We start from the raw sequence: 251,084 nt of genomic DNA, 5'->3' as shown, positions 1-251,084 counted from the left end.
TTCCAGAGCCGCATCAGTCCCAAATAAACACACAGGAGGCTATATTACTTATGAAGCTGTTGGCAGTTTGCTTGGTTTCTTACTGGCTATCTCTGACTTAAGTATTTATTACATAATTGTTAATCTAAGTATTTCTCTTACCGGAGAAAAGGGTCCGGACTTCTTACCCCTATGGCGGCTACATCGTGGCTCCCTGCGTTTCTCCTTCCCAGAGTCCTCCTCGACTCCTAGTCCCACCTATCTTGCTTCCCTATTGGCCAACAGTGACATCAATAAGAGAGATTTCAGAATGACATCTCCCATCATCTCCTCTTTTCTGTCTAAAATAAGAGAAAGGTTTTAACTTCAACATAGTCAAATTATATATAACAGAACAGTTATCAAGTTAAGAACATAGTTACAATATTTGTCCATTAACATTTAGTAAGATTTAGCCGGGCGGTGGTGGTGGTGCACGCCTTTAATCCTAATCCCAGCACTTGGGAGGCAGAGGCAAGTGGATCTCTGTGAGTTCGAGGCTGGGCTGGTCTGACAGCCTCCAAAACAATACAGAGAAACCCTGTCTCATAAAACCAAAAAAAAAAAAAAACCAAAAACATTTAGTAAGATTTAAAGAAAATATCATCTACCCTATCTTTATGAGTCTAAAGTCTTATATGTAGCTTATCTTTTATCATAACTAAGGAAAACTATGATGATAACTATCTGTCTTCAACTCCATCAAAGACCACAGAAGGATAATATATAAACACTAGGATTGACAGAGACATCTTGTTACCTGGGCAGTCACCCGAAGTTCTGCTGTAACGTTGGGGCATCCATCTTCAGCCCATAGACCACAATGTGTCCAGAAGATTTCTAAGCAAAGCAGGAAATTTCAAACTGTCCATCTGCATTGGCAGTCTGTCATTCATTTTTCTGTGTCCTGTAGAAAGTCTCCATAGACTCTTCCATGAATCAGGAACCCTGAAGGACTGTTTGAGTTCAGCAGTCACTTTCCTGTGGGTCCTGCATGTCCAGTTTATATTTCTTTTCCAAGGTAATATATCCTTATACTTAAATTTTGAAGTCAAGGCATTTTTAAAAGATATAAGTTGAATTAATTTAGCAACATTTATAATCAAGTGTACTTTAGCAGTTGTTCCTTCCTTAGCAATCAAAAAACTGAAAAACACAATAGCGTACAGTGTCCAGACTCTCTGTGTATTTTCCATCTTTATGTGGCTTATTTATTTATCTATTATTACTTTATGTCTTTTACTTTTGTGTATTTTTCTCTGAGACAGAGTTTCTCTTTGGAAATCTGCCTGCCTTTGCCTCTGGAGCAAATCCTACCGGCGACCACATCCGGCTTCTCTATTTACCACTATGCCGTTTCTTTTTCTCTCTCAATCCTATGTATATTTTTAAACACACTGTAAACCTTTAGAGGTTTTTCTTCATCCAAGTCTGACTTTACTGTAAATCTTTGTTTTTCTGGCCATGTGTCTTATCTGTTAAAACCGTGGCTGTTTAAACTGCAGTTTTTCCAAGATGGCGGGCGTAAGCGTGATTCCAGCTCACTATCTCAGTCTATGCTGACATCCAGCAAAAGCTGCCGGCTTGGAGATGTGGTCACTGCCGCTGTCAGTTGTCCGTACACACCTTTCAATCCTTAGCAGAGCCTCTTAAAAAAACCGTGCTGGTTTTATTTTTTATTTTTTTGCTTATGCTGAAAGACCCCTACCCAGGACCCCCTAGGAAAAGAAAAGCAAGGCCAGGCCGTTGCCTAATGAAAGAAACCCAGACCAGGTGTCTCACCCTCAAAACAGGATGTCTATGATCATTATAGCAGTCATGGGACCCGGATAATAATTGCTGAAGCGTGCTGGGAACTTTCATATGACAATACTAGAAAACCTAGTCCTTGGCAACTACCATGGCCCCCAATTGTGTCTGATCACTATAGCAATCATGGGACCCAGATAATAATTGCTGAAGTATGCCTGGGTCTTTCATAAAGTAATACCAGGAAACTTAGTCCGTGGAAACTACCCCTGCCCCCAAGATGAGCCAATGAAATGCCTGTTACTTATGTAACCATTGAAACTCTATAAATATTGTACTCCCTGAAAGCCCGGTATGCTCTGCACCCGAGTTGCAGTAGCATCCGCAGGCGCCTGTGTACTCAATAAATCACCTCTTGCATTTACAGCCAGTGGTCTGGCCCCGGTTCTTGGGCAGAGGGTTCGGTTCAGTGCCCGGCGCTTTGATGCCGAGGTTTTTCAATGCTAAGTCAGGAAGACTCCCTTAAGTGAGCCGCGTGAGTGTCTGCTCGTCTCTAGCAAAACAGAGCCCACCCGAGAAAATGCTTCTCTCTGTTCTTTTGTTTCTAAAATCCCTTTTAAGCTTTTGTCATTCTACGTGGAAATTCAATCCCGCATGCTGACACCAGGGTAGATCCATTCTTTTTGTTTTTAGACACGGTCTTATATGTATAGACTAAGCTGATCCTGGACTCCTGCTTCTCCTGCCTTTACCTCCAAAGACTGGGGTTCAGGCATGGGACAGACACACACACACACACACACACACACACACACACACACACACACTTCATTCCACTACTAAGTGAAAGACCTGAAGTAATCAGGCTTCAGGCTAATACCCTGTGACGTCCGAGCTCAATAACCAGACAGTTGGATGCAAACCACAAGAGGTTTATTGATTACACAGGCCTGTGGGCACCTCAGTAGCCTTAGCAAACTGAGTGCCCCAGGCTCCAAAAACAGTTTTTCTTTCTTTTTTTTTTCCGAGACAGGGTTTCTCTGTGGCTTTGGAGGCTGTCCTGGAACTCGCTTGGTAGTCCAGGCTGGTCTCGGACTCACAGAGATCCGCCTGCCTCTGCCTCCCGAGTGCTGGGATTAAAGGCAGTTTTTCTTTTATATACATAAATTTGGCAAGCAATAGAGATATTTTGCAAAGCATTGCAAAAAGCACGGGCATCTCTGGATTAACTTTTGTTTTGGAGAACCCTGGCAGTTTCATGCCTAAGCACTTTGGACCAGATGTTTTTCAATCTGGCCTTTTCCCCAACTTTGGGGACCTTGGGGAATTTTCCACTGGGGTGGTAGCCTTGGTAGTCTCAAGGGGGTGTATTGGGGTCTTTCACTAAGCAACTTTCAGTGACTAGATGTGCTCTCTGGGTGTTCCGGAGGGGCAGGCTCTAGCCAGTTGTGTGTCTTGGTGCCCATCTGGTCACAGCTGACTTTTCAGTTGCTGAGTCAAGAGTCCGTGCATTTCAGATGTCTCCAGTGGAATTAGTTAAGGCATGAAGTAATTGGTAAGCTATGCTGTGGGCTGTGTTAGTCATGCTCAGAAGTCCCCCTAGCCTGGAGCTTACTGAAAGTTAACAAGCCTATGGTTCACTGCGGGGTGTGGGGGAGGGGGGGAGATTGGGGAACATGCTGACTTTGTTTCCAGGTCTGTTCCCTAACAGAGCTCAAGTTTTGGAAATGAAAAGGCTCTCAAGATGGGATAATGAGATTGTTCAAAAAATGTTATTGCATTTAATACAAAGAAAGTGAATGCATTTAATACAAAACAATGTGAATGCATTTAAAAAGAAAATGTGATTGCATTTAACGCCATTGAAATGTACACTTGAAAGTGGTAGACTTTATGGCCAAGCCGTGGTGGCTCACACCTTTATTCCCAGCAGCCACACTAGCTAGCTGTAGAGGCTGGGTGGTGGTGGTGCATGACTTTAATACCAGTACTAAAGAGGAATATAGGCCAGGAGGAGACAGGAGTCAGTGAGTCTGCAGTCACACGAGGACAGCATCGCCCCTTTTGGTCTGAGCCCTGGTAGAGGTAAGAACTCTCTGGTGGTTGGCTGCTTTGCTTTTCTGATATTCGGTGTGAACCCCAATATCTGTCTCTGGGCTTTTATTATTTGGACTACAAACATGAGCTCAAAGGGACTATGGCAGCCTGCATAGGTTTAAAGCAGATGGGGTTCCAGTGCTGAGAAGAGGAAGAGAACATTGCAAGCTGCTAGGTCCAGTTGGCATCTACTTGCAAAGGAAAAACTTAGTCTTCGGCACTGGCCTCACTGGGTATATTAACTAAACTTAGGGTAATTACATGCCCAGTAGTAGGTAGTCAAGACACAATAAGTACAGGAGTATTATTTTAAACTTTTTGTTTCATATTGCTTTGTTTTTTGATAGTTTTTATCTTATTGGTCTTTTGCCTATGTATTATGGCTTGTGTTTTTATGCTTTTATTTTTGCCTCTTTTTAATTCTGTTTGTGAATCTGTTTTGTCCTATTATGGTTCTTTTGTTTTGCTTTATTTTTGTTGCCTATGTGTCTTGTAATAAGAGGGTACAAGAGAGGGTGTGGATCTTAGAAGAGTTGGAGCAGGAGAACCATGATCAAAATATATTGTATGAAAAAAATGTGTTTTCAACAGAATGTAAAATTATTAAAAATTAAAAATAAAAATCATTTTTAAATCTCTTTAAAAAAAAGAAAGTGGCAGACTTTATGTCACATGTATCTTATGGGCAAGAAAACACTTTAACACATTCAGTAGCTTTTCTAGAAAACTCCCTGGTGAAGCTGCTAGTGCTGGCTCGGAGGTCATACACACTGTGGCAGGCCCTGCCAGTAACGAACCTCCACCACCAGACTCAGTTTGAGCTACAGAGTGTATGTAAGGTGATCTGCATAGCTGGTCGCTGGGATCTCCATAGCAACAGTCCACAGCACCACACCAGGTCTAGATCAAATGCCCGTCTCTCACCTGCATTCAGCTCCTTGCTGCTGTGGGCAGTGCTTTGCATCAACGCCGGGCCAAGTCTCTATTTAGGTAAACGGAATGCTATTTGACACTCTTTTGCACTCACCTGTTTCGGTGCTTAGGTTAATCTTCCTGCCAATGCTTCCCACACCAACTTAGTGCTTCCCTGTCCAAACACGATCCGGCTAAGGACAGGCCCTCCTGGGCCTCAGTCGGGAGCTTTGCTTCACTCATTGGATAGGGTTTCCCTTGGGGATGGATGGTTCCTATTTTAATTTATTTCCTTTTCCTTTGTTTTTACTTGGGGGTGGGGTGGGAGAAGGTTGTCACGTAGCCTTGGTTATGCGGGAATTCTGTAGGTGGACAATACTGAGCTCAAGCTGCTTGCTTCTTCCTCCGGACTGCTGGGTTTAAAGGAATGTGCCTGGCTTGTGTTTGCTGTCTTTAAGGACAGAGGATATTGGAAACTTTTGGGGTGCTGTGTTGGAACACTCGCCTCCTTTGCTTGCAAGTGCAAGCAGCTAGGAGGTCCCAGCCTTACCGTATGTGAGCTGCACAGTCAGTAAACGCCACCCAAAACCAAACCAGAGGATTTACATGTCACAGGAATCTTCCTGGACCAAGCAATCCAGACCCCATGAGAGTGGCAGAGAGAGAGAGAGAGAGAGAGAGAGAGAGAGCAGGTGTCACAGGTGGACCCAAGGCAGAGCAGCACCTGAAAAGCTTCGGTCCCGGTCTACTTTGCATTCCCAATTTATAGTCTAAAACCATGAGGTGGGGTGGGCAAGCAAGAGAGATGTTACAGAAAGGCACTTGGCAGCCAGCAGGTTGCTAAGGGCAACAGCCCATTGTTTTAGCTATTTCTCCGGGTCATTCTGTTCCAGGTAGCAAGTGGGGTCGTGCTTTAAGTACACCACTACATAAGTCAATAAAGCAGCATCTAATAATTGGTCTTTTACCTTGTTCTACTTCACTAAGGCACCGCATCTCCAAGTGTGTGCTGTTTACTTAAGGGGGGATTAGAGTTCCCATAGGACAATCCACAGGACCCTCGCTAATGAATTTTTGGATAGTTTCCCACCTGGAAAGCAGTTCTTGCAGGTTTAGGCTGTTTCCTCAGAATAATCTACAGGACTCTCGCAGTAAAATGTCCATCTCCTGAGTTTAGGGAATAGTGCAAGGTCGCTGGGTCGGGTGTTAGACCTGAAGAATAAAAGTATTTCCACGACTGTCTGGTTAAGCAAGCTGTATTTAGAAATGTACGAGGCCAGCTAGCTGCCTCCCCCTAAGTCAGGGTTTCAGAGGGCAGCCCCTCACTGTCTTTTGAGGTCAAGGGTTAGGGTTGATAGAAAACAGCTGTTGAGATAATTGGCTGTTAGCACCTGGACAGAAGAGTGGGGCCTCAGGCTCCAGGTTGTCTGTGGGGTAGATAAGTACAAGAATGGGCACTCATCACAGCTGTTCAGGAGTTTAGCAAGGCGAAGGGGTCGGCATACATCATGAGGTCGCGAGTTCAGCACAGACTGAAAACGCGGTTTGCAGGATACATTAGGTTTGGGAGACAGACCTGGGACTTAATAGCAATGTAGAATAATAATGTGGCTCCTGTTTTGGTTTCATGGAAGCTGTCCTGTCTGCTTTCCTGTTCTGAGAAGCAATCATACTGGCAGACAAAACCACCTACCCACCTGGCCCACCTTATCACAGGAGGGTGTGCCAAAGCAGGGATTTTCAAAGGCTAAAACCTCCAAGAGGGAAGGGGTGGGGCTTGCTAGGTAGCCACATAGCTGAGTCAGTGAGCCCCAGATTCAGTGAGAAACTCGGTCTCAAAAATAAGGTGGAGAACATCTGAGGAAGATACCTCTGGCCTCCGCACACATGTGCACGTGTGCACAAGCATATTAACACACACATATTAAAAACACTTAAAAATTGAAGCCTGATTTTAGAATTCTTGGTCACATCCACAGCCCCTTCCATTAGGAATAGTTTTTGCTTGACTTTTTTGGTTTTTGTTTTTAGAGACAAGGTTTCTCTGTGTAGCTTTTGGAGCCTATCCTGGCACTCACTCTGTATACTAAGCTGGCCTTGAACTCACGGATGCTGCTGCAACGATAAACGGCACACTTATTGAAAGTATAAGTATTTATTGTAGAAATTACTCACAAGAGAAAAACAAGCAACCCAGATGAGCCGAGTATTTTTCCGCCGCCGAACTGGAAGCTGAAAAGAGGGCGAGACTTCTGCTGCTCAGTCTTTTATTCCTTCCTCCATTCACGCCCCTAGCCATGCCCAAAAGCGGGCCTGGCTAGTGACTTAGTTCACTGCCTACGTCGTATACGTCTTTAGTCACGCCTAAAGTGGGTGTGGTTAGCGGTGTGGTAAACCGCCCTCTTATTACACCATCTGTATGCGCCTCTAATATGCCACATGGCTAATGAAGAAGTACCAAATCTCACCCTACACACGGAGATCCATCTGTCTCTGCCTCAAGTGGTAGCATTAAAGGCTCGTGCTACCACTGCCGGCTTGCTTGACATACTTTAGAAAAACAACATCTCCAAAGATGTACTTGTATCCACGTGCCTTCTGGTCTTTAAATCTGCCCCTCGGAATGGATTTAAAGCCACATCCTAAGCTTCTCCCTCCCCAACATGGGGAGAATGAAACAAAGCCAGGGTAGAATCGCACAAGATGAGGTTGGAGAGCACAGGTGCTGTTGCTGCCACAGCCATTTAGAATCACACAAGTGGGCTGGAGAGATGGCTCAGAGATTAACAGACATCTAAGACCTCTTCCAGAGGTCCTGAGTTCAATCCCCAGCAACCATATGGTGGCTCACTACCATCTGTAACGAGATCTGGTGCCCTCTTCTGGTCTGCAGGTACACATGCGGGCAAAACACTGTATACATTTGAAAAAATGAATAATCTTTACCATTGAAAAAATAATCACACAGGATGAGGCGGGAGAGCACGAGGATGCTGTGTAGCTGGCACGTTCTTTTCTCTTCCAATTTTTTGTTCATTTATGTGTATGGCTTTTGCCTACATGTATGTTTGTACACCACACATGCCAGAAGAGGGCATCAGATCCCCGAGACTGGAGTTCCAGATGGCTGTGAGCTGCTTGGTGGGTTCTGTGAATGAAGCCTGGGTCCTTGGCAAGAGCAGCTGGTGCTCTTAACTGCTGAGCCATTATCTCTCCTGCCCTGGCATAGTCATTTCTTACCATTGCTGGGACAAATCCCCACTTAAACAACACCAGTGTGTCATCTTACAAGTAAACAGGCCACACAGGGGACTGCAGGTGTTTGATGGGGTTGGTTGCTTTTGGAGGCTCTGAGGAGGGCCCCCTTTTCGTGCTTTTCTAACTTCCAAGCCACTTGCCTTCCTTGGTACCTCCCTTCATCTTCAAAGCCAACAAAGGATGGAGGGTTCCTGCCCGCATCACCTCACTCCGCTTCTGACTTCTGTCTCTGCTCTACAATTTGAAGGACCCTTATGATTCCACTGTGCCTACCTGGATAATCCCGAGTCCTTAATGATGCCTCCCTGCTGATATCTGCCTGATACCTTCTTCTGATGTAGGGGCCACAGGTCGCAGGTCACAGGTTTAGGACCTGAACCTCTGCAGAGGCCATTATTCTGCCTCTCCAGAAGTTCAAAGTTCCCAGGACAAAGCTGAGGTGCTTGCCTTAGGACCTGCCACTCAGAAAGGATAATCCGTGCTAAAGGCTCTTCCTATCCCACATCTCAGCTTCAACTCTCATTCCTTCCTGATGGCATCCCCATAGTACCAGTCCCCGTAGTCACCCCTCAGGGGACAGTGAGACCACAACACAGTGTCCTTTGTTGTCTCACTGATATTTATGAAAGGTCTCCGTGTTTTCACTGTTCTTGTTGTACTTGGATAGCAACTATCTCTGTGATTGATAAGGTGTCTCCTCAGATATAATTTAGTTTGCAAGTACATAATATACCAAGAAAGCATATCAGTAGACAAGAATAAGCTAAGCTGCCAAGTTAAATTTTGTGTGTGTGTGTGTGTGTGTGTGTGTGTTAAACTTAGGTCTTGAGTGAAAAGAAATAATTCTTCTTGACTGTAGCGAGTTGACAGAAAGACACAAACATCAGAGTGGGAGGTGGAATTGGAAAGCAGCAGATGAAGTAGCTTGGCTTCATTCACCTTAGAAATGGGGAGGGGGACATATTTTGGGAACCAAAGTCATCTGTGGAAGATTAGCAACAGAATACTCTAGATCTTTACTCCGAAGCTGTCTATATCATTAACGAAATCCAGTAAAGGTGCTGAGATTTAGCTCAGTTGGTGCCTGCTGAGTCTGTACAAGCTACTGGGCTTTATTCCCAGCTCCACATAAACTGGGCTTGGTGGTGCATGCCTGTAAACCCAACTCAGGCGATGGAAGCAGGAGAACCAGAAATTCAAGGTCCTTTTAGCTACATAGTGAGTTTGAGGACAGACTGCGATATATGAAACCCTGTCTCTAAACAAAATGGGCTCAGCAGGTACAAATCCTTGCCACCAAGCCTGATGACCTGAGTTCACTTCCCGGGACCCACGTGGCAGAAGGAGAGAATGACTCTCATATGCTGTCCTCTGACCTCTCTACACATGTGTAGTGGCTTGCACGCAGGACAGAAGGTTGTTGCTCTTGCAGGGGACCCAGGTTTGATCCCAGCTTCCATTTGGTGGCTCACAGATATCTGTAACTCTAGCTCCAAGAGATGATGGCCTATTTTGACCTCCATTTGTAGCTCATAGTTCAACAGAGAGGGGTAGGGATACATGATCCCTTCCCTGATCAGTGACTGACTGCTGACAGGCCCAGTCGTGTGCAGAGAAGTTGATGTTTCTGTGAGACCATATGGTCATGGCTCTGCCATGCCCACAAGACAACACTTTACAGCCTCCTCTCTCTCTTCGTGAATGTTTGCTATGTGATGGGAATGTAGTCACTTGACATATTACTGAGATCCTTCCCTCTTTGACATTTTGATTTCGATTAATTACTTAGGTCATCTCAACTGTAACTGAGACGTGGCAATCATTGTCTTGGATGTTTCTGCAGTCACCCAACTTGTCTGGGTTCCTAGAAGCTGGCAGCATGTACAGGCCTTGCTGCAACTTCCCACCCCATCAGCCCTCAGAGGACCGAATTCCATGACCACACCCCACTGCATTTCTCCATGTGTTGCTCACACTTCCGCCTGCCATGCCTTTCCATCCTTCCTACAGACCATGGTAGATGATACTCACTGATTCAGTGACCTTCAGGATCATTGGCACCATCCTCTCCACCAGGAAGCCCACCAAGTGAGGAGTTTTTCTGTAGCTTGTACTTTAGATGCGATATTGCACTCTATCGACAACTTGTATGTCACATTTTACACTTTTTAAGTTGTTTTCATGTGACTTTTAGTCAGTCTTCACACAACCCTGAGAGGTATTGGAACTTTAGGTAAAGCTTGGGCCCTCATGGGCTCAGGAGGATTAGTGACTTGCAAAACACAACTGACTAAATCCAGTGTTCTTCCTGTTGGCCCATTCTGCCTCCCCACAGCTTCTATGGCTGCTTTCATAGTCTTCTGGTATACCCACAGCACGGCACCTGCATCTGTTTAGGCTTTATAGCTCCTGGAATGCCCCAGGACTCTTCTGCTGCTACAGGCTAGCTGCTGTGTCTCCTCCCTCCCATACAAGAACCATATGTGCCCCGAGATAACGGTCTGGCAGGTGGGCAGACGTGGACTCTGGTAGATGGCTAGGCCATTAATTGCTCATTGTCCTTTGTCTGCTGTATTCTAACACACTTCCTCCCCTTTTCTCATTCTCACCTGTCAGTCAATTTGCTTTTCTGTTGTTTGTTTTCACAGACAACTCTCAGTGTGTAGCCCAAGCTGGCTTAGAATTCACTGTGCACACCAGTAGGTACCGAAATCTGGTTTTGTTGTTTTGGTAATGTCTCCTATAGTCCAGACTGGCCTTTGATTCACTATGTAGCCAGGGACGATGCTGAATCACTGATCCTCCTGCCTCCGCCTGGGATTATAGGACTGTACACCACCACATTTGGCTTGCTGGCACTGAACTCATGGTCCTCCTGTCTCAACCCGCAGAGTGTGGGCCACCAGCCCCACAGATCAACCAATAAACTGCTTCATGTCTTTTAAGATTAGTGTTTATGAAGCATCTGCACATTTTTAAAGAAAAAATTGTATAAATTTAATCTTCAATTTATAATATTGAATTTTTAAAATATCCATCTACTAATTAAGAAATATTCCCAAAAGAAATCCAAAATTCTCCAATCATTCTCCATTTTATTCTTAGCTCCTCGGCACTATCGATCTACTGCCTCTTTTTGACTCACTTTTCCAAATATTTTGTAGAAACAGAACCATAGGATATGTGAGATTTCATGTCTGGCTGCTTTTAATCTTTGTACAATGTTTTCAAGGAACGTTCAGTATTGTGGCACATATTGACACTTTGCTCCTTTTGATGGGGGAATTATATTCTTCTGTGTACATAGGTCACATTTACTTACCAGTCGTCATTTGATGGATATTTGGTTCACAACTGTCTGTAACTCCATGGGATCTGCCACCCTCTTCTGGTCTCCAAGGCACACACACTCATATGAACATACCACCACCACCACCACCACCACACACACACACACACACACACACACACAAAATCAATAAAAAGCATTTAAGTGGATTTTGTTCAAAAGTTAAATGTGCTTTTTCCTTTATCTCAAAGGGAATGTACATTAATAACCTTATGGACTTAGTCATATTTAATAAGCTTCAAGAAAGCTGCCTGCCAGTTTCTACAAGAAGCACCCAGCGGCTCTGCCACAAGTCTAAATCCACTAAAACTAAACAAAATGGGCAGAGAGCCAGAGGGCATGGTGTTGCAAGCCTGTAATCCCAACACTTGGGAGAATCAGCCTAGTCTACACAGCAAGTTCCAGGCTAACCAGATTTACATAATGAGACCCTGTCTCAACAAACAGAGAAACCTCGGGAAAAATTGCTAACTGAAGTGCCTATTACCATTCTCCCAGCATCCCTCAGTACCTGTGATACCAGCACTTCTCAATCCAACCCCTACCCTAACCTCTCCTCCTAGGGGCTAGGCTTCGCTTCCCTTCCCCCAGCTTCTGATCCCTACACAACTCAGTCATTTTGGCTTGGTTCTCTTAGTTCCTGGGCGCTTTCTTAGTCTCTTGGTCCATTTGCCACATCTCCCCTCTTCCTCTCTGGATCTCCCCTCTCCCCCTCCTCTCATGGCAGGATTCAGTCTGGACCCTTCCAGAAGCCTCTGACTGTTCTCTCCCTAGTAAAACCTTTTCCTCAACCACACCTAGGAGCGGTCATGTCCTCATTTCCATTCACAGAGAGAAAAACAGCAGTGACTTGAGTACAGTGTACCATTCAGTTTCCCTAAAACTGAAAGATTTGGTCATTCAAGCTCTAAGCTACACTGGTCATACCACACCTGCCTCTTACAGGGGACATAGGAAGTCCCTTTGGGTTGGCTGCCCTAACCCAGGTCTGGATAGAACACCAGAGCCCCATTATCTAATTGTACATAGTTGCGGGTACTTTAGCACCCTCTGAAGAAAATACTGTGAAAAGGAGCGAGGTTTGACAAGGTACTGACTTGGCTGTGACTCAACTAAATTATCACAGAAGTGTAGCAGACACTGGACTCACTTGCAGGGACGTTCAAAGGGAGAGTGGTGAGTGGACAACTTCTCTGAAAGATGTCAGCATATGGTCCAAGGTTGGAATTGTGTGAGAATTCTGAGTGAAAACCCCAAGGGTACAAGACAAGTCCTGTGACCTCTGTCCCTTCTGAACATGGCTTTGCTTTTGGAATGCATCTTCATGCCTCTTGGGTGTAGTAGGAGAGGGTTTCCTTTAAATTACCCATTAACTTATTTTCCTTATTCAAGAGAATTTCCAAGCACAGCCTGTCCTTAAGTTTATACACAGCCTGAAATCATGTAAACTTTGGTCAAAAGATCCTGTAACCCTCAGAGTATAAATTGTCTGATGCTGAGTGAAGTCAGCTATTGCGTGAGGCTTTATCAGCCTCGTTTTAAGGTTCTATTCTCCCAGGTCATGGATTCTAGAACCATAGCAAAAGGAAGTAACTATCCTTTTTTTTTTTTTTTTTTTGATTTTGGAGACAGGGTTTCTCTGTGTCCTGGAAATTACTCTGTAGACCAAGCTAACCTCAAACTCACAGAGATCCACCTGCCTCCCAAGTGCTGGGATTAAAGGCAGGCACCACCATCAGACAGCTGTGACTATCTTTTCAATTCTACTGAGACATGAATGAGTTTTTGCTGGAGGAGGATGAATTGCCTTACTCTTGTGACCTGGAGCCAGCCGGGACCTAGACTTGGGAGAGCTCTGGGCCTCTTTGTAGGGATAGCACCCTCCAGTACCTGGAAGGCAACATGGCCATGCTGATCTCAGACAGGGAGCCTTTGTACAATGCTTACTCCACGTGCCTGTGTCAAGCTGCCCACTCAGTGAAATCTGGGGCAAGTTCCCTGCAGATACACAATCCGTACACATTGCAGGATGTTGGTTGTACCATTTTTGGCTGGAATTCTTAGCATATAACCCTGATCTGAACTACTCAGGCATTACAGTAATTTTCTAGTTGTTGCATTTCTCATTATTAACAAAACCCCCGTGTCCTGAAACAATTATTCATGTGTCATGAGTAACCACAAAAGTGTGTTACCCAAACAGGAAGCAGGGTCTTAGCCCTTAAAGAATGGGGTGTCGACTTCGGGGAACTGTCTCATCATGTGTAAATGAGGGTCATCAGAACTATTTTTAATATGCTGATCTTACACATATAAATACCTGTTCATATCCAGATCATCTAAAAAACGAGGCTTCAGAGGAACTCAAGAATATCCGACACTCCGTTCTTCCTGGCCCTGCTGGTAACATTCTTTCAATCATAATAGCTTTGTCTTATAAAACACATGGTTTCAAATTTATGAATTCATCTCAGTAACATTTTAGCTAACTTTGATGATCTTCGTGTTTTATTTGGTTCTTTAAATATTGTCCTATATGTTCTCATATACTTATATTTTTAATACTTTTATTTATTTTGCTACCTATTTTAATGTTACTCTGATAATTATTCTAGGTTATATTAGGACTTTAAAATAGTTAATAACTAAAAAAATTGTAAAACAGTCATAAAAGCTCTATAGTTAATATAATTTTTAGGAAAAGATGTATTTGTTTTTCACTACTTGTGTGAGAATGCCCTGTTTACATGTATGTCTGTGTACCACATGCATGCCTGATGTCCTATTGTCAGGTGCCCTGGAACTGGAGGTGTCCTGGAACTGCTGTGAGACACAACATGTGGGTGTTGGGAACTGAACCTGGAGCCTCGTCAGGAGCATCAAAGGCTCTTAACACCTGAGCCATGCCGCCAGCCCCGTTGTGGTATTTGCATGAAAACTTAAAACATCAGAATACTCTTTGTCATAATACAGTAGAGAATGGAAAACTTTGACCCTATTCTTCATGTATTTATTGATTTATAAAACAAACAGTCAACATCATTACATAGAGTGGCAGAAAGGCCTAATACACACCCCCATGAAGGCATTATAAAAATCAGGTGAAGTTAGCTAAGTGACAAATGTGTGATTCCAAGAATAATAGACGTGAATGATGGTGATCTTTTAGATTCATTGGAAAATATTCCTAATAGAGATTTAATGTTTGTAGTACATGATGCAGATCCTGAATTAGAAACACGAATTATGGTTGGGCAGTGGTGGCACAAGCCTTTAACCCCAGGACTTAGAAGGCAGATACAGGTGGATGTCTCTGAGTTCAAGGCTAGCCTGGTCTACAGAGCAAGTTCCAGGACAGCCAGGGCTACACAGAGAAACACTGTCTCAAAAGCCAAAAAAAAACCCAAAAAACAAAAAACAAAAAAAAAACAAAAACAAAAATAACAAACAAAAGATACAAGCTTTTTTTTACATTTACTTGGTGTGTGTGTGTGTGTGTGTGTGTGTGTGTATGTATGTATGTATGTGCTCGCATGTATGCGTGTGTGCACGCATGGGTGTGCTTATGACACAGAGCATTTGTGGTCAGGAGTTGCTTGTCTCCTCCCACCCAGTGGGGTCCATGGGATGAACTTAAGCCTGAAGGCTTGAACATTCTCACCAGCACAAGAACACATATTATTAAGACATGTGAGTCAAAAATCTATGTTCCAATCGTGTAAAATCCTGCAGAATGCCCAAATCTTTTGTCTTTAATTCTGTGGCTGCTGACCTGGCATTGTGCTCTGTACATAGGAAGTCTCCACATGTCTTTCCTTCTATTTTATTTTTTAAATTTTGTATGTGTATGGGTGTTTTGCCTTCGTGTATTCTTTGTATCATATGCCTGCCTGATACCCAATGAAGCCAGAAAAGGGCATCAGATTCCCTGGAGCTGGGGTATAGTCTGTGAGCTGATATGTGGGTGCAGGGAGTCGAACCTGGGTCCTTGGCAAGAGCAGCCAAGGCTCTTAACCACGGAATCATCTCTCCAGTCCCTCCACATTTCTTAAGTTAAATACTACTCAAGTTGGGCATGTACACCTGCAGACAGAGGGCAGAAGCAGAAGCAGGGATCACTTTTCGGCCAGCCTGAGCTACACAGTGCAACTCAATCTCAACTAACAACAATCATGCATTTGCTTTACTTGTAGATAAAATTGAAAAATGAAAGTGATGATTGTGATGGCTTTCCTTGTGCTCACAGCCCACTCTTTACCAGTAAGTAACCTCTTACTGTCCATGTCTGCAAATGAACTTTAGTGTATACATTCTGAGCTTTTAGTTATTAAGTACAACAGTCACACCAGGAGCAAAGTATCATCCCCATTTCAGGAGTGTCCCTGGACCTATGAGTAAGTAGCTCTTCCAATCTATTTTGAAAGACCTTGCTAGGAAAACAGGCGATGCAGCCCATGGAAATGGGAAGCTCTCCTCAGGGCTCAGGGATGCTACACAATCTTCAAAAAGGAAACTTCAAAAAGTCCTGACATCTGGGTACCACTCCCCCAAATCTAGCTTCGATGGTCTGGGGTTTGTGCCAAGTGTCAGGACGTTCACGAGCTCCCAGGTGACCGTTCAACTGGCAGTCAGGTGAGGGCCACCAATGAGGGAAGAGGCGCACTCAGTGACTAGCCTGCAGTGGAGAGAGCCTGAGGGAGGCCAGTTAACACCGTGCAGCCCAGGTTGTCACTGCAGATGAAGAGACTGACTGTCACTGGGAGTCATGGGTGTGTCCCACCTGAACCCTGCAGACCACGAGCATCCTAGGGCAGCTGTGAATACAGCCCAGCACATTCGCAGATGCCTGTGTCAAAGGGCTGCAATGCTAAATGACTGACCCTTGAGAGGGTTGTGTCTTATTCTTCTTGATAAGACACTGTGGTTTTAGGAAGACTTATGGCTGAGACTAACACAGCTAAGATTTACTCCATCATTCTGTGTCTCTTGAGTATGTACACAGGAGAGGCCAATCTTGCCCCCTGCTAGGATCACTCCGCTAACAAAAGACAGATCTTACCTTCAAGGAAGTCAAATCGAATTTCCCAGTTTTTTACTGTGATTATCACTATGGATGTCCTCCGACTCCATGCTTTCTACCTCTCCATTTTCACAGGTATCAAGATCCCCTGGCAAGATCATTCTCTGCTATCCTTTCTTCAACCGGAAGGTAAAATACCCTCCCCTTCTCCTCCCTCACTCCTTCCCTTCCTCTTTAGAAAGATATGATTTAGAGAGAAAGTAGTTGACATTTTCAAAAAATGTCATATTAATATAATTAGACATTTCCCCCCCAAGGTAAAAACCTAAACAATTTAAGGTTAAACCAGACAAGCACAGGGATGGGATAGTTAGAGATTCTGCAGGCAGTGGCTGCTGGTCAAGAATCCCCACTGGACAGCTCTCCCAGGGCTGCCCAAGTTACAGGCACAGGGCCTGATTCACCTCCTCTGGGTGAGTGACCCCTCTCGACAGGCAGCTCGTTTCCTTGACTCTCTTTTGTGTATAAGAGGATAACATAAGTCATGAGATTCCATTTACAGATTTAGCAAGGAGTCTGTAGGACCTTAACATGAAGGAAGTGTTTAAGGCTACGGAAGTGTTAATATTAATCATTATACGTTTATATGTATGTATCTAGTCATTACACCCACCCCATAGACAAGTATAGTTATCATGTGTCAAAAGTAACAAATAGGGCTGGAGAGACGATGGCTCAGTCAGCAAAGTGCTTGCATGTGAGGGCCTGAGTTCAGTCCTCAGGAAACAGTGTGCTCTGGTAGCCCACACTTGTTACCCTAGTGCTGGGGAAACAGACAAGTGGGTCCCTGGTCAGTCACTCTAGCCTGCTTAGAGAGCTCAAGCCAACGAGAGAGTCTGTCTCAAGTTAGGTAGACAGCATTGGTGAGCAATGACCATCAAGGTTGTGCCTTTGCCTCCACACACGTGTGTCCACTGAACACACACATGCACCCACACACACACTACACACACACACACACTGTACACACACTGTATGCATGCACACACGCACATACACACACTGTACACACACACTGTATACATATACACACATACATGCACTGTACACATACACACATGCATACACACACTGTACACACACATGCATACACACCGTACACACACACGATAAATAAACAGAAGTCAATTGAGTAACTAATTAGTCAGAAAGTAATAAAATGTTTTGCTTTCATCTTTATTTTCTATCAGATTGTTTTCCTCTTACATAGTCATGTCTCACACACTAGTTTTGTTAGATACATCTATTATGATATTCAAATCCCTCTTGAAGTTGGACATAATATGTGTCCTTTAGAGGACTATGTCAATTGGTAAAGTTCTTTTTTTTTTCTTTTTTGCCACGAAAGCTGATAGCCAACTCTGTGTTTATTTTTAGTGATTGTCTTTGACAGATTTTGATTGTGACCTCTTGATGTTATGTTTGTCCTGTTGCTTTGCTCTTTTCTGAAGACACTTGGAATATATATCATCTTGGCAAGCTCAGGTTTCTGCTTGGAGACAGCTGCCACATGGCTTCTTCTTTCATAGTTTGAATAGAAGAACAGAGAAAGTATGGAGTACAGGCCTGTAATCCCAGCACTCGGGGAGGCAGAAGCAGGAAGATAGAAGTTCAAGGTCAGCCTGGGCTGCAGCGTGAATTCTAGGACAGCTAGAGCCTGGGGTAGGGATGAGAGTAAACCTTGGGTGTAGAAGGCTTTCTCACAGTGCCTGAGGCCGCAGGCCCACAGGGAGCAGAGATGAAATGTTATGTTCCTAGGGACCCCACAGTTTTCACTAGAGTTAATATTAGGAGAATTGTTTGCAATGTTAACTAGCTGACGCCTAACTCCCTCCTCTTCAATACCATGGTCTTGAAGTAATTCGTGTAATTGTTTTCTTAAAAGGGTTTTCTTCAGAACATTGAAAACACACTTAGAGTTTCCTAATAATCAACTGAACTGTAACTGTTCTTGTTCATTTCCTTGCAGTCATGCCAGAGGCTCTGTGAATTCTTAAACCTCTGTGTAAGTTTTTACTCACCGTTTTACACCATTACAATGCTTGGAGAGGGAGAAAGCTTGGAGAAATGCAGGGGTGAGAAGAGTTTGATGGCTCTGTCACCACTGTACGGGTACTCTTCTGGCTCATATAATAAAACTCTAAATCATCATTTAATAACAAAAATACTCCCTAATAAAAGAACTACGGTACCATTTCTTGAAAAATGCTAAAGGCAGTTTTCAATTATATTATCTATCAAAAAGGATTTTTTTTTAAGACGGGGTTTCTCTGTGTAGCCCTGGCTGTTCTGGAACTCACTCTGTAGACCAGGCTGACCTCAAACTCACTGAGATCCACCTGCCTCTGCCTCCCGAGTGCTGGGATTAAAGGTGTGCACCACCACCACCTGGCTCAAAAGGAATTTTTTTTAAAGAAAGAGAACACTTGTTTAAAATTGCATAATTATAATTTAAAAAATATTTTAAGACCATTTTTCAAAAGGTCTTGTTTGGGACCTGGAGAATTGCTTCAGTGGTTAAGAGCATTTGTCACTGTTGCTGAGTTCAGTGCCCAGCACCCATGTGGTGGTTCTCGACCATCCATAACTTCAATTTCAGATTAGGTGCCTTGTTCTTCTGACCATAATCATGGGGACCCCAGCACCTACATAACAGGCAGGGTGTCCCCACAGACTTGTAGCCTCAGCTCTGAGGTGGATGGCGACAGGATGATCTCTTGCTAGGTTCCAGTCTACACATGAAAATACAAACTCTGGGTTCTGGGAGAGAGGCAGAGAGTGAGAGAGAAACCTCTCCTGATGGCATACATGCACAGAGAAACACAACATTTACATTTAAATGCCGCACACATGAGAAGAAGTAGAAGTTGGTAAGAAGGGAATGAAATGTAAAATAATAAGGTCTTGGCAGGTAGTGCATGCCTTTAATCCCAGCACTCGGGAGGCAGAGGCAGGCGGATCTCTGTGAGTTCGAGGCGGGGCTGGTCCGACAGCCTCCAAAACAATACAGAGAAACCCTGTCTCATAAAACCAAAATAATAACAACAACAACAATAATAATAATAAGGTCTTGTTTAGAAATCCTTCCCACCCTACATCTATCATTTAAAAACATTATTACACAAAATAGCTATGTGATTGTTTTTTGTCTATATACTAGCTATGTAATTTTTAATATGTTAATTTCTTATACATAGATTTTTGTCTTGTTTTTTGTTTTCTCAGAGGAAACCACGAATGAACAGAACAACTGCCATGATCCCATCACCATCATTTCCACCCACAACAGAAACTGACCTTTCTCTGGCTAGGAGTTCTCCAGCTCCTCTTACGCCCGATAGGCGGGGAGATTCGAGATAGTACAGTTCCTCACAGCCCAGAGAAACTTTCTACCCCATGCACAGTCTGAGTCTATGCCATAGCCAGATCACACTAGCAGCTTACAACTCCTGAACCACAGTGTCTCCTTCAGTATGATGCTGCAATAAAAAGTTGACATCACACTGTTATGTAATTGTGCTGGGTAGTTTTTGTCAACTTGACACAAACCTACACATACACCAGAAGAGGGTCTCTACTGAGAATTACCTCCATCAGATTGTTCTATGGAAATGTCAGTGGGGTGTTGTGAATGATGGTCACAGTCTACTGTCCCTCTGTCCCTCCCGGATGGAGAGTCACCACATGCCATTCATAAGGGATTTGGAGACTTCTCTGGGGAGTTTTCTAGGCTCTGTCTTTACAACTGGCAGAAATGAGTTCATACCTAGATGGCAAAGAGAATGGAGTCAGTGTAGGAGACACCTGTTCCTTTCAGGTTTCAACCTGGACAGGCCTTACGTGCCACTGACTTCATCATGCCAGGAAGCTTGTCCAAAATGCAGGGGAATCTATACTTTGCTGCAGACTTGTGGAAAGATGCAACACCTAAGCCAGGACCCCAAACCCCTCAGCCACATGCCACCATATTAACATGTCAGAATACCTCTAAGTATAGGGCATTCACTCCCAGTGAAAAAGTCCATTCCATAAATGTAAGTTTAGCTTTCCCATTGATGTTCCTGCCTCTGTCTTCTGAGTCCTGGGATTCCCGGACTGAGTCATTACAGCCAGCTATAAAGGTGATTTTGATAGGGAATTAAAAGGATGATACAAACCCAACTCTCAGGTCACACTGAGTAAACCTGGTCTTCCCATGTCCTCAGTGATCTTCCATTAAAGACATCTCTCCCAGCTAAAACTCCCAGTTATTCCTGCAGCCATTCTCATTGTGGCATGTTTGCTTCTCCCAATACTGGAGTCTTCTCAATGTTCCCCCAATGACAACTTTGGAATGGCACACAATACCACAATGTGATTAGGAAGGTGACAAAAACAGGACAGTTGTGTCCTATGTTCTAGTCCTCTCTACTGATCTGGGCTGTAACTGTGTTTTGAGGTAACTGTTAAGTCTTTTTCATGTCCTGTGAGAATGTGTTTGATCTCTTCTCTGTCCACACATTTGGATTGCACTCAGCTCAGCATCTCCACACACGTTTTATTTGGCTTGTTTTGAGAGTGATTTCACAAGGGTTCAGTCAGGAGGCTTACAGCAGGTGGGGGAAGGCTGACTATTAAGATCTGAGGGTGAAGGAATCAGTTCATACATGCATCATGTTTCTCCCGGCTCTTTATTCTTCAAAAAATGTTCTTCCCAAAAGTTCTCTCTCAAAAAGCTCTTTAAGATTTCTCCTCAAGCCGGGCAGTAGTGGTACATGCACTCAGGAGGCAGACACAAGCAGATCTCTGTGAGTTTGAGATCAGCCTGGTCTACAAGAGTTCCAGGAAAGGCTCCAAAGCCACAGAGAAACCCTGTCTTGAGAAAAAAAGAAGCAACAAAAAAATTTCTCTTCAAAAGTTCTCTAAAAGCTCTCTTTAGAAGTTTTTCTTAAAAAGTCTCCTTAAAAATTCTCATAAATCCCATAAGGCTTCCAGTTTATATACCCAATACACATACAATAACAACTCTCTGTCAATAGCAAGAATACCAGGCATGCATGTCTCCTAGAACCAGGAAGGCAGATAAAATCTTGAGAAAAGTGAGCACTTCATGTCTTAGGGGGACCTGACTTGTAGAACATGCTGTTAACTCAGTAAAGGGGACTTCTCAGTGCTTTATCAAAGGGAAAAACTAAGACTGTTTATGTGAGATCTAGAGGCTGCAGCTCTCATTGCTGATGCCCCAGTAAAAAGGAATTGCCTTTTCTAGGGCCTTCATGAGAATATAATGAGCCCAGTACATACTCTTTATATCAAGATTATAAGACAAATTCATAGCAACAGATATTCTCAAATCTTGTAGACTATGCAAGGCAAGTTTTCTCCCTCAGAAGTTAATTCTGGTGGGTTGATACCTAGATAAAGGCTCTCAGCAGTGATTTGTACTATATAGTCCAGGCTAGCTAGCTTCCAATTCACATTCCTTTTACCTCCCAGGTGCTAGGATTACAGATTTGCATCTTTACAGTTGATTCAGGAGAGATTTCTGTTTGTTGTTTTGAGACAGGGTCTCACTATATTACCTTGGCTGACCTTGAACTCACAAGTAGATTAAACTGGCTTTGAAAACCCATCTGCTGGGCATGGTACTCTGTGTTGACAAGGAAATGTAGTTGTTAGCCAAGAACACTAGGTAAGACTTGGTGTTGCTGGCTAAGTGGTGCTAGCTTGTAAGTGGGCTTTTCTATCTCACCAGCCAGTTCTCAAAAAAACACACTGAGACTTATTATTAACTACAAATGCTTGCCTGACAGTTTAGGCTTTTATTTAGCTAGCTCTTATAAATTAATCCATTTCTATTAATCTATGGCTACCCCCAGGCTCGTTTACCTCCTGTATGTACTTCCCATTCTGCTTGCTCTGCATCTCACAGCATCTCCTCCGACTCTGTTCTTCTCCCCAGCATTCCCTCTGCCCTGAAAATCCTGCCTAGCCATCGGCCAATCAACGTTTTGTTAACAAAGAGAGCAACGAGTCTTCACAGTGCACAGAATGATTATTCAACAGCACTGACTTCTCCTTGCCAGCTTCATGAAGTAAACAAACACGTGGGGAAGTCCATTGGACAAGGAATTGGGGATCCTAAAGCCAGCTGGCGCTGAGGAGTGATCCCAGTCAACAGCCATCACGAAGCAGGAGCCTTCAGCTATACGCCTACAGAAGAATGAACTCTGCTAGCAGTGAGCACACGCTGGGTGCACTCTGTACCTCGTAGCCTGTGGGTGAGATGAGATGGCATCCTGGTTATCACCCTGACTGCAGACTGGGATAAGAATAGAGGACTCAGTTCATCTGTGCCCTAGCTTCTGACCCTCAGAAACGGTGTAGTAACAAACAAGTACTGCTGTATAGAAAACTAATACTAAAAGAAAAAAGAAATCAACATAGCAAATAATAAAAAGAAGAAAATTAAAAAAACTAATACTATAAACTTTTGTTAAGTTCACCTAATTTAAAAAAATTATGTGTATGGGCGGTTTTTGTCTGTGTTTGTAATATGTGTGCAGTGCCCATAAAAGCCAGAGGATGGCATCAGATCTCCTGGGACTGGGGTTAGATGTTTTAAATTGCCATGTGGGTGTTGGGGATTGAACACGGGTCCTCTGGAAGAGCAATTAGTGCTCTTAACCACTCAGTCATCTCTCCAGCTCCTCAATACTTTTAAATACTCTATCCTTTTAACTGGAAAATAGTTTACTTTTTTTTTTTTTGCTTGCTTGCTTTATGCAACCCTTTTGTTGGTCAAGAACATTAGGGTAAAAGACACAGAAGATCCACTCCCTGTCCTACCACAGCAGCTACCTTTGCTCCCACTCTTCTGTACTAAGGCAAGAGGCTGTCTTACAGGGGAACAGTTGCATGAATTGCCAGACAGGCCAAAGAGCCTCACTGCATGCAAGAGCCAGAGGAATGCCAGATGGCAAGCTTTCCAAGTCTGGGGCATCCCACTAGATGGCAGGGTAATACATTTATCTAATAAGTATAGAAATAAAAACCCAGAGCCGGGCGTTGGTGGCGCATGCCTTTAATCCCAGCACTCGGGAGGCAGAGGCAGTCGGATCTCTGTGAGTTCGAGACCAGCCTGGTCTACAAGAGCTAGTTCCAGGACAGCCTCCAAAGCCACAGAAGAAACCCTGTCTCGAAAAACCAAAACCAAAACAAAAACAAAAACAAAAACAAAAAAACCCAGAACTGGAAAAAGACTAGCAAACCAAGTATCTGAAACCCATGTTCACATCCTCACGGGTGTCCTGCTTGTATGTGTCAAAAGTAGCATAAAACTACAGCAAAGACTTTAGTTTCTACTATTTACAAGTGCTTAAGGTGGAAATGGAAAAGAATGTGTCTAGAAAAATTGGTTACTTTGCTAGGAAGGGAAAACACTTTTTAGGATAGATAATGTGTCCACAAGAGGTGACATGACACACACATTTTCATTTGGGAACCATAGAGAAACATGATGTTTCTGATAACAGAAAGCATCACTTCTCATCAGAAGTGCCAGCCAGCACTAACCCATAAGAGAGGGGACAGCTTGCTAAAATAATATGCATTATAAAACACACATTTTAAGTGATACAATGGATTTTTTTGTTTGTTTTTTTGAGACAGGGTTTTTCTGTATTGTTATGGAGGCTGTCCTAGAACTCTCTCTGTAGACCAGGTTGGGCTGGAACTCACAGAGATTCGCCTGCCTCTGCCTCCTGAGTACTGGGATTAAAGGTGTGCACCACCAACACCCACCAATACAATGGAATTTTATTGGACGCTTAGCTTCCAACTGGTTAGCAGAGTAGACTTCACTAAAAGCACATTTAATTAGATTAAAAGTCTGTTCCTAGCTTGTATCCCCAGTACTCCCAAATAGAAACTCTTCATCAATTAAAAATAGTCTTAAAATGTTTCAGAAGTTACATTTTCACTTTCCAAAGTTGCAGGAGGCAATCAATTCAGATCAGCCCTTCTGGTTTTCCCCTCAATTCCAATGCTCAGATGTGTTCTGGGGTAACATGATGGTTCCTTTAGTACACAGAAGTTTAGCTAACCTGGAAATACTGAATTCCTTGGCTCAGTTCTTGGCTGCTGCCTCTCTACACTCCCTAAAAGAGTCAGTGCTTTTGTGTGGATTTAAATTCCATGTACCTACCATTTTTCTGGCTCCAGGAACTCCAAACTTCCACAATATTTCCCTGATTAACATACTTCTGTGTGAAAGCATACAGTTGGATCTCAGGTTCGATAAGCCCACAGGAAATATCACCCTTGATCACAGGCTCCTCCATCTTTTTTTTTTCTTTTTTATTATTTTAATTTTAAATAGCTTGTTTTACATGTCAATCCCAGTTCCCTCTCCCTCCCCTCCTCCCGAACCCCTCCACCATCCCCCCCAGCCTTCCACCCTATTGCTACTTCCTTCCACATAGGGGATATCTAGAGTCTGTCATTTCACTCAGGGTAGGGTCCAGGCACTCCCCTAAGAGTCCAGGCTGAGAGAGCATCCCTCTTTGTGCTATGGACACACGATGTCTGTTTGTATGACAGGGATAAACACTGACCCACTGCTCAGGGCCCCATAGGTTGCCCAGGCCTTCTCACTGGCACTCACATTTGGGGGGGGTCTGGATCAGTCCCATGCTGGCCTCCCTGCTGTCTGTCTGGGGTCCAAGAGCTCTCCCCTGTTCAGATCAGCTGTCTCTGCTGGTTTTGCCAGCCCATTCTTTGCCAATTTGCTCTTCGCTCCTCTCTCTCTGTCACTGGGTTCATTGGGTTCAGTTCAGTGATTAATTGTGTGTTTGCCTCTGCTTCCATCAGTCACAGGATGAAGGCTCCCAGATGGTTATAGACATCAAGTTCATTATCAGGAATGGGCATTCGAAGTGGTCTCTCCACTATTGTTTAGCTTGTCAATTGGTGTCATCCCTTTAGATCACTAGAGGTCACAGTGGTGCCTGATCTGTCTTCTAACCTATGATTCCCTCTTCGCCCTATTCTACCCCCCCACTCAACCTTCCTGTTCCCCCATGACCTACTCTCTCTTCCTCTTCTCCCCCTCTCTTCTTCCCGGCTCCCACTCCCCCCCACCCCTCGCCATGTTCCCCATCTGTTCAGAGGATCTTGCCTCATTCCTCTTCTCTTGGGTACCATGCATATCTTTTAGGTTCTTTCCTGTTTCCCAGACTCTCTGTCAGTGGAAGTGCAGACTGGCACTATCCTGATCCATGTCTAAACTCCATATGAGTGAGTACATACCATGTTTGTCTTTTTGCGACTGGGCTATCTCACTCAGGATGGTTTCTTCCAGTGCTATCCATTTACCTGCGAATTTCAAGATTCCATAGTTTTTTTTTTTCTGCTGAGTAGCACTCCATTGTGTAAATGTACTACATTTTCTCTATCCACTCTTCAGTTGAGGGGCATCTAAGTTGCTTCCAGGTTCTGGCTATTACAAATAATGCTGCTATGAACATAGTGGAGCAGATGCCCTTGTTGTATGAATTTGCCTCTTTTGGATATAGGCCTAAGTGTGGAATTGCTGGGTCTTGTGGTAGATAGATTCCCATTTTCCTGAGGAATCTCCATACTGATTTCCAAAGTGGCTGTACGAGTTGGCACTCCCACCAGCCTTGGAGGAGTGCTCCCCTCTTTCCACATCCTCTCCAGCATAAATTGTCTTCGGTGTTTTTGATTTTAGCCATTCTGACAGGAGTAAAATGGTATCTCAAAGTTGTTTTGATTTGCATTTCCCTGATGGCTAAGGATGTTGAGCACTTTAAGTGTCTCTTGGCCATTTTAGCCTCCTTTATTGAGAATTCTCTATTTAGTTCTGTACCCCACCTTTTAATTGGATCCTTTGGTGTTTTGGAGACTTGCTTCTTGGGTTCTTTGTAAATTTTGGAGATTAGCCCTCTATCAGTTGTGGGGTTAGTGATTATCTTTTCCCATTCTGTGGACTGCCTTTTTGTCTTGTTGACTGTGTCCTTTGCCTAACAAAAGCTTCTCAGTTTCAGGAGGTCCCATTTGTTAATTGTTGATCTCAGTGTCTGTGCCACTGGTGTTATGTTCAGGAAGTGGTGTCCTGTACCAACTCGTTGAAGAGTATCTCCCACTTTCTCTTCTAAAAGTTTCAGTGTGGCTGGATTTATGTTGAGATCTTTGATCCATTTGGACGCAAGTTTTGTACAAGGCGATAAGCATGGATCTATCTGCAGTCTTCTGCATACCAGTACCCAGTTATGCCAGCACCATTTGTTGAAGATGCTTTCTTTATTCCATTGTATAGTTTTAGCTTCTTTGTCAAAAATCAAGTGTTCATAGGTGTGTGGGTTAAAATCAGGGTTTTCAATTGGGTTCCATTGGTCTACCTGCCTATTTTTGTGCCAATACCAAGCTGTTTCCAGGATTATAGCTCTATAATAGAGCTTGAAGTCAGGTATGGTAATGCCTCCTGAAGTTCCTTTATCATACAGGGTTGTTTTGGCTATCCTGGGCCTTTTGTTTTTCCATATAAAGTTGATTATTGTTCTTTCCAGGTCCTTGAAGAATTGTGCCGGAATTTTGATAGGGATTGCATTGACTCTGTAGACTGCTTTTGGCAAGATTGCCATTTTTATTATGTTGATCCTACCAATCCAAGAGCATGGGAGATCTTTCCATTTTCTGGTATCCTCTTTGATTTCTTTCTTTAAAGACTCAAAGTTCTTGATATACAGGTCTTTCACTTCCTTGGTTAACATTATCCCCAGATATTTGGTGCTGTTTATGGCTATTGTAAAGGGTGATGTTTCTCTGATTTCTTTCTCAGTCACTTCATCATCTGTATATAATAGGGCCACTGATTTTTTTGAGTTTACCTTGTATCCTGCCACTTTGCTGAAGGTGTTTATCAGCTCTAGGAGTTCCCTTGTGGAGTTTTTCGGGTCACTTATGTAAACTATCATATCATCTGCAAATAGTGAAAGTTTGACTTCTTCTTTTCCTATTTGTATCCCCTTGATCTCCTTTTGTTGTCTTATTGCTGTAGCTAGAACTTCAAGTACAATATTGAAGAGATATGGAGAGAGTGGACAGCCTTGTCTTGTTCCTGATTTTAGAGGAATTACGTTGAGTTTCTCTCCATTTAGTTTGATGTTAGCTGTTGGTTTACTGTATATTGCTTTTATTATATTCAGGTATGTTCCTGTTATCCCTGATCTTTCTAGGACCTTTATCATGAAGGGGTGCTGGATTTTGTCAAAGGCTTTTTCAGCATCTAGTGAGATGATCATGTGGTTTTTTTTACAGTTTGTTTATATGGTGGATTACATTGATAGATTTTCTAATGTTGAACCATCTTAACTCTGCAAACCACACTGCCCTTTCCAGAAACTGCTCTTGATATTTTTCTTCCTTCTCTATTCCCTAGGTATCTGCAATTTGAGTCCTAGTAGCCCCACCCTCAGAATGCATATCCATTCATACTGCTGTAGACACCTCTACCCCTACAATATAGTCTGGACCAAAGCAATAACTTCTTACATGGTCTCTTGATTTCCTTTATGACCTCTGCCCCAGACAATTCTTAACATAGGAGAGATGTAATCTATGGACAGTAGTATCTAATCACTCTTACGGAACAATATGCAGAATTCTCTCCAAAAGCTACAGAACACTGATGGTCTATTTATTATTGCTTACTCTAGAATGTAGGCTAAACACTGGCTTCTGGCTTCTCTGCCACATCCTCAGTGCTCAGAGCTGAACAAACAAGTGAGTCTTGCTTTACCAGCGAAGCAGGTATGAGGAGCAGTACAAGGCCTGCCTTGGTGTTCTATTGCTGTGATGGGCCACCGTGACCACAGCAGCTCCTAATAAAAAACATGTAATTGGGGTTGGCTTAGAATTCAGCCATTATCCTCATGGCAGCACACAGGAAGAAATAGTAGTTGAAAGTTCTGTATTTGGATCAAAAGAAGAGCCACTGGCCTGGTTTTGATACTTGCAAAGCAAAGCCCATCTCCAGTGACACACTTCCTCCAACAAGGCCACACCTACTAACCCCTCTCAAATAGCACCACTGCTTAATGACCAAGCATTCAAATATATGAGCCTATGGTAGACATTTCTATTCAAACTATCACAAGGCTCTAACCTGGCTGCAACAAAATGATGAAACTTACATATTTGATTTCCTATCAGCATAATTCCAGATAAGTAACAACCCATTTACTTGTGAGTTGGGATGCTGGACAGCACCTACTGTGAGAATAAAGACAGTTGTTAAGGCCCATAAAGAGCAGTCCATTTCATCTTGCCTCAAGAGTTCAAAACTGTCCTTAGACCTAAAGGTCTAAAGCTTGGCTGCTACAAGATGTTTCTGCCTTGGTAGCAGATGCCTAATCTAAGTAACAACAGACTTGGGCTCAGGTGTGTTTACACTGGACCCTGAAGGCCTGATGGCAGGTGTGGCTACCAAATACCTGAAGGATTAAGGGAAGTCTCTTTGCCCCTTATACATGATAATAGAAGTCTTCTGCCATTGTTCCCACTTTTAGTTGGGTACTTAAGAAGGCTGAAGAATGAATTAAGGGCTTCCAGTATTCACTGGATTGCGCTCCTGACTCTATCCTGAGTCTCTGTCTTTCTCTTAACATCCTTACCTGGCCTTTCTCAATCCACACTCCCCCTCTCAAGTATGAACCGGGCAAGTTGGCCGGTTCTGACTGTAGACCCACAGAGGCTCCCAGGTTTAGCAATTAGACTGTCAACATTCCAGAGAGTGTCAATGTCACTCTGAAGGATCAGTGTAGTGAAGGGTTTGGTAAGGTCCTACTGTTGTGGAATAATCTTTTTTGTATACTGTGAAGATGTGTCATTCTGACCAGTTTAATAAAAAGCTGAACAGCCAATAGCTAGGCAGGATTTCTGGGCAGAGAGGATGCTGGGAAGAAGGTGGAGATGCCAGGAGACCAGAGCAAGCAGGATGGACAATATGGAGATGAGGTAATAAAGCCATGAGGTAGAGAGTAAATTAATATAAATGGACTGATTTTTAAGTTGTAAGAGCTAGTTATAAACAAGCCTAAGTTAAGACTGAGCTTTCATAATTATTAAGTCTCTGTGTCCTTATTTGTGAGTTGGTGTCCCAAAAAGAAAAATGCAACTACATTCACTTGAGGCTTTCATCACAATATAGAACTCGTTGTCCTCAGAAAGAGCAAGGATCGACAGATGATGAGGGGATAGGAAGGAACTGCCTACTTTATACCATCTGTAGTCACATATAGCGCTTGATCAAGGGTGTCATGCTGGACTCAGGATGTAATGACAGCAGGAGGACAGTGGCAGGCAGGGGTGCTCTGCTACATAGTCATCTCCTTTTTTAAGACAGATAACTTACTTCTCTTTCAAAGGTCTGTGCCCACTAGTGAACTGGCCATGTCACCCCGGTGCTCAGGACAAATGATAGAAACTAGCTCCAGCCTTCACTACTCAGCGTTGAGTAAATCCCTCAAGGTGTTCAGGTGTTTTGTCTGCATTCACGTCTGTGCACCACGTGCATGCCTGGTGCCCATGAAGGCCGGGAGGATGCTGGGCACCCTGGAACTAGACTGAGATAGTTGTAAGCTGCCATGTGCATGCTATGAACTGAACTTGGGTCCTCTGGAAGAGCAGCACTTAACCACCTAGCCATCTCCCCAGCTGCCCCTACCCAGCTCCATGTTTTTTAAGGAACTCTTAGTTATATAGTCCTAGAACTCACTATGTAGCACCACAGCAGTCTACAACTTGTGGCAAGCCTCCTTGTTTCAACCTCTGATGTCTATGTGCTACCACACCTTGCTAAATCTATTATTATTTCTTTTAAATAGTTGCTAAAAATTCCAGTCTGAATGTAAAAATATCAAAACCACCCTCCAGAATTTGAGAGTAAAACCCTTTTGCTGACTGGGCATTGGTGGCGCACGCCTTTAGTCCCAGCATTTTGGAGGCAGAGGCAGGATGATCTCTGTGAGTTCAAGACCAGCCTGGTCTATAGAGCGAGTTCTAAGAAGCCTCCAAAACAATACAGAGAAACCCTGTCTTGAAAAACCAAAAAAACAAACAAGCAAAACCCTACTGCTGAAGACTTCCTACCTGAGTCACAGAATATGGAGAAATCCAGTCGGTGCTGACCTGGAGACTCCGTCTTTCCTGGCTGGCTTTCAAAATGCTACACTGTGCTACACACATCACTGGAGGAGAAATACAATTTTACCCAGCTGGAGACTCTGCAAGCCATCATAATAACTGGCTTGGCAAGCTATGCCCACAGCTACAGAAGTGGCACAGATGTCAAAGGTGCGACCACACACTTTTCCATTGGATGTGAGGCTCCAGCAGATAAAAACCATGCCTAGCACTACTATCAGGCCCAGAACCCCTTAGGAGAGGCCCTGTTTCTCTTATCCTGTCAAGCGGACATAGCATTAAACCAACTCCTAACGACTTACATCAAACCCACAGAGCAGTGAGTCTCTCAACCCTCAGCAGGAAAGCTTCTCCCTATAGTGATGGAAACTAACACAGACCCCACAACTGGCTACGGTGCAAAGAACAAGACTTTGGAACATTCTACCCTGCATGGGACATTTATATCATACAACCCTCCCCAAGGCTCAGGATCATCACATAAAAAGGAATGGAAAGACAGGAAAGCCAAGGGTGTCAAGGAAACAGCATTTCCCTTACACAGTAGCGTAGTTGAATAGAGAAACTCATAGCAGCTGTACAATACGCACAAGGCTCATGGCAGACAAGACCTGAGCATGGAGAAGAGAAGTGAGCTGTTAAGTCCCAACCCTAGCTGAGGAACTGCTGGCCACTGAGAGCTCCTGAGAGAGGGAGAGTCAGTGATCCTCAAGGGTACAGCCTCCACAGGTGGGCCGATGGTGGTCTAGTGAAAGACTTGGTGGGTGGGAAAGATGTGTGGGTAGGAAGCAGCTGTGGACTAGAAGGAGTTAGGGGAGATAGGTAAATAGGGCCAAAGCACATTGTACAGAATTCTCAAAGAACTATTAAAAAAGGAGGGGGGGGGAAGAGGAGGAGGAGGAGGAAGAGGAGTAAAAAAAGAGGAGGGGAAAAATCCAAACCCAAACCTCACTCTAAATAGCCTCTTCCACTCTGGCAACTGCTCCCACTAGTCCCGTTCAATCTTATAGAATCCTGGTCATTGGCTTTGGTGGTAAGATTGTTCCTAACAGTACTGAGAGAGAAGTGTGGTGATGTGAATGAGAATGATCCCCACAGGCTCATGTATTTGAGCCTATGTCACCAAGGAGTGGCACTATTTGACAGGATTAGGGCATGTGGCCAAGAGTGACCATGCCAGGCCCAGGGTCTCTCTCTTGGCTGGATCAGGACATAGCCCCATCTACTGCTCCAGGGCCACATGTGCTACCATGCTCCCCACCATAATGACAATGAACCTGAAATTATAAGCAAGTCCCCAATCAAATGCTTTGTTTTGTAAGAGCTGTCTTGGTTTCGGGGGTTCTTCCCAGCAACAGAGCAGTGACTAAGACAAGGAGTCTCCTTAGCATCTCATTTACTTCTTATGAGGAACTACTTCCTTAAAATCTAAACAAAGGGAACCATGACAGGGATTATGTGAACATAATATCTATTTTTATTATGAAAACATTAGACTTTGACACATTGCTTCATTTACTTTTTAAAAATCTATTATCTGACTTACACCTATTCAGCAAAAATGCCAATAAATTATATAAATCATAGTTTGGGTCTTTTTAAAACTAAGAACATGTTTTGTGATAATCAATACTAAATCCCAGCTGTATGAATTGTTGACTAGAACCTGTTTTCCCTCTAAGCTTAAACAGAAAGAAAACTGGCCATGTTAACACACTGTTGCGGTTTCTCAGAACAGCCCTCTGTACTTAGGGACAGTCTTTCCTGTCTTCAGAAGGTGGAATGTGGCCCTACACTGTCCCATCCTACTTGTCAGGAAGGCACACGGGGGGTGGGTGGGGTGATGACACACATGACCCGGGCCCATTCTGTCTTTTAGTAGAATCCTCTCTTTACAACGAAATTATCACTGAGAATGCAAATGCTGATTTAGAAACAATGATTCCCATTCAAGACACAAGAAATCCAATGTGTTAGGACTGAAGTCACAGACTGTGAAAAGCAAACAACCAGTGAACCAATAAGGCAGACTGCACCACCACCACACACCTTCAAATGGTCTATTTTTGGAGTCTGATGCTTTTTGCAAATTATATTTTGGGAAAGTTCAAATGAACATAAATAAAACTTCTATATGAAGTTAGAGTTTTTGAGTTTTCCACATGGGAGGCAATATTAAAAAATAAAACATCAATAATTTTATTAGTGAATGCTTTCTGCCTGGTTCTAAATCTTTATTTTTTTGTGGAGGCAAACCAAAGCACTGTCTTAAGACTTCTTCAAAGTAAATAACATAATCTCTACCATCCCTAGGGTTTAAAGCTAGATATCCTGGTCCTTGTCACCATCATCCATTTCATCATCATCATCTTCTTGGTCTCCAGATTCATCCTCTTCTTCAACCTAAGGAGAAAGTACAGTTTTGTTCACATACACACATAATAATAATACATACAGATAAATATACACATGTTATTATTAATATTAATATTGTACTAATAGTCTACCATAGTAGAATAATACTTCCCTGACTTCAAAATGCTCAGGGCTCCCTGTCATTTTTAACATGAATGGGTACCATTAGTCAGTTAACTTTAATGATAAATGGTCACACTTTTCTATCAATGAATCTGAACCCACTGTGGTGAAAATAATGGCCACACAACCCACCCTTCAGGGTGAGTCTTATTACCCAGGAGCAATGAAACCAGCTATTTTCTAGGCTCTAGGCTTCAAATATTGCAAAGAGAATTTGATTTACCTCAAACCAATTCACTGAACAGTGAGAACTACAGATAATGTTCTTGACCCCACATTTCTATGGCTAACATAAGGCACAACTTTCCCATGTAACATTAAACTTAGGAACACGCTTTACAAATCCAGAACACTTGTGCAAATATTTCAGTCTTACTGGATGACCGAGGTTCTTTAGTTTACTCTTCAATGACAGGATTTTCTGATCCTGATCAGCCAACAGTACTAAGAGATCATCTTGCTCTTTCTTAGAATCTGTCACTTCCAAATCTAACTTGTCTTTCTCTGTTTGTAGAATGGCGATGGTGCTGTTAGATGAATCCAATTGCTTTTTAATGGCAGTTTTCTCCTCAGATAGTGCCTTAATTTCATTCTGGAAGAAAGGGGGCAAGCAATGATCTAAAATCAGTACTCATTTCCAAAGCTTGTAACAGTTTCCATCAGTGACAAATCAGTGTATGTTATGGGTTCATCGTGAAATGTCCCCCACTGGCTCACGGTGGCACACACAGGTCCCTAGCAGTGGGTCTTGAAGGTGATTATCTGTTGCTGGTCTGTCTAGAGCTGTCATTTTCTGATCTGCCACCATTTGGCCACCTTACATTTCTGCCACCAAGCTGTGAAATGTTTTCGTATTCCCAGCCTTTACGGACTATGACATCTAAACCATGACCAAAAATAAACCCCAGCCCCTTCAAGTTCTTCTCTCAGGATCTCTGGTCACAGGAATGTGAAGGTAACTAACATATGACAACTGTTCAATCTGAGGTGCTTGGCTGGGAAATGAAGGTACATAACTTTTAAAACACACACCCAGGAATGTGGGAATCTGCCAGCCTACTTAGCAAAGAAAGCCACAATGACCCTGCCCAAACGCTGAGAGAGAACATTTATAGAAGCCAGTTGGCCTCAGAATTAGAACTCAAAACTCAAGGGGAAAAAAAAAATCTCATTTTATTCTGAGAGTTAAATAGTTTCAAATAAAACCACAACACAAATAACTTATATACAATCCAAAAAGTGTAACTATAGATCATCTCCCTTTTCATGATTTATTAATGTCACCTGACTCTTCTTCATGTTGCCTACTCTGGCATGTCTGCCAATATTCTTCAGTGCTGTGTCTATATCTTACTTTGCTTTCTGAGATAGTCTCACTATGCATCTCTGGCTGGCCTGGAACTCATGGCCACCTGCCTTGCCTCTGCCTCAGTGCTAGGATTAAAGGTATGTGCCACAATGCCTAGCTATATGTGTTTTTTGTATTAGTCAAATTTGTTGCCCTAATTTTGTTATGACTAACTACTGATTTTAATAAGAAAACTTACTGGGTAATGGAGACACACACTTTTTTTTTTATTCAAAGTGATTTTATTGCTTGTGTACACAAGAGAATTTATGCCACTAGAGCAGATGCTGTGGATGACTCATACTTCCAATTGGGTAGGAGGACCCACTTAGTCTTCTTAGTTTTATAGTAATGAGCCAATAGGTGAATTCTGCTCTCTGTCAGAATCAGGCAGAACTTAGCATCCTTACCCCTTCTGTTCTTCTGAAGATGCTTTCAAACAGCAACAGCTTTCTTAATCAAATGGTAGAGATCCTCAGGGAGATCAGGGACAAGGCCTTTGGATTTAAGGATTCTCAAGATTTTATTACCAGTCACAAAACAGACCTGTGCCACACCATGTGAGTCCCTCAGGATCACACCTATTTGCTAGGGAGTCAGGTCTTTCTTGACCAGTTTGTAAACCTGTTCTTTCATGTCGGCGGCGGTAGGGCAGCACTGACTGGGACAGGCCCTTCCTGGTAGCATGCATGCAACCCATGTAACAAAGAGCAGAGGCACACACCTCTAATCCCAGCACTTGGGATGCAGAGGCAGGCGGGCCTGAGTTCAAGGCCCTTCTGGTCTACTGAGCGAGTTCCAGGAGAGCCAAAAGAGAAACTGTATCTTGGAAAAAAAATAAAAAACCCCTAACTTCCAGTTTTCTTTAAAAGCCTAAGGGGTTCAGTGATGAAATGAAACAGTCAGATTTTCCAGAATTTCTCTCACGTTATGTATAATAACAGCAGTTTTACCGACACTGACCTTTAGCTCCTTCGTCTCCTGAAGCAAGGCGGACAGCCTTCCCTCCGCATCAGCAGTTTTAGCAGCTGCCTCACTCTCTCCTGATTTTGCCTGAAAATATGAATTGGAAAAAAAGTCTTTAAGTTACACATGATGCAAACTCTCTAAGTGTGTATATCTTCTTGCTCTTTAGAAGTTTTATTTCAAAGGACAGAAAGCAAAACAAAACAAAAAAACCCTTCCTTGTGTTTTTACGTGAAAGCAACAAAATGCTCTGTGACAGATGAGCTGACCCACTGTGGCCAAGCAGCGTCCAGTTCAGTGTAGAAAATCACCAGCACCGGGCTCCAGAGGCTCAACCCTCAAGTCTTTACCTTGTGAGTTCCTGCGCCTAAGTCCACAACTGCCACTGCAGGCACTAAACCCACCCAAGTGTCGTTAGCTGGGGAAATACAAGCATTTTACGTACTCTATGAGCTTTTAGAACCCACCTTTTCTCTATAAAATACCAGGCAGCGGGGTACTGCTTCAACAGATACCTAGAAATGTGAAAGTGGCTTTGGAACAGGGTGATGGTGGAGTGTTGAGTGCATATGAGACACAGCTTCAGTCGCGTCAAAGAAACTACTGGTAGAAATATGAACATTAAAGGGGACCCTGCAAAGGGTTCATAAAAAACAAGAAGAGCTAAAGAGAGAACTTTTAGTTTTGTGCACATACATGAAGAGAATGTTGGTAGAAATAAAAGTTAAATGTGCTTCCAGTGAGGTCTCAGAGAGAAATGCAAAGCATGTTATTGGGAATTAGAGGAAAAATAACCCCTGTTATAGAGCAGCAAAGAGCCTGGCAGAATTGTGGCCCATATTTTTGGAGAGCACAGGTCAAGCTATCAGTCAGTCTGGTGGTCCATGTATCTGTGTTAGAATGTGTTGCCTGAGCTGGGCTCTAACTCACAGTCATCAATCACTACGCTTGGTATAAGTGAGTAACCTTATCATTGATGCTGACATTCCTAAACAAAGTAATATTTGTGCAGAGAGAAACTTATAAACGACTATGTAAAAATGAAGAATTTTGGAATTTTCAGATCACTCAGATTGCAAAATATAAGTGTGTTCTGGGAAAAGCATGGGGGGGTTAGGTCACCTTTTTGTAAGTGATTACACTAGTGGATGCAATTGACTCACTCAGCAGACACCAGAGACACAGGCGAGGTAATATGGAGGGCTTTCTTGTGTGCTGGTTTGTCTCTGGTGATAATTTTATAGCAGTAAGAAGTTGTCAGCTTGGATGTAAAGGGATGTAAATGGGATATTACACCAGTAATATAAACCACTTGGTAACTAAATGAGTGAGTCCATATAACAATAAAAAGGAAACAACAAAAATAATAAGAGATAGAAAAGAAGAGAGGAGGGAGGGAGGGAGGAAAAAGGTTATCCTGAAGTCTCTGGCTAATGAGTAGTAAAGACTGTCGGAGAGAACAGACGGACTTCTTCTTACTCCCTATGGAAGAGACAAGGATGACTCACCAAGGCTTCCGCTCTCTGGAGCAGCTCATGATTTTCTGCCTGGAGTCTGGTGATCTCCAGAGACTGTGAGTTCAACTGGGACTTTAATGCTGTCAGCTCCTGGAAATAATAAGAACAGCAGAGTTGTGATGGAAACAGTACCACTTTCATTTAGGAAATGTCCATTTACAGGGAGAAAAATCCTTTTTTGACCCTAGCCTCAAAAATGACAACTTCCAAGTTTTAAAATTTAATTCTAGAGAACTACTCTTTATGTTAGGTTCAAGATGGGAAATGAAACATATTTATTTATTATCTCTGTCGCCTCTTGAGACCCTATATATTCTCCCCTCCCACCTCATAAATGGAGGAATAAGGGAAGAAAAGAAACCAGTCAGACATAAGGACAAGAAAATGAACCTGAAGGATTCAGAAGGAAATGCACTGGTGACTGAAAACCATGAAAGCAAGGCTGGCACCTGATTTACAAGGTACCCTTCAATATCTTAAGAAGAACAGATAAAAGTGGGGTTTAAACACTGAGGGCTGGTTCATCGTCTATTTATGAGACAGTCAGCAGATCCCTACCAGCTCTCATGCGTCTCACTACTGGCTGAAGCCTACAGGCTTAGTATTTGCAACTGTAGAGCTGGACAGCTCTGGGTTAGGGGCCACCAAACATGACAGCAGCAGTGCTACCATGAAAATGAGGCAAGAAATCAGCTTGTTAAACTTTCTAATGTTCTTACTGACATCCTCCATCCAAATACAATGATGAGAAAGCAACTGAAATGGTAGCTCACTGCCCCTCAGGACATCTGGCAGTGTCTGGACACATCTGGTGGTGAGGTACAGGCATGGAACAATGCTTTTCTTCATATGTCTATTGTGTACATACATGCCTTTTCTCTGATTGCTTCCTACTGCCGATTATCAAAATAATATGCAGACAGTGATATTATGGATCATTCTTGTGTACATATGGTGTGTGTGTGTGTGTGTGTGTGTGTGTGTGTGTGTGTGTGTGTGTGTGTGTGTGTGTGTGTGTATGTTGCCTTGGGGCCTGTGTGGAGGCCAGGGGTTGGCATTGGGTGTCCTCCTCTTGCTCTCCACTTTATTTTTTGAGGCAGTCTCTCACTGAACCTGGAGTTCATTGTTTTGGTCAGACTGGCTGAAGAGTTATCCCTTAGGATCTACCTGACTTATAGGCATGTGACATGTGCCTGACTTCCTTTTATGTGGGTGCAGATGCTGATTTCAATTCAAGTTCTCATGCTTGTGCAAAGCATTTTACCTCTGAGTCATCTCCCTGTCCCTGTGCAGAATTCTGTAACATGTGATATAATAAGTAAAACCCTATGCCGCTATAAAATCCTAAAATGCCATCATTTAAAAAATTGTATATCTGCTGGGCATGGTGCATACCTTTAATGCCAACCCTTGGGAGGCAAAGGCAGGAGGATCTCTGTGAGTTTGAGGCCATCCTGGTCTACATAACAAGTTACAGAACATCCAGGACTACATAAAGAGACCCTGTCTCAAAAGATTAACAGCAACTAAACTCAAAACCCACAACACACATGTACTCAGGTATGCATGCACACATGCACTTACAAAAGAAAACTGGGAAAAGTAAAAGAACTAAAAGACTATTTTCTTTTATAAAATAGTCTATCAAAGTTTCACTGGGAATCATAACTAAGGCTTTTTATTTGGAATTTTCAAGGTAAAGTGACATATTAGTAACTTAAAAAATAATTTATTTAACTTTATTTTATGTGCACTGGTGTGAAGGCATCAGATCCCCTGGAACTGGAGTTTCAGACAGGTGTGAGCTGCCATGTAGGTGCTGGGAATTGAACCTTGGTCCTCTGGAAGAGCAGCTAGTGCTCTTAAATGCTGAGCCATCTCTTCAGCCGGACATATTAATAACTTAATTTGCTCTAATTTAATATTTAGCATTAATAGGCAAACTCAGTAAAACCAAAATAGTAGGTTAATCTTGCTTGCACAAGTAATACATTGTGAACAAATGCTGGAGAGGGCTGGAGAGATAGCTTAGTGGTCTTCACGAGGTCCTGAGTTCAATTCCCAGCAACCATATGATGGCTCACAACCATCTGTAATGAGATTTGGTGCCCTCTTCTGGCCTGAAGGCATACATGCAGACAGAACACTGTATACATAATAAATAATCTTTAAAAAAAAGTAGAACAAATGCCGGAGACCTAAAGATTGTAAACAACAACTGATTTGAAGATAATAAGCTCTGAGCAACTGGGGAGATTTCTCAGTAACTAAGAGCACTTGCTGTTCTTACAGATGACTTGAGATTGGTTCCCAGCACCCACATGGCAGCTCACAGCTGCTGCAACTCCAGTTCCAGGGGGCCGAATGCCCTCTTTGGGTCTGTGAGCACTGCATGTATGTGGTTCACGTACATGCATATGCATGCATACATGCGTGCTTGCGCATATATGCAGGCAAAATATTCATGCACATGACATAATCTCTGACAAGTTTTAGATGAGCAGGCACTAGTGACATAAGGCATAGTGTAGTCAAACTTCTCAGCCATGTGTGTGGTGAGGCCAGCTGACTAGCAAGGAGACATTAGGTAGTACAGCAGCGAGGCCTGATTTCTCTTTTCAAATAACCATATATTCCTTTATAACAGACAGAAGGAAGGAGGAACAGAAAAGAGGGAGCAAAAAAACAAGAAGCTGGGCTAGCCAGAGGACTCAGTAGGTGACTACCTGAATTCAATCCTAGGACTCTTGTGACACAGGGAGAAAACCAACTCCCTCAAGCTGTCCTGACTTCCAGACGCACACTTTGCAACAAAAACTGTGTGCACGTGCACACTTTCATAGCACAAAATATTAATAAATGTACAAAGTTTAAAACCAACCAATAAAAGATGAAACAACATTATCATCAAGGTAAATACAGCTTTTGGATTTTCAAAGCTGTCTTAATTACCAAATTTTATTATTCCTGACAACGGAGTTCTAGAACAATACAACTGCAAGGATGTTACTCTACTGGAACTGGGCTCAAGATAGAAAATTACCTGTTTTAATTCTACAACTTGTTCCGATTCTCTGGGTGAAGTTGTTACTGATGCCTGTTCATTCACAGGAGATGCTTGTGAAGATTTCTACAATTAGCAGAGAAATAAACTATGAAATAAGTGAATCTCAAGAGAAGGAAGGCAGAAGCACACACATAGAACTGAGTCTTACAGAAGCTGAACTACCTCCACATTAAAGAAAATACCTCATTTTAAGTGTGAGAGCCAGCTCGCTGGTTTAGCTGGTAAAGGTGCTCACCATCGAGCCTGAAATAGGATTTTGATTCCTGAGATCCACACAGCAAGAGGAGAGCATCAACTCCTCCTGAAAACTGTCCTTTGACCTCCACTCTATGGCTTGAGTGTCCATGCTTGCACCACACCATCACTAATTTTTAAAGAAATAATCATCATTTGAGAAAAAAAAGCAAGCTGAGTGTGGTTGCTCAAGCCTCTACTCCCAGCAGAAGTAGCAGGTCCAGCTTGGTCTAGTCAGCAAGTTCCAGGAAAACCAAAGTTACATAGAGACCCTGTCTCAAGAGAAAAAAATTAAAAAAAAAAAAAAGCAAATGAGCTTGTGTAGTGGCACTCATTTTTAATCTCAGCACTCATGAGGCAGAGGCAGGTAGAGCTCTGTGAGCTCAAGGCTAACATGGTCTACACAACTGAGTTTAGAAGCATCAAGTCAGGAATGAAGGCACACACGTGTGATCCCCGCACTTGGAAAGTGAAGGCAGGAGGACCAGGAATTCAAGATCACTCTGAGATGGCTGAGAGTGTCAAAAAAACAAAAACAAAAATAGGGCTGGGCATGGTGGTACATAATTTTCAATCCAGTTCTCGGGATCTCTGTGAGTTCGAGGCTAGCCTGGACTACAAAATGAGTTCCAAACTAGCCAGAGCTCCACAGTAGGGCCCTGTCTCAAAAGAAAACAAACATAGAAACCCAGAAAAACAAACAAGTAAGATGATGAGATTATTCTTGGTCCCTTATTACATTTCTTTTTTAACACGTACTTACCAAAGTTGCTATCAAAGAGTCCTTCTCCGCTAGCTGGCTCTCTAAGAGGCCCTGGTGACTTCTCAGCTCTTCCACCTCCTCCCTCAGCCGACTGACCTCTTCCAGCTGAACACCGTTCACCTGGGCCCCATCACTGTGGGAGCCTTGATGATGACTGTCTTTCCCTATTGAACAGGCACAACATTGGGAAAGCTGGCATCAAACAAGCTGTTCATCTTTGGGACTAGAAGACTAACGTGAGATCATCTAAGATTCACTCCAGTGAATGTCACCTTAGCCCAGGAAACTGGCAGGGTGATCACACTTGTGCTTCCCCCACGCCAAGTAAATGAGGGTTTACAAGGTCAGGCCCACACCCCAGCAGCACCCAAATGCCCACAGCCACAAACAATAATGACTTATACGGAAACCACCCTTTGAAAACAAGAAATGTGAATTCTTACCTATCTGCCTGGGACTGAAATAGAGTTTTATATAAAGCAAGTATTTCATTTACTTTCCAGATGATATGAATGCTTGTTTTCAACTTTGGAATGGAAATAACTGAGATACTCTCTCAGGAGCTTGTATGATGAGTCAAAGCTTGTATGCTGGGTGAAGAGTCACTGGATCAGACAGTCAAATAGGGAGCTGGAGACTGGACTTCAAACTGGAAAGAACTGGTCTTAGCTACTTTTTTTCTTTTTGTTTTTTCAAGACTGAGTTTCTCTGTGTAACAGCTCTGGCTGTCCTGGAACTCGTTCTGTAGGCCTTGAACTCAGAGATCCACCTGCTTCTGCCTCCAGCTGGGACTAAAGGAGTATGCCACCACCTCTTGGCTTGTCTTAGATACTCTGAATTACAACCATTTTGCATTACGTTCTAACTTGAGAGTTTGTCACAGAGAATCTGTCTGTCCAGCTGAGGACAGAATGACCTGGCCACCATACTCACCCAGCTGGACTTTAAGGAGATTATACTGGTCCTTGTGCTGCTGAATCTGAGACGCCTGCTGTGTGACTGCTGTTTGCAGCTGTTCGTTTTGACACTTCAGTGTAGAAACTTGCTGTTTCAGTTCTTCCAGCTGTAGGTCCTGGGAAACAAATTATAATCCAGATATTTTCATTTCATACTAATTAACCTTACACACAAATAAGATATATAGGCTTTAAAAAAATGATCAGCATGTTAAAACACTCAACATTTTCAAAATCAGCCAACAGCTGAGTACTGGGACTTGATCACATGTGCAAAGGCAATCACACACAAGTTTCAAGCAGGGCTCCACAGGTGAACCATGGCACAGGCTGCAATCTGACTGCTGTTACCTAAGACAACCAAATGAAGAAAACAAAACAAAGCCAAAGCAGATCTCATTGGGGGCCATGAAGCCATTTAAGAAATTTATACCAAGCCACTTAAGAAATTTAGTAAATAAAGATATACATATGTATTTATGTTATTTAATTTATAACATTTACTTGCTAGTGTGTGTGAGTATATGTGCATGGGCACATGTTTTCTTAGCTAGGCTGAAAGCCAGCAAGTCCCAGTAATCCTCCTGTGTCTGCTCTCTCCAAGATGGGGTTACCAGAGCACTGGGCATTTAGTTGGTTATGTGGGTGCTAAGATCCCAACTCTGCTCTTCATGAGTCATCTTTCTAGCTGTATAGCCATAATTTTAAATGCTCATTTAATACCTAATCAAGTAGATATTACATAAATCATATTAAATGTTTTTAGCACTGAAGTTAATTTCTACTTTTCAAAATTATAAATATTATTACATATGTATGTTTGTTCATTTAATGTCTTTTTCCTGAATTTTGGAGAATTTCCTTAGGATGAATTTTCAAATGTCATTCAAAGGATGTAGGCATTATTATGGTACTAGATATTTATTAAATCTTATATGACTTAAGTGGTGAGAATGTATAAAATGTTAATTTTATAAGTCAATAATTATGTCAAAACTCTTTTCTTTCTAAATCAGCCCCAAATATAAGCTATACACCACATTCAAAGTATGTATTTCTTATTCTTCAAAATATTATATTCACAAGTTAAAAATGACTGTATCTGAACCAAGTCATAGATTAAAAATCTGTAACTGGGGTAGTTTTGAGCAAAGATTGGTTGTAGGTTATTGATTTGGTTGAACACTGAAAGGCTGAGAGCAAACACTAAGTATGCAGTTATATTATCACTCATAAATTTCCAATCTCAATAATACATATTATGAGGAAGAAAAAAACCCCATATACAGTTAAGATTAAACCTACCCCACATGGGTGGTTATACTTTTTAAAGACATTGGAATTTTAATGATATCACTAATCTAATTTTCCAGATAGTACTGTACCCACTATACTACATATCATGATGAGAAACTGACTGAATTTAAAGGACATTACAAAGCCTTAAGGTAAGTGATCCAACGTGAGTAAAGGACACTGAGAGGAAACATCGGTTGATGACTCTGACACAGAGCTCTGATCTCACTCAGCCCCTACTCTATAATAGGACTACACTCCGGGGACCGCACTTCACCCTTTCCGCACCTAACACCTGCAGAGGGTTGTTTACCTTCAGTTTCCGCCTCTCAAGTCCGTCCCTGCCACACCACAGGATGAGCCTTACACTACCACTAACGCACATACACTTGAACTTGGTTCTAACAATTACCGAAAGTTGTTGGGAGAATTCACTAAGTCAGACTCCCCATTTATCCTAAACCGAGAATCATTAGTCTCTACTTACAGCGATGCTGCGAAGAGGAAATGAAATAGTACATACAAGATGCTGAGTTCACAGAAGGCGGCAAACATCATCACTGCTACCATCAGTGCCCTAATGTCCCGATAGTCGACTACCACAATAACCTCCTTCCTGGACTGCCTCCCTCTAGTCTTCAGCACCCTCAAATGTCTGCTTCACACGGCCAGAGGCTTCTCTAGGTGCATGCTAGTAACAGCAGACTGACTCACTGTGCTGTGGGACATCCTGCATCTCTTCCCTACCTCACTTCTGGAGTTAGCTGTACCTAGGTTCTTTCAGAGCTCAGCCTGAGTGCTGCTACACCTCTGAGAGCTTGAGCACTAGGCTTAATCTGCTGTAACATATATGCCACAAAAACTTAGACATGTGTTTCTCACCCTGAAAACGACAAGTCAATCCATCTGATCCAGGTTTTGATCCATAATATCCTGCACACTGGCTAGCACATAGTAAGTGCTCAATTTAACCAACAGATGCTTTTGGAAGAGTGAAATGTACTTTCTGCATCCCTCCTCCATCTGAAACGCCACCGAGAAGCAGTGTTCCCTCCAGCAGAGAGCTGCTGTCAGTCAGGAGAGGCCAATCCTTTGGTACTTACTTGTTCACGAATCATATTCTTATAGTGAGTCACAATGTTGTCATGCTGTTCTAGTGTCTTCTTTACCTCTTCCTCTTTCTTATCTTCTTCACTGGACTTATAAATAGCCTTAGTAATAACACCTGTAAAAGAAAATGTTCTTAAATTCTGAACTGAATGGTTCCCCAGACTGAACTCAGGGCCACACACCAGCTAAGTCCTTGCTCCACCCACCACTCACCTATTGTACCCCAACTCAATTTTAAGCTTTGCAAACAACTTAATTTTTAGGATTTAATGAGTAAAAATAGCCTAACTCATGACAGTCATGCTTTCTAATCTTACAGAATCCAAAGTCTCTCCATGTGCTGCAGATGAACTTCCTGGCTCATCACTCATCCACATCCAAACACACACACACACGCGGGCACACTCATGTACAATGGCTTTTCGTCAATGGCTTTGCGTCAGTACAACCTTCACATCTTACCTTCAAGTTCTTTCACCAGCTTTGTAAACTCATGATCAAATATCATGTATTCTGGACTCGGGAAGTTTGGCTGGGGTTTCTGTGAGGCTCTGGAGTATAACTCATGTTTGCTAATGAATCCTAGTTTCTCTATGAAATTCTCTTTGCCAATTCTCTTCTCTATTAGTTGCTTTAGTTTCTCTCTACATAGATAAACATATGAATGCTTTAAAAAAATTGCAAAATCATAGGCTTGGTTTACTTATACTTTAGCAAAAAAAAAAAAAGTATCATTATCCTTGGATGATTAGAGGGCCATTTTTCCCTTACTTACTTCATGTAGTTTTCTAGTGAATTATCATTGAAATAAATTGAAATGCCCAAAAGAAGGGCACAAAGGCCTTGGACCAACTGCTCTTCTTCTCCGAGATTTTCTGCAATTTGTCCTGTAAGCTGACATCTTTGTTAAGGAGTTAATAATTTGTAGTATCTAGAACATTTTATTTGTAATCTGAATTTAATATGTATCTTAGGTAAGATTTACTACAAGAAATTCTCTATATATTCCAAGCAAGCATACCATAAAAAACCACGCACACACACACACACACACACACACACACACACAGAGCTGAAGCATGCATCATTACATCTCCATAAAATTTTCAAGTTTCAGCTAGTTGAAAGATGTAAGTCACTTACATGCATGACACTAAAACATAAAGGATACGAATGGAACATTGGCCGAATTGTGAAGAAAGTGTGTTACTGCAATGGGACAGCTGCTGAGCCAGGTACAAAGCAACATTAGCAACCCAACTCTTGTCTGTATTTTGCTTCCCTGAAAAATAAATTGGCAGAAACCACTTTGTATTTTTTTTTAATGCATGGCTAGCCTAAAATCCCTTCCCTTTCATGTCAAAAAAAACCTCCAGCATTGTGGTATGTGTAAGGAAGCCAGATTTAAAAACTGAACTAAAGAATAATTTTTTATGTCTACCACAAGCTACTCTTCCCCAAATAAACACAATGCAGATGATTCACATCCACCAATACAAGTGTCTATTTAAAACCAGAGTGGTGGCTGGGCTGGGAATATAGTTCAGTTGGTACAGTGCTTGCCTAACATGCGTGAAGTCCTGGTTTCTATCCTCAGCACTGAACAAAACCAGGTATGGTGGTGTATGTCTGTAATCACAGCACTTGGGAGACAGAGATGGGAGGATCAGAACTTTAAAATCATCCTGGACTATGCAGTGAGTTCAAGGCCAGCCTGAGCTACACTAGACTCTGAATAAATAAATAAATAGTGGCAGCAAAAGATGTGATACTCAGAACAAAATTATAATGTAGGAGCTTTAAAAGACCAATCCTAAGACATATGACCAACAATAAATGTTTGGCATATAGTTGAGCGGATAAGGAGGTAGGAGGATTGGAGAAGTTGGGGGAAGGGAAAACATGATCAAAACACATTGGATGAAAATATTTTAATTACAAAACAAATAAAAACAAAAATAAATGTTCCAGACAAATTAATATTTCAATTTTTTTTAAATTATCAAAACCGTGAGAGATTTTATTGAGAAGTGAAAGTGGAAGGTAGATAGATATACTGCAAGGGAATCTCAGAATTTTAAAAGCAAGTTCTTGATAAAGGAAAAAAATTTCCTTCTTCAAAAAAAAAAAAGAAGAAGTAGGATGGTGGTGGTGCACTCCTTTAATCTCAGCACTTGGAAGGCAGAGGCAGGAGGATCTCTGTGAGTTCAAGGTCAGCCTGATCTAGAGAGCAAGTGCCAGGACAGGCTCAAAGCTACACAGAGAAACACTGTCTTGAAAAACCAAAAAAATAAACAAACAAAAACAAAACACTGAAAACAAACAAACAAAAACATAAAGAAAAAAATGCACAAAAAGAATCTCCTAAACCATTCAAATTCCATGAGAACATATCATTCTCAAGTAAGAAAATGAAAAACTATGCTGCAAACCTAGTGACCACGCCAGAAGATACATCTCAGACATAAGTAAGGGAGAGTAGTTCACCAGCACCAAAAAGGCCCTGAACATGCCGGGGAGAGCAGTTCACCAACACCAAAAAGGCCCTGAACATGCCAACTGTACTGTTGCCAAGATCAGGTAAATCATATTACAAGTCACGTGCCCAACAAGATTTTGAAATTTTAATACCACATACTCAGTTCTCCATGTATATTGTTATCTATAACATTGCCACTGCCCAACTATACTACGACAGCGTTATTTTTCTTTTTAAAAAAACAAAAGCTGAAATGAAATAATAAAAACCAGCATGATAATGCATTATTTTGGAAGAATTTTCATAAGTATCCAAATTATAAATTAGCTCTTACTATGTTTTTCAAAGGTTCTCTTTAGTTTTAAATGCCATGTTTATCAAAAGGCAGATTTCAATCCCAGCACTCGGGAGGCAGAGGCAGGTGGATCTCTGTGAGTTCGAGGCCAGCCTGGTCTACAGAGTGAGTTCCAGGACAGCCTCCAAAGCCACAGAGAAACCCTGTCTTGAAAAACAAAACAAACAAACAAAAAAAGGCAGATTTCTCTCTTCTTTCCTGTCTTTTCTGCTAGAGAGTGAACTCAGGGCCTTCCCATGTGAAGCACAGCTCTAATACTGGGCTAAACCTAAGTCTCTGAAGGACTTTACTTCCATAGAACTAAATAATCTGATTTTTCACATCATATGGAAAAATAAACTAGTGTAAATAATGAAGGACACTGTGAAAAATAGTAATGAGACGATACTAGACCATAGAGAAGTCAACAGAATCAAAGGCCAGAAGTGGACTTGTACAGATGAGAATTCTAGTGTGTGGAAAAAGTACCACACAACCATCAGTTTGTTATAGATAGACTTAAAGTACTGGGGCAACTAGATATCTGCCTAGAAAACACCAAGTAAGAGCTAGCAAGATGGCTCAGCAGGTACAGATGCATGCTACTAAGCCTGACAACTTAGGTTTAGTTCCCAAAATTCAAGATAGAAAAAGAGAACGATTCATGAAAGTTGTCCTCTGACCTCCATACCCATACCATGTCATGCCAGGCATGCTAAGGTAAGCAGGCAGACATGCATGCATATGCATACACACAATGGTGATAATTAAATAAAACTTAAAAAGATCAGTGGGTCTGTATGGCACACAGTTCATTCATAAAAATGGAAGAATAGAAATACTCACAGAAATGATTCTAGGAACTTAGATTAAGTATGCCAGAACCCTGAGAGATGGCCCTTCTAAGTCATCAAAGACTGATTTTAAAAACTCAAAACAAGAGCTAGAGAGAGGGCTCAGTAGTCAAGAGAACTTATCAAAAGAAACACGACATGCAATAAATTATACACCCACACATATATATTATATAGCTGTAAGCTATATCAAAAGACAACAGTTAAACTCCTTAATGTGGGCAGAGATTAGGAAATACAAAATAAGCCCACACCTCTTGCCAGAGCCTACAGAACGTGAACCATGGAGGAGATCTGGAAACAAAAGGAGACTGAAGATATTATTTGGGGCCTCCTGAGGACTCAGTAACTAGAAACCACAAGACTTGAAAGAATGAAAGAAAAGCCATAAATACATATACATATATTTAAGTTTTTCGTTTCTTATGGGGAGAGAGAAAAAGAGGGGGGAGGGCAGGAGGGGGAGAAGGAGGGGGAGAAGGAGGGGGAGTATAAGTGAGCACATATGTGCCAATGTGGTGTATGTGTGCATAAAGGGTGTTAAGAATTTTCCATCCCTTTCTCCATACTATTTGTGTGTCAAGTGAGCCTCTCACTAACCTGCAGCTCTCCTTTTTGGCGAGACTGGCTGGCTAGTGAGTCCATGGATCCACCTGCCTCCACCCTCAGTACAGGGGTTACAGATGCACACCACCACGTCTAGTTTTTATGTCAGTACTGGGGATCAAAATACAGGTCCTCATGCTTGTGTGGTAGGCACTTTACTCACCGAGTCATCTCGTCAGCCCTTTGTCTGCCTGTCTGAGACAGGGTCTTGATGTACATCTCTGGTTAGTCTGAATTCACTATTTATACCAGGCTGGCCTCACACATACAGTGATCCTACTGACTCTGCCTCCAAAGTGCTGGGATTACAGATGTGTACTACTACACTCAGGCACAAATAAAATATTTGAAGTTAATGCAAATAATCTTTAATATCAGCTATTATGCTCTTCTAACTCCATTTTCTAAATAAAAATCTTTCTTATCCCCACTATGTTCATTCACATTGAGATTTTGTACTGTTCATGTAAACAAAATGCTGAACTTAAAACATTTAAGGTTCTAGAAGTTGGACATAGTGGGTCTACCTATAATCATAGCACTGGGGGGGTAGAGGCAGGAAGGTCAGGTGTTCAAGGCCAACCTTAGCCACATAGTGAGCTCAAGACTAGCTTGGCTTACATGAGACCCTGTCTCAAAACCAATCAAAAACAAGCAGTTCTTGTGTCTTTTGATCAGATTCATTTTTAGCGGTGGCTTCTAAGAACAAAGAATAAGAGTGTTGGTAAAATTACAAAAATACAATTTGTTATGAGTGGTTAAAAAACAAAGCCAATCAATTAAAAACTTAATGTCTGTCTTTTAAGCGATTGACATACTTACAAAACACACCCTAATATCAAAATTTCTAGGGCTGGAGGTTGTGGCTCTTTGGTAGAGCACTTACCTGGCACATACAAGCCCTGAATTTGATCCCCAGAACTATATAGGAAATAAAGAAACAAAAACTGCTGGCAGAAGGTGTCAAATATGTGTGTGTAATAACGCCATGTAAATCATACTCACACATGAAAGTATCATTACTAGACCTCACTTATTGCTTGCTACCTGCACTGTAAAACTGAAACACACGACTAAACAAGGATGCTAAGATATACTTTTGCTTTTTGTTAACACTTTGTCAAAAGAGAATGTAAATAACACTCTGCTTCCAACACAATAAAACCAATATGGTAGGTAGTTGTAGCATACGGATTATACCCAGAATAATCTATAATACTTCTTTAAAAATCATTATAATTATAAACATTTTCCTATTGCACATTTTAAGTGTGTAAGTAGTAGAAATTCACACATTCCTCTTTCAAATACTGAATAAAGGACAGACTTTTATCCCTAAACTTGATTTTCTTTAAGTCGTTTTTAAGGGAAATAAAGAAACAAGCTTGGGACAAACAACACAAAGAAGCAAAACTGAGGACTCTGAGGACAGTGGAAGCCCCCTGGAAGAAGCCCAGGCACACAGGTTTAGTTGTTCCCAGTCTTAGTAACCAGGCCAAGAATGAATGGAGGAAACTAGAGACCACCTGTGACAGACGAGCTTGCCAACACATCCAAGTGTGAGTAGAACGGAACTTCAAACAAGCTGTTAAAAACCAACTGCAAAACCCAAGCCACGAAGAAGCCCCATCAGAGGAAAAGGCCTCAACTTATCAGTGTACATACCCGTCTGTCGATCTTATCACCCTGCAAATTATATGTCAGACATTATTCATAAACATTGCTTTAAATACCCAAGCCCCCCAAAAAATCCCTCAAATATGCTTAGCCTGCAAACCTAAGCTGATACTAAGTGACAGCAAAGTTCTAATCTACATAAAGATGGCACATAAAGGTTAATTTTATAGCATTGTGACTACTTACAGGGGGTTAGACACCTCCACCTTAGGCCTGTGCATTACATAATCATTACAATTACATAACTAAAGTGCAGCTGTGGCTACGTGGTCAGAGAGTTTTCACGACTGGCTTAAAAACACTTGTTTTCAACACACCTTAAGTAGAGATTTACAAATTTTAGGTTTTGTTTTTTAAATCACTAAGAGACAAGTGATAAATTTGCAACTGAAGTAAACCAATTTAAACAGTATTCAATTCTTTTCCCATTATAACTATTTTTAAAGATTTCACTTATAGCGTCTTTAGTAAAAACACTCAAAAAAAAAAGGCCTGGTAACTGAGGTACAGCTCAATGGCAGAAGGTGTTTAGTAAGCATGAAGAGTCCAATGGCTAGCAACAACAACAACAAAAAGTTCAAAACAAAGCAAAGGCACAACACAGTACTGTGGGAGTGCGGGCAGGAGCCTCCGCTGCTAGAGCAGGGGACAGAACGATGGGTTTATCCACAACTTCAGTTTCCTTCAGGACGCTGCCTTTACAATGTGCTAAAGCGTGGCTTTAAGTGTTCAGAAGCAAGGGTGAGTACATGTGGGTCAATCATGTACTTCGAGACATGCCCAAGCGCCTTGGCAGCCATGTGTCACTTGTTCTCATCAAACAGATGAAGGAACACACACATTCTTAGTTATGCTCGTCTGTATCTTGCTAGGAATATGAGAACTCACAGACACTGAAGTGTACACTGCACATACTGTATAGGTAATGGACTGCTGTTTTGTGGGGGGGGGATGACCAGCTGCTTCAGGAGAAAAGAGAGAGGCACAGAACTATGAATTGCATTTATTTTACTTTCTGTCCTCAATGGATCTGAATTCACTTACTGAAAGAGAAAATGACAGGAAAGAACCCCAGATAATTTAAGAAGAGAGTAAGTATACCTGTGCCAAGAACTTGTGACTTGTCATAATAAATTCCTTATCACTGTTTGGCAGAACTATTGCTATAAAAGTTACTGCTTCCTCTCCACAAGACTTTCTGGTCTCAGAGAGCACTTTCTTTCCTTCTCCCTGCATCTTCCGAGGCCCACCCTGTGTCCCTGACATGACAGCCCTGAGCTCACCGCACAGGAGCTCCGTGGTCCTTACCTGGGAGAGGATGTTGGTGCACTGCTGCAGCAGGGACACCGGGGGGTTGCCAATGCTTGTGGCTAGCTGAACCCTGAGCAGCTGCTCCTTCTGGGTAGCGTTCCCTTGCAGCGCATGGGCAAGGGCCACAGCAGCACACCAGTTTGAAAGAGAATCTGGAGAAAAGAGGCCTCCACAGAGCAGTTGACCAGCTGAGACTGAGTTACCTGTCGCTGCAAACAGACAGAAAAGTTACACACCGGCTCTGAGGAAAACCCAAACTCAAAGGTTTGACAGGACTGTTTCCTACACATTGTTACCTACTTTCTAAGACTTTCAAATCAAAGGGACAGATGACAGAAAGGCATCTCCTAAAGGGTTAGCCTCACAAAGAAATATCAGAACACTGTAGGCATCAGACTGATGGTAACAACACAGAAAACTATCGGAAAACAACATTTCTAAAACAATCAGCAGAAGGCCGAGCGGTGGTGGGTGGTGGTGTTGTCGGCAGCGGCGGCGGTGCACGCCTTTAATCCCAGCAGAGGCAGGCGGATCTCTGTGATGTGGGTTCGAGACCAACCTGGTCTACAAGAGCTAGTTCCAGAACAGGCTCTAAAGTGACACAGGGAAACCCTGTCTTGTAAAACAAAACGAAAAACAAAAACAAAACAAAAAACAATAGGCACATTATTTCAGTACTTTCAGGATCTTATTTTCATTTACAGAAAATACATCTTTATGGTAATATCCTTTACAAAAATAATTTTTGTAAAATACAATGGACTTAAAATTTTTGTCAACTTCCCATATTTATGTAATTAAAATAAACACACTAAAGTTTCCAATTGCTTTTGTCAAACTGCTCTTTAAAGTTATGAAAATAGCATTTAAACACATCTCAAGTTAACTCAATACTAGAGAATCCGTAAGTAATGGCTGTACTCTATCACAGAACAATAAACTGTGACAGCTGAGTATGACTAAGTGTAATTTATCTTCACAGTGCTAATTCACTGGTGTTTATCACACACTAGGATTTGGGGCCATGGCTCTACCTGATATGTATATGTATATGTATATGTATATGTATATGTATATGCATATGTATATGTATATGCATATGTACCTTTGCAATGTTTCTAACGACATCATGCCCATGTCCAGATGAGTACCGTGATTCCCTCACACCCTAATAATGCAAGAGAAGCAGAAGCTCTGCAATGCAGAGTCAGGTGTGGCCTGACTCAGCTCTCCTCTAACCCATCTGAGGCTAAGTTACTTGCCATCAATAGTGGAAGGTAGAAGTGTCGCCACAATTTCTCCCTGTCCCTTCTGGTTCTTATACAAAAAGCACTGGAAACAGTAGAGGACCGCGCAGCGTAGCACAAACGGCTGCCTTTCGTTCACCATGGACATGAGAAGTACAACGATCGCTGGCCTGTCGGAGTGCAGAGAGGGTGAAATGTAAGCATTACAACCCAGATACAAAAACAAATACCAGTCATTTGTTGCTCAAGTACCATAACCAGGACTCTAGCAACAAGTATCTCCATCTTCATTTCACAAAGAAGGGAGCTGTGCCGAAGAAAGTAGCGTGATTTGTGTGTCAGCTGAAAGGCTGGCAGCTGAACTAAGAAGTAAGTACCAGAAGCACACAGCCTTTTTGTTGTTGTTGGGTTTTTTTTTTTTTTTTTTTTTGGTTTTTTTCAAGACAGGGTTTCTCTGTATTGTTTTGGAGGCTGTCCTGGAAGAACTTGCTGTGTAGACCAGGCTAGCCTCGAACTCACAGAGACCCTCCTGCCTCTGCCTCCCGAGTGCTGGGACTAAAGGTGTGCACCACCACTGCCCGGCAAGCACACAGTCTTTTTTTTATTATTATAGCACACACATTTATTTATTGTCAATACAGTGCTTGGACACCAGAAGAGGGCGCCAGATTTCATTACAGATGGCTGTCAGCCACCATGTGGTTGCTGGGAATTGAGCTCAGGACCTCTGGAAGAACAGCAGTGCTCTTAACCTCTGAGCCATCTCTCCAGCCCAAGCACACAGTCTTAATCACCAATATCCTTATACTATTGGACCATTCTACAAGACACGCTGACTCTTAAGAAGAGTAAGATAGGCATATGAAATTCACTAACACCTGAACCAAAGTGAGTTTCCAGATTCTTACCTTGGGGGATTTGAAGGTGCATTCACAGAAGCAAAGTAGTCCTGGTTGACTTGGTAGCCTCGAATAACTTCAGATACAGTATTTATGGTCTGTCAAGAAAGAAATACAAAAGAACACTATGGAAACTAAGCTGAAATGGAAAACCTGTTTTCCAAAAAAAAAAAAATGTTATACTTGTCTTTTGTTTTTAAATATCAAAAATCAAAATTCAGACATGAAAACCTCGGTTAGAGCATTCTCACGTTGAAAACTCTCTGGAAAGCCTTTCAGGATGCCCAGCCAGGCCTCACACTAAAACCAACATTCGCTGGGCACAGTGGCACACACCTGTAATCGCAGCACTGAGGGGCGAGAGGCATGAAGATCACACGTTTAAGGTCAGTCTCATTTCCATAGCATGTCTGGGGCTACCTGGGCTCTATGAGACCCAATTTCATAACCAAAACCAAACCAAATATTTGACCACATGCAGTTAGAGATCTCATGGGAACTAAAATAATGATATACTGTAAGAGATAAGACTTATCTCCCTCCCAACAAATCAGAAGAATGATTTAAAATAAAATCAATGGACACATTTAAAATACAACATAATGAACATTCAATTTAAGGATTAAGTTGAAAAAACCTTCAAAAGATAATAAAAAGAGAAACTATATTTCAAAGCAATATGTTGCACATAATAAACACAACATTATGATCAACTAAAAATTACTTCTAAAGATATTCTTGGGTTCACAGACTTACAAATTGGTTAACAGAGTTCCAGAAGGTAAACAGAAAGGATGCTATCAAGGACGAGCAGTCATTCTCCTAGCTGAAGAGAGTGTGCCCATAGCGGGGAGGGTCATTACTGGTAGGATGGGGACCAGAGTCACAGCTATTATCAGCAGTTTTCAGAAAAGATCCAAAAATGAAAAAGCAGGTTTCATTATAAAAAAAAAAAAGGGGGGGTATTCAAAGTGGCCACAGATTCCTTAACAATAGTAACAGATGTCCTCTTCCAGTAGATACAGAACTCTGCTTGACTTAGCAGGAACAGTTCAAATATACACATTAAACACATAAACTGCAACACAGCCCAGTGGCTGGTGCCTGCGCCCTCAGCATGAGGAAGCTGAGGCAGGAGCAACTGTCTGGAGTACAAGGCAGTAAGCATCTTTACTAAGCCATCTTATCAGCCCAACAAAAGTAATTGAAGGGCTGGAGAGATGGCTCAGCCGTTAAAGGCTAGGCTCACAACCAAAAAGTAACTGAAACAAAGTATATTCTGTGAACTAATGTCTTTATTCTTACAGGTAAGAAACAGACAATCAAGGCAAAATTTTCTACTATTCTTAAAGTAAGTCTGTTGAAAAAGACTAAATAATTTTTTTCTTTTTGTTTTGGTTTTTTTGAGACAGAGTTTCTCTGTGTAGCACTAGATGTCTTTCAACTGAATCTATAGACCAGGCTGGCCTCGAACTCACAGAGATCCACGTGCCTCTGCCTCCTGAGTGCTATGATCAAAGGTGTGCACTACCAATGCCCGGCTAATATTTTTGTTCTTAACATTAAAACTATAAGCTCCTCCTGTAAGTGGTCTGAAATGACCTAAGGAGGGTTTGCTATTCTTGATCCAGAAAATGCCACAGAATCATACAAAGCAAGAGGTTTAAATCTCTGTGTCCACTTTTAAGAATATCGACAAAGCTGCCCGGGCCACTGAGGGATACTTACTGAAGTCACCAAGCACCTGACAGATGACAGATGTCACTTTAGAGAAGCAATGTTTGGATCGAGGAAAGGGATGGGAGAAATGATATAATTACATTATCATTTCAAAAAACATTTATATGTTCAATAAAGAGCAGAAGAATTGGCTCAGTGCTTAAGAGCACTTTTGTTCTTGCAAAGGATCTGGGTTCAATTCCCAGCAAGCATATGGAGTTTCACCAACTCTTCAAGCACCAGGAATGCATGTGGTACACAGACATATGCAGACAAAACACTCACATACACAAAATAACATACATTTTTAGCCGGGCATCGGTGGCACACACCTTTAGTCCCAGCACTCGGGAGGCAGAAGCAGGCAGATCTCTGTGAGTTCGAGGCCAGCCTGGTCTACACAGCAAGTTCCAGGACAGCCTCTAAAACAATACAGAGAAACCCTGTCTTGAAAAACAACAACAAAAAACACAAAAGTTCAATAAAATTAATGAAAAACATTTTCAGATGATCAGTGAGGTGGTTTGAATAGGAATGGCCCCCATACTCATGTGTTTGATGCTTGGCCTATAGAAAGTGGCACTATCAGGTGTGGCCTTGCTGGAGGAAGTGTGTCACTGTGGGGGCAGGCTTTGAGGTCTCATATATGCTCAAGCTATGCCCAGTGACACGGTTGCTTCCGCTGCTTGAGGATAAAGACGTAAAACTCTGAGCTCCTTCTCCAGCACCATGTCTGCCTATAAGAGACGCCATCGTGTCTCACCATGATGATAACGGACTGAGCCTATGAAACTGTAAGCCAGCCCCAATTAAATGTTTTCCTTTATAAGAGTTGCTATGTGGCCAGTGGTGGTGGCGGCGGCACATGCCTTTAATGCCAGCACTTGGGAGGCAGAGGCATATGGATTTCTGAGTTTGAGGCCAGCCTGGTCTACAAAGTGAGTTCTAGGGCAGCCAGGACTATTACACAGAGAAAGCCTGTCTCAAAGTGGGAAAAAAAAAAAGAGTTGCTAAGGTCATGGTGTCTCTTCATACAATAGAAACCTAACTACAACAATCAGCTAAGCTTAACCCTGTATATTATGGAACCTGAAGAACAGGATATGCCTTTTGGAACTAACACTGCCATTACCATGTAGCAAGTGAGGAAGTTACCATAAAAATGGTTAGCTATTGCTATTTTTTCTTCAGTTAATGTCTAATTCCTAGGACCCCCAGCTTGCAGAGAGTGGTCTCTGTCTTCTCTCACTGACCTCAGTCAGGATATCAGCAGGAATTCCTGTAGCCATCAGGATGGTACAAAGCTGCTGTAGTAACCCACACTGGAACATGGCCTTCTGGCAGCTGCTGGTCGCACCAGGAGGGTTGGTGGGAGACACTAGTACTCGGACAAGCTGTGAAAGAGATAAAATTTGTCTGTTAAAGATTTGCAGTAGGGAACGGTGGTCCACACCTGCAATCCAAGCAGCTGGGAGGTGGAGACAGGAGGACCAAGAGTCCAGACTACTTGGATAAGACCCGTCTCCGAATCATCTGTAAAGGCTTGAGACAAAGCTGGGCCATGCGAGCAAAATCATCTGTTGGAGCATTCCCTGTGTGCTCACCAGAGCTAAGCGCTGCCCTTTTCTCCTATGGCAACAGTGTTAGTACATACTATACTTTACTATTTGCTTACTGTTGTCCCTCACAGGTGATCTGAACTCTCACAGAATAGCATAGACTTCAGTCATTTCTGTACTCAAATACCAAACACAGTATTTACAAACTAAAGCATATTCAATACAAAAACTGAACTGAGGTACAGGATGGCAGGCTTCTGTCAGACCAAGTGGGAACTATCTAATTACAGAGTGGTCTGAAAGCAGACTGGCCTGAGTGACAATGAATTCCCCTGACACTGGAGACAGAGAGACTAAAGCTAACAGCTGGATGCCTGACAGAAGACTCATGCACTAGGTGGGGCCGCTCTCATTAATTAAATCACTACAATCCCATGATTACTCTGACCCTGAACACCAAGTTTCAGAAACAAATGACTATTAGGCCCAATTACATCTTTAAAATTACTAAACAATGGCTTACATTTTTACAAATTAGTCATGTTTTATATGCAAAAATTGTCTATACCTAACATAATATTTATGACAAAACTTAGCTAATGAAAGTGTCAGATGAATGCCATCTATGACTTCATAGGAGATATGCTGAAGTAATCAGCTAAAACACTAGCATTACTATAGACAGGACTATCATAGATGCTTTTCCCCTGATAAAGAGGACTTTTGGGGAAGGGCAGAGGCACAATGAACTAATTAAAAAAAAAAAAGTTTGAGGCCGGGAGGTGGTGGCGCATGCCTTTAATCCCAGCTCCTGGGAGGCAGAAGCAGGCAGATCTCTGCCTGGTCTACAAAAGCTAGTTCCAGGACAGCCTCCAAAGACACAGAGAAACAGTCTCGAAAAACCAAAAACAAAAAACAAAAAAAACTTGAAAGTGATGTTTTGTTATGTGTGGTGGCACACTTTCAATCTTAGTCAGGCCAGGCCCACATAGTGAGGAGGGAGAGAAGGAGGGGGAGGGAGGGAGAGGGAGACAGACAGACAGACAGACAGACTGCAGGTGCTTTAGAAAGACCAACTGTGGCTGCAAAGTCATGACCTTAACTACTCCATCTCTGAGGTGGAGAAAATACTATGACAGAATTTCAGTTCCTTTGCCTTGAAGTCCATGGTCATCACTAAGCATGTGAAAGTGACATTTCAGTGAGGAACGCAAGGCAAGTTTATCCGCTTGTTTTGTTTTTCCAGACAGGGTTTCCCTGTGTAGCGCTGGCTGTCCTGGAACTCACTCTGTAGACCATGCTGACCTTGAACTCACAGAGATCTGCCTGCCTCTGCCTTACAAGCGCTGGAATTAAAAGTGTGCACCACCATACTTTGACCTCTCTTAAAAATAACTGTAAAATTTTCTTTCTTTCTTTTTTTTCTGGTGTTAAGTAAATTGGGAGGAACAGGACTGAGAGTCAGAAAGAGAAGGTGCTATGATAAAATGTTAAGAGAGACCTAACTTTATTTTTTTTTCCTTAATTTTCTTATTGGTCCGGAGGACCCAACTCAGAGACTTATGCTTGCTAGGCAAGTACTCTACCTCGGAGCTAAATCCCCAAACCCTACTTTTAAATTTTCATTATGTGGGGAGGGAGGGGGCTATATGAATGAATAGGCCATGTGTGTGTTGGTGTGTGAAGAAGCCAGAAGAGGGCATCAGATCCCTTGAAACAGGAGTTATGAGCAAATGTGTGCTTCCTAATATAAATACTGGAACCAAGCTGGGATCCTCTGGAAGAACAGGAAATGTTTTAACCACTGAGCCAGCTCTCCAGCCCCTCAAAAAGATTCTTTACATGGTTCTCTAAGACATAACACAGTACAGCACTCCAGGACCAAAGGACTCAAGCCTACCTATCACAGAACATTCATGCATCAGTGTTCATTGCAACACCATTCACAGCAGCTAAGTATGGACCAACACAAGTGTCCAGCAACAGAGGAATGAATAAAAATTTGATACATATACAAAACAGTTTTTTTTCCAACAATAAAGTATGAGGCTACAGGAACCAAGAGATAGTTCAGTGGTTAAGAGCAGAGGACAAGTTTGGTTCTCAGCCTTTGAATCTGTGGTGACTCCCAATTCCCTGTAACTCCAGCTCCAAGGTCTCCAACACTTTATTTTAGCCTTCATGGGCTCCACACACAAGTGGCATACATTCACTCAGGCACATACAGAGATATAAATGAAAATAAAACTTAAAAAATAATGTTATTTGTTTGTAAGAACATGAATGCAATTAGAGATAACCATACTAAGTGAATAGGTCAGTCACAGAAAAGGCTAATGTCAAACATTTTTTGTCATTTGTGGTTTTTAGATGTATACATAAATACTATCTATAGAACAACAGGGGACGGTGAAAGAGAGAGAGTAGGGGTATACAGGGCAAGCATGTGATCAGTATGTAACATACACTTTTATAGAAATGTCTTCATAGTTGCAAGTGGGAAGGGTTCCTGATAACCTGAGTAAATAAAATTACCCTACATGGGAATCACATGGTAGAAAAAGACTGTCTCCCTCAAGTTGTCCTCTAACTGACCTCCCTTCCACAAGATGTAGCAAGATGCTTAATCAAGCATAGTACACTACTAAATAAAATTAATGAAAATGCTTTTGTAAAGACATTACTATATACAATGAGTATATTATTTTTTTAAATTATTAAAAAAGGTTTAAGGGGGAATAGACAAGCTCTTGAGTAAATCAGGAGTGGGGGGGAGGGAGGAGGGTAGTAGGAAAGTAGGGAGGGGAGAAGGAGAGGGGGAGGAGAACATGAGGGGCCAGGAAGGTTGAGCTGGGGGAAGGACAGACTGGGATTGGTATGTAAAATAAGATTTTTTTTTAATAATAATTAAAAAAAGGTTTACCTCTCCCCTTAAAGCAACTGAAACCCCGGGTTTAGCAAACGGTAGCAATTTTATTTTCACTGAAAGGATCCCTGATAAAATTCTATCACAGTGATGTCAAAGGACCACATACCTGTAGCATCAAATGTAGATTGGTCACTTTTTGTGCTGACCAACCAGAATTTTCATCTCCAACTTCAAACCAAGGTTTCATACGTTGAATATATGAGCCTTCCTTAAAAAAGTTCTGATTGGAATTGTTGTTTTTTAACAAGTTTTGAAGTAAGATCAAACAATCTTCTACTACTATACCTGGGAAAAGAACGTAAAATGGCGGCATTAAGGCTGATGACATGTCAACCCAATGTTCTAAAGTGTGCATCCCCATGGTCAGTATGGCACAGCAGGCGGCCTGTTGTGACCCCTGCCTTCTGCCTGCCTCTGTCTGTGCACTCTTGTTCAACCCACAGAGACTTCTTGACTCATGTCCAACCCACTGTAGAAAGTCATCTTTCACATTCACACACAAGCTTAAATACCAAGTACTCAGTACTGATGGTCAAGACCCAGGGACTAGGTTAGACTGCCATACACAGCCTTCTAGAAACTTGTTCTTTCCACTACATTATAATTCACGAACACAGGAGTTTGTCAATGTCCTATATGTATCTCTGCATTCCTGGCAGAGACAAGAAACAAGACTTCAGCTGAGAATTGGTGGCGCACACCTTTAATCCCAGTACTCAGAGGCAGAGGCAGGTGGATCTCTGTGAGTTTGAGACCAGCCTGGTCTACGAGAGCTCGTTCCAGGACAGCCTCCAAAGCCACAGAGAAACCCTGTCTCAAAAAAAAAAAAAGAAAGAAACAAGACTTCAGATACATACAAAACAGCACAGTATTAAATATTTATTGACTGACTCCATTACACCTTATGTGACCTCTGAGACCTATCTGACTGGCACTTGTCCCTGTCTCTTTTTCAATCTGGCCACTCAGGTTATTTTTCCTCCACTGTTTCGTCCTTCTCCTACTTTGCTTACAAATAGCACTATCATGTGCAGTTCCACTCACACTACAGCTTCTGTTATTATCTCAGTGAAAACCTTCCTGCTGACTAACCAAGTGCTAAACAATCAAGGGTTCCTGGAGTGTACAAGGTGCTCACTGCTTTAGGCCCTAGTACATACGTACACACACACACACACACACACACACACACACACACACACACACACACACACACCCTCCCTTTGGTCCTGCTAGATGTATGTTCTGTGGGGTAAATGTACTTGCTGATAAGCCTGATGACCTGCCCCAGGGCCCGCATGGTGGAAAGAGAGACAACTCCTACAAGCTGTCCTCTGATTCCCACCCATGTGCTGTGGCACTAACCACACTGAATACAGAGATGTACAAAGCCGCTCCTTAGAGCAGGCTTAGAGAGCCAGGACAACAAGCAGCTTCCACCTGCTCTCCTCCTTAGTCCCTCCCTCGTTATCACCATCGTTAGTGTGGAGCATTTGTTACAAGGGAGGATCAATACTGGCGCTCAGTGCTGAAGATCACAGTTCACTCTTCATGCTGCAAAAACAGTTTTGACTGGAGAATCTGAGAGTTTGCCAATCCAGCACCAAACAGAACAGTCTCATCATTGGAACTACCCTGTTCATCAGCTTTCCCCTATCCAGATCCCAGCCAACTGCCTCTACACTCTTTCCAAGAAAGTAGCTAAACTGGAGTCACTCAGCAGCATGTACTTAAGGTTCCCCAATGGCTTTCTGAAGCTTGGCAACTCCTTTTATTGGGAAGTAAGATCCAATTTTCTGAACCCATTAGCATTTATCCATTCACCTACTCAAGGAATCCTGTTTTAGCAATAGGAATAAAGTGTCTATGAACATTCAAGTCTAGGTTTCTTGTGTGGATATAAGTTTTAACATAAATTGGATAAATATGAAGCAGCATTACTATTAGATCACACAGCAAGATTGTATTTAACTTTGTAAGAAACTGCCAGTGTACACTGGTTGCATTCCTATCAACAATGCCTTTGTCTTTCCATACCCTAACCAGCATATAGGAGAGTTAGACTACTGGGTGTTCACCACTGCAATGCTATGCAGTTGTGTCTCACCATTTCTATTGCAATTGCCTAAAGATGTGATGCTGAGCATTTATCTGTATGTTACTGCAAACTATAACCTCTTCTTTAATGAGTAATCCGTTCACATCATTTGACAACTTTTAAATTTGCTTTTCTTTTCACTATTTAGTTTTCAAGTCCTTTTTCAGATACAGGTTTTAATATTTTCTTCCAGTCCATGCCATGTTAGTGAATTCAATTAATAGTGTCTTTTGTAGAACACAACTTAGCAAATTTTTCTTTTGTTTTGGTTTTATGTTGTTTTTTTTTTTTTTTCTTCAAGGCAGGGTTTTTCTGCAGGTCTGGAGACTGTCCTGGAACTCACTTTGAAGACCAGTCTGGCCTCAAACTCCCAGAGATCCGCCTGCCTCTGCCTCCGGAGTTTCATGGTTTTTTGAGATAGGACTTCTCTGTGTAGCAGTCCTGGCTATCCTGGAACTCATTCTGTAGACCAGTCTGACCTTGAACTCACAGAGATCAGCCTGCCTATGCCTTCTGAGTGCTGGGATTAAAGATATGCACCACTGAGCCCAGCTTACAACTTTCCAATTTTAATAAAGTCCCATTCATCAGGTTTTTTTTTCCTCTTAAGGATCATGCTTATAAAGGGCAGCTTGATCTAATGAATAAGATACTGATGGTTTAGAAATGTCTGAGGTCAAGCGTGTTCCTTCCTTAAGTTCTTCCATTCTGTAAAGAACAGTGCTGTGCCTTGCCCAGAGAGACTCCATTTTAAAGCGGTCTTTGACTCCATTTTAAGGCTAGAAGGCCACTCTGCACTTAGGAGGGCAAGTGAACAACACCCTCTTTGCAGCTCCATCCATGAGGCACAGATGTTCTTGGGAGTAGGGAAGGGTCCCATACATTTACTAGGGTGAACTAGGATGTGTGGAGCACACTGGCATACTAAGACCATTTCAGGAAAACAAAGTCTGTAAGAATTTGTCAGGTGCCAATATGATGGATGACACAGTGGGTACAAGTGCCTGCTCAGCAATCCTGCAGCCTGCATTCATCCCTGGGTCCCACCTGAAGCTGCAAGAAGAGAAACTACTCCACAAAGTTGTCCTCTAACCTCCATACACAGGTGCAGCCCTCCTCCTGCTCCCCCACCCACTGGACCACACACAATTTTTAAACAACTCATCAGATACATGGTGACTACCACAACGGTGAGGGATCATAAGGCAATCTTCAGACAGTCTCTTACTCTTACCTCCGTCACTGTTCCCCTCATCCGTAATGATGTCCAGTAGCCTCTCAAAAGCATTTTCAAAAGCCACAATTTTCTGGATTGCTCCATTGCTCCTTGTTAATGCCTGCAGCAGTAAGACCCCCTTACGGAGAACAAAGACAGCATTTCAATTGAGTACGAACTTAACTGGACACCTAAAAATTACTTTAGGATCACTGAAGCCTATAAAAACAGGATTTTACAAGTCCAACTGCTTCACTTTCTATATATACAGAAGGATGTAGAGAGCAGAGACAGTTTCAACAATTTACTTTTCTGAAGGTCAAGATCACACAAGGACAGAACCTTGGTAAGAGTACATATCTAGCTTGGCATTGGTGGCACACACCTTTAATCCCAGCACTCGAGAGGCAGAGTCAGGCGGATCTCTGTGAGTTCGAGACCAGCCTGGTCTACAAGAGCTAGCTCCAGGACAGCCTCCAAAGCCACAGAGAAACCCTGTCTCGAAAAACAAACAAAAAAACAAAAAGCAAAAAAAGTACATATCTAACAAGTTCTTTTTACTGTATATGGTAAAAATGCAATTACTTCATACTTATGCATCACTGTGCAGTTTCTATAAGCTAAGAGTAATCGCTCTCAGACTTAGACTTCTTAAAATCATAACAATACAAATCATTCAATTCTACCACATTCTAACAGACTTCTACAGAGTTCAGGAATTCTTGTTGACAATGCCTGGCCCCAAATTCTCACAACGTGATTTTTAAATCAACAGAAAAAGAAATGAAAAGTCATGCCTCAGGAGTAGTAGGAATGGATTATTAGCAGATTATTTTCCTCTTATGCTAAATAAGTCAATTGAAATAAAAAAATACAGGTATAAAACATAAAACCAAGATGTTAAATGTTACAACAAAAATAAAACTTAATCACTAGTCATAAAATTAACAAAAGTCAACAGAGACAACCACCCTAATTGTTCAAAAATCAAAGACAGGAGATAGAAAAAGAGCAAAAGTTAGAGAAAAATAGATTTAAATCATGATGGGAGTGGGGTCACAGAGGGTACTGGGTAGAACAGATTTGTGGTGGCTTGAAAGAAAATGGTCCCCACTGGGATGTTACTATTAGGAGGTATGGTTTTGCTGAAGTAGGTGTGGCCTTGGAGGAAGTTTGTCACTGTGGGTGGGGGCAGGCTTTGAGGTCTTACATATGCTAAAGCTAGACCCAGTGGCACAGCTGCTCTGCTGCCTGTGGATCAAGATGCAGGATTCTCAGCTCCTTCTCCAGCACCATGTCTGTCTGCACACCACCATGAAGATAATGGACTAAACCTATGAAACTAAATGTTTTCCTTTATGAAAGCTGCTAAGGTCACAGTGTCTCTTCACAGCAATACAAGATCAAAGCGGCATGAAAATAGAATACTTTTATTTTGTACAATGAATATATGCTCTAAGAAAGAACTAAAGAATCAAGATAGGCATCTGTTCAAAAGCAATTTTATATCTGAAAATCGAAACAAATTCTGATCATATGAACAAAGGCTTAGCGAAAGAGAATGTCTTCAGTTGAATGTTCAACAGCCTCTTATTTAAAATGGGGGCTGAAAAGAAACCTTGAGTTTAAGGTACATAGTCGTATTTTATTTAAAATATAAAAATCTATTTATGTGACTATGTATGTGTATCTCTGTTTGTCTGTATACATATCATACAAGCACCTGTGGAGGCCAGAGACAGCATCTGATTTATTGGAAGCAGAATTATATGGTTATGATAAGCCTATTGACTGGGGGACTGGGAACCAAACCCTGGTCCTCTGTAACAGAAGTAAATACTCTTAATTGTTGAGCCACATCTCTAGCCCCTATAGTTACATTTTAGTTATGGAAAAGCATCCCAAATTATTCCTAGTAGACGGATGTTCATTTAAATAAGATAGTTCTAAAAAATGTAAAGCAGGTACAGAAACATATGTCTGTAATGCTAGCATGCAGGAGGGAGTCTCAAATGTTAAACCCAGGTTGGGCTACAGAGTGAGATTCTGTGTCAAGACAAACAAACAAACAAAAAACTGTAAAACTATTTAAACATTGAATAAAGATTTCCTGTAAGTTATATTATAGCAATTTACTATCTATAATACTGCTTTGCCATACACACTACAGAATTTATGTTTTTATTTTGTGTGTATGAGTGTTTGTCTGACTCTCAGAAGTGCTGAATGCCCTGGAACTGACGTTACAGACGGATATGAGTTGTCTTCTGGTGCTAGGAACTGAACCTGAATCCTACTCAAAAGCAGAAAGTACTCTTAACTGCTGAGTCATCTCTAGCCCAACTACAACAAAATTTTAAATGTTAAGTTTAAAAATATATATATTTATTATAAGATATATATTGCTATATACATTATAATAAGCTGGGTGATGGTGGCGCACACCTTTAATTCCAGTGCTTGGGAGGCAGACGCAGGGATTTCTGAGTTTGAGGGCAGCCTGGTCTACAGAGCAAGTTCCAGGAAACCCTGTCTCAATAAACAAACAAACAAATAAATAAAGTGTGTGTGTGTGTACACCACATATCACATGGACCACAAGTCAAGGGTTTGGTTTAGTCCTGTTTTAGCTTTGCATTAATCATATGCAAATATCAAAGTACACACTAGAATGGAAAATGACTACACAATAGTCATACTCTAGAGTTAAAGAGATTATCAGTAAAAACCCTTTGGACATATACTCGAGGAAGTAAGAATGAGGAGGCAGAGTGCAACATTTTGTTAACTTAGAACCATTTAATGCCTCAGAAGACAATCTCTGAGGTGGAGTTCTATGTCAACATGGAAGAAAACCATGGAAGAAAACTTAAACATACAGAAGTAGTAAATTTGAACAGCAAAATGGTTTGTCTAACTCTAATATTCCATTGGCAGAAGGCCAAAAAAATTACCTAAGTTTAAAAGGTCTAAATGATTGGCCATCACCCCAATTTTCCAAAACTAACTTTTCTTAACTTATAAGGGTGAAAAAGGATTTCATTTGCAAGGAGAGAAAATAAGCATCATGTGGTTCCCCCCTCCCAAATTGAACTTACATCATTACGTATAATTTCTCTGGAATCTGCCAGTAAGTCCATCAGTCTTGAAACACCTAGAATACACAACCGTGAGAAAAATACAGGCAGACTAAAAATGCAAACAGTGATTTTTTTTCCTGAGACAGGGTTTCTCTTTATTGCTTTCAAGGCTGTCCTGGACCTCGTTCTGTAGACCAGGCTGGCTTTGATCACAGAGATCCGCCTGCCTCTGCCTCCCGAGTGCTGGGATTAAAGGCATGTGCCACCAACGCCCAGCTGCAAACAATGATTTAAATGACTATTTATTAAGGTACCACTTGAGCCACTTCTAGGACGTGATCCTTATTTTTTACTCAAGATTACACAGGAGAAGTCACTTACCCATGGGACTGACTAAGATAATCTGCTGCACTGGAGGCCCTAATTGTTTTAAAAGAGAAGTCAGGAGTCTCACACCAGGCCAACGGACATGGAAATCAAACTCCTACAAGGAAGAATGTCAACTGTTTAACAACTATAGTTCATTATTTTCAAGTAATAGCAATGAGACACTACAGGTGAAAAATGGAATTTCAGTGAACATTAAAAATGAATTTTAAGAAATAAAAAGCATAAGTTAATGTTAATTGACTAATCAACTAAAACATTAATGACAAAATACTTGGCAAAACTAGAAATAAGATGCATGCATTATTTTAATAGAGTACATATTTCCTATAGCATGCATGTGGATCTCTCACATGCAATCAAAAAGCATGATACAACAAACTTTACTCCATTTAAAGGATTTACACATTACTTCCTCAGTAACGTCCACAAAGGCATCATCAAAAGCAGCTTATTAACACGACAGAATGTCAAGGTTCCCTATTTACCTCCAACAGAGACAACAGGAGAGTGACATTTTCTGGCTGCTTGATGAAAATTTCTGTGAACTGGCTTCCCAAATCTTCAGTCTGTCTTGCAGAATTTTCTTCTGTAACATTCAAAAAAAGAAGTACTTCAACATGACACTATGTTAAAGTATCCTTTCACTGAAGAGTTAATCAGATATGATCATTTTTCTGAATGTAAACAATTCAATAGTATGGCTGGTATCAGTAATACAATTAAGAGTGAAAACTGTATTTGTAAACATACTTTTAAGGCCAGTTAGATTTCATACGTCCTCAAAGACATCAGGTTAGACTTTTATTAGGATAAGGGAATTGTTTAGGGTGACAGAAATACTGTTTGAGTATGGTAGTTTTGTGTTTTTGTTTTTGTTTTTTTCTTTTCAGTGCTAGAGTCTGGAACCAGGGCTTTGTTTACAGCAGGCAAGCACTTAACCACCACAGTGCAACATCCCAAACACTACCGAATTCTTTTGTCTAAACTTGTAAGACTACACAACTTCTATGAGCAAATTTTATTTTAAATAAATTATATCTCCAAATCAGCATATCTCAAAATAGTATTCAATGCTGATTTTTACTTGTTAGTGTAATTTAATTATAAAATTAAACCAATCATCCAGTATTGTCTTCATATAGAACCCAAAAAGTTTTTGGCAAAAAAAGCAGAATTTAGCATTGAATTTCTCTATAATATTTAGTATTAAAATGATTAAATTTGCATAAGGTTTTTGTAATGTGATGTCTTAATCATAGTCTACCATCAAATACTTTAGGAGTATCCTTAATGTTTAAATAGAATATTAGCAGCATGCAATAATTACATCCTAAGTTCTCAAGCAGAGGCAGTCTATTGCAAGGATCTTCTTTGCTGCCAATTACCATAGGCTGCTTTAAGTTCGAAAACTGAATAGCAACACTGAATACTGTAGAGATGCACTTTGCTCAGTAATACCTGAGTTATTGCAATATTTGATTATCCATTTGGTTGTTACAGAAAAATTCTTAACTGTAATTGATGGTTGTTGCCGTAATAGTATATTGCCTGTATTTCTACCTCTAGTAATGGGCTTTATGTGCTAGATTTTAATATCCTTGAGCCTGAGCAAGGCACAAGTCTTTTTAAAAGAAACATGGTTTACTTGCACAAAACTCATCAGTTTTTAAGAGATCTTTAATGTCCTTGAAGTGTTTTTTGTGGGTGTGAAACAAATGGTGAGAATTTGAATTGGTCCCTCTTATTACAGTATTGAAATTAAGTCTACTTAATTTATCAAGTCATGTTCATGCCCTGATTTTATATACTTGTATCTATCAGTAAACATTTGATACTTGAAAAAAAGGATGAAATTTTATGGACCTGTGTGGTAGTGCACTCATGAGGCTGAGTCAGGATGATGGCCTTGAGTTTGTTACAGCAACTGAATGAAACTTGAACAAAAGTAAGTGCTAAGAGTAGGGTGCTGTAATAAACCTAACCATGGCTTTTATGCCTTGGACTGGTTTTTTAGAGGACTATGGAGGACTTTGGAACTTTGAGTGGGAAAAGTCATCCAACTCTTAGCAAGCCATTTATTTTTGTGGGATGTTGAAATATACAAATGCCGAAAAGAAAGGCAGACAATGGAGGCCTGTGAAGTTTCAGAGGGGAGCAGTTTGTGACATTTTGAATTAAGAATCTACAGAGGACAAGAGATTCTCAGCAGTTAAGAGCACTTGTTGCTGTTGCAGAGGACCTAGATTTGGTTCTCAGCACCCACATGGTGGCTCACAACTATCCATAACTCCAGATCCTAAGTTCCAGGAGATCCAATGTCCTCTTCTCACCCCTGTTAGCATCAGGCATACACATATGCAGGCAAAACATTTATTCAGATATAATAAAAATACCATCCCCCAAGGAATCTGTGTGTACTGATCTGTTGGGGCTGAATAATTAGCTATGGTTAACAAGAGGTCAGAACTACTGTGCTTCACTGGGCAATGGCATGCTGGTCTGGTAGGGCTGAAACGTCAGCTGTGACTGATAAGAGATCAGTTTCACTAAGCTGAAATCTGCTTCATTGGAACAACAAGTATTTCCTTAGGGTCAGTACTTAGAAGCTGTGGTCCAAGGGGGCAGGCCCTGCCTGCATCTCAAGCTGACAACAGAATGCAGCAAGGTGTTAAGAGTCCCTTCACGGTACTGGTTTTGTAGGCACGAGAGATGAAAGATGAGAGTGGGGATTGAGGGAGGGTGTCACAGAAAGCAGTTTAGGCCTGGCCCTCAGTCCACTGTGGTTGGCATTGTCCCCTGTGCAGGTAGTCCCAGGCTGTACTTTAAAAGCTAAGCACGGGCAGGAACCAGCAAGGAGTATTCTTCCACAGTTTCTGCTTCAACTTCCCATCCTGACTTCCTTCAGTAATAAACTGTGACTTGGAAGTGAAGCCAAATAAACTCTTTCCTCCCCTAAGTGTTTTTGGGAGGCAGCTATACTCAGCACTATAGCACCAAAGTCCCCTCCCCTAAGTGTTTTTGATTGTGGTGTTTGTTACAGCAACAGAATAAACCTACACAAAAGCTTAAATCTTAAAAAAAAAGTTGATAAAAATGGATCTAGTCAAATTTCAGTAGTCATGAACTAGAAGCAACTCAATGCCCACTAAGAAAACTCACAGAGATCTGCCTCTCTGCCTCCCGAATGCTGGAATTAAAGGCGTGCACCATCACCGCCCGGCTCAGCAAATGCTCTTAACCCCTGAGCAACTATCTCTCCAGCCTGTGAGTTTTGTTTTTAAATGCTGAAATATTTCTATGTAGCTAATTACAAATTACTAAGCCACACTTTGAGCCTTGGTGAGCTTTTCAAAATACAGGAAGGAGAGTGGGACATGGTGACAGGCATCTGCTGAGAGCAAGAGCCTAGAGGCAACTGTCCTGACAAAAGAGCAGAGAAGCTTCTCACCGCAGGCTTCTCAGTGCTTGTCGTCCCCATTTTGTGGGGCCTCAGGGGGGAAACATTACAGATTATATTTACCTAGCTTTGGACCTTTTTCACATACAATTTTTAGATGCAGGCCAAATAAAAGGGTTAATGCAATGCTTGCACCAAACATGAGAGAATAACCTATCAAGAAATAGCTAGTATCCTTGATTTATTCTGTAACTGTAGCATACAAAATTCTGTAGCTATTATCAATTTGACTCTACATTTTGAATTCAACTAGTGTGGTATAATCTTATCTAAGACCAGTAGACTAGAAACCAGGGTTTCTATTGCTGTGACTTAAAAAAACAAAACAAAACAAAAAACTATGACCAAAAGTAACTTGGGGAGGAAGGAATTTATTTCAACTTAAAATTGTAGTCCATCATGAACATAAGCCAAGGCAGGAACTCAGAGCAAGAACCTGAAGCATGGAAGAACACTGTTTACTAGCTTGCTAGTCTGCCTTCTTTCTTATAATTTTTTTTTTTTTTTTTTTTTTGGTTTTTCGAGACAGGGTTTCTCTGTGGCTTTGGAGGCTGTCCTGGAACTCGCTCTATAGACCAGGCTGGCCTCGAACTCACAGAGATCCGCCTGCCTCTGCCTCCCGAGTGCTGGGATTAAAGGCGTACGCCACCAACGCTCGGCCTAATTTTTTTTTCTTGAGACAGGGTTTCTCTGCATAGCCTTGACTGTCCTGGAACTTGCACTGTAGACCAGGCTGGCCTCGAACTCACAGATTCACCTGCCTCTGCTTTCTGAGTGCTGGGATTAAAGGAGTGAACCACCACTGCCTTAAACACTCCAGAACCACCTGCCCGAAGGTGGCACCACCACAATGGCTGGGCCCTCCCACATCAATCACCAACCAAGAATGATACCAATCACCTATATTCTTGCTACAAGCAAACCTTTTATTTTTTTTTCAAGATGGTATTTTTTGTGTAATAGTCCTGGCTGTCCAGGAACTCACTTTGCAGACCAGGTTGGCCTCAAACTCCCAGTGCTGGGATTAAAGGTGTGTTTGACCACTGCCTGGCTCTACAGGCCAAGATTATGGAGTCATTTTCTCAATCAAGTTCACTCTTTCTAGACATGTCTAGGTTTGTATAAGCTTCACAATACCAACCAGGACAATCATCAACCTTAAAAAAACAAACAAAAAGCCGGGCATTGATGGTTTCTCTGGCTTTGGAGGCTGTCCTGGAACTCGCTCTGTAGACCAGGCTGGTCTCGAACTCACAGAGATCCACCTGCCTCTGCCTCCCGAGTGCTGGGATTAAAGGCGTGCTCTACCACCGCCCGGCTGGGGCCTGAGGTTCTTAACTCCTGAACCATTTCTCCAATCTTAGTACTTGCAAGCTTTAATGGAATGCCCTCAAACTAGCTAAGCAGTAGTACATAAAGCTTTTAATGGTAAAGTAAAATTGTTGAAACTATTAAATTAATCATATCTAAAAGTTATAACTCAAAACTACAGCCATAAGAAATTTTATCTAACTTGGCCTGGTGGTCCATACTTAATCCCAGCACAATGGGAAGGAGAGGCAGGTAGATCTCTGCGTTCAAGGCTGGCTTGGTCTACATAATAAGTTCCAGGATACCCAGAGCTATGTAGAAAGACCCTGCCTCAATAAACAAAACAAAATTATATCTACTACACAGACAAAGGCATGAGATGAATCATCCTGTCACACTTAGTTTAAATATTATGTGCAACACTTTCTCTAACCTATTGCCTTAATGTAAGTGGGGAAAAAAGTGATCCATTGTTAAAGCAAAGATAAGCCTAAAACAGAAAAGTAAAATCAAACACTAGTCTGTGTCTGTGTGTGTGTGTGCACGCGTGCGCTCGTGCACTCATGCTACTACTTTCCAGATCTATTGAAATAGCTAGCTTTTAACTAAACACATAGATATGTTTGTTCTTAAAATGTATTTAGTAGGAGTATGCTTTTTCCCTGAAGTGTAAACTGTTTAAAAAACACCCTGGGACCTTTCAGTAGAACTCCACACCAAGTTCACAATCTATACTCTAGAGAACAAAACTGCCGCATAGCAGGAGATCTAAAGCAGAGCATGGTGGCACATGCTTATAATCTCAGCACTCAGAAGGCAGAGACAGGAGGATCACTGCAAGTTCTAAGCCAGGCTCATCTACAAAATGAGTTTCACCAGCAAGGAGCACATTATAAGACCCTATCTCAAAAATCCAAGAGCGCCCCCCCCCCAAATAGAGAAGGAAAGGAGATGTAGTCCTAACTAACAAAGGGAGAACACCAAGTACTCTTTCACCTCTGTGGCCCAACAGTTAAGTAGGCATCCCTATTTTTAAATGCTTACTTCAATTGTCTATCAATCACTTATGCAAATTACACAATTCTAAGTTCTAGAAAAGTAAAATGGGTCACACTTTACTCAACTGAAAAATCCATGGAGTATTTAAAAACAAGAAAGATCAGGGAGAGAGAAAACACTGTTCTTCTGTTAACCAGTCTGTCATATGATTAATCTGAGGAAAAAGAAACACCACCTACCTCGAAGACTGCTATGAGGATTAAGTAAGATATTGGCATGAAAGACTGCACGCTTTAGAGCTCTACAAATATGGGAGAACAATAATAGAAACCACAGGTCCTGATCCGTAACATTCCAAAGAAAGCCGGATGAGACTGAACGCAGTGCTTTGGGATGTTCTCATTTCAAGCAACCAACTCAAATGCCACAGAAGGTAGAAACAGTATTTTAGTAAGTTAGTTTTCTGTTAGGTATTGGCAACTGTTATTTTAAATCTACTTTAGATAATATTTCATTCATTCTAAAACGTATTTAGGAGTATTAGTTAAACAAATTAAAAAGAAAACATGATTATTTTAATTATGAAGAAAAAAAGCTAGGTTAAAAGGTTACTGGAAGTCAAAGAGATCACAAGAGGATAAGTATCAGTGAATTCTAGAAATCAGTGTAAAAGGTCAGTAACTGGAGCACAGCTATGTGAGTGGCATTTTAAAGGGACAACATCAATATACGTGTATTCTCTGAGCCCAGTGCTTTCCGGCTTGCTCAGTATAAGTAGATATGTATGCATAATTGTGTATACATATTCAAATGTTACTTATAAATAATGTGTTTTCCAGGAAGAACACACATAATAAATTTGGATAGATGGAATTATTCAGGGTAATTTTTGATCTTATTAAAAGATACACTAGAAATGCTTTGTGGTATGAACAGCAGAGTATTAAATATTCCTCTTTAATAACAGAGTCTGACACATTGAAAGCAATGTCAAAGTTTTTAGAAGTCAGAATAAACAGCATTTGACAGTGTCCTTTTATATTACCAGGTCTTATGTCTACAGCATCATGCATATGAAAATGCAAACCTTTACCTTCAACATCATCTGAAAAGGTAGACAAAAATAAATAAAAAGCAGATGACAAAGAAAGTTATTTATATCTATCTGTATAAACACAGGAGCAGGTCAAGTAAGGAGCATGGCTTTTGGAAAATGAGATTCCATCATTTAAGTCAAACAGCTGAGGACCATCCAAGACACATGGAATATGCTCTATTTTTAGGACTATGAGGCAGATTTATCACTAAAGGGTTATAAAATATTCCCAAGATAAAGAAGTCTAAATAGAGTTTTGGGGTCATTGCAGAATCACCTCGCAATGAAGCACTAAAGAGAAGGCACTGACAACGCAACTCGAGCATGTTTCTTCATCTCTAGTTTTTAAAAACGTACTCACGTAACTGAAGAAAAAAGTCCCTAGAAAAATTACTGCCCTGTATTCAAAAGTTGTTTTTCCTATTTTATCAGAGACTTTTGAAAGTTGGATTAAAAATAAAGGGCGCTGACACAGGAAGGCGCCATGGCACCTGCCTATAATCCTAGCACCCGGGAAGCCGAAGCACAGACAGGGTGTGCAGGACCGGCTGGGCTACATGGTGAGTGCATGCCTGAACTACACAGTGAAACTGTCCCCCAAAATGCAAGTAAGTAAAACATAAAATCCCAAATACACACAAGAAATAACCCCACACCCAATATCTAAGACATATAGGAGTTCTAAGTCATTTTGTAATAAGTGTGTTGCATAGCAGGGCATGGTTTGGCATACCTTTAATACTAGCACCTGGAATGCAGAGGCAGGAGGATCTCTATGAGTTTGGAATCGACTTGGTCTACAAAGCAAGTTCCAACAACTAGGACTACATAGCGAAACCCTTTGCCTCTTAGAAATTAATAAACTTCTAGCAAGATATCACAGAAAAGTAAACTCTTTGCTGGGCATTGGAGGCGCATGCCCTTAATCCCAGTACTTGGGAGGCAGAGGCAGAAGGATCTCTGTGAGTCTGAGACCAGCCTGGTCTACAAGAGCTAGTTCTAGGACAGCCTCCAAAGCCACAGAGAAACCCTGTCTCAGAAAAAAAAAAAAGTAAACTCTTAAGAAAAAGTATTCTCCATTCTATGGGATCATGACTATTCACCATGTCATTTCAAACACGCATACTACCAGTAGCCTCTGGGGTTAACACCTACATGTTTTTCTGCTGAACTGTTAATAAAGTATGTGCAAGGTCAATATTTATTTACAGTTTTTGTTTTGTCATACATTGGTATAAATGAGAGTTATAAAACACATAAGTATGTCTGTGTCTGCTCTTTCCTCTAAAAAAATCGGAACCCACTCATCTTACTGTGATCAGCAGCTGGCTATGGGAATGTTCTCAGCAGCTCTATGAAATGTTACTCAATGAGTGTCTTTCCACAATTTTCAGAATAAAGCCTTTCACGAAGTAACAAAGTAAACTATAAGCTATCTCACTTTAAGTATCCAAGTATGTTGAAATAAAAAAGAAAAGGAGGGTATACCATACTTTTTCATATCAAAGGGACAACACACACACACACACACACACACACACACAAAACCTTCCTAAATTTAATCAATTGTTGCTCTTTATAAATTAACAAAATCTTAGGAAAAGAAGGGTTTAAATATTAGGAGAGACATTCCCTAACTTGGCTTCTAACCCCTAACAGGCACAAGGGTAATAATACATACAGAGATCACCCAAAGGGGATTATTGAACTCAGTGTGGTTAAGATGCACACTGCCCAATTACAACCCAAAGAGAAAAAGCTTAGGAAAGAAGGGCCTGTAGGGTGGGGGGCCATGTCTGTGACACCAACATTCAGGAGGCAGAGGCAGCAGATTCTTGAAGTCAGCCTGGTCTACATAGTAAATTCTAGGACCACCAGAGCTACACAGTGAGACACTGTCTAGAAAAACAACAATAATATCAAAAATAACCAAAAAACAAATGAGGCGGGGAGAGGTGAGTGAGGTGAAGGAGATTCTACTGAAACGTAGACATTTCAAAGATGGAGGGATGCAGATGAGAGGTGGTGGAGCCTGTAATCCCAATGTTCTGGATGCTGAGGGAGGAGGCTGAGCTTAGGCCAGGCTGCATAAGGAGTCCCTGATTTAAAGACAGAAACCTCACTCCGCCTTGTCACACACTGAGCCTCCATCCTAGCGACACTATTCAAGACTAAGGTTAGTCTTTACTGTGTTGATGCAAAGAGTAACTTAAAAAGAAAACACCTATGAAAATGAACAAGTTTACAAAATAAATATACTCAACTTTAAAGCAAAATTGGCATAACCTAGTTAATTTATATAGGAAGCACAGTAAAATAACTGGAAACTTACCTACTTCTTCCTCTTCATCATTAGATATTATATTATAGAGTGTGTCCAAAGCATAAGCTATTATTTCAGAATCCGAACTGGAAAAAAGAAATTATTATACTTATAGACTGTTGGCTGGATTTAAACTGTTATGGCCAATTTTAGGCAGTTCCTTCATAAGATCAACAAAATATTCATTTCTAATCTATAAAGTTAATCTAAGAAAGTATTAGAAAAAGGGATGTGTAAAGCTGGGCATGGTGGCGCACATCTGTACTCTCAATACTCAGGAGGGAGGGGGAAGGAGGATGGCTGCAAGTCACAGACCAGGCTTGGCTATACAGAGACCTTTCACCATCATCATCAGCATCAGCATCACGTCATCATCATATGAAATTAGAACAATAAGAGACTACATAAAGATTTATTTAGAATTGTAAAAATTGCTGGGCAGTGGTAGCATACACCTTAAATAACAGCACCCAGGAAGCAGAAGGCCAGCCTGGTCTACAGAGTGAGTTCCACGACAGCCAGGGTTACACAGAAAAACCTTGTCTTGAATGCCCTCCCACAAAAAACATAACAAACAACACAAATAACAGGATTGAAAAAAACCAAGAAATCAACTTGCCTAGTTAAAAAATAGTACACACAAGATAGCAATGAAAAATGTATCTTAAAAGAGTATCTGCTGGGTGGTGGTGGTGCACACCTTTAGTTCCAGCACTCTGGAGGCAAAGGCAGGTGGATCTCAGTAAGTTTGAGGCCAGCCTGATCTACAGACTGAGTTCCAGGACAGTCAGGGCTGTTACATAGAGAAACCTTGTCTTAAAAGCAAAAAGCAAAAAATACCCTCCCTCCCAAAAAATGTGACAGAATGATAATTAAACAAATACTAATACAGTACCAAGTAGGAAAACCATTAAATTTAAAAATGGACAGAGCCCAGCACTCGAGAGGCAGAGGCAGGCGGATCTCTGTGAGTTCAAGACCAGCCTGGACTACCAAGTGAGTTCCAGGACAGCCTCCAAAGCCACAGAGAAACCCTGTCTCGAAAAACAAAAAAAAAAAAAAACAAAAAAAAAAAAAATGGACAGAGCCAGGTGGTGGTGGTGCACGCCTTTAGTCCCAGCACTTGGGAGGCAGAAGCAGGTGGATCTCTGTGAGTTCAAGACCAGCATAGCCTTCAATGAGAGTTCCAGGACAGTTTCCAAACCTACAGAGAAACCCTGTCTCAAAAAAAAACAAAATAAAGAAACAAACAAATGAATAAAGGACAGACAAGGAGCTTGGAGAGATGGTCCAGATGTTAAGATCACTGGCTATTCTTCCAGAGGACTCTAGTTCAATTTCCAACACCACCTACATGGTAGCACCCAACTGTCTATAATTCCAGGGGACTTGATGCCTTCTTCTGACCTCCATGGGCAACAGGAATGCCATGGTGCACAGAAATACATACAGGCAAACATATCCATATCCATAAAAAAGGATAAGTCCATTCAGCAAAACATATATTCATATTATTTATGTGTATGTGTGCATATATATTCTTTAAAACACCATATTTATAAAGTAAACCAAACATTAAAACAGCAAGCCTAAGAGTCACTTAATTTTATGTGCACGTACAGTCATATATATGTAAAATAGCATTATCTGTAGGTAGTCTGACTTTTCTATACTTCATCTTCTCAGAAATTTCTTGCAGTAAATATGTACAATTTATATAATCAAGGAACAAAAGATTTTATAGTTGCTGACAAATTTCAAAATCTGCCAAGAGTTTCCCTCTCACGGAGGATGGTAGCAGCATCCAGAGAAACTAAGAAACAAGAACGTCATAAAGGTCCAAAAGTCAGCACACATGAAAAAGGACAATGAAAACAAAGATGACAACCCAGAAAGGGTTATCAGAGGATGGGAATAATGAACATAATGGGCTTTTATACAAATTATTTAAGGCTCTGTTTTTTCAGAAATTTTGAAGCACACCTTATAAGAGATGATTGAGAACCCTCAAGTACAAGAGACCTTCTTTAACATGACCAAGGACACCCCAAGAAGCTCACAAGGCAGGGCTGGGTCTTCAACTCAGTGGTAGGACATCTGAGTTTAATCCTCAAGCAAACTGGTGCTGCCAAGATGGCTTAGTGGGTAAGAGCATCTCCTATGTAAGCATGAGCACTTGAATTTGAGTCCGCAGCACCCACAAGAAACAGCTATATGGCTGTATGTGCCTGTGACCTCAGTATTAGGACGGGAAATGGGTGGATCCTGGGGCTAATCATTTAAATAATTCCAATGGTAAAAATAAATAAAACACTTCCAATAGAATTTCCTAAAAGGTCTAAGATTTGTACTTGGAAAAAATACAAAATAGTCAGGTGGTATACTTGAGAGGGAGGCAGGTAGATCTCTGAGTTCAAGGCCAGCCTGGTTTACGGAGCAAGCTCTAGGACAGCCAGGGCTATACAGAAAAACCTTACCCTTAAAAAAACCAAGCAACCAACTAATAAATAAATAAATACGAAATTTGGTTTTGTGATATGTAAAATAAGATTGTTTCTAAATTTTAAAAAATTTGGTTTTAGATTTCACACTACATTGAACTGGTGAAACACAATAAGTACATAAGTTACAAAGAAATCAGAGGCATAAAATTTAAAAGGTAGTAGTAGTTTCAGAAACTACTCTGATGAGCCACCCCTTACATGGAGGCAACTTATGTACTCACCTCTGACAACTATAATCTATGTGAGTCTGAGAGTAAGTGAGTATAGATATAGGCTTTCTCCTTGCTCCTTTGGATCACAGGCTCAGAATGATTCCAGAACTGCCATCTATCATCAGTGTACTCAAGCAGGCTTAAGGAAGCAACATGGAGGAGTGCTGGAGCCTCTTAGCAGCTGCCATGTGACTGACCCTCCAGCACGTCAGGCTTGAGCTGACTGCAGTCTCCGCTGATACTTTTACTACAGCTTAAAGAGGCCTACTTAACTAAGCCAGCCCTCAATCCCCAAGCACAGAAACTGCGAAGCAATAAATTGCTTCTCTGGTTACTAAATTTTAAAGTACTTTTTCATATTTTGCAACACAGCAAAAAGCTAGGAAAATGACTTAAGTGATAGACTACTGAGTATTGAAAACATGATTGTTGTTTTGCTTTGGCTGAGAGGGATGAATTCAGCAGGGATCTTTTAGTTTTTGACTCAATGGAAGCGCACTACTGATTGGGATTAATCACAAGAAAAGATAGCTAAAGACGGCAGAGACAGGCCAGGAGTGGGGGAACCCCCTGGGATCTGTACCCGTCTCCTCCCTGACAATGCAGCAAACCACCATGTCACACTTTCATCTGGGTGTTGGGGATCAGAACTCAGACTCTTGGGCTTGTACAGCAAACACTTGTCTCCCCAGCTGATTCTGAATTTGAGGCCCTATGTAGATCTCAGTGGGGTTCTCAGTGTGACAAGCAGCTAAAACTTGACAGACATATTATCAGAAGTAAGATATAAAAACTATCTATGCACAGGTAACTAAAACAGTAAGTAAGGTAAGAAACAAGCTGAGTTATTGCTCTCTACAGACACACCAGATTTAACACCAGACTCTTACTTGTGCATTTACTGTCTTAAGGGGGAAAGTCTATTTAATCTGCAAACTGTAACATATATTTTTTTCAAATGAGTATCAGTACATCCATTTACCCAATACAAATCAAAATCTCAAAGTCATTATAATTAAGTTACATCATTACCCCGCCTTTTTTTCCAAGACAGGATCCCATGTAGCCCAGAGTGGCCTAGAATTTGCTAGGAAGCTAAAGATGACTTTAAACCCTGACCCTCCTGCCTGGACCTCTCATGTGCTTTGATTGCATATGTGCACTACCACATCTGGTTATTCTATCCCACGTTTATGTCTCAGCTAATGCTTAGCACAGTGGCTTGTACACAGTATCCAATAAATGTATACTGAAATGTCAACTAAGAGTAAAAATGCAATAGACTTAATGCTACTGTCTTCTGAAATGATTATGGTAACTCTAGAACAAATTAAAAGTTAAAAAAATTAGAAGGAAAAATCAGTACATGAAACTTACCGATCCATTTGTAAAACATGGATAAGATGTTCCATAGCTTGGATTCCCACTTCCAAGCGGTATTTCTACACAAAACAGGAAAGTGTCATTACTAATTATTACTAATGCTCAAATGGAAAAACAATACAATAGTAATTGGGGCTATAGAGATGGCTCAGTGGTTAAGGACACTGGGTGCTCTTCCAGAGGACCTGTTTGAATCCCAGCACCACCCACACAGCAGCTCACAACTTTCTGCAACTCCACTGCCCTCTTCTGGCCTCTGCTAGCACTACACATACAAGTGGTGCAGACATACCTGCAGACAAAACACCTATGGCGCCGGGTGTTTAAAGAAGCAATCATTTAGAGCTACAAACCTTAGACAATGATTTCAGTGCACGCACAGCATTTCTTCGGTCATCCAGTAAAGTTGATGAAGCTACTCGGTCACAGAGCTTCTGAATCTATCAATGAAAAAGAAAACAGCATTATAAGAAAAAAAGAAACCATCAAGTTTTGTACTCCCAAACTTATACCAGTTAAATCTGGAGAAAAGCAGCAAGTGGTTTTCCCCAGGTCTATTTATTTAGGTGATATTACTGAATTACAGATTCTCCCCACGCCCCCAGAGACTTGGAAAGTGGGAAGGGGCAAGTGAGAAGGCAAATAAATAAGTCAAAGCCAATGAGGAATTGAGAGAAGTCACCAGTAGGATCAGAACTTTGTAGGATGCTTGTCAGGATGATTTTAATGGAGGTCAAATCCAGCAGGTGAGGATACAACTTACTAACATGTCATTGTGCCATCTCTACAGTGCAGCTATGCACTGGACTAAGAAAATACAAAATGTAGACATAAAGTTTTAAACTTTTATAGTTTTTTATTATTAGCCAGGCGTTGGTGTCGAATGCCTTTAATCCCAGCACTTGGGAGGCAGAGATAGGCAGATCTCTATGAGTTCAAAGTCAGCCTGGTCTACAGAGTGAGCTCCAGGACAGGCTTTAAAGCAATACAGAGAAACCCTGTCTCAAAAAACAAAACAAAACAAAAAACCACCAAACAAACCCCCAAAAAAGTTTTTATTTTAAAGTTCTAAGTGTCTCAAAATCTTTAAAGATAGAATATTTCTATTTTAAATAATTTGCAGGAATTAACATTCAAACTGAACTTAAAAATAAATATCAGAACACTAGATACAACAGAAAAACACTGAACAAATGTCTATGAACTGAGGAAAAGTCAAATACATTGTGGCATATTATTGATGGACCCAGTTGTAGCTATGCAAAAGACTTAACTGCGCTGACATTAAAAAAAAAGAGTATCATACAATAAAAACAAGCCATAGAAGTATAGGAAAATGAGCCTCCAGAAGCAAAAGTGTATATGTAAAATAATATTTAATTTGTATGTATGCATGTGTGTACACTGACATGATGTCCAGGTGTGTGTGTGTGTGTGTGTGTGTGAGTGTGTGTACATGCTCTCGAAAGTCAGAGGATATGATCTGTGGGAAACCATTCTCTTCTTCCACCCTGTGGGTCTGAGGAATTGAACTTATGTCTTCAGGGATGACGGCAAGTGTTTTTACCAATGGCACCATCCTACCTGCCCACAATGTGTATTTTTTAAATTGTACTGAAAAGTGAGATCCTCAATATGATAAATATTCCATCTAAAAGCCCCAAACCTGAAAGAAATGTATCACTGTAGAACCATAGAACTTCTAGAGAATGCAGAGCAGACAACCCTTGCAGCCATCAACTAATAAAGGAAGGTTCAGATGTATATTAAGAGCACTTGTGTTACCTCTGCTATTTAAGACAGTTTAACAGAGTGGTGGTGGTGGAGGCGGCGGCAGCGCACTCATGCCATAATCCCAGGGCTGGGGAGGCAGAGGCAGGAGGATCACTGTGAGTTTGAGGCCAGACACTACAAAGTGAGTTCTGGGACAGCCAGGGATGCTACATAGAGAAACCATATTGAAAAAACAGAAACAAAACAAACAAACAAACAAGACACTGTTAAACAGAGAATAAGATGGTAAACTCTAGATACAAAACCCTGAAAAGATCTGATAAAGAACTAGTGTTAAAACTATTCTTTCTAGCTTAGTCCTTTATTAGAGGTTGATAAGGCCAGCTGTGGTGGCAATGCTTTTAATTCCAATACTTGGAAGGCAGACACAGGAAGATCTCGGTGAATTTGAGGCCAGTCTACATAGAGAGTTCTAGGCTGCTAGGACTACCTAGTGTGATCCTGTCTAAAAACAAACAAACAAACAAAACTTGGTATTCACTCCTTAATGACAGTATTTCGACAATTCTATAAATGAGGTGTCGGTATATCACTCAAATGCTCACACTTTCTGTATCTAAATGCTGCTTAAATACAGTGTTACATTTAGAAACCACTCCTTACTTAACCTGTAATTACTATCATAATAGTTTTAATGAGTCTTCAAAATGAAAATACAATTTTCTCGTGGTTAAATAGCTGGCTTCCTTTTTTTTTCTACTATAAATTTAGAAAACAACTTATTTATTTCTTAAAAAAAATGAAGCTTGTGATTCTGTTTAAGAATGTAAGCCAAAAAGCACATGCCTGGGTAGTACTGCAGTCCCTCCCTCGGGTGCTATGTCTTTCCTCAGCTTTGTGGGTTTTTTACACCTTGTTTTGTTTTTGCAGAGGTAGCTAACTGTGAATACGTTAAGAATTATGTCTGGGCATTTTCTGTCATTTCTCAGTCCAAGACATCCAGTAGTAAGATTCTTGATGTAGAAAATGTCTCTTTTGAAGTACTTAGCTCTAGTGCCTGTGGACCATTTCCGGTTGGGCTGCAGCAAATACGAACTTTCATAACAGCCCTTTGTGGTAGCTTTCGGTAACCCAGCACTTAGGAGTGGAGGCAGCAGGATCAGGAGTTTGAGGTCATTATTTCAGGCTACAAAGTGAGTTCAGCAAGGCTAGCCTGAGCTACATGAGAACATGTGGATGCTGGAGGAGAAACAGCTTCAGGAACACAGGAGGTTGTGTTTACAATGCTAGTATTTAGTTTTTGCTGTTTGATTCTACTTGAGACCTGAGCAAGCTAACATTTGAACACAGAGCCTTTGCAACTCCTAGTTTGCTGTTGGATACCTTATGACATCCTCCTCGTATTCAGGATTTGACTGTGGCTTCTTAGTGACCTTCCCAGAAAGAAGTGTCACGATGCCACAACTGCAGCCAAATGAAAGAAAACACATCACCATACCCAAATCCTATAAAGTTTGGGCCATTTCCATTCAAACACATGCCTACATTTTTCATTTGTGTAGCATTAAATGTGCTTAATTTCTACTTAGAGTTTGTAACTCAAAAACTGTCACTCCCAAGTGTTTCTCGGTGCTGTGTAATTGCGCTCAGCTGCTCGGCTTTTAGCTGTGATTAAAACTCTGTGTATGGGTCTGGCTGTCCACACCGAACACTTGGAGACTCCCTAGAAAAATGGTATCAAGTGTGACCACATTCCAAACAGCAAATTATAACTTCAAGGTCACTTTCTTAAAATGAAACTCTGTGTTCTTCGTTCCTCTTTCAACTTGTCTCAGCCTAGAATTTGAACTTGATGATCATGAATCTTCGCCAGTTCACATTAGTATAGTCCTGGAGGTGACGGCCAAGTACAGTTCAGGGCTCTAAGGAGCAAAGTTCCCTGTTGCCTACTAGCTTGCTTGTACTTCTACTGGACAAAGAAACTTCTTTCTCCTTCAAGCCTGTCTACTAGCTCTGTTTACAGAGCAGACACTGTCTATGGGTGCCACAAACCTAGGCTCTGGTAAAGCGCATACATGCCCAGAGCAAATCCTTAGCACACTTGTGTACACACACACACACACACACACACACACATACACACACACACACACACACACACACAGCGCTGGTCTAGAAATAAATATTTGTAAGATGTTTGGGGCAAACCATCATTCTCACTGATTAGTGACCAGTAATAATAAAATCTCCAATATCTATTATTACATATTTTAAAAGGCAAGTCTCAGAGAAATTGTTTCATTTTTGAAAAGATATCCCTTTGTAGATACATATTTATTGGGGAGAAGAAAAAGGAGAGATTATTCCTGGTGATGGGAAATGACATAAGACGTCAATTATAGATTATATATTGATTTTAATTATGACAAGATTTATTTTTATTTCAATATCCAAAGATGAAAAAAAAGGAATCTATGAGATCCTGCTTTTATTCTGTGTATCAGTCCTAACACTGATGGTTAGCTTCTCGTATTCATCTGCTTAACTGTCCCTGGTATGTCAGTTACATTCTAGCTAGTCACCACAGACAGAATTTGTGTGCATCCTCATATATTCCTCTGAAGGGAAACATAGGGTAGCTTCCTGAGTCACTGGTCTTATTTTTGCCATACCAACCAACATAAAACCTTGTTTTTAGCCAGGTGTGGTGAGACTTTTCTAATCTCAGGACTCAGGAGGCAGAAGCAGGTGAGTTCAAGGCCAGGCAGGGCTATAGAGTAAGATCTTGTTTAAAAGAAAAAACAAAATTTCTCAAATCACAAACAACCCCTTTGTTTTATGTTTATTTCTCTTTAAAGATGCTTTATTTAAAACATATCTTTATGGGGAAGAAGAGATGACTCAGAGGTTAAGAGCACTGACTGGTCTTCCAAAGGTCCTGAGTTCAATTCCCAGCAACCACATGGTGGCTCACAACCATCTGGTACCCTCTTCTGGCCTGCAGACACACATGCAGGCAGAATACTGTGTATGTGATACATAAATAGATCTTTTAAAAAGTTTAAAAAATAGCGGGGTGGTAGTAAAGCATGCCTTTAATCCCAGCACTTGGGAGGCAGAGGTAGGCAGATCTCTGTGAGTTCAAGGTGTAGCTCCAAAGCTACACACAGAAAAACCCCGTCTCAAAAAACCAACCGGAAAAAAAAAAAGTAAATAAAACATCTTTATTCAAGAATATTGAACTCAAGGCCAACAGTGCATTATTCTGAATGGAATTATTTAATCTAGGCTTTCTTTTAAGACACTTTCTAACCTCCCTGTGCCTAGGAAAATCACTCATCACTCAGCGGGGCAGTTTGTTACAGAGTAATTATCAACAGCAAATGTAAACGTACAAAAATGTAATACTACACAGAGCACTGAAAGGATTTTGTTTACATTGAGGAGAAACCAGGGTTGGGTGGTTTTACTTGACCTCAGCTGGATGTGGAATCTGGGGCTCTGCACGGTCCTCAAATAAGCAGGAAAGTACTGCAATTATTGATTTTGGGCTTCAAACATGTTTTGGTGAGTTTGCAAATAAAGGAACTGATAAGGATGCAATGTGCCTAAAGTACAGTTCTAAGTCCACTTCATTATCTATGAAGTAGAAGGATCTAAGCAAGGTACACATTTTTTTCAAGACAGGGTGTGGATGGGGGAAGTCCTTCTGTGTGTTTGTCTTATTGGTTGACAAATAAAGCAGTGCTGGCAATAGGGAAGCAAGACAGGCGGGACTAAGAGTTGAGGAGGAGTCTGGGAACTATAGTCAAGAGTAGAGTCCCCGTGTGATCCCAGGAAGAGAGGATGTGTCAGGATGGTGTCCTCAGAAAGATAAGTCCTTATAGAAATATATATATTAGTATTATGGGTTAATACTTAAGACAGAACTAGCCTACGAGAAGCCCTGGACACTGGCCGGCAGCACTGTAACTAATAAGAGTCTCCATGTGTTATTTTGGGAGCGAAAGTGGCAATGGGACCCCAGGCAAGAATTCCCTAACAGGGTGTTTCTGTATTGCTTTGGAGGTTGTCCTAGAATCACTTGATAGACCAGGCTGTCCTCGAACTCACTGAGATCCACCTGCCTCCGCCTCCCAGGTGCTGGGATTAAAGGAGCGCACTACCACTGCACCCGACACAAGATGAACTCTTCGTATTACTTAGTAGTGCTGGTTGAAGGTGGCACATGCCTTTAATCCCAGCATTTGAAAGGCAGAGGCAGGTGGATCTCTGTGAGTTTGAGGCCAGCCTGGTCTGCAAAGTGAGTTCCAGGACAGCCAGGACTTACACAGAGAAACACCCTGTCTCAAAAAACAAAAACAAAACAAAAAAAGATTACTTAGTGTTTAAAATTTGAAGACGTGAAAAATAGTCCATTTCAACTTAAGGAATAACAGCATATTTAGTATCTGACTTGTATTATGTGAAATAATTTTAAGCTATCTTTTAAAAATTAAAAAATTTCGGGCTGGAGAGATGACTCAGAGGTTAAGAGCACTGCCTGCTCTTCCAGAGGCCCTGAGTTCAATTCCCAGCAACCACTTGGTGGCTCACAACCACCTATAATGAGATCTGGTGCCCTCTCTAGTGTACAAGCAGAACACTGTATACATGATAAATAAATAAATCTTTAAAAAATTTTTAAAATTTCATATGAAAGTCCACATTTCTACCTTTCCTTGAAAAACACTATCCTGGTGGTAGTTAACATTTTATTTTATGCAATGTAAGAGACATTTTTATTTAGGGGTGTATGTGTATGTGTGTGTGTGCCTGTGTCACAGCACACATGTGGAAACCAGGGACAACTTGTGGGATCTAATTCTCAGACTGTCAGGTTCTTTAGCTGATTATGTACCTATGGAACTGACCCAGAAACAATCCATTGAAGGCTCACTATTTTCTTTCTTTTAAAAAGATTTACTTACTTCTATTTTATGTGCTTGAGTGCTTTGCCTGCATGTATCATGTATATATGCTTGGTGTCCTCAGAGGCCAGAATCCTCTGTTGGATTCCTAGAAAGGGGAGAGTTACAGAGAGTTGTGAGCTGCCATGTGGGTGCTGGCAACTGATCCCAGGTCCAATGAAAGAGAAGCAAGTACTGCTGGGTGTTGGTGGCGCACGTCCTTAATCCCAGCACTCGGGAGGCAGAGGCAGGTGAATCTCTGAGAGTTCGAGACCACCCCAGTCTACAAGAGCTAGTTCCAGGACAGCCTCCAAAGCCACAGAGAAACCCTGTCTTATAAAATGAGAAGCAAGTACTTTCGGCCACTGTCTCTCCAGTTACACTTTTAGTTTAATGTTACTCCAAGTGTGTTGGTCAGAGCACAAGCTGCAAGAGTCAGCCCTCTCCTTCTGCCTTGTCACTGGAATAACAATACTAACCACCAATCTAAGATATATCCTGACTTCAGAGATGTATAAATGCCAACCTGTATTTTAACATTAGTAAAATATGGTGTGGTGGATAGTTTCAGGACAACTAAACAACCTAAAGTCATGTGAGAAGAAGGGAACCTTAATTAAGAAAATGCCCCCTTAAGATCCTGCTGCAGGCAAACCTGTAGGGCATTTTCTTAATTAGTGATTGACGAGCGAGGACCCTACGCACTGTGGTGGTATCACCCCTGGGCTGGTGGTCCTTTGGTTCTGTAAGAAAGCAGGCTGAACAAGCCACGGGGAGTAAGCCTGTAAAGCAGCACCCCTCTGTGGCCTCTGGATCAGCTCCTGCCTCCAGTTCCTACCCTGCCTGAGTTCCTGTCCTGGCTTCCTTTAGTGACTAGATGCAGAAGTAAAGCCAAATAAACCTCTCCTCCCCAGTTTGCTTTGGTCACGGTGTTTCATAGAAACAATAGAAACTAAGACACATGGCAAACGCAGCATTTACATGCTCGATGGGTCCTAAAGTGCTTTCTTCTCTAAAACTTGTCTAAGCTTCATAAAGTCCCAATGAGACTGCCACCATTCCACATCTACCTTTTAGAGACAAAGGCATGGGCACAGCAGTTAGAAACAGAACACAGAGTGGTGGGACAGGAGGAAAGCAAAGCTTGCAGACTACTTTCAGGACATTTCTGGCTACTGCTGAGTGCCAATGCCTGGAGCGGTTGCCAGGGCCTCATGTCAGGTCTCTGGGCTCCCCTCTGCCTTGCCTGCCCCACTGATGCTCTCACCTGGACTGAAGGTTTGTAACCCTCACACTAAAGAACAAAATACTGCACAAGGGTAAAACCACCAAAAAGAGGTTTAAACACAAAAACCAGATGAAAAGATTTATACTTAGTTAGTAACAGGTTCATCTCTGGAACGAGAACTATAAATGCAGAGGATAGCCAAAAAGAACCGACTGGTAATGCTTGTATATGCACACACACAACCAAGGTGTGGTGGCACACATCTGTAATTCCAGCCACTCCGGATGCTGCGAGCCAAGAGGACTGTGAGTTAAAAGCATCTGGGCTACAGAGCGAAGCCTCCACCTCTAAAACAGAAGTCTCATCACTAAAGCATTTAAATCATCATGGAACTCACAAGGTGATTATCAGAATGCCTTTTTGTTAATAATTGCCACTTGAGATTCACAGCTCCATTTAGCAAGTAAAACTGAAATAAATAACCCCATTAACAGGCAAATGGGATATGCTCAGTACTGTAACTGAATGACCTGCTTATTAAAACTAAGAGGAAGCTGATAATGTCACCTATTAATACACAAAAGAGATCCTGCCCAAAAAGCAATGGGAAGTGTTGTGAATAGGAAAGAAAAATGAAGGACATGAAATGAAAGGCTGGTCTGGAAAGATGGTTCAGTGAGGAAAGGGGCTTGCCTTACAAACTGACAAAAAATGCCCCCCCTCCCCCCACATTAAATAAAGTTTAAAAAAACCAGAAAATGAAGACTTATCAAACGAAAAAGAGAGGACAGGGCCACAATTAACTTATATTTGCAGGACAGTGACGTCAGAGACCGAGCACTTGTTGCTCTTGCAGAGGTCCCAGCACCCACATGGTGATCTACAACAATCTGTAACTCTGGGTGCAGGAGCCCTATCACCCTCTTTTGGGCTTCTCGGGCACCAGGCACACGAGGAGCACAAACATACATCCTGGCAAAACATTCTCATACGCTGGGCGGTGTAGAGCACGCCTTTAATCCCAGCACTCGGGAGGCAGAGGCAGGCGGATCTCTGTGAGTTCGAGGCCAGCCTGGTCTACAAAGCGAGTTCCAGGACAGCCTCCAAAACAATATGGAGAAACCCTGTCTCGGAAAAAAAAAACATTCTCATACATATAAAAGCAAGATAAATAAATATTAAAGAATATTTTTTAAAGAACCCTCTACAGGGGGCTGGAGAGATGGCTCAGAGGTTAAGAGCACTGACTGCTCTTCCAGGGGTCCTGAGTTCAATTCCCAGCAACCACATGATGGCTCACAACCATCTACAATTCAATTTGGTGTCCTTTTCTGGTGTGTAGGCAGAACACTGTATATGTGATAAATAAATAAGTCTTTAAAAAAAAAAAGAACCCTCTACATTCAAAAACTTAACAAGGACTTGTTCAACATCTACTACCAACTTAATTTAATGTTCTAACCTTGCTTTCTGTGAGTTTAAAACCCTGTTGTACCTTCCTAAAAAAGAATTCCCAAGGAAGACCCTCCTTGGTAGGCCTAAAATAACTCATGTGAACGCACAGTTAACTCACTCATAATGTATTAATAGTATAAAAATGTTACTGTTAATCGACTACAGGCAAGAACAGAGATTTGTTTCCAATGCAGATCTGTAACTCTGAAGATGAGAAAAGTGAAAAAGCACAGGTCAGTTTATCTTCGGAAGACCTCAACCCTGACACAGCCCGAGTCTACTACAACCGAATCTCAATCCGCCAAGATACGGCACTGCTTTATCTGCTGTCCACGCTTTCCCTATGAATGAACTATTTCTAAAAAGAAAACCTTTCCACAAGACTACCGTGAAATTTGTCTACCAAACAGTGTGCCATAAATACCAGCATCTTCAAATCTAACACTACAGGGGCTGGAGAGATGGCTCAATGGTTAAGAGCGCTAGATGCTCTTTTCCAGAAGATCCAGGTTTGATTCCCAGCACCAACATGGAAGTTCGTAACTGTCTGTAACTGCAGTTCTAGGGGATCCAATGCCCTCTATGATTTCCTCAGACACCAGGCACACACATTACGATGTGCTCAGTCACACTCAGAAAATGTGCTTCATCAACCCAAACTGTGAACTAAAGACCTGAGTGTGTGTGTGTGTGGTATGCTGTGTGTGATAAGAGGGTGTGCTCACACTACGTTGTGCGTACAGAGAGGTCAGAGGACAACTGTCAGGCTGGTTCTCTTCACCTTTTTGTGGGTTCTGGGGATGGAAGGCTGGCAGGTTTGCATGGCAAGTGATTTACCTGCTGAGTCACTGGTCCGTACAAACCGTACATTTAAAATCTGTTTCTCACTTAAAAGAATGTACACCTGTGTCTAGCTGCTACCTTTCTGCTTGCTGAGCCAGTTCATCACCAACCCCAAAAAGACACCTACAGCAGAACAGTCACACTTAGCTTTCTTCTGTCAGCCACTTCGTGCTTGAAAACAAAGCATTCCTACGATTTATCATCAAATATATCCATATTTCTTATAAGGTTCCAAGAAGTCACCTTTTAAAATGAGTACCAGTTGAACAGGAGACGTAAAACTAAGAACACGTGAGCATTCACAAGAATGTGTGGGCCTACTATGTTTATTAGCACTGGGCAAAGCCAAGGTGAAAGAGGTTCAGTCATCAGACATCAATGTCTTTCTCTACCTTGAGGAACAAAAGAAGAACCATATTAAAAGGTATTAGACTTTAAAATTCAAAGTGTCATGTGGGTGGAATTCAAGATTAAAAATGCCCCCATGTCACAAACTTGCTGAGGATCCTGTGGCACTAACACAGATCTTTACTGCTTGGCTGACTCTGAAGAAAATCTAACACAAGTCCACTCTTACTGAGGCTAGGCACGGCGCAGCACCACCAATAGTACACTTCTCCCACATTCAGAAGACACTAAGCATGGGCTGGCTGTATCTTACTCCCAGGGCCAATTTCTAGGACCCAAACAACCACCACTCCCCTACACCCACAAGAAAGGAAGAAAAAAGGCAGGAAAATAGTTAACCAGCAGAACATTAGAAAAATCTCCAAGTCTGACACAAGAGACTTCAATAGTTCAACAACTGTGGTCCCTAAAAGAATAAAATGGCATTTATTTCGTTAAACCTAATATTTGTAAGTTGCTCTGACTGTTATACCTGTGGTTTATTTGAAATATAACTCTAATTTAAAAAATGTTCAGGGAGGGGGGATTGGGAATTAGTTGAGTGAAATGTCTGAAAAACAATTTTATAGTGCATATATTACTAGGAAAAAAAAAAACCTTGCCATACAACTGATCCTTGAACCAAAAAGACACTTTAAAGGATAATAATACACGTGATAAGAAAGCAGAGGGGCCGGGCGTTGATGGCGCACACCTTTAATCCCAGCACTCGGGAGGCAGAGGCAGGTGGATCTCTGTGAGTTCGAGGCCAGCCTGGACTACAAAGTGAGTTCCAGGACAGCCTCCAAAGCCACAGAGAAACCCTGTCACAATGGTTGTTCTATGATGAAAAAGATTATTTGCAGTCTTTTGGGCAAGAAATTAGGGGTGCATCCTAGAGAAAACAATTAATGACAGTTCTGAGGAACAAGCTATGAAAAAGCAGGATGGAGAACCATTCTGGAGAAGACACAATTCAATTTTGCAGAGATGGAAGAACCTACATAATAGTAGATGGTGACATAGAAGTCAAAGGTTCAAAGCCCTTGTAAGCAAACATCTAGGCCAAATCAAATACCGCAATTAAAGCATCTAATACTACACGGTGCACTCCACTGATGCTCTATAAATCCTAAATTAATCACCCATGGGTCCTTGCCGTACTTCCTTATAGAATCAGAACTGGTTTTGATCACAGTGTAACTCCGTAAACTCACTCTCCTTAGAAAAGCAAACCACTTTTTCAGTTTTGAGCGCACATGAAGTTGAGCTGTCACAAGGACTGTCACTTTCTTTTCAGTTTATGTATTCATCATAGTGACACTGGGGTATCATTCAGAAATGATGAAAAAACTATGCTGTTGATCTATGCACAGTGAATCCAAGTGTTCCAGTCCCAGATCTACAATGGTGACCGTAAAATGGGGAAGCCTGACCTACATAGATGATCCTGAAGGAGCCTTCCAGCTTTAAATTCCTATACTCTCAATCACCTTTTCCAGGAGGTCACTGTGACAAGGCCATAAGACTGAGCATCGACTGAGATCCATACTTTCTAGTTCTCACTCAAAAACTCATTACATCCCTAGCCAGCACTTCATTCATGTTACCTAGAAAATGTCAGCATTCCCTCAACTGTCCAAGTCAATCAAGAGGGGAAGCCCGAATTCAAATCAGGGTCTAACTTCAATTTGAGGCACACAAATACCCGTCAAAATATAGAAAGGCTAGAGATGGGCTGTGACTATGGTAATCTAAAGAGTCCCTGGTTTTCTAGTAACAGTAGTCTTGTTGCCATGTGGGATGACAAGTGAAGTCAAATATTGGGGGAGGATGGAAAAGGGAAGAGGAGATTGTATTTTCAAACGCAGCAAACAGACCTGACAGTTTTCTAACCTAGTGTCGAGTCTGGCTTGCTGGCAGAACGCTTGCCTTATATGTGGTAGGCCCTGGATTCAATCCTCAGAACTCCTCAGTCCTCCCCAGAAGTACTAACATTTGCATTATGTAAATTTCCAAAATCACCAGGTAAGAACTAAATAAAAGAATCAGCAACAAAGTCTAGGCTTAGCAGAAGGCTTAGGTTCCACTGTAGTAGAATTCTAGCTCTAAGACTGGTCAAGTTACTTTAATTCTCTCTTCATTAGTAAAGACCCTATCCTATCTTTCAGGGGACCTTATAATCCCTCTGGATCCCCCAAACAAAGGTATGACAGCTATCCAAAGCTTATAGTTAGAATGTCACACGCGATCATTTTCTGTGTATCTAAACTTATTCTCAAATCAGGTTTCTGTTTTTAAATGCCATTTACAGTAGTTTGCAGTCGACTCTACGCAAACTTCAGTAAGTGTATTCCAAACATAAAATCAAACACTGGCTTTCCGTGCCTTAATAATTTTTTTAAAGAATGCTACAAATTGTGTCACCAGGAGAGCAGAAACGTCCCTAGAGTGATTAGAACGCAGATCACCACAGCGTGCAAGTATTGCCATATGACACAACTGGGTGAGCCTGAACAGAGAGGGGTCTGAACCGCCAACCCTAGGGCAAAACACCCGCCCTTACAGCTGATGGGGCAGGAGCAGGTGGCTCTGTGCCCCAAGAAGTTCGTTTTATTCTTAGCCACACGCCCTCGCCAACAGCTGGGTTCTAACCTCCGTCCAGCCCTGCGGAGCCGGGTTTCAGCCGGCACCGAGGCCGGCCGGCAGGTTACAGGGAAGGAGGGAGGGGCCGCGGCGGTCCGTGGGCGAGCCGGGTCCCCGAAGCCCTCCTGTCACCGCGGCCCCGGGCTGCACCGCCGCGTGGGGAGCTCGCGCGTCCGAGCAGGGAGTGGGAGGCGACGGGAGCGGCGTGGACGCCCGGTTCTCGGCCAGCCCGGCCCCAGCCCGGCCCCGGCGCTGCGCTCACCGTCTCGGCTTCTGTGTGCTGGGGTCCGGCACTCTGGCCCCCCATCACCCCGCGGAGGAAATTCATCTCGTCGCTCGGCCGCCGGCTTCACCAGCCCCTCAGACACAGAAAACACGACCGCCCCCGGCCCCCGAAGGGCCTGGCCCCCCGAGTCGGCGCTCCGCACTCCCCGGCCTCGGCCACCGCCACCGCCTCCTACTCAGCAGCCGCTCGGGCCCCCCGAGCCCGGAAACAACCACCGCCACCAGCCGCGATGCGCATGCTCGGGGACGTGGCGTTACGTGGCGGCTCGAAGGGCGAAGGCGAAAGGGGAGAGGAGGGAGCCCGGCTCCGTAGGCCACGCCCACCGCGGCCTCCTCCCCTCCGGACACGCCCCCTCCTCCGCCCTGCGCTGCTCGCTGCTGCTGGCCGCGGTCACCCACGTGGTCGCAGCCCAGCCCAGTAGGCTCGGGAGGATCTGATTAGACTGCGCGCTTCGGCTGCTAGGTGTTTTGTCGCCGAGCGGGACGGACTGCGAGCTGTCAAATCTGAGGGCTTGTTTTGTCGAGTCGAAAGTGAAATTTTCCTTTGGCCAACGTGACAGGTAAGGGAGGGAGATCCGGGCCCCTGGGAGGATTCCTTTGCTTCTTTTGGTTAAGCGGTACGAGCGATGTGGCCTTTTGATCCTCGTAAATTGCATTTCTTCACAGGGCTTTGTTTGGTGGTAACGGGGTGCTGGAGACCCCTCATTCCACTACCACTGGAGGGCGCGTTTCTGAATTCTTGCTCCTCAGCCCTACTAAAAGGAATCCCTAGGTCTCACCAGGTACTCCGCTCATTTTCAAGTATGAGAAGGAACCCCCACCGAACCCTGCGTTTACCTCAGTCTAGTAAGAAATTAGAAATAAATTGTTCCAGAGTGTCAGTTTGGTAGCCAGTAGCATAATCCCTCTCCCCCATTAACTCTCTGCATTTTCAGTGTTTTTAACATGCCAAAATGTCATTTTCCCAGATCGGTATACTTGTTCTTTCCAAATGAGGCTTCCAGGTACACATGCTTCTGGAATAGTCTTGTAAATGCTTGACACCGGAAGGCAGCCTAGTGAGCCAACTGACTCATGCATCTCTTGGTTTCAATTCCCCGTAGGTCTCAGATGTGACGTTTAAGACTGAACTCGCCTTTCCCAGCCTCCCTCAAAAAAAAAAAATACTCTGCTTGTTGCTATTTCTTATATTCTCATTTCTCACTGAGATTACAGCAAGTAGTTTGTCTTCATTCATCCTTGGCTTCCCTCACTCCGCCCTTGGGTGAGCCCAAGAAGAAATATGTCAGTTGTCTTATTAAAATCCTCCAGTGCTTCCCCAGTCTCTGTAATGAAATCCAAACTCCTTAGTTTGGGAAATATACCTGCTAGGATTACAGCTCCTGTCTCCCTCACTTACTCAACATTTTTCTCTTGCCTCGGGTTCGGTGCTCCCTTTCCCTCCTCCTGAGGCAGAGTCATGCTAGTTCCTTAAGCCTCGACTCCAGCATCTCAGGAGAGTTCCTTGAAATCAAGATGCACATCTGTGTGCGGTCACTTTGCAGGACCGACCAACAGGACTGTCTGTATACTAGTTGCTTACAGTTGTTTAACGATCATAAAGTATGCTTTGGTGAATATGTGAGGAAATTGTTGAATGGATCTGTATGACTAATATGCCAAAGGAGAAGGCCTATTCTGCCTGTGAATTACAGAACATACACCATAAAGGCTATGGTAAGGGTTCATTTTAGTCCCAGGTCTTAATCCTGGACACAGGGCATGGCGGGATACTGCTTCCAGAAGTACTGTGAGCCGAGTATTGTCCTCTGTTTGACATTTTGCTTTAGACATTTTCCATGGAGGCATTTTGTTGCAGCCTAAAAAAAGTAACCATTAAATTCTCAGCAGTCACCCATAAACCCTGTGAAGAACCTTTCCTAACAGTCTCCCCTTTCCCTGAGCCTGACCTTGACTCTTCAGGCTCAAGCCTTACTTTGTCCTACCCTAAGGGAGAAGGCTCTGATATGATTGGAAGGGGCGTTTCTTTCTGTTATTTGGTAATGGACACACAGGACCTTGACATTTTAACAAAATTGTTGTAAGGGACAAGCCTTGTTAAAATATCTTGTTTTAAACTGTGGTGGACAGAGTTGTCACCACTTAGAATGTTTCCTATCATTTGACCTGTTTTATTTCCTAACAGTATGGGCTGGGCAGGGGGCACTGTGGGCGGGAAGGACCGAGGGATGGACATTTTGGTGCAGAGGTGAAGCAGGTGAACCTTGCCTCGTCCCCTGGCCTTGCAATCTCTCTCACTTCAGTTCTGCTCACTGCTTGGGATGGAAAGAGGAGGCTGAGGTGTGATTTATGCCCCAGATGGGAGCTGAGGGAGCCCTAGCAGGGAGCGGACTCCTTATTTAAGAAGAGGGTTACGGCCGGGCGGTGGTGGCACACGCCTTTAATCCCAGCACTCGGGAGGCAGAGGCAGGCGGACCTCAGTGAGTTCGAGACCAGCCTGGTCTACAAGAGCTAGTTCCAGGACCGTCTCCAAAGCCACAAAGAAACCCTGTCTCCAAAAACCAAAAAAAAAAAAAAAAAAAAAAAAAAAAGAGGGTTACATATTAATGCAGCAACACCGGAACTTTTAGAAAAGAGTTAGGGACAATGTCTTATTCCTGCTTGTACTCTTGTCATGTGGCAGAATTCGTCAATGGTATCTGCTTAGGAACCACTTGTTAACTGATAAAGCGAGAGGAAGGACGCTATCTGACTTACACTCACATGTTTCTGACTCTGGGATTCAGGATGTGAATGGCGTGTCTCAGGGAAATTTCCACAATCTAAAATGTTGAGTGAATGAGATGAATCTTCCATTTTCTAAACCAAACCTGACCAAGCCCATCTACCAAAATTCATTATTTTGAAAACCTTTTTTTTTTTTTTTTTGTGAAAACCAGTTCCTTCAATGGTCTAGCTTGCTTATCCTTTGTTTACTTTCTGCGAAGTGAGGGAGCGGTGGAAACTCAGCAAAAACAATGAAACATCATTGCACAAGACTGTTTTATAGCTTGGAGGGGCAGTTGGAGGAGAGTTGTCGATGCCTTAGAATGGTGGTCCTCAACTTTCTAACGCTGCGGCCCTTTAATACAGTTCCTCATGTGGTGGTGACCCCCAACCGTAACATTACTTTGTTGCTACTTCCTAACTGTAATTTTGCTACTTGTATCAATTGTATGTTTGATATGCAGGATATCTGATATGCAAGCCCCGTGAAAGGATCGTTTGACCCCCCAAAGGGGTCACAGCCAACAGGGGTGAGTAGAGGCGACCCTCTGTGTTTGAAACACATCCCACTCAGGTTTTTAAAACCCTTTGGGACACTGGAAAAGCAGTATCCCAGAACACTGTTACTATGACTTGATTACTATCCAATTAACTAAGCCACATGCAATGAAATAAATTGATAATGAAGCAACAGTCAAAGTTCACGACTAACTGATAGCAATGTCAAGTACTTGTTCCCTTTATTTGCTAGACTCTGTTCAAAGTGATTCACATAAGAAAATCCTCATAGGCTGAAGCTGCAGCTGTAGCTTGCATGCTTAGGTTTGCAAGCCCAGTTCAGGAAGTATAGCTCAAGTTGCTAGAGTGCTTGCTGAGCATGCTGGAAGTCCTGGATTTCATCCCCATGACTGCATCACCTTTAGGAGGTGAAGATGGAACTGAGGTTTAGGGGATCACAAGTTCAAGGTACATAGCAAGTTAAGTGGGACCCCGACAGAAAACAATAGGCCACAAAAACAAACAAATCTTCTCACACATATAGAAAGTTTGCTCAGCATTTGTGTGGCCCTGAATTCATCACTCAGTACCACAATAATAATGATTTTTTTTTAGTTCATTTTTTGTTTGTTTGAATGTTTTGTTGTATTTTCTGAGGTAGGGTGTCACTCTACGTAACTCAGGTTAGCCTTGAGTCCAAATGCTGAGTGCTAGAATTATAGCTGTGTACTGTCAAACCTGACCCAATCATAATTGGTCCAGTCCTTGCAGCAGCAACCTGATGACAGATAGTGTTGTTAGCTCTACTTTAGAAATGGAAAAATAAGAGCATCATCTTAATCAGTGGTGTCCTCCTGGGAATTGGCAGAGATGAACATGAGCTGGCATCTGGCTCTAAAGCCTACAACTTAGTAAATCCTTTCTGGAAATGCTCTCACAGATAAGCCCAGAGATATGATTTACTCAACTCCTGGGTCTTCTTAATTCCATCAAGTTGACAATCAAGTTTGATCATTGTTAAACAAAACAACAAAAGAAAAGGGTTTGAGCCGGGCGTTGGTGGCGCACATCTTTAATCCCAGCACTTGGGAGGCATAGGCAGGTGAATCTATATGAGTTCAAGGCCAGCCTGGTCATAGAGTATTGTGTAGGTTCTGGGAATCCATGTTAGAGGAAGGGGTGAGAAAAAGGCCGGGCTTATTCACATCCTTCTCCAACTGACTAGATTTCTAACGCTTCCTGTTTTGGTTTAAACAAAAAGATTCAGAGGCAAAAATGTTGGACAGTCACCCTTCTCAGGAGGTGTAAAGTGCTGCCTGAGGCCTGGAATAGTTGGGAGCTGCGCATGCCCTCAAGTCCAAGCTTCTTGTCCCGCCTCTCTAAAAAGGAACAGGGAATTGTTACCTACCTGCTGGAGTTGTTTCTTAGATAGTAGGACTTGAAACACAGTGAGGACTTGCTTACAATTTGGCGGTGAAGACCCAGCTCATCCTTGGTGTGTATTGTTTTTTCTTAAGAACTGAACTTGTGCCAGTCAGGTAGATCTCTGTGAGTTCGAGGCCATGCTGGTCTACAAAGCAAGTTCCAGAACAACTAGGACTGTTATACAGAGAAGCTCTGTCTCAAAAAACCAAGAGCTGGTTCTCTCCTTCCATCATCCATGGGGATGGAACTCAAGTTATCATGCTTGGTAGCAAGCACTTCTACTGAGCTGCATCCGGAGCTCCTTGCTGGGTTTTAAAATCTCTACCATCACTATTATTACTACTTCTATTACTATTTATGGGTATTGGTGTTTTGCCTGCATGTATGTCTGTGTATGATATATGTGCAGTGCTTTCAGAGGCCAGAAGAGAGTGTCAGATCCCCTATAGTTGGAGTTACAGGTGGTTGTTAGCCACACCATGTGAGTACTGGGACTCCAACTCCAGTCCTCCAGAAGAGCAGCAAGCACTCCTGACCATGGAGCCATCTCTCTAGCACCTAGCCGTTTTTTAGAATACTTCTTTCAGGAATGCCACTGACACGTGCTGGCCTCAGTTCTGGGGCTTTGCAAAAGGTTCAGCAGATAATGCTGTTATTTGATGAAAAGAATTTATATTTCGCTTTCTATCTGCAAGGAGCTCTAGACCTTTTGTGTGTGTGTCTTCCTGTTTCTAAGTTTCAGAAAATACAATCATTAGAAGTACTTGATTACAGAAAAATCTGAACTAGGAATCCCAAACGATACTTGTATAAAACTATTGAGGAATGAGTTTATGGGGTCCATGCTCTTTGCCCTCTCTCTCTCCACAGCTGGCTGAACAGGCAGGTCCTATGCAGTTAAGACATGGGATTAGCATTTTTATTGTCCCATTCCACAGCTAGACCAAGCCTTTGAAGTTCTCATTGACTAATGATGCCAAGATCCCATGGAAGTATACAATGATTTATTATGGAATCCCAGCCCCTTCTCCAGCAAGCCTGGGTTACAGGGCAAGTTGCAGCTGTCTGTCTTACTTGCTGGTGGCCCATGTGAGGATGTGGCAGGGCTGTCTGTCTCTTGAGAACAGAATATAGTCTGTCAAGGTAGTCTGGGCTTCTAGGACTAGAACCTTCCGAAGCTAGTCAGCTTACCTTCAAAGTCTCATCCCTCTCCTCAGTTCCAGGTTTATTTATTTTTTAAATTTTAATAAATACCTCCCACCCCCACAGTGTTCGTGCATGCGTGTAATACTAGGGCTCAGATCAAGGGTTGCAAGCATGCTAAGCATGCTGCTTCCCACTCAGCTACATTCCCAGCCCCCCATTCTAGTTCTTTAATGGAGCTGATCATGGGATGCCATGTCTTATGGTTAATGATTACACTACCCAGATAACCAGGAAGAGCTCAGCTGAATAACTGGAGGTGAAGAATCGAGAACTGTCATGGACAGGTACATTGAAGACAGAAGAGAGTTGGGCGTGGCATTACTCCCTGCCAGCTACTCCGGAGGCCCTGGACAGTGGCATGAGAGGTGGAAGAGGGAGCACAGAAGCCCTGAGAGGCAGAGGCTCCTCCCCTTTGGCCTCTCTTCTCTGCAGGTGCACACTAGCATGTTGCTTGATGCCATCCTGTGACTCTGCAAAGGCTTCAACAGAACATGCTGCATTATAATCAAAGGAATTTTCCGTCAGATTATATTTCTAGCTGCAAGGAAATAACTGATGGTGGTTTGGATGAGAATGGCCCCCATAGGCTCATGTTTGAATGCTTAGTCCCGTGGAGTGGCACTAAATGAAAGGATTGGAAGAATTAGGAGGTGTGGCCTTGTTGGCGGAAGTGCGTCAGCGGGGGGTGGGGCTTTGAGGTTTCAAAAGCTCCCGCCAGGCTTTCTTGCCCTGTGGATCAGGAAGTAGCTCTCAGCTACCGCTCTGGTGCCTGCCTGCATGCTACCACACTCCCTGCCACAACGATAATAACTAAGCTTCTGGAACTGTAAGCAAGTCCCTAATTAAATGTTTTCTTTCGTAAGAGCTGCCTTGATCACAGTGTCTCTTCACAGCAGTAGAGCATCGACTAAAATAAAGAGCTAGAAGAGCCCCTACTTACCCTCCTCACCTCCTTCTCCCTACCTACCACACCCATCTCTCTGAGTCAGGGCCACAAAGTCTGTGAGACCCAAAGAGACTCCGAGCCAAATCCCAGAAAATCTACCAAGTACTCGTATCTGACCAGACCACTCAGGAGGTAAAGGTGATTACCACCTGATGACACAGGCCTGATGACCTGAGTTCCACCCCCTATACCCGTCTAGAGGCGGAAGGAGGTAACTGTCTCCACAGTTATCCTCTTACTCCCACATGTGCTTGGTGTCATGCGTGTACCCTCACACATGCATCCTACATCCCCACACACAGTTGGAAGTAAAAATAGCGCACACCTTTAATCCCAGCACTGGGAAGGCAGAGGCAGGTGGATCTCTGAGTTTGAGCCTGGTCTATAGAGTGAGTTCCAGGACAGCCAGGGCTGTTATACAGAGAAACCCTGTGTACAAACAGACACTCAGGTATGGTTGGTACGAGTCTCCAATCCCAGCACTTGGAAGGTAGAGGCAGGAGGATGTTGCAGGCCAACCAGAGCTAAGTGAGGCCCGGTCTCAAAACAAACAGCAAAACCTCTGCGATCCAAGGTCTCAGGTCTTGCAGCAGCCAGTGAAAGACTACTAACCAGGTCTGGACCTAGAATCTGGGCCAGAGCAAAATGACAATCCTGGTATTTTTGCTATTAATTGGATGGATGGTAGATGTCAGGATCTTTCTTTTTAAAACACCCGGAATCCACACCATTTTAAACAAAGCAGGGCACAGACATGTTTAGTGCATTTCATGTGAGCCTATATTAGCTCTTAACCACTGAGTCATCGTCCCAGTACCTCGCTGAGCACAATGGAAAGGAGGTGGAGGGGATCCAGAGTCATTTTAGTGACATTCTAAGTCCATAGTTCCAAAATAGGAGGATGCATTGAAAACTGAAGTCTTGTCTAGATTTGAAAATAAAATGTGCCGAAAGCCCTGGTCTCACTCTATGAAGTAGGAGTCTCCAATGAGGTGCGTGGGCCAGGACCCACAGCAGGGGATGTGTGACGGGTTGATCTGGCTGGCTTCAGGTCCTCGGAGCAGCTTTCTCTCTTCTGCCTAGGGCTTTCAGAAGCTCAGCGCTGGCTGGAGCTGCCTGGTAACAGCAGTTTGGACTTTCTTCTGCCATCTGGGAGCAATGGTCCTTCCTATACTCCAACCTTGCCCACCATCTCCCAGTGAGCCGTTTTGTTCCCAGAATCTGTTTCGTGGAACCCTTGCCCTCCCTCCTTGTGGAGGTAGACATTCAGAAGGACTGACTGGAGGCTTCCAGGCAGGCCTGAAGGAGGGGAAAGGCTAGAGAGAGCCAAGAAACTGAATGAAATTGCTGACTAATATCTATAGCCGAGTCACCCACAGAAATAGTGACCACACCCCCTCCCTCCCGTACTTAAAATAGCTCACTGTACCAGAACATTGAAAAACAGATGTGCTTGATTTTTTGAATTATTGATTGAGCAAATGTTGGAATCGCTCCCTGTCCTCTGTTCCAAGCCCTGCGGTTCTGTCCCATGCATCGTTCATTTGATACTTGGAATTCCTATCCCTTTTCACAGAACAAGGCCCGCCTTTAGTGTGGGATAGAGCCAGAAGAAGACACAGTTTCTTTGCAGATCTAGACAGTTTTCATTGACATCCTGCCACTTTAGAATTGTGGCCTGGAGAAAATCACCACCTCACCCTCCACCATGTGTAGCCAGGGGCTTGGAGGATGGCTCAGAAGTTGGGAGCACTGGCTGTTCTTGCAGAGGGAGGACTCAGTTTTAGTTCCCAGCACTCACATAGCAGCTCACCCCGTCTGTGACTCTAGTTCCAGGGCTTCCGACACCCTCACACAGTCATACAAGCAGGTAAAAAAAAACCACCAGTGAATATAATATAAAATAAAATTTAACGTAATTTAAAAAGATAGGAACCATGGCCTTACACATGGTAGACCCGTGATCTACCACCAAGCCACACCTGTAGGCTGAATCACTGAACTTTGCTGCCTCCACTGTGGTCTCTATGCATGGCAGCAGAACACTGGAGAGTGTCTTAGGTAAGATACCTGGAGGCGGACATGCAGGGTGAATCTCCAGGATATCATATGGGCTCCAAGTTTGTCTGCCTGCCAGGACACCTGGTTTACTTTATGGCTGCCTGCTGCCTCTTCTATCTCCATCATTATGTTCTTATTCTGGGCAGGAGAAGGGGTAAAGTGAGGACCAAGAGAATCTACCAACCGAGGCTCCCCTCCTTACCATTCTAAGCTTTTCTTAATGAACTAATGTCAGGAACAGAGAGAGGCTGCAAAAGCTGTATACAGAATTCCTCTATGCCCTTTGCCCAGATCCTTCAGAGGGAAGCCTTCTGCAAATATATATATTTCCCCCTGAACCACCCCTGAGGAATTTCTTGGCATGCCCCCAAAGACTTCATCATCCAGTTCCTGAAGATGAAACTGTTTTCTTAAATAACACAGTGCTGTGCTCCAAACCAGGGAATTAGCTATGATGCTTTGCTAGTGCCTCGTCTACAGACCTTTAATTGTTTTTGCCTGCAGTCCCACTAAATACCTTCGTAAGGGGGATTTTTGTTGTTGTTCTGGCCCTGGATTAAAGTTTCATTTAGATGTTCTGTATCTTTAGTTATCTTTAATCAAGAATAATTTCTTGTCGGGTAGTGGTGGCTCACACCTTTAATCCCAGCACTCCAGAGGCAGAGGCAGGTGGATCTCTGTGAGTTCGAGACCAGTCTGGTCTACAAGAGCTAGTTCCAGGACAGTCTCCAAAGCCACAGAGAAACCCTGTCTCAAAAAAACCAAAACAACAACAAAAGAATAATTTCTTTTAAAAAGAGAAGAAGAGGGGGGTTGGAGAGAGACGGCTCAGCAGTTGAAAGCTCTGGCTGCTCTTCCAGAGGTCTTGAGTTCAATTCCCAGCAACCTCATGATGGCTCACAACCATCTGTAATGAGATCTGGTGCCCTCTTCTGGCCTGCAGGCACACATGCTGGCAGAACACTGCACAAAATAAACAAATAAATAAATATCTTTAAAAAAAAGAAAGAAAAGAATAATTTATTGCAGGAGATGTAGCAGGGGAAATTAGAGAAATGCCTCATTGGTTTAGAACACTTGCTGCTTTTGTGGAGAGCCTGTGTTTTGTTCCCAGCACCTGTGTGGCAACACACAGCCATTTGTAACCCCAGTTCCAGGGAATGCCTTCTTCCGACCTCCATGGCATCAGAGACACGAGTGGTACATGTGCATTCATTCAGGCAAAACACTGTGCACATAAAATAAAGAATAATTTCTTGGGCTGGGGAAGTGGCCCAAAGGTGAAGAGCACTTCTCCTCCTGAGGACCAGAGTTCGGTTCCCAGATGCTCTATCAGGTGACTTCCAAACACCACTTGTAACTCCAGCTCCAGGGGGTCTGATGCCTTCTTCTGGCTTCCTCAGGCACTTGAATTCACCTGCACATACACATCTACATCTAATTAAAAGATAAAGGCTTAAAGAAAAGAACGGCTTCTCTTTCCCTGTCTTTCATGGTCTTGACATGGAGTGTTCAATGGAGACTGTTTTGTAGACTTCTCCTCCACCTCAGCTTGTCTCAGTTTCTTCCAGCGTCTTGTTCACAGGTTCTACAGAATTGCAGTCCTCATAGTGCATCCCACAGAAAGTTCAGCACATCTAATTTTTCCATTATTAGTGATGGTATTTGTTTTGAGAGACTATCATGTAGCCCAGCCTGGCTTTGAACTTGCCATGTAGCTAAGGATGACCTTGAACTCCTCCTGCCTCCATCTCCCTGGTGCTGGTCTTTGTAAGTAATAAGTTGCATTAATGTGTGTGTGTGTGTCTGCTGTGCATATGTATTATTTGTTTTTATAGTGTTGGGAATAGAACCTAGGGCCTTGACCATGCTAGGTAAGTGCTCCAATCCTGAGCAAAGCACCCAGAACTATGAGTAGAGCCTGTCTCATAACAAACAAAACATAACAAACCGACCAATAGCAACAATACTCCCAAACCACTGAGATGGAAACAACATCATGTTCAGATTAAAAACTTGTCTCAGAATTCTTCGTATTTGGATCTTTTCTCCTCCCTCCCTGGCCCAGCAGCTGATCTGTATTAAAATGGTGATTATTCACTTATTCCCCCAAGGTCATAGTCTGGAAAGACCTTGAAAAGGAAAATGGTCAGAGAACAATGGCATTTGCTCAGTTTCATAAATAAACACAGCCAGCATTATTCTTTGTAGTTTTAAAAATATTTAGCAGAAAGAAAGGGGGAACTGTAAAAATGTTTTCCTCTCCTGACAGTTATAAGAATTGGAATTTTAAATTGCCTTGCCTTTGCGCTAGTTTGAAAGAGCGTGAACATTTAATGATGACTGGCAGCAGACTCTCACTTCATTTAACTAAACTGTTACACTGAACGTCGTGAAATAGTAATATCAGTACATGACAGAAATATAGTATGGTACTAGGAGAAGAGCAAACCGGGTTTGAATCACATATATGGAACGATCACAGCTTCTTTAACTTTAATATAGAGGGGACCAGAAAGACGGCTCCGTAGTTAAGAGCACTTGCTGCATTTTCAGAGAGCCTAGTTCAATTCCCAGCACTCTAGTGTGGGTTCACAAACATCCAGGTCCATGTCTGATCACCTCTTCTGGCCTCCTCTGGCACCAGTCAGCATGGGGTGCACAGACATAGTTGCAGGCAAAACACCCATACATAAAAAATAGAGACTAAAGCATGTACATAGGAGAAAACTTAGAAACACAGTAATGTGTGAATAAAGAGTAAGGTTTGGCATGGTGGTGCACACTTCTAATCCCAGCACCTGGAAGAGCTCTGTGAGTTGACCTACATAGTGAGTTCTAGGACAACCAGGCATATGTAGAGAAACCCTGTCTCAAAAAACAACCAAATAAAATGAGTGGTTATATTTTGGGGCCAGGCATGGTGGCACATGCCTTTAATTCTAGAACTCTTGGGAGGCAGAGGCAGGCAGATCTCAGTGTGTTCAAGGCCAGCTAGTCTACATAGCAAGTTCCAGGTCTGGTGACATCTTTATGGGAAGATCCTGGGTGATTTTTCTTTATACCGTTAATAATTTCTGGCTTTATTTTTCCTTTTTAGATAGGGTCTCACTGTGCAACTGGCTGACCTTGAAATCAGAGATCTGCCTGCCTTTGTGCCTGGCCTCTTCTGCTTTATTTTTATTTTTTTAGTAATCACAAATAGCAGTTTCATAAAAAAAAAAAATGTATCCATCAGAAGCAGTTGTGGGGGAGAAGCATCTTTGGAGTCCTGTCAAGTCTGCTAATTGACTTTCAGGGAGAGCCTGGGGCTCCGACCGTGGCTGGTGCCAGAGCCCAAATGTCATCTCTTCAACTTTGGTGCCATCACCTCCCTTCCTTCTGATCTCCTTCCCTTTGCTCGTCTTATCTTTTCCTTTTAATGTCAGGCAGACGACTGTATCAAGAGACAAGACAAGATTGAGAGAGAAACAATTTGATTTTTTAGGAAGAACTGTAAGACCAAAGAAGAAGGAATTCGAACTCTGGCTTTATCTGTATTTACTCAACAGTCATGAGCTGAGAGCTGTGCCATTGCTGATTAGTGATGTTTTTTTGTTGTTGTTGTTTTTTTTTTTTTTTTTTTGGTTTTTCGAGACAGGGTTTCTCTGTAGCTTTGGAGGCTGTCCTGGAACTCGCTTGGTAGTCCAGGCTGGTCTCGAATTTACAGAGATCCGCCTGCCTCTGCCTCCCGAGTGCTGGGATTAAAGGCGTGCGCCACCAACGCCCGGCTTAGTAATGGTTAAAACAGACAAAATTACTGCTTTATGGAAGATATATTTTGGAGTAGGAAAACAGTGTAATTTAAGAGGTTCTGGAAAGACACCTGAATCCAAAAATATCTGCCTGACCACCTGCATCATGTAAGATGATGCCATTTAGAACTTGGCCTTTTGGGTGAATAACCCTCTTTGACAATGCAAGTACCCATAGGAAGAATAATGCTCCTTTTAGATACTATGCACTTGCAGTGTTCTCAAGAGATCCAAGGGAGCCATGTAGGAACAAACATCTTAAGTGAAGAGAGGCCATGTCCAGGAAGAGTGGACTTGAGTGGGTTCCAGAGCCGGCTGAGGAGACTCCTGCAGAAAGACATGGCTTGTGAAAGGCATGGCGGGTGCAGTAAGATCAGTAAGACCTAACCCATCTGTAAAGTATTAGTTTGTCTTGGTGGAAGACGGAGATCTTCAGCTCTCTCCTTCTGAAGGTCAGTTGTTTAAAGAGATGATGTTATAATCTGGGCGTTCCTGAGGGACATGTCTGTGGCCTTCTCAAGTGCTTCACAGCAACAATTGTTTCTAGAGAGGTCATCTCCCCTAGAACACGTACAAGAAACGAGTAAGAGTCAGTAGCAGCCCACTGGAGGATACATACATGCCTTAACTCACATAGTATACAACCTCTTGTTCACATTAAAAGAATATATTATTAACTGAGACAAGATTTCACTTTGTAGCCCTTGCTTGCCTAGAACTTGCTGTGTGTGCCAGAGGGCCTTGAACTCACAGAGATCCACCTGCCTCTGTCCCCAAGTGCTGGGAGTAAAGGCATATGCCCCCATCCCTAGCTAAGATTTTTTTTTTACTTATGTGTATATATGAGTGAATGTGGTATGTGTAGGGTGCCTTCAGGGACCCTCAGGGGGTCCCTTAGATGGTTGTGAGCCACTTGCTATGGATGCTGGGAATCAAACCTGGGGCCTCTGGAAAAACAACAAACACTCCTAACTACTGGGCCAGCTCTCCACTCCCCACCCTGATTGTCCTTTCAAACATTGAACTGTCAGAGCCCTCTAGGTCCTTTAAGTGACTAAGGCTTGGCTGACTTTCCTACATGCATCTCCATACGCAGCTACACCTGCATCCTGGCTCTCTGAAACTTCATCACTTGCAAAGGAGTTCTTGGGAGGGGGGCTCAGATCAAAGAAGGGGTGATTGTAACAATACAGACACATCTTCAGGGATGTAGTCAAGTACTCATTGACGGCACTTCGGTTCTGCAGCGTGTGCAGTATGTGTGCGTGTCTGCATGTCTGTCTATGTCAGACGTCATAGTTTCTTGCTTAGGCCAATGCTTTCCCTGTCTGTGTGGTCAGCTCTCTTTGGACCCTTGGCCTCTCTGCTATTAAACCTGCAGTTGCCTTGTCTATGTAGACTCCAGTCCAAACCCAGCAAGGACTCACAACTCAGCTCAGATTAGTCTTCTTGGCAATCTTGGCTCAATCAATAGCCCTGCCTCTGTTTCCTGTGTTAGTTTTTGGCTTAGCTTCTAAATGTAAGGATGTGGGAGGGTTATGAATCTGATCTATTTTGCCATGAAAAAGTTCTGGAATCATCTGTATTATGTGAGCACAATTCCAGTCAGTATCATTTCTAATTACTCCTCACCACTGTTCTGAGCCCTTTATGTAGACTGTCTCCCTCAGGGGGCCTGCTTTTACCTTTTTTGTTGATATGTGTGTTTTGTTTCAAGCAGGGGGCCTCACACTGTGGTCCAGCCTGGATCGGGATGCATCTGTAGGCCTTAAGCTTGTGTCAGTCAGTCCTCAGATTTCAGGTTTCTAAATGCTGGCATTATAAGTGTGAGACACTATGCCTGGCTTCATGTTTCCTGAGAGCTGAGGACCAAACACAGGGCCTCACATATACCAGGCCCTGAGCTGTATCCGTAGACCTTATCTGTTTTCATCGAGGAGGAACCTATGGAAAGAAGAAAGTTAAGGAACTGTGACAAGTGACAAAGCAGAAGGACCAAGTTTGATAGGAGATTTCTCTCTCTGGCTTGCACCCTGCCCCACCCCATCCCCCATTCCTCTTGCTTTTCCACTTCAGCCTCTAGTCACTGACTTCCTGCCCTCTTTGTTCTCAGGTTGGGTTATCCAACAGCCTAACACTTAGCCAGCCCTGCCCTCCCGTGCTGGTATTTATGTATCCTGTCTGAATGAGAAGTAGCAGGTCGTGCCTCGCACTCGGCCCTCTGCCTGGTGTGTGCTGAGATGTTCCGTAAAGCTTTGCCTTACTGTCCCTTTCGGATCTCCTCCGCCACTTTTAGCTTATATCCTCCAAAACTGAAGCCAGGGGTCATCAGAGCTGGTTTATTTTCTTCTCGAGTTTGAATACAGGGTGAAGTGATGGAATTACAGGGTATTGTGGCTAACAGGTTGGCAACAGGGAAACATGACACTGAAAGCAAAAGTGAACCAAAGAGAAACTTCCACATTTTATATAAAAATGAAACAACACAGTTGGGTGGTGGTGCACACGCCTTTAGCCCCAGCACTCGGGAGGCAGAGGCAGGAGGATCTCTGCGAGTTTGAGGCCAGCCTGGTCTACAGAGTGAGTTCCAGGACAGCCAGAGCTATAGAGAGACCCTGTCTTGAAAAAACAAAATAAGCAAACAAAAAGAAAGAACATGCTTGAACTTTATGAAAATGATTCCTGTAGTCTATTCCTGTATGTACCTGAGCATTCCTGATCTCATGTGATCTTGGAAGCTGAACAGGCCTTGGCTTAGGTAGTACCTGAGCATTCCTGATCTCATGTGATCTTGGAAGCTGAACAGGCCTTGGCTTAGGTAGTACTTGGCTGGCAAACTCTCCCAGTGGAGGGAAATAAGCTGGGCCATAGTAGTAAATCACTTTTTCTCCCGGATGCAGGTCTCCTCTCTTGTCATTTGTCTCACCAGTGACTGCTGCTCCCCGGTGTTGGCCTCTGGGAGGCACTGCTTCCTCTGTAAATGTGGACCAGCAGGCGTGCTTCTCATTAACAGCAGAGCTGATTCTGGCTGCTAGATTTGTACCATGGCCACTGTGAATGATGTCATTGTGGGCATCGTGGGCTTATAAGCAAGTTTCATTTACCTTCCTGTGTGGCTCACTCTGGACCTTCTCTTGTGGGCTGTTCTTGAACTCTGTATGGACTGGGCCTTTTATTCTAAGCATGAAGGATCAATTGCCAGTCCTGCTGCTAGGGGCTGGAGTAAGATAAAACATGGTGAGCCTTTCTCATCCAAGTCCAGAGAGGAGATCAATAGTGTCCAGAGAGAAGCATAGTGGTCTAGCTTGCTTTTCTGTTGTTGTGATAAGCACGGTGACCAAAGGTTCATCATTGAGGGAACCTGGAAGCAGGAACTGAGTACAAACCATGGGTGCCCTGCTCTGCTTACTGGTCTTAACCCCCTGGCCTGCTCAGCTTCTACCTTCCTTGCTGGGCGTTGGTGGTGCATGCCTTTAATCCCAGCACTTGGGAGGCAGAGGCAGGCGGATCTCTGTGAGTTCGAGACCATCCTGGTCTACAGAGCGAGTTCCAGGACAGCCTCCAAAGCCACAGAGAAACCCTGTCTCGCAGGCCATGCCTACCTGCCCAGGGGTGGTATTGTCTCTGGTGGGATGAGCCCTTCTACATTCTTTAGCAATTAAGCAAATGCCCCACAGGCAAGCTCGCAGGCCAGGCTGATGGAGGTAACAGAGGCCTGGCCTGCTACATATACATTTGAATTTACTGTGAAGTCAATTTGTATTTTACGCATACACTAGCTGGAAAGCAGCCAGGAGTTGTAGTAAAATCCAATTAGCTAATTCGCTAAATTAGATGTTTACATTTTTATTTTCAAGATTAGCATTTCGTATAGGATTGTGGACCTTCTTTAACTCAACTGGCTTGTGCTCTGAATAAATTCTGTAAAGTGTAAAAAATATTTTTAATTTCATATCTGTTTGACAGGATTGAGGCTTAATCAGCATTTTAAAAAATGGCTCCTGACTGTCCCCCTTGCTAGGGTGCCCCGCCCAGCCTTGATGCAGCCTGAGCTGCTTAGTCCTGCCTCAGGTTGGTAGGCCTTGCTTTGTTCAAGTGCATGGGAGGCCTGCCTCTTTCTGACTGGAGTGGATAGGGGAGAGGAGGGTGGGGAAACGGTGGCTGGTATGCAAAATAAATTTTAAAAAATGTTTAAAGTATTGGTTCATTAAACCTTGGGTTTATGGTGAGACTAAGTATTTGAATGACTTTTTTTTTCTTTTTGGTTTTTCGAGACAGGGTTTCTATGTGGCTTTGGAGGCTGTCCTGGAACTAGCTTTTGTAGACCAGGCTGGCCTCGAACTCACAGAGATCCGCTGGCCTCTGCCTCCCGAGTGCTGGGACTAAAGGCGTGCGCCACCACCGCCTGACTTCAAATGACTTTTCACTCCCCCTTTTCACTCACCGGTTTCCTAACTGCTTTCCTTTGCTCACACCTGTGTGTCAAGGTGTTGTTTCTTCTGGGGACCAGAGTCTTGTGTCATTCTGTCTTTTGTTACATTTTTCTCCCACAGTTACATTAGTTAATTGTTTTCTGGTAAGTCTTTGTGTGTGCTGTGTGTACATATTAGTGTCAGTGTTTACACACACCAGAGATAGACTCAGTGTGTCTTTTATCTGTTGCTTTCTACCCAATTCTTATTGTAAACTGTAGTTATTGGTTTTTATGTGTGTGAGTGTTCTGCCTGCATGTGTGTCCGTGCACCATGTTCCTGCTTGCTGCTCCCAGAGGCCAATGGATCCCCTGAAACTGGAGCTACACAGGGTTTGGGGTTGCCATACAGGTGCTGGGAAGCAAACCCTGGCTCTTTGCAAGAACAGTCATCTCTCCTCCTATTTTTTGAAACTGAGTCTTTCACTAAATCAAAAGCTCACAGATTCAGCTAGACTAAGCTGGCCGACATCTGCCACCCCAAGACTGGGGTTGCTGGAGCAGGCTGCCACCCCTAGATTTTCCCATGGATTCTGAGGATCTGAACCTAGGTCTTCATGCTTGTCTACCAGGAGCTATACCTACTCTGGGGAGATAAACTGGCTCCCCCTGTCCAGTTTTTGTTTACCTCTGGCTGTTTAGGTCAATCACTCCCCTCTGGCATTCGTATTGGTCCTTGTCACTTCGTTTGCTCTTTGTGACCTAATGTGGACTTTTTTTTTACATTTTTTTAGATTTTATTTATTTAGTATACAGCATCTGTCTGTATGCCCATAGGCCAGAAGAGGGTGCTAGATCTCATTACAGATGGTTGTGAGCCACCATGTGGTTGCTGGGAATTGAACTCAGGTCCTCTGGAAGAGCAGCCAATGCTCTTAACCTCTGAGCCATCTCTCCATCCCCCCTAATGTGGACTTTTAGTGATGTCATCTTTGATGTGATCTAGACCCTGAACATTGCTTCTAATACCACCCTTATAACCACCCCGCAGAGATCCACTGTTACCTCATCATTTGGTAGCAAGTGGCAGGATTTGGGTTTCAAACCCAGTTCAGCGTGAACCCACAACAGTATATAAGAACATATAATTGTGTCCCAGTGCCCAAGTGCATGAGAATAGCTCAAGTCCAAGTGTAAGTAAGATCATGGAGTTTACCAAGACTTGCCTGTGAAGGTTTTTTAATTTTATTTTCAGAGAGAGGACACGTATGAATACAGGTGACCACAGAGGCTGGAGGTACCCGGATCTCCCTGGAGATGAAGTGACAGACATATGGGGACTATTTTCAGGTCCTCTGCAAGAGCAGTACTTAGTACATGCTCCTAACCACCTAGCATTTCTCCAGCCACCACTGCTCATCGACCTGGGGATGGATATATATAATACATATATATATATATATAATTTATTTATTTATGTGATCAGGCATGGCGTTCCATACCTTTAATCCCAGCTCCCAGCACTCGGGAGGCAGAGGCAGGCAGATCTCTGAGTTCGAGGCCATCCTGTTCAACATAGTGAGTTCAAGGACAGCCAGGAAAACATAGAGAGACTTAAAAAAAAGGTTATTAGTCAGGTGATGGTGGCTCAAGCCTTTAATCCCAGCACAAGGGAGGCAGAGACAGGTGGATTGCTATGAGTTTGAGGAGGGACAGATTAGTTGACAGAGCAAGTTTCAGGATGGGCTCCAAAAGCTACACAGAGAAACTTGAAAACAAAAAGTTTTTTATTCTGTTTGTGTGTAAGCATGTGTTTTGCCCTCATGTATGTTTGTGTACCATGTGTGTATCTTGCACAAGTGGAGCCTAGAAGTGGGTATCAGAGCCCCAGGAAGGATCTGAAGCTCGGGGATGGTTGCGAATTATTAATGGGTGATGGGAAGAACCAGCTCTTATACAAGTGCTCTGGCCTTGGGGTCAACTCTGTAAGTGTTTCTGGATGGGCCGGGACAGGATGGAACAGGAGTGGATCAGGTATTCTGGCACTTGGGAGTCACAGAATACTGAGTGTTACACAGCTCAGATGGAAAGGTATCCTGGAGCTCGGGAGCCAAGGACCACCACAGGCTGCAGTAAGCTTAGCTGCTTACAGCCCAGCCTCAGAGAAAGGATTCTCCGGTGTATCAGCTCCTCAGTTCCGCTCTGCTCCAGCAGGACAGGGTCTTCTAGCTGGGGGTGTTCTCGTAGTGTAGCAGTTTTGCTCGGCAAGAGGTTTCTTGGGCGAAGTTGCTACAGTTCAGCTCTGCTCCTGGAGAGCAGAGAGCAGAGAGCAGTGTAACAACTCCACTCTGCCAAGGGAAGGTTTCGCCGGCAAGTGCTACAGCCCTGCTCGCTCTGCTCTGCTCAGGGTCGCCTCTGCTCCATCAGTGCTGTAAAAGTCTGCCCAGGCTCATCTCTGCTCCGTAGCCGCCGCAAAAGAAGATCTTCACCCAAAGCTCATCCGAACGGGTTTATTGGAATGCAGCTGGACCAGCCAAGCTGAACATACACAGGGTTTATATATGTGTTCTTGGGGTTGGGGAAGTTTTTTCAGGGTAGGGATTGGTCCGATTTCAGTGCTGAGCTCAGATTGGCTAGAGCTCTGCTCAAGGATTGGTTAAATTTTCTGCAGAGGGTTAAGGTCAGACTTGGCTCTGATTTCAGGGCCAAAGTGTGTTTCTTTCTCTGGTCCTTTTTAGCCTTTTGGCTCCAAGTTTAGGGCCAGGGTGCATTTCTTTCACTGACTCAGATTCCAGGGACAAAGTGTGTTCCTTTGGCACTGGTTTCAGGGCCAAAGTGTGTTTCTTTCTCTGCTCCTTTTTAGCCTTTTGGCTCCAATTTTAGGGCCAGGGTGCATTTCTTTCACTGACTCAGATTCCAGGGACAAAGTGTGTTCCTTTGGCACTGGTTTCAGGGTCAGGGTACATTTCTTTGGTTCTGGTTGCAGGGCCAAAGTGTGTTTCTTTGGCTCTGCTCAGGGTGTGTTTCTTTGACTGGCCCCTTTTCCCTACAAACTCCCCAGCCCCTCACCAGGGAACTTCCTAAACCAGTTTCTTCTAGTGTAAAATAGAAGCCATATACGGATAACTCAAACTGTTGTGGGGTTGAGAACAAGAAATTGGAAACTGTAATAGAGCAAGTGTTGCTATTCCAAACACTGCTCCTAGGCTGGGTAACTGACAGCTGTTTTGCTATTATAGCATCCTTGAGACAGCATTTTCCTGTCTGTATGTATGAATGAAGGTTTAACATGATTTCCTTCCTCCATAGCGTTTGGTACTCCTTAAAACAAGACACCAGCTGTGTATCACACTCGAAGGTGTAAGAAATACTGAATATGAATCTTTCCTAGCAAATACTATACAACTTGTGCTTGGGATAAGGTCTTCAAATCTTTTTATGTCCCCCATCTTGTAAGACTTTCCTGAGAATGTTTTTGTTTAGTTTTTTTGGTTTGCTTTTCGAGACACGGTTTCTCTGTGTAGCTTTGTAGACCAGGCTGGCCTCAAACTCAGAGATCCACCTGTTATGATAAAGCGGGAGGGGAACCTTGCGTGGAGGGCCTTGGCGGATTCCATGGCGACGAGGCGGGTGGGAATGACAACCAAGCCCGGCAGACTGAGCTTAAGTGAGTTTTATTAGAAAGGGGAGGGAAGGGAAAGGCAAGAGAAAAGAGAGACAGAGAACAGAAGAGGGAGACAGGAAAAGTCTGTCAACCCCAGGGGAAATGCGGGAAGAGAGAGCAGGAAGAGAACTGGAAAAGAGCAGAAAGAGAGGGGAAGAGAAGAGCCAGAAATAGAGCGTAAGTGGGCGGGGTCTTTCTTTTAAAGGGGTCCTTTGCTCCTGCGTGCAGACTAGTAGTCATGGGCTGACCAGAGTACTGCCTGAGTGCATTCTGCCAAGTGAGAGGGGCAGGCCAGTATAATGCCTGAATCCTTATACGCCTGCCTCTGCCTCCCGAGTGCTGGGATTAAGTGCGCCACCTTCGCCAGGCGGATGTTTTAATCCCCTCCACCTGGTAAAACTTGTTTATTCAAAGGCCCATTGCAGCATTCCAGGAATTTGATGTCCTGGAGCTGTGATCCCTCTCAGCCCCCAATTTGGATTCTAGCCAATAGTGAAAATACCGGCGTTAGAATAAAAACCAAATGCACTTCCTGTCCATGTGTGTTTGCTTTCCCTAGCACGTCCTCTTGATAGAGTGAAGTTCGCCATGTTTAGACACTTCAGTTGGAGTGGTGGTCTCTTTGCAACCGGAACTTACTTCTAATTGAGGCAGGAAGGCCAGCTTGAGCTACACAGTGATTTCCAGACCAGCCAGGGCTATATTGTGAGACTCTGTCTCAAAAACAAAACAGAAAATACTGTAGCCTAAAGGGGTTTAGAGATTTGGGAAACCTGCTTCAGCCTCCAGAGTGCTGGAATTACAGGACTTGCCTTCGGGAGATCCTGGGAGTGGCCTAGGAAGAACTGAGAGGCCTCCTCAGCTCCCCGCTGTTGCCGGGGCTCCACACCTCCAGCTCCTGGAGGGTGTGCGCTCGTTCTCTGCCAGGAAAGACTACTCCAACCTGCACAGCTCTTGGTGTTTTTCTCCACCGTTCTGTTCAGCCAGGAGACCCGGCAGCAAACAATACACAGGAGAACGCGGGGGGAAGGTACAAAGTCGACTTCTTGTGCTCCTGGCTGTAATTCCTGGCTCCTATTGAAATGGTAAAACAGCGAATTGCTATTGCTCAGCCCTGGGGTCCTGTACCTTCCCTAGCCTGGAGGTCCAGTGCAGGCTTTTGTGGTGCTCCTCTTTCCGGAAATGAGCGATTTACTTTCCTGAGGAAGTTTCTAATGAGAGGAAAGGCAGGCAATTAAATTAATCTGGGACTCTGATGGGCCAGGGATTATCCTCTCTGGGTATTCTCACTTGGCGAAGAGTTTATTTCTTGGGGCAGGCCAAGAGGTCAAAAGACTAATAAAACTTTCACAGACTTCGTGTCGAGGATTATTTGCTTTATCAAGGTGAAAAAAATAGCCGGAGAAGGGTTTGCCTGAGATGGGCAGGACCATTGCCTCAAAAAGAATGAGATGTAGGTTGCAATTACCTTTCAATTAAGCTCACTAAGAAAGCGAAATGACCTTCAGTGGGGAAGTGAAGAGACTAAGCGGGGCTGGGGAGGAAGGAACACAAAGAAAATCTCTTGTGGTCAATTAACTGCTGGGGCTGAGTGCCTGCCTAGATTGGGTGAGACCCAGCCAAACAACAAACAAACAAAACAGCTTTTCCGGTTTCCAAATTCGTCTTGACTACCTTTCCATACCTCCTGCCTCTCTCTGTTCTTCCTCCCCATGGGCTTCTATTGCTGATTTAAAATTTTTTGAGACAGTCTCCCTATGTAGCCCAGACTGGCTTGGAACTCGATTTGTAGGACCTCCACGCTTGGCTTGGCTTCCTGCCTCTGCATCCAGGGTATGGAATTACAGATGTTCGCCACCACACTCACTTGTATTGCCTGTTTTAAACTAAGTCTGACTGATGTTTTCCGTTCCTGGATGTTCTGACTGCCTCTTATCTCTGTTCTCTTCACCTGGACCTCTTTCCATTCCCAAAGCTGGTTCCTACCCTCTGTCAGCCCCGCCCAGTCTTGCAATGTCTATTTGCTGTCTCTACCAGCTGCAGAGAGAGAGAGAGAGAGAGAGAGAGAGAGAGAGAGAGAGAGAGAGAGAGAGAGAGAGAGAGAGAGAGAGAGAGAGAGAGAGAGAGAGAGAGAGAGAGAGAGAGAGAGAGAGAGAGAGAGAGAGAGAGAGAGAGAGAGAGAGAGAGAGAGAGAGAGAGAGAGAGGAGAGAGGGAGGAGAGAGGAGAGAGGAGAGAGGAGAGAAGAGAGAGGAGAGAGGAGAGAAACACTCCCTGGGAGGGATTTGGGATGGCTGGAGAGGGTTTCAGTGGTGTCTTCTGGGTGCCAGTCCTCTGTCTGCTTCTGGTCATGTTTTCTCTGTGTGCCTGCAGGTCCCCTGACTGGTCAGTGACTCTCCGAAGCCCTGTGACAATGGCTTCTGCTAAGCGAACATTGCCGACACATTCATGCTGGTTCATTTGTTTAAAAAGGTAGCTCATAGAGCAGAGAGGAGGGCAGACTGGCTCTTCAGCACCTTCTCTCTCCACCTGAAGCTACAGGCAAGCCAGAGTGTAAGCCGGAGATGGCCTGTGGGTGCCTACTCCCTTCCTTCTTAGGGGCCAACTTGATTTGACTACAAAAGGCTAGGAGGTTTAAAGCTGAAGGTCTAACTAAGCTAAGTGAGCTGTAAGTGTTGCTTCATTTCCTCCTATGGATTCTTTTTTGATGGAGGTAGTGGCCAAAGTGCCTCTCGGTGTGGACAAAGAAGGAATCATGCTGGACTGGTTCTGTTAAGACCACTTAAAGCTAGCCACATTTCAAGCTAGCTTTAATTAAATTCTGGCCAGGTGAATGGGTCCTGGCCAGGCCCATCTTTGGGTTTCCAGAAAATGGCCCCAAGCCAGTTTTACAGTGGCTTAAGTATTTTCCCATCAGGGATAGGCATGCGTCTTGACATCAGCCTACATCCAATCAGGGGCAAGTGTACATCCTGACATATTTCCTGCCTGTGAACCTCCCACCCATGTGTGATCAAGCCAATCCAGTGCAGAAGAGTCAAGTGCTTAGGGGACTGGAAAACATGCGGCTTATCTCCCACAAACAACAGCCTCCAGTATTTCAGGAACCATCTGTCCTCGGGCAAGGGACTTGCAGAGCTGAGGCATCTTTGTTTCCTGGATCTCTAAAGCATAGTAATTAAAACTTAATGTAAAACCAGGCAGTGGTTGTGCATTCCTTTAATCCCCACTTTCGGGAGGCAAAGGCAGGCATATCTCTGTGAGTTCGAGGACTGCCTGATCTACAAAGCTACACAGAGAAACCCTGTCTCGAAAAATAAAAATAAAACCTTAAAATGTAACTTTGGCTCACACGGTTCCTTGCACTCTGATTTTAGCCTTTCAGGGTTGATCAGTTGCCCTTCTTTCTTTGTCTAGGTAAGTTTTTATTCATTGTAGTAATGGTCTGAGTTTACTTTGTGGGAGTATTTGAAAGTTTCTCTGGGTCCCTTGGCTTATCTCTGTTGTCTGATGCAGTCCTAATTACAGCTTCCAGGTGTGTGGTCCTGGCAGGGCCATTTGGAATAGTCACTTGCTGTGGCTTCCCTAATAGTACTCAGAGCTCACTCTCATAGCAAGATCTATATAACGATTCCAAATTCAGTGTGTGCAAAGACTTACTGGGAATATAAGATTATTGAGACAGGAAATCCTTTCCTTGGTCCCTGTTCCTTTATGTTCTTTGCATGGGAATTACAAGTTTTAATAAAAGGCAGATTAGCAAGAGAAAAGACTAAATGTGATCACATGTTTATTAGCATATTTTTAGGAACTCATATAAAAACCAACTGATTGGTGTTGACACATCATCCTCACCTGGGCGATAGAGAAGAAGAGTTGTAGGAAAATAAATGACCTAAATGGCTCCGAGAGGGATAAAAGGAGTCAGGACAGTTTTATGTCAGTGCCTGCTGGGATGCACAGAGGAGACTTGTCTCTGGTGATGAGTCCATCTTCCCTGCTTTTATAATAATTGGGTTATTTTGGGAGGTTCTGCTTTTAGATAGATTTCAGGAACCGAAATGCCTCTTGCTGAAAAGAATTTTAATGTTACCTTGTCATATTTGAGACTTCTTGAAGGTCGTCTGCCTTTGTATTGTGTAAACTGTTCTAGTGGAGAGAAGAAAGCAGGACACAATATTAAACAGGCTTAACAGTATTATTATTAGTGTGTATGTGAGTGCACACATGTGTGTGCTCAGCACACGTGTGATTGTGTGAGGTGCTTGGGGAGGCCAGAAGAGGTCATGGGCCATATGGGTGCTGGGAACCAAAGTCAGGTCTTCTGCAAGAATGTTACATTTCAATAGCTGAGCCATCTCTCTAGTCCTCATGCACAGGATATATCAGTGCTTGTAACTGAGCCAAGAAGCCTTCAAACACCTTACTAAAGTATATCTAGAAACAACAAAATAAAACAAAACCCCAAAACCAACAGCAAAAAATAGCAGCTATCACATTAATTACTAGGTCCAGGTGACCCTGCAATTTCAAGGCTAAAATACTGCTTACTCAGCAAGTTTTCACTTGCCAAATTAAAGAGGTGAGAAATATTTTATTTATTTATGTTTTAACAGTACAAGAGGCTGAACAAGGGTCTCACATATGCTAGGCCAGCATTCTACCACTGAACTACAGCCCTAGAGGCAAAAAAAAAAAAACCCAAAGGTTTCGAGGGCAGTGGTGACGCATGCCTTTAATCCCAGCACTCGGGAGGCAGAGGCAGGCAGATCTCTGTGAGTTCGAGGCTGGGCTGGACCGACAGCCTCCAAAACAATACAGAGAAACCCTGTCTCGTAAAAACCAAAAAAAAAAAAAAAAAAAGGTTGCACATAATTCAAATTATTTAAAATGTTAGTGTGTTTCTGTTTGATGCCCCACCCCACCCCCAGCTGTGTCTGTGTCTGCTAGTCTGTTGTGTCTGTGTTTATTTTACAGGACGAGGACTGTTTGTTGTCTGAGATGCTGGGGACCAAACCTCACTCAAGCCAGGCAAATGCTTTACCACAGAGCCACATCCTTACCCTTACCCCTGCCCCCCATCCCAGAAAGTTCCTTTGTCTTTCAGCAACTTTTGCCACACCAGGCAGGCACTGTTCTCTTTGGAAGCAATGTGTGGAAGGTCAGAAGGAAACAGTCCCGGGACTTTCTGCTGCGTGGGGGTGTTGGGTGCAGGGTCTCCGCAGAGCAGGAGAGGCTGAGTTGAGACACTTCTCTGCTGAAGAAATGTCTCTTGCAATGGCCTGCAGGGTGCTCACCTGCCCCTGTCGGCTGTGTGCACCACATGCTTTTTCTAAGAAGTGACATAATTTAATTCTTACACTTCAACCAAGAACTAGCATTATTTCTGCATTCTACAAAGAAAAAAATTATATGACTGTTCTTTTATTGATGAAAAATTGATTTCCTGTTTCTTATGTGGCATTAAACATGTCAGATATCCTTGACTACTGCAGCTTTTGTTTATGTTGATTTCTTTGATATTTAGTAGATAAACTCAAGATGACTTTCTCTGTATTTGCTGTAGTTATAACTAGGGTGGGTGGGAATTACATATGAGAACTTGGAAGGAAATGAAAGTGACAGCATTTGTATTCAGTGGCATAATTATGCAATTATGATAAATATAGTTTTGTTCCTGTTTTCCACATTTTCATACTGAGCACGTATTTCTGAAATGAAAATAAGAAATTTATGAATAAAGAATGTGATATAGATTATGGTAATATAGGCTCATAACCAAGGGAACTATCCAAGGAATCCTATCTAAAAGAAATAACTATAAGAGAAAACATATGTCCATGTGAACTATGACACAACCAGAAAAGCCCAAAGTGTGTTAGTTTCAAAACCAATATGCCATTGTACATAAACTAATGAGAATTGAATCTTGTAATCATTTTATAAGGAATATATGCAAGTTTAATGTTAAAAAGACTGGGAGGGCAGTCTAATTTATGACAGGAGAATTCACATTTGAAGGCCAAGCAGAAACAGGGAATAGAAATGGCAAGAGGCTTAGAGTAAAATGCTGACTAATGTTTGGTTTTGAACAGCTTGCCCAGGCTTCTCTAGGATCCTGTTTCCTCTTCTACATAACGGAAATGATTGACACTGTGCTGAGGCTGCTGAGTAACAGCCAACTGGAGTGGGCACAAGTCGAGTCAGAGACGGAACCATAGAGCCATATACAGCTCTTAGGAGCTTTAGTCCAAGCAAACAGAGGAAGGGGACGTGGTGGGGAATGTCCTGTGTTTAAGCTAGGTTATATTAAGGCATGTTTATTTGCTGCTGGAGAAGCTAGCGGAAAGGGAATAGCGGTGTTGGAAGGAGAGCTATCGGAGCCATGTTGCAAAGCTGACGGGTTGGGATTTGCTGTAGACGGAGAAGTACCAGGTGAGACCAAGGAGTGGGAACGCGAGCAGGGTGAGTAGATGCTGGCAGAGTAGATGCTTTCTTTTGGTTGTGTCTTAGGCTTTTGATCAAGTTGCTCCCTTTAACAGTGAACACGACCAAAGAAGTAACTTGAGAGTTCAGAAGCTATGAAGTAGCTAGCTGTTGAGAATAGGAGCTTAAATTGGTAGGAGATATATATTGCAACATTGTGGTGTTTGTGGAGCCTGGATGTCAGTAGGCTAGAATGTCAAGTGAGGTCAGGTCGCATGTAGTTTATTTGCCTTCAGGCATAGTCACTGGGCTAAAGCCTAGGTGTCAGCAGGGTGGCTTCCTCCTGAAAGCTGTAGGGAAACCAATGTCTTTGTTTATGCCAGCTTCTAGAAGCCAGCTGCATTTCCTGGCTCATAGTCTGTTCTTCCATCTTCAAAGCCAGCAGAGAAATGTCATTATGTTTCTCCACTGACTGCTTCCTTCATTACCCAGGCATCTCCCAACACTACCACACTTGCCTCTCTCTGATGAGGACTCATGGGCTTCTATGATGTCCCTTCCTCAGGATTCTAATTTAAGATTGCCTCCAAACACTACACCCCATTGCCAAAGTCAGGTACTTCAAGGTGGGCAGGTTAGGGACATCTTTGTGTGTGTGTGTGTCTCTGATGGTGGTGATGGTGGGGTATTCTGTCTTCCATAGTTAGTGAAGTTGAATGTGTTTTCATATAGTTGGCTTTTAAAAAATTCTTTTAGCCGGCTGTTGGTGGCACACACCTTATTTAATCCCAGCACTTGGAGGCAGAGGCAGGTGGATCTCTGTGAGTTGGAGGCCAGCCTGGTCTACAAGAGCTAGTTCTAGGACAGCCTCCAAAGCCACAGAGAAAAAAACCAAAAAAACAAAAAAAAAAAAAAAAAGGAGCTAATGGACAAGAATATGTTAAAATTTAAAACTTTCTATTGTTGGAAATGTCTGATATACCTAGAATGGTTGTGCACACGTTTAGTCCTAGTGCTCTCAGAAGGCAGAAACGGGTGGATCTCTCTGAGTTCCAGACCACCTTGTCTACATAGCAATTTACAGGCCAGCCAGGGCCTTATAGGGAGAACTTGTCTCAAGAGAAGATAAAGTCAGATAATTTCAGTGAGAAGAATGCTCTAAGTCTCTGTCATTCAGCTTAAATAATTACAGACTCACGGCTAGCCTCATTGGTTCACGCCATTACTCGTCTCTACATTTATTATTTCAAACCAAATTTTATGTATATATTTCCACCTAAGGTTGTTTTGCTTTGTTTTGAGACAGTTTCATGTATCCCAGGCTGCCTTCTAACTTAGTATCTAGCGTCTAGACAAGGATGACCTTGAAACTTCTGATTTCTGCCTTCTGATGGGTTCAACCCAGGCTCTCCAGCTTGCTAGCAGGTGCTCTACCAGCCAAACCATACTCCCAACCCCTGCTTTTGTGCCGATGACAAAAGGTGTTTCTCCTCAATTTGTCCTTGTCAGTTTCTAACTGCTGAAGAGAGTCTGTCTGGGCACCTGCCGCATGGAAAATGCTGAGTTTATCTTAGTGCTACTCAGCGTGTGTGTGAACTGGGAGCTATGCAAAGGAATGTCATTTATACAATTAGCAGGCTGCCCCCTGGTGCCCTTAGTCCCAACTTAGTCCTCTTTCCATGACGACGCTGATAACTGGAAACAACTGCTCGCAGGCTGGCAGTTTAAATGATTCTTGCCAGGGCCATTGGATACTGATGGGTAAACACAAATGTACAAAACAGGGAAGAACCTAACCTCACACTTAACCTGCTCTTTGATGACATTTATATGGTCCCCAGGCAGTGGGCACTGAGAACCTTTGTTGTCCACAGTCCACCCTACTGTGGGTTGTTGGCAGGCACAGACATGAGAGAGTTGCTGGCTTCTACATGGAAGAAGAAGGCATGTGACAAGGACTAAATAAGAGTAGGTGGTCCGGGCGTTGGTGGCGCACGCCTTTAATCCCAGCACTCCGGAGGCAGAGGCAGGCGGATCTCTGTGAGTTCGAGGCCAGCCTGGTCTACAAGAGCTAGTTCCAGGACAGCCTCCAAAGCCACAGAGAAACCCTGTCTCGAAAAACCAAAAAAAAAAAAAAAAAGAGTAGGTGGTCCAAACGGTGTGGCAGCACATTCCTATACTCCCCCACTCAGGAAGTAGGAAAGCAGGAGTATCAGGAGAGAAGATGACTCAGTGGGTAAAATGCTTGCTGCTTCAAGCATGAGACCCGAGTTCGGATCATTAGCACCTGAGCAAAAGCCAGGGCTGCTGGGATGCTCCCTCTTCTCCAAGCACCTGGGGTGGGAGCCTGGGATCAGAGATACGCAGATCCTGAGGGCTCATTCATTGGCCAACCAGTGTAGCCTAAATAGCAAGCTCCCCTACGCAAATACATGCGTGCGTGTGCACACATACACACACACACACACACACACACACACACACACACACACACACACACACACACACACACACAGTGATTTGAGTTTCAGACATCAAAGGTGGCCAAAGAACATTTTAGTGTGTGCTTGTCATAGCCTAGCAACTCCACAGCCAAAACAAACACAGCTCAAACCTCACTCACTACCATAAATATCAACGGATTTGTTCGGCACCTCTGACTTCCTCACCACACACTGGCTTAACTCCTGGCTGTCTGGTTTCCAGCTATTTTTGTAAAATCTCTTGAAGGCTACCAGCCAAGTCGTAGACATTCTCTCAGTTTGGACCCGTGTGTCCTGCCGTCGGTGTGTGTGGCTGCCAGCCATACACCTCTTCATGCTGCCTGGCTCCAATAGCTTCTGTTGGTATTGGCTGGTTCTGCCCTACTTCTGTGTAGTCTGACTCATCTTTGCCATGGTGGCTGCCTTGCGACCCATAGTAGTGGCCTCTGATGGCTGGAGCAGCCATCCATGCCGTCTCTCAGCACTCTCTGCCCTCAGCTTCAGCTCTCCTGCTCTCAACTCTGAGTTTTAAATCTAACTCCATTCCTGACCTCCAGATCCTCCACACCTCTGGCCCCTTGCTGTCCACACCGGCTCTGTCTCCCTTGGACTTTTCTTTTTCCCAAAGACAGTTTCTCTGCCACAACTGACTTCCCTTAGACTTCTTAGGCCAGCCCGTCTACCCCACCGTGTGTGTGTGTGTGTGTGTGTGTGTGTGTGTGTGTGTGTGTGTGTGTGTGTGTGTCCCTAACCCCTATCCCTTGCTCACACTGTACTTTTCAGGGACAATCATGACAACATTTGCAAAGAAGCAGTGTCTGCATGTCAGAATTAAAGAGTGGACCCCATGGCAGCTGAGTGACTCTTGCTAAACAGTGGTCCCTCCTGGGCATCCAGGTGCTGCATCCCCCCACTCTCCTCTTCTCCTTCCTCCTCTTCTTCCTCTTCCTGCTCTTCTCCTCTCCCTCTTCCTCCTCCTCTTCTTTTTGTTAGACTTTTGAAGAGAGGTTTATTTATTGATTGTGTGTATGGTGTGTGCGTGCGTGTTTGTGCCTTCAGTGTCTGCACATGAGTGTGAGTGAGGCCTGAAGAGGACAATCAGTCTCTTAGAATTGCAGCTATAGCCGGTTCCAAGCTGCCTAACGTGGGTGCTGGGAACTGAACCCTGGTTTTCTGCAATAGCAGTAAGTGCTTTAAACCACTGAGCCACCTCTCCAGTCCCTCCTCTGGTGGTTGAGCCAAGGGCTTCCTGCAGTGTTCTTAGCCTGGCAGTTATTCTTTTAGGAATCGTTGATCAGAGGGTCCCCTGGGGAGCAGGGTGGGACTGTCACACTGTTTCCCACCCAGGCGAGCTCTTTGCCCACTGAGCCATCTCGACAGCTCCATGCCACCTTTTTCATGAGAAACTGGATATTTGGGTTTTTGGTGTGAAACACCCAAGTTTTAAGTGTCGTCTTTCTTTCCTAAGCCCTTTTAAGTAGAAACTTTGCATGTTGGATGGAGCCTGAAGCCATTTGCCACTCCTGCTTTCTAGAAACCCTTTCTGAGAATATTCCTTCACACCTTGAATTTTGGTGCCCCCCATATTTCATTATGTGGACCCCAATGTCCCTTCCTTTCAATGGTTCACATCCCGGCTCCTTCTCTAATTCAAAGCCTGTGTTGCAGTAAAGGCAACAAATGGGGAAAGCCAAACCCAGTCCTGGGAGGTCAGCCAATGCAGGGATCACAGTTTCAATGGACAAGTCCAGAGCACAGGGAGTCTGAACATAGGAGGCTCTGTAATTTAGGTCAAGGAGCCCAAGTGAGTATATGGTACAAGCTGCTGGAGAGAATGAAACTCTGTCACAAAATCCCTGCAGTGAAAAATAAAGTGATCCAGCAGAACAGGGCGCTGTTACCTGGGTAACTGTAGTCTCAGCACTCAGGAGACTGAAACTGGAGGATCAGGAGTTCAAGGCCATCTTCAGTACCCAGTGAATGCAAGGCCAGCTATGAGTCCATAAGACTCTCCCTCCTGTTCTCCTCTCCCCCAGAATATTTGGGTTGTGAATGAAGAGAAAAAAGGGAAAGTACTGGGATTTTGTTTTTGTTTTTATTTTATTTATTTATTCTTAAAGCCTAGGCTGCCCTGGAGTCATGGGTTGCCCAGGCTGCCTCACGTGCTCAGTAATCCTCAGCCTTGTCCCTTTCTCATTTTGTCAACTGATCTATCTATCTCCCTGGTGATTGTCTACTTTTGTAGGATTCCAACAATATTTATAACTCAGATACTGTTGGGTGAAGATCCCCAGCTCTCGTCTTAAGGGATGAAAAGACAGTTTATTCTGGTACCCTGTTGAGTGACCATGGCCTGGGAGCATGGATTTAGGTTATCCCTAATTCCGTGTTCCAACACAGAAGCAGTTTCATAGTTTTACAGAACAAAGAAATTCATAAATCACGGAAAGTTAGAATACACTTGTTGCTACATTAGAGGCAGTTACAGCAAGGTTGGGGAGAGGCTTTTCTAGGGGCTTAAGATGCTATCTGATGGCCGGGCGTAGGTGGTGCAGGCCTTTAATCCCAGCACTCGGGAGGCAGAGGCAGGTGGATCTCTGTGAGTTCGAGACCAGCCTGGTCTGCAAGAGCTAGTTCCAGGACAGCCTCCAAAGCCACAGAGAAGCCCTGTCTCAAAACAAACAAACAAACGAACAACAAAAAAAAAAGATTCCAAAGAATTTTCCCTATTAGTCATAGGATGTTAGTTCTGATACAAAGCTAGACCAAGATAAGGTAGTCTTTGGGAGTGCAACATTCCAATCTCCCCATAGCACCGAACTTCTAACAGCCAGTCAGTTCTGGAGACAGTTTCTTCTTCTTCTTCTTCTTCTTCTTCTTCTTCTTCTTCTTCTTCTTCTTCTTCTTCTTCTTCTTCTTCTTCTTCTTCTTCCTCCTCCTCCTCCTCCTCCTCCTCCTCCTCCTCCTCCTCCTCCTCTTCCTCCTCCTCCTCCTCCTCCTCCTTCTTCTTCTTCTTTTTTGGTTTTTCGACAGGATTTCTCTGTGTAGCTTTGGAGCCTATCCTGGCACTTGCTTTATAGACCAGGCTGGCCTCGAACTCACAGAGAACCGCCTGCCTCTGCCACCCAAATGCTGGGATTAAAGGTGTGCACCAACAATGCCTCACTGAGATACAGATTCTTTGCAAGTTTTTTTTTTCTTTTTTTCTTCACAACCTATCCTAGGGTACAACCCAGGCATCAGTAGGCTTGGGGTGTGTGTGTGTGTGTGTGTATGTGTGTGTGTCTGTGTGTGTTTGTGTGATTTCAGTGTGCTCCCCAGGTGTGAAACCACCACATCCCACCCACAATACTGAACAGTATTCAAAGAGACCGGTACGTAGCAGGTGGACATCAGGGAGGCCACGGACCTAGGGTCATCGTATTTTAATCAGATCTTTCCAGCTGACAGTGAACATCTGTGCTTATTCCACAGGCATCTCCAATCCAGTGGCTCAGATGATAACGGCAGCCAGACTTCCAACATTGGTTTTTGTTTTTGTTTGGCTTTCCTCAAAGTATAAAGTTCAGGGGCTTTACCACATTTATGGGGTAGTGCTGCTGCTGTCTTTACGGTCAATTTTAGAACTTTTTTTTTTTTTTTTTTTTTTTTTTGCAGATTCCAAAAGAAGCTTCAGGCCAGGCCTGGTGGTGCAGGCATTTAATTCCAGTACTCAGGAGGCAGAGGCAGGTGGTTCTCTGTGAGCTTAAGGACAGAGCAGGCTATGTAGCTAGTAAGACCCTGTTTCAAAAAAGAGAAGTAGAAGTAGCAGCAACTGCAGGCACTGTGGGTGTGAGGCTCAGTGGATGGAGTGCTTGCGCAGCATGTGTATAGGTCCTGGGTTTGATCCCTAGCACATACACAGAAGATAAGTAGTAAATCACAAAATCTCAAAAGCTGTCTGCTTCAGATAGCATATCTTGCTATTCCTGCCCCATCCAGCCTAAGCCTCCACTGGGCTACTTTTCATCTCTATAGATTTCCCTGTTTTGCATTCTGCTGGCATTGTCTTCTTGCAAACCTGACATCCAGCCCAGGGCATCCATCCTGCTTGCTAGACTAGCAGCGCTCTATCCCCTAGCTGAGCCAGCTGCCGTCTCAGCCCCCTAATGTTGGTTTTCAACTCAGACACTCAATAATGCCGGACCCAAGGCAACCTTCGTGATTTTTATGTAGTTGTCTGTTTGTTTTGGGGCAGGGTTGGTTTCTGTGAGACTAGGTCTCATTGTGTAGTCCTGGCTATCCTGGAACTCTTGGAACTCAGAGATCTGCCTGTCTCTTGCACAGTCCTGGGATTAAAAGTGTGTGCCACCATGGCTAGTTTTATGTAGTTTTTACTTCTATTGAAGTCTAGCATGTGGACAGAAAAAATAGCATAATACATATTAATGACACTTTGTACACAACACCCAGATCTAAAGACCCAAACCCTAGCAGCCCCTAGGAAGCCTTGTTATACCCAGTTCCTTCCAAGGTAACTTCTTGGACTCACAGAATCGTAAACTGCTACTTCTTTAACATTTATACCAATGGGATTCTAATGTCTGTGTGTGTGTGTGTGTCCGTCCGTCCGTCTGTCGGTCTGTCTGTCTGATCTATCTCATCATATAGCCCCAGCTCCCAGATGCTCTAGAACTCTGTACAGATCAGGCTGGCCTTGAAAACACAGACATCCTCCAGCCTCTGGCTCCACGCCCTCGTGCTGTCTTCTTTCGTGTCTGGCTGCGTTTACTCAACATCATGAGATGCATCTATATTCTTACCCATAGCTATCATGATTTTTTTTTTTTTTGGTTTTTATGAGACAGGGTTTCTCTGTATTGTTTTGGAGGCTATCGGTCCAGCCCTGCCTCGAACTCACAGAGATCTGCCTGCCTCCGCCTCCCGAGTGCTGGGATTAAAGGCGTGTGCCCACCACCGCCCGGCCGCTATCATGATTTTTGATGTTACTAATTCTACTAGCAATATATTCCAAATGAAGAGTGAAAAATGGAGGATAAAGCATGTAAAATTAAACCCGAATTTCTTAAAAGAGAATGACAGTATAAAGTTCATAATGATTTGTTAAGAGTCACAAGTTACAACCAGCTCCCAGATAGAAGGGTTGTATCTCTCACCTGAGCCTTTGTAACAATGTCTTTGTAAACAGTTTATAATTTTTCAGCCTTTTTTCCCTTTACATATAATATTTAGTATTCAGTAAATGAACCATTTTAGGTTTGTTTTTTTTTTTTTTTTTTTGGTTTTTCGAAGCAGGGTTTCTCTGTGGCTTTGGAGGCTGTCCTGGCACTAGCTCTTGTAGACCAGGCTGGCCTGGAACTCACAGAGATCCGCCTGCCTCTGCCTCCCAAGTGCTGGGATTAAAGGCGTGCGCCACCAACGCCCGGCTCCATTTTAGTTTTTTTAGCCTAAGAATATTTAACACTAAATGTATAGCTAGGGATGAAGTGGTGTTCTGACATCTACAAGAAAATTAAAGAATATATTTTATGAATTATTTATATCAATAGTTACCAGCAAATGTTCAAAAATGCCATCTAATGTCCTCCCAGATTTCCAAGCTGTCTCTTTTTTTTTCTGCAAAACTGTTTTTCTCAAGTAAAATGCTTCCTCTCTGCGACAGAGTGTCTTTTCTCAGACAGTCACCTTTGGTTTCCTGGACCAGTGTAACTTTGTCCTGGAGGACAAAGTACAAGGGGCGTTTTGTGAGTGAGACTGTGGCTGATCTATTTGAATATTCAGGGGACTTAGGGAGACTGTGGCAGTGTCAAGGGTTACAGGTGCTGTGCTGTGACTCTTCCCCAGAGGAAGCCTTAGCTGCTCTGTATGAAAGGGATGTGAGATCAGTCTTGATGCCAGAGGAATTGGGGTCCTTTCTTGGGGTTGCCTCATTAATAACAGAATTTAAAAGTGAACTCAAAGAGAAACTTGAGGACAGTTTTACTAGAGTTCAATTGAAAAAGCCCAGGGGCAGGCAAGCTGCAAATCTGGGCAACTTCCTGGAGGAGGGAAATGGGAAAAAAGGGGAAAGACCATGGTACAAGCTGGCGTGGAGGTCAAACAAGTAGTCTAATTGTGGTGGGGGAGAACTTTAGGGAAGTATCAGAAAAAGTATGCCTGGGTTCTAGCCAGTGTCCAGTCGGGAAACAGGGCCAGCCTGTAGTAGTGCTTGTTTTTAATTCCGGGACTCAGGAGGCAGAAGCAGGTGGAGTTCTGGGAGTTCCAGGCCAGCCTGGACAGCTAGAGATACACAGTGATACCCTGTCTCAAACAGAAAAAAAAGGAAAAGTCCTGATTTGATTCAGAAAGGTGAACGGACCCATGGCATCCTCTAGGGATGTGCTGGTATAGGAATTTTGGGAAATAAAAGTATAATATCTCATTAAGGGAATAATTTCACCTGTATCTTAGCATGGCTTAAGGTGAGTCCACCTTCCTAGGAGTGGTTCCCCTCTTGGAGGAGTCGTCCCTCCACTGATCATTGGGCTTGTCTAACTGGAATGCTAGGTCCTGTACAGGCCAGAGATGATGTTCTTTCAACCAGAAGCCATTGTTCCTTCATGGGCCTCTATTGCTCCTGTGAGAGTGTCTTGGTTTAGGAACCAGAGCAGATGCATTGATGACAGAGACTCCACGATGTTAAAACACACAGCTCCTTGAATGTGCTCCTTGGCTGGGTACTTTTCTGTACCTGCCAAATTAGCAATGATGTCTCACTCCACGTAGCAGACACTACTAGAAAACGGCAGAAATCAACAGTCACTACAGATTTCTTCTTTTTAGCCTTATTTTTATTTTGGGGTGGGGGAAGATGGCAGCGGACACCAACACGCCACAATTAATGTGTGGAGCTCAGGACAGCTGTGTGGAATCTGCTCTCTCCTACTTTTACATGGGTTTCAGAGAGGCTCAGAATTTGGTCCCCAGGCTTACACACATTGCTTTCCATTTTCTTCAGCCTTCTGATTGACTATTTGTCCTAGCTTCTGCTTCCAGTCCTTCAAGATTCTACTTTCATAAGACTTCTCCCTGTTCTACAAGAAACACAAATACTACTTCTAAATGCTCAAGGCTGTACATTTTCTCAGTTTGCAGAGAAGATAGGGAGGAAATGTAGTCTGTCCTTGGACAGACACAGCCTTGCTCATCACTTTCTGTGATGAAAGTGGGTTTTCGTGACGTGTTTTTCTGTCGTATGTGCACAGGGTTTGAAATTCTTAAACGCATTTCTTCCTATGCCACCCTCCTCCTTTCTGAAGTATGATCCTGTTGAAGATTGTGACCTGATTTGACCTTGATCTGGCAGCAGTCAAGGCTGTGGTTGCCAGCTCATTGCTGCTGTATCCTAGGCCTGGGCAGTGACTGTGAAGCTGTGTGACTTCTGGCTGGCTCAGTCTTGCTACACCTGCAAGACAGCTCATGGGCCTGGGGACATAGCCCAGTGACAGAATCTTTTTTAGCACGACAGCGACCCATCAAAAGGTGAAGACAAAGCCACTAACACCTCAGCTGTTGTTAAATTGTCTAAAGTTTGCCCAGTAATGAGACACAAACTGTGAGTCAACAGTCCCACATGGAGTTTATTGGTAGACAGGAAAGGAAGGGGGGTGAGAAGGAACCAACCGGCGCAAAGCAGGGGGAAGGATGGCCGCGGGGCTTAAAAACGGGGAGCTGCACTTGTGCACTGAGTCCTGTAATGAGTGACATAGTGATAATGTGGCCCCGTCACTGTGGATCCCCTGCCCATTGTCAGGAGGTGGGGTCATTGTAATGCTGGAGTGTCTACAACAGCAGTTCTGAATGGCTAGTTGGATAAAATCATTTCTCCTTTCTGTTCTCACTGTGTGCAAATGTGTCGTAAGCTTTATTGTGCTAAGCGATATTAGAGTCCTTCTTTGAATGTATCTTTCCACTATTGTGTGCATTCTTTGAAAACAGATAATTAGTAAATAGGATTAGCTATATAATGACTTTTTATTATTATTTTAATTTTTGGTTTTTCGAGACAGGGTTTCTCTGTAGCTCTGGAGCCTGTTCTGGAGCTTGCTCTCTAGACCAGGCTGGCCTCGAACTCACAGAGATCCGCTTGCCTCTGCCTCCCAAGTGCTGGGATTAAAGGCGTGCGCCACCAACGCCCGGCTGACATTTTTTTTTAAGATGAGACCTTACTCTACAGTTCTCTCTAACTTGAAATTATGTAGCCTTGGCTGGATTTATATTTTTATTTTTAGATTTATTTTGTTGTTTGGCCTGCCTATATGTATATGCACCACCCGAATTCCTGGTGTCCTGGGCAAAGGATCCTTGTAAGTTCCAAATGGCTGTGAACCACTGTGTAGATGCTGGGAACCAAACCCAGGTCCTCTGGAAGAACAAGCGCTCTTCAACACTGAGCCTTCTCAGACCCCTAGTTTCAAAGTTTTGATAATCTCCTGCCTCAGCCCCTTGAGTGCTAGAATCACAAGTATGTGAGCCATCATGCTCAACTTCATTTTTTAAAAAATCCTATCAGAACTGTTGGTGGTGGCATATGCCTTTGATCCCAGCACTCTGGAGGCAAAGGTAGGTGGATCTCTGTGAGTTCAAGGCCAGACTGGTCTACAGAGCAAGTTCCAGGACAGCCAGAGCTACACACAGACCCCCTGCCTGGAAAAAAAATCCTGTTATTACTCTCCAGGAATGCAGCATACTTATTTAATCCTAGCATTCATGAGTTAGAGGCCAACAGATCTCTGTTAGTTTGAGAGGACAGCCTGGTTTACATAGCAGGTTCCAGACCATTGAAATTGAGGGTTATGTTGTGAGACACTGATTCAAACAAAACAAAACAAAGAAACAAACAAACAAACAAACAAACAAAAAAAAAACCAAGATATTCACCGGGTGTGGTGGCACATGCTTTTGATCCCAGCATTCTGGAGGCAGAGGCAGGCGGATCTCTGTGAGTTCGAGACCAGCCTGGTCTACAAGAGCTAGTTCCAGGACAGCCTCCAAAGCCACAGAGAAACCCTGTCTCAAAAAACCAAAAAAAAAAAAAAACAAAAAAAAAAACCCCAAGATATCCTGACTCACTCAAACAAACAAACAAAAAGCATGAAAGCTTGCGTGGGCGCGCATGCGCAGAGGGAAGCTCAATATACATTATTACCCTCTTTCCAGATTTTAGATTTGGTTAAATAATCCTTAATGGAAAACAGACAGCTTTATGCAAAGTACCCCATCATCTGTTTTAGCCTATTAGTAAATAGAAACAATTTAGATAATGATTTTATCAAACTTTCAGGGTCCTTAGCATATGCTTGCATTTAAAACCTTACCAAGTGTTTATGTTACATTTTAGTTTAGAATTTCCTCCTTCCTTCCTTCCTTCCTTCCTTCCTTCCTTCCTTCCTTTTTGGTGGTGGTGGGGATAGAACCCAGGGCCTTGCTCATACTCAACCACTGCGCTGTATCCCCAGCCCTGATTTTGTTTCAATGGGTAAGACCTTCTTTGTATTGTTTGCTGTCTTTTTTTTTTTTTTTTTAATTTGGGTTTCTAAGATTTCCTCACAGGAAGTGTGTTTTCCCTTTGGGGACTGTGTCTGAAAACCATGCACTTGACACTTGACACCTAGTGAACACTGCTGTCTAGTCCATGACCATCTGGCCTCATGAATCAGGTGAACCTTAGCCTTACTATGTAGCTAAGGATGTCTGAGCTTCTGATGATTCCAGGTGTGTGTTACTGTACCTGTGTGTGCAGTGCTGCCATACCTGTGTGTGCAGTGCTGCCATACCTGTATGTGCAGTGCTGCCATACCTGTGTGTGCAGTGCTGCCGTACCTGTGTGTGCAGTGCTGCCGTACCTGTGTGTGCAGTGCTGCCGTACCTGTGTGTGCAGTGCTGCCGTACCTGTGTGTGCAGTGCTGCCGTACCTGTGTGTGCAGTGCTACTGTACCTGTGTGTGCAGTGCTAGTGTACCTGTGTGTGCAGTGCTAGTGTACCTGTGTGTGCAGTGCTGCTGTACCTGTGTGTGCAGTGCTGCTGTACCTGTGTGTGCAGTGCTGCCGTACCTGTGTGTGCAGTGCTGCTGTACCTGTGTGTGCAGTGCTGCGGTACCTGTGTGTGCAGTGCTACTGTACCTGTGTGTGCAGTGCTGCGGTACCTGTGTGTGCAGTGCTACTGTACCTGTGTGTGCAGTGCTAGTGTACCTGTGTGTGCAGTGCTAGTGTACCTGTGTGTGCAGTGCTGCTGTACCTGTGTGTGCAGTGCTGCCGTACCTGTGTGTGCAGTGCTAGGATCAAACTCCAGGCTTGGGTTTCTCTGTGGCTTTGGAGGCTGTCCTGGAACTAGCTCTTGTAGACCAGGCAGGTCTCGAACTCACAGAGATCTGCCTGCATCTGCCTCCTGAGTGCTGGGATTAAAGGCATGTGCCACCACCGCCCAGCTTTCTCCAAACATTTGGTAATCACAATTTAGACTAAATTTCTCATTACCTAGTCTTGAGGGTTAAAAGTAACTATGCTATAGACCACATCTCTTGTTATTTAGATAAGACATCCAGGACCAAAACCAAGCATCCTAAAGTAGGCATGCCTTAGACCTGTAGGTCCTGTGACTGTAACCTTGGAAGAGTAAGGATAGTTTTGAACTCTGTGACCTTAGGTCAAGATGGAGCAGAGCCATCTCTCTGGGCCCCACCACCACCCCCATTTTCTTTTTCCTCATTGACTTAAGGTACTGGAAGTCTTTTGAGTCTATATAGATTTTGTTAGAAGGGAAAACAAAGCAGAGAGGTGGTGGTGCACATCTTTATCCCAGCACTTGGGAGTCAGAGGCAGGTGAGTTCAAGGCCAGCCTGGTCTACAGAGCAAGTCCAGGGCAGCCAGGGCTACACAGACAAATCCTGTCTCAAAAAGAAAAAAAAAAAGGAAAACCACCCCTGCGAACCTTCTAGCACGATCAGCATGTTTTACCCAAACAACAAGCAACCTCTTACTTTCGGTTCTGTTTCCCTTTTCAGGTCACCACCATGAGAGTGGGTAATCTGGGGTCATGTTTCTGGAGTTAGGGTGAGGCCTTACTGGGTCACGAAAGCCTGGGAGTTGCTGTCAGTGTTGGGCACGTGCCAAGTCATATACAGCCAGATAAGGTGAGTCAGCAAGGCAGAGGTCGGAGTGGCTGCCTGGATTGACTAGACGTTTAGAAAGCCAGGCTTGTGGTCTGATGAGAAAGGTAGGGTGCATCTTGGTTCAGAGGCAGGTTCCTGCCTTAACCCCACATCTCCCCCATGCTTTCTGCTGAGATAAGTGTTCTGCAGCCATGGAACCCCAGCCCAGCTCAGACCATAAGGAAGCATTTACCTTAGACACATAGGTGGGAGATGGTGCCGATGCTGACCCTGGACAAAGGAGGCTGGGCTGTGTTCCTCTCTAAGCTGGGCTGGAGGTAGCAAGGAGTGGTGCTGTCACTGTGTGCACCAGTGGCTAATCTCTGTGCAGAGGTGTTTTTCCAGTCAGTAGTGTCACCGTGAGTCCATTGTCTTCCCCGTCTCCTGCTCTGTTTTTCATGCAGTTTGTTTCCTACTGTCTTAAACAGTTTTACAAACTGGTTACTGAAAGAGATGAATAAATTTGACTCTACTTAAAACACACACCTTGGTTTCTCTACTCTGCCCCCAAACCAAGCATTTAACTGCAAAAGGCAATCGGGAACAGAAGGTGGACTAGGACACCTGGTCCAGCCATCTTTATGCATATTTGTTATGAGAAGTCTTTTCCTTTAGAGAAGCCTTTCCACCAGCCTGGTTCTAGAGCCGCATCAGTCCCAAATAAACACACAGGAGGCTATATTAATTATGAAGCTGTTGGCCTTTGCTTGTTTCTTACTGGCTAGCTCTGACTTAAGTAATTAGCCCATAATTGTTAATCTAAGTATGTCTCTTACCAGAGAATAGTTCCGGGCTTCCTACCCCGTGGCGTCACATGTCGACTCTCCTGTGTTTCTCCTTCCCAGAATCCTCCTGGACTCCTAGTCCCTCCTATCTAGATTCCTATTGGCCAACAGTGCTTTATTAACAAATGTACAGGACTTCCCCCATCACATATTGTGTTTACGCAGTCTGACTTTATGCAGTACTGTGTTGGGGTCCTTTGATAATGGTTCCCTTTTCCCATGTGTTCTTTCTCCCAAGCCCCCTTTCCTTTATTGCCCCTCCCAAGTCTCTTGCTTTGTACCCAGGCTACTCCTGAACTGGACTCAAGTGATCCTCCTGCCTCAGCCTCTTGAATACTAGGACACCCACACTCACGTCTGGCTTACGTTGTCCTACCATGGGAATCATACATGTAACTCGCACCTTACCAGGAACCATGCTAATAATCTTCACGCCCATCCTAAATTCCATCCTTGAACTGTCTTGCTGAGTTTCACAGAGCCACTTAGTGAAGGACATGGCGCCTGATCATGGGCTTCACGCTTCCGTATTTCAGTGAGAATTGGCCCTTCAGCGCTGACTTCTCCAAGGCAGTCTCCCATGTCTCTAACTCTGGCTCAGTGGTATTCTTTGACACTAACTTGATCCATAGGGCATGATTAAGGTACTGCCAGAATTCTTTCTCAAAGAGAGTGGCCAATTCCCAGTAAACAAAATAACTCCTGATGAGGTCCCCACAGAGCGTGGTGAGCTTGGAGTCTGAGAGGAGAGCGGGATAACATTAAGGCATTTTCTGCCAGGTGGTGGTGGTGCACACCTTTAATCCCAGCACTCAGGAGGCAGAGGCAGGTGGATGTCTGTGAGTTCGAGACCAGCCTGGTCTACCGAGCGAGTTCCAGGACAGCCTCCAAAGCCACAGAGAAACCCTGTGCATTGCTTTGGAGCTTGTCCTGGAACTAGCTTTTATAGACCAGGCTGGCCTCGAACTCACAGAGATCCGCCTGCCTCTGCCTCCCGAGTGCTGGGATTAAAGGCGTGTGCCACCAACGCCCGCCAGTTTTTCATTTTATTTTATATTTTAAATTTGTTTTTGGCTTTTCAAGATAGGGTTTCTGTGTAGCTTTAGAGGCTGTCCTTGAACTCTCTCTGTAGACCAGGCTGGCCTTGATCTGCCCGTCTATGTCTCCTGAGTCCTGGAATCAAAGGTGTGTGCCACCACCGCCTGACTCAGTTCTCCACTTTAACCATGTGGGTCCTCAGGATCAAATTCAGGTCCAAGTCGGTCTGCTATGGTGGCTAGACTCTTTACTCACTGAGTTTCCCCTCTGGTCCTTGGGTATGTTTTCTTGCACTGGCCGTGTTTAATATTGACTAGCCTACCTACCTTACGGACTGCTTGTGAAACTAAAATGAAACCTCATGTCTGTTTCAGTGTTCTATTGTTGTGAAGAGACACAGTGACCAAAGCAGCTTCAAAAGAATCTATCCCCCCCCCCAAAAAAAACCCATCTAACTGGGGGCTTGCTTACAGCGTCAGAGGGCAAACTGGCTTGTTTTCCCTATGAACATCTACTGTGTCTTAAGATCTGATTGTCTGGTTCTCCTTATATTCACTCGGTTTGCTCACCACTTACAGGATCTGGTGGTTTGGTGTGGTGTGGAAAGTTACAGGATACAAATGATTACTGTGAGAGGGTCAGAGCTCCCAATGAGAAATTACGGTTTTGCTTTGCCTCGGGCACTGAGATTTGAAAGTTGCAAGACCAACGATAGAAAGTTAGAAGGATCAGTAAAACGTTAAGCTATTCAAAGACATGAACCATGTTTCTACTTCATAGAAGACCAACTACCGTACTTTTGATTTGAGATTGTATCATGAAACATGTTCCTACTTTATAGAAGACCAACTACCGTACTTTTGATTTGAGATTGTATCATGGCCAGGTGTTGCATGTCTACAATCCCAGCATTCAGGAGGTAGGAAAAAGAAGATACGGAGTCAAGGCTAGCCTCAGCCACACAACGAGTTTGGGGCCAGCCAAGGCTATGTGAGGTGCAGTTTTATTTTATTTTATGTTTTTTGCATGGTTAAGACAGGGTTTCTCTGTGTAACTGCCCTGGCTATCCTGGAACCAGGTTGGCCTCATACTATCTGCCTCCCAAATCCTGGGATTAAAGGCATGTGTTACCACTGCCCTGAGATCCTGTTTTAAAAAAACAAAACTAAAAAGAAAAAAGTTACCTCATAAGCTTATTTGATTTGAGATCGAAACAAAAATGCTACAGAGTTTCCTTAAATATTTAAATTTAGAACTTTAGACACTATACACACACACAGCCCTCACATACTCACAAGAGATTTTTTTTTTTTTTTTTGGTTTTACGAGACAGGGTTTCTCTGTATTGTTTTGGAGGCTGTCGGTCCAGCCTGGCCTCGAACTCACAGAGATCCATCTGCCTCTGCCTCCCGAGTGCTGGGATTAAAGGCGTGCGCCACCACCACCCGGCCTCACAGGAGATTTTTATTTTTATTTTTGAAGGGATAAATTCATCTTAACTTATAACTGAAAGTTCTCCCTATAGGTTTGACTAATACTATGTAATCCCCCCAAAGGACATAATTTATCTGTATGATTCTATTTTTATGTTTTGTATCTATGATGTTCAGATTGATTTCTCATTAAGTTTTATTAGTCCCTTGATTTAAATTTGTGGCAAAAAATGTGCAAATATGTAGCTTTTTTTTTTATGGTTCTAGCCTAATTTTCTAATTTATTTGATTACCTAAGCTAACCTGCCTAACCATTAGGAAAAAATTAAATTTGTGTATGTACTAATAGAAAACAATAGCTAACTTATATAGTTTAGGGAAATAAATATGAGCTTGTTATTCCTCTCTTATAAATTTATATTATTTGAAAGTGTATTTATTATATGTATGTACTTAGATATAACTTATTCTACCTGCCAAGTAGTATCATTTTTTAATTTATTGATCACACTGTGTAATATAATATAATGTAATGGGGTGTGGGGTCAAACCCAAAGCCTTTCATATAGTAAGGTAGGTGCCCTGCTACTGAGCTCTGTTCCTAGCCCCATTAACTGTGTTTTCTGTTTTGTAGCAGGCATGTAGCATTGCACAGAGTAGGTAAAACCAGGGCCCTTGCAGAGTTTGCTGGAGAGTTTACTGGAAGATCCCACTAAATGCTAAGGGTGAGAAGCTGAAAGTGCTGTGAGCTGAAGAACGGGGGAAGAAATGGCCATGATCGTCTTCTTATCATTCAGCAGTCCAAGCACTGCACACTGGCATTTGATCAGAACATTTTTGAAGTAGTCTATATGTTATATTTTATTTATTTTGTTTATTTGGATTAAGAAAACATTACGAAGAATATATGCCAAAAGTTCTCACCTTCTGAGTGTTATCTGTGTTGCCCGGACTAAAACTTCCTTAGACTTCTCTCCAATGTGATTTGATTGGCATGTTTTAGCTATCTGTGTAAGCTTTTGATTTGGGAGGTTAACTTTTTCAAAGCTTTTGTTTTGCCTGCATGTGTGTTAATGCACCACATATATGCACTTCCAGAAGATGGTGTCAGATGCATTCTAGATGGTTCTGAGCCACCATTTGTATGCCGTGAGTCAAACACAGGTCCTCTGGAAGAGGAGAGAAGCCGGTGCTCTAAACCACTGAGCCAGCCCTTGTGGTTTGAATTTATTTATTTATTTATTTATTTGATATGGTCTCTATGTAGCCCAGGCTGGTCTCTAACTCGTGATATTCCTTCCTTGTCCTTCTGAGTGCTAGGATTACAGTCATGTGCCACCACACCAGCTATAGCTACATAATTCTCAACTTGTTATTTTAATCCCAGTCTTTGCTCAGACTCTTGCACTCTTTTTCCCCTTTGAAGGGATAAACTAGGCACCCTGAAGAAGGCACAGTGGTAGGTTAGGTATAAGGAGTCTGTGCATGCATCTGTATTCATTACTTTTCTGTGGCTCTGCTAAGATACCATGACCACATGCGAGCTCTAGAAAGAGTTTATTCTGGTTTATAGTTCCAGGAGCATCCGAGTCCGTCATGATTGAGAGTCATGTCAGCAGGCATGGAGGCAGGATTGGGAAGCTGAGAGATCATATCTTCAGAAGCAGAGTCAGCAAACTAGAAGGCTGAAAACGCTCAAAGCCCTCCCCAGTGCCTGTTTAGTCCAACAGTACCACACATCCCCATAACCTCTTCAAACTGCCCAATCAACTGAGGAACTAAGTGTTCAAATGTGCCATCCTATGAGGGATGCTTCTCATTCAGACTACCACAGTTAGAGTATAAATCCAAACCAGATGACTATTATTAATTACTAAGGAAAAAAGGCATTGTCATTTTTGTGGGAATCACCATATACAATTTACTGATTTTTTCCCCCAGACTTTTGACAAGGGTTCACATCAGAGACCTTGCAATGGTAAATTAGGAATGTCAAGTAGAGCTGAGATGGCACAAGAGAAATGGCAGGAAGAAATGTAGCATTAACAGGTTCAGGATAGTATTAGGTAAGCTTAGTAGGCCTTGGTAAGGAATTACAATGTAGCTTTGTCTTTAGGAGGTTTGGCAAATGCCATCTGGTATGTAGCTATAAAGATCTGGCATTTAGTGGGCAGTGGTGGCGCAAGCCATTAAACCCAGCCCTGGGGAGGTAGAGTCGGGCAGATCTCTGAGTTCAAGGCCATACTGGTCTAACAGAGCAAGTTCCAGGACAGGACTATACAGAGAAACCCTGTCTGGAAAAACAAACAAAACAAAACGAAAAAAGATCTGATTTTTTATGAGAGAGATGAACTATAACAGAATTAAGTGGAGGTATTGCAATCAAGTACAAAACGTCTGCAGAATGCTGAACTATGATGGTAGCAGAAACAGTGATGTGTTTAATCTAAACGAAGGTAGAGGGAACAGGTTACTATCATTGGGTATGTGCTACAATAAAAGCCTGAAATCAAGGGTGACTCTGGCTTGTGGCCTCAGCCAGTTCACCCGGTCTCGTTCATGCTGACCTCCCGGCTTGCTCCATGGGAACAGTGGTTACTTCATGGTGATTTTTTTTTCCGAGACAGGGTTTCTCTGTATTGTTTTGGAGGCTGTCCTGGAACTCGATCTGTAGACCAGGCTGGCCCTGAACTCACAGAGATCCGCCTGTGCCTGCCTCTGCCTCCCGAGTGCTGGGATTAAAGGTGTGTGCCACCAACGCCCGGCTACTTCGTGGTGATTTTGAAAGGCAGAGAGATTAACTGGGCAGTTACTACATCGTGGAAAGATGAAACAGGCCTGACACTGGGCAAAGACTACAAGAATGCAGAGGCATTCGGAGAACAGACTAGAGAGACATTTAGGGGAAAAAAATGCTAGCTGTGGGAATTTGTTAGAGTGATTTACTAAAATTGGAGATAGCTGAATCTTTCTTTTTAAAACGAGCAGCCATTTATTGGTATGTCTTAATGGCAGGGGTTGCCTGAGGCCTGCTTTTGTATAGGCCCAGAGCTAAGCTGAGAATTTTTTTTAATGCTTTGAAGGATTATAAAAGGAGGGAGGTGAGGACAGTAGCTGAAGTTGGCCAGCGTCTGCCACAGTAGTGGTAAAGTGGTTTCCTAGAGCAGCAGTAGCAGAATCCCCTGGGCACTTGTGAGAAATGCAAATTCTTAGGCCTCCCCATACAGCTGCAGAGTCAGAAGCGCCCTGCTGCTGGAAGACATTTTAAGGAGCCCAGATCTGATTCAGATGAACATTAAGACCAGAGACCCAGCCGGGCGTTGGTGGCACACACCTTTAATACCAGCACTCGGGAGGCAGAGGCAGGCGGATCTCTGTGAGTTCAAGACCAGCCTGGTAGCCGGGCATTGGTGGTGCACGCCTTTAATCCCAGCACTTGGGAGGCAGAGGTAGGCAGATCTCTGTGAGTTCAAGGCCAGCCTGGTCTACTGAGCGAGTTCCAGGACAGCCTCCAAAACAATACAGAGAAACCCTATCTCGAAAAACCAAAAAAAAAAAAAAAAAAAAAGACCAGGCTGGTCTACAAGAGCGAGTTCCAGGACAGCCTCCAAAGCGACTGCATGGAGCCCACCTTTAATCCCAGTACCTGGGAGGCAGAGGCCGGCCTGTTGATCCCTGGATCTGTGGCCAGAGAGTGAGTTCCACGACAGCCAGTGCTTCACAGAGGTTGTCTTTAAACATCAGAAACAAGACAAACTAGCACTGGATGAAGCTGGAAACCATTGAAATTTTAAGTTAATAATAGCAGCATTCTGTAGTTTACAGTTAAGGGTGTGGGCTCTGAATGCAGACTGCTTCTGTTGAGATTAATCGTTTGTTCACTTATGATTGAAACAGTCTCCTTTCGTAGCCCTGGCTGGCTTGGAACTTGCTTTGTAGACCAGGCTGGTCTAGAACCTGTGGTGATCCTCCGGCCTCTGCTTCCCAGGTGCTGGGATTATAGGTGTGTCCTTCTGTGCTCCGCAGAGATGAGTACTAGGTGTCCTTGGGTAAATAGACCTCTTAAACCTTACGTTCCTCATCTGTAAAGTGTACATTGAACTAGGTAACTACTTTAGATTTTTGTGAGACATAATCAGAGGAGTTCCTGGTCTATCAATAGTGTACTTAAAGGGTAATCTGTATATATAATACATTAAAGAAAACCATCTCAAATTCATTTAATAAATGATGGTCTGTCCACATATTTGCATATAAAAGTTATTAAGTAATCCAAAGTAAAGCCAGTGAAGATTTTGGAGGCTCAAATATCAGCATTGCCTTTTATGACCTTTTTTCACCTTTAGGGAATACGTTATAGGGCTGTCAGGGAAAACGGAGGATGCATTTATGCCTTCCTCATTGTTGGCTCATGTTTCCAGTCTCCTCACTTGCCCTTCTGTGCCTTATCACCACGTCGTGTCTTCATTCCCAATCTCCTCAGCTGTCTTAGTATTGAAAACATCGGCAGACCTGCAGCAGCCATGTTTGTATCGGGCAAGTCTGTTTTACCAGTGTTGTCCATGAAACACTAAGAAAAAGACAGAGCCACAGGATAGAGTCGGGAGGGAAAGCCAGTGAATACGGAACTCCTCAAGTTTATTCTTCAACATTTTTTTTTTTTTTTGGTGTTTTGGACACAGGATTTCTGTTTTGGAGGCTGTCCTAGAACTCGCTCTGTAGACCAGGCTGGTCTCGAACTCACAGAGATCCGCCTGGCTCTGCCTCCCAAGTGCTGGGATTAAAGGCATGCACCACCAACGCGCTGCATCTTCAACATTCTTTTTTGTTTGTTTGTTTGTTTTTACGAGACAGGGTTTCTCTGTATTGTTTTGGAGGCTGTCCAGCCCGGCCTCGAACTCACCGAGATTCGCCTGCCTCTGCCTCCTTTCTGGCTGGCAAGAGACTTCCCTATCAAGATACAAGGAAGAAACAGACCTTCCTTAATTTTCCAAACATTTGGTAACCACACCTTAGACTAAATTTCTCCTTATCTGGCCTTGAAGGTCAAGTGTAACCACACCTCAGAGCAAGTCTCTTGCTATTTGGATATGACCAAACATCCTATAGTAGCCACACTTTAGACCTTTAGGTCTTATGTCTTTAACCTTGAAAGAGTAAGGATAGTTTTGAACTCTCTGACCTTAAGTCAAGATGCAGAGGAAAGGTTTGTTTTTCCATGAATCAAGGTCTATGAGGCAGTGGAGTGTTCACAACTAAGTCCCAGAGGCCTACATCTGTAATAGTGATTTTTTTTTTTAATTTCAAGCCTTTGAGCCTTCAAGGATGAAACCATCAAGGCCATACAAAAGACCCAAGTCTTTACAGCCCATGTCATATTTTTTCCATACTCCACGGCTCAGTACCCTTTTAAACTTGCTGGATGACACTGGCTTGAAAGGCCTAAAACCTCCATTTCCTAAAAGAGGTTGCTAAAGCCGGGCGGTGGTGGCGCACGCCTTTAATCCCAGCACTCAGGAGGCAGAGGCAGGCGGATCTCTGTGAGTTCGAGGCCGGGCTGGACCGACAGCCTCCAACACAATAGAGAAACCCTGTCTCGTAGAAACAAAAAAAAAAAAAAAAAAAAAAAAAAAAAAGAGGTTGCTAAGCAGTGTCGGTGCGCTCACTGTGCAGAGTTGAGAATTGCATTTGAATGCTCCTCTAAGCAGCGACCTGCAGACATGTTTAGGGACGTGACTACATTCCCTCCCTCTCAGCACGAATAAAGGCGCCAGGAATATCCTTTTGTAAAAGACACTGCTCAGCGGGGCGCCAGCTTTCTTGTTCGCGCCACCTGAAAGGACAGGGAGGTTTCAGCATCACCGCCAGAGAAAGGCAGCTTCCTTGTGACGTCAAACCAGCGGACTCTCGCCCCGGCTCTAGGCCGGTTCCGGTTCCCTGGCTTTCTGGACGCCCGAGTGCGCGAGCGCGGCGCCGTACTGCGCGTGCTCCGCGGAGGGACGCGAGAAGGTTGGGCCCAGCGTTCCAAAGTGATGCCTGATTGGCTGTCGTTGTTCTGGGGGGTTCCCTAGCCCTTTCGGCAGGGGTAAAACAATAAGAGGGGGCGGCGGCAAAGGGGGCGGGACGTCCGTGTTCTTATAGCTCGTTGCAGCTCTGGGCTCCCGGGAAGAGGTGGTTGTGAGGGGCTTGAGCTCGCGCCTCTGCGGATTCCTAAGCCTCGGATTTATTCGAGGGAGAAGAATCTGCTGCGGCCGATCCCGCGACACTGCTGACCTCCGCGCGACGTGCCCGCCGCCGCTGTTGGTTGGAGGTGTGTACGGGGGCCGAGAGGGGCGGTCGGTGTGGTGGTCGGCAGGGGACATTTCGCTCCGCTCCGCGGCTCGCGGCAACCGTCCGGCGTGTGCGCTCGGTGTCTGGGGTGCTGCGGCAGAAACCTTGTTCTCGCCGGCTGCCTACGCCAGCAAGAGTGAGTGCGTGCGTGCGTTTGTGCGGAGCCGAGCCTTTTCTGCAAGGTGAGCGGGAGGCTGCGTGGGGAGGAAGATGACCCGCGCGCGTGGTGCAGAGGAGGGCACAGGTGGGGCTTGCTAGGATGAGGCTGCTCGGCGGGTCCCTGCCCGCTGCAGCTCCCGGAGCGCGCCGGCAGGCGCCAAGCCGCCGAGCCGGCCAGTGGGCTTCTCCAGGGGTGATTTCAGGGTGGGAAGCCCACCCGCCTGGCTCCCCGCTTGTTTGCGGCCCAGGTTCCCGGTCGTCGCCCCGCCCGTGGGGGAGGGGAAGGAGGCCGTGTCGGCGGAGGCAGAAGCGACGCAGATGCGAAAGTAGCGGCCTCCGGGCACCATTTCTGTGCCCGGAAACTGAATCCGGGGTTGAAGGTGGCCGCCGCTCCGCTTGCCGGGTACTCGGAGGTCCCCCCTCCCCCCGCATTTTCCCGAACATGTTATGATACTAGGGCTGTAACGAGCGAGAGTCTCCTTCGTTCTTTTTCTGCAGGCGATTTCCAGTTGCCCAGGAATAAAAGAGACGTTTGAGTGCTTTAGGAATGGGTTTTTCTTCCTCAATTTTTTGGAGAGGGTGAGGGGAGGAGAGTCTAAGTTTCCCTACATGGTGTGGATTTTGTTAGTGTAATTTGGTCGAGGTTTTCCTGTGTGTCTTTAAGAGCCTTCAGGTGTCCCTATGCTGCTTTGGGGTCGTTCACAGTTTTAACTCCCAAGATACAACAGTCGGCCTCCTTAAAAGCAGAACACGTGCACCAAAGCTGAATCAAGGAAAACTGCTCCCCTCCGGGTATGATTGATTGTGCTATTTATTAATTTGAGTTAAGGTTTCTGGTTTTTAGCTTCCAGACACCAAACCTCGTTCGTTTCTAGTACCCATACCAGGGAACCATTAACTGCAGTTAAAAAGGACGCATTGGGATAGATGAGGATAGTAACTTCTTGTCCATATTTGGCAGTTAATGTAGCTCTAGGCATGTGAACCAAAGTTTCTAGGTAAACACTTGACTTTGCCAAATGGCAGTGGTCCCTTTCTGGTCTTTAGGTTTAGGCTCAGTGCTCCACCACTCCGGAGTCAGAGACAGGTAGATCTTTGAGTTCGAGGCCAGCCTGGTCTACATACTTACAAACCAGCCAGGCTACATAGTGAGATTCTGTCTCCAAAAAGAAAAAGGTTGCGCGATTTAGGGCTTAGAACTGAATTATGTTGTCCCTTTGTTATCGTTCTAGGTCATACATTCCCATCTAATCTTAGTGTATACAAATTATTTCATTATGAAAAATCAATTGTGAGGAGGGCTTCAAATGTGTTTCCTGGTGACTTAGGTTATTGAACAGTCAGATACTGCTGGGCGGGGGTCTACGATTTCAATCGAGTTCAATCGAGGCAGAGTTGATAGCCACCGTGGCCAGAGTGAGTTCCAGGAAAGCCAGGGCTACACAGAGAAACCCAAAATACTCCTGCTGGTGAAAGCAAGCCTCAGAAGTGGAGTGAACTGGAAGGCTTGTGAAACGCTGACTGTCAGACTCAGATGATGATGTCATTGGGTAATTTAGAAATGAATTTGGGTAAGCTCCTGCTCTTGAGGTTCAAGCACCAGCATACCTGGTGTACCTGATCCTGCTACCATCCACTGCAGTTAAGGGGACATGCTACAGCTGGGCAGCCTTAATAGCTAATGACAAAGTAGTTGGACTGTTAGTCAAGTTCTAGTTTTGAAGAAATGGTTGGCATTTTTTGTATCAGGGAATGTTTGTTAGCTATATTTCTTAGATTAAAATAAAAATTCAAGCCGGGCGTTGGTGGCACACACCTTTAATCCCATCACTCGGGAGGCAGAGCCAGGCGGATCTCTGAGTTCGAGGGGCAGCCTGGTCTACAGAGCTGATTCCAGGACAGCCTCCAAAACAATACAGAGAAACCCTGTCTCGAAAAAACCAAAATAAAATAAAATAAAAATTCAATATCAACAACTGGTAATTTATAGATACCTGTAATGCCTTTAGATTTTTTTTCTTTTTTGTTTTTTGTTTTGTTTTTTTTTTTTTTTTTGGTTTTTCGAGACAGGGTTTCTCTGTGGCTTTGGATCTCAGACAGGGTTTCTCTGTATTGCTTTGGAAGTTGTCCTGGAACTCTGCTCTGTAGACCATGCTGGCCTCGAACTCGCAGATCTGCTTGCCTCTGCCTCCTGAGTGCATCATCAGCGCCTGACTTTTTTTGTTTTTGTTTTGTTTTTCAAGATTGGGTTTTCTCTGTAGCCTGACTGCTCTGGATCTCACCACCCTGTACAGATCAACCATATTCTACCCACTTTACGTTCAGAAGCAATCCAATTTTATGCTTCAGTGTAAATGTTAAGATGTCATCGCCGGGCATTGTTGGCGCACGCCTTTAATCCCAGCACTCGGAAGGCAGAGGCAGGCGGATCTTTGTGAGTTCGAGGCCAGCCTGGTCTACAGAGCGAGTTCCAGGACAGCCTCCAAAGCCGCAGAGAAACCCTGTCTCGAAAAACCAAAAAAAAAAAATGTCATTCATCATCTTCATATCCATTCAATATAAAATGTAGGAAAAATTAAACAATAATTTCTAATAATGGGTAATAATTCTGCAACATAAATTACTGTCAAGAATGTAAAGGCAACCAGGCGGTGGTGGCATGCACCTCTAATCCTAACACTTTGGGAGGCAGAGACAGATGGATCTCTGAATTCAAGGCCAGTCTGGTCTACAGAGATAGTCCCAGGACAGCCGGGGACACAGAAATTCCATTCAAAAATAAAACAAAAGCAGTTCTTTGCCTGGGTGCTCTTTACTGGTAGATAGATGCTTAATAATCAATAAAGAGTGTTTTATTCCAAGCCCTTAGTAAAAGAATGTTTGTGATGCTTTGGTGTATTCTAATAATTTATTTTATGGTGTTAATATAGGGATTATCTCTTACTATAGTGTTGCTGTTTTTTTTCCACACTCAGTTTAAAATGCACTGGATGTTGGATTGTATTTTATTTTTACTGTATTTGTTTTCTTGGGACAGCTTCCTTCTAGAGTCCACACTAGCCGGGAGTCTACTGTGTCCTGTGCTGGCCTTGAGTTTATGGTGTCCTCCTCCCTACCTTTGCCTCCTTGGTGCTGGGAACTAGAGGTACATGCCACCATGCTTGGCATGAAATTTGAACTGTAAAGTTTTTTAAGGGCTTATTTTATTACTTTTAAATATGTACATGCATGTGTGTGTATAAAAGGTATCTGAGCTGGGCTGTGGTGGAGGCAGAGGCAGGCCGATCTCTGATTTCGAGACCAGCCTGATCTACAAGAGCTAGTTCCAGGGCAGCTTCCAAAGCTACAGGGAAAAAACCCTGTCTCAAAAAATGTCTGATTCCCTGGGACTGGAGTTACAGGCAGGTTTTGAAATGCCAACTGTGGGTGGTGGGAAGAAAGAACAATGTGTCCTCTTCAAAGCCGAGCCATCTCTCCAGCCCTGAAAGTGGAGTGTTCTCTGTTTGTTTTGAGAGGCTCTCCTGTAGACCACACTTGAATTAAGAGATCATTTGTTGTGGTAGACCCTGGATCCGGGAACCAAAGTGAGAGAAGTAGGTTTTGGGTGAAGCAACTTTGTTCTCAACCCTAAAGATCAGGGGGCAGGTGCTGAAGATGAGAAACTTAAGAATGCAACCACAAGGAAATGGTTATGTTGCCCCACAGAAATGTATTCACCTCATCCTCCGCTCAGCCCCTATCTTGAGGCCGTGACTGACATGGAATGTTGTGGACCAGACTGATCTTGAACTTAAACTCAGCTGTCTTTGCCTCTGTGTTCTGGGATTAAAGGGATGGGTAGGACACCACCTAGCCTCTAAAATCCCTTAACACCTACCCCCAGGGCATCTCTGTAGCAGCTCTGGCTGTCCTGGAATTGGCATGGTAGACCCAACTGGCCTCAAACTCAGAGATTCACCTGACTCTGTCCCCAGTGCTTCGGTTAAAGGCATGAACCACCCACCACACCCAGGGGTTTCTCTTTAAAGTTCTTTTATCCTTGATCCTTTGGGTGATTGATTCTTCCAAAGCAATGTAGCTTTTTTCTTTTTTGTCTTTTCCTTTTTTCTGTTTTGACTCCCTGAGACTGACTATGTAGCAATCCTTAGATGTCCTGGCTCTGACTGTGTAGATCATGCTGGCTATGTACAGTACTGAGAACTTCTTGTCCACAAATGCATTCACATGCTCTCCCTCTATCTTTTGTTGAGGCAGGGTATTTATATAACCCTGACTATCCTGTATCCTGGAACTCATCAGTCTGGACTTGAACTCAGAACCACCTACTCCTGCCTCCTAAGAGCTGGGATTAAAGATGTGCACCACCACACCTGGCCCAAAGCAAATTTTGACTGTAGACAATGAAAACATCATACTAATGACACAATTCTTGTCTTAGAATAAAGACTGAGAGACCTTTATCTCTCCTAAGGTTTTTTAAGTTTTTTGGTAGTAAATGTAGTTAATATTCCCTATTCTAGGAGATAAAGGAAACATAAGGGTATTCACGAAACTACAGTGCAGCTGGGCATGGTTGTGCACACCTTTAATCCCAGCACTCAGGAGGCAGGGTCAGCCTTCTCTGGAGTGAATTCCAGAACAGCCAGGGCTACACAGACCTTGTCTCAGAAGGTGGTGGTGGCAACAAAACCATTTCCTTAGCTTTTTAGCTTCTGGTTTTTGGGATCTAGTCCGAGTCAGTGGGAATGGATGGGCCTTGGCCTAGGTGTGAGCCCTGCAGAGGGAGTGGGAGTGAGTTTCCTGCCATGGAGATAAGCTGGGGCTAAGCTTGGGCAGCCTTTGATAGCAGTTTCTGGTAAACAGACTACAGCCAGTTGGAGACATTCTTTCTATGAATAAAATGATATGCCTAGCCTGCCAAGGTTGGCAGTTTTTTTGTCTGCATTTCCTCTTCCTTGTCTGCATTTCCTCTTCCTTATCTAGGTGTTCTGACCTTTTTAATAAGAAAGTATGATTTCTTCACATACTTTTCAAGACAGGGTTTCTCTGTAGCTTTGGAGCCTGTCCTGGAACTCTGCTCTGTAGATCGGGCTGGCCTCGAACTCACAGAGATCCGTCTGCCTCTGCCTCCCGAGTGCTAGGATTAAAGGTGTGCCCCACCAACACCCGGCGTGTTGATGGTTTTAAAGATTGGGGGTACTGAGGATCTAGCCCAGTCGGTAGTCCTGGGCTGCATCGCCAGCTCTTTGTCACCTGCACGCAGTGGTGGTGCACTAGGATCCCCTTCTCAGACTTTGAAGGCCATCATGGGCTGCACGGCCGTGGGAATGACAGCGCTTGGGACATAGCAGGGTTTGTAGGATGTGAACTATGCATAGGCTTAGACATCTCCAGTCTGAAAGCTGGACTGTTCTGAAATTGGAAACTTTCAAACAATTGCATTAGTAGCTGTGGCCAGGTACTTAGAATTCAATTTTGATTTTTCTGGAGAGCTAGCTATTTTATCACTAGTGATGGAGCCGGTGTCCTTAGTAGTAAGAACATGGAGAGAGGCCATTAAAGAAATCTCTGAAATCAATGAGAAGTAACTATTGCTTTAGATAGCTTTCTTTTCTACTTAATCTGCTCTAATAATTTTCACTGTTTATAGTGGATTTTTAAAATTAAATTCATTGTATACATTGCCTATTTTTATTTATCTTTGAGACCGGGTTTCTCTGTAGCTTTGGAGGTTTTCCTAGAACTCTGTAGACTAGGCTGGCCTCAGACTGAGTGCTGGGATTAAAGACATGAGCCACCAACGCCCGGCTTATACATTGCTTTTAATGAAACTGAAACCATATCTTGAGTCTCATTTTATGGGGCTGTAGTTCCTAACCCCAAAGCTTTTATAATGTATGTGAATGTTTTTGCCTGTATTGTACCTGCAGAGGCCTCACCACAAGAGGGCATCAGATCCACTGGAACTGGAGTTATACTTGGTTGTGAGCTGCTGCTGTGTGGTTGCTGGGAATAGAAGTCAGGTTCTCTGGAAGAACACAGTGAGAATTCTTAACATCAAACCATTTCTCCAGACCTTCTGTTCTCTTTATCTCCGCAAGACAGGGTTGCTCTGCATAACAGCCCTACCTGTCTTGGAACCAGCTTTGTAGACTAGGCTGGCTTTGAATTTAGAAAAAGATCTGCCTGCCTCTGCCTCCTAAATTTTAAAGTTTACCTCTCTGGGGGTTAAAGGTGTGTACCACCACGCCCAGCAACCCTTCTTTCTTTATTTTTCTCTACTGATCATTCCTTCCAGGGAATTCCTATCTCATCTTCCTTAATTCACCTTTACTAAGTAAATTTTAGAATGACACTTCAGCTATTAAATATTACTGTGTCAGACAGAAATACTTTTACTATGAGTAGTTTTTTTTTTTTTTTTTTTTGGTTTTTCAAGACAGGGTTTCTCTGTATTGTTTTGGAGGCTATCGGTCCAGCCCAGCCTCGAACTCACAGAGATCCGCCTGCCTCTGCCTCCCGAGTGCTGGGATTAAAGGGGTGTGCCACCACCGCCCGGCTACTATGAGTAGTTTTTAGGTTAGTGATGTTATGCTTAGCATGGTGCTTTTACCTAATCCCAGAATTTAGGCAGAAGAATCCTGCTGTGAGTTTTCAAGCCACTCTTGAGAGTCTCTGTTGCAAAAACCAGTATGTTGAATAAATTTTCATCTCAATGATGGCAGTTGGAGAGCAGGATCACCTACCACACTAGGCAAGTTAGCTAAACTCCCTGACTCACTTTTCCTACTTTTAATGTTTATTCTAAAACCATATTTTCTCTAGCCCCCCCCTTTAAGACACATCTCAGTATGTAGATCTAGCTGGTGTGTCTAGTTGTTTTTTTTAAAGATTGTATGGATGTTTCGCCTGTATATCTTGTATCACGTGTATGCCTAGTGCTCAGGGAGACACTTTATATTAGATACCATTGGCTTTACCTGTAGATTCCCTCCCCATCTTTTGAGAGGGCCCATCATGGTGGTGATGGAGGCGGAAGCTTTCCGATTGTGACTGTGACTTGTGGTTTCTGCTGCCTTCATTCATGCTTCAGTCATTTTCTTGTCTCCCACTTAAAATTAATAATATAATTTTTCTAACAAAAACACAGGGCTTCAGAGAGATGGCTCAGAACTTTAGAGCACTATGCAGGTTCAATTCCCAGCACCCACATGATAACTCACAGCTCAAATCTCAGTTCCAGACAATCTCATGCCCTCTTCTGATCTTCATGGGTACCAGGCATGCATGTGGTATACAGATTTACATGGTGAGCAAAACATTCATGTACATAAAATAAACCTGTAAAAACGTACAGACTTTCTTCTGGTCCAGGCTGGCCTGAACTCATGATTTCAAGAGCTTCAGTTTGAGGCCTGACCTACTGACTTGGTTTACAAATTCATTTTTGGATTATAATAATAGGTGGTGACACACATCTGTAATCCTAGCACTCAGGAGGCAGAGGCTGGCGGGTCTGTGTCCCAGGCCAGCCTGGTCTACAGAGTGAGTTCCAGGATAACCAGGGAATCAGAAACCCTGTCTCAATCAAAACAAAAACTGTCATGAGGGACAGTTGCAAAGGAAAAAGCAACTAATTAGAACAAAATGTAACACTGAAGTCACTAGAGTTGTGTTTTAACTTCTGTTTCACTGTAGTCCCTATCTAAAGTTAATAAAAAAACAGCATCTAGTATGGTGATTATGGGATGAAATTATTCAGTTACTAAAAACTTGCATGGCAATTTGTTAACTAGGAATTCAGGCAACATTCAATTTGCCTGATTAAAAAGATGTGTGGTTGGTTTTTGTTTTGTTGTTTCCCCTTAAGTATTATACTTAAAATAAGAGAGGGGAGTTGGAGAGATGGACATAGCAGTTAAGAGCTTTCTGCTTTCCCAGAGGTCCCAAGTTTAGTTCCCTGGCCACTCACATAGTTCACTGCCACCTGTAATTCAAGCTCCAGGGCACCTGACACTCTTGTCGCTGTGGATACACACATGCACATAAATAAAAATAGTCAAGTATCCTTTCAAGGTTGTGTTTGGGTGTGTTCCTGTGTTTCCTATCTGCTGATCTACACATCCTTTGGTACTTAGGATTAAACCCAGGGCTATTTCTTGGGATCAGTGTGCTTACTAGTGAGCCACTGTCAGCCATATTACTGCTTTTTCTGAAAAACAAGTAGTGTTTGGGATATTCTGTCTTTTGTGGGGTCAGAAGACAAAGTGGGAGTCATTTTTTTTTTTTTTTTTTTTTTTTGGTTTTTGGAGACAGGGTTTCTCTGTGGCTTTGGAGGCTGTCCTGGAACTAGCTCTTGTAGACCAGGTTGGCCTTGAACTCACAGAGATCCGCCTGCCTCTGCCTCCCAAGTGCTGGGATTAAAGGCGTGCGCCACCAACGTCTGGCAGGAGTCAGTTCTGTCTACACCGTGTTGGCCCTGGGGAGTGGAGCTCAGGCCAGGCAAACCTTTACCTCCTGAGCCCTCTCTCACACACCTGCCTCCTTTTTCCTTATTGTTCATGTATGAGTGTGTGCATGCCTGCTGTATGTGTGTGTGTAGCACATGTGTGCATAGTGCCTCTGAAATACGGTTGTGAGCTACCATATGACTGCTGGGAACTGAACCTTGGCCCTTCACAGATGCAAAAGGCATTTTTGCTGCTGAGCATGCTCTCCAGTCCAAAACCTATTTTTAATCACGTATGTTTGTATCTGTGGGGATGTGCATGGGTACCGCCAAGGCTAAAGGTTCAGATCCGCTGGAACTGGAGTTACAGGCAGTTATGAGCCATCTGATGTGGGTGCTGGGAATCGAATTCTAGTCATTTGGAAGAGCACCACTTAAGCAGAGACATCTGCAGCAACTGCGTGTTCTTCATGTAGTTATAATTAGACTGCTCAGAGGGCTGTGTGTACGTATAAAGTAAGCAATAAGTTGCATTTAACAGTTAATTTTTTGCCCATCATGTTTGTCTGTGCACTTACATGTGTGCCTGGTGCCCAAGGAGGCCAGAAGAGGCCAGCAGATTCCCTGGAACTGGAGTTGTATGGTTGTGTGCCTTAATGTGGATGTTAGCAATGCTCCTAACTGCTGAGCCATCTTTTAGCCTGTTAAGAAGATCTACTTTTGAAAAATGTTTGTTTTTTGAGGCAGACTTCTGTAGCACTAGCTGTGCTTGAATTCCTGTCTCTGCCTCAAGTGCTGTGATTAAAGGCATACATGACACCACCACCTGGCAGTTAATAAAGTTTATATGTCGTTAATTTACTTTATTCTCATTCGTATGTCTATGAATATTTATTTAGTGGTATTTTTACAAGGGTGATGTGGTTTTTCTGGATAGGGTTTCTTAGTATTGCTTTGGAGTCTGTCCTGGAACTCGCTCTGTAGACTATACTGGCCTCGAACTCCGAGATCTGCCTGCCTTTGCCTCCCAAGTGCCACCAACGCCCAGCACAAGGGTGATTTAACTAACCGGCTGCTTTTCTTGTGCTTTCTCCCCCAGCATTTGACATTGGGCAGCAAAGAAATGGTGATGGAGAAGCCCAGTCCGCTGCTTGTGGGGCGGGAGTTTGTGAGGCAATACTATACTTTGCTGAATAAAGCTCCTGAGTATTTGCACAGGTAACATTTAGACATTACTTCATATTCTCTATTCTCTTGGTATGGCCATATGGTATTGTCCGTTGCATCATATAAGCAGATAGTCTCTTTGGAAACAAGAAAAACACATAGTATCATAATACTTGGTTTTACACACATACACACACACCCTCCTTAGTATTTCATGCATGGGGTTCCGATGAGCAGTTAGAAATCAATGATAGAAATCTATGACTGGGCTGGAGAGATGGTTAAGAGCCAGAGGTCCTGAATTCAATTCCCAGCAACCACATGGTGGTTTATAATCAGCTGTAATGAGATTTGGTGCCCTTCTGTCATGCAAGTGTACACTCAGGTAGAACACTGTATAAATCTTTAAGAAAATTTTACTAATCTTAAATCAATGACTTAAATTTATCTTTTAAGTTCCCAGTGTTGAGGAAAACTACTGTATATCTGCATAAGATTTGAATTTCTTATCTGAAAAAATAGTTTGTTTGTGAGACATTAATAGTCTGTTGAACACCTGTCTGTAAGCTAAGTTTTTTCAAGAAGTTGAAATGAAATGTGTGTAGTGTAGTGTAGTTCTTGATGACTGTGCTTGTGCAATGAAAGGTAAGTGAGACAACTGAGAATACATACTTCGCTGTTACTTCCTGCTGAAAGGCTGTGACCGGCTTCCTGTAGGTCTTGGGTAGGCGCTGCAGATGGGGCCGATTATACTTTTTGTCACGTCACTTTTTTCTTTCACAGTATTCTAGAGGATTGCTGGGTTTTCTTTCTGTGCATTTCCCTTTTTTTTCATGTAAATTTTATGCTGGTTTTACTGTAAGTACTTTGGTTATCTCATTTTCATATTTGACAGCTGAGCCTAATAACTATTTCAGCATCTTTCTTGAAAAGTAACATTAGTAAATAAAGCTACCCACAGGCAGTTTCCAAGCTTCAGAATTATATTGAAATATGAGATGTATAAAATATTTTAATACCCTCAGAATGCATTTTTTTTGTTTTTTTTTTTTGAGACAGGATTTCTCTGGCTGTGGAGATTGTCTGGAACTAACTCTTGTAGACTAGGCTGGTCTCAAACTCACAGAGATCCGCCTGGCTCTGCCTCCCGAGTGCTGGGATTAAAGGCGTGCGCCACCAACGCCCAGCTTTGTTTTTCATTTTTAATGTGAGTGATATTTGGGAGTGGATGGGATTATTAGGGCTTTTATTATTTTTTTTTTTTTTGAGACAGGGCTTCACTATATGGGTGTGGCTGATCTGGAACTAGTTCACCAAGTAGACTGGGCTGTCCCCGACTTGATCCACCTGTTTCTAAGCTACACCATCATGCCCACTTTGTAGTAGTTGTTGATTTCTGATATTCATTTTAATAATTCCTCTTGAACTCATGGTAATTTGCAAGTCTGAGCCTTTCTGGGTGCTGGGATTATAGGTGTGAAACCCATGCCAAGCATTGCCTGCCTTTTAGTGGGGAGAAAACTGAAAGTTAAAAACGAGGTTTCTTATAAGGGAAAAATGGAGTGGCTTCCTTACTATATCTAGCTTATTTAACCATTTTTTAAAATAAAAATTTAGATTTTTTATAAACTTGATAAGAGGTTGGAAGATGACTCAGCAGTTAAAGCCCTGTTGGTCTTGGAGAGGGCTAGAGTTTGATTCCTAGCACCCACATTTCAGCTCATAACCATCTGTCACCAATCTCATGGGATCTCTGTTCTCTTCTGACCTGTGCCGGTGCATGGTGCAATGCACACACACACACACACACACACACACACACACACATGCAATACACACATAAATACCTTCATTCATTAATTCATTCATTCATAAATATGGGAAGAATACTCATGAGTATTTACTCCTCAGCCAGCCATTTATGCATACAACTTAGTAGCTAATTCACTGATGGAATTTGAGGAGAGGGAATTGAGCATCTACCTTGTTCCACACAGAAGCACTCTTAGTCCGTACAGTATTTATGGGAAGTAGTCATAGTCTGTTTGGCTCCAGAACTCTAGTGGCCTCTAAACTTTCCTTGATGTGTCTGTCATTGGTTTTGCAGGTTTTATGGCAGGAATTCCTCCTACGTCCATGGTGGAGTGGATGCCAGTGGAAAGCCCCAGGAAGCAGTTTATGGCCAAAATGTAAGTCACAAAGGTTTTAAAAATAAGTAACTTTTCTAAGCCGGGTGTTGGTGGCGTATGCCAGCACTCTTAATCCCAGCACTTGGGAGGCAGAGGCAGGTGGGTCTCTGTGATTTGCAGACCAGCCTGGTCTACACCAGGACAGCCCCCAAAGCTCCAGAGAAACCCTGTCTCAAACAAAACAAAAGCGTAGCCTTTCTGGACTCACTGAGTTTCTCTAGTGTATGATCCTTTGTTGTAGAGTCAGTTTTAGTAGAAATGATTTATAATGGAATGTATTTAAAAGGACAACTTGTAATGTTGTATTTTATACATGAAGTAGTTGCTCCAGAAAAGTACAAAATAATTGATCTGTAGCATGATGGGAAGAGCATACTTCAGGAATTTAGGGCTTTGGTATAAAGATGGCAGTTAACAGGCAGTCTGATTGTAATTCTTAGTTTTCTGGATTGGATTCAAATCATTGTTAAAAGGCCAATAGTTCATCTTTTTGGGTCACGAGGAAATAAGTGTATGTACGTACAGCAATTGACACACAAGTTTTTATTTTCTTCATCCCTTCTCTCTGTAAAGGACATACACCACAAAGTGTTATCTCTGAACTTCAGTGAATGTCATACGAAAATTCGTCATGTGGATGCTCATGCAACCTTGAGTGATGGAGTAGTTGTGCAGGTTATGGGCTTGCTGTCTAACAGTGGACAGCCCGAGAGGAAGTTTATGCAAACCTTTGTTCTGGCTCCAGAGGTGAGTTCTCATAATTTAGTTTGTATTTATGTGATTTGTTTACTAATAGTTTGTTAGAATGCTAAACAGTTTCTTCCTACAGGTTTGAGTTTGCTTGTTGCTATTTTTTTAAATTAATATTTTGAATTTTACTTTATGTATATGGGTGTTTTGCCTTTATGCCTCTGTACCACATGAATGCCTGATGCCCTTGGAGGCCAGAAGAGTCCATACCCTGGAACTGACGGTTGTCCCATGGGTACTTAGCATCGAACCCTGGTCCTATAGAAGAGCAGAATTAGCGTCTTAACCTCTGAACCATCTCTTTAGCTCTTAATTTTTGGTTCTTTTTGGGTGTTTTACCTTCATGTATAGGTGTGAGTCTGATGGCCACGGAAGTGGGAGGAAGGGGATCAGATCCTCTGCAACTGGAGGTACAGGAAGTCATGAGCTATGCTGGGAATTGAACCTAGGTCTTGCCAATGTTTTTGAGAGATTTTTGAGTTTCTTTTGAGAAGAGTTTTTTGAAATTTAATAATTTTTAAGCATCAGAATATACATGATGCTGGACTTTATTTTAGATATTTCATATGTGTGTATTGTTACTATTAAAATTTTTTAAACAGAATTTCTGTAGTGTTCTCTACCTGTCCTAAATTTCCTTATCCCCGCCCTTAGGACAGATAGATTTGTGGGGCTCACCCCTACACTGTGTAGCTCAACTGACCTGGAACACGTGTGACCATCCTCCTTTTTCAGTCTTCCAAATGGAGGAATTAATATGTTTGCCACCACACTTGTCCAGTAATTTTTTTTAGTTTTCTTTTGTGTTAACATTCTCAGCTCTAGATAATAGTTCAGATTATTTGTTTTACTAAAGTTGAGATTACATATTTTTCTATAGGGATCTGTTCCAAATAAATTTTATGTCCACAATGATATGTTTCGTTATGAAGATGAAGTATTTGGTGACTCTGAACCAGAACTTGATGAAGGTGAGTTTCCAAGGTGACATGTCTATACTGTAGAGTTTGGTACATAACTCTGAAATTGTTTTAGGGGACACAAGCACTTTTTAATCAAAATGAACTAAGTGGCATAGAACTACCTGTCTGTTGCCTTTCCAAGTTGTGGCAGTATTCTAGTTATTTATTGATCTTCCACTGATAAAATACCAGTTTGTTTTCCTTCTTATCATTACTGGTCTTAAATAGATGTGGCAACAGAAACAAAATGGTTTTTAGCTTCCTTGCAAGCTTTTCCTTTTTTTACTAAGTGATCTTGTTAAAAGACAGCATAGTAATCAAACTTAGTCCTGCTTGTTGTCTTCAGTTTGTGGGGAACAGGGATTATCCATCCCAGTGAATGACTTTGTAGCTTACGCTTACACATACTGTAGTATGTGAGCCCTCTTAAAAAGATGTGGTGGGTTATGTATCGTCAGAGTCAGAAGATGAAGTGGAAGAGGAGCAAGAAGAGAGGCAGCCATCACCTGAACCTGTTCAAGAGACCGCTAACAGCGCTTACTATGATGCTCTTCCTGTGACGTAAGGCTACCTAGCAGCTTCCCACAGTACTTGCACTGACCTAAGTAGTTGTTTCTCGGATTATTGTTGGAACTTAATGCTTACTCTTTGGTGCTAGGTATTGAACCTCAGACCTTAATGCATGTTAAGTATGCACTTGGCCACCAAACTACACCATTAGCCCTTAGAAATACATTTTTGTTTTAAAAAAACTGCATTAAAAGCTAGTATTTGGTAATTTGTACATGTATCAAAGTACTGAAAATTATTCATTCAAAATTTCCACATGGTTCATATCAGAGACTGTTTAGGGACAATACATTGAACATATTTCTATAAGCTTTTGTTTTTATATGACACATTTCATGTAGGGGACAAAGAGGTGGCTCAGCCAGGAAGGTGCTTTACTTTGCAGGCCTGGTGTCCTTAGTTTCATTCCTCTGGCCATCATGCTTTGTCCCTTCGCAGACTAATTAGAAAAATAAGCACAGGATTTATAGTTGCACTAAAATAAGCATTGTGGGTAATATGGATTCCAAATGATGGGATTGCGGCTGAGTGTGATGCCCAGCACCCACGTGGCAGTCTGTAACCCCAGATGAGGGAGTCTAATGCCTTATTCTGGCCTCGAGGCAGTGTATCTGAGGCACAGATATACATGTAAGCAAAACACCCTTACTTAGGTGCAGAATAATAAAACCACATGGGGCTGCATGTGATGATGCATACCTTTGATCCCAGCATTCAAAGGAGGAAGAAGTAGGTGGAACTCACTGAGTTTGAGGCTAGCCAAGGATACGTAGTAAAATCCTGTCTCAACCGACAAAACCAAAACCAGCAGAAAGATGGGTTTCGACTGGATGTGAGTCTCTGGTAGAGCCATTTTGCTTATTGTGCACAGCAGGCAGGACTTGCATCTCATCACCGACCCCACATGCACTTGGACACAGATGGGATCTCCTGGTTTGTGACCTGGATTTTTCATTGTAGTAATGGCATAGAGGAACCTTTAGAAGAACCGTCTCATGAGCCTGAACCCGAGCCCGATTCTGAAACAAAGGCTGAAGAGCTGAAACCACAGGTGGAGGAGAAAAACTTAGAAGAGCTAGAGGAGAAGTCTACCACCCCTCCTCCCTCCGAACCTGCTTCTCTCCCCCAAGAACCACCAAAGGTGAGGTCAGAGGAACTTTTCACATCCACAACCTCAGGTTTTCATACCTGTGCCATTAATAATTAATAAAGCATGATTTTGGTTCTGTTATTTGATATAGTAAGCTATACTTTTATGTATATGAAAGAAGCTGGATTTTTTTTTGTTCTGGGGAGATTTCATGGTCTTTCTCCACCCCAAAAGTATTCTAAAAAATGGATTTATGACCTAAGATTACTCGTCTGTATGCAGTGTTGATGACTTACATGAGATGACAAGTCCATTTATAAGGCTTTCAGGAGTCATGCAGTGTCCCAACTGAAGTGGATCTGTGAGAGATACATACCTGTTTGTGATTGAAATGGAATCCGTTTTCTTACTATACTAATTCTATTGGAGAGATAGATGCGTGACATCCGTAGTATATATCATGTTAAACTTCTTTATCTCTGTTGAGTAGAAGGTTAACGTACATTTGGGCAGTGAGAGAAGAGTAGTAGAGTCCTTGTTCAATTTGTAAGTGTCTGTTAAGTGTCCAACTAGTACTCTGTTCTTTTCTATTCTTTCCCTTCCCCCAACAGCATCACTCACACTCCGGTCTTCTCCCAAAAGTCAGTTCTATCTGGTTCAGACTTTATAGTATGTTTAGTTGATAGTGGTTTTGTTTGCCACCTGCTTGGTGTGGTTTTATTTAGCAGTTGACAAAACAGTCGTACCTTGCATACTGATGAGCTGGCGCACAGACTGGCATGTGTGTGTGTGCCTTTCTTTTAGGAGCCTGTCAATATAAAGGAACAGATTAGAAATGAAAACAGATTATATATTTGGAAGTTTCCCTGTAGGAATGTTGGTGGTTTTCCATGATTAGTAGTCTAGGTTTGTTGCATTTCCTGCAGGCTTTCTCCTGGGCTTCAGTGACCAGTAAAAACCTGCCTCCTAGTGGTACTGTTTCTTCCTCTGGAATTCCACCCCATGTTAAAGCACCAGTCTCACAGGTAATGATCTGTGAACACATTGGATTGTATCCTTGTTACATTTGCCAATTGCTTAGTCTTTATACATTTTAATCGAGTCAACCAGAACTATGGATTAAACATACAAAATGTATTAAATGTCCGTGCACCCACTTTAAATGCCAAGTCTCTATTAATCTTACAGAGGTGGTATTTGGGGTTTGGGTGTGTGCGATACAGATTAAGTTGGTTTTATTAATATGTTGTCATTTTAAAGGCTTCTTTAAAAAATATTCCTTTTGAAAATTTTGCATCTTAGCAAAAATATTTTAGGTAAGAAATTTGGCAAGGCACAAATTAGTGACATTTATAAGATCATTGTTCTAAAAATAAGAATTTGTGTGTATATGTATATAATATATATCATACATGTATGTATTATATATGTATATTTACATGGCCTAAACTCAGTCTGTAAGTGATTCACACAATTTAATTGAAGCCTGTACCAACTTATGACTGTAGTGTTCACCTTAACTAATCATTTCAATATTATTATGCTTTTTGTCTGTTTGTCATCTTATCATTTCAGAGCTTTCCAAAACTGTGAAAATAAGTCACTATTTATGCTTGTTAGATAAAGTTTAAATTAAAGTGGAATTAAATTTATTGACATTTAAATATCCAGTTCCCCCCCTACATTTTTGAGTTGAGCTTCATTTTCTTAGAAAATTTACATGTAAAATGGCTATTGTATACATTCTTTAGATGCTCTAACACTAGGACATTGAGGTTTTAAAAGTAGTGATTACCTTGTCCTCATAATGTCTCTACATATTATAATCATCTATAGAATACATACCTTTGTTATTTTTTTCCAGTTAAATATTTAAGTGTGCTTACATTTGATCACAAGCCAAAATTCCACCCTCATGATTAGTGTGTTATAAACCCACCTGGAGAAGGGATGATTGACTCCAGACTTGGAAATCTTGATTTCTGTCACATTCGCAGTAGGAGTCTTTTGAGTTGTTGTTTCAGAGATTTGGTGACACTTGGTTTATTTTTCGCTAACTGTATTTTGTGTATCTGAGTGTTTTGCTTACTGTGTGCATGTGCACCCTGTGCATGAAACACCCTCAGGCCAGCACTGGGAGTTGGTTCCTTTGGGACCAGAGGTAGAGATAGATGGTTGTGAGCTGCCATGTGGGTGCTGAGGATGGAACCCCCTGGGTCATATGAAGAACTCCTAACTGGTAAGCCCAACAGTTATTTTACAAGTATTTAATATTCCTTTCATTTGCCTTTCACTAACAATTTAATGTTCAGTATGTTGTATTCACTTTTATTTTGGGGGGGGTAAGGTGAGACAGAGACTCGCTGTGTTTAGCCCTGGCTGGCCTTGAACTCGAGGTGTGCTTGCCTCTGCCTCCTTAGTATTGGGATTGAAGGTGTGAGCCCTTAAAACCACTCTGCATGAGAGAGGTGTTGACATGGGAAAGTTAACGTCTAGTATAACTCACCCATGTCTAGACAGCTGAAATGTAGACTGACTTTTGTATTTAGGTACACATCAACTACATATGTTGATATGTTCTTTAGTACCTTGGAGAGGGTAATATGTTTCTATATTTACACCAAAGAAGAATATTGTATTTAAGGTAATAGATTCTAGACTCTATGGTATCTTACATTTGAGTCTTTTTTTAAGTTTTTATTTCCCACTCTAATAGAAATGTTTAAAAAATTAAACTTTAAGGAGTTGGAAAGGTTGCTCAGTAGTTTAAAAAGCACATTATTGTTCTTTTAGAGGACCTGAGTTAAGATTCCTAGCACCCATGTCAGGTGACCTACACCTGCCTATAAGTAACTCCTGTAGGTGTGTTAAGCATTTGCACTCGTGCACATACATACCCCCACATGGTACATACACACATAATTAAAATTAGTAAAAGCTTTAAGAATATCCTCAGGTCTTTATACTATATGTGATCATTTCACTTGGTTTAATAACCTTCAGCTTCTTTTTATACTTTAAAAAATTCATGTTTTTATGTTTTAAGTAGATTGTCTGGTAAAAGAAAGTTAAGCCTGCTTTTAGGATATTGATAGCCATGAGGTAGATGTAGGTAGGTGGAGTTCTTGGTACGCTAGTTTCACTGGAAATAGACTAGCTCTCCTAAGTAGCTTGTGTTCAAAGGACTTGTGTGTGTCTGCGCTGATGCCCTTTTGGCTTAATTTGACCATCTTTACTTTATGTTTTGTTTGTCATTCATTTGTAGGCTTTGCTGTAAAATCATCATTTCTGGGTACATGAAGTGAAATTGAAAACCCTGACCCTATGTAGGGTATTAGCCGTTTTATCTGTTACAAATGGACAATTTTAATCAGACAGACATGATAATAAAAGAATAATTCTTAGCTTTTTGGTTTACATTCCATGCGCTGGCATCCTAGTTATATGCCAATTTACTAAATCAGTGTACACATGGGTGGGAAATCCTTTAAACTTTAATGTTAATTGTTTAGAGAATTTATTTTGGTAATATGTTTTGAAATATGTTAAGGTCAGAGCAGTTCTTTGATAATTTAGATAGAGTGGTCTATGTTTATCAGTATGGGTGGTTTTGCCGGTATATATATCTGTACCATACATGTACAGTGACTGGAGGGGTCAGAATAGATCCTGAACTGGAATAATAGAGGACTACGTGGGTGCTGGGAACTGAACCTGGGTTCTCTGAAGAAGCAGCAGCTAATACTCTTATCCAGCCCCCCCTTTTTTTTTTGAGATAGGATCTCACTATGGTGATGTCGACCAGTTTGGTCTTGATTGAATTCATAGGATTCCACCTGCCACTCGTCTCCAGGGTGTTAGTATTAAAGACTTGGACCATAATTCCCAGCACACATGTGCAGTTTTATTATATATCCAGTAAATTAAAAAATGAATTATTATCTAGCATTCTGATTGATAATAGAAACTGTGCTAAAGTTCTGCTTTGAGACTCCCTTTGTAGAGGTAAGCATATATCTTTAAAGATAAGCCTCTCTAGGCAGTACATATTAGGTTGTTGATACACTACTAAACTCTTGAGCACCAACAGCAGTTTAGTTATCTCATTGTCAGATATAGGGTATTCTGAACCAATAATTGCTGAACATTGTTGAAGCTCGTGCTTGGTTCTTTCAGTGGTGCATGTCTGCAATCCTAGCATTGCAAGTTTAAGATCAAACTGGGCCAGCCCAGTGGTTAAGAGCACTGGCTGCTCTTCCAGAGGATAGAGGTTCTAGCAAGTCCCAGTATCCACATTGCAGCTCACAACTGTCCCTAACTCTAGTTCCAGGGGATCTGGCACCCTCACACTGACATAAGACATGCAGGCAAAACACCAACGCATATAAAAATAAATCTTAAAAAATTAACAAGGATTGCCCCCTCCTATACACACAAAGCAAGATAGATGGGCTTTATAACAGAAATGAGAACTAAATTCTCTGACCTTGAACTTGTCTCTGCCTCCTGAGTGCCTAGATGTGACACCATACCCAGCAAAATTAATTTTGTAACTAAACAAATTCCAGGACATGTGATTTCATCTTTTGGGAAATATTGTCTACATAGGAATAAACAAACTATAAGAACTAGGTAAATCTTTTAAATTTTAACCGCTAATGTTGTAGTTCTCTTTTGACTTTTTTTTTTTTTTTTTTTTTTTTTTTTGGTATTTTTGAGACAAGGTTTCTCTGTGGCTTTGGAGGCTGTTCTGGAACTCGCTCTGTAGACCAGGCTGGCCTTGAACTCACAGAGTTCTCTGCCTCCCGAGTGCTGGGATTAAAGGCGTGCACCACCAACGCCCGGCCTCTTTTGACCTTTTAACATCCTGGTAATATAATGAAAAATGAAGTACTACTTAGACTAAGGGCCTCAATGATTCAGGTACTGACTGTTAGTTGGGAGGGTCCATATTCTGTTGAGTGCTTTCAGCACCTTTTGAAGATTCATGCAGTTTTGTCTGTTTCTTGGACCATGATCCCTGGGGAGTAGAAACCCTGCAGGGATTGAGAACCCTGGAAATGCTGTTGTGTTAGGAAAAATAAAGGAGAAGTGTGCATGGTGTCTATTACAAGGGACTTCGTGTATATAAATACTGAGTCAGCAGTTGACAAAACAGTCCTGCCACTTGGTCAGTTCTTGAACTATTTGAGATGTTATATGGAAACTCTTGTTACTTTTTGAGGTAATGGTCTTACTGTTTCCGTACGACTTTATACTTGGTCCTCCTGCCTCAGCCTTCTGAGTGCTGGGATTACAGGCACTTGCCACCATGCTAAAGGGTTATTTGTGTTCGAACTATTAAACACTGGCTTCAGGATCACATGGGATGGTATTAGGAGATGTGACTGAGTGCCATTGATGTCTGAAGGCAGGAAACTAGGAATTGTGTGTCTTTTATAAGAAAGCTTTTTAACTTTTGTCTCATGGAGTTGCTCATCTTGTACTGATTTTTTTTTGTAGCAATAACTTACGCTGTTTCATTTTGAGTATAATATTAATTTTAAAGAGTAGTGCAAAAGCAGCTTAGTATACAGTCTTGAGTGAGAAAATTTAGATCTACCCTACAGTCCTACCTTGGTACAGAATACCTTTTAAAAAATACTGTTCACACACATAGAAAATTATGTAAAGACATAAAGTTTGTCACTATCCTTGCTAGTGACTTGCTAATAGATGCTATGGTTGTTTTTTCTCCGGTAGAAGTTATTTCTTTATAATATAAAAATGTAATAATTTTTTCATTGTATTTTAGCCAAGGGTTGACGCTAAACCAGAAGTTCAATCCCAGCCACCAAGGGTGCGTGAACAACGACCTCGCGAACGACCTGGTTTTCCTCCTCGAGGACCAAGACCAGGTAAGCTCAGCTCTTTTTAAGGCCTTTTGGGTTTATTGGAAAGTTGGAAAAGAATAACTTAAACTGTATTGGGTTTCATACCCAGGTCTGTATAAGGCTATCTCAACAGTGTGTCCCTGTCTCTATGCAATCTGCCAAGATAGCCTGGGCTAACAACTTTCAGGATAGTGTTCTGTGGAGATGTGTATTTTGAAAGGTATAAAAGAGTATGTTTTTATCATTGTTGTTACTGGCTTTAAGAATTCTAAATCCGGCTGTTGGTAACCAGCTTACCCTACACTCTTTATTTCTTTAGGAAAAACACTTTACACTGATTTCTCTTAAATTTTCATTTTTTGTAAACATTGCATTATTAGTTAAGATGGTAGCTAGTGTGGTTATTTGAATCCTGTGAGAATTTTAAGAATGTTTTCTGGAGGTTGAAGAGAAGGTTCAGCATTTAGGAGTACTTACTGTGCTCTTCCAGATGACCCAGGTTCAGTGCATATGACAGATCAGAATTGTCTGTAGCTCCAGATATGGTGCCCTTTTCTGACCAGCACTTGGTCATTCTGGTCTACAGAGTAAGTTCTAGAACAGCCAGGGCTACACAGAGAAACCCTGTCTTGAAACAAAACACATGAAAAGAGAGAATGCTTTTGGATCCAGGTAGATATACTACTTTACCTCAAATTAGGAATGTAATTTATAACTGAAAGTGATACATTCAGAAGTTCCAGGTGGGAGCTTTGGCAGTTACCATCATGATCTGGGAGGACATCCTTAAATCTGAGCTGTTCATTCTTCAGCCATTCAAGTATTGCAAAGTTCTTTTGTGTGATATCTGCCTACTGTTGCTATTATTGAGGGAATGGATTTTATATGTCACAGTACCTTAGGCAAGAGGCCCAAAAAAGGGAAATGGTGTACCATACAAAGAAGTGTTTTCCATTTTGAAATAATGAGATATTTAGTAGCAGTATTCCTTACTGCTTTATTCATGGGTTAAAAACCTTTAGTACTTTTAAAGTCAGATCAAGTAGTCTAGAAGACTGACAGTCTAGTCACTATTTGTTCATAACTGTTTTCACCTACTAATGCATTTCACATCTTCAAGGAGCACATCTGGTTTATTAAGATGAAGCAGAAATATTGTATTGATTTTGTTTTTTGTCTTACCATGCAACTCAGATCCACCTGTCTCTGCCTCTTGAGTGGGTTAAGGCATACACCACTGTGCCTGTCATTAATATTGACTTTCCTCCCAATTGTATCCTTTCTGTCTTTCAGGCAGGGGAGACATGGAACAGAATGACTCTGATAACCGGAGAATAATTCGCTATCCGGATAGTCATCAGCTTTTCGTTGGCAACTTGCCTCATGATATTGATGAAAATGAACTGAAAGAATTTTTTATGAGTAAGTGGTGTGTTTTGCTTTTACATTAGACTTTAATAAAGGTAAAATGTAACAGTTACCCTATGTCAGACAAGCAGTGCTCACCAGGGCTCAGTCTTCTCCTTGTGGTCCTGACCTGCCTGCCATGAGCAAGAGAATCTGGGCTGGTTGGGGGTGTCCTGTCCAAGTGGACAACAGGACTCCACGGTTTTCAGCACAACACTCCACTTCTTGGCGTAACTTGGATCATGAAAGGTCCCTTCAAAGATGTTGTTCTTGTAGGAGTTGTTAGGGTCTGAGATGACATCTATCTTGAGCAAATACATTGTAACGACCAATCACCTGGCTTGCATAGCAGCTTTGCCACTTTGGTTTTCAGAGGGATCAGAAAATTACAGTTGCACATTCTGAACATTTGATGTCATTAGAATATTCATTCTGTTAAAATACTTAACTCTTGGTGCAATGTATATTTTCACAGGTTTCGGGAACGTTGTGGAACTTCGCATCAATACCAAGGGTGTTGGGGGAAAACTTCCAAATTTTGGTTTTGTGGTTTTTGATGACTCTGAACCAGTTCAGAGAATCTTAATTGCAAAAGTAAGTGATTTAAGGGGGATGATTCAAGATTTTCCCTTTTGTTGTGTATATATATTGTAAGAATTGAAACATAGAAACCATAGAAAATCTTTTATGGTAAGCTAAAAATAGTTTAATTATGAAATGGTATTTATGCAAAGAAAGAAGAGAATATTACAGTCTATTTTGCATCTTAAATTTCATTTGCTTGACTGAAAAAGGCCAAATTTGTATATTAAGACTTCCATTAAATTCTATTTTTTAGATTTTCTTATATACAAACTAATTGTCTATTCCTGTGTAACCTGGCCTTGTCATTTTTCTCCTCTTAAAGCCAATTATGTTTCGGGGAGAAGTGCGCTTAAATGTGGAAGAGAAGAAAACGAGAGCTGCCAGAGAGCGAGAAACCAGGGGTGGTGGTGACGACCGCAGGGACATCAGGCGCAGTGATCGAGGTCCTGGTGGTCCACGTGGAATTGTGGGTGGTGGAATGATGCGTGATCGCGATGGAAGAGGACCACCTCCACGAGGTGGCATGGCACAGAAACTTGGTTCTGGAAGAGGAACCGGGCAGATGGAAGGCCGCTTCACAGGACAGCGTCGTTGAAGTTCCACTGTTGGCAAAGTTTTGGCAGTGGTACCTAACTCATCGTGTTTGCATTCTTGTTAAGTTTTTTTGGCTTTGGAATGTGACACAGCCTTTTTGATCATTTCTTTGATGTGAAAAGCATCTTTTGGTTATCAGTTAAATTGAAGTGGACATTATTCCCCCAATTTCACAACAGGATTCATATTGTTAATTTATAAATCTAGACTTGGAGAATTAAGGACTGAGAAATGACCATACTTAAACTCTCTACAAACAAAATGAACTTAAAAGGACATGCCCACTGAATTCAGGTCATTTGAGTTTTAAAAAAAGTCCTCTGCTGCACATTTTGTTTAAGTGTTAACTGTTTCTGCTGTTAATGTTGGAAACACAAATAGTGCAATTTGTGCAATTGGAGAATCTTGCCTTTTTTTTTTCTTGGCTTCCCCCCAATACAAACCAACAGAAACTTGTTATGTATTCATCAAAGTGCACTATCCGGGTACTCTGAAGTCATTAACATTGATTGACATCTGCACCAGGAGGCAACAGGGAAAAAAATCTTCCATCTTCTTTTCCAGTAGAGAATAGTTTGTGAAATGATGAGGGCATTTTATCTGCTTGCTGTGACCAGCGTGTGCACACACAAACCTTAACAAGACTGCAAATATTCCAGAAGGAAATGATTTAGTTATGAACGAAATAACAAAAAGGAGAACCTCAAATGCCCTGGTCTTAAATATTAGGCCAGATTAGCGGCTTTGTATCATAAGAGTTTCCAACCTGCCCTCTTGAGTATAGGGATGGCTGGCTGCTCAACACACTCCTCCTCCCCTTTCCTTTCTTTAAGCTGTGGACAGTGAGAACTGTTTCCTGTATTTTTGTTCTCTGGTAATGTAATGAGCATGATGGTGCCTTCTACAACACATCATTCCAGTCTTGCTGGTGATCCTGTGCAGTGTAGTTATAAATTGCTGTGCTGCGAAGCCAAACAGCTGCAAAATGTTGGAGAAAATCATTGATGTATAAAAATTGCAGTATCTTTAAGATTAGTAAAATGGATGCTTATTTATCTTGTTTTCTTCAGTTAACATCTTCTATGTTCTATGTGGGAGGAAGTCAGATATTTGAGTAAGCCTAGTAGACTTTAGCTCCAATGTGAACTATAAAATGTTATCACTTAATGCCTGGAAAAATCAAATCAAGCAACTTGATGTACATTTTAGTCACATTTTAAAAGCAGTCAGATTCCCAAAAATGGCAAGTAAACTTGAGTTGAGGATACTGCAATTTTCAGAGGGAAGAATGGCAGCTCTTAAGATTTGGGGGGCAGGGAACTGTCATTCATTTTGCACAATTCTTGAACTGATGTCAGCACCCGAATGGCTCCTGAATTTAAGTCTGGGACGACATCTTTTTATTTTTACATGAATCTTTAAGCAATTCTGTGAGCAAAATTTCTAGCTGCTGGATTATTGTCTGTCTTTATAGCAGGTTCCAGTAAACCACAAGAATGGCAAAGGTTATCTGGCTCTATGGTTGGAACAATCAGTGTATATCAGATTTCTGATGTTTCAAGCAAGAAGCGGAGTAAATAAGTGTGACCACTTGAAGCTGCTTGTTAGTTAACATGGAAGACTTCTCCATTCCACCTTAAGGAAAACAAAATTCACACTTGACATGATAGCAAATTGGTTCTCAACTATTGGACTGTTTGCTAGTTAACTATTTTGTTTTTTGTCAGCTGGGCAATATGGGTAAAATTTACTGTCTCTTTCCCTTTTGAATGAGGTCTTCCATGTTTGAGGAAATGTCTTGCACTATTGCATATATTTTGTGAACACAGATTTTTGTAGTTTCCACTTTGGAAGGCTAAGGTTTTTTGTTTGTTTGAAGCAGTTTTACACTTTCTAATGTACAGTACTTGAAGTTCTTACTAGAATTACTTTTGAGTTTTGAAGCTTTTATCCAAACTACTTTGAAATAAGTGGCTTTATTGTCAGTGGTTTCCCCCCAAGTGTATTTTTCTTTGGTTATCATTCCCCTTTCCTGTCGTGTGTATGTGTGTGCAAGATTTATACACACACAAACACATGGACACAAGCATATATATTTCCAATCCAAGATATTGCCCTATAACCCGTATAAACTGTTATGGCAACAAGAGACATGAGAGATGTTAAGTGTAATACAAAATTGGAGCTAAGAGCCATTCAGCTTCAGCCTTTACACACCACAAACGAGACATTAAAACATCACATGGAGAAGTTTACATGGTGACTATTCACCTGCAGTACTGTGGACTTTTAACATATTGTCCCTTTTTCAATGAAAAACTAAAATTACTCATCTACCATTACTGTTATTTGCTGATTTTATTTTATTTTGATGGTAATATTCTATCCTTATGACACTATCGCAACCAAATTGGCTTTACCATCTTGGCTTTAGTAGGTATAGAAAACAATGGATTACCATCTTTATTTTGTAATGTGTTAAGCATTATATGCTGGTAGAATCTAGTTTGTTTCAGGTGGAAAATATTCTTTTTGAGTTTCCATTTTAAATGTGTTTGGACTAAAACAATAAACTACTGATGTCTGCAGCATTTATCTATGTCCCTAATTTAATCTGAAGTCTCATCCCAGATATTTTCTTTCAATTGCAATTCATACAGCCTGTTGAGAAGAGTTTGAACTAACTGCTTTTTGTTTGCCATACTTGGTGTATATATAAAAGGCAAAGCATTTAAATATTTGAACATGTCAATGCTATCACAGTCTATTTTGATGCCTATTTTACAAGTAAAAGAATGTTACGGACTGAAGAGAATGAAAAGAGCTTAAGAGCTAAAAGTACACTTTATATATATATATATATATATATATAGTTGGTGGGGTCTTGAACTCACAGAGATCCATCTGCCTCTGCCTCCCCAGTGCTGGGATTAAAGGCATGCACCACCAACACCTGGCTTCAAAAATTGTTTTTAAAGGAAGAGAAAATATAGGCTGTATTGAAAATAAGCTAAAATGCCTAGGAACAAGCTACTGGATCTGGAATTTTGATGCTTTGGAGACAAGATCTGGAGAACTTTAATCAGGCTGGCTTCATCTCAGGCTTCTCAAGTCAAGTGGTTCTGTTGCCTTGGCCTTCAAAACATGGGGGCCTCTGGTAGTATGTAGGCATGTGTGGTTGATTCCCTGGCTTATTTTTAAAATATTTCAATGGTTTTTAAAATTGATGAGCCTAGGACCTTTTACCACTGAAGTATACTCAACTTGGCTCAGGAAATTCTTTTAAATATTATTTCAAATATTGCCCAAAAAAATCTTCACAATGGTTTATGACAAGATTCTATTCTAGTAAGTTTCCCAGGTAAAGTGACACACAACCAGTAATCCTAGCACTTGGGAGGTGGAGGCAGGATGGGTAGTAGTAAGTTTGAAGTCAGCCTTGGCTGAGATACCCTTTGACCCTTGAAACTCAGAAAACGACTGTTCAAAGTCATTGCAATGCTTCTAAAATAATGAAGGTTCCTAGCTGCTTTTGACAAATGAGAAAAGGGGCTAAAATCCCCAAATCTGTTAATGGTGTATATGTATCTGTTTAATAATATTCCAAATTATGAAAGATTTGTTTTTGGCTTGGCTTTCCACATTTCCTTGGGGACACTAGTTAACTGGAAGTTAGGAAGTCAGAAACAATAGATTAAGTGATTTACAGTCATACCTTCACTGAGCACTTTCCTGTCTTGCTTCATTGTGTTCAGGGTTGCCAGTGGTGATCAACAAGACAGTCCTGTTAAATACTGAGGGTCGTGGTAATTCCAGGAGGCCGAAGCAGGGAGTTCAAGACCAACTTGCTCTACAGAGTCATTTTTCAAGACAGCCAGTGCTTCAGAGAAACCCCCGCCTCATAAAACCAAAAAGAAAGGAAACAAACAAAATGAAGTACTGGGGAAATTTAATTGGTAGGACTTCCTTTTGGGGCGGGTTCAAGACCAGGTTTCTCTTTTTAACAGCCCTGGCTGTCCTGGAACTTGCCTTGTAGACCTGGCTGGCCTCATTGAGATCCACCTGTCTGCCTCCCAAGTGGTGCTGGCATTAAGATGTGTGCCACCGCTCTGCTGTGTTTTGATTTTTCTTTAAGGTGGTTTTGTATGAGTCATTGTTTTAATGAAGGTAATGAAAACCGTTCATCAGAAGTTTGCTAAGTGCTTCTGTGACCTGAATACTTTTCTGAATTGGTCACACTAGCCCTGGCTGTCTTGGAACTAGAACTTGCACAGCCCTGAATATATTCAGGAAGCACTTTGCTAAGAGTGCTGTAGAGACTTGGGACAGGCATTAAGCTGTTAACTAATGTTCTGTGGGCTTTTTGTGTAGTGTGGTAACAAGGATTGTAGCTTTTGGAATAGAAAAATCTCATTGGGTGATTTGCAGGCACAAATAACCTCAACTTAGTGTGTACAGCAGGAAACTTTATAGCAGCCTCTACACAGTTTGTATTACAGAAAGGTTAGATCTGACAGCACAGTAACCTAGTTTACCCAAGAATACATGATTTATAAGGGATAGAGATAGGAAAGAATGTAATAGTGACTGTAAATAGCTCTATTTAAATTTAGAGAAGAGCATTTCAAGTGGGAAAACAACATAGATGTAGGCCAATTTGGATATTTGTCAATCAAATGTGTAATTCCTGCCTCCCCCCTTCTTTTTTTTCCCCCTTTGGTAAGGAAGGGTTTCCCCTGGTTGACCTCAAATGCTGACGATCTACCTGAGATTAGAGTCCTCTAGTATTAAAGGTGTGTGCCATTACACCTGGCCAATTCTAAGTCCTGTGCTGAGTGTTGTTTTGGTCCTTTTATTAGATAAGATCACCTAGGAAAGTTACAGAGAGGCGGAATACTAAGCTGATAGAAAGTTTCTAAGGGCCGGGCGTTGGTGTGGTGGCACACGCCTTTAATCCCAGCACTTGGGAGGCAGAGACGGGAGGATCTCTGTGAGTTCGAGGCCAGCCTGGTCTACAAAGTGAGTTCCAGGACAGCCTCCAAAGCAATACAGAGAAACCCTGTCTCGAAAAACCAAAAAAAAAAAAAAAAAAGTCTCTAAGGATCATAGATACAGGTGTTGCATACAGAGAATACTGGGACACCAAATAGGGCAAGGACTGGTGCCTTTGGAAGTTTGTTTTGAGGGTTTCAGGAGGAAAAAAACAGTTGTGCTAAATGCTGTGTGGAAGTCAGAATGACAAATGAGTTAGTACTGGCCAATTTGTATCATCAGACCCTCAAGTACAGTGATTCGGGTAAATTTCCTGTCATGAAGTCTTCAGAGTGGCCATGTAGCAGCTGCCTCTGGCCTCGTTGGTCTTTTAGGAACACAGTTGAATGGAGGTTCTACCTACTTAAGTGTAGGGTCGCATTGAGAAGGACTTCGGTAAGTTTTTATGGACCAGGACTGGGTCCATATATGTCTGTCATGGATTCATTGGCAGCAAGAAATAACCCATCTAGGGCTGGAGAGATGGCTCAGTGGTTAAGAGCACTGGCTACTCTTACAGGGGACCCAGGTTCAACTCCCAGCCCCCACATGGCAGCTGATAACTGTAACTACAACCCAATGCCTTTTCACAGGCAAAACAGAACACCAATGCATATTAAAAATAAAAAAATTAACCCGTCTGTGAGGATAGGAGAGGGGCAGTTGATTGTGCATATGAGCCCTGCATGACTGGCAGCAGGCTGGGTGAGAATCATCTCATTGAAGTCGTGGATGAAGCTTGAGGGGACTGAGCCTTGAGGTGGTGGGTGGTCCATGCCTTTAATCCCAGCACTTGGGAGGCAGGTGGAGTGGAGTGAGAACTCCCGAGTTCAAGGCCAACCTGGTCTACAAAGCAAGTTCCAGGACAGGCTCCAAAGCTACACAGAAACTCTAAAAACGGGGAAAAAATGATAAAGTTGGGCTGGAGAGATGGCTCAGAGGTTAAGAGCACTGACTGCTATCCCAGAGGTCCTGAGTTCCCAGCAACCACATGTCACTTCCCAGAAGAAACCCTGCACCCATTAGTGGTCATTTCTCAACCTTCCTAATGCTGTGACCCTTTAATACAGTTAGTTCCTCATGCTGACCCTAACCATAACATTATTTCGCCGTTACTTCATAACTTTTGGCTACTGTTACGAATTGTACTGTAAATACCTGTTTTCTGATGGTCCTAGCTGACCCCTATAAAAGGGTGTGTGACACATACCAGGTTGACAAAAAATGTTGTAATGAATGAAAATGCTAGGGCTGAGCTACATCCTCAGTCTCCGATGATGGACATTTGGATTTCCACTTAGCTGCTGTCAACAGTGTAACTATAAGCATTGAAATAGAAACTTTTATGTGAATATATGCTGTTACTTCTCTTGGGTGTGTATTGGGAAGTGGAATTGCTATGATGCCATACTCCACATATTTACAGCTTTGTTTTGTTGCCATTTCTGGAGGACTGGGTTCTACCTCAGGGCATCTACACAGTAGTTTCCTTAGGACACTGTCACTTATTCTAGTGATTTTTAGGAACCATTTTCTGGCCTTTCTACTGTGAGTGGGTCATGTTAGTGACATTTCTTTTTTTGTTTTTGTTTTGTTTTTGAGACAGGGTTTCTCTGTATTGTTTTTGGAGGCTGTCCTGCAACTCACTCTGTAGACCAGGCTGGCCTCTGAACTCACAGAGATCCACCTGCCTCTGCCTCCCGAGTGCTGGGATTAAAGGCGTGCGCCACCAACGCCCGGCTAAGCTTACTAATTCTTGAGCCTGGGTCTCACCACTACTTTGTTTTTGTTGTGTTTGAGGCGGGTCTCAATATAGCTCTGGCTGGCCTGGAACTCCATATTCCTAACCGGGATTAAATTCCTCACTACCATGTCAGGCTGACCAATACTAGGTTTAATAGATAAATTCACTATAAAGATGTAGGCTAGCGCCGGGCGTTGGTGGCACACGCCTTTAATCCCAGCACTCGGGAGGCAGAGGCAGGCGGATCTCTGTGAGTTCGAGGCCAGCCTGGTCTACAAGAGCTAGTTCCAGGACAGCCTCCAAAGCCACAGAGAAACCCTGTCTCGAAAAACCAAAAAAAAAAACAAAACAAAACAAAAAAAAACAAAGATGTAGGCTAGCTAATGTGCACGTTTCCTGTCCTCATTCTCTGCCCTAATAAACCCTTATGCTTTGTATTTCACTAATTTTTCATGTTAACTCCTTAGCTCACTACTGTTTTTCTTTATCAGTTATTTTACTGTTCAAGAAAACAAAAATCCCATTTGTTCTACATTACCTCTTTCCTCTTCAATAATCTGCTTGAACCAGGATGTATAATCTTCCTTTCCTGATAGTGTCTCGTATAGCCCAGGATGGCCTTGAATTTGATTTGTAGTCAAGACGGAGCTTCCCACCTCTGAGGGCTGTGATTACAGTGCTGTGCCACAACCATCATGCCTCTTTATAAAACGTTGGGCCTTGTGCATTTTAGGCAAGCACTCCACCATTGAACCTATCCACCCAGTTTCCAAAGGGACTTTTACTTTAATACCCTCTACCTATCTCCTTTACGATTATCTCCAACTTTTGATCTCAAGTATAATCTGTTCATTTTTAGCCATTACCCTTTCTGTTCCCATGGATACCAAGGGCTATTTCAGTTTCAGGGCCTCTTTGAAGGCCCTTAAAATGTTTATTTTTGTAAAGTTGGAAAAAAGTAAAACACTTATAAATTTCTTACCCCAACAAACCTTAGTTTATTCCAAAACATTTATTATGTGAGGGGCTAGAGAGATGGATCATCGGCCAAGAGCACGTGTCACTCTTTCTGAGGATCCAGGATTGACTGAGTCCTGGCATGCATATGGGAACGCACAAACTGACTGTCTCCAGTTCCAAGGCGTCTTACGCCCTCTTCTGGCCTCTGTAGGCACCGGGCACGCTCATGATGCTCAGACATACATGCTGGCAGAGCACACATAAAAGTATTTTTTAAAGCTCATGTGGTTTGTTACAGTCTAGAGGAAAGAGAGATAGGACGTATCACTGCTACATTACGATGCATCTTGGGCTACCCAAGGGGTTGGGGGGAGCTATTCCCATACCCAGATCCCAGATGTGTTCCTCAAAATTGTAGGTTGAGGAACTGGACTTTCAGCAGTTTGGTGAAGGTAATTCCTGCAGAACCAAGCTAAGAGGAGATTCTAAAGCAATCTTAGACCTCACTATACAAGAATGACCCCAGGGTGCTGGCTAGAACATGCCTATTATCAAGGGTACTTCCCTGGATGGAGCTGTTTCAGAAACCAACTATGATTACAAATGGTGTGGCTATTGTGAATAAAAGCAAACTTAGTCTCAGTGCCTCAAAAATGAGGGAGACCCTGCTTCCTGTACGTCAGCGAATGCATGATAACGTCTACAGATCTTGCCCAGTCATGGGGTTCTTCAGACATAAGGCAAGTTTTAGGCTCCTGCTTACCTCGCTTGCACCCATTCCAACGCCTTTCCTCCTTTCATGTCTTCTCTGGGCTCTACTCCAAACCTTCCCCTAGCAGGCTGGCGTCCCCAGGGTTCTTTTTCATGTCAAGGCTGTCACCCAATACATTATTTACCTGACTTTGCTAAACAACCTACTAGACAATTCGGTCCACCGCCCGGAACCAAAAGGGAGTGAGGAATCTCGGCTGGGCGGAACCTCCCTGGGTGGGGCCCGCGCTCCGTCGCGCCCCGGCGGGCAAGCTGGGACATCTCACGGTCTCCTCAGTCCCCATCAACTGCCACCTTCGCCCTCCTCGTGGCCACTCGAGTAAACCTGCGATCCCTTGAAAGCAGAGGTGGCCTGGCACCAGCGGAAAGATCCCTACAAACTTAAGACTGTAGGTGTGGAGACGTCAGCTGACCGAACCTGCGGGCTCCAGGTGAAGGGGCGGGGTGGTCTGGCACGGAGCCAATCATAGCGCCTGACGACAGGGCCAACCAATCAGAATCAGGGAGGCTCCGGCGCACGCGGGGCGGGCCCGGGCGGGCGAGAGCCGCCCCCTTGCAGCTGGGTGGCCAACGCCTTCGCCCGGGGTTACTTGGAGTGGCGCTGCTTCCCCGAGCTGAGCGACCGCAGGGCTGTCGGCAGGCCTGACCTCTCGCCCTAGCTCGTTTCTCTGCAGGTCTTGGCCTTGACAGGTGCAGGTGTCCGCGCCTGTCGTGGACGCATTCTGACCCGGGCCCTTCCTCTCTCTGGAGACTGCCTATGGCTGGGGACCGAGTGAGGTCGTTGCCTTGACGACGGCAGCATGCGGCCCGCGGTCCTCGGAAGTGTGAGCTTGTGGAGGGCAGAAGCCAATCTGCCTCTCTACCTGCTCCACCTAGGACCCGTAACTGCGTCCCCAGAGAAAATCCCAATACTGGAATTGCTAGTTTGCTAGTCAGCATCTTTTAGATCTGCTAGCGAGATGCATATCACCTCCAATTTGTTTCCAAGTTGAAAACCTTTGGCTCTTTCTATGTGAAGGGTTTGGAAGAAATAGTAAGTATCTACTTTTTAAAGCCCTGTTATCTCGTTCTTTTATCTCTAAAAGATTTCAATCTGGTTTTAACCGAGGACAATTGGTGGCATTTGAACAGTATGTTTGTGTGGCCCAGTTCCTTGTAGTGCCATTGAACCAGGCTCCCTTTTTGTGTGTCTCGTGATAGGTATTCATAGATTTAAGAGTGGAAGGCAAGAAAAAACGTAGACTGTAAGTTACTGAGGACACAAGACATGTTTTAGGCCGTGACACTTTTAAGGTATTACTTGACACGGCTCGCTTGAACAATCAGGTGTGCTGAATGTAGGTGTGTCCACATGTGCAGTTGGTTGGGAAAATAAACTTGGGGTAGTAGTCCGAATGTATAATACTAGCTTATGATATGTTTCAGAACTCTGTAGACATGCTTAAAATAATTTTTATTTGGTTCGATTTGCATCTTCAACTCTCTAGGATGCCAGTTATAATATGTTTAAAAAACAATCCAGCCTATGGATTCCAGCTATTTGTATTGTTGGTATTACTAGCCTAAAGCTTACTCCTTTATGATAGATACTTAATGGAAGGCTAAAAACTAAGCTAGTTAGAATTACGTGAAGGCTTTTCCAAATATAAACTTTTGATTAAAAAGTAATTAATGAAGAATTTAAAATGTCTGGAAGTCAGTGTCTGACTATCAATAGTTTTAGTAGAATCTAATACCCAAAGTAGTAATAAAATAGTGAAGGGTTTTGAGTTTGATGTTCATCGGGATTGTTTTCATTCCCCCATCATTCTTCTGGTCTTTTATGTATGTCTGCATTTACAGTTTGCAAATCATGGGTGCTGGATGGTGTAGTTCCATGGCAGAAAGAATACCTTGTTAGTCTGTTGGAGGCCTTGGGCTAATTCTCCTCTCTCTCTCTCTCTCTCTCTCTCTCTCTCTCTCTCTCTCTCTCTCTCTCTCTCTCTCATAAAACCTCAAATTGATAAATGTCAAGGATTGAAAATGTAAATTAAACAACTTCAGATTATCATACTTTTCTAGAATAAAAAGACAGTGGGTGGTTTTGTGTGTGTGTGTGTGTGTGTGTGTGTGTGTGTGTTTCCCCTTTGCTGTTCATATACAGATAGAGAAGCCACTAAAACACAACTGTCTTTACAGCTTGGGTAAGTTAGCTTCAGATCACCATAGTTCTCAATGAATATTAAGAAGAAAGAATTGTTTTCATTCCAATGGTTTGGGATGATCAGGCTTTAAGAATTCAACTATTAGTCATTTGAATATAAACTTAGCTAATGTTTAATCCCTTCCAAACCCCTGTTGAAACCAAAACAGGATCTGAAGAAATGTTCTTTTATTCATGGCCACTGGAATTTAAATTTCAAAAACCATATTTAAAAAATAAATAAAATTTATGCCGAGCATGGGGGCATACTCCTTTAATGCCAGTACTTAAGATTCAGAGTCAAGTGAATTATATATATATTTTAAATAAAAATATATATTCACATCCACCCTAAGCACATATTCTATCACTGAGCCACATTATAGCCTTAAAATAATGATTTTGGTTTGGGGGGAGTTTGTTTTTTAGGTTTTTTGTTTTGTTTTCCAAGACAGGATTTCTCTGTGTAGCTTTGGAGCCTGTTCTGGAACTCACTCTGTATACCAGGCTGGCTTCGAACTCACAGAGATCCACCTGCCTCTTCCTCCCAAGCGCTGGGATTAAAGGCATGTGCCACCTCTGCCGAAATTAATGATTTTTCTGTATTACAATATGCAATATGAAAAAAATGATTACTGGATTTTCATCAATTATTGTAAAATAAGATTCTATTTGTGGTTGACTTTTCAGAAAATGGCATAATGAGATAGGTAAAAATCATGTCTACAAAATTTAAGTGATTTAAGTTTAATAATTTAGTCAGTTCTATAAGGAAAGCAAAGAAGGGGCTTGAAAGATGACTCATTGGTTAAAAGCACTGGGTGGATCCTGGCTCTGGTAGCACACTCATTTAATCCTAGCACTTGGGAGGCAGAGACAGGTGGATCTCTGTGAGTTTGAGGCCAGCTTGGTCTACAAAGTGAGTTGTAGGATAGCCAGAGCTACATAGAGAAACCCGGTCTCAAAAACAAAACAAAGTACTGGTTCCTCTTCCAAAGGACCTCAAAGATTCAATTCCCAGCATCTACATGGCAACTCACAACTGCCTGTAATTCCAATTCTAGGGGATCTGACACCCTCACACAGACATACATGCAAGAAAACACCAATGCACTAAAAGCAAAAGAAAAGGAGAGAAAATTTATCAAAGATTTAGCCTTGAATCAGTGTTGTGATTTTGTTTTTCTTCTTGGAGACAGGGTTTCTCTTTGAAGCCATGACTGTCCTGCAACTAGCTCTGTAGATGGAGCTGGCCTCAAATTCACAGAGATCCGTCTGCAAATCTGCTTCCTGATAGCTGGGATTAAAGGCATTCATCACCACTGCCTGGCATGATAATTTCTTTATAATTAAGTGAAAAGTACATGAAGGTTTCACTTTGGATTTTTTGAATCTGGTATAAAATTTTTCTAAGATTTATTTTGTTTTGTCTTCATTTTTGGTTTTGGGACAGGGTCTTTCTATATAACCCTGTTGTTCTGGAATCCTCTTTAGATCAGGCTGGCCTTAAACTCACAGAGATTTGCCTGCTCCTGTCTCCCAAGAGCTGGCATTAAAGGCATGTACTATCATGCCTAGTAGACTTATCTGTTTTTATTTTATTTGTATGAGTGTTTTCTATGTTTATATGTATGTGCACCAATATGCATACCTGTCTCTAATGCTTGTAGAGGCCAGAAGTGGGTGTTGGGTCCCCTGAAACTGGAGTTATGGCAGATTGTGATCCTTTGTGAGGGTTTTGAGAACCAAACTCCAGGTCCTCTGGAAGAGCAGTGCATGTTCTCAATTGCTGAGTCTCCAGCCCCAGCATAAAATATTTTGATTTTCATGAAAACCAAATTCAGGTGTACCCTTTGCATCTGAAGGGAAAAGGACTGTACTTTGTGATCTGTAATTGTTTTGAATGATAGCTTGTTGCTTCATATAATTATAAATAAATTTAATTTGTTAATATGAATCTATGCAATTTAAATGTAAAGTTAGTGGCCTTTACATTATTTATTTTAAAATGTATAACCATTTTGAAAGCCTAGCTTAGTGTAGGAATGGTAAGAAATCGTGATAGCATAGACCGCTTCGAAGGTAGTGACTTGCTGTAACAAGGGAAACAATTTCACAGGAGTGAATTTGCTGGAAGACTGAACAAAATGGACACACTCAACGTCGTTAATGCTATGCTTTGATTCCCACAGCAAGAGAAATTCCTACTGGTTTTAAATCAAAATGGAAAAATATGAGAACCTAGGATTGGTTGGAGAAGGGAGTTATGGAATGGTGATGAAGTGTAGGAACAAAGACAGTGGAAGAATTGTGGCTATTAAGAAGTTCTTAGAGAGCGATGATGACAAAATGGTTAAGAAAATCGCTATGCGAGAAATCAAGTTACTAAAGGTAAGTGCATGCATCCAGCTCAAAAGATTGTTCAGGATTGCATTAAATTTGAAGGAAAATATCCCTGTGGTTTGTGTGTGTGTGTGTGTGCGCGCGCGTGGCCGATAACTTAGCTTGTTACTAACTAGCTCTTAAAACTTAAATTAACCATCTTTCTTTCTTTTTCTTTTCTTTTTTTCTTTTTCTTTTTTTTTTTTTTTTTGAGACAGGGTTTCTCTGTGTAACAGTCCTGGCTGTCCTGGAACTCACTTTGTAGACCAGATTGGCCTAGAACTTATTGAGATCTGCCTGTCTCTTCCTCCCAAATGCTAGGATTAAAGGTGTGTGCCACCATGCTTGACAAGCCATATTTCTTATCTGCACTCTGTCATGTGGCAGTACTTTATCTCAGTACAGCATGCTCATCTTCCTTCTCTTTGTGTCTCTTGAGACTTCATCCTCGAGCTTTCTTTTTGTCCGAAAGTTCCGTCTAACCTCTATCTACCTAGCTATTGGTCATTTAGCCCTTTATTAAACCAGTGAGAGCAACACATATTCACAGTGTACAAAAAGATTGCTCTATAACACTTCCACCTTTTTGTCTAATGAAAAGGAAGGTTTTACTTTAACATAGTAAAACTATATACAACAAAACAGTTATCAAATAAGAGTTCCAGTTACAATATCCAGTCTATTTGTATTTGGCAAATTTAGAGAAAATACTCTATTATCCAGCCTGGTCTACATAGCAAGTTCCAGGTCAGCCAGGGCTATGTAGAGAAACCATGTCTCAACAAGCAACAACAACCCCTGAAATCCAAATTCAATAAGAAGAAACAAATAATTACCCACTTATGTAGTAGATGTAAATGATTCTTAAAATATTTCTTTTCTCTGCATCTGTCCGCCAGTCATCCAGTTCTGGGGATCCCAAAGACCATCAGAGCAGGATTCATTCCTCAGCAAACAGTTGTCCTAGTGGCTTTGGAGAGACCATATGCAAACCAGCACAGGGAAGAGCTACAAGGGCTGAAATTGAGAGGAAACCCAGACAAGCTTCCAAGAGAATAATCCTCTCCCAGTGGAGTCACAAAGGATGGCTAATTCCTTCTAGCATCGAGCCCTGACAACACATGAAATAATGCCTACATAGACAATTCATTAGGAACTCAGCACCCAGGGGTTTTATTAAGGATTTGGCCATCTTGCCAGTCCAACATCTGGGTGTTTTTTTCTCTCAATTTTTGTTGACTTAGAGTCCTTGAAAAGCACTTATATATGATAATATATAGCATAAGAATGGTGACAAAGGCCTTTAATACCAGCTCTCAGGAGGCAGAGGCAGGCAGATCTCTGAGTTCGAGGTCAGCCTGGTCTACAGCCAGAGCTATATGAGACCCTGTCTCAACAAAAGTGAATCTGAATAAGCGCATGTAACCAGCATGTAAATGAAGAAAAGGAGAAATCAGAATCACTCTAGAGTGAGTGAGATGGCTCAGTTGGTAAGGGCGCTTGCTGCCAAGCCTGAGAACCTGAGTTCAGTCCCCAGGCCCCACATGGTGGGAGGAGAAAGCTGACTCCTGTACACACATGCTCACACATATATATACTCACACATGTCACACAAATAACATTTTATAAGAATACCACCCCAGCAACCTTCCTGATCATTCTCTGGTCACTGCCACCTCCCTCCCCTGGTGAGAACAAGAGATTCTGAATCTGCCAGGTATAATGCTTACTTGCATTGTCTCTTTGGTTTTAGCTATTTATATTTTTTTCTATTTGAGGATTTTTTTGTTCTTCAAGACAGGTTTCTCTATGTAGTAGCCCTAGCTGTTTGGTAACTCACTTCGTAGACCAGGTTGGCCTCTGAACTCACAGAGATCCACCTGCCTCTGCCTCTCTAGTGCTGGGATTAAAGGTGTGTGCTACCATGCCCAGTGGTTTTCTTTGTGTGTGTGTGTGTGTGTGTGTGTGTGTGTGTTTTAAGATTTATTTTTCTTTTAAATTTATGGGTGTTTTTCATTTGTGTGTGTGTAGTGTGTGTGTATATGTGTGTGTACATGTGTGTCTTACCAGCAGAAGTCAGAAGAAACACTGGATTTCCTGGAACTGGAGTTACAGATGATTATGAGCCACCATGTGGATGCTGGGAATTGAGCCCAGATCCTTTGAAGAGTAGCCAGTGCTCTAACCTGACCAATCTCAAGCCTTACTTCCCCCTTTTGAGTAGTTTTACTATGATGTTTCTTTTTCAGATTTATTTGCTTATTTTATGTATACCAGTGCTCTATCTGCATGTATGTCTTTATGCCAGAAGAAGGCATCAGATCCCACTATAAATGGTTGTGAGCCACCATATGGGTACTGAGATTTGAATTCAGGACCTCTGGAAGAGCAGCCAGTGCTCTTAACCACTGAGCCATCTCTCCAGCCCCTACTATGGTGCATCCAGTGTGGATATCTTTTAATTTAGCCTGCTTAGAAAATCATTAGTATTTATCATTCTAGTCCATTCCCTTTCTAGTGTTTGGGCTCCAATTAGCATATTTAACTTTTCCTTACTGACTCTCCTAATTTGCACGCCTCCCCCCAACATGTATTTGCCTACCTGTGCAATCTTTGGCAATGATTATTATGATTCATCATTTAACTAAAAGATTCTCTTGTCAGTAGATCATCAGACTCAGTTATTGAATTGCTTCTTTGCAGTATTTTTAAAATGCCTTTTAAACTATGAAATAATAACCCATGTATAGCCATGAACAATGTTCCTCAGTTGGGAACTCCAGCTGGTTGCTTTAGCTGGTTTCTGCTGGTGTTGTAAGTGCCTGATTTGAAGATGTTTTGCTATCTGCTATTTCTATCTACCTGCTGTGTGTGTGTGACGATTTGTTGTTTTATCTTTGCTATATAGTTAATAGGCTCACTCATTCCAAACCAAATGCATGACCATCACAAATCATTCTCCATAGAACATACACTTGATACTATTAATCATATATCTAGATTTCTATTTGGTAGCTTCCTGTTGCCTTTCATACTGTTTCTTCAATTCTTTTATCATTTATTCTTTTGTCACTCCTTTGGCAATTATATGAAATACTATACTACCTTAACTTACTAATACCCCAAATGGCTGCTTTTTCAATGAGGATTCTTAGACATTTTAACTGCACTTGCTGAGGGGTGGTTACCAGAGAAGACTGCTTGGACACAGGTTTAAGCCAATAGGAAGTCTTTATTAGCCAACTAGCAACTACACTGGGTGTTGGGGATTCCAGCGTAACCCCAAGCCTTTCCCATGGTGAGCTTTTAAGCTCAAAACCATGTCCTTGGTTGACATACTCCAGCTAACAAGAATAGTTAGACAGAAGCAGAACTACAGAAGCCAAAAAGCAAGCTTAGTTCATTTAGAGACTTTCCCAGAACTATGGACTTGGATGGATTAGGACTTTGTTTCAGTTCTGGCAGGTGGTGCTGTCTACATGCTGAGTTTTACAGCCTGGATGGTACTTCTATCATGGAGTCAGTTGTACTAACTCTCAGTGTCTGCTTTGTTCTGGGCTGCTGTTACAGTACTTACTCCCTCCTTTTCATCCCTTTTCCCTTACAAGAGATATATGTGTTATTACTCTTATGTAATTTAAATCTCTATATTGTTAGACATTTATACTTGGCATTTATTGGGATATATTAAGATTCATTGTTTGCTTTACTCTTCCATGTTCTCTCTGTTTCTCAGCCTCTTATCTGGGATCCTTTTCCCAGGTAATAATAAATTGGCTAAAAATAAATTCTTTAGCCAATCCTAGTGGCCCATGTTTACAGTCCCAGCACATGGGAAGCTGATCCAAGAGGATAAAGACTACTTGAACCTCTGCCTAAAAAGAAAATGAAAGCAAAGCACTAAATCCTTTAATTTCTTTAAAACAGATATGTTAGCAAGGAATGCTGTTCATTTTTGTTAGTCTGAAACAATTCTTTTGTTCTACTTTGTTATTAAAAAAAACTATATCCACAGAAAACAGAATTCTTGAAGTTAATTACATTAATGTTCAAAATCTGACTCTATTGTTCTATTGTCTCAGTGTTCCCGTGAAAAATTAGCTGTTTCTTAAAAGTAAAGATTTATAGCCAGGTGTTACGGTAGCACAAGCCTTTAATCCCATCACTTCGGAGGCGGAGGCAGGTGGATCTCTATGAGTTTGAGGCCAGCCTGGTCTGTGTATTGAACCCCAGGATAGCCAGACCTATGTAATAGAGACTGCTTCAAAAAGTAAAAATAAAATTAAATGTATACTTTCTGTTTCATAGCCATGATGCCCATGTTTGATAAGGTTTGTTTCTATATGAAATTGAGAAGTTGTCCATTTTCAAAATTGCCCTCCTTTCTTTTTTACTTAAATACAGTTTGAGAGACAATCATATTACTAGATCACATATTCTAATGATTTCTTCCTTTTAAAGGTGGCAACACTTTTTTATTTATATTTGATAAGTGTCAACCTGCTATTTGTCTTACTTTTTTTTTTATTTTTTGGTTTTTCGAGACAGGGTTTCTCTGTATTGTTTTGGAGGCTGTCCTGGAACTCGCTCTGTAGACCAGGCTGGTCTCGAACTCACAGAGATCCGCCTGCCTCTGCCTCCTGAGTGCTGGGATTAAAGGCGTGAGTCACCAACGCCCGGATGTCTTACTCTTTTTACATAGCATTGTTGGACAGATCTTGGAGTAATTCCTAACCCTTTCGTCTGTCCCCCCCTCCCTCTTTCTTCCTTCCTCTTTCATGTTAGAGATGAGCCCAGGACTCGGCATGTTAGGCAAGTTACCTGTTACTGAGCTGTGCCCTCAGCTCCGTGAATGTTTTAATTTTATGATAATATGGTACCTTTGGAGCACCTATCAGTAAGAGGTTCATTTAGGTGAGAGGACAGGATTTTGCCGGTGGTAACAGAAATCTCCCATTGTTTTGTAATCATTTCTTTTTATCATAGGGCTGAGTATAGAATTGAATTCTGTTAGCCTTAATTTCTCTGAATTTGTAATTTCTGATTTTTTCCTAATGAAACTTTTTACTTGTTTGATAGATTCTTTCCAGCAAGTGTCTCTGTGTGGTTGTTACTGTCTTTCTTCCTTTGCTAGTCTTTTGTGACATTCAGTGCTAGGGTTGCTTGTTATTATTTCTTTTTCTTGTTGGCTTTATTGTGTTCTCTGAGAAGAGAGGAAACAATATGCTATTTGACTGTTATTTTAGAACTTGAATAGACATTTACAGTATGCACTGTTCATGCATTTTATTTATATATTTTCTTATAGTAGCATCTTTTAAATAGTATTTAATTGCTCATAATTTGACCTAAAATTATTTTGCATTTTTTATAACAGCAACTGAGGCATGAAAATTTGGTGAATCTGTTGGAAGTATGTAAGAAAAAAAAACGTTGGTACCTAGTCTTTGAATTTGTTGACCACACGGTTCTTGATGACTTGAAACTATTTCCAAATGGACTAGACTATCAAGTAGTTCAAAAATATTTGTTTCAGATTATTAATGGAATTGGATTTTGCCACAGTCACAATGTAAGTATTAGGTATGATGCCTATTTTGCCAATCTTTCACTGTCTTGATAATATTAACTCAGTACCATACCCGAAATGATTTATATTACTCTGATATTGCTGATTTTTATGTGTCATAATATATGACACATGAAGATTTTCTAAAAAGTGGTATTTCTAAAAACAATGGTAGGCCCTACTGAAAGTTGAAAGGGTACACAATAGACACCCTATTCTCACTAGCTATGTTATGTGTTTAACAGTTTTCTGGAGTTACTTAATAAGTATTATAGTCTGTGAACTAATTTTATAATCTTTGTTCATTCATTAATTTATTAATCTGTAATATGTATTTTAAAGTAAGTTGCAGAGATCAGTATACTTTTGTATACCAGTTGACACAGTCTACATGTCAGAGTATAACTTGCAGGAGTCAGTAGTCTTCTACAATGTAGGTCTGGGGAATTTGCTTTAGGTTGTCATGTTTGGTCACAAGTGCCTTTACCCACTGAGCTATCTCTCTAGCCCCCCAGAATGCTAAAATATGAAATACTTGGCTTATAAACTAGACTTATTTTTTGTTCATTTATGATTTTTATTCTTTTTAACATAACATTTGTTGAGTGGAATAGGTAAATTTGAAGTATGTACCAAGGAACTATATTTTTCTGATTCATGCTTTCTTGCCTACTTGTAAAATACAAGAGTATGAAAATCTCTGTTCTTCTCATCTAGTCTGTAGCAATTTTTTCTTTTCTTTCTTTTTTTTGGATGCCATAGAAAAGCACCTTCAGAAAAAAAAATAGCACCTATAGTGCATAAAATGAATAACCCAACATATTTTTTTAGAAAATATTTTATATAATAGCCTTTTGTGATTACAGTCATCATGAGTGATAGTGGTATATAGTTTGAGAACTGAAGACAACTGGTAGAGTGCTTGCCTAGTATGTGCAAAACCCCGGGTTTGATTTCAAGCACCATAAACCAGGTATTGTACTGTGTTTCAGGAATCCCAACACTTGGGAGGTAGAGACCGGGACAGTAGAAGCCAACCTTGGTTAAGTAGCAACTTGGAGGTCAGCTTACATGAGACTCTTCTCTCAGCAGATATATAAGTAGGGACTGGAGAGATGGTGTCACAGTTATGAATGCTTGCTACTCTTCCAGAGGCCCTACATTGGGTGTCCAGCACTTGTATCAGGTGGCTCAAAAATCACCTAAAATTCCAGCTTCATGAGATCTGACGCCCTTTTCTGGTCTTCACTGACATGTTCATACACATGACCTATATCATACTGAAGCATAAATAAATAATAAGTAAAAGAGAAAATAGCTACCTGAACATTTGGCTGTTTTCTCTTTCTTATTTATCATCTTCAGTTTTTGGGATATTGTTGTCTACCCCCATTATGTAGTTAGAGTATATAAGTCAGGATGACTTATATGTGTATGTGTATATATTAATTATTCAGTAGAGACATCTAGTTTAGTTCGGATTGACTTTCCTTATGAATCTCCTAAATCAATGATCCTGTCTCAGAAAATTGATTTTTGAGAAGTCCAGCTTTGACGCTTTTTTTTTTATCATGAATATTCACATTAATCAAGCTAAACTGAATGCCAGATTAATAATAAATCAGAAATATGTTGTCACAGGAATAGACTACATGAAGAATAATAATAACATTGGATATGCAGAAAATTGAATCAGTATGAAGCGTTAACATATTAGTAATTTTTCTCATTGTTGTGAAATAATATCTAGCCAAAACAACTTAAGGAATGAAGGGTTGATCTGGTTCACATTTGAGGGTCCAGTTCATCATGGCAGGGAAGTCTTGGGGGCAGGAATGGGAGATCACATTGCGTGACAGCAGGAGAGAAGTAAGCTGGTGCTCAACCTGCTTGCTCCCCCTTGATTCAGGCCAGGACCCCAGCCCATGGAATGGTGCCCCCCACATTCGGGATGTGTCTTACTTTAGTTAAATATATCAGAAGCTGACCTTATACACACAGCCAAAGGTGACAATCAGGACTAACTGCCAGTTATTGTCAGAGACATTGATGAATTCTTCTAATGAAAAGATAACTTCTCCAATATCAAATGGTCAGTTATGAAAAATACATGTAAGTGACAGTATATGAACTAAGCAGGTGTGGTGGTGCATGCTTTTAATCCCAGCACTTGGGAGGCAGAGGCAGGCGGATCTCTGTGAGTTCCAGGCCAAGGTGGTCTACAAAGCAAGTTTCAGGACAGACTACAAAGCCACAGAGAAACTCTGTCTTGAAACAAACCAAAGCAACACAACAACAACAAAAACAACCCCCCAAAAGAAAAGGAACACACACACACCCCAATTAATGTTAAAGGGGCTCCAAATTTGAAAGAGGGCAAAGAGGAATAATGGAGGCATCAGGGAAAACAAAGGTAAAAGAGAAATTATATACTTATAGTTTCAAAAATTAAAAGAAATAATTAAAAATAAGCAGACGGAAACAAACAAAAAAACAAAACCGTTTCTTCCCAGTGAGCCTATGACCAATGAAGTCAGTGTACAGTATAATTGGCTGGCTGGCTGGCTGGGTCTCTCTCTCTCTCTCTCTCTGTCCTGGATCTCACTCTGTAGACCAGGCTGGCCTCCAACTCAGAGATCTGCCTGCCTCAGCCTCCCGAGTGCTGGGATTAAAGCCATGTACCACTACACTTGGTTGTCATTGAGATGGTTTCTGTTGAAGAATATTGTTTACACATGCCACTCTTTTCTTTAAGTTCCTCAAGCTTACAAGCTATGAGCTGTATGACAATCCAGTATAGGCGCATAGCGTTGATTTGGCCCTGGGTGGTCCAGGATAGTCACCTGGACAGTGAAGCCAGCTGCTTCGACTGGAGGGTCATTTTTGCTGTTACCAGTAACATTGCCATGTTTACCATACTTGACAAACACATTCTTAACACGGGGGCCCCGCATTGTCCCCAGGAAGAGCTTCACTCAAAGCTTCATGGTACATTACAGCAGACTGCTTCTGTTGTGACACTCACTGAAGCAAGGTCACCACCCTGCCAGGTTTGAGAGCACCAGTCTTCACTTGACCACAGGGATAGTGACAATGCCACCAACGTTATAGACATCCTGGCGGGGCAGGTGTAAAGACTGGTTAGTTGGAACCAGAGCTTCCCTCAGTGTGGGCCCACCAGCACTGCCATCTTTCTGGGCTACTTTCCATCCCTTGAACTAAGGCTGCTGCGGCACTTGGCTCAGCATGTTGTCACCATTCCAACCAGAAATTGATACAAATGCTACTGTGTCAGGGTTGTAACCATGTTTCTTAATATAGGTGCTGATTTCCTTAACAATGACCTCCCATCTTTTCTGGCTGTAGGGTGGCTCAGTGGAGTTCATTTTGTTGATACAGATAATGAACTACTTGATGGTCAATGTGTAAGCCAGAAGGGCATGCTCACGGGGCTGCCCGTTATGGAGATACCACCTTCAAGTTCACCAACATCAGCTGCAATGATCAGGACAACACAGTCATCCTGAATTGGGCCTGTAATCCTGTTTTGGTTAATTCTCGGTGTCCTGGGGCACCAGAGAGAGTCACATAGTATTTGATGCTCTCTCTCAGATTTCTGCAGGGAGATGACGTTCAGCTTTCAGTTTGTCCCAGACCCAGGCGTACTTGAAGGAGCCTTCTCTTGTCTCAGCAGCCTCCTTCCCAAACTTCTCAGTGGTGTGTTTGTCAGTTCCCCCGCACTCATCCATCAGATGGCCAGTCCTGTAGTTTGTCTGACTCCACGTGTCCAGTGATGATGGTGTTGCCATGAGTCTTTTCCTTTCCCATTTTGTCTTTGTATTGATGGTGTTCTGATGGCAAATCAGTTATGAAAAAAGAAATGTTCATTTTTGATGACAGAACTGACCTCACTCTAATCAAAGTATTAGCATTTCCTGACAGGCACACTAGTTTCTCCTATTCCACTCTCAAATTGTCCTGTACTCCACTTTCTCCTCAGACTTCTGCACTTCTACTACCATTCCCAGCCCTCTGTAAGTAGAAACTACCCTAGCACCTATTTCAGGGTTAATGAGTGGTAAAATAAGTTAAAGTATGTAAAACTTCTTGTAGGGCTTGACACACATGTGATCAAGTGTTTGCTAGCGTAGTACTGTATTAAAAACCTATCATAAAGTTTACCTCGTCCATAAAAAAGTCTCCTTAACTGCCCCTAGTCTTCAACGACAGAGTTATTCCTTAGCCTGATATTAGTAACTGACTGAAAGTTGATTTGTGGGTTGATGCTATATATTTTACTTAATGTCTTTGCTGTTTCAACTAACACTTGAAACACGATGTTCTCTTTTGTCCCACTAGGTCGCAAGGCTTTAAGCCCCAGAATAACTTTGTATGTGCTCTGTCTACTCTTACAGGAACAAGCATTGGTGCCCTGCTCATGGCAGGCACTGCCTTCCCAACTTAATTGGTTTAACATATTTTATGGTCTGTGGTCTTATTTTTTTTTTTTTGGTCTTAGATCATACACAGAGATATAAAGCCAGAGAATATATTAGTCTCTCAGTCTGGTGTTGTAAAATTATGTGACTTTGGATTTGCACGGACATTGGCAGCACCTGGAGAGGTCTACACTGACTACGTGGCCACCCGATGGTACCGAGCTCCAGAACTGCTGGTTGGTGATGTCAAGTACGGCAAGTAAGAGTCAGGAATGAGGGCATAGAGGCTGACTCTTCGAAAGTGGGATGCCTGTGTAACAAATGATCCACTGAACACTGGAAGGGAGGTCTGGGCTCAGCGTTTAGTGAGGGGTTTGTAACAATCCCTAGTGCTTTCTCTTTGGAAATTCTTTTTAAAAATTCCTTTGAGGACTAGGTGGCTCAGTGGTGGAGTCCTTGCCTGGGACAGTGAGATCCTGGTTTTATTCCACCAGCTGTCAGAACAAACCAATGAAAAGCTTGCATACAACTTGGGGTAGTTGTACTTACTTTAAAGGGAAAGCTGAGTAATTTTAATGGTCATAAAGAAATATATTTGTTAGTGTCTGGAGAGATGGCCCAGGGGTTAAGAGAGTACAGAGGGCACCTGAGTTCCCAGCACCCATACTGGGCGGCTCATGAGGGTCTGACGCCTCTGGTCTCCTTGGACACCTGCACTTAAGTATATTCAGCCACACACATGCACATAATTTAATTAAAAGTAATGTTTATAATCTGTAAATAGAAGTTAATATTGATTAGAGAAGGCTTATAATTATAATACGAGGTAGAGTAGGCAACATGAGGGTAAAAAACCTTATTTAAAGATTTTTAAAATGTAAATTGTCTTTATAAATGAACTCTTCAAAGACTATGAATTTTATTTTTGACAGAAATTTTTCCTAAAATATTTTCTGTAATTTTTGAGTACATTAGATATCTAGTAATCTTTTTTGAATTATCCTGCGTTCTCATTTTACTTCACTGTTATAATTTTTGTAGTATTTTATAATTCAGCAATGATTGGGCAACTTCAAAGTAGCTGGCTCTATGCTGACATGCTAATTTAGTTCTGAATAATTGTTAAGATAGTTTTAATTTTTTCTTTCCTTTCTGTTAGCTTTCAGTTCTTGTTGTTACTCTGTTGTCAGTGACTACTTCTTTTTTCTACTGTGCTTTTTTTTTTAGTGTACTAAAGGCGTCACTGACAACCTTGTTAGAGTGAGCAATGTAGAAATGGAGGGTGACTGGGCGCCCAGAGAGTCTTATTTTCAGAATAGCATACACGTAACAAGTGTGGCTTCTCAGAATCTTTCTCCTTTAATGTCAGATGGTTGAAGTTTCTCACTTATTAAAATAGAGGGTTAGAATTTTTTTCCAGACATGGTTTCTCTGTGTAGTTTTGGAGCCTGTCCTGGAACTCACTCTGTAGATCAGGCTGGCCTCAAACTCACAAAGTTCTGCCTGCTTCTGGCTCTCAAGAGCTGGGATTAAAGGTATGCGCTATCACTGCCCAACAAGGGTTAGAATTCTTGTGTGTTTGTTTGTTTTTGAGACAGTTTTCTTTTCTTTGTAACAGCCCTGGCTGTGCTGGAACGTTATACATACAACAGGCTCGTCTTGAACTCACAGGGATCCGCCTGCCTCTGCCTCCCAAGTGCTGGGATTAAAGTCGTGCGCTACCAACACCTGGGTTAGAATTCTTATAGAGAAATAAGTTTAAGTGACAAGATTTGCTACTGTGCCTCTCAGTAGCAAGAAGATGCAGGCACAGGAAAGGTGTCAGGAAGCCACATCTTACATCACCTTTTTTATTCCAGGGCTGTTGATGTCTGGGCCATTGGCTGTCTGGTCATTGAAATGCTCATGGGGCAACCCCTATTTCCGGGAGAATCTGATATTGATCAGCTGCATCATATTATGACATGTTTAGGTAAGATATACATCTGTGATTCATATTTTACAGTTTTTTCCTGTATGTGTTTTTATTGCTACTTAACATTGTTTGTGTATTAAAGGTGATACTTATTTTAGGTGAAGGTAGGGAGTAAATAGAAAACACACATACATATGTACACACATATATACACACACAGCACACATGTACACACATATATGCATGCACATATGCACACAGGAAAACACACACAAGTGTATGTATGCACATGCATGTGCATATGCATACCCTCTAAGTCTCTAGCCAGGCTGATCAGTGTAAGAGAAAAGGAGGTGGTTGCTGAAGATAAATAGTCATAAATCTAATAGACAGGAAAATTTAAAAATCATCTTAACAAAGAATATATTAGCATGCAATCAAACTACCTTAAAGTTGCTCAAAGTCACTGCTGATTTTAAAGGGCTGCAAGAATTATAACAAAGTAGTGTAGTGAGAATTCATAATTATTCAGCAAGCATTACAATCCCTGAGCCTTGTTCTGAATCATACTCACCTCCAGCCCACCCCGGACAGAGATGATGTAATCATCACTTTTTACCTATTGAGTCGGTGAGCATGTGGTGAAATCCAGCTATTTCCTTCATCTTCATTTCTAGGATAAAATGAGAGACACAGAAACTTATGGGATATTGTAATGTCATGCATTTGAATTTTATTTTTGTCTTCCGTTTTCTGAGACCAGGGTCTCACTATATAGCCCAGGATAGCTCCAAACTCTCCATCCTTCTGCCTAAGCCTCTCAGTCTTTACTACCTCAGCTTCCCAAGGCTATGACTGCAGATGTGCATCACTGTGCCCGTGTCTGTGACTGCAGATGTGCATCACTGTACCCATGCCTGTGACTGCAGATGTGCATCACTGTACCCATGCCTGTGACTGCAGATGTGCATCACTGTGCCCATGCCTGTGACTGCAGATGTGCATCACTGTACCCATGCCTGTGACTGCAGATGTGCATCACTGTACCCATGCCTGTGACTGCAGATGTGCATCACTGTACCCATGCCTGTGACTGCAGATGTGCATCACTGTGCCCAGGCCTGTGACTGCAGATGTGCATCACCATGTCCATGCCCGTGCCTGCAGATGTGCATCACCATGCCCGTGACTGCAGATGTGCATCACCGTGCCCATGCCTGTGACTGCAGATGTGCATTACTCTGCCCATGCCTGTGACTGCAGATGTGCATCACCATGCCTGTGCCTGCAGATGTGCATCACCATGCCCGTGACTGCAGATGTGCATCACCATGCCCGTGACTGCAGATGTGCATCACCATGCCCGTGACTGCAGATGTGCATCACCGTGCCCATGCCTGTGACTGTAGATGTGCATTACTCTGCCCATGCCTGTGACTGCAGATGTGCATCACCATGCCCGTGACTGTAGATGTGCATCACCGTGCCCATGCCTGTGACTGTAGATGTGCATTACTCTGCCCATGCCTGTGACTGCAGATGTGCATCACCATGCCTGTGCCTGCAGATGTGCATCACCATGCCCGTGACTGCAGATATGCATCACCATGCCCGTGACTGCAGATGTGCATCACCGTGCCCATGCCTGTGACTGTAGATGTGCATTACTCTGCCCATGCCTGTGACTGCAGATGTGCATCACCATGCCCGTGACTGCAGATGTGCATCACCGTGCCCATGCCTGTGACTGTAGATGTGCATTACTCTGCCCATGCCTGTGACTGCAGATGTGCATCACCATGCCCGTGACTGTAGATGTGCATCACCGTGCCCATGCCTGTGACTGCAGATGTGCATTACTCTGCCCATGCCTGTGACTGCAGATGTGCATCACCATGCCTGTGCCTGCAGATGTGCATCACCATGCCCGTGACTGCAGATGTGCATCACCATGCCTGTGACTGCAGATGTGCATCACCGTGCTCATGCCTGTGACTGTAGATGTGCATTACTCTGCCCATGCCTGTGACTGCAGATGTGCATCACCATGCCCGTGACTGCAGATGTGCATCACCATGCCCATGCCTGTGACTGCAGATGTGCATCACCATGCCCATGCCTGCAGATGTGCATCACCGTGCCCATGTCTGTGACTGCAGATGTGCATCACCATGCCTGTGACTGCAGCTGTGCATCACCATGCCCATGACTGCAGATGTGCATCACTGTGCCCGTGCCTGTGACTGCAGATGCGCATCACTGTGCTCGTGCCTGTGACTGCAGCTGTGCATCACCATGCCCATGACTGCAGATGTGCATCACCATGCCCGTGACTGCAGATGTGCATCACCGTGCCCATGCCCATGACTGCAGATGTGCATCACTGTGCCCATGCCCGTGACTGCAGATGCGCATCACCATGCATAGCTTCCCTAGATTTTGTCTGTCATTCTTGGTGCTGTGTATGAAATTCCAGGGCTAGACTTGACTCTGAGCCTCACATTTGTTGGAATATAAAATTTATATTTTAAGATAGCTTTTAAAATAGAAATGATAGGAAGACACTTGGGGTAATTTAATTATTTGGTTTTAAGTTCTGAGATTAAGAATTTAAGTATTATATGATTTCTTACAGTAGAATTTTCGTATTACTGCTGTGTCACAGGGAGGAGGGAGGAAGAATAGAGAGGTTGCATTCTTTTCGCTGTTTCCTCAATATTGTACTTATATAGTATTTACAGTGTACTAGTATAATAAAACTTTTATAAGATTTAACTTTTTCAATTATATAGCTCATGATCTAATAGGTATTAAAGTTGAGAAAAAGGTTAAAATTCTCAAATTTGAATTTTGATACAGGGACACAATCTGTTGAATAAATATTCAATTCTCTTAGGGAAGAACTGGTTTATATAGTTAGATTCTGCCTGTGTGACTCTGTCGTCATTGTTTTGGGCATGTGATACCTTTTTACTGTTAGCAGTGTTTCATCTAGAGTGGCATAAACTGTCCTCCACCTGTCCGTCCTGTGTCTTCACAAGTATTCCGCTTGGACATGTATTTAATTTTCTAGATAGATATGTTACAAAAGCAGTGTTCATTTTCTTGAGCTGACTTGTGTCAAGCCCACTATGAAGACTTCCCAGTGCCTTTACAGTAACGGTCTGTCTAGGTTGATCTTGCATGCTGAGAGAGTCCCACTGTCCACTAGCTGTCTTCACTGTTTCCCTATGCCGTCTGTCTCTTCACCGTTTCTGTCGTCCGTACTGACGAAGGCGGGTGCTGGTTTTCTCCCCAGGTAATTTAATTCCAAGACACCAGGAGCTGTTTTATAAAAACCCTGTGTTTGCCGGAGTAAGATTGCCTGAGATTAAAGACACAGAAACAGAACCCCTCGAGAACCGTTATCCCAAGCTCCCTGAAGTTGTGATAAATTTAGCAAAGGTAATTCTTTGTTATAGGAAACTTGTATAGTCTGGAGACTTGGTTCATGTATGTGCCCCCCTCTCTCTCCCTCCCTCCCTCCCTCCTTGATCTTTTAGGTCAACAGCTTCCTCAGATAATTTTAAATTTATTTCTTGGAAAGACTGCTTCTTAGGAATTTATGCATTAATTTACACCCACAGACACTGGATGCTGGGTCTCTTTTTGTGACATAAAACCACTGATGGTCACTATTGTGATTTGTGCTTTATTCTGTTCATTGGCTAGAAAGAAGAAATCTAAATGTAGAAAGCTGCTCTTGAAGAAGACTCATATGTGTTCTTGATTTTTCAGAAATGCTTGCATATCGACCCGGACAAAAGGCCCTTCTGTGCTGACCTTCTACACCATGATTTCTTCCAAATGGATGGCTTTGCTGAGAGGTATGGTACCGTAGTGCCAGCCTGTGCTCTGCAGGCTGGAGTAACCAGGGTCACAGGAAAGTTTCCACCGTGGTCACCTTTGTGGGATGTCAACAACCTGTAACCTACTTCATTTACCTTTAGCAGTAACGTAATTTCTAGGGTTGGTTTCATGTATTTATGAGACTGGAGCTACTGGTTTTCTTTTTTAAGTAAGGGCAGTATATATTCTTTAGATATCTGCAGTAAGAAGACACTCCTACTTTAATAATTGTTCATTGGAATATAAAAAGAAGGCAAGAGCAGAACAACATGCTTTACTGGCGACTCTGTCAACTGCATTAAAAAGTCAAGTAGATTGAGCTTATACAGCCAATAATTCAGTCAATATCTTAATGCTGCTGGTTTTCTTGAAACAGTCTCTTTTGGCATTTCTCTTTGTATCTTCTGTGATGACATCTACCACTCAGGTCACTAATTCCTGTGTTGCTGCAACTGTGCAGTTGCCATCTGCTGTTGCTGCTGGTCTCATGCCACACCAGGTCCAGTGGTTCTGCCCATCTTGTCGGTGTGCTGCTGTGCCGAGTCCTTAAGGTGCCAGGTTTGTAGGTGCCAGTGCTGCTGGCATGGTTCCCAGTGCTGTCCAGATGTTAGCATCAGCTCTGCTGACCAGACAAGAAACAGGAGATGAGTGGCAGTGCAAATACATATAGTATTACGTATATGCATATACATATGTATATACATATTTATATAGTTTCTTTGGAGACTGTCCTGGAACTAGGTCTTGCAGACCAGACTGGTCTTGAACTCAGAGATCTGCCTGCCTCTGCCTCCTAAGTGCTGGGTTTAAAGACGTATGCTACCACCACCCGGCAAGTAGAAAATATATTTTGAATTATGCATTTGCATGTGCATCTGAATTTGTGTATGTGTGCATGAATGAAGGTACTCTTGGGGGCCAGAAGAGGGTAGCAGATCCCTGGAGCTGGAGTTACAGGCGTGGCTCCTGAAGTGGGTTCTGGAAACTAAACTCAGGTCCTCTGTAAGGGCAGTGTGCATTTTTAACTGCTGAGTTGTCTCTCTAGTTCTAAGGCTTTGCAAAATTTAACTTAATATATTTGAATTCTCACGTTTGCTTCTGTATTTGTTTGTGAACACAGTGGTATGTTATTTTAGTTGGAAGGAACAAATGGATATCTAGAAAAGTGGAAGAGTATTTTAATAGTCTTTTGAGGTAATTTAGTATTCTTTGATTTTATGTCAAACTTTAATATTATACCAAGACCTGGCATTGGTAGTTTTTTCTTTTGTTCTTTCTCCCCCCATTCCTCCTTCCCTCTTTTGTTTCCTTTCTTTTTCTCTTCTTCTTTTAAAAAATGATTACAGGCAAGATCTTGCACTGTACTTCTGGCTCATCTGAAACCAGGCTAGACCCAAAGTCAGAATTCTCCTCTCTTGGCCTTCTGAATGCTGAAATTTACAGGTGTATGACACCATGCCAAGCTCAGCTATAGCAGTTCATTTATTTAAAATTTACTTTATGTTTATTTGTATGTATGTATGTATGTATGTATGTATGTATGTATGTGTGTGTCTTTGTCTGTTACATGTCTGTGCCCATAGATGCTGGAAGACTGTGTTGGATGCTGTGGACCTGAAGTTATAGGCAGTTGCTTGCTACCAGATGTGGCCTGGACATTGAGTGTGGGTTTCCAGAAAAGCAGCAAGCAGTCTTAGCTGCTGATCCATCTCTCCAGTCCTCTAAAAGACAGGATGCATTGTGAAATGTAAACCATGTCATTGAACTTTTCTTTCTCTGTTGCATTAAAATCCATTTTGTCTGATCTTCAAAATTGATGTTTTATTGGTGTATGCTTTATGATATACTTTTATCATTTGAAGCACATTGGTAATGTTGAATTATGTGAACCTTAAAATGTTGCTGTATCATGAGATAATATCAAAAATTATACTCCATTTTATCAGAAGGTCTGTGAACTATGGGAACACCTCTAAGATCCCAGGTTAATAGAATTGTCATTTTTGCATAAAAGTTTAATTGTTTACAGAAACGTTATCTGTTGCTTTCCTTGCAATGACTGGCTCACCTTGTTCATTTTCAAAGCAGAGTGTTTGCTACACAGCCATGTGAGTAAGTGAGGCTTTGCAGTTAGCCTTTCAGCGCAAATGTCTGTGAGGAGCTTGTGTGGCTTGCCTTGCACTAGAACAGCCATTGAGTGCTTCTCTTAAGTCAGCCCGTGGAACTACAGACCGTGGGAGCTCCTCCCATCACACAGAATCTGAAGAGGGGTGTTCAAGGGTTCCATTAGCGTTAATGAAATTAACCCCTTTCACTGCCTTATTGTGAGCATCCCTAGGTGCCCCCCACCCCACCACTCTCACACACATTCCGACTTTGTAGTCCCAAGGAGCAATGGCTACTAGCCTGCTTTAGTGCAGGTGTTTCAGCTCTTGATAGGATGCCACCAGTCTTTTCACCATTGTTTTATGCCATCAGGACCAGTGTTTTTAGGGTGGCACAGACATTCTCATGCGAAGACTCCTGAGAGATTCTCCCACACCCCGAAAGCTTTTAGGAACTCTTCATATGGAATATAATTTTCCTCGTTTTAAATAAAATGGATCAGTTTAACACTGAGTCTTAAGTGATTATCTTGATTTTTTTCCCTATGTTTATCTTTCCCATATAATTTTATTTTAATTGAGACATGTACTTTTATATAGGTTTTCTCAAGAATTGCAGTTAAAAATAGAGAAAGATGCCAGGAATAACTCTTTACCCAAAAAATCTCAAAACAGAAAGAAAGAAAAAGATGATGCCTTAGGTGAAGAAAGAAAGACGCTTGTGGTACAGGTAAATGTTCATGCTTTAAGGCTTAAATTTGTGGAGGAAAATGTGAATATTTAAGTTTTAAAAAATTAGATTTATTCATTTTATTTTATGTGTATTTAGCCTATGTGTATGTGAACCACATACAGGCTTGGTGCCTGTGAAGGTCAGTAGAGGGCACTAGATTCTCTAGGATGGGACTTTCAGATGGTTTGTGAGCCACCATGAGGGAGCTGAGAAGCAAACCCTTGTCTTCTGCAAGAGCAACAAATGCTCTTAATCACCCAGCCTTCTCTCCAGTCCAATAATGAAGATTTTAAAGTTTTAAATACTGGGTAAATTGTTAGCTTTCAACCTGGTTGCAAAAAGCCAAACAAACAAAAATAATATCTTTCCTGTAAACACCACCTTATAAAACAACAAACACTTTAATATATTATATTTTAAATGCTCAACAGGTACTAGAAAGTGCAATAGTGTTGCTTAAAAACTCAGCTCACATAAAATAATGACTTGCAGGACATAAGGAAATGGCATATTGTGGACCAAGGATGAGTAACCAACCGTGACATGTTTTGCTGTGAGAACTTTAAAGTCACAGAACAAAGGTTACTAAACACACTAGTAGGTGTTAGGTAGGTAGGCTAGAGTGGAGCAGGAAGCCTTTCTGTGATTTCTAGATGTTATTTTATACCTTTAGCTTTTGGATTGGTGGAAGCTAGAGGTCCACTATGCTTAGCAATACAATCTAAGAGTCTACCTGATAGTCTTGAGGAATCTGGGTCAGATGGAGTTTAAGTGGCTATTAAGGGAACTAAGATAACCCAAGGTAACTTTGTCTTTAGACCTACATCTGGCTCTCCAAAGTTTCTCATTCAAAGTCAATCTGCAAAATCTTCAGAGAATTTCAGTTCCTCACACATGTCCCAGAACATTAGGTGTCTCTGTCCATGTACATCCAACACTGGGGAGCAAAGGCGTGCACTCCCAATGTAGTCTACTTTCCTTCCTTAACAACAGAAAATGAAAATATTACTTTCAGAATTTTCATAATGCCGTTAATCCCCAGCACCTGGGAGGCTGAGGCAGGCAGTCTCTGAGTTTGAGGCCAACCTGGTCTACAGAGTGAGTTCCAGGACAGCCAGGCTATACCTGAGAAACCCTGTCTCAGGAAACATAAAAAAAAAATTACTTTTCCTGCTAAATTATACTCAGGGTCTGTTCTTAATAACATTTCTACTATTAATCAAGTGAAACAGAAGAGTTTTCAAATTTGTGCTTGCTGACTCTGAATATGTAAAAACAAAAGCAGCAAATCTCTATTCCTCTTCCATGTTTTTCTCCCTACTGAAATGTATACCCATAGACACAGACCTGCCTGCCTCTCTCTCTCTTCTCTCTCTCTCTCTCTCTCTCTCTCTCTCTCTCTCTCTCTCTCTCTCTCTCTCTCTCTCTCTCTGTATGTGTGTGTGTATCTGTCTGTCTGTCTATCTATCTATCAAGTTGGTATGCATCACATACATTCTTCTTATATTTTCACAGTAACTATTTGAATAAGAATCTTGATTTAATTTTAATTCCATAGGTAGAATAAGACTGTGAAGTTTCTTGTCAGCTCATTAACGTTTTAACCCCTTTATTAATGGTCAGGATACCAATGCTGATCCCAAAATCAAGGATTCTAAAGTGCTTAAAATAAAAGGGTCAAAAATTGATGGCGAGAAATCTGAAAAAGGAAGTAGAGCTTCAAATGCCGGCTGTCTCCATGACAACGGGACAAGCCACATCAAAGGCTTGCCCTCCACAAGCCTCAGAGACTGCAGCAATGTCAACGTTGATCACCCAAGAAATCCAGGCATGGCGATTCCTCCACTCACACACAATCTTTCTGCAGTTGCTCCTGGCATCAATGCTGGAATGGGGACTATTCCTGGAGTACAGAGTTACAGGTATGAATGGGAAATGAGAAAAAAAAATGCTTGTTAATTTGTTCATATTGTTACTGCCAGAATTCTGGATGCAATTTCTACTTACAAAGTAGCTGTTTTAAATGTGATGATCTCATGATGAAAATTACTAGAGTTTGCTAAGTGCCCTAAGAAAGTAGGATTTTACTGTTGTTTATGATAAAGAGAATGTGTAGCTGTTTAATAACATGAGAGGCTGTCATTAATAAGAGGACTAATTAGTTCTGGGTGCCTGCTGCTGCATGGAATGGTGGTGAGTATAGGCTTCAGATGCTCCTTTGGGCATTTTCCCGAAAGGGGCAGCTGCGGGAATCCCAAGTATGTCATAGCATTAGGATGTTTCACCAGGTTTCTGTACATTGTATACATGAGAATAGGTCTTAAATTCTGATTAAATTGCTTATCTTTTAGTATGATGTCATTGATTTTGTGTTTGAGAAAGTAATCATTAATGATTCTAACTTAAAACATTTCTTACAGAGTGGATGAGAAAACTAAAAAATACTGTAACCCATTCGTTAAACAAAGTCAACCTTCTCCATCAGGGATTTATAATATGAACGCGGCCACATCTGTAAGTAGCTGTTCTCAGCAGCAAAAGTGCAAGCACTCATCACCTTTAGACCTGCATTGGTCTTAAACGTGAGAGTGAAGGATGAAGAGTTTTGTTTGGAGACATAGAGTAAAATCTGAGTTATACAATGCCATCCTGACTTGTCATAGCTGTAATTTGAAATTCTGAATATTTAAATAAATTTTCTAAGTCTGAATGAAAGATTCTCTTTAGATGCCATCTCATTTATTTTTAGCAACATAAATAACTTTTCTTAACCCAATGCCTGGCTATCGTACTAGATTTTTAGTGAAAGTACTTTGTATAATCACTTAAGAAACATTTGTGGCCGGGCGGTGGTGGCGCACGCCTTTAATCCCAGCACTCGGGAGGCAGAGGCAGGCAGATCTCTGTGAGTTCGAGGCCGGGCTGGACTGAAAGCCTCCAAAACAATACAGAGAAACCCTGTCTCGTAAAAAAACAAACAAAAAAAGAAAACAAAAAAAAAAGAAACATTTGTGATCATTCTGCTGTATATAAGACACTGGAACTGATTGTTTCAATTTTTTGTGGAGTTCATGGTCTAGTATATCAGCAAGGTAAAGACATGATGGCAGGCCAGGTGTTGGTGGGGCACACCTTTAATCCCAGCACTTTGGAGGCAGAGGCAGGCGGATCTTTGTGAGTTTGAGGCCACCCTGTTCTACAGAGTGAGTTCCAGGACAGCCAGGACTAAAGAACCTGTCTTGAAAAATCCAAACCAACCAACAGATCAACCAACCAAACATGATGGCAGATTTCAATATGAGAAGTACGCATGTGGTTCAGAGATAGCCTGGGAAGGAGGATCACTGCTCTCAGCAAAGCCTGCAGAATGCTGGTCTAAGACCACATCAAGTAGTCTACCTTATGTTCTGATTCAAACTCTCAGTTGGCTTCTGTTCTCTATGTCCAGACCAGAGTCCTTCTAGGTATAATAAGTTCTTTCATGAGTCAAGTCCCTAATCCTGTATTCCATCTCTGTCTGTTCTGTTCCTCGATCTGTTACAACTATAGGTTTCCTTTTTACTTTCATGCAATGACCAGATACACCTCTGCCTTTGGGCTTTTACACTTGCTATTTCTTCCTCTCGAGAACATTCTTCCCCTAGATAATCCAACAGATGCTTCTTGTCCTCTTTAGTCCATATGAAACCTTATTTTGAGTTCTTTGTAATTGAACTCATCTTAGTATGGCATCTAGTCCTGCATCACTGTTTAGACCCTCTCCTCACCTAGTTTTCTTCCACTGTATATACCTGATAGCCTCTGTGTGTTATATTAATATCTTGTATATCTCTTTGCAATGGAAAGTAAGCTTCCAGCTCAGTAATTTGTGCCATGGTTTTTCTCACTGATCCATTCCATCACTTACAGTAATGTTTAGTCTGTTAAAGCAGATCCAGAGGGTCTGGGGTATAGGTATCAAAAGCTGAGTAACAAGATTATACTGAGATAGTAAACTTGGGGGTTGGATAATGTATATGAAGACCAACTGGTCACAACTAAGGCAAATAATAGAACGTGTTTGCTGAAAAGCCCAGGTGGTGGTGTAAGGCTGACCCTGCTGGTTTAAAGAACCAGGATGCCATGTCTATCTTCTGCTGCCTCTTGCTTACTGGGACTTCACTGAAGACTGGCAAAGGGGAGAAAATAAACTAGAAAACCAAATTGTGTACTTGTTAGCAAGTTTGATAAATTAGATAGTGACACTCTTTTCTGTGGCAGTAATGTCCTTAAAGTTCTATTATTCCAGCCCTTGAAAGCACACCTTTGAATATATGAATATAGTAGTTAACAGCTTGGCTCACCTTAAAGCTAATTCATGTGTGTTAATCGTTCCGATAATTAGGTCTCTAGTGAAAAGTACCTCCTTCAGGCAAATAAGAAAAGGAAGGAATATTCCAAAGCAGATGTGCGATTGCCTGAACTAAACTATAATCATCTCCCTGAACTGAGAGCTCTAGAAGGAATAGGTATGTTCATGAGCATCTACTCTTTCCAGCCCTTTTGTTTATATTGCTAAATTGTAAGTTAAATAAACTAACAATGTTAAAAACGAATCGTAATTTGTATATTTAAATATGCTAATGTATTCACTCGTATATAGTTAAGCACTTATAAATGTGGAAAACCAGTAGTTCCTCATTTTTTTTTCACTATGTTTCTGACTCTTTTTTATCTAGCTCGAAATTCTAGGCTAATAAAGAAGGAGAACAAATCTCTTTCAGAATCTCGCATTCCCTCTCTGGCCGCTATTGACCTGCATGCATCCAGTATTGCGTTACACCAGGTACGGAAATGCGTGTCCTAGATGCAACTCAGGTCTCTTTCAGGCTTAATGTGCTTCTGGAGGTATTTGCTCTGAGGAATTGGGCAGTTTTCGTATGGGATCTGTTTTGTTTATAAGTTTATTACACATGGAACTTTTTTCCCCTCCTTTTTTTTTTTTTTTAGTTTAAGTTAGAAACAAGCTTGCTTCACATGTCAATCCCAACTCCCTCTCCCTCCCCTCCTCCCCCACACCTCCAATCCCCCACCCAGTCCCTACTCAGATCCCCAAGGAGGGTGAGGCCCTCCATGGAGGAATCTCCAGAGTCTGTCATTTCATCCAGGGCAGGGCCTAGGCCCTCCCCCAAGAGTCCAGGCTGAGAGAGCATCCCTCATTGTGCGATGGGCACTCAAAGTCTATTTGTATGCCAGGGATAAATATTACCCACGGCCCTATAGGTTACCTAGGTCTCCTCACTGACACCCACATTCAGGGGGTCTGGATCAGTCCCATGCTGTCCACCCAGTCATCATTCTGGGGTCCAAGAGCTCCCCCTTGTCAACTGTTTCTGTGGGTTAAACCTGCCCAGTCTACATGGAACTTTTTTCTCAATATATGCTTTTATTTAAATTAGAAATGTGAATGTTTCACATCTCAGTCCCAGCTCCCTCTCCCACCCCTCTTCCCTTGTCCCTCCATCAGCCCCCCAACCCCATACCCAATCCCCACATCATTCCCCAGGGAGGGTTAGACTCTCCTTGAGGGGGATATCTAAAGTCTCATTTCATCCTGGGCCAGACCTAGGCCCTTCCCCATGTGTCCAGGCTGAGAGAGCATCCCTCTATTTGGAATAGACTCCCAAAGCTCATTTATAAACCATGGTGAACACTGATCTACTACCCAAGGCCCCAGTGATTTCTGTGGCCTCCTCCCTGGCACTACATTCATGGACTGGATCAGTCCCCTGTTGGCCTTTCAGCCATCAGTCTGGGATTCAAGAGCTCCCCCTTATCTGGTCAGCTGTCTTTGTGGGTTTCATCATCATGGTCTTGACCCCTTTGCTCATCACTCCTCCATCTATGTCACTAGGTTCCAGGAGTGCAGTTCAGTGTTTAGCTGTGGGTATCTGTCTATGCTTCCATCAGACCCTGGATGAAGGTTCTAGGATGGCATATATGATAGTGATCAACCCTATCATCAAGGAGGGGTTATTAATGTAGTCTCTTCACTATTGCTTAGTATGCCAGTTGCTGCTATTCTTGTAGATCTCTGGAGATCTCACTAGAGTCAGCTCTCTCCTCAAGCCTATAATGACTCAATCTATTATGGTATCTCTCATCCTGCTCTCCTCTATTCTTACCTCTACTCAAACTTCCTGCTGCCCCCCATGTCTTCTTCTCCCCTCCTCTTATCCCCCTCTCTTTTTCTTGGTTCCCTCTCCCCTCCACCGATGTTCCCAATCTGCTCAGGAGATCTTGCCTCATTCCACTTCTCTGGGGTATCATGCATCTTTCTTGGGAACCTTACATGGAACTTTTTTTATGCAGCCATTTACTACAACACTTCTAAATTGAAATAATCCATTTTCAGTTTTTGAGATGGGGCCTTTATCTTTAATTTGTTAAAATAAACTTTATTATAAACAAGTTGCAAATAAATAAAAACATCACATACCAAAGTTAACCAGACTAAAAATCTGTACAACTCACTGAACTTCTGCTCAGTTAGAGAGAGCATTCACAATGGAAGCCGTGGCACTTCACATTAAATTTTACACTTAAATATTGAATATAGTTCATGTACTTATATACCACCCAACCCAAAAGTTCCGTGGAAGAATTAGAACTAGGAAAACCATTATCTGCTTATTCTCTTTCATAATTCATGTCTGTCACATGTATTCCTCATCCCATGGTACTCAGCTTTTCTTGTTCTCTCTTCTTCATGTTATGTTACACTCACAAGAATGTGTATATGTGTACACATGTGTTACTGGCTAGATTCTACATATGAGAGAGAGACTACATATGTGGTGGGGTTTTTTTCCTGAGATTTTGTGATTTTAATATTGTACATTTTAAGTCCATCCATTTTCTTGGAAATTTTACAATTTCATTTTTCTTTAGAGCTAGGTAATTTTTTGATATATATGTATATATATACATATAATCTTTTCATCTGTTGATGGCTAGCTGGACTGGTTACCGTTTTTCTGCTTTAGTAAATAAAGCAGAGTAAACATGGAGGGGCAAACATCTCCATGGTAGGATATAGGTATTCAGGAGTGAACTGCAGGGTCATCTGATAGTTCTACTTTTAATTTTTGGAGAAATCACCAAACTGTCTTCCACATGGCTGTGCTCCTGCACCCCCACCAACAGTGAGTAGGGACTCCTTTCTTTGCACATCTCTCCAGGTCTCAGATTCTGACTAGCAGGAGGTGGTGTCTCTGAGCAGTTCTCATTTGCATTTTCCTGTTGTCTAGGGATATTTCCTCTCTCTCTCTCTCTCTCTCTCTCTCTCTCTCTCTCTCTCTCTCTCTCTCTCTCTCGGTTTTTGTTTTTTGAGACAGTATTTCTCTGGGTAGCCTTGGCTGTAACTTACTGTATAGACCAGACTGGCCTTGAACTCACAGAGATCTTCCTGCCTCTGCTTTCCAAGTATTGGGATTAAAGGAGTGCATCACCACCACCTGGCTGTATTTCTTTTTTTTTTTTTAAGTTGTCTATTCAATTCATTATCCCGTATGTTTACTGGCAGTTTTATTTCCTTGGTATTTAATTTGTCTAATTCTTTGTAAATTCTGGATATTAGTCCTTTGTCTGAAGTGTAGCCAGCAAAGATTTCTCTCCCTTTCTGTGGCCTGCTGACTGTAACCCTGCTGACTGTTTTCTTTGTTGTGCACAAACTTGTTTCATCTGGCCCCATCTATTGACACTGAGGGTCAGTGCCTGGGCTGCTGGTGTTCTATTTGGAAAGGTCTTACCTGCCCAAATACCTTGAAGGGTATCCCTTGTACTTTTTCTAAGTTTTGGTGTTTCAGGCTTTAAGTTAAGGTCTTTGGTTCATTTTGAATTGACTTTTGTACAAAGTAGAAATAAAAATCTAATTTAATTATTCTTCAGCTAGAAATCTAGTTTCTCTAGCTCCATTTGTTGAATAGGCTTTTTCCCAAAATAGTTTTGTTTCCTTTGTAAAAAATTAAGTGGGCATAGCTTTGTGTTTTGTTTCTGGGTCCTCTGTATGATTCCATTGGCCTACTTGTCTCTTTTTATTCTGGTATCAAGCTGTCTTCCTCACTACTGTAGAATGTGAGTTCTGGTGTTGAATGCCTCCAGTATTGCTCTTACTCCAAGACTTCTTTGTCTATCCGTGGTCTCTTGTGGTTCCATATAAATTCCTGCATTGTTTTCTCTAAACCTATGACATATGACATGGAAATTTTGATAAGTATTACTTTAATTCTGTATATTAGTTTTGGCAGTATAGACATTTTCACAGTACTGTACATATGCAGGAACATGGAATATTTTTTGCAATGTCTAGTCTCTTCTGTCATTCCTTTTTTGAATATCTTGAAATTTTAATTGTAGAGGCCTTTTACGTGTTTGCTTAGATATATTCCTACACACTTAATTTTGGTGGGAGTTATTTTGAATGGAATATTTTTTCCTAATATCCTAATTTCTTGGGCAGTAGACTGTTAGTATAAATGAAGGCTACTTTTGTTTAAATTCATTTTGTATGCTGCAACTTTAAGTTTTATTATTTCTGAGAGTTTAAAATCAATAGGATCTTTAAAGTAAAAAAAATCATGTTATCTGACAATAGGGATAGTTTGACTTCTTCTCTTCCTATTGCTATCCCTTTTATTTTTATGTCTTTCTCTTATTACTATAGCTAAATTTTTGAGCCCTCTATCAAATAAGAGAGACAAGAGTGCAAATCCTTGATGCTGACTTTAGAGGAAATATTCTCCATGTGGTGTGGTGGTCCGAATAAGAATGGCCTCCATAGGCTCAGAGTTGAATGCTTGGTCACCTAATAGTAAATGCACTATTAGGAGGTGTGGTCTTGTTGCAGTAGTTGTGGCCTTGTTGGAGAAAGTGTGTCACTGGGGGTGGGCTTTGAGATTTCAAAAGCCCAAGCCATACCCATTGGCTCTCTCTCTTCCTGCTTCCTGCTGATCTGGATAGAACTCTTTCACCTCCAGCGCCTTGTCTGCCTGCGTGCTGCCATGCTTCCTGCCATGCTGATGCTGTCCCTTACGAGAGTTGTCATGGTTGCCGTGGCTCTTCACAGCAAGAGAACACTGATTTAAAGCAGTTGGCTATATGGCTGTGGTATAAAGCATTTGTGAAATGAGTTTTGAATGTTAATTGAAATAATTATGTGATTTCTGTCTTTCATGTTTGTTTATGTATGTTAAGTAAACCTTGCCTTTGGGACAAAGCCTACTTAGTGAAAATATCTTCCTCCTCCTCTTTTTTTTTTGTGAGACATGTATCCTTGTCTGTCCTGAAACTTTCTAATTTCTAATGCTTGCCTTGAACTCAGAGAGACCCACCAGCTTCTGCCTTCTGAATGCTGAGTTTAAAGGTATGCACCACCATGTCTGGTGATGTGTAATTCTTTAAATGTGTTCCTGAATTCAGTTTGCAAGGAATTTCTTCAGAATATTTGCATCTATGTTCATTGAGGAAGTAGGTCTGTAGTGTGTGTGTGTGTGTGTGTGTGTGTGTGTGTGTCTTTACCTGGTTTTGGTATAAGATAATATTGGCTTTGTAGAATGAATTTGGTAGTGTTTCTTCACTTTCTATCTTATGGAATAAGTTAAGAATTAGTGTGAGGTCTTCCTTGGAAGCTTGATAGAATTCAGCAGTGAATCTACCTGGTCCTGGGCTTGTCTTAAAGGGGAGGCTTTTAATAACAGCTTCACTCTCATTGCTTATAATGGGTCTGTTTAAGTTACGTCTTCAGGGATTAATTTTGGTAGGTGATATACTTTTAGACATTTCTTCTGGGTTATCCAGCTTTTCAGAGTTTGAGTTTTTGTGGTAATTCCTAATGACATTCTGAGTTTTATTGGAATCAGTTGTGATGACAGCCTTTTGGTTTCCCACTTTACTAGTTTATATCTTCTCCCACTCCCTTTTTGCCAGCTTAGCTAAGGGTTTGTCTATCTCATTAACTTTTTCAAGGAACCAACTTTTTGATTGGTTTTGTGTATTGTTCTTCTGATATCAGTTTCTTAGTTTCTTCCCTAATCTTCACTGTTTCTTGCTATGTGCTCTGTTTAGGGTAGTCTGTTTTCTAGCTGATTTATTTGATGTCTCTCATGAACATGTTTCACGATAAACTCTCCTCTTAGGGCTGCCTTGGCTGTATCCCAGAGGTTCTAATAGGATGTGTTTTCATTATCATTTGTCTCTAGGAATTTTATAATTTCCTGTCTGATTTCTTAGTTGACACACTATTGATTCAAAAGTCTGTAGTTTCTCACTGTTGACTTCTTGTTATTGATTATGGTCTGATAGGAGATAAATAATTACCTCTTTTGTTGCTATTTTATTTGTTGAGACTTGACTTTTGTCCTTTGGTGTGACCTGTTTTGGAGAAAGTTCTATGAACTATTGGGTGGAATATTGTCTTTATATATTTGTTCAGTCCAGTTCATCCAGGGTATATTTTGGCTTTGAAATGTCTTTACTTGTTTTTAGTTTGGAAGAGTAGAATATTGAAGTACTCCACTGTTACTGTATTAGGACCTATGTAGTTATTTATGTCTTTTTGTGTTTGTTTATGAAATTAATACTCTGATGTTTGGTGTGCAAAGATTTGCAATTGTTTTGTCTTTTGATGAATTGCTCCTTTTATTAATAGATAATGTCCCCTTTTATCTCTTTCAACTAGCTTTGATTTGAAACTTTGTGTGATATAAGGATAGCTATGCTGGCTTGTTTATACTTTACTTTTCCTTGGTAGTTTGTTTTCTATCCTGTGCTATTACATTTTTGGGGTATATTTGCTGGTCATGCATGTTTCTTGGAGCAGAATATAGATAGCTCTTGTTCTTTAATCCCTTAGTCTGTATCTTGTTAGTGGCAAGTTGAGGTCACTTACACTAAAGTTTCTGCTTCTTATAAATATGTTACATGATATTCTGTTTTGCTGGATTATTCATATTTCTTTTCCTGCTTCCATGTTAGTTCCGAGAATTTGCTAAGTTGCTGTGTTGGACGTGGTTGTTTCCCCAGTCTAGTTTGTTTATATGTAGTTAGGTTATCTTCCTTTGTTTGTTTCGAGACTGGGTTTCCCTGTATAGCCCTGGATGTTTCTGGAACTTGCTTTGTAGACCAAGCTGGCTTCCAATTCAGAGATCCACCCATGGCAGCAGGAGTGATATGGCTGGGTGGAGAAAGGAGCATAAGGAGGGTGAGACAGGATCTGAGAGCCTTTTGCCTCTTGAGGATTTGTGGGGACAGGATTGTCATTTCAGCGTGGGTAGAGGTAAGGCCTACTGGCTTGACTGCTTTGCTTCTCTAATCTTCAGATTGAAGCTTTAACCCCAATATCAGTCTCTGGGTCTTTTTTTTTTTTTTTTTGATTATGAAGCTGTTGGCCTTGCTTGTTTCTTACTGGCTAGCTCTGACTTAAGTAATTACCCCATAATTGTTAATCTAAGTATTTCTCTTACCGGAGAATAGTTCCGGGCTTCCTACCCCATGGCGGTTACATGTTGACTCTCCTGTGTTTCTCCTTCCCAGAGTCCTCCTGGACTCCTAGTCCCACCTATGTAGATTCCTATTGGCTCAACAGTGCTTTATTGACAAATGCACAGGACTTCTCCCCAACATCAGCTCTTTTCTGTTTAAGCAAAAAGAAAGGTCTTAACTTTAAGATAGTCAAAATGTATATAACAAAACAGTTATCAAATAAGAACATAGTTACAATATTTTAGCAAGATTTAAAGAAAATATCATCCATCCCATCCTTGTGAGTCCAAAGTTCTATATGTAGCTTATCTTTTATCATAACTAAGGAAAACTATAATTATAACTATCTATCTTCAACTCCATCAAAGACCACAGAAGGATAATCTATAAACACTAAGATTGACAGAGATATCTTACTGCCTGGACAGTCACCCTAAGTTCCTCTGTAACGTTGGGGCATCAATCTTCAGCCCATAGGCCACAATGTGTCTGGAACACTTCTCAGCAAAGCAGGAAATTTCAAACTGGCCATCTGCACTAGCAGTCTGTCAGTCATTTTTCTGTGTCCTGCAGAAAGTCTGGTAGACTCTTCCATGAAGCAGGAACCCTGTAAGACTGAGTTCAGCAGTCACTTTTCTGTGGGTCCTGCATGTTCAATTTATATAGTAACAGTCAAACAGTCTATGCAAGAGCAGTTTCTTGCCCAAATGGCTAATCTTGCTATGTTGAAAGCAAACTCAATAACGAGTTTCTTCGATGCCTATCTTCCCCTCAGACGTAATTGGTGCTGCCAGGAGCAGACATTTCTCATTGTCAAGAAATACCCTAAACCATTTTAAATGCCATTTTCTGAAGGTCTTTGAGAGGTTTGAAGACTGTTTATCTATCTCAAATATATTTCTGTATATCTAGAAAACCTAACTTACCTAACTATAAATTCTAAGTAACTATCTATAGTCTGTATTCCATTATGCATTACATTTTAAAAGATCAGTATAAGCACAATTATTAATTCATGCTACACAGCTGTCTCAAGGCATGCATCATCACCACTGCCCGGCTTAGTTAGGCTACCTTTTGCCTTCTTCCTTGTAAAGTATCCCACCAACTTTCTGTAGTGTGGCTGTCATGAATTGCCTTAATTCGTATTTCTCTTGAAATACCTTTATTTCTCCATCAGTTTTGAGAGATAGTTTGCAGGGTATAGCATTCTGGGTTACAGTTGTTTCCTTTCAGATACGGTTGCTGATGAGTGTCTGAGGTGATTGTGATATTTCTGCCTTTTTGAGTTGACATTTTTCTTGTGCTACTTTTGAGATCACTTCTTTACCTTGTATTTTGACACTCTCATATATGCCATGGAGAGTTCCTTTCTGGTTGTGTCTGTTTGGAGTTGTGTATGCCTCTTTTGTCTGGAAGCCTACTTCTTTCTGTAAATTTGGAAAGTTTTCTGTGATAGTTTCTTTCCTTCCTTCCTTCCTTCCTTCCTTCCTTCCTTCCTTCCTTCCTTCCTCCTCCCTTCCTTCCTTCCTTTCCTTCTTTCTTTTTCTGTTTTTGTGCAGTAGCCACCCCTTCCATCAGTGCCATAATAATGGGACTGAATAGTCTTATCTATCCCATTCAGTTTTACCTCTGCTCCTTTTATCCTGTGATTCTCAGGGTTAGCTTCTTGAATGTATTCCAGACTTCTCGGAGGTATTGTTTATTCTCTCTCTCTTTTTTTTTTATGACCCAAAGGTGCCTAATCCTTTTTCTTTCTTTTTTTTTAATTTTAAATAGCTTGTTTTACATGTCAATCCCAGTTCCCTCTCCCTCCCCTCCTCCCGCACTCCCCTTCCCCCCCCCCACCCTATTGCCAAATCCATCCACATAAGGGATATCAGAGTCTGTCATTTTACTCTGGGTAGGGTCCAGGCACTCCCCTAAGAGTCCAGGATGAGAGAGCATCCCTCTTTGTGCTATAGGCACACGAAGACTGTTTGTATATCAGGGATAGACACTGATCCACAGCTCAGGGCCCCTTAGGTTGCCCAGGCCTTCTCGCTGACACTCACATTTGGGGGGGTCCAGATCAGTCCCATGCTGGCCTCCCCACTGTCAGTCTGGGGTCCAAGAGCTCTCCCCTGTTCAGATCAGCTGTCTCTGCTGGTTTTGCCAGCCCATTCTTTGCCAATTTGCTCATCACTCCTCTCTCTCTGTCACTGGGTTCCTTGGGTTCAGTTCAGTGATTAATTGTGTGTTTGCCTCTGCTTCCATCAGTCACAGGATGAAGGCTCCCGGATGGTTATAGACATCAAGTTCATTATCAGGAATGGGCATTCGAAGTGGTCTCTCCACTATTGCTTAGCTTGCCAATTGGTGTTATCCCTTTAGATCACTCGAGGTCGCTCTGGTGCCTGATCTGTATCTGATCCTATGATTCCCTCTTCCCCCTATTCTACCCCCACCCCTCAACTTCCTTTTCCCCCATGACCAACTCTCTTCCTCTTCACCCCTCTCTTCTTCCCAGGTCCCACTCCCCCCCACCCCTCGCCGTGTTCCCCATCCATTCAGGGGATCTTGTCTCCATCCTCTTCTCTTGGGTACTATGCATATATGCATATCTTTTAGGTTCTTTCCTGTTTCCCAGACTCTCTATCAGTGGAAGTGCAAAATGGCACTATCCTGATCCATGTCTAAAATCCATATATGAGTGAGTACATACCATGTTTGTCTTTTTTGCGACTGGATTACCTCACTCAGGATGGTTTCTTCCAGTGCTATCCATTTCCCTGCGAATTTCAAGATTCCATAGTTTTTTTCTGCTGAGTAATACTCCATTGTGTAAATGTACCACATTTTCTCTATCCACTCTTCAGTTGAGGGGCATCTAGGTTGCTTCCAGGTTCTGGCTATTACAAATAATGCTGCTATGAACATAGTGGAGCAGATGCTCTTGTTGTATGAACTTGCCTCATTTGGATATATGCCTAAGAGTGGAATTGCTGGGTCTAGTGGTATATTAATTCCCATTTTCCTGAGGAATCTCCATACTGATTTCCAAAGAGGCTGTATGAGTCGGCACTCCCACCAGCAGTGGAGGAGTGTTCCTCTCTCTCCACATCCTCCCCAGCATAAATTGTCTTCGGTGTTTTTGATTTTAGCCATTCTGACAGGAGTAAGATGGTATCTCAGAGTTGTTTTGATTTGCATTTGCCTGATGGCTAAGGATGTTGAGCACTTTCTTAAGTGTCTCTTGGCCATTTTAGCCTCCTCTACTGAGAATTCTCTATTTAGCTCTGTACCCCACCTTTTAATTGGATCCTTTGGTGTTTTGGAGACTTGTTTCTTGAGTTCTTTGTAAATTTTGGAGATTAGCCCTCTGTCAGATGTAGGGTTAGTGAATATCTTTTCCCATTCTGTGGCCTGCCTTTTTGTCTTTTTGACTGTGTCCTTTGCCTTACAGAAGCTTTTTAGTTTCAGAAGGTCCCATTTGTTAATTGTCGATCTCAGTGTCTGTGCCACTGGTGTTATGTTTAGGAAGTGGTCTCCTGTACCAACTCGTTGAAGAGTATCTCCCACTTTCTCTTCTAAAAGTTTCAATGTGGCTGGATTTATGTTGAGATCTTTGATCCATTTGGACTTAAGTTTTGTACAAGGCGATAAACATGGATCTATCTGCAGTCTTCTGCATACCAGTACCCAGTTATGCCAGCACCATTTGTTGAAGATGCTTTCTTTTTTCCATTGTACAGTTTTAGCTTCTTTGTCAAAAATCAAGTGTTCTTAGGTGTGTGGGTTAAAATTAGAGCTTTCAATTCGGTTCCATTGGTCTACCTGCCTATTTTTGTGCCAATACCAAGCTGTTTTCAGGACTATAGCTCTATAATAGAGCTTGAAGTCAGGTATGGTGATGCCTCCTGAAGTTCCTTTATTGTATAGGGATGTTTTAGCTATCCTGGGCCTTTTGTTTTTCCATATAAAGTTGATTAATGTTCTTTCCAGGTCCTTGAAGAATTGTGATGGAATTTTGATAGGGATTGCATTGAATCTGTAGACTGCTTTTGGCAAGATTGCCATTTTTATTATGTTGATCCTACCAATCCAAGAGCATGGGAGATCTTTCCATTTTCTGGTATCTTCTTTGATTTCTTTCTTTAAAGACACAAAGTTCTTGATATACAGGTCTTTAATTTCCTTGGTTAACATTATCCCCAGATATTTGATGCTGTTTTTGGCTATTGTAAAGGGTGATGTTTCTCTGATTTCTTTCTCAGTCACTTCATCATCTATATATAATAGGGCCACTGATTTTTTTGAGTTTACCTTGTATCCTGCCACATTGCTGGAGGTGTTTATCAGCTCTAGGAGTAACCTTGCGGAGTTTTTTGGGTCACTTATGTAAACTATCATATCATCTGCAAATAGTGAAAGTTTGACTTCTTCTTTTCCTATTTGTATCCCCTTTATCTCCTTTTGTTGTCTTATTGCTGTAGCTAGAACTTCAAGTACAATATTGAAGAGATATGGAGAGAGTGGACAGCCTTGTCTTGTTCCTGATTTTAGAGGAATTGCTTTGAGTTTCTCTCCATTTAGTTTGATGTTAGCTGTTGGTTTACTGTATATTGCTTTTATTATAGTCAGGTACATTCCTGTTATCCCTGATCTCTCTAGGACCTTTATCATGAAGGGGTGCTGGATTTTGTCAAAGGCTTTTTCAGCATCTAGTGAGATGATCATGTGGTTTTTCTTTCGCAGATTGTTAATATGGTGGATTACATTGATAGATTTTCTAATGTTGAACCATCCCTGCCTTCCTGGGATGAAGCCTATTTGATCATGGTGGATGATTTTTCTGATGTGTTCTTGAATCCGGTTTGCGAGTATTTTATTGAGTATTTTTGCATCAATGTTCATGAGGGAAATTGGTCTATAGTTCTCTTTCTTAGCTGTGTCTTTGTGTGGCTTTGGTATCAAGGTAATTGTAGCCTCGTAGAAAGAGTTTGGCAGTGAGCCTCCTGCTTCTATTGTGTGGAATACTTTGAGGAGTATTGGAATTAGCTCTTCTTTAAATTTCTGGTAGAATTCTGCACTGAAGCCATCTGGGCCTGGGCTTTTTTTATTTGGGAGACTTTTGATGACTGCTTCTATTTCATTAGGGGTTATAGGTCTGTTTAGATTGTTTATCTGTTCTTGATTTAGTTTTGGCAAGTGATATCTATCCAGGAAATTGTCCATTTCCTTTAAATTTTCAAATTTTGTGGAGTACAGATTTTCAAAGTATGCCCTGATGATTCTCTGGATTTCCTCAGAGTCTGTTGTTATGTCCCCTTTTTCATCCCTGACTTTGTTAATTAGCATGCTCTCCCTCTGTCTTTTGGTTAGTTTGGACAGAGATTTATCTATTTTGTTGATTTTCTCAACGAACCAACTCTTTGTTTCATTGATTCTTCTCAGTGTTTTTCTGGTTTCTACTTGATTGATTTCAGCCCTCAATTTGATTATTTCCTGGCGTCTGCTCCTCCTGGGGGAGTTTGCTTCTTTTTGTTCTAGAACATTCAGCTGTGCTATTAATTCTCTAGTATGACTGTTCTCCAGTTTTTTCATGTGGGCACTTAGTGCTATAAACTTTCCTCTCAGCACTGCTTTCAAAGTGTCCCATAAGTTTGTGTATGTTGTGTCTTCATTCTCATTGAAATCGAGGAAGTCTTTAATTTCTTTTTTTATTCCTTTACCCAGGGATGGTGCAATTGTGCATTGTTCAATCTCCATGAGTTTGTAGGGTTTCTGCGATTTGTGTTATTGTTGAATTCTAATGTTAATTCATGGTGGTCTGATAAGATGCAGGGGGTTATTCCAATTTTTTTGTATCTGTGGAGATTTGCTATGCTTCCTATTATGTGGTCAATTTTAGAGAAGGTTCCATGTGGTGCCGAGAAGAAGGTATATCCCTTTGTATTTGGGTGGAATGTTCTACAGATGTCTGTTAAACCCAGTTGGGTCGTAACTTCTTTTTTTTTTTTTTTTTGGTTTTTTGAGACAGGGTTTCTCTGTGGCTTTGGAGGCTGTCCTGGAACTCACTTTGTAGACCAGGCTGGCCTCGAACTCACAGAGATCCGCCTGCCTCTGCCTCCCGAGTGCTGGGATTAAAGGCGTGTGCCCCCAACGCCCGGCTGGGTCATAACTTCTACTAGTTCTTTTGTTTCTTTGTTAAGTTTCTGTCTGGATGTCCTGTCTAGCGGTGAGAGCGGAGTGTTGAAGTCTCCTACTATTAGTGTGTGAGATTTTATGTGCATTTTGAGCTTTAGTAATGTTTCTTTCACGAATGTAGGTGCCTTTGTATTTGGGGCATAGATGTTTAAAATTGAGACTTTGTCTTGATGTATTTTTCCTTTGATGAATATGAAATGTCCTTCTTCATCTCTTTTGATTGATTTTAATTTGAAGTCTAATTTGTTAGATATTAGGATTGCTACACCCACTTGTTTCTTGGGACCGTTTGATTGGAAGATCTTTTCCCAACCCTTTACTCTGAGATAACGTCTGTCTTTGATGTTGAGATGTGTTTCTTGTATGCAGCAGAAGGAAGGGTTCTGTCTTCGTATCCATTCTACTAGTCTGTGTCTTTTTATAGGCAAGTTGAGGCCGTTGACATTAAGGGATATTAATGACCATTGATTGGTGATCCTTGCTTGTGCTTGATTTATTGTTAGTGAAGTTATTTTGTGTAGTTTCTCCTCCCTTTTTCTTTTGGTGTTTTGTAAAGTGTGATTATATATTGCCTGTGTCTTTGTGAATGTAGTTATCTTCCTTGGCTCTAGCTTTTCCTTCTAGCATTTTCTGTAGAGCTGGATTCATGGATACATATTGTTTAAATCTGGCTTTGTCATGGAATATTTTGTTTTCTCCATCTATGGTAATTGAGAGCTTTGCTGGATATAGTAGTCTGGGCTGGCATCCTTGTTCCCTTAGCGTTTGTAGGACATCTGTCCAGGATCTTCTGGCTTTCATCGTTTCCATTGAGAAGTCAGGTGTAATTCGGATAGGTCTGCCTTTGTATGTTACTTGGCCTTTTTCTTTAGCTGCTCTTAATATTTTCTCTTTACTCTGTAGGTTTGATGTTTTGATTATTATATGGCGAGGTGACTTCTTTTTCTGGTCGAGCCTATTTGGTGTTCTGTAAGATTCTTGTACTTTCATAGGCATATGTTTCTTTAGGTTAGGGAAGTTTTCTTCTATGATTTTGTTGAATATGTTTTCTGTACCTTTAAGTTGAATTTCTTCACCTTCTTCTATACCTATTATTCTCAGGTTTGGCTTCTTCACGGTGTCCCATATTTCCTGGATATTTTGTGTTAAGGATTTGTTGGTTTTGAGATTTTCTTTGGTTGACGACTCTATATCCTCTAATGAGTCTTCAACACCTGAGATTCTCTCTTCTATCTCTTGTATTCTATTGGTGATACTTGCATCTGTAGTTCTTGATCGTTTACCCAGCTTTTCTATTTCCAGCATCCCTTCATTCTGTGTTTTCTTTATCGTTTCTATTTCAGCTTTCAATCCTTCAACTGTTTGAGTTGTTTCCTTCATTTTTTTGGTTGTTCTTTCTTGGTGCTCTTTAGATTCTTTGAGAGATTTGTTTATTTCTTGAATTTTTTCCCCCATTTCATGGATTTTTTTATTTGTTTTTTCTTCTATTTCTTTAAGGGATTTCCTCATTTCTTCTTTGAGGGTCTCCATCATCTTCCTGAAATAATTTTTAAGGTCTGTCTCCTCTTCTTCGTCTATGTAGTGCTTTTCGGGTCTTGCTGGTGTTGGATCCCTGGATTCTGGTGGGGTCATGTTGGTGTTTCTATTGCTGAGTGTTCTCTTATTCTGTCTTCTTCCCATCTCTTCTTTCAGTGGGTGCCGGTGGGGTCTTTCTGTCTCCACTGGTCTCCTTCCTTCCTGCAGCTGAAGCTGGGGATGCTGACACGGAGTTTGGGTCCTGGTAGGGCTGATGTCTTTCCTGAAGCTGGTCTCGCTGGGGTTGGGGTCTTGGAAGGGCTGATGTCTTTCCTGAAGCTGGACTCACTGGGGTTGGCGTCTTGGAGGGGCTGATGTCTTTCCTGTGTGGGCGGGTCTTCTGGATGCCAGGAGTGGCCCCGAAGATCAAGTGGGATGGGGGAAGGGGATGGGGGAAGGGCGGGGGTCCCCGCTGGAGACCCAATCTCACCTGAAGCTGGACTCGCTTTGTTTATTCTCTTTAATGCACCCTATTTATATTTATTGCTTGTGTTATCATCTCAGGATCTGTCTATTTCATTTTCTGAGATGCGATCTCTCACTGACTAGGCTAGTGTGGCTGGCCAGCGTGTCTCAGATAGCTACATGTCTCAGCTTCTCCAATGCTGAGATATAAGCTTATGATGCAACACTCAGCTCTTTCTTCCTTCCTTCCTTCCTTCCTTCCTTCCTTCCTTCCTTCCTTCCTTCCTTCCTGGGACTAAGCAGGGCATTGGTAGTGCAGACCTTTAATCAGAGGCAAGTGGATCTCTGTGAATTTGAGGCCAGCATGGTCTGCATAGTGAGTGCCAAGATAGATTCCAAAGCTACAGAGAAACCCTGTCTCAAAAACCAACCTCCCCCCACCAAAAAAAGATTCTGGGGACTAAACTCAGCTCTTCAGGCAAGAGCTTCACCACCTGACTTCTCTCCCCAGCACTTCATTCTGCTGTTAGCCCACACAGTTAGCTCTCAACACTTCAGATACTGTCTGACTCAATCCTACCATGGTCACTGGTTATTTTCTCACAGCCTCTGTGCCTGTGTTGAAGATTCCCGTCATTTGTTTTAAGCTTTGTGTAACAGTTGTAATGGCTGCTTTGGTTGCACCAGAGTTTCGCTTTTGTTTTGGGGTCGGTGGGGTGGAGGGAGATTGGTTATGGGGGCCAGGCAGATGAGCAGTAGCTCGTCTTTGTTTGTGGGGCTTAGGGGACTGGGTAGCCCAGCCTTGAACTCAAAATCCTCTCACCTCCTTGCTCTCTGGTGCTGGGATGACATCAGCTTCAAAGTATTTTTTAAAAAATATATTTATTGAGGCTGGAGAAATGGCTCAGCGGTTGAGAGCACTGGTTGCTCTTCCAGAGGTCCTGAGTTCAATTCCCAGAAACTGCATGGTGGCTCACATGGCTCATAGCCATCTCTAGTGGGATCTGATGCCCTCTTCTGGTATAAAGGCATACAAGCAGATAGAGCACTCATACATAAAATAATAAATAAATCTTTTTTAAAAAAGGAATATAAAACTATTTATTGACCACTGTTCACCGTTATTTACAATAAAGTAAATATACAGTTGGATGACATTCTGATACTACAAAGTTACTTTTCTGGCTCATTGAACCAGAACCCAAATACTGAAAAGATTGATCCTACCAGTCAGGAATGAGTCAGGTAAAGAAAAAGCATGCAAGTCATTAAATAATTATTTTCAACATGTAATTATTTTATTTGTTGTTTATAAAAAAGCAGAAGAATGTTTCTCTTCTCCCCATAAATAGGTTTAAAGATCAGTTAATATTTAATAATAGAGTGGAATTTAAAAGAAAGTGATAATTTTATATCACTCTACACTGAGAAAGCAGCAGCCTTCATGGCAAAAGTAGTTCTCAGGTTTCATAGTGTACAGATACATTTAGAAACAGTCCCCAGTGATAAATAAAGGAACTAAATGTCAAATACTAACAATATAATTGATAAATTTAATGATATAAAAAATATAGCTCCAGGCTTTCTTCTGTGTAGTAACTGATGCTATGTTCTCCTATTCCTTATTATTGAGTAACTATTATTGCATGTGTGGCATTCTAAATGAAAATTGAACTTAAGCTTTTTAATCCTATCCAGTACTATTTAATAATGGTATATTATGTGACTTTTCTTGTCATCTTGCTGTGTCATTTACAATAAAAGAGCAAGTCATTAATTTATATTACCAGATTTTGTTCACTTATGTTGGTGGGTCTGAAATTGCCAACATCATCTCTAACTATATTCCATTCCTCCAGCAAACAGATATTCCATGAGTCATAACCTTTTAGTAGATTTTTAACTTTTCTACAAAGGAATGGTTCACTAGAGGAACCTTTACATGCCCACTTAAAGCTTTTTGTTTGGTTTTTAGACACAGGGATTCTCTGTGTAGTCCAGGCTGACCTAGTTTAAATCAGAGATCCGTTTGCCTTCAGAGTGCTGGGATTAAAGGCATGAACAACCATACCCAGCTTGGATCTTGTTATTAAAACACACTACAACTTTTTCTAATTCCATTTTCTGAAGGGCGAGTTAGTAATGACAAAATTTTGTAAATAAACTATTGTATGTGATAACATATAAATTCTGATATGCTTGCTGTAAAACTATCCAATAAATTACAGAATCATCTATTTATAATCTGAAAGGTTATGGTTTCAGGAACATGTTCAAAATGATGGAACCTCATCAACACATTTTCATCTACAGTTTTTGAGTATTAAAAAACAAGACAAAAGTTACATGTCTTATGCAACACACGAATACAAACAAAAAAAACCCAGTTAAAAATAAGTTCTGGTTGACTAATGACTGTAAGATCTCCTCAGTGTTTAAGAAAAGCTGTTCTTCAAAGCCAAGGAAACACAACATGGTGTCAAATATTCTATTGTGAAAGAAAGTAACTACAGAAAGCTTTTATTTGCTCAAAGGAATCAGTGCCCTTTGAGGTAGAACAAAAACCAAAAATATCCCAACTACTATCAATACTTTCAAAAACCAGCATATCAAACTTGACTTTCATTAGAATGCTATTTTTTTCTACACTACTAATTCAAAACCCAAGATCCAGATTATATATATATATATATATATATATATATATATATATATATATATATATATATGCAAACAATTATTTGGCCTCATCTTCTGGACAAGAAAGCCAAGTCAGCCTCTCCTCATGAAAGGCAATGACAATCTGAGGACACTTCATATTTGCCTCCTTTGCCAGCACCAAGTCTGCCTCATCTGAGTCCTTCCATTTCATGAGAAGCATTAATTCTCCACTGCTGTCTGTGGCACCGGTTATTGGTTCAGGATCAAGACCGCTGGCAAAGCCCCTTGGTTTGTCAGCGGCATCTCTCTTCTTCGATTTGCTATCATCAGATTCAGTCAGATAAAGATTTCCTTTTTGTACCATCTTTTTCTTTACCAGCTTTTTGGGAATTAAGAAATGCTTCAATTAATTCTGGACAATCTAAATTTTCTTCTGGTTCCCAAGTATTATCAGCATCTGTGAACTCCTTCCACTTGAGGAAATACTCCAACTTCCCATTCACTACACGCCGGTCCAGTACTTTTTCTACCACAAATTCTTCAGGCTCTGCCTCTTCAACTTTTTTAGTCTTTCCATTCTGTTTCTTTCCCATTTTTTGTTCACCGCTAAGATGCTCTGGGCCTCGGATCCTGCAGTGTCTCCGCTGTGCCCCTAGGCTCAACCATACCCAAGAGGAGGGGCTGGGGGAGGAGAGGAAGGAGGTGCCGCCCATGCCCAGGCCGCCCAGGTGGTGATGGCTCACACCTTTAATCCCAGCACTTGGGAGGCAGAGGCAGGTGGATCTCTTTGAGTTTGAAGCCTTACCATGTATGTGCTCAGTGAGTAGAGGGGCCAGAGATCCCGGAACTGGATTGGAGTTACAGATATTGTGAGCCACTATGTGCATGCTGGGAATTGAATCCAACAAGTCCTCTAAGCCATCTCTCCAACTTCTCTACCTTTCCATTTAACGTATATAAACCAGGTGTGGCAGTGCATGCCTCTAATCCCAGCACTTGGGAATTGGAAGCAGGAGGATCAATGAGTTCAGGGTCATTCTTGGCTAGCTGGAGCCAGAAACAGTCTCAAAACAAACAAACAAAAATGTATATAAACATAGGAACAGGGTCCTCTTCATCCTTTTCCACAAGAGCAACTTCAGCTGCAAGCCCTGAGCATCTGGGTCTGGCAGACACAATCAGAATTCTTGGGTGGAGAGAGTTTTTTGTAGTAAGTAACAATAAGTAATCTGTAACACTTACTTATTAATCCACAGGGAGCAGGATCGCCCCTGTCTGATGATTCTGAGGGTGATTTGCCTCGGATGGAACACCAGCACTGAGACCCACTTAACCTGAACAGGGTAGGTCTGAGTCCTCCCACCTGAAACTGTCTAACTCTTCATAATTCCATAAGAACTTATGACAAAGAAGGGGTGTGCGGCCCCAGAAAAGCAGGGGGAGCATCATCTATAGGATGAAATCACTTTCCATGGAGCTTACATTTGTTCTCAAGCTAACCTGCATTTTACTTGGTGACATAATGTGAATATAGGGTGACAAGTCCTCCAGCAGAATGCCGGTCTGTCTCCAGAATCACCCTTTTCCTGTGGATGTGTAAAGTAAGATCCATTCACTGATTCCCTGGATATTTTTGTCCCAGTAAGGCAGAATGCACAATATATTAAACAGTAACCTTGCTTATAAGAATTAACATTTTAGTGCCCATTCCCACTTGGACATCTGCTATGCTACCTTATTTAATATCTCATTAACTCTGTGTAAAATATGATGGATATAAAATATCATGTGCTTATAATGGTGTCCTTGGAATTAATTTATTAACCTCAGTGAAGTATTGTGAACATCTGTGATGTCAGAGTTAAATTTACTTTCAAGTGAACAAAGCTTAAATTGCAAGCCTTCATTTACACAAGCTCTTTCAAGGCCCCAAGAAAGATCTTTATGAAGCAGTCCATTGAATTTAATTCGCATGAACTCTACAAGTTGCAGGCCCTGTAAAACTTAGGTCTGTTATGTCAAAATCAGTGAGTGTTTGTGTAAAATGAGACAGTATGCTACACATGATTGTTTAGGTTGGAAATTATCCTGAGAACTGTCTTTAAAGTTTCTCAGACTACACAGTACCTACAAGTATTACCAACATATTTGACATGACAAAGTAAACAATGTGACAGTCAGTTTCCAGAAAGCTTCTGTGTAAAGTGTTTGGTGGTGTACCCTGCTTCCAGATGCTGCTAGCACTGAGATGACGTCCTCTTGCAACTGATGCCCTAGAAGAGATCTGCAGTTTGACTGTTTCTTTCTCAACTACCTACATTTTCTAAGAAAGGCTTTGCAGAAGAAGACAAGACAGACTTCCAAATATTTCAAAGGAAGATTGAACAAGTGCCCCCCCCTGCCGTTATCCCTTCACCTTTCCAACCTATTGATGCTATTTCAAGATATATCCATGAAAGAATAGTGATATGGTTCTTGTTACATGAGTGTGTATTTGATATTAGTTAGATTGTGTATTTAAAGTTATCTGAGATTAAAAGAGTAAAAAAGGGAAAGAATCATTATAAAAGGTCATGTTTTTGTGCATTGAACTTTGCATATTATCTATATAAATGTTTACAGTTGAAGAAAATAAAACAAAAGCTAGGCTCTGTAAGAGAAAAGTTTCCTTTACCTTAACTGTAAGAACACATTTAAAAAGCTTGCTTCTAGGCATTAAGATGGTGTGTGACTGCTGTCTAAGGTTAGATGTGTCTTTGTTTTCTGTCGTGTTGATGTGCAGTCAGTGTGGAATGGGAATCAGGTCTCTTCTGATCTAAGTACTGACTGATGTAAACCAGGCAGAGAATCCTGTGTCTAATGACTTGGACTGGCTGGTCCTCTGTAAGAGAGATTCTGGTGCTAATGCTCCGTGTGGAAGGACATGACTAGAATGATGTGGAGGAGAGTTTTGTAGCTACACCTTGGAGTTAAGAACTGAGCTTCTCCCTGAGGAAAAAGGTATACAAAGTAAGGGGTGGTGTACAGCTGCCTAGTAATCGAGCTAGTTCTCCTGGGAGGCCACTTGCTATTGAGTCACTCAACTGGAGAGGCTCTGAGGAAGCTTTTATGAACTCCAGTCTTGTCTATGACAGTGGTTGTAGTTACATGATAATGGTTATGATGGAGGTTGATAGTGGATTCAACCCACAAACATTATTACTATTGCCTTGTTACCGCAAATACTTAGGTTTACCCAAATCCTTTTACAAAGATGCATAGTTATTTGCCTGCATTCCACATAAGCTGATGAACAGGTTTACAAGCTTTTGGGTGGGAGGATAAGACCAGTATGACTCCAGGGTCTTGACTTCTGGGTTTCTAGCCATGGCCCACATTTATCATTTGAGAACATAGTTCTTCAGGGGGCCAGAATTTGTGTAGGTTTTTTGTATCTAACTATCTAATATGTTGTTGTTTTTTCTTTTTTTTCAAAAGCCACTGACTAGAACTTAGCCTAAGAGTTGAACAAGAATTCGTCATTACCCTGGGGGACTTAAAAATGAAATCCTAAACTTGGACACTTGGGACGTCAAAGGAGTAGACATTCAGGAGGAGACAAAATAAAAGGTTCCAACATAAAAGTCTGTTGGTAGTAGTTAAATTAAATTTTCATTTTTATTAATAGACTGTGTTTTAAACCTCTTGCCATGGGTTTGCCTGGATTTTAAGACTAACATGCTGATGAAGTCTCTATGTCACTAGAGTTAGGCTTTCTACTAAAATACCATTTTTTTTTACTTATACTGTGACATTGAAAAATATTGCCAGCAGACAGCAGCATGGAAAGCAGACAGTACTTAACGCTGAGGGCCCCTAGTTCATTCAGTGCTATTTCCATGTAAAAGCCAATAGGAAACATTAGCTTGAAGACCGAGGGAGCTCCATTAGCTACCTTATAATTTGTGTACTTGAGTTTGGTATCTTTGGCCTATTAGGACACTTTGTGAACTTTAGAATTAAGGAAGTAAAAATCATTTCCTAAGTCCTCATTGATATTTGAAGATCATATTTTATTAGAGCTTCAGTGTGGAACTAAAGAACTAAAGATTATTCAAATCAAGTCTGTAGGTACTGACAAAAATAATACCTTTTTTCAATTTGTGGGTATTTAGTCCCTTCTTACAAGAATGCAATTCATGTGAACATGCTAATGTGAAATTATTTTAAGTACTTTTGGGAGACGATGGGCTTGCTGTACCTACCTATGTTTTAAAATGAATAAATATTGTCTAAGCACGATAAATGGCTTTAATTTGTGTTAATTAAAAGATTACAAATAATATACATACCACTATATGGTATTAATAAATACAATTGAAATAATCAGTTAATTCTCTCCTCTTTTTTGTTGATATATGTAGGCAATATTATGACAAAATGACATTTGTCACACCATCTGGCAAAGGAATGAGAGACCCAAGTCCAGGCTTAGAACATGGTTCTGCCAGTAGGGACTCCTTGTGTGTTTGGAATGGCAGGCTTCCCCCACTTTTGCCTTTTTCCTCTTAGCGTATTTTATTCAGCAGAGTCTGCATGAAGCTGCTGGTCTGGAAAATGTGGTTGAATTGATTTTAAGGCCTCCTCATATGACCAACCCACAGGCGGGGAAGTAGAGCCTACCAGGAAATGGGCTGGGAAGTAGAACCTACCAGGAAGTGGGCTGGGAAGTAGAACCCACCAGGAAGTGGGCCGGTAAGTAGAACCTACCAGGAAGTGGGCCGGGAAGTAGAACCTACCAGGAAGTGGGCTGGGAAGTAGAACCCACTACAGCTCGCTTTAAAGGTTTAGGTGTGTCTAGTGAGTTAGACTGTTTTTCTATATTGGTTTGTGTTGAGTGTGCTTATGACAGAAGGAGCCCTTAACACTTCTATTTGTATAAAAAGTTACGTTCTCATATTTCTTTCTAATTGGTATTACCTTTTTTTCTTCTTCTTAGTTTCAAACACAAAATAACTTGAAGATATAACTAATCTGCAGCATAACTACTGCTTATCACACTCTCCTGTGAAATGCCTTACTGCAAACCCTGACGTGTCTCCCAGCAGTAACATGAGTTTGGGACACCTGATGCGTTACTCACCACAATCTTTCTTTAAAACAGAAATAGTCATTTTACATTGTTTTTCATGAAAAGTTGCCCCCCCCCATTTTGGGGCCTTGTCTAATTCTTTTATTCTTTACTATGGTACACAGAATCATTTCTTGTAGAAGTGAGAAAGGTTCAAATAAAACTCTGGGAAATGCTGTGTCAGCATGAGATAGAATCAGGGGAATGAGAACGTTGTGTGTCACATCACCACACTTTTCCTGTTCCTAGACTGGGATGACACCTCTAGTCAGTGAACAGGAATAGCATAGTGCCACTGCCTTGCCAACTCATTTGTCCCTCAAGATTAGGAACCAGACCTTATCAATGTGTTTCTCCTCAGTAGCAGTAATCAGAATAGCAACTGAAAGCAGAGACAGTGTTCATATCTTGTGTGGACCTACCTTGGCTTGGACACTAAAGAAGGTACTTATTAAGAAAGCCAGTGGGTGTTTGTTGACATAAATTATGGCTGTAATTCTTTACAGCAGAAATTAATTTATTAAACATTTATTTAGATACCAAGAGTTGGGGGCCGGAGAGATGGTTCAATGGTTCTGAACTCTGGCTACTCTTCCAGAGGACCTGGGTTCTGTTTCTAGCTCCCACATGTTGGTGCACACCTGCCTGTAACTCCAGTTCCAGGGGATCCCATGCCCTCTTTTGGCCTCCACGGGTACCAGCACAAAATGGCATACAGTCATATATGTAGGCAAAATATCCATACATAAAATAAAAAGTTTTAATAGGTAATATGAGCTTTTGGAGTTTAGACTCCTGGTATCACTTGTATCTTTGTCTACTTTTAAAGGAAGAAGAAATGAGATATTTTCTTTATTATTAAGTGAAGCTTCACTCACAGTACTGAGTACTGATTTTCTGCTAAAGTATTTCCTTAATTAATGGAAATGAAAGGAATTGGGATTTTTCTGGTTGTACTAGTAGCTACGTATCCATGGAACCACATGGCCTCTACAAAGTGGTGAAGGTAAGAGTGTTCCCCAGAGGTCAATATTTGAAGGTATGCAGGTGAGTTCTGAGTCCAAGGCCAGCCTGGTTTACATAGTGAGACCATCCACATCACAAAAACAAAACAAAATGAAAAGGTATGCTTTTAGTTTCAATTGATTCTGCCAAATTGTCCTCCAAAAAGACTGTGCCAAATTATATTCTTACCCTTACTAGGTGAACAGATACTTTTTCTTAGATTAAATGTTGTAGTTTTAAAATTATTTCAATCTTATGTGTATGGATGTTTTGCCTGAATGGTTGTCTGTGTACCAAGTGTGTGCCTGGTGCCTGTGGAGGTCAGAAGGATTTTTTGATAACCTGGGACTGGTGTTATACTTGGTTGTGAGCTGACATGTGGGAGCTGGGACCCAAACCCAGGTCCTCTAGAACAGTTAGTTCTTAGCCAGTGAGCTATCTCTCCAGTCCTTGAGAGCTAATATTAATACATTTTATTTTGGCTAATCTGATGGATGAAAATGATCTCTCTTTGATTTACACTTTTCTTGCTTATTGTTGCTATTACAGATGTGTAGGGTGAAGCCTTCCTGCCAGCCTGGTTCCACGGTGTGGGAACACCAGACCTTGAGCAGAGACCCACTTCCCCTTCTGCCTGGGAGTAGGCAGCTGTAAGACAATGTTTAGTAAAAACATGTTTACTAAAAACGATACAATAAGTTCCTGGAAAAGGCCTTCCCACGGAAACCGCCCTGACCTCGACCTTGTCCAAAGACTAACCGCACCTTCAAAAACCCACACACCTCTGGGGTCAGAGCAGAACCAGCCAGGGGAGAGGAGAGAGCAGAAGCTTCTCTGGTGGGAGCCTTTCTTAGGAAGTTTTCTTGAACCTTTTCGGAGCCTGTTTAAAGTTCTCTTTATATCGTTGAACGAGTCTCTGTGTTGTCAATCCCCGACACCCTCCGCACATTCTCGGACACAGGCCATGCAGCAGACATGACAATTGGAGGTCCCACTGAGATCGTGAAAGCGAGGTAAGTGGACGGGGTTAAGAAACTATGGGGAATAGTTCCAGGAAGCTAGAATCATTACAGTATCAACTAAAAAAGTTACTTAAAGAACATGGGACTGCAGTCAAGTCTAAAACCCTAGAAGGCTTTCTAAAATCGATCGAACGAGCCAGTCCATGGTTCATTACTGGGGGAAGCTTAAATATTCCAGATTGGGAGGAGGTTCGCCGTGATCTTCATAGACTTACGAAAAGAGGGATCTGAGTCCTTGCCCCCTACAACATTCTCCTTATGGAGATTAGTGAGGGGAGCACTTTTGACAGATAAGGTTCGTCACCACCAGGTAGTTCAGGACACAAAAGAGGCTTTTTTAGAGTTACAAGAGACTGAGACTCAAGCCTCCTTGAGTTCAGGGGAAGAGAGTGAGGAAGAGACCGTGACTGAAACTAGAGGCTCCATTGTTAGTGAGGATGACGGGGAGTCTCTTAGTAACAACAAAAAAATGGGTAGAGATCTCCGGGCACGACCCAAAAAGAAGGACTCCGGTCAGAATCGGTTATATCCTTCTCTATCAGACCTAGAAAATGGAAGTAGCTCAGACTCAGACTCGTCACAGTCTGAAAAGGAACGGTTACTTGCTGAGATCGCGACCCTTAAAAAAGAACTAAAAAGATTCGAATTAAGGAAAGACAGGACAGGGAGAGAAACCCTTCCCCATACTCTGAAAAAGGGACTCCTCCTATGAGATAACCCAGTCCTTCTCGGACCTGGAGGGAAGACCCAGAGGAGGGGTCCAATGCTGCCCGGTGGTGGCCCCAGTAATGGAAGTTCCAGATCCGAACAATTCTGGACAGGTCATTAGGCGTCATAACCCTTTAAATTTTAAGGATATAAAACAACTTAAAGAGGCAACTTTAAATTATTGAGCACAGGCTCCCTTTACACTTTCCTTAATGGAATCTTTTGCGTCTCTTAATTTGACACCTGGCGATTGGCAGCAGCTTTGCAGAGCAGCTCTGTCGGGGGGAGATTATTTGATTTGGAGAGGTGAGTTTCAGGAAAGATGCAGCCAGACAGCCCAAAGAAATGCACAGGCCGGACAGCCCCAGAGAAATGTGGAGATGCTTACCGGGAGTGGTCAATACGCCACCATTCAGCAACAAATGCAATATGACATCGCAGTCTATGCCCAAGTGGCAGCAGCGGCCCAAGGGGCTTGGAAAGCATTGCCTTCCAAGGAAGGAGGGGATCATCTGTCCAAAGTCCTTCAAGGACCTTCCGAACCTTTTCAAGACTTCGTAGACCGTCTCAGTCAGGTAGCAGAAAGAATATTTGGGGGCATTGGGCCTGCGATGCCAGTCATAAAGCAGATGGCATTTGAAAATGCAAATAAATATTGTAAGGAAGCCCTTCGCCCCTATCGCAATAAAAGTCTAAATGACTATATCCGGATTTGTAGGGACATTGATGGGAACTTCATCCAGGGCCAAGTGTTAGCTGCTGCTATTTGGCCTCAAGTGGGGAAAGAAAGACCTACCCTGGGAGGGAGAAAAACATGTTTCAGCTGTGGTAGAGAGGGACACTTCCATAGAGAGCGCCCTCAAAATAGTACTACGGGTCTCAAGAGACCTGGTTTATGCCCCCGTTGTCGAAGGGGATATCATTGGGCCAATAACTGCTACTCTAAAACTGACCGGGAGGGAAATTTCCTTCCTGCTAATAATAATCAGGGAAACGGGAGGAGGGCCCCGCCCCAGGGCCCCAAAACCAATGTGTACGGGGCAATGACCCCTGCTCTGGGCAGTCGCAGGACTCATTTTCTCCCCCCAGAGCAACCCCTTCATATCTCAGACCTCCTTAGAGCCACCTCAGGGAGTGCAGGATTGGACCTCGCTCCCTCTGCCTGGGCAATCCTAACACCGGAAATGGGGATCCAGGCCCTCCCTACTGGGGTGCATGGGCCATTGCCCCCAGGCACGGTCGGACTACTCTTGGGACGGTCCAGTACTATTCTTCGAGGCATCCAGGTACACCCTGGTGTTATAGACCAGGATAGTGAGGGGGAGATTAAAATAATGACATCAGTGGGCAGTGGGGTTGTTGCCATCCCTGCAGGAGAACGGATTGCTCAGATACTCCTCCTCCCTACAGCTCCTTGTGAGGCTAGAAAAATTAAAGAAAAAAGGGGCAACCAAGGTTTTGGAAGTACCGGCCCAGCAGCATTTTGGGTAGCCACTATGGAGAACCGCCCCCAACTTACATTAAAGATAGAAGGCAAGTCCTTTAGGGGCGTCTTAGATTCTGGGGCAGATTTTTCTGTCCTCTCAGATAAATTCTGGCCCCCCCCCTGCCTGGTCGAAAGAGGAAGGGACAGTGACCCTCCAGGGAATAGGACAGGCTGTGCCCCAAAAAAAGCCTCAGAATCCTAAAGTGGCAAGACTCTGAGGGCCACACAGGGCTTTTCCAGCCATATGTTTTGCCTGGCCTCCCTATTAACCTCTGGGGACGGGACCTCATGCAAGAAATGGGAGTGGTCCTCACCACCCAGGCACCCAAGTCCAAAGGCAGGGGCCCCCAGATGACACAAGGGAGGGGCTGGAGCCCGGGGAGGGAACTAGGTAAACTAGAACAGGGAGAGGTTTGCCCTGTGGCATCCCTCCCTTTGGAGACCAGGGCCCCAGGGGATAGGAAGGGTTTTGGCCATTTTTGATGAGGGTCACTGTTGCGCCGCCAGCCCCCATACCCATCACATGGCTATCAGATGATCCGGTATGGGTGGAACAGTGGCCCTTACCAGCGGAGAAACTAAGGGCGGCTCACCAGCTAGTTCAAGAACAATTGGAGGCAGGTCATTTGGTTCCTTCCACGTCCCCTTGGAATACCCCTATATTTGTAATAAAAAATCTTCAGGGAAATGGAGGTTACTACAAGACTTGAGGGCCGTGAATGCGACCATGCAGCCTATGGGGGCTCTGCAGCCTGGCTTGCCTGTGCCTGTGGCCATTCCTAAAGACTGGCATTTGATTGTTATTGATTTGAAGGATTGCTTCTTTTCTATTCCCTTGCATTCTCAAGATAGTCCTCGGTTTGCATTTAGCCTTCCTGCGATTAACTTTAGGGAGCATGCCCTTCGCTTCCAATGGGTGGTGCTCCCCCAAGGGATGGCTAATAGTCCAACTATATGCCAGATTTATGTAGCTGCCTGTTTAGATCCCCTCAGACGTAAGTTCCCTGATCTTTACATTATCCACTACATGGATGATATTCTTTTGGCCGCGGCCAAAGAAAGACAATGTTACATAGCCTTTGCAGAGCTACAGGAACTTCTGGAGGCCCGCGGATTTATTTTGGCTCCTGAAAAGATCCAAAAGAGACCCCCTTATACTTATTTGGGTCATCAAATTCAACAAACTGGCCTCCGGCCACAAAGACTCCAAATCGATCGTTCAAATTTAAAAACACTTCATGATTGGCAGAGATTTTTGGGAGAGGTGCAATGGTTTCGCCCTTCTCTTTCTATTAAAACTGGGGCTCTTAAAGCGCTTTATGATATTCTTCCTGGGGACCCTGCTCCAACTTCCCCTAGACAGATTACCCCAGAGGCCAGGGAAGCCCTACAATTGTTGTTAAGAAGTATAGAGCAAGCCCACCTTCGGCGTATAGATTATGGGCAGCCCCTTGTTCTGGTTGTACTTTCATCTAGCTTTTCGCCCACTGCCATGTTTTGGCAGACTGGTCCTATTTATTGGATACATTTGTCAGCCTCCCCTAAGAAGGTAGTGACCCCTTACTATGATCTCATTTTACAATTGTTGTGGAAGGCGCACAAGTTTAGCATTCAAACCTTTGGAAAGAGTCCTGATAAGGAGGAGGTGGAACATCTACAGATCTTCCATGATGGGTGGACCCTGTTTATTACATCTACAGGCGCCCAGTTTGATAACCATTATCCCAATAGCCCCTTGATGTCTTTTTTTAAACAACACCCTGTGATCTTTCCCAAGATTTTAAAGGAGAACCCTCTAGTTGGAGCTCGTTCAGTCTTTACAGACGGCTCCTCCAAGGGTTTCGCGGTGGTGGTTTCTTCTCAGGTGCAGAAGAGGGTACCCATAGGACAGATGTCAGCACAAGCCGCCGAGTTGTTTGCTTGCTTGATGGCTTTCCAAATGTTTGAGGGAGAGCCCTTTAATTTATATACTGATAGTGTTTATGTTGCCAACATTGTTAGACCTTTAGAAACTTCTCCATATGTTCTTCCAACCTCCCAGGTTCGTTCCTTATTAGTTCAGCTCCAACATCTTATTTGGCAGCGCATCCACCCTGCTTATGTGGGATTTATTCGTGCACATACTAACCTTCCAGGACCCCTTGCCCAGGGCAATGAAATTGCTGACTCCTTGACCCGCCCTAGGGTCTTATTTACTCAGGAGCAGCTGGCCCACCAGCTCCATGAGCGGTATCATCTAAAGGCCCGTTCCATTAAATTTCACACTGGGTGCCCCTTATCCATAGCTACACAGATTACCTCTCAGTGCCCTGATTGTGCCCCTTATCATAATTCTCCCAATGAGGGGGTAAATCCCCGGGGCCTCAGGGCCAACCATCTCTGGCAAATGGATATCACTCACCTGCCGCAGGCAGGGAAATTAAAATACATGCATGTCTTGGTGGATACGTATTCTAAACTGATTTTTGCCTCTCTCCACTCAGGAGAGAAGATTAAAGATGTTATTTCTCATTGCCTGCAGGCCTTTGCCTACATGGGCGTACCCGATGCCCTAAAAACGGACAATGGCCCTGCCTATGCCAGCAATCGCTTTGCTGCCTTTTGCAGGGAACATCACATTGTCCATTCTTTTGGTATTCCTCACAACCCCACGGGACAGGCTATTGTGGAGTGCACCCATGCCACTCTCAAACAGTATTTTAAGAAAATAAAAAAGGGGGAGTATGTTACCTCCCCCAATATCCAGTTATCCACCATACTTTACATTTTAAATTTTTTGACCATAGACCGTAATAATTTGTCTGCTATGGAGAGACATTGGAACAAACCCTCCCAGTCCTTGGGATGGGTCAGATGGAAGGATTTGATTACAGGAAAATGGCAGCCACCCACTCCCCTACTAGCTAGGGTCCGAGGGGCTGTTTGTGTTTTCCCTCCAGGAAGTGAGAAGCCCATTTGGGTCCCCGAACGGTGCATCAGGCATGTCGACCCCAATACTACTCCGGATACTAGGAATGCTCACCATGATAAAGATGATCCAACCATTGCCGAACACTCAGGTAAGGGAAATATGGGCGTTGGTGAGGATTCCCCCCCATGTTAATGTCATTTAGTCACTCCAGCTCCCTGTTCATCAATTTTTATAACACCAATAATACATTGGGAGCGGCTGCTGCCAATGAGATTAAAAAGTCAGAAACTAGACATTCTGAGTTTCCCCCCTCCTAAGCCTGATACCAGGGTCAGGAAGTAGGGGAATCCAAGAGATTCCCAGCGGCATACGCCTTAAATCCCAACACACCTTTATGCAAGTTCCAGGACAGCCTCCAAACAATACAGAGAAACCCTGACTCAAAAAAAAAAATTTTTTTTGGTAACAGTAAAGAGGTACTGGTATTAAGAAAAAGAAAAAGACAAAGGTATATGGAATGGAAAATTTTGTTTACATTTAAGTTCTATTTTGTGAGTCATCTCTAAAAATTTTTGGCCAAAAGCCTGGCCTCTCCACCTTGCATCTACAGAATTACAAGGAGTAGGTACATCTATACCCCATGACTGTAGCTCAAATGGAGGAATGATAAAGAACATACAGGACTTTTTAACCCTTTTAGTTCAAGGATTGGCTGGAGTTGTTCTTTTACATAGATTTCAATTAAGGAAGCTTCATTGCAACAGACTAATCATGACCTAGGGAAAAAGGATGACTGAAAGATACATGTATGTTCTGAATGTATGGTGTGGCCACACTGGTATGTATGAAATGTGATTGTAAATGCGTGAGTGTGAACTGCTTATATGATTAAAAGGATACTTAAATCCCTTCAAAAATAGTTAAGAAGCTACCTAGATTGCTTTAAATATAGACAAAAGGAACATCCAGCCAGTCTGTTAATGTTTTAACAGAAAAATTTAAGATGCAAATGAGGCCTTGTCAGCTAGTGAGAGCTCTACAGGTTAGATTGGGAAAGACTGCTCACAGACTTCAAATAATTTTCAAAAGTTATTTGGACACAGTATAGTTTACAATCTTTGAGTGATTTTCAGAAGTTTTTGGGAAATATTTAATGGATATGTCCTTTTTATTGGGCATCTACAAATAATCTAAGTAGTAATCCCAATTTACCTAGATAGTTAACCAAGGAGGGTAGACAAATCCTTCTACTGTTATGGTCCAGCTTCAACAGTTCAAAAAAATTTTTTTCTATATATTTATTGGCTATTTGAACCGTTATGAATTAAATATATGAAAGACCTTGTAAAAGAAAAGATCAAAGCAGATCTTGAATATGAATATTGGGTATTTTTCTGTGTACATGTTTTTCCTACCCTCCCCCCAATAAAGGAAAATGTCAAATTCAGGTAATATCTATCTCTACATAATATGAATACATTAAAATATGTTGTGGGACAAAAATTAATATTGAGAGATGCAACCTAGTCAGAAGAAAGAAAAGGGGACAGAGCCAAATCCCTCTATTGGGTCCTGGGCAGCAAATATGATGATGAGAAATAAGCCCTTCTCTCAACTGGAGGGATGGGTCAGTGCTGCTTGACTAGTCAGGAAATACTTAAGGACTTAATTGCTGCTGCATTTATCCCTGTGGGGAGCTGGACTTATTTCAGGAGGCAGCGGTAAAGCCCTACTCACCATCAGCTATATCTATCCCTAGGGGAAGAACAATATCTGTAATGAATTTTATATGGGAAGTAGTATCTGTTCCCTTTTGTCCATGCATCCAAAAAAGTCATCTCCTATTATTTTAGATTTAATCATGTGTGTGTGTGTATGCGCATGAGTCTCTGTGTGGGTATGTGCACATGTGTGGAGATGCCCATGGATGTGAGAGGCATCAGGTCCTCTGCAGCTGGAGTTAGAGGTGCTGGGAACCTAGCTCACTGAGCCGTCTCTACTGCACTCTCTTCTGCGTTTGCGTTTGTTCTTGCTAAAGCACAGTGTGGTAAGGTGTAGGCAGTCTCCTGAGACATAGGGATGGCCTGGGAACATTGTAATGAGCATCAGAAGGTACCACTGCTAGTGCAGTGGTTCAACTAGCATCGTGCGAGCACGCTATTTATCCAAGCTCTAATGTGTTTATGAAACACATTGGGGACATAAAAGGCTGAGTAGTCATGATCTCTTCATGGCTTCTGTGATTATCAGGGCTCCCTGGATGCCATTAGGTAGATGGGGACCCCTAGGTCAGCAAGGTAGAACAGTGGCTGCTTGGGAAAGTCGACGTGATGATAAAGAGCTGTGGACATGTGGAATATTACTTTAACTAGGCAAAGATGTGTTACATTTGCTTATGCCGCATTTGTTTAATAATGTAAAGATGTGTTGCTTTGCCTGTCCAAGGCCCTGATTGGTCTAAGTAAAAGCTGAACTGCCAATAGCTAGGCAGTAGAGGGATAGATGGGGCTGGTGAGAAGAGAGATTAAGTAGAAAAAAGAATCTAGGCTCAAAAAAGAAAGAGAACAAAGGAGATGTTTGGGTCCAGGCAGCTGCCAACCAGCCAGACACAGAGTAGGACGTATAGAATGAAAGAAAGGTAAAAAGCCCCGAGGCAAAACACAGATGAAGAGAAACAGGCTAAATTAAGTAACAGTAAGAAAGGAGCCTAAGCCAAAGCCAAGAATTCATAACTAACAATAAGTCTTTCTATCATGATTTGTGAGTGGGTTGGTGGCCCAAAAGAAATACTGCTTACATGGGTGTCATCAAGAGCTCTGAGTACAAGACAAAGAGTTGACAGAGTCACCAGTGTAGATTTGCTTCCCAAAACGAAACTGGGGACATGACTAAAGGCAGAGTGACAGGAATGCTGAGAAGGCTACTTTGAGAGCAACAGTCTGCCACGGCTTTGAACATCTTCAGGACTGACTGGAAACATGGTTTTCAAGCATGATGTGTAAGGCAGTGGTAGAGTATAAGTCAGTCCTCAGAGTGACTGGAAACTGGAAAGAGAATCCACACTGGCCTTAGCTTTCTCCCTTGATTCTGTTAATTTGCCTAATGTAGACCCAATCCTGATGGTAGTTAGCAAATACAGCTGCCATCAATCCACTGGAAAATTCTCAATTTAAAAAAATGCACAGCAAAAAAATTTTTTAAAGACTTTATCTATTTATTATGTATGCAGTGTTCTATCTGCATGTATGCCTGCAGTCCAGAAGAGGGCACCAGATCTCATTACAGGTGATTGGGAGCTACCATGTGGTTGCTGGGAATTGAACTTAGCACCTCTGGAAGACAGCCATCTCTCCAGCCCCCACAGCACATTTTTTTTTAGAGGAAATTGGCTTCTATTTTATGTCTAAAAATGTAAGTCCTCAGTCCACTTCTCAAAACAAAAAAGTCACTAAAGAAAACTGAGTCAGGAAGGATGGGAAAGGAGGCAAGTGCTGGTCATATAGAGACTGGGGGAGCTCTAAAGCAGGGTGAGAACAGACCTCTGTGTTTCATGGTAGTACCATTACACACTCCATGTCCCGAGCAGAGAAGGAAATTGTGAAAGACATTTCCAAAGTTAAACTGTTGATTCTATGTAGGACATATAATGAACCCCTGTCTTGAGCACTGACACTTGAGGGGTCCTGATTCCTTGGGGATATTCTGCTACTGAGCCACCCTCCCACCCACAGATTTATTTCTTGACTTTTACAAAGAGGGCTTTTACAAGGAGGATTGGACTCAGAGTTTTAAAGATTATTTATCATTTTTAAATTTATGTGGATGGGTGTTTTGCCTGCATGTATGTATGTGTGCCATGTTCATGCCCAGTGCCCACAGAAGCCAGAAGAGGGCATCATACCCCAAGGGACTGGCCACAGACAGTTGTTAGTCATCATGAAGGTGCTGGGAATCGAACCCTAGTCCTCTGTAAAAGCAGCCAGCCATCTCTTCAGTCCCATCCCCACCCCCAGTTTTCTTCCTAACAGTTGATTATTTATTGCAAAACTTCTAATGTTTGGAGAAATAAAGCCCCAGTCAGGGCAGGATGGCAGTGACGAACACCTTTAATACCAGTACTCAGGAGGCAGAGGCAGACTGATCTCAAGGTCAGCCTGCCTGGTCTACAGATTGAGTTACAGGACAGCCAGGGCTGTTACACAGAGAGACTCTGTCTCAAACAAACAAACAAACAAACAAACAACCCCAAGTCCCCCCAAAACCCCAGGTTGGCTTGAGTCAGTGGGTGTACTGTGAGCATGCCAAGTACATCTATGAAGGATCAGGAAGAGAAACAGAATTAAAATCCAAATCTTCACCTTTCTTCATGTTTACCCAAGGGTGGTCTTTTTCTGGTTTGCTTTTCTTTTCCCTACACATGTAAAGGGAACATGTAAAGTTTATTTCAAAATATAGTTTCTTGAGTTGGATTCAAATGGGCTTTAACTTAAGCCTATGAATTTGAAGGAAATATCTGTTCTTACACCAGTTGCTATGGTGGCTCCATTCTTCCTTTCATCATTTGACACAGGGAGGAAGGATGCTGCCATGACAATCCTGTCTTCTTGTCCTGGGTATCCACTTCTAGAGTTCTCATGCATTTGTGTTAGCAGCAGGTGGCAGCATCATTTGCACATAGTTCTTGAGAACACGCAAGCCACTGGCCACAGGCACAGAACCCAAGTTCCCATGACACAGGCAAGATGAGTGACACAAGCAAGAGGTTGGGCTTTATAGAGATCAAGCAGACAAGGGTGTGTTTGTCATTCGCCTGAGAGCCAAGGTCCCCATAGTCAAGTTGGAGTTAACTGATATCCATGTAATCTTAAAACTAAGGAATCATGTTGAAAGTTTCAAGGGAAGTATTTCATCTTATCTGTGTCTCTGTGATGATTATAGGAGAAACAATGACGTGTTTATCAAATTAATACACATGAGTAATGTTAAAGTTAGGATATTGCAGTTTAAATAATTTGCGTTTGCTAGTTCAGCATACAACTGAAGTATGACCTAGAGCACATTCTCTAAAAGGCTTTTTGCTTTAAACATCCTAATTTCTTTGAATGTTCTTGTGGGTCCACCTATTCTCTATGTTTCCCAATGAGTATGAAAAGAGTGTCATTCATTTCTACACTTCGCTCATGGTCTCTTTAAAATGGCCTTCACTCTAATTTGGAAGAGGGGCTTAATTAATGCTGCTGGTGTCTACATATGGGTAGAAATTATTGGAACAGCTCATTTAAATATTTTGTTTGCATTAATATCCCATGGATAAGAATGAGCCAGTTACTGCCAGATTTTGTAAGCAAAAATGTGTAATCCAATCTCTTCATTGTTGACAAAAAGAATGTAGTCAATGGTGCTGAAGTTGCTTAGTTTTCTACAGCAGTGATTTTTTAGACTGGAGTGAGAAACAATTTCACTGTCTTCTTCAGATTCTTCAGTGTGTTTGGGCTTCTCACTTCTCTATGCTCTCCTCAGATGAGCTTCCAGTATATGTGTATCTCCCAGGAAGTCTACCTTGTGGCAGGTAGAGAGGAAGGAACTGGAAGCGGGGGTTGTAGTTTGGAAAGAGCAAAAGTCTGTTAGGCAGCCTCGGAGAGCGGCCAGGTCTTCTTGGTATAAGATACAACCACATCCATGGAAACATCCTTGGGTTGGGTTGGGTCCTTGTTACTGCAGGCTTCCTTGTGGGGGGCGGAGGGGTGAGCGTGAAGATCTGGCAGTCTGTAGGGGTCACATTGTCTTGTGAACCACCAGGAGGGGTGACTACATCTTGTCCTGTGGAAATGAAAATGTAGGTCAGGAAATAGGCCTGGCAACAAAAGCAGAGAAGTTATATCCCTCAGTGAGAGTGGGACAGAGAGATCGAAGAATAACATGGCAACATTTTAAAGCATGACTAAATGAACTGCAGTGGTCCAAGGAAACGAAGCATGGACACATTAGTGATCCACATTTCCATCTGGGGAACTGATCCAAAAGAAGTAAATGTGTATTTATCTGAAAGTACAAGTTCAAGCATGTTCATAGCAGCCTAAACAATCCAAATGCCCATCAGTAGACTAGCAGAGTAAACCATGTGTATTCACACGATGAACCTGTCTCCAGGAATGAAAATGAAGAACACCTAACACCTAGAAACCCAGATGAATCCATGTATGTTGCACAAAGGGAATTAGACTAAAAAGTGTACACATTGTAAGAGTCCATTTATATGAAGTTCAAGAGTACACAAAATGAAGCTGTAGTTAAAAATCAGGCCAGAATTGAGCCGAGGGGTCAGCGCAAGTGTTATTTCATGGAGGCATTAACTAATGTTTGCAATGTTCTACACCTTGATCTCAGAGGTTATTAAGTAGATTTGGATATATGTAACACACACACACACACACACATACACACATACGCCTGTATAAAAATGTGGTGAAGCTGTACTTTTAAGATTTGAGGTTATATATTTTTGTATCTGACTTATGACAAAATAAGGAAAACTCACTGAGATAGAAAAATAATGTATTTACTATTAAGAAGATAAGCCAGGTGGTGGTGGTGATTGCCTTTAATCCTAGCACTCAGGAGGCAGAGTCAGGTGAGTTTGAGGTCAACCTGGTCTACAAAATGAGTTCCAGGACAGCCAGAGCTGCTATACAGAAAAACCCTGTCTTGAAAAATCAGAAAAGTGGCAGACTCTAGATATCTCCTATGTGGAAGAAGTGGCGATAGGGTGGGAGCCTGGGGGGTGTAGTGGGAAGTGCGGGAGGAGGGGAAGGAGAGGGAACTGGGATTGACATGTGAAGCAAGCTATTTAAAATTAAATAATAACAACAAAAAAAGAAAAACCAGAAAAGGGCAGACAAGAAGAAAGTTGGATGTAGCTAAGTGTCAGTTCTTCCCATGCTCAAATCACCCAGCTGAGTTGGTCTTTGCTGTGCAGAGTTCTTTGGCTTAAAATGTGTCAATCTAGACACGAGAAGAATGGTGGAATCTGAGAGTTCTGATGAATTAAAAAAAAAACAACCACCTAGGTCCCCCCCCCTTAGGACAGTTGATTTTAACTTCTTGGTTGCACTGGATGTACTTATCTAGTCACTAGAGTCCTTTGTTCCTTTTTTTATTCACACTCCTTAGAAATGTCAATTGTGAACACCTGGGTTAGCTAATTAGGCTGTTGATAGATACTCACACACTAGCTAGTCATTGAGGAATTAGAAGTTCTGGAATTATAGATGGCAGTGAGACAGTGTGTGGGTGCTGGGAATTGAACCCAGGTCCTCTGGAGAGCAGTCAGTGCCCTATCATCTTATTAAATTCCATCGTGATTCGGTGCTAGAGCATGACAGACAGATTTTCTCAAAGGCTGAGACGTCCAGCAGTTTAATGTTCTCTTCTGAGAATTCACAAGGGCCCAAGATCAAGGTGCAGATGGACTCTATCCTCCACTCAAGGCAGTCAACAAGACCGTATAAATAAGTGTTGATATTTTCCCAGCAAACTAATCGCATGGTGATTATATTGGGCCACTACTTAGAAACACAAGTGTTATAAAATGAAAGGACCATGGCTGGTGCAATGGTCAGTGGTTAAGAGAAGTGGCCACTCATCCAGAGGACCCAGGTTTCATTCCTAGCACACACATGGTGGCTGATAGCCATGGATAACTCCAGTTCCGGGGATATATACCCTCTTCTAGTCCTCTTGTGTACCAAGCACATAGGTAGTATGCAGACATACATGCAGGCACAACACCCGTACACACAAAATAAAAATTTAATAAAAATAAAGTGTAAGAACCCTAGGAGTTGGTTTGTGAATCTGTCATGTGACAAAATCAGAACTTCCCGTGTGAATTGATGCCACCTGTGCTTTCTTCCTCTGACTCTGCTGACCCTGCCCATCTGTCCTTTCATTTGACCTCGTTCTGTCGACTTCTGTTATCATTATTTTTGTTTTGTTCTCAAACTGCCTTCAAAACTCCAATCACTATTTGAAGAATTCTACCTCTCTAAGATTACTTAATGTTACATTTCAGAGACAAAACTGAGTGATCAGCCATAAGCTTTTTAGGTTACTCTTTTGTTAAAGAGGGCTGTAAACTATGTACACCATTTGACCAATTACACCGTGACTGTGTCCTCCACTCTACAAATGCTACTTTAGCAAAGCCTTAGTGTTCCTAGGCTTAAAATTTGGTTCCAGATGCCTAGAGTTCCACTTTCTACCTCTTTCCCCTAGACCTTTCAGCTGGTCCCTGAGTCAGATCTCCTTAGGAAGGGCTTCCCTGCCTGAAGACTAGGTGATGGCTAGAACTCCCATAGCAGCCTTGGCCCAACAGCCTCACATTTATCAGTCATGCTGTTGTTCCTGAGATGTCCACAGGTCCTATGTCAGTGCCCGAGGAAGAACTAAATCCACTGAGAGAAATCTCTGAACACACACACACACACACACACACACACACACACACACACACACACATAATTTTCTTTTGAGACAAAGTTTCTCTGTATTGTTTTTGGAGGCTGTCCTGGAACTCGCTCGGTAGACCAGGCTGGCCTCAAACTTATAGAGATCTGCCTGCCTCTGCCTCCCAAGTGCTGGGGTTAAAGGTGTGCGTCACCAACACCCGGCTAAGTGTGGTGATATATTATTTATGATTTACTAAAGCTTGCCTGAGGATTCAGAAAGCAAAGTCAGCCACAAGCTACAGGGATCAGTAGGTGGTGGCATACACCATTAATCCCAGGATCCAGGAGGTAAAGGAAGATGGATCTCTCTGAGTTCAAGACCATCCAGGAATACATCAGAGTAAATCTGTCTAAAAGAGAATTAGAGCTCACACCTTTAATCCCAGGACTCATGAGAGGTATATAAGACAGGATCAAGGTCAGTATCAGGCATTCATTCTCCAGCCACACTGAGGAGAGGCAGCAGGATCAGCCCGTTCAGGCAGAGGTAGTGGTAAGTGCTACTGACTTACTTGCTACTTTGCTTTTCTGACCTTCAGATTGAAGCTTGATAAATCTTAAATAATATATCACACAAATCCCTGTTTGTATAATTGCAAAATTCCTGTGTTCCTACCTATTGGAGATAATATGATAATTAACACATATTTTGCACACATTATACACTGACATACCAGCAAAAGCACTGGACATCAAAGCTAAGCATCCCGAAAGCTTAATAAGACCAAGGTAGGTCACATATTTGAATGTTGATCAAAAACAGTTGGAGACACAGGCAGCGTGATGTTCCAGAGGCAAGATCCCTGAGTTTTGCTTCTAACACTGTGTGGGCAGATTTTCCTCACCCCTAGACTTTTTCCTTATTTGTAAGATGGAAAGAATAATATGGCCTATCCAATGGACTTGTGAGATTATCCAAGAAAGATATTCATGGTTCTGAAAGTTTCCCATTGCATAGTACACATTTAGTAAGTTTCATCACTGTTAACTGTTACAGTTGTGGATGTTACAGAAGGGTTTTTAGCAGCACAGACTCTGGTTCTTAGGTCGATCTCTTTATACTTTGTACACGAGCTGTGCATCAAGGGGAGGATAGTGTTAAAGTCCATAGTTATGTAAGTCTAGGACCTCCATGAAGACAACGGACTCTGTTGGCCGTTGCTTATATCCTCAGCACCTGGGACATTTCTGGATGACAGTGTGTTATCAGTGAATACTTGGTGCATTCACTAAATGGCTAGGCAGACATTGGCTGTTCTTTTTCAGTGTTTTTGTGGTACTCAGTTAGCATTAAATTCCTGTTTTAGAATGTTTTAAATAATTTATATTTAAAATTGTAGTACTGTATAACAAAAGCCAAAATATTGTTTTGAGTTTGGATATCAATTTTAAATGGGCTTATTATAGTCTAGACATGAAATTTATAACATACCCCCAAACTAGCACTTAAAAAAAGGTAATGATGAGAAGATCTTTTTATAATTACCTGTGTTCTGTGGTTAACTGGGCAGACAATAGCTGTTCTGTAGTGAACTGTAGTGATTTTTAGAGAGGCAAGCTTGGGGCTTGATGTCTAGGTATGCCACCCTTCCCTTACAGAGCACCTGGAATCTTAGAATTCCCACGCCATTTCAGACTTTAACCACAAAGAGATATCAGTGCCATGGGCAACATAATAATTGTAACTTACTCATTTTGTAGACTCAGAGAATGATTGGCTATTTTTGTCAAATCCCTTATTTGAAAGATACGGAATTTAGAGCACAGAAAAAGTCTCTCTCTATATGTTATGAGTGAAGCTGGTTCATCAGTTAGCATGTTCCTTGTCAGGTGCTGAAGTAAAGGCAGAGCTGACAAATACAGCTCCTGACTCTGATGATGGGAAAGAGGCTACACATATTCTGAGCTACAATACAGAATAGGATGGAACACACACTGCAGATGATGCATAGATTGCTATGACAACCCAAAGATGTCAGAGATCTGTTAGTGTACAATAATGTCTTAATGAAGCTTGCAAATGAAATACTATAGTCACATTTAAATGATGCTACTTGAAGCAGAATTGCAGTAAGCAGATGTGAGGTAGGAGAGGAGCAGAGGACAAGGGCACAGGGATATGGGACATATATGACTCTGTTGGGCGGTCATGTTTGTGAGTGAGGACCTAGAACCTAGGCTGCCACACTCAGAGATCAAATCTCACAGATCAAATGATATTTTTGTTTGTTTGGTGACATGGTTTCACTATGTAGCCCTAGCTGTCCATCCTACAACTTGCCATGTAGACTAGGCTGACCTTGAACTCACAGACAGTACTGTAATTCCGGGTTGGCATTGTTAGCTTGGTAACCATAGTAACAATAATAGCATTTGTGTAGTGCTTTTAATGTGAGGGTTTTTTTGCATATAAATCGATGGTATTCCTTAGCCCCACAATAATGCATATTGATATTGTCGCTTTACATATGAGAAATTCACATGTAATGCTCAAAGAGGTTACAAGTGTCTCAAATCACAGAGCAAATGCTGAGACTCAGATTCAGGTCTTCAGATGAGAAAATTGTGCCTCTCATTTAACCACACGAGCTGATGACAGCAGATATAAACATTCCAATGTATGGAAATATGTAATCATGGAAGCCACATTTGTCTTTCCAGATAGCATTAATTATTTAACCCACACACAGTAGGTAAAAACCCAAACTCTTACCTTCTGCCATAGTTAGCACCGACCAGCAGACCAGGACCCAGAAGAGGAATCCAGGAGCCATGGCTTCTGCCCTGAGCACTCACACTGCTCTGGACATGAGGCCTCTTTAAAGGATGAGTGAGTGAGTCACTGGCATCCTGAGTCAGGCAATTAGCATGGGCATAGTGGACCACAACCACCTGGACCTACGTGTGCAGTGTGCGAGTGAGAAGTTCTCAAGGAAATGCCAGACAGCATTCATCAACCTAAACCAACCGGGCAAGTGTCGCTCACCTTGTCTTCTTCCTTCACTGTCTCCTTCGGTGTCCTCGTCCAAACACTCCCCCACCTCACTGCCTTCTCCTTACTTGTATCTGTGACTCTTCAGTGGCATAGGAAGGTCTCTTGGGTCCTTTTCTACTGCTGTGACAAAGCACTGTGACCAAAGCTATTTATAGAACAGTGGTTCTCAACCTTCCTATGCTGTGACCCTTTAATACGTTCCTCATGGTGTGGTGACCCCCAATAATAAAATTATTTCTGTTGCTACTTCATAACTGTAATTTTGCTACTGTTTTGAATCATAATGTAAATATCTGATATGCAGGATATCTGATATGTGACCCCTGTGAAAGTGTTTTTTGACCCCATAGGGGTCAGGACACATAGATTGAGAACCGTTGTTTAGGATGAAAGTGTTTATTCGGGATTACAATTTCAGATGGTGAGCCCATGACCACCATGGTGGGGATCATGGCTGCAGTCAGGCAGTCATGGTTCTGGAGCAGTAGCTGAAAGCTCATATCTGATCGATCCACAGGTCTGAGACAGAGAGAAAGAGCTAAGTGAAATGGTGTGGACTTTTGAAACCTCAAAGCCCACCCCTAGTGACACACCTCCTCCAACAAGGCCACACCTCATAATCCTTCCCAAACAGTTCCACCAACTTTGGACCCAGATTTCAAATATATGAGCCTATTAGGGCCATTCTTATTCAAACCCTTATGGAAAAGAACCATCTGGAGGTTCCTAGCACAGCTCCTCACCCACAGCTTGACTTCCTGGAGCAAAACATGAGAGAAGAGGAGATGTAGAGGTTTCCTGACCCAGGTGTTTGAAGAGGCTGCTGTAGATCCTGACCCAAGTATATGATTCTTCTCTACTTTGTGTCTGCTCATGAGGGAAGGGCCAGGGTTAGAAAAGTGTCTTTCTTTGTGACCACTATGGTCACTGTTTAAATAAAAATGAAAAACTGGGAACATAACTTAGTGAGTCTCCTTTGTAGACTTTCATCTAAGTCATCAACTTGCTTGGAAGATGGCCATGTGTCTTGGTCATTGTTCTATTGCTGTGAAGAGACACCATGACTAAGGCAACTCTCATAAAAGGAAGCATTTAACTGGGGACTTGGCTTGCTTATAGTTATAGAGGTTTAGTCCTTTGCCATCTTGGTGGGGAACATGGCAGCATGGAGGGAGACATTGGAGTAATAGCTGAGAACTAAACTGATCTGTAGACAGAGATATCTGGGCTTTTGAACCTCAAAGCTTATCCTAGAGACATATTTCCTCCAACAAGGCCATACCTCCTAATCCTTTTAATCCTTGCAAATACTGCTACTCCCTGGTGACTAAGCACTCATATATATGAGGACATGGAGGGCCGTTGTTATTCAAACCACCACAACATGACACATCTGTGCCTGGCTAGTCTCCTGAGAGGATTCTTTCAGTGGCAGAATGACAGGAGGTGATAACAGGTAATTAAGAGCCTGGCTGTTGTTAGAAGAGAAACCTCTAATATCATTTCCTTTTCTTGTCATTTGATTATCTGTTTTATCCACTATGGTGGCACTAGCCTATTGTTGCAGGTATTTGAGAGGCTTAGGTGGGAGGAAGGCTTGAGCCCATGAGTTCTAGACTAGCCTCGGCAACATAGTGAGACCCTGACTCAAAAAAACAAACAAAACATGAGTGTTCTTATTACCAGTTCAGAGGTATAATCTTTGAAGTGGTGTTTGTATTAGTCGGTGTTCTGTCACTGTGATGAAATATTTGAGAATCAATTTGTAAGGAAGAGAGATTTATTCTGACTCATAATTTCAGAAGTTCCAGTCCTTGGTCAGTTGTTTCAGTTGCTTTTGGTGAGAACATTATTGCAGGGGCCCAAGCTGCTTATCCCATGGTGAGCAGGAAGCCAATGGGGAAAGGATGAGGTACCAGTATTCCCTTTAAGGGTACTAACCCAAGATGATCTCACTTCCATTCACTGGTCTTCATCTGATAAGGATCCCACCACCTGCCAGTGGTGCTCCAGGCTGGGGACCAAGGCTTTAATATATGGGCATTTGAGCTATAGTAAGTACCTCCCCCAGAAAACTGGGAGTAAAGCTATTGACACAATGCTCAAATTATTGTTCTACCCTGTGAAAGGGGGGTGTTTGTGGGTTTTTTTTTATTAAATTATCATGACTTCAATTCAGAATTTGTTCTCCTAGGAGGTTGTATTTGCCAAGCCATCCAGTCACCCTGAACCATCCAGGCACTGACAGTGCCTTTATCAGCATTTTAGGAAGAGCAGATTTAGTCATAGTCTTAGGATTTCAAGGCCATCTAGAGAGATGCCACCAGATGATCAAGACGGATTTTAGAAGGCAAATAGCCACAAATGGGAAAGCAGTAAATTATGCATGCTTGATTCTAGTTCTTGACGAAGTTCTAGAATTTTGTTTTGGAGTGATGGGGTCTCACTCCATTGCCCAGGCTGTCTTGAACTTGTGGGCTCAAGTCATAATCCCGACTCTGGAGTAACTGCAGCTAAAGGCTTGTGCTACCATGCTGTGTGTCCAGGATATGCCAGACACTATTCCAAAGGATCGAAGTACAGACAAAGATACCTGCCCTAAGGTTCATATCCCAGGGCTATAAAAGAACACAGGAATAAAGTATTTAGTGTACTACCATATGTTAGAATGTTCTGTAATAAATGCTACAGGAAAATGAAAATGCTCAGGGAAAGGAATGTGGGGAGGTTGGCATTTCATATACATGCATATATATTATGTTTTAAGGTTGGAATTTTAATTCAAAGATGATATCTGAATAAAGACTTGAGGAAAATGGGGAAGTCATACAGGTGGATGTTTGGAGCAAGAGTGAATCAGACAGATGGTACAGCCACTGCAAAGAGTCTGAAGCAGAATATGGTTGCATATGATACCTGCCAACATGGAGACGGCTGTATCTGGGCAGGAGACCTTTACCAGGGAGAGGTAAAGGAGTACCAGGAGGCTGGCTCGATTGTGGGTAAATGGGGAGCAACGGCAGGGTTTTACAGAGAGGCACAACACAGTCCTACTTATGTGATAAGAAGTTAACTCTGGCCATTGACTGGAGAGTAGATAAGGTTGGAGGTAAAGTGATCCGGTTATAACAGACATCTACAATAGTCTTGGGGTGGTAGCAGTGGGAGATTTAAGGTTTGTGTTGGAGGCCAAGTTGATAGGATTTCCTCATAAATTGGAAGTTGGGTGTGAGAAACACCGGGGGAGTAGTAACATATGGTTTTTAAATCTGAGGGGGGTGTGTTCAGGTTATGAGAACATGGCTGAATTAAAAATAATGTCATTATAATGTTGTGTTCATTATAATGAATAAAATGCCTTTCCCAGGCACAGCATCTTAAACCTGTAAGTCCAGCACTCAAGAGGCTGAGGTAGGCAGAGTGCCAAGAGTTCAAGACCAGCTTTGGTCACTTAGTGAATTCCAGGCCTGAGCGGGCTACAGAGAAAAAATGATAACAAAACCAATGGTATTTAAGAGAGTAAATGCTGCCGGGCGGTGGTGGCGCACGCCTTTAATCCCAGCACTCGGGAGGCAGAGGCAGGCGGATCTCTGTGAGTTCGAGGCCAGGCTGGACCGACAGCCTCCAAAACAATACAGAGAAACCCTGTCTCGAAAAAACCAAAAAAAAAAAAAAAAAAAAGAGAGAGTAAATGCTAAGAACCAGTATTCTTGGAACATTACTAAAATCACCAAAGCAGTAGCCAGGGCAAGTGCCTAGCAACCAGCAACCACAGCATCAGAGAAGTGAAGTTTGGACCCTAAGAAGGATCCATATTGTTGTCCAGTTGGATCCACAACAGCTTTCTTTGCTCCTGCTGTGGAGAGAAAGGGACAGGGACAGATGAGCACTCTCGTGCTGTTTCTGTTGACCCACAAGTACTCGGTTCTTTAACTTGCTTTGTTTGTCCACCTGCAACTCTCACGTAGTTAACACATGTAGTGAGTGAGCTCGGGGCAGGACAGCAGAGGTAGTTCTATGCCCTCGATGAAAGAGAGGTCTATTACTGGGGAATGCCACCTTTTCTCAGAGTTTCTCTCACAGTTTTGGGAGGAGTGGAAGCGTAGGATGAGGGTACTCGGGAGGCAGAGGCAGGCGGATCTCTGTGAGTTCAAGGCCAGACTGGTCTACAGAGCGAGTTCGGGGCAGTCTCCAAAGCTACAAAGAAACCTTGTTTCGAAAAACCAAAGCCAAACCAAACCAAGCCAAAAAAAACCTAACCAACCCACCAAACATCCAGTAGAAACTGGCCAGGGAGGCCACTTCAAGGAAGCCAGCTGCAGTTTCCAGTAGAGACAGTCTGGGGCAGAGTGGAGTGTCCCCTGGATGAGACTTCTGAGTAAAAGAACGAACAGCAGAAAGGTAGTATCAATTTTGGGTTTTACAAAAGTCCAGCAAAAATCCACTGGGGAAGTTGAGGCCCGTCAGCTAGACCTCTCATGTGAGATTTTCTCCATGACTAATCTTCCTGTGGCTAAACTTCCGGTTTCTCTTTCTCTCAGAAGGCACAATATTATGGGATACATAATATTAACATCTGTTGGAAATAACTCACCTTCTATGTGTTCTCAAAGACACGATATTTTTACTTGTGGCTGTTTTCTGTTCTCCTCCCACGCTGTGACGGGTGAGGCGGGGCTGCCCATCCCCAGACTTCACAGGATACTTTGAGACAAACATGCTTGGGTGTGAAGTTGGTGGGCAGTTTCCACTGCAGAGCCAGCTTATCAGTGAGCTGAGACAACACAGGATAGTTAATACGATGTGCATGCAGGCATACAGGAAGGCATTTAATCAATCAGTTGCTTCTAAATAAGAAGCCGGTATTTATAGATAAAGAAGACCACACCAAGTGCTCCTTTGCCAGTAATGTCATGTCTGGGACATCTCATACTTTATTCAGAGGATTTGGGTAGAGGGTATAACCTGTCCCCACCCCCTTTGGATGCATACCCTTTACAGGGGGCCAGGCTTCTGCATTCTGGGGAACAATCTCATAGTTAATTTGTTGCTTTACCCCTCTCAAACTCTCTCTTTCCTGGTGGTTTAAAAAGTCTTTAGAATTTCAGGAAACTCAAAAGCTGAAGAAATTTGGTTTGGCTACTAAACGGTTTTGGTAAATAGATTGTTTTATTATTTTTTAAGGGATAGGATTGTTTAGCTTTAAATTTTTCTTTTTCCTATGGGGCTGGAGAGATGGCTCAGTGGCTAAGAGTGAACCTGTAGAGAGGACCTGGGTTCACTTCCTAGCATCTTTATCAGGTGGCTCAGAATTCATGTAACTTCAACTTCAGAGAATTCAAACCCCCTCC

The 251,084-nt window shown here is 42.3% G+C and overlaps 4 protein-coding genes, 1 long non-coding RNA gene, 1 other non-coding gene and 3 pseudogenes across 18 annotated transcripts; 3 read left to right on the top strand and 6 right to left on the bottom strand.

The window, feature by feature from the left end:
* Window positions 1–32,843: 32,843 nt before the first annotated feature.
* Window positions 32,844–93,886, bottom strand: Uso1 (USO1 vesicle transport factor). Of its 4 annotated transcripts, XM_040747398.1 has the most exons (26): window positions 93,651–93,886; window positions 80,500–80,586; window positions 80,141–80,205; window positions 76,057–76,133; window positions 73,722–73,733; window positions 67,347–67,447; window positions 66,853–66,955; window positions 66,490–66,545; window positions 63,410–63,530; window positions 60,184–60,362; window positions 56,843–56,983; window positions 53,880–53,968; window positions 52,987–53,141; window positions 51,722–51,933; window positions 50,402–50,422; window positions 45,635–45,745; window positions 45,239–45,357; window positions 44,926–45,107; window positions 44,457–44,578; window positions 42,035–42,173; window positions 41,102–41,265; window positions 40,081–40,167; window positions 37,029–37,127; window positions 35,518–35,607; window positions 33,583–33,798; window positions 32,844–33,071 (listed from the first exon to the last, which is right to left on the bottom strand). In XM_040747398.1, the coding sequence occupies exons 1-26, from the start codon at window positions 93,714–93,716 to the stop codon at window positions 32,991–32,993; spliced, it is 2,895 nt and encodes a 964-aa protein (XP_040603332.1). In that variant the 5' UTR covers window positions 93,717–93,886; the 3' UTR covers window positions 32,844–32,990. The 4 variants fall into 4 exon arrangements, with proteins under 4 accessions (XP_040603332.1, XP_040603333.1, XP_012967477.1 ...); XM_040747399.1 differs by lacking the exon at window positions 50,402–50,422 and having other exon boundaries at window positions 93,651–93,885; XM_013112023.3 differs by lacking the exon at window positions 73,722–73,733 and having other exon boundaries at window positions 93,651–93,885.
* LOC121140879 lies at window positions 33,805–35,506 on the bottom strand (annotated as a pseudogene).
* Window positions 93,887–94,078: 192 nt separating the features above from the next.
* G3bp2 (G3BP stress granule assembly factor 2) lies at window positions 94,079–170,511 on the top strand. 5 transcript variants are annotated; one of them, XM_040747404.1, is made up of 13 exons: window positions 94,079–94,233; window positions 94,340–94,455; window positions 153,833–153,951; window positions 156,008–156,089; window positions 156,663–156,836; window positions 157,720–157,810; window positions 158,260–158,362; window positions 159,332–159,512; window positions 160,388–160,486; window positions 165,256–165,358; window positions 166,628–166,756; window positions 167,217–167,335; window positions 167,649–170,511. In XM_040747404.1, the coding sequence occupies exons 3-13, from the start codon at window positions 153,857–153,859 to the stop codon at window positions 167,919–167,921; spliced, it is 1,449 nt and encodes a 482-aa protein (XP_040603338.1). In that variant the 5' UTR covers window positions 94,079–94,233; window positions 94,340–94,455; window positions 153,833–153,856; the 3' UTR covers window positions 167,922–170,511. The 5 variants fall into 5 exon arrangements, with proteins under 5 accessions (XP_040603338.1, XP_040603337.1, XP_005068204.1 ...); XM_040747403.1 differs by lacking the exon at window positions 94,340–94,455 and having other exon boundaries at window positions 94,081–94,233; XM_005068147.4 differs by lacking the exons at window positions 94,079–94,233; window positions 94,340–94,455 and adding an exon at window positions 143,908–144,105.
* On the top strand, window positions 166,833–166,957 carry LOC121141027. Its single transcript, XR_005877978.1, has one exon.
* Window positions 170,512–175,673: 5,162 nt separating the features above from the next.
* Window positions 175,674–176,690, bottom strand: LOC121140878. Its single transcript, XR_005877826.1, has 2 exons — window positions 176,552–176,690; window positions 175,674–175,954 (listed from the first exon to the last, which is right to left on the bottom strand). It is a non-coding gene; the product is annotated as an uncharacterized LOC121140878 (long non-coding RNA).
* Window positions 176,691–176,719: 29 nt separating this feature from the next.
* Cdkl2 (cyclin dependent kinase like 2) lies at window positions 176,720–226,357 on the top strand. 6 transcript variants are annotated; one of them, XR_005877825.1, is made up of 15 exons: window positions 177,022–177,459; window positions 180,801–180,999; window positions 186,368–186,562; window positions 191,079–191,257; window positions 192,858–192,970; window positions 196,212–196,357; window positions 196,691–196,779; window positions 199,507–199,636; window positions 201,263–201,561; window positions 202,060–202,153; window positions 204,024–204,147; window positions 204,358–204,464; window positions 223,246–223,332; window positions 224,221–224,989; window positions 225,467–226,357. XR_005877825.1 is itself a non-coding variant. In XM_005068150.4 (14 exons), exons 2-13 carry the CDS (start codon window positions 180,832–180,834, stop codon window positions 223,309–223,311), a joined length of 1,710 nt encoding a protein of 569 aa, XP_005068207.1. In that variant the 5' UTR covers window positions 176,720–176,857; window positions 180,801–180,831; the 3' UTR covers window positions 223,312–223,332; window positions 224,221–226,357. The 6 variants fall into 6 exon arrangements, 5 of the variants coding, with proteins under 5 accessions (XP_005068207.1, XP_021081705.1, XP_040603331.1 ...); XM_005068150.4 differs by lacking the exon at window positions 177,022–177,459 and adding an exon at window positions 176,720–176,857 and having other exon boundaries at window positions 224,221–226,357; XM_021226046.2 differs by having other exon boundaries at window positions 191,079–191,248; window positions 224,221–226,357.
* LOC110340562 lies at window positions 189,226–190,387 on the bottom strand (annotated as a pseudogene).
* LOC101829403 lies at window positions 222,066–222,588 on the bottom strand (annotated as a pseudogene).
* Window positions 226,358–239,728: 13,371 nt separating the features above from the next.
* On the bottom strand, window positions 239,729–245,512 carry Odaph (odontogenesis associated phosphoprotein). The gene is made up of 2 exons (XM_005068083.1): window positions 245,452–245,512; window positions 239,729–240,051 (listed from the first exon to the last, which is right to left on the bottom strand). The coding sequence occupies exons 1-2, from the start codon at window positions 245,510–245,512 to the stop codon at window positions 239,729–239,731; spliced, it is 384 nt and encodes a 127-aa protein (XP_005068140.1).
* Window positions 245,513–251,084: the final 5,572 nt, after the last annotated feature.

The sequence above is a fragment of the Mesocricetus auratus genome, unplaced genomic scaffold (genome assembly GCF_017639785.1).
Source record: "Mesocricetus auratus isolate SY011 unplaced genomic scaffold, BCM_Maur_2.0 Super-Scaffold_100006, whole genome shotgun sequence".
Classification (NCBI taxonomy): Eukaryota; Metazoa; Chordata; class Mammalia; order Rodentia; family Cricetidae; genus Mesocricetus; species Mesocricetus auratus.
Note: the sequence above shows the minus strand (reverse complement) of the source record. Positions and strands in the feature narration are given on the sequence as shown.

What these genes read in the sequence shown, in the direction of transcription:
- Odaph (XM_005068083.1), bottom strand. Translation starts at nt 245,512, where the DNA reads ATGGCTCCTGGATTCCTCTTCTGGGTCCTGGTCTGCTGGTCGGTGCTA. An exon ending in GGTGCTAACTATGGCAGAAG is followed by an intron (nt 240,052 to 245,451) that starts GTAAGAGTTTGG and finishes TCATTTCCACAG; the next exon opens with GACAAGATGTAGTCACCCCT.
- G3bp2 (XM_040747404.1), top strand. Translation starts at nt 153,857, where the DNA reads ATGGTGATGGAGAAGCCCAGTCCGCTGCTTGTGGGGCGGGAGTTTGTG. An exon ending in TATGATGCTCTTCCTGTGAC is followed by an intron (nt 158,363 to 159,331) that starts GTAAGGCTACCT and finishes TTTTCATTGTAG; the next exon opens with TAATGGCATAGAGGAACCTT. An exon ending in ACTGAAAGAATTTTTTATGA is followed by an intron (nt 166,757 to 167,216) that starts GTAAGTGGTGTG and finishes ATATTTTCACAG; the next exon opens with GTTTCGGGAACGTTGTGGAA.
- Uso1 (XM_040747398.1), bottom strand. Translation starts at nt 93,716, where the DNA reads ATGAATTTCCTCCGCGGGGTGATGGGGGGCCAGAGTGCCGGACCCCAG. An exon ending in TCTCCTTAAAGTCCAGCTGG is followed by an intron (nt 41,266 to 42,034) that starts GTGAGTATGGTG and finishes CCTGTTCAATAG; the next exon opens with GGAAAGACAGTCATCATCAA. An exon ending in ACTCTTTGATAGCAACTTTG is followed by an intron (nt 40,168 to 41,101) that starts GTAAGTACGTGT and finishes TGCTAATTGTAG; the next exon opens with AAATCTTCACAAGCATCTCC.
- Cdkl2 (XM_005068150.4), top strand. Translation starts at nt 180,832, where the DNA reads ATGGAAAAATATGAGAACCTAGGATTGGTTGGAGAAGGGAGTTATGGA. An exon ending in GAGAGCTCTAGAAGGAATAG is followed by an intron (nt 204,148 to 204,357) that starts GTATGTTCATGA and finishes TTTTTTATCTAG; the next exon opens with CTCGAAATTCTAGGCTAATA. An exon ending in CCAGTATTGCGTTACACCAG is followed by an intron (nt 204,465 to 223,245) that starts GTACGGAAATGC and finishes ATTAATCCACAG; the next exon opens with GGAGCAGGATCGCCCCTGTC.